Genomic DNA, 219083 nt, shown 5'->3' with positions numbered 1-219083 from the left:
TTTCATTTTTTTTTGGCTTTTATTTCTCTGACCTAATGGAAAAAACAAACAAACAAACACACAACTCCCACTTAGTTTAGCAATGTTTGAGGACTCCGTGGAGAATGGTTATAGAGAATATATAGCATGACTAGGAGTTTGATGGTCTCTAGAAGAGAAAATGCCAATTTTTCTTTCTCTGAGTAACTGAATTTATCTTTAATGATTTAAGATAAGTAAGTCACTGGTATTAACTTATTCAGCTGTTTTCCTAAAAAAAGATACCCACCTTTTTGGTGACAGCATTGGTTAGGAATAAGTGGTTTTTCTAGTGTCCACGAACAAGAGGGAATGGCTACTTCCAGGGGTTATACATTCCAATTCATTGGTGAAGAACTAATTCTTCAGTGCTGTAATGTACTGAAAATTTATATTTGGCGCCTTGGGATTACTTACAAAGCTTTGATAGAATGCTGTAGAAAATACTGATATTCCCTGCTTACAAATTACATAAATCTATATAGTACTAGCAACATGAGTATTTACCAGAAGATTTAAGAGGTAGAATCCAACTGGTTCATTTTTCTGAACAGCCACAGCCAAGTTTCATACACTGGTGGGAACAGAACAAATTGCCTCAATTGTACAAATTGAGACTCTTTTGTGTATGACAATGGGCAGCGATGGCGTAAAGGCTTATTAGAGATATGACCATCTTGTCCCTTCCCCCAAAAGGAATCACATTGGTATCTTTCTTCTCTTGGTGAAGAAGATAGGATCTGTCTATCCAGAAAGATCAAGAAAAGTAGTTAGGCAACCTCAGCTATTCGGGACCTTCTTTCTCAACTCTCATGACTCTAATCCATCATCACATTGTCTTTCCTCCTTCCTAAGTACCTTTCAAGCTACCCATGTCTTTCTGTTCCTGCATCCACTACACTTATTTACACGCCTGTTATCTGTGCCCAGACTTCTATAGTAGCTGCTGACTGTCCTCCTGTACTCACTTCTTCCTCCTCTAAGCTCATTGCTTTAGAGTCATCTTTAAAATACACATCTCTAATCTCCTTGAGCTCCTGCTTTAAACTGTTGGTATCTTATTGCCCTTAGACTTCAGCCCCAATGCTTCAGGCATTCTTCTGTGCCTACTTAGCTCCAGCTGCAGTGGTCTTCAATTCCCTGAAGAGGCCTTTGCTTTTTTCCTCAGGGGTTTTTGCAGGCACTTTCTGCTTGATGTATTCTTGTCCCTCTTACCCCTCTTCACTTAACTCACTCCTACTTATGTTTCCAATCTCACTTTAAATGTTTTTTTCTTCCAAGAAGCCTTCCCCTATATCCCAGACGAAATTAGACCTCCCTCCCTCAATTTTCTTTCCAAAATCACCACGTTCTTCTCATACCTAGTGTAGTTGTAATTGTTTGCTTAATCATTTGTTACTATTCTCACCCATAACACCGAAGCTTGGACTGATGTGTCTTTTATTTACCACTGTATGCCCCGTGCTTAGGAAAATCCTAGTAAATAGTGTGGACTCAGTAAGTATTTGCGGACTAATGCTTCCCACAGCTACCACTCTTTTCATTTAGACATTTCGGGTACTGTACGTTCTTCTAGGTTATGTAACTTCACTTCAGAACCTTCCAGTTGCTTCTCATCTCGTTCCATTTATTTATTTATTTTAAAGATTTTATTTATTTGAGAGAGAGAGCAGGGAGGAGGAGCAGAGGGGGAGGGAGAGGCAGGCTCTCCACTGAGCAGGGAGCCTAACTCAGGGCTCGATCCCAGGACCCTGGGATCATGACTTGAGCTAAAAGCAGACGTTTAACTGACTGAGCCACCCAGGCGCCCCATCGTCTCATTCCATTCATAAGCCAAGTCCTTATGATGGTCCAAGTCCTTACCTGATCTGCCTTTGCTCTCCCCTCGTCTCTGGATCATCTGACAGTCCACCTTAGCCACTCTGGTCTCCTAGCTGATCCTCAGAAATGCAGAGCTCTCATCTGCCTGAGGAACTTTGTACTTGATACTCCCTGTGCCTGGGATGCTCTTGCCTTAGATATCTACGTGGTTTAATTCCTCATCTTCAGATCCTTCCGGTCATGATTTGTCACCTCCGTAAGGCAGGCCCTCTCTGACCATCTTATTTAAAAATTGTAACCCATGGCATTCCTTTTCCCCTTCCATGCTTTATTTTTCCCATGGTCCTTACCTCTGACTAACATACTAGTCACCATTGTTTCCCCCAGCTTCCAGAACAGTGCCTAACACATGGTAAGCACTTAAAACATATTTATTAAATGAATGAATTCAACTTGTACTCACAGGTGCATATTTGGGACAATGAGACCTATAACCTGAATTTTTGGGACTTAAGGTTTTTAAATGATTTTAAAAGATGAGTTAATTTTATATCTTACCATGTTCTAAAAAATATTTGAAGTGGCTTCTAAAACTGCATACGGTACAATCAGATGAAGACATGACAAGAACAAAAGAAAGAGAATGTACAGTAACATTAAACTGAGTAAAATTAAGACATAGAGTATCTTCCATAGTGGTTAAAGGCAGATTGTAAATTTGAATCATTAAAGAATTAACTTGCTCAGAAATGGTCACTGGACCAGAATCATGAACTTTGTTCTATGACACAGACATTTGAGTCTTGCACAGAAATGCAGAAAACCTGTTCGATTTAACTATAGGAAGTCATGAAATGACTATTCTAGAAAGAATTTGCTATCTGTATAAGGAAATTCTCTATTGGTATAAAACATGAATAGTCTATCCGTAATAAAGCCTCTGCTACATCTTGAGAGATGACAGTCATGGCTACCAGCCACCACTTACATTGTGTACAGGACATTTCCAAGGTTGATTTAAACTTAGTAATGGAATATTTTTGAAAGTCCACTGTCAAAGATGCCAACCAGAACATTCATTACTCTAGTTTCTCTGACTCTAATCACGAGATAATATGAGATTCCAGTGGTTGTGGCCTCCTTTTGAGGTAGAGAATTGGCAACTTAGAAATAGAGTTTTCAGGGCACCTGGGTGGCTCAGTTGGTTAAGCGACTGCCTTTGGCTCAGGTCATGATCCTGGAGTCCCAGGATCAAGTCCCTCATCAGGCTCCCTGTTCAGCGGGGAGTCTGCTTCCCCCTCTTGACCCCCCCCTTATGTGCTCTCTCTCTCTCTCATTCTCTCTCTCAAATAAATAAATAAAATCTTTAAAAAAAAAAGAGTTTTCATCTTGCAGTATATACATAGATCAAATCATTACATCATACACTTTAACCAGTGCAAGGTTATATTCAATTATATCTCAATAAAGCTGGAAGAAAAAGAATTTTACAGAATCAGTAACTGAATTGGGGTGAAGGATTGGGAGTAAAGCAGGTGAATTAGACTTCAAGAAATCTCACCAGTACGGTAACCAAAATGAGAGCTATCGTGTGTGTGTGTGTGTGTGAGGTTAAATGGGACATTATACAGTACATGCCTCTGTGCTCATGAGATGTATGCTTTCCTAATTCTATTTTGTCTTCTTTGTCATTTAAAACTGAGTCAGAATTGTGGAGCTCTCTGCAAGTCAGAGAGAAAGCAGGGGAGGTGGGTGGGCGTGGACTGCAGGCCTTGCAGTTAACTATAGGACTTTAAGAGCTGGTATTTTGAAGCCAAAGATGAGACTGTTTAGCTAGATGGGATTCCACTGGCAAAGTATGCTCTTCTTTGACTTTTCCTTCTTTTTTACCTTTCTCCTTTCTATCTCTGATCCGGAGATAAACAGTACTTTTTGAAGTAAAATCTTCTGTCCTGCCCTATTTTTTAGGATTGAAAGAGGAGATCTAAACAACATTAGACTTTCAGAGAAATAATGAAAATGTGTAGTTTTTTAAAAAAATCATTTATGTTCTACATATTTCAAAGAAAGAATATGAGGAGACATAATAATACCACAGAACCATTACAATGGATAATTCTTGTAAAGGAAAAGTGATTTTTACTAAAAGCATTATGTAGAACACGTGGCTGACAAATGATCATATTGGGTTATAGTTAATCTATAAATCTACATTGTTCTAACAAAAACTTATTAACTGAATGTACTTTACATATTTATTTGCTGGAACTTTAGATTCATTTTTTAAAGAAATCAAGTATCTTTCCATTTTGACATTTGATGAGTAACAGAAAACCCGAGGACAGAACCATCAGTGTAAAAATAATGCAAAGGTCATCATATCTTCTAGCACGCAATGGTATAGAAGCAGAAAGATCTTGTTTTCAGTAAGTGTTGAAGTGGGCAGAAAGAAAATATCCTCCAACTTCTTTCCTGACACAAATTTTGCTTACAGTGAGGACAAAGAATATGTCCACACTTTTGACTCAGTATTTCTCAAATGATGTTAGTCAGAGTGCCTGACACAGCTAAAAGAGACTCTGTAACCCAAAAGGGTTCAGAATTGACGTAAGTTTGGAAAATGTTGTGTTTTTTTGAATATTTATTTATTTATTTGATAGAGAGAGAGACAGCAAGAGAGGGAACTCAAGCAGGGGGAGTGGGAGAGGGAGAAGCAGGCTTCCTGCCAAGCAGGGAGCCTGATGTGGGACTCAGTGTGGGGCTTGATCCCAGGACCATGGGATCATGACCCGAGCCGAAGGCAGACGCCTAATGACTGAGCCACCCAGGTGCCCCATAAAATTTATAATGCAAATTAGTATTTTCCAAACTTATGCGTGACCAGAACCCTTTTTTGCCCAGAAAATCTTAATAACCCTTGGAATTGTGTTTCAGGAAATGCTCTTCTAGATTTAAAAATAAATTTAAAACATATATACACATGTATAATATATTCTAGAACAGTATTTGATATACTTTAAGGTAAATAAGTCCTGATTATCAATAAAATTTTTATCCAATATTCCTTGGTGAAGATAGATGTTAAAATTATTCCAAAATTGGTACATATGTACTAAATTGAATGTGTTGTCATTAAATAATTTGTACAGTATTGACATAGATAATCACTTCACTTTTCTGGAAATAAACTATATATTTGGTCTCCAGTATATCACACCCTTTGGGCTTTCCTCCTCCTCTGACTATTCCTTTTAGTCTTCTCTGTTGGTTTCCCCTCATTTTCTTGACCTTGAAACACTGGAGTGCCTAGAGCTCAATCCTAAGACCTTATCTTTTTTTCTACCTAGACTCATTTCTCTTGATCTTACTACTCTCAAGGCTTTAACACCATCTTTACTTGAAAATCTTTATCTCCAGCTTAGGTCTCTCCTCTGACCACCAGACTTGTACATTCAACTGCCAACTTAACATTTCCATTTGTATGCCTAATATTCATCTCCAACTCAGCATGTTCAAAATTGAACTCCTAATCTTCCTTCCCATCAAACTTCTTTTTAGGTTTTCCATCTCAGTAACAGCAAAATATTTTGTTGAGGTTTTTTGCATCAGTATTCATCAGAGGTATTGGTATGTGGTTTTCTTGTGGTATCTTTGTCTCATTTTAGTATTAGGGGAATGCTGGCTTCATGAGTCTGCAATTTTTTGGAAGAGTTTCAAGATTGATGTTAATTCTTTAAATGTTTGGTGGAATTCTTCAGGGAAGCCATCTTGTCCTGGGTTTTTCTCTGTTGGGAAGTTTATGATTACTGATTTAATGTCTTTACTAATTACAGGGCTGTTTAGATTTTCTATTTCTTCAAGATTCAGTCTTGATAAGTTAAATGTTTCTAGAAATTTATCCATTTCTTTTTTTTCTTTTTTGGTGCAAATTGGTGGGTTTATTAAAGCACAGGGACAGATGATCCAATTTGTTGGTGTATAATTGTTAATCGTACTCTTGATTTTTTTTTATTTTTGTGGTGTCAGTTGTGGTGTCTCCTCTTTCATTTTGGATTTTTTTTATTTGAGTCTTCTCTTTTTTCTTTGTTTAGCTAAGACTTGTCAATTTTGTTGATCTTTTCAAAAAGTCAGCTCTTAGTTTCAGTGATTTTTAGAATTTTTCTCTTCTCTATTACTGCACTAATTTTTATTGTTTCACTTCCTTCTGCTAACTGGGTTTAGTTTGTTCTTATTCTAGTTCTTTGAGGTGTAAAGTTAAGTTATTGATTTGAGATCTTCCTTCCTTCTTTTCTTCTTCCTTCCTCTCTCCTTCCTCCCTCCCTCCTTCATCCTCCCTCCTTTCCTTCTTTCCTTCCTTCTTTGCTTCCTTCTTTCCTTCCTTCCTTCCTTTCTTCCTTCTTTCCTTCCTTTCTTCCTTCCTTCCTTCTGTAGGCTCGACACCCAGCATGGAGCCCAATGCAGGGCTTGAACTCAACAACCCTGAGATCAAGACCTGAGCTGAGATCAAGAGTCACCCAGGCACCCAAGATCTTTCTTCTTTTTTAATGAGGGCATTTACTGCTATAAACTTCATTATTAGTACTGCTTTTGCTGCATCCCATAAATTTTGGTATGTTGTGTTTCTGTTTTCATTTGTCCCAAAATATTTTCTAATTTCTCATGTGATTTTTTTTTCTTTGACCCCTGGTTATGAGTATGTTGTTTAATTTCCACATATTTGTAAATTTTCCCATTTGTTTTCTTCAGCTCTAGAATTTCTGTTTGGTTCTTTTCTATACTTTCTGTCTTTGTTGATATTCTTGTTTTGTTCATGAACCATTTTCCTAATTTCCTTTAGTTGTCTGTGCTCTCTTATAGCACATTGAGCATCTTTAAGATGATTATTTTGCATTTTTTGTCAGGTAATTCATGCACTTCCTTTCCTTTAGGGTCAGTTTCTGGAGATTTATTTTGTTCCCTTGACTGGGCCATGTTTCCCTGTTTCTTCATATGCCTTCCTTACTTATTTTGCTCAGATTTGTGCATTTGGAAAAACAACCACCTCTCTCAGTTCTGTGGACTGACTTCATACAGGGGAGGACCTTCAGTAGTTAGCCTTACTAAAGATTCTGAGGACTTCTCAAACCTAGTATGGACATGTACTTTCTCTGGGCTTGTGTATGTACCTTCCCAATCAGAGTTCTCCAGTTGCTTTTATAGGAGTTGGTCATCTCTTGCTCCCTCTGGTGTTCGTCACTGATATTGCAGGTTTTCTGGTGCTGCAGCTTGCCTCTGTGCTCTCCCCTGTACTCAGCCACCCGCAGGCATCCAAAGTATGCCTACTTTCCTTAGCATGCCAAGTCAAATGAGACAGAAATCAGTCTTTCAGGCAGTCCCCCAAATATCTGGAACATTGAACAAACATTCTACTCTAATCCTGATGGAGAAGCTTTGAGTTGGGTGCTTACTCCTGATCACGCTTCAATGTGTCAGCTTGGGGGAAGGACTCTTAACAGGTGAAATGAAATCTTACCCATTTAATGTGGCTGCTCTTGGCTTTGAGCTTGCCTGAGATAGTACAGCTTCTTAACTGATTTTTGAAGGCCACATACAGGCTTTTTAGACCATATATTGTTTGTAAGTTAGTGTCTGTCTGGGGGAACTAGATCTGGGGTTTCCTATTCAGCCATCTTGCTGACCCTCTATGGGGAAATGAGGCCTGGGGCTTCCATGTTTTCTCTTCTAATTAGGATTCTAGTCATGTTGGATTAGGGCCCACCCTATTCCAGTATGACCTCATCTTAACTTGATTACATCTGCAAAGAGCCTATTTCCAAATGAAGTCATATTCACAGATACCAGGAATTAGGACTTCAATTTATCTTTTGAGGGGAACACAGTTGCACCTACAGCAGCCTCTATCAGTGCTCATAAAAGATTTGAGGGCAAGATAAGAGATTAGAGAGAGCCACCCTGTAGGACACATAGTTTAAAAACCCTACCCGGGGTACTTGGGTGGTGCAGCCAGTTGAGTGTCTGACTCTTGGTTTTGGCTCAGGTCGTGATCTCAGGGTTGTGAGATTGAGCCCTGCTTGGGGCTCGGTGCTCAGCATGGAGTCTGCTTACTGACTCTCTCTCCCCTTTCCCCTTTCTAAAATAAATAAATAAATCTTTAAAACAAACAAATAAATAAAAACCCTGTCCACTTTACCAGTGATTATCTCATATGAAGCAAAAATCTTAAGCCACTGGGGGAGGGACAGGAAACTCTTCCTTTTTCAGGGTCCAGGCAAAGATTCATTGCTTCTGAGAAGCAAAAGCTCTCTGTGCTGGGGAGGTGTAGGAAACTCTTCACCAGTAGCTATTGCTACCTTGTGGTTAGTGTGGGACCTGGGGTGTTGGAGGGTTTTTTGCAGTACTCCCTTACAGATACAAGGCTAAGTTTCACTGCCATGCAGAGTTGGGGAGGGGGTGTAGAAAGCCCCATACCCAAGGCATAGGATATAGGGGCCTGCCTAAGATTGAGGCTGGACCAAGAGAACCAAGACACTTAACACTGAGTAACAAACAACAGCAGTCTGCCTCTTTGGGAGGGGCAAGGATGCAGGGGAAGAACCCCTTCTGTGGCATAGACATGCAGTGGCTTCTGAGAGCTGAGTGTGGAGCAAGAATACTGAGTAAAACCAAGTATCCTAGGTTCCACACGAAGCACAAAGTAGCAGTTGCTCACTGCTGGAGGAAGATGCCCAGAAGAGAACTATAGCAACAATAAAACCAGCTCGACTACTGACTAGATTATTTCTCTTTGGAATTTCAATTTACCTGCTTGCAGGACGGAAAAATAGGCATGCACATTTCCAAGAGTTACTGTTCTTTTACCCAGTTCGTATGATAATTCTATAGGCAATGTGTGGCATTCAAAAATTTTTAAACTATGTGAAAAAAACAACCACTCATGTTTAAGTTACAAAGCAATGAACAGACCCAGACCGAGAGATGACTCATGTTGGAATTCTCAGGCAGGAACTTTAATTATGATTAATATGTTAAAGAATCTAGTGGAAAAGGTGGGATATTTGCATGAACAGGTGAAGAATTTTAGCAGAGAAATGTAAACTATACAAAAGGGGAAGGAGAAAATTCAGACGTGCTTTTTTTTTTTAATGCAGTCGCCCTTCATACTTGCTGCAGTAATTCTATTAAAACGTTCATTACATCACTATTTTAAAAGAAAAAAAAAAGGAAATAGCCTAAACATCTATTAAGAGGAAAATGGATGAAAGAACTTGGTTGGACTATTCATTCATTGGCATAAATTCCCCAATGCATTGTAGAGCTTCTTCCCTCAACATGGGTCAATCTCAAAAAAGAATGCTGAGTAAAATAAGTTTCAGGGGTGCCTGGGTGGCTCAGTCGGTTAAGCGTCTGACTCTTGATTTCCACTAAGGTCATGATCTCAGGGTCATGAGATCAAGCCCCACTGCGGCTCCGCACTGAGTGTGAAGCCTGCTTAGGATTCTCTCTCCCTCTGCCCCGCCCCCCACCACACGTGCGGCCCATGCACACATGCAATCTCTGTAAAAAAAAAAAAAAAAAGTTCCAAAAGCATCTTATACATCATGATAAAGATGAAAAATAGTTCTTTTGGGGGGGATGATAAACACTCAGTTCAGAATAATGATTAAGGTATTATTGAAGAGAATGGGAGCTTAGAAGGGTACAGAAGCTGTTTGAAAATTTTATATTTTGGAAAATATCCAATAGAATCATGAAAAACACAAGACAGTGGTGGGAAAAGGGTGAATTATTGTCAAGTTACCTGTGGACTAGAATAGGAAAGCTCTTTAGACTCTTAGGAAGCTCCAGAGACTGGCTCCTTTCTCTACACAGACTGTGGATTCTAACCATGGAGGAATTACCTTACTGAGTTTGTTAATCACTGTATGACAGGGAGTGCTGCTATGGTAATGCCCCTATTTGGGGCATGGGTCCCTGGGTTATAGGGGGTAGTATATACTGGCATAAAATAATGTTTCTCAGACGGTGCAGTAGAGTGCAGTAATTCCTAAGAGATCAAGACACAGTCCCTAATCTACTACGGTTTACTTCCCCTCAGCATCCTCTGCATCTCTATCAATGAATTACTACCTGGCATTGCAATTATTAAATTTTTGCTTGTCCAACGAGATTGTTAGTTCTTCATGCACTCATTCTCAAGCACATAGTAGGTACTTAATAAGTGTGGAATGAATGCAAATGAGTGCCCCTTTCCAAGAGATACAATAAAATTAGTAAAAAAAATATGCCGTTATACCTCAATATATGAAATATGTGGCCAGATGGGATCTTTTTCATAACTGATGGCTACATTACGCATTAGAACAATGGTTCTCAAATTTCAACACCCATCAGAATCACCCCAGAGGAGTAATTTAACAAAATGCAGGTGTGTGTGTGTGTGTGTGTATTCGTGTTTAAACAAAAACACATACTGCTAGGCCTTACCCTAGAGTTTCTGATTCAGTAGGTCTGGGTGGGACCTGATAATTTGCATTTCTAACAAGTTCCCATGTAATGGTGATGCTGCTGGTCCAGAGACAATAAGTTGAGAGAATCACTATCTTATGAAAATCTTGGAAAAAAACATGGAGATACATAATGAAAATAACAAAATCACATATACCTTTTCTGCATGTATCATTCCTCTGGGAATACTTCCTAAAGAAATTTTTTTAAAAAAGAAAGGAAAAGAAAAGCAAATTATTTAATTAAAACATAAATTTTGTGACTGTGCCCTGTTGCAAACGGAATATTAACCACCTCTGCTTCCAGGTCTTAATCAGTGAAGTGGGGATGACAGCATATTTTTAAACTGGGAGTATCTCCCAGGGTTGTTGTGAGGATTAAATTGATTAGGTAAAGTGTTCAGAACAATGTCTGGCTTAATATATATATTAGCTATTACTGTGTTGTTGCTTAAGAAATTTCAAAACTAACCATAGAAGAGAAAAGAGAGGTCTGAGTAGAAGACATCAATGTGGAATCATTAAGATGAAGGAGGTCAAGAAGAGAAAGCCCCGAACAACAACAAAAGAGGCACTGAATATATTTTCCCTTATTTGTGAAAATGAAATTGTATCCTAGAAGCCAAAATACTTCTTGTTTTTGCATTTAAGAGTTTACTGTTTGAGGGGCGCCTGGGTGGCTCAGTCATTAAGTTACTGCCTTGGCTCAGGTCATGATCCCAGAGTCTTGGGATCAAGCCCCGCATCGGGCTCCCTGCTCGGCGGGAAGCCTGCTTCTCCCTCTCCCACTCCCCCTGCTTGTGTTCCCTATCTCTCGCTGTGTCTCTCTCTGTGAAATAAATAAATAAAAATTTAAAAAAAGTTTACTGTTTGATAAATAACATCACATAAAAATCTTTGCATTGAATGGCTTATATTTTTATTTTGCAAAATGAAAATAACTACATTAGGAGTTTTTTGGTTATAAATATATTTGAGCCAAAATATATTAAAAGTCATAAAAGGTGTTCTTGAAATCCCCTCCCTCCCCCAAGATGCCATTGCTTTTACAAATATTCTTTTTTAATTAAAACAATTTTTTTAAATTTCTTTTAAAAACCTGTATTATTGAGATGATTCCAGGCACTATTATAAAATGGTATAGAGATAGTCTAGGGACAGTGTTCAAATGCAATACCTCCTCTGCTGAACTTGCCATGATACAGTCTTTCTGTATTCACTCTACCCTTCATCTCAACTTCTGAGACACTGATCAATTCTGGAGAAGCTCAGGTTTTGAAATGTTTCATATTTTATCTGTCCTGAGCCAGCTTTTGAGAGCAGGATAGATGACTGGGCTAAAATCCCAGGCAACATAATTGTACTTCCATCTTCTAAAATTGAGGGAAAGAAGAGCCAAGGGTGAAACTAAGGTGTGTGGGGAAATTTTTTTGTTGGTACATCTTTTGTTTCTGTTCTAAATCATCCCCACTATTGCTTATGACTCTATTGATTTTTGGTGGTTTCGAGTTAGTTTTGTAATCGCCACACACTGGAAAAGACAGGTTTCCCCATAAGCCTTTCACAATACATCTGAGAGAACTCCCTCTCAGTGAAATTCCAAAATGGGGCCGCCTAGGTGGCTCAGTTGTTAAGTGCCTGCTTTTGGCTCAGGTCATGATCCCGGGGTCCTGGGATCGAGCCCCACATCGGGCTCCCTGCTCGGCGGGAAGCCTGCTTCTCCCTCTCCCACTCCCCCTGCTTGTATCTCTGTCAAATAATAAATAAATAAATAAACAAAATCTTTAAAAAAATGAAAATAAAAAATTCCAAAATAAAGCAAAAATAAAAATGCTTTATATTATCTAGATTTTAAGGTAGTTATGCTATTTGTATAACTAATGTGTATGAGTTTATAGGAATTAATTCTTGGCTCAGATTCTCACTTCAGCCTGATATATTCAGTGTTGGACATACTTAAAAATTGACCTGTCTTTGAAAGCCTGAAGCTGTATCAAGGGCACATTTCTTGAATTGGGTAAATATGTGAAGGTTTTCCGTGTATAATTGACCCTATAAATATATAATGCCAAATATGTTTAAATGGCTTTTTTTCTTAAATGGCCTAAGGGGAAAAAGAAGCCTTTCATTTTGTGTAAAGTTTATTGATTCATCTGTTATATAAAACACCCAGGTTTGAGGTGCAGAGACAGATACCACTTGGCATACCTTTCCAGTGTATCATGTGAAAGTAGTTTCTGTTTGAAACTTCCAGATAGATACTAGGGAACTGACGGGGAATTCCAGCAAGGCCATTCACCCATTCAAACTTAAAAAAAAAAAAAGGGAAAAAATTTGCCTTTGTGTAAACATTAACCTATCTGCTGCTAGGTGGTTTTTCCTTTCTTTCTTTAAAGGGAGAGCTCAAACTGGACTTCTTTTATATTTCAAATCAAAAGTAATAAAGTTAATTAATTTAGAGGTTAAGTTGATATCTTTGTGATCTATTATAGCTTTTCTGCACTGACAAAATATCCAATGCTTACAAAAATGGCTTTCCACTGTCTAGCCCTTAAAATACAAGGAGAGAGAGGACAGGCAGGAATTCTTAAAATGTTTTCATTGTACTTTCCTTGGTAGTCCTATCAATCGAAACAGACCCAGTTCTTGCTCTTGAAGCTTTATAAACTTGCCCTGAAATGACATTGACAAACAGACAGGCATTTGACTAAGCAAACATTGCTGGATATACATGATGAATTAAAGTATTGTCATTCTGTAAATGTCTTTTGTGTGTTCTAAATACACAATGAAACATTGAACTGTTTAGAAAATTGCAAGAGGAGTTATTCATCCATAGGCTGGCAGTTAATTCGGTCCCAATTCTTTAAATCCATATTTTAGTTAATGTTAAAATTTGCATATGTGGTACCTCATAAAATGACAGCATATTAAATTTAGTTTTAATGTTAATTATTGTGTAGCTTTCAAATCTTTTGTTGTTGCACTCACGCGTGAGTCTGTAGGGCCTTTGTGAAACGTTCGGTGTCTGACCTACAACATCCTGCATAATTTCCTGCTTTCTGTCCCAATTATTCCATGTCCCTCACACTGTTGCAGGGAAGGCAGGTGCATTCACTACTTTTGGACAAAGCAGAACTTCTCTAAAAGAGGCTTATTAAATATTGAGTAGATACAAAATGCCTAGGAAATATCTGTAAAGCTTGTGGAATAACTATATGGAAAACATTTGTTTCCCTGTGGTGTAGTTTTTAAAAAGCACTATTATCTTTACCTTTAATATCTCCTATATACTCCTGTCTTCTCCCAAACTTCTCTTGCTTGGGGCGCCTGGGTGGCTCAGATGGTTAAACTTCTCTTGCTTCCTCAGAGGTAACTAAAGTTCTGAATTTTTTGTTAATAATTTTCTTACTTTTGTCAGTTTTTTTTATCATATACTGTGAGTATTGGTTAGTTTTATGTGTTTTTGAACTTTATAAAAATGGAATCATATCATATGTATTTTTCTGGGCCTTACTGTTTTTTTTTCTAATCGGCCTCAGACTCTTAGATTTATCTATGTCAATGCATATAGCTATTGCTCATTAGTTTTCACTGCTGTATAATATTGCATTGTATAAGTATTCCAGAACTTACTAGCAGATGCATTGATCGGTAGACATTTGAGATGTTCCCGTTTTTCAGTACTACAAATATTGCTCCTATATATACGTATATTCCTGTATCTATATCTGCTACACATGCGCAAGAGCTTCTCTGTCAATGTTTCTCAACCTTTTCCCTGTCATGGCACACATAGAAAGTGATAGAAAATATATGTTCCATATACTGCATTAAAAGAATGAAGCTGTACCTCTGGCCTGGAAGCTTCTGCTTGGTTGGAGAGCTGAGGAGATCTGTATCTGGGCACACCTGTAACCTATTCATTGAGTAGCAGGGCACAATAGCATAGCAGTTGAGAAGCTCTGCTAGGGTGTGTGCCTGGGAGTTGAATCGCTGGTTGTAGAGACCTGTTTCAACTCTTCTAGGTAATACCAAATTGCATGGTGGTGTTAATAATTCCATTCACCTGACATTCAAAGTGCTTGTATAAATTCACATTCCATGAATATATATTTAAGATGGAAAGGGAATCCTTGAGAATTCAACCAATCTCATGACTAGAAAGGTCAAGTAGGAGAAGCAAATAATTTATTATACCTTAGGATATCAATTCAGATTTGCTTTCTCAAAATATGATAAAGTCAAAATTCCTTTACAGTGTGACAGCAGAGAGTTACAGGCCATGGATGATGTTGAGAAGTGATAACATGCCCCCGTAGTTGTTATTAATCGTGAAAGCCAACAGCCTGAGCTGAAATACTTGTGAGAGCTGTAATTCTGTCTTCCAGGTTTAGTGTTGCATTAGCTTTTTATTTCTTAGCCTTGAGACAATGTATACAAGATGCACTATGAGAGCTGTTACATAACTTGTAGTTTAAAAACCCAAACATTTATAAAAGAAGCTGGTTTGTTTTGACTGTTCTTAAAATTGATTTTCCTTTAAACAGTAAAAATGTCTAAGTATCAGAATTGATTAAGATAATAAACTATAATTTCTCCATTCAGGTACCATTAGACTGGACAATTGATTTTACAAAAATCACCAAGCCCACATAGTTTTTCCATGACATTTTCAAGAAGCTCCTGTATATTACTACACTGTTACCACTCTAATGGCTTTCTCACACAAAAGGTAGTAAAAAAATCTTTACTTGGTGGGAAGTATTGCCTTGTGGCCTATACACTGAAGCTGTTTAAGAGTCGATGGAAAATATCAGAGGAAAGCTTTCAAATTTATGCTTAGCCTGGTATATGATGACCTAATGCCAAAGTAACATTTTAATTTACTTGGCAGAGAATTATATATGAAAACTGTACTTCCCTTCTCCTGGTATACTGTGTACTACACGTAAGGCAGGATTTTAGTTGTTCTTATATAAATTAGAAGCACAGTCACCAAGTCTTGTATTAACGCCTATGTTTATAGTATGTGTGTGTGTACCACACACATATATACACATAAATTATATAGATGTATATATATGTATGCATGAATGGTGGTGGTGGTTGGTTCTTAGTATGGCATGTATTCATCATTCTCAAGGAGTATTGATTAAGCATTTGAGTATAATTAACACTGTGACTTCCATCCAAGCATGTAATTAAGCTGAGAGGAGGGGCAGAGGGAGAGGGAGAGGGAGAAGCAGGCTCCCCGCTGAGCAGGGAGCCTACCTCAGGGCTTGATCCCAGGACTCCGGGATCATGACCTGAGCTGAAAGCAGACACTTAACCAACTGAACCCCCCCCCGCCAGACACCCCAGTTTATTTCTTGTTCTAATACATTTTTATTTTTGAGATACTTTTAGGTTTGTAAAAAGCTGCAAAAATAGTACCTGCACCCGGTTTCTCTTGATGTTAACATCTTTCATAACTATGGCTCATTTGTCAAAATTAAGAAATTAACATCGGTGCATGACTATTAACTAAAATCCAGACTTTAAGTTTTCACCAGATTTTTTTACTACTGTACTGTTTCTATTCCAGGATGCAACATTGCTATTTAGCAAATCTATCAAATTTTTAAATAGTTAATACCAACTTTGGCAAGAATTCAAAAAGGACAAAAGGATATAGAAGTTTCCTTCCTACCTCTGAACCGTAACTATCCTGTCTCTTCCCTAAAGACAACCCACTGTTTCTGGCTTCTTGGATATTCTTCCTAAGAGATTCTCTGAGTATACACACACACACACACACACACACACACACACACACACACTCACACTCACTTTCAAACATACACAAATAGTCGCATTCTAAATATACTGCTATCTTTTTTTAACTTGGTATAGTTTCATCACTTTTTATCAGTAACCAAAGTTGCCTTTTTTAAAAATTTCAGGATCCTATTGGATATCTGTTCTGCAATTTGATTTGCCAGTTCCCTACCGATTGACATCTTTTACTTTTGCGAACAGTGCTATAGTGAATATCCATGAATATATGTCATTTTACATGTGTATGTTTTTCGTTATTGCTGGGTGAAAGGGTATATGCACTCATAATTTGATGGCCAGTTTGCATTTTAGAGAGTTCCCACCATTTTATCTTCCATTATTTACCCATAGCCTCACCATTGTGTCTTAATAGGCTTTGAAGTTTGCAATTTGATGGGTTAAAGTATAGCTTAAAATTATGTCATTGTACTTTGAATTTGCATTTGTCTCTTTTTTTTAAGATTTTATTTATTTATTTAACAGAGGAAGACACAGCGAGAGGGAACACAAGCAGGGGGAGTGGGAGAGAGCGAAGCAGGCTCTCCGCTGAGCAGGGAGCCCGATGCCGGCTCATGCCAGGACCCTGGGATCATGACCTGAGCCGAAGGCAGACGCTTAACCGACTGAGCCACCCAGGCGCCCTGAATTTGCATTTGTCTTATAATAAGGTGGAGTATCTTTACATATATTTAAGAGCCAGTTACGTTTTCTCCTGTGAACTTCCATATAGTTTGCCCATTTTTCAGTTAGGTTATTAAAGTACTCATTTTACTTTCTTGCTTTAAGATCTTTTAATTCTATTTTTGTGATATATTAAGTTGCAGGCCTAGTCCCCTTTTTAAGACTTTACAACATATGTTTCAACCCCAGTTCACACTACTCTCCATAACCACTACCGCTCCGACCAGTCTAGTTTTTATACCCTCCCAAGGGCACACTATGCTCATTCCTTCCACCACACCTTCTTTCGTCGTGTTCCTCCTTTTTCCCCTCCACTTACGTCTCGCCTTCTGAGACAGAAGTTGTCACTTCCCTCAGTTGGATAAACTTTCTTTTAACTTCAGGTAGACTTCTGGAAACAATAATTAACTGATAGTTTGTAAACTCTTAAAAACAGAAATGTTAATCATTAAGAGACAACACTGAACTACCAAAAAAAAAACCTTGCTCATATCAAACTAACCACATCTCCTTTTCCAGTAGAGTCCTAGTACGCTGTGGACACATCTTTATTAAGTCATTTTATTCTCTTGATATGTTTGAGAAATTTTTAAAAAGTAAGTTTATGAGAGTAAGTGGTTTTGTAGCTGATCAAACTTGTGTAACTAAAGAGTTTTGATACATGGATCAATGTCAAACTGAAAGTATCTAATAACAAAACTGTTCTCCATTTCAGAACTCTGTCTTCGATCTTGCTGCTCAATATTTATTTACTAATAATTTGATGAATACATGGGAATTAAATAAATGAAGTTAGGCTTCATAAGGATACTTTCTATGACAGTACAGAGGGATGATTCAACATTATCTTAATAGTTTGGAAGGATGGGCTAAAACCAATAAGGAGAAATTCTTCAAATGAAGTGAATATAAAGCTCTGCATTTCATCTCCAAAATTAGTTGAAAGAAAATGAGGGTAGAGTCAGGCAGCTGGCTTGATGAAGTTTGTGTGACAAAAAGTCCACCAACTTAAGAATATGTGTTACAATTGAAATCTTCAGTTGCCTTTATTAATTTTTAAAATTATAGCATCAGATTAAGGAATTTAATAGTCCCACAATTTTTTTTTCTTCATCAGAACTCATTTGGAGTGTAGTATTCAGTTCTAGGTATTATATTTTCAAAGGAAATTAATTTTGAAATTAAAGTACCTGTATTATTTTTCTATTGCTGTCATAACAAATTATCACAAACTTAGCAGACTAAAAGAACAAAACAATGTACTTTCATCACCTTACAGTTCTGAGGTCGGAAATCGACACAGATCTCAATAGGCGAAAACCAAGGTATCATCAAGGCTGTATCCCTTTCTGGAGGCTCTAGAAGAGAGTCTGTTTTCCTGCCTTTTCCAACTTCTAGCGGCCCCCTACCTCCCCCTTCAGAACCAGCAGAAGCAAGTCCAGTCCTCACATTGCTTCTCTCTGGCCACAGCTGGGAAAGGCTCATGTGAAAAGATTGGTCCCATCTGGATAATCTCCCCATCTCAAAGTCTTAACCTTAACCGCATTGACTAAGTCCCATTTGCCGTGTAAAGTAACATATTCACAGATTCTGGTGATGAGAAAATGGACATCTTTGTGGGGGACCATTATCCTGCCCACCACTGTTCTTATTGCAGAGGATCACCAGGATAGTGAAGGGGCTAATTGGATAGAGAAGCAGATTAAGAAGAATTGAAGATGATCCCCAAATATGTTGCCTAGGAGAGAATGAGATAATGTTTATAAAGTGATTAGTGCAGTAAGTGCATAATAAATGGTTTCTGCTTCAACGGCTAATGCTACAAATTACAGAAATATAGTAGCTCAGAAGGGAAAGAAGCTTAGGGATGTGGAAGGGGATGAAGCAGCATAACATTTTATCTTGCAAAGAACAGATTTTGGAATCCAAGTTCTCACTTTATTCTTAGGGAAGCAGGTGGTTTCAATGTCAGAAGAGAACTAAGTTTAACAAGAACTCGGTGTTATTCCCCTACCTGGTAAAAGAGGGAGAGTGGAGGTGACAGGGACTGTGGTAGAGAAGCGACTTTCTGGCCTCTTTTTGCCATGACTGCACAATGTATAGGTTCTGAGGAGTAGAGCAAACTTTTATGAAAGGGAGAAAGCACGGTTTTTGAAGCTCAGAGGACGACTATATTAGTTTTTCTTCCCCAGGTACATATGGTAAAGAAATGTCCTCTGAAACCAAAGCCATCAGAGATGATGAGTTTTTTTTTTTTAAGATTTTATGTATTTATTTGACAGAGAGAGACACAGCGAGAGAGGGAACACAAGCAGGGGGAGTGGGAGAGGGAGAAGCAGGCTTCCCGCCAAGCAGGGACCCCGATGTGGGGCTCGATCCTAGGACTCTGGGATCATGACCTGAGCCGAAGGCAAATGCTTAACAACTAAGCCAGGTGGTCAAGCAGTAGTTAAATTAACAGACCCTCCCACCTCACTCCCGCTGGGTGGTAGCTTCCAAGGCCGCAGTAAATGTGTATCAGTGAACCTGATCCAGAAACAGGAAGGGAACAAAGTTTAGTCTGTGAGGAAATAGGTGGCTGCTGGTAGTTTCATGCTGTCTGTCCAGATTTCAGCTTGCTGTGGGGTAAGTAATTTTTTAAAAATATATTTGAATATAAAAAGATTGTGGGAATAATTCCCATCTAAGATTAAACTAAGGTCCTGCCGGGTGCTAAATCTTGTGTAAGTAGACCTACTTAAAAGAAAGTTTCAGCATTTCACAAGTAGTTTTATTTTAAAAATGAAAAGGAAAACCATGAAATTTTCAGCAAATGTTCTGCTAAAACAGGTCCTGCTTGCATAAGATGGTTTTTAATGTCTTGTCTTTGGTTAAGTGAGGATGTTTACGGTCAGAAAATAAAAGTGAGCAAATATGTATCTGGTGCCCAGAGATTATTTCTAGGTAGTGCTTAGATTTCTCCCTCATGTTCTTTCCAGCGGCTTTTCGTTTAGTTTAGGTTCATGTTACAAGTTTATGGTAGCAAATATGTAATGCTTTCAGATAGTTAAACTGGAGGTTTTGTGGTTCAAAGAAATGAAAGGAATCAGAATAAAGTAGAACCCAATACAGTGTAATAAGCTGTTGAGAGCCTAGATTTAAGAGCAGCATCATGGGTTTTCAAAGAGGAGGAACTTTGTGAAATAGACGTAAATGGCAAGCAGCTTTAGGAATTTCGTGCGACTCTGAAGAAATCTGTTTTTAAGATTTTGACATGTGTACTAATTTTCCAGACTAAATTCCCAGTACAATGGCATGTAAAATAAATTTCCTATATGAAATTGGAATTGTTGTATCTCAGCTGTTGCAGTTCTATGTTGAGGTAAACAGTCCGGGAACTACACACATTGTTACCCAAACATCGACTTTATTGAGTGCAGCTATGAGAATGTTAAGGTTGCATTTAGTGTTGGAGAAATTGGTATTTTCTATTTATCTTTTGCCATATGTATTTAAAAAAAAATTCCTGGTGTAGGATAATTTTGTGACTTTGAATCTAGAAACAAAATTTGATGTCATTGATATATACAAGTTATAAATGCTGGCTGCTAGCCAGTAGCCTTTCAAATCGATCAAGGAGTGCTGAGGACACGGATTGTTTTCGTAGAAGTACACCGGGTTTCCCCTTGCCTCTACCTTCACCTCTGATCTCAGGGACAGTCAGTTTCTCTAGCCTGCCTCACATTCCTGCAGGACTGAGCGGGAGCCCAGATGATGGAATTGGGCCCCGACTGACATTTGGTGGGATAGAAGCCCAAGATATAGTGTCCTAAGTGGGTTCTAGGACCATAATGAAGTAAAACCTTCACTCACCCTTTAGCTTGCTGAATCTCAGTGACTCTCCGTTCCTGAGCTCATTAACTCCTCCCACTCAACAACCTCTCCTGGGCCAGGTTATTTATGGTTGTTGGTTTATGGGGCAAGAGTTGGGGGAGAAGGGTCTTAGGAAAGGAGCCAACATGGCAGGTGACACTGTTACCAGGGAAGCAGCTATTTCCTAACGCAATTAGAAATATTTCACTCTTTTAACCCCTGGAAGGCCGTACGGGTGTACTGGCTGACTCTTAAATCAAGACCCTTTTGGATATTTTTAAATTTGTTTTCCTATTTTTTAAAATGTATTTTTTATTTAAATTCAATTAATTAACATATAGTGTATTATTAGTTTCAGAGGTAAAATTCATTGTCATCAGTTGTATATAACACCCAGGGCTCATTACATCACATGCCCACCTTAATGCCCATCACCCAGTTACCCTATCCGCGGCCCCCTCCAGCAACCCTCAGTTTGTTTCCAATGGTTAAGAGTTTCTTATGGTGGAGCACCTGGGTGGCTTAGTCGTTAGATGTCTGCCTTTGGCTCAGGTCGTGATCCCAGGGTCCTGGGATCGAGCCCTGAGTCGGGCTCCCTGCTCAGCGGGAGGCCTGCTTCTCCCTCTCCCACTCCCCCTGCTTGTGTTCCCTCTCTCACTGTGTCTCTCTCTCTCTCTGTCAAATAAATAAATAAAATCTTAAAAAAAAAAAACGTTTCTTACGGTATGTTTTTCCATTTCTAATTGTCACATTATATAGTTAGGATTCTTTCTAAGCCTGAGGTCTGGGTGAAAGCCCTTTGGGCACTAGGAAGGGACACAATGCCACAGATGAAACCTCGGTTCATTGCTTCCAGATTGAAGGGACTTGGGACCTCAAACAAACCCTGAGCCACAGGTGGTGCTGTCCTCACCCCCAGGTGTCTGCTGAGTCATGCCCCCTTCCTGTCATGGGAGTGGGGTTGGGAAGGCTGCTTCTTCTCCTTCCTTTCCTTTTTTTTTTTAAGTCCAGTGTAGTTGACATAGTGTTATATTAGTTCCAGGTGTACAATATAGTTGATTCAGGAATTCCATACAGTACTCAGTGCTCATCATAAGTGTACTCTTAATTCCCTTCACCTATTTCACCCATCCGCCACCTACCTCCTCTCTGGTAACCATTTGTTTGTTCACTATAGTTAAGAGTCTGTTTTTAGTTTGTCTACTTTTTCTTTGTTCATTTGTTTTGTTTCTTAAATCCCACATATGAGTGAAATCGTATGGTATTTCTTTTTCTCTGACTGGCTTATTTTGCCTTATTGTACTCTCTAGATCCATCCATGTTATTGTAAATGGTAAGATTTCATTCTTTTTTATGGCTGAATAATTAGATAGATAGATAGATAAAAAACATAGGGATGTGTCTATCCCTTCAAATTAGTGTTTTTATATTCTTTGGGTAAATACCCAGGAGTGCAATTATTGGATCATATGATAGTTCTATTTTTAATTTTTTGAGGAACCTCTGTACTGTCTTACACGGTGTCTGTACCAGTTTGTATTCTCATCCACACTGCACAGGGGTTCCTTTTTCTCTACATCCTCACCAACACTTGTTTCTTGAGTTTTTGATTTTAGCCATTCTAACAGGTGATACCTCATTATGGTTTTGATTTGCATTTCCCTGATGATAAGTGATGTTCAGTGTGTTTTCATGTGTCTGTTGGCCATCTGTATGTTTTCTTTGGAGAAATATCTGTTCATGTCTTCTGCCTATTTTTTAATTCTTTGGTTTTTTGGTGTTGAGTTGTGTAAATTTTTCATATATTTTGGATACTAACCCTTTATTGGAAATGTCACTTGCAAATATCTTTTCCCATTCAGTAGGTTGTCTTTTAGTTTTGTTGATTGTTTTCTTTGTTGTACAGAAGATTTTTATTTTGATGTAGTCCCAATAGTTTATTTTTGCTTTTGTTACCCTTGCCTCAGGAGACATATCTAGAAAGATGTTGTTATGGCTGATGTCAGAGAAATTACTGCATGAGCTCTCTTCTGGGATTTTTATGGTTTCAAGTCTCATATTTAGGTCTTTGATCCATTTTGAGTTTATTTTTGTGTATAGTATAAGAGAATGGTCCAGTTTCATTCTTTTGTATGTAGCTGTCCCATTTTCCCAACACCATTTGTTGAAGACACTGGCTTTTTCCCGTTGGATAGTCTTTCCTGCTTTGTTGAAGATTAATTGACCATATAATCATGGGTTTATTTCTGGGTTCTTTACTCTGTTCTATTGAACTATAGGTCTATTTTTGTGCCAGTACCATACTGTTTTGATTACTACAGCTTTGTAATATAACTTGAAGTCTGGAATTGTGATATCTCCAATTTTGTTTCTTCTTGAAGATTGCTTTGGCTGTTGGGGGTCTTTTGTGGTTCCATACAAATTTTAGGATTGTTTGTTCTAGTTTTGTGAAAATTGCTATTGGTAGGGATTGCATTAAATCTGTAGATTGCTTTGGGTAGTATAGACATTTTAACAATAACTGTTCTTCCAATCCATGAGTATGAAATGTCTTGCCATTTCTTTCATCAATGTTTTACAGTTTTCAGAGTATAGGTCTTTCACCTCTTTGGTTAAGTTTATTCTTAGGTATTTTATTATTTTTGGTGCAATTGTAAATGGGACTGTTTTCTCAATTTCTCTTTCTGCAGCTTCATTATTAGTGTATAGAAATGCAGCAGATTTCTGTACATTGATTTTGTATTTATCCTGTGACCTTAGTGAATTCATTTCTCAGTTCTAGTAATTTGGTGGAGTCTTTCAGGTTTCCTACATATAGTGTCATGTCATCTGCAAATAGTGAAAGTTTTACTTCTTCCTTACCAATTTGGATGCCTTTTATTCCTTTTTCTTGTCTGATTGCTGTGGCTAGGACTTCCAGTACTATGTTGAATAAAAGTGGTAGGAGTGAACATCCATGTCTTGTTCCTGACCTTAGGGGAAAGCTCTCAGTTTTTCCCCATTAAGGATGATGTTAGCTATGGGTTTTTCATATAAGCCTTTAATATATTGAGGTATGTTCCCTCTAAACCTACTTTATTGAAGGTTTTTTTCATGAGTGGGTGTTGTAGTTTGTCAAACGCTTCTTCTGCATCTATTCAAATGATCATATGGTTTTTATCCTTTCTCTTGATGTGATGTATCATGTTGATGGATTCATGAATATTAAACCATCCTTGCATCTGGGGGAAAAAATCCCATTTGATCATGGTGAATGATTTTCTTTTTAATGTATTGTTGGATTCAGGTTGCTAATATTTTGTTGATGATTTTTGCATCTATGTTCATCACAGATATGAGCCTGTAGTTCTCTTTTTTGGTGATATCTTTATTATCTGGTTTTGTATCAGGGTAATGCTGGCCTCATAGAATGAATTTGGAAGCTTTCCTTCCTCTTGTATGTTTTGGAAGAGTTTGAGAAGAACAGGTATTAGCTCTTCTTTAAGTGTTTGGTAGAATTCAACTGTGTAGCCATCTGGTCCTGGACTGTTGTCTATTGGGTGTTTTTTGCTTACTGATTCAATTTCATTGATGATAATCAGTCTCTCCAAATTTTCTATTTCCAGAATTCTGCTTCAGTTTTGGTAGATTATACATTTCTAGAAATTCATCCATTTCTTCTAGGTTGTCCAATTTATTGTCATAAATTTTTTTATAATATTCTCTTACAATTGTTTGTATTTCTGTGATGTCTGTTGTTGTTTCCCCTCTTTCATTTCTGATTTTAAGTCTTCTCTCTCTCTCTCAGTCTGGCTAGAGGTTTATCAATTTTATTGATCTTTTCAAAGAAACAGCTCCTGGTTTTATTGATCTATTATTTTTTTAGTTTCTCATTTATTTCTGGTCTAATCTTTATTATTTCCTTCCTGCTGATTTTGGATTTTGTTTGTTCTTTTTCTAGGTCCTCTAGATATAAGGTTCAGTTGTTTGAGATTTTTCTTGCTTCTTGAGGTAGGCCTATATTACTATAAACTACCCTCTTTTGTTGCATCCCAAAGGTTTTGGACTGTTGTGTTTTCATTTTCATTTGTCTCCATGTAATTTTTTATTCTTTGATTTCTTTGTGACCCATTCATTGTTTAGTAGCATGTTATTTAATCTCCATGTACTTGTGGTCTTTCCAGATTTTTTTCTTGTGGTTGATTTCTAGTTTTATAGCATTATCATCAGAAAAATGCATGGTATGACTTCAATCTTTTTCAATTTATTGAGACTTGTTTTGTGGCCTAATGTGTGATCTATTCTAGAGAATGTTCCATGTGCACTTGAAAAAAATGTGTATTCTGATGTTTTGGGATGGAATATTCTGAATATATTTGTTAAATCCATCTGGTCCAGTGGGTCATTCAAAGCCTATTTTCTTGTTGATTTCTGTTTGGATGATCTGTCTATTGATGTAAGTGGGGTGTTAGAGTCCCCTACTGTTATTGTATTGCTATTGATTAGTTCCTTTATGTTTGTTATTAACTGTTTTATGTATTTGGGTGCTCCCATATTGGGTACATAAATACTTACAATTGTTATATCTTCTTGTTGGATTGTCTCCTTTATGATTACATAGTGTCTTTCTTTATCTCTTGTTGCAGTCTTTTTTTAGTCTATTTTGTTTGCTTTAAGTATTGCTACCCTGACTTTCTTTTCACATCCATTTGTATGATGATAAATGTATCTCCATCCCCTTACTTTCAATTTGCATGTGTCTGTAAATCTGAAATGAGTCTCTTGTAGGCAGCATATAGATGGGTCTTGTTTTTTAATCCATTCTGTCACCCTGTGTCTTTTGATAAGAGCATTTAGTCCATTTATATTGAAAGTAATTATTTATAGGTATGTATTTATTTTGATTTTGTCACTTTTTTATGGTTGTTTTTGTACTTCTCTGTTCCTTTTCTTGCTCTCTTCTCTCATGATAAGTTGGCTTTCTTCAGTGATATACTTGGATTTCCTGCTCTTTATTTTTTGCATATCTATTACTGATTTGTGGTTACCATTACATGTGTATATAACATCATCTTCATATAACAGTCCATATTAAGTTGATGGATACTTAAGTTTGAGCCCATTCTTCGCTCCTCTCCCTCCCACATTTTAGGTATCTAGTGTCATACTTTACATCCTTTTTTTTTTTCTGTGAGTCCCTTGACTGATTTTTACAAATATAGTTATTTTTACTGCTTTTGTGCTTCCTACTCTTCTTACTTTTACTTATGGTCTTTCCTTTCCACTCAGAGATTCCCCTTTAACATTTCTTCTAGGGCTGGTTTGGTGTCATGAGTTCTTTTAACTTTTGTTTGTCTGAGAAACTCTATTTCTCCTTCTATTCTGAATGATAGTCTTACTGGATAGAGTATTCCTGGCTGCAGATTTCTTCCTTTCAGCACACTGAATATATCATGCCACTCTCTTCTGGCCTGCAGTGTTTCTGCTAATAGCCTTACAAGTTTCCCCCTTTTTATGTAACTGTCTTCTTTTCTCTTGCTGCTTTTAAAATTCTCTCTTTATCACTACTTTTTGCCACTTTAATTACTATGTGTCTTGGTGTGGACCTCTTTGGGTTGATTTTGTTGGGGATCTCTGTGCCTTCTGGATCTGAATTTGTTTCCTTCCATAGATTTGGCAAGTTTTCAGCTATTATTTCTTCAAATAAATTTTCTGCCCCCTTTTCTTTCTCTTCTTCTTCCAGTATCCCTATAATACGAATGTTATTATGCTTGATGGAGTTGCTGACTTCCCTAAATCTACTCTCATTTTGCATTATTTTTTCTCTCATCTGTTCAGCTTTTCCATTACTCTTTCCTGCAGATCGCTGATTCATTCTTCTTCTTCCTCTAGTCTGCTGTTTATTCCATCTAGTATATTTTTAATTTCATTTATTGTATTCTTCATCTCTGATTGTTTTTTTTTTTTTAATCTCTTTGTTAATGGTCTCACTGATGCCTCCACTTTTTTCCCTCAAGTCTAGTGAGTGTCTTTATGACCATTACTTTAAATTCTTTACCGGGCATAATACTTACTCTGTTTCATTTAGTTCTCTTGCTGTGACTTTGTCCTGTTCTTTCATTTGGGACATATTCCTCTGTCTTCTCATTTTTGTCTAACTCTCTGTGTCTGTTTCTGTGTTTTAGGAAAGTCAGCTATGTCTCCTGCTCTTGAAAGTAGTGGCTTTTTTTTTTAAGATTTTATTTATTTATTCATGAGAGACACAGAGAGAGAGAGAGCGAGAGAGAGGCAGAGGGAGAAGCAGGCTCCCAAGGAGCAGGGAGCCCGATGTGGGACTCGATCCCAGGACTCTGGGATCATGACCTGAGCCGAAGGCAGACGCTTAACCATCTGAGCCACCCAGGTGCCCGAAAGTAGTGGCTTTATGAAGAAGAGGTCCTGTATGCCCTGCAGTAAAATATCCCCTGTTCACCAGAACCTGATGCTTCATGGGTGTCTCCTATGTGTGTGGCATGCTCCCTGCTATTGTGGCTGAGCCACTTTTTCCTTCAGTCCAGTCATCTTCAATGGTTCTCTGACAGTTGTGGGCAGGGTTTGATCCCTATGTTGTTAGTGGGCCAATCTGGGGCTGTCTTGGGCTTGAGGTTAGTTAGATCAGGCATTTGCCAGAGATGCAGTAGCACCAACTGCAGGGCACTTTCCCTGTGTTGTCCCCTGAGAAGCTTTCGTTTTGGAGGGGGCCTATAGTCAGACCAGCTATCTGCCCTAGCCCACTTGTGGGGCCACAGTCTGACTCATTTGTGTGGTTATCTTTCTCTCTCCCCAGGGCAGAAGTGTCTGGAATGATGCTGGCCCCTGTCAGGGCTGCTCGCACAGTGCCAAACTTGTGGCCCTGGTTTGAGTGGGCTCTAGCCAAAAGCCTATCGTAGCAGGCAGATCCACAACATGCTCCAGGGCAGGGCTGCAGTGCCCACAAGGTTTGGACACAGGGAAGAAGGGACATGCCTCTACTGCTGGGACAGGGCTGGCTGGGCTGATCCATAAAACACTCAGGTGTGGGGCATGCAATTTTAACACAGTGTGTGCAGGGCCTCTGTGAAAGGGGTACCCATTGCTCCTGCTGCCAGGACTGAGGCCCTGGAAAGTGCATGAGTCAGGAGACATGGTGTTTGCAAGGCTTTGCTTGGGTTTTCTTGGGGAGGGGACCTGCAGTCCTGGACAGAGGCAAGCTTGACTGAAGGGGGGGATGGGTCTTGCTGTAAGCAAGTTGGGGGGGGTGCGGGTGAGGGAAATGGCACCTGCCAGCTCTTTTGTTCCTGCAGGGCTCTCCCTGAAGTCCCTAATTCTCCAGGACAGTCTCTAAGATGAGTAAATAACTCTCCCTGTCATATGCCCTAGGCATTTTTCAAACTGCTGCTTCTATGTGGTATCTCCCGGGGCTGTTTGTTGTGTCGTCTCTCTAAGGGCAGGGACTCAGTTTCCTATCACTTTCCAGGCTTGCCCAGAATGAAGATTTTTAAAATTCCAGGCTTTAAGTCCTGCTGGTTGTGAGTACTCACAAAATTCGGCCCCTCTAGTTTTCAAAGCCAAATTTATGAGGATTCATCTTCCCCATGCAGGCTTCCCAGTGTCATAGTCTATTTTGCTCCGTTCTCTGAGTTCGCGGGTCCCTCCCTCCGACAGACAGTCCTGCTGATCCCTTTAGCTTCCCACGTCCTCTCCACCCTTCTTACCATCTTTGATGTGGCCTCTTCTTTACATTTAGCTGTGGAGTTTATTCGGCCAGTCTTTGGGTCATTTCCTGGGTTATTTATACTGATGTGAGTATTATCTAGTTGTATCTGTGGGACAAGGTGAGCTTAGGGTCCTCCTACTCCACCTTCTTCCCAGGCTTCTGGGCCCCTTTCAGATATTTTTAAAAACCTTTAATAGCTGCCTCTAACACCCAAATCCTTGCTCCTGCCCTGCAAAGCCCACATGATCTGCCTTCTGACCATCTGTTTAACATCATTGTCTACCATTGTTCTCCTCACACAGATTGCTCCAGCTATATAAGTGTTTCTATTGCTTCTGGAATACATCAAACTTTCTTGTGCCTCAGGGTCTTTGCTGCCTGGAAAGCTCTTCCCCTGTATTGTTTCTTCCTTCTCTTCATTCAGATCTCTACTCAAATGCCTCCTCTTCAGAGGCATTACTACCCCACTTCCACCACATCACTCTTCCTTTATCTTGAATGAGTTTTAACAGTATTGCACAATTTAATTCACTTTATGAAAAAATATATATTTAGGGGTGCCTGGGTGGTTCAGTCGGTTAAACTGCTACCTTCGGCTCAGGTAATGGTCCAAGGGGTCCTAGGATCGAGCCCCATGTTGGGCTCTCTGCTCAGCAGGCGCCTGCTTCTCCCTCTCCCTCTGCTCTCTCTCTCTCTCTGTCAAATAAATAAATAAAATCTTTAAATATATATATAAAACACATATATATACACACACAAACACATGATATATATAGTCCAATATATATACTATTTATATTCAGAATTATTTGTATATGTGTGTGTATATTTTTCATAAAAATCAACATATATATTCTTTCTCACTAGAATAAAGGTCTGTGAGGGGGCAAGAACTTTGTCTTGTTCAGTGCTATATTGCCAGTGTCCAAAATGGTACCTAGTTGACATATAGTGACACTTGGTAAATATTCATTTTATTAATATATTAATGTCAGTTGGTGCCATTAAAATTTATTTTTAAGAATGGGAGGTTTTTATTTTCTGAGTAGGTGATATAGTCACATGATTCCAAAACCAAAATATATAGAAAAGTGCATTTTTTTTTAAAAAAAGGGTTTATTTATTTATTTGAGAGAAAGAAGGAGAGAGAGAGAGAGAAAGAACAAGCACACAAACGGGAGGGCAGGGGCAGAGGGAGAGAGAGGCTTAAGCTGACTCCGCATTGAACACAGAGCCTGATGTGGGACTCGACCTCATGATCCTGAGATCATAATCTGAGCCAAAACCAAGAGTTGAGTGCTTAACCAACTGTGTCACCCGGGTGCCCCATAGAAAAGTGTGCATTGAAACATCTTCCTACCCCAGCCGGTCCCCAATCCATTCAGTTCCCATTCAAGACCCCAAACTACTGTTGTTATTTTTCCATGTGTCCTTCCAGAGTTTCTTGATGTGTATGCAAGGAAACATAAATGTATACACAGATTCTTACTTTTCTCTTTTTACTAATACTGTTATACATTACTGTTCTTAATTTTTTAATTTGTAATATATGTTGAATCTCTTTTCATATAAGTATGTGGAGAGTGTCCTCATTTTTAAAGAGCTGCATAGTATTCCATTGTATGGACATACTGTAATTTGTTTAACCAGTCACCTAGTGATGGGCATTTTGGTTGTTTTCAGTATCTTCCTGTTGTAAACAATGCTGGAGTTCACAACCTGTGCATATATCATTTTATACATGCATACAGTATATCTCTGATTAAATTCAGAGAGATAATGGTGCCATAAATATTGCTTAGTTACTTCTGTAGGGATTATACCAATTTGTACTACCCCAGCAATCAATAAAAGTACTGTTTCCCATATCTTTGCCAACTGAGTTATCAGACTTTTGGATTTTTGCCAGTCTGATAGGTTAAAAATGTTTTCAGCATAGTTTTTTTTTTTAGAATTCATAATAAACTTCGTGTTAAAGTTTTTAAAAATAATTTTTAAATTTTGAATTGTGATAAACATATAAAATTCACCATCTTAACCATTTTTAAGTGTTCAGTTCAACAGTATTAAGTATATTAACATTGTTGTGAAACAGATCTCCAGAACTTGTTCACCTTCCAATCTGAAACTCTATACCCACTAAATAACAACTCCCCATTTCCTCCTCCCTCTAGACCCTGGCAACCACCATTCTCCTTCCTGTTTTTGTGAGTTTGACTGCTTTAGATACCTCATGTAAGTGGAATCACACAGTGTTTGTTTTTTTGTGACTGGCTTCTTTCACTTAGTGTAAAGTCCTCAAGTTTCACCTTGGTTGTAGCAAATGACAGTATTTCCTTCACTTTTAAGGCTGAATAATATTCCATTAATTACCTCACTTTGTTTATCCATTCATCCATTGATGGACATTTGGATTGTTTCACCTCTTGGCTCTTGTGAATAATGCTGCTACGACTATGGGTGTGCAGATAACATTTTGACTCAGGGTCCTGAGTTCAAGCCCCACATTGGGCATGGAGCCTATTGTAAAATAAATAAATAAATAAATAAATAAAGTAAATCTTAAAAAAAACAAAACATGATCATGGATTATAAAACTCAAAATTGTTAAGATGCCAGTTCTCCCTAAGTAAATGTATAGATCTAGTGCAGTACCTATCAAAATTCCAGCAGGTGTTTTTGAAGAAATTGTCAAGCCGATTCTAAAATGTATCTGATAATGCAATGAACATTGCATAGCTAAAACAATCCTGAAAAGGAACAAGTTGGATGATTTATAGTACGTGATTTTAAGATTTAACTGTAAAGCTATTAACTATTATCAACAATGAACTATTGCCCTAAGAATAGATGAATTATCAGTGGAGCAGAATAGCACATCCAGAAATAGACCCACATACGTAAGGTCAATTGATTTTTAATCAAGGTGGCAAGTTAATTCAATGGGAAAGGGAATCCTTTTTTATTTTTATTTTACTTTTTTTTAAGATTTTATTTATTTGACAGAGAGAGACACAAGCGAGAGAGGGAACACAAGCAGGGGGAGTGGGAGAGGGAGAAGCAGGCTTCCCGCTGAGCAGGGAGCCCGATGCGGGGCTCGATCCCAGGACCCTGGGATCATGACCTGAGCCAAAGGCAGACGCTTAATGACTGAGCCACCCAGGTGCCCCAGGGAGTCTTTTTTTTGAAGATTTATTTGAGAGAGAGAAGGAAGATGGGGGGTGAGGACCACTGAGGGAGAGGGTGAGAGAGAGTCTCAACCCGACTCCCCGCTGAGCTGGGAGCCCCAACGCGGGGTTCGATCTCTCGACCCTGAGATCATGACCTGAGCTGAAATCAAGAGTTGGACATTCAACGGACTGAGCCACCCAGGCACCCCAGAAACAGTCTTTTTAAACATGTTGCTGGATCAAATGGATTTTCTTACGGGAAAGTACGAAAAGAATTGTCACATCTTTATCTCTCCATACAAAAATTAAATAGACATTGATCATAGATCTAAACATAACAATCAGAACCAGAATGGTAGAAGAAAAAAAACAATGGAAAATATCTTTGCAGTCTTGGGTATGCAAAGATTTCTTGAACAGGACATTAAAAGCGCTAAACATAACAGTAAATAAAATTAAATGAGTTTATGTATTTACTGCAAGACTTCTCAGAACCTTTAATATGTTAATGTTTCTAGTAAGAGGGTCATGCAGCATTTCCCTAAGTTTTTGTCACAGAATCCTTTTTTTCATTTGGAGCATTCAACTAAACTGCAGGAGTCAGTATGCCAAAGAATATACTTGGAGAAGTTGTTGCTTTGGTTCTCTCCTAAAAGCATACTATTTTTGAGAGCTGTAATAAATTAAAGATCAGTTTCTCCCTCTTTATTTTTTTAAAGATTTTTTTATTTATTTGACAGAGAGAGCAAGAGAGCACAAGCAGGAGGAGCAGTAGAAGGAAAGAGAGAAGCAGGCTCCGCGCCGAGCAGGGAGCCTGGTGCGGGGCTTGATCCCAGAACCCTGAGTTCATGACCTGAGCTGAAGGCAGACACTTAACCATCTGAGCCACCCAGGTGCCCCAGTTTCCCCCTCTTTAGTATGAATTAATGTAATTGCATCTATTTTAACAACCAGAATAAAGAAAACCCTCTGCCAAAAGAACTGTGACCACACTTTACTCCAAATTGATTGGTCAGCCAAACAACTGTTAGAATTACTACTACTGGTAGGATTCTATGTCAGTGTCACATTAGATTGGAATTTACCATAGTAAAAGGAATAAAGAGTGATTGAAGGTGCAAAGCATTTTGCATTTTCTCTGCACTGGTTCCATGTACTTGTTTGGTCTGCTCTGCCCTGCTTCCTTACCGTCTGTCAAACTCCAGCTTGTTAACCTTCATTCAGATACTCAACTCCTCCCAGTTGCTAATTGTTTCAAAGTCTTTTTTTCTGTGGCGTTTCTGGTCTCTGACTCATACTTCACTGTCCTAATCAGATTCCTTTACCTGCTGTTGCTTCCCATGAACTGATTTTCGTGGAATATGGGCTTTCACATAAGAAGTAGGAGAAGAATCAGAAGAGATGGTAGAACGAAAACAAAGCCAAACTTCACCTCAACCAAAATTTGGCCCAAGACTTTCCCTGTTAGGGAAAGAGATCTCAAGAAGTCAAAATAGTATGTAATGGCAGTAGAAATGTATAAAGAACAGAAAGTTTAAGGAAGTGTCCCTATAATATCTCTGGATTATGTTTTTAAAAATGAACTACTGTAATAGATAGTAGTTTGTCCTGAATGTGGAAAGCTAATAATAACCAGATATAGAAATGTCATCTGTGTCATCTGAATAGTGTTTACCAGAAAGACTAGACTAGAAGTTAAATAGCCTTAGTTTTAGATCTGCCACTAATTTGCTTTTTGGTAAGTAAATATATTCTTTTGAAGAGAAAATATGTTCTCCCCCTCATTGCAATATATATATATATATATATATATATATATATATATATATACACATAATTTTTGTGTGTCTCTATATGTACACACACACCTACATACATAACAGGCTCTGTCACAGATATTTTTTCATGTGCTGTCTCGTTTAATCATCTCTGTCCATGTGGAGACTTCCTCATCTGGAAAATGAGATGATAATATCGCAATCTGCCTTCTTCACAGGACAACAAATGGAATGATAACCAGATAATAAAATAGATTCCTTTGAGCATTATTCTGGAATTTAAGGAATAAATTTTGAATGTCATATTGTGTGACATATACCAGTGTTTCCATAGCAAAATGGTGTGATGGATCCTGGTAAAATCCATTTAAAAATGTATTTGCAATACAAACTTAGCAGAAACGATTTACACAGGATGTTTTATAGACATCAGAGACAATTACGGAACACCTGGAAAGTATGGAACGACCTTTTTTGTGCTTCTCAGTAAATGCAACATAAAGTAAACACAGCCCTCATAGTACTTTATGACACACTTCATCAAAGAAAAACAGGCAAGAGAGATACCTGGGCAAATCGGTGGAGGCAGAATAACAGTGTGGATGACAATAAAAAGAATTTTACATTAGATATTGAAAACCATTTTTTAGTCTGTATTAAGATAGGATAAACAGAAGGATGAGAAGTACCACAGAAGGCACCTGGGGCAGCGGGGGTCAATTGGACAGATGCTTATTTAACTCTACTGCTTATTGACCTGGACCCGGGAGCTGAAAAAAACGATCTCTTTTCTAGCAGCCTGAGCCTTTATTATAATCAGAATGGAAGGTTTCAGAGCTACTGAAGGCTGTCTTTCCATTGTCCTTATAGCTTTCACAATTTAATAAGATAATGGGGGTGGGAAGGACAATGGCTGCCAAATGTCTAGGAAACTACAAGCTTTTCTCACTAAAGTTTGCTTAGAACAGGGGGATCATACACTAGCAAACAAGTTCATCAAAGGGAGACCATAAAAAGTTACTAATTAAAAATTGAGGGGTACCGGGTTGGCTCAGTCGGTGGAGCATTTGACTCTTGATCTTAGGGTTGTGAGTTTGAGCCCCATGTTGGGTGTAGAGATTACTTAAAAATAAAATCTTAAATTGAAAAAGGCTGCCTACATAATCTATTATCCTGAAAATAATTAGATAATAAGGTTCATAGGAAGAGACATGAAAAACATGAAAATGGCTTATATGGCTGCTTTGAGAAAGCAAGATGCACATTAGTAGCAATAAATAGCAAATTGGAAATCACCGACCTATAGGTAGATGTTAATAGTGCTGGTTCACTGACTAAATAAAAAGACAGAAAACATGAAAATTTTACAACCCAGTACAGAAATTACCTTCACTCAATGGCATGACCTTTACGTCCATCAAAGGAATTTTTTAATTTTTGCATTTATTTCTAGCATTTCCTTTTGATTCTTTTTTAATACTTTGATGCTGTACTTTTCTACTAGATCCTTTAACAGAAGCAGTTATTGTGGTCACAGTTACAAGAGTCCATACATAAGTTAAAACTTGTAGAACTGTACACTATAAAAGTCAATTTTGCTGTGTGTTAATTTACAAAAAAAGGCTATGCCCTGTTCAAAGCAAAAATAATGTACAGTAGGATTAAGAGCATATAAAGAAGTAAAATATATAACAACAAGAGTACAAAGGGTGGGAATGAAGTATTATGATATGAGGTAGACTGTAATATGTTAACATTATATAATGTCGTCTCTAAAACTGGTTCTCAAAGTGTGGTCGGCAGACCAGCAGCATCACCATCACCTGGGAACTTGTTAGAGATGAAATTCTCTTGGCTCCACCATAGACCTAACTGAGTTACAAACTCTGGGGGTGTGGCACAACCTGTGATTCTGATACATGCTAAAATTTAAGAACCAGTGCTTTAGAGCAAGTGGTTGGGAAATTTTTTTTGTAAAGGACCAGATAATAAATATTTTAGGCTTTGTGGGCCATATGGTCTCTGTAGCAACTAACTCTGCCTTTGTAGCACAAAAGCAGGCACATAGACAGTATCTAAATCAATTAGCAGGGATGTATTCTAATAAAGTGTTACTTATACAAGCAGGCCTGCTAGATTTGGCCCAGGTACCGTAGTTTGTTGACTTCTTTAGAGTAGCCACTAACACATACAGGTACATGCACACATACACATACAGAGATACAACTACAATGCCAAAAAAGAAGTAAAATGAAATATTTAAAGTACAGATCATCCTAACTTTGCAATGTGGGACCATAAAAATGATCATGCAAGCTGAAATCATGCAAAGTGCTTTTAATATCAATGGGAAGAAATATGGTTGTTCTGTGACCCTGAAAAAAATTTTTTGTCAAAACTTTTGGCGGGGGAAGGGGAAGAGGATATTTTATTTATTGGGAAGGGCCATTAGGGAACTTTCTAGAGTCCTAGAAATGTTCTAAATCTTGATTTGGTTGGTAGTTACATGGATGTATAGAATTGTCAGCATTCATTAGATTGAACACTTGAAATCTGTGCATTTCATGTATGTAAATTATATCAACAAAAAACTTTTAAGTACAAGTTAAGGGTCTGGAATAAAATCTGCATTTTACATGAGGTAGCATCCTTATTGCAGACAGACTAAGATAAATTACAAGGAATAAGTGAATTCTTTAGGAAGAAAGATGGGGCAAACAGTGCAGGCACAGGAACCATTCGCAACACTTGGGAAGAGGTATGGGAATGCGTGATGTTTGGGAAACATCGCTCTATGTGATGGACAGCCATCAGAAGATTTTCATGAGAGAATTGAAATAATCAGACTGTGTTTAGGAAAGATCACTACTCAATGAACTGAAGGGGAAAGAGAGAAGAAGTAGGGAGATAAGGAGGCCATTACAGTCCAGGTGAGACATGAAAACTACCTCAGGCAAAGGCTGCGAGAATTATTAAGAATTAATAAACTTGAATGATATTTAAAATCAGTTGGGTTTAGTGATTGACTAGATTTATTAAAATATTAGCAAACATTTGTGAGCCAGGCATTGTGCTTTGGGCTGCCAGGCCTTGTCTTGTTTAACCCTTACAATAACAATATAGGAAGGTATTAGAATTACTACTATCATCGCTATCCTCATCTCCATCTGACAGATAATCTCACACAATTCGCCCAAGTGACATAGCTTGAAAGTGACCCAGCCATGGTCTATAATATACACTTTCTAAGTAATGAAAATTCTGAATATAATTTCTTTCCAAAATTGCTAACACAATAAAAGAGAAAATAACGGAAGGCTAATTTCATGACCACATTTAGAAAAGTCAAGCAAATTGTAAAATCAAAAGAAATACTTGATTTAAGTAAATCCTTGGAACACACAATCTATGCCATATTTTCAAGGGAACAATTAGATAAAATTTCACATAAATATATTCCTTTCTCTATATATTTCCCCCCAAAATCTTCAGCACCAAATATTAAGTTCATTAGTGTACACAAGAAAAACATATAAAAGTGAAATCCTATTGCAGTATCATTAAAAGGAATCAATATTTTTTGCATAAAATATAGAAAAATACTTGTCATAAATAATGCTCAGAAATATTATAAACCAGAGATTAAATTTAACATCCTATGAAAAGCCTCAAAAGCCCTCCTAAAAGAAAGCTACACTGCATTAAGTTCCTCAAAAAGAAAATAGATATCAGTGACACTGATACATTTTAACATTTAACAATATAATTAATATATAATTCAAAATAAAATTTTCAAGTAATTTTTAACAGTGGTCCTCAAATTAGTTAAATTAGTTAAAAATATGCATTATCAAGCAAATTATCACTCAGTATCTCTAATGAACATATACTCACTGATGAAAACTAGGTTATATCTAACAGTAGAAAGTGGATTAATATCAAAAAAGGAGAGACTGGTACAGCCATTATGGAAATAGTGTAGAGGTTCCTCAAAAAATTAAAAGTAGAACTACAATACTATCCAGCAAGCCCACTAGTGGTTATGTATCCAAAGGAAATGAAATCAAGATCTTGAAGAGCTATCTGTTCTCCCATGTTCATTGCAGCATTGTTCACAATAGCCAAGATATGGAAACAACCTACATGTCCATCAATAGATGAATGGATAAAGAAATACGGTGTAATATACAATGGAATATTACTCAGCCATAAGAAAGGGAAACCCTGACATTTGTGACAATCCAGAGGATATTATGTTAAGTAAACTAATTCGGAAAGATAAATACTTTTCTATCTTATTTATATGTGGGATCTGAAAACATGGGACTCAGAAACAGAGAGTAGACCAGTGTTTATCAGGGACTGGGAGGTAGGGAAGATGGAAGTTATTGGTTAAAGGGTTAATTGATTGTGGTAATCCTTTCACAATGAAAATATATATCAAACCATCACCTTGTACATCTTAAATATATATAATTTTTATTTGTCAATTATACCTCAGAAAAACTGGCAAAAAGTTTTAAAAAGAGAAGTTGACTATTAATTTCATAACAAGATATGATTTATTTAATATTATAAATGCTGTTTAAAATATTTGGTAGACTACAAAATACTTTTTTAGAATTTGTAAATAAGAACAGAGTTTCCTAATTTATTAAAATCACACATATACAAGTCTAAGTTTTTCAAAGCATGGGAAAATATGTTTTAATGTTAAGTTTAAAAAGCAAGATACAAAACTGCATAAAAACTACAGTCTTGGCTAATTGATAAACACACAATGAAAAGACTGAAAGGTAATGTACAAAAACATTAACAATAGTTATTCTGGCTTTTGGGGACCGTGACGCTGGAAAGGTTCTGGCCAGCCGAGGACGTCAGATCTCCCTGTCAACCTTTCCACGAAGCTCCTCAATAAAATGGTTTGATTCCCCCCCAAAAAAGAAACGAAACAAAAAAACAATGGTTATTCTGGGGAGCTACTTTTAATATTTTCTTTTAATTTTTAAGAACAGAAAAAGATCATTTTTAAAAGAGTCCACACCAACCTTTTGGGAAACTGGTAATAGCTGTTAAAGCTGAACATGTACCTCATGCAACCCAGAAACTAGTGACATTTACTGAACGCCTATGTGACAGGCCTTGTCCTGAGCACTTCATATGTATGTTGAATTGCAGTGGTGAGGGTGGGCATCCTTGTCTTGTTCCCAGTCTCTGGGGAAAAGCATTTCATGTTTCATCATAAGCATGGTATTGCTGTAAGTTTTTTGTAGATACATTTTATAGTTTGAAGAGGCTGTCTTCTGTTCCTAGTTTTATGAGAATTTTCATTATGAAAAGGTGTTGAATTTTGTCAAATTCATTTGCTATGTTTATTGGGATGATTTTATCACTATTCCCTTTTATTCTCTTAATGTTATATTGTTTGAGTTTTCTGACATTAAACCAAGCTTGCATTCTTGCAATAAATGCCATTTCAGTCATGTTGGACTATGTGTTTCAAAAATTCACTAGGTTCGTGGGGCGCCTGGGTGGCTCAATCGGTTAAGCATACAACTCCCTCTCAGCTCAGGTCTTGATCTCAGGGTCGTGGGTTCAAGGCCCATGTTGGGCTCCATGCTGGGCATGAGCCTACAAATCAATCAATCAATCAATCAATCAACGCACGCACTGCAGGTTCAATTTACTAGTGCTTGGCGGACATTTTTGCATCCATATGGGATGCAATGAGGAATATCAGTATCTATGAAGGATATTGGTTTGTACCTGTTTTTTTTTTTTAATTTTATTTATTTGACAGAGAGAGATACAGCGGGAGAGGGAACACAAGCAGGGGGAGTGGGAGAGGGAGAAGCAGGCTCCCCGCAGAGCAGAGAGCCCGATGCAGGGCTTGATCCCAGGACCCTGGGATCATGACCTGAGCTGAAGGCAGACGCTTAATGACTGAGCCACCCAATAACTTTGTTTTTAATAATCTTTGTCATGTTTTTGTACCAGGGTTATGCTGGCATTCTAGAATGAATTAGACGGTATTTCCTCCTCCTGTGTTTTCTGAGTTTGTATAGAATTCATATTTTTATTGGTAGTAGTGGGTGGTGGTAGTGGTGGTAGTGATGGTGGTAAATGTTTGATCTTACCCCTTGGTAAAGCCATGTGGGCCTAGAGCTTTTTTGGGGGGAGAACACTTTTACTATGAATTTGATTCATTATGAATTCTTTAATAGATATGGAGAGACTTAGATTTTTCTCATTCTTTTTAAGTCAGTTTAAGTAATTTGTGTTTTTTAAGATATATCCATATTATCTACATTGTTGCTTATATTGGAATAACATTCATAATATCTTTGTATTGTTCTTAGTGTCTTTAGTGTCTGATGTGATATCCCTTCTTTCGTTCCTAATGACAATTTTTTATTTTTGTTTTTCTTAATACACTATTTTTAGTTTTAGGTTTATGAGAATGAGCAAAAAGTACAAAAAGTTTCAATATTCTTCCTCATCCCCACACTCAGTTTTCCCTATTATTAATATCTTGTAGTAGTATGGTACATTTGTTACAATTGATGAGCCAATAACAATACATTTTTATTAATTGAAATCTGTAGTTTACATTAGGGTTCGTTCTTTGTGTTGGATCATGCAGAACAGTTCACTGCCATAAAAATCCCCTGTTCTCCCTCCCTTCATCCTTCCTCCCTCCCATAGACTGCTGGCAACTGCTGATCTTTTCACTGTCTGCATAGTTTTGCCTTTTCCAGAATGCCATATAGTTGGGATTATACGTATGTAACCTTTCAGATTGGCTTCTTTCACTTAACACAATTTGTTTTTTTCTTGTTTCACTATCAGTCTTGCTAAGGTATTGACAATATTTTTAAAAATTATCTATAGAAAGTTTATTCATTTTCTGTTTTTTATTTTCATTGGCTTCTGTTCTTTATTATTTCTTCTTCTTTTTTTGGCTTTAGTTTGTTCTATTTTCCCAGCCTTTTTTGCTGGAAACAAATCATTGCTTTTAAATTCTTCTCTAAGCTACACATTTAAAGCTATAAAATTCCCTTTAAGTACTGGTTTAGTTGTATCTCAAACATTTTGATATGCTTTCTTCATTCTCATTTAGTTTGAAATCTCATTTTCCTTGTGATTTGTTTTTTCTCACATGGACTATTAGATGTGTATTTTTTAGTATCCAAACATTACAGGCAATTTTTTAAATGATTTATTTATCTTAGAGAATGAGTGTGAGTGTGAGAGCAGTGTGAGGGGCAGAGAGAGATGGAGAGAGAGAGAGACTCTCAAGCAGATTCCCTGATGAGTGTGGAGCCTGATGAGGGGCTCAGTTTCACCACCCTGAGGTCATGACCTGAGCTGAAACCAAGAGTTGGTCGCTCAATCGACTGAGCCACCCAGGCACACCAATAGGGATCTTTTAGAAAAGATATCTTATTGATTATAAAAAAAAAAAATAGATAAAAAGACTCCAGTCTTGGGACGCCTGGGTGGCTCAGTCAGTTAAGCGGCTGCCTTCAGCCCGGGTCATGATCCCAGGGTCCTGGGATCGAGTCCCACATCGGGCTCCTTGCTCAGCAGGGAGCCTGCTTCTCCCTCTCTCTCCCTCTGCTTGTGCTCTCTCTGTCAAATAAAATAAAATCTAAAAAAAAAAAGACTCCAGTCTTTTGAAATTTACTGAGAATCATTTTAAGGCCTGAATAAGATCTCTGCTAATACTATCTTGAAATCTACTTTGTCTAACTGATAGTATATAGTTACAGGAGCTTTCTTATACTTAGTATTTGCTGGTATACCTCCCCCCCGCCACCTTTTACTTTCAAATTGTCTGTGGTTTTATATTTGAGGTGTCTTTTTTTATAAATAGCATATGGCTGAGTCAAGCTTTTTTTTTTTATCCAGTCTCACAGTCTCTACCTTCTAGTCCTTCTATATTTAATGTATTCATTGATATGGTTGCACTTAAGTATACTTTTTTCTTTGTTTTCTATTTACCCCATCTGGGTTTTGTGCCCCATTTCCTTCTTTGACTGATTGATTTAAGTTTATCAAATATTTTGTAGTATTCATCTAATTGATTCATCAATGACTGTTGAGCTATATCTTTTATTTTTATTTTTTTAAAAAGATTTTATTTATTTGACTGAGAGAGCACAAGTAGGCAGAGCGGCAGGCAGAGGGAAAGGGAGAAGCAGACTCCCCGCTGAGCAGGGAGCCTGACACGGGGCTCGATCCCAGGACCCCAGGATCACGACCTGAGCCAAAGGCAGACACTTAACCATCTGAGCCACCCAGGCACCCTGAGCTATATCTTTTAAATATTTTTAGTACTTTCTCCAGAGATTTTACTATGTATCCTTAAATTATTATAGTCTACTTATTAATATTATGCCATTTCTTATAAAATGTAAAAACTGCAGATATAAAATATATGACAGTGAGAACACAAAAGATGGGATGTAATAGAATTATACTGTGTTAGGGTTAACATGAGGGATACTTGTAGCATTGAAACTCTTTAGTTTCTTAACTGTGGTGGTGGATAAATGAACCTACACAGATGATAAAATTATATAGACTGTAATATACCCACCCACCCACACACACACACACACATCCAAATAAAACTGGGGAAATCTGAATAAGACCAGGAGATCATATCAATGTCACTATCCTGTATTATCCTATATTATACTCTAGTTTTGCAAAATGTTTCCATTGGGGAAAACTGGACAGAATTTACAAGGGATCTCTCCATATTGTTTTTTGTAACTATATGTGAATCTACAATTATCTCAATAAAAATAAAAAATGTTCTTGCTGCAAGGTAAGTGAATTTCATTGCTAAAGTAAGGGGCTTTCAAGTATCAAGAAAGAAAAAAGACAAAGCACATTTCTACTTTGATTTATGTATTACAAAAATAGAATATTCCACACTACTTCTTAGTTCCTATTGCCTGCTTGGTAGAGAGTGGTAGAAGGGATTCGGAACAGTATTTATCAACATGCCTGCACTTAAGTGTGGCAGATGCAGGCCAGCTGTGCACCAATAGGCCTTCACTGCCCAGGCCTACAGAGACTCTCATAAAGTAACTATTGCAATATCCAATCCAACCTGCTGTGTTTGTGCAAGACTGGGTTAAAATTATGCCAGCCCAAAGGGATTTTATCCTGTGCTTAAGAATTTATAAGAAGAAAAATCTGTAACCTTATTCAACCAACAAATGTTTTTTGAATGCTTCTGTTTATTTAAGTACTCCGCTAGATGCTGAGGACACAGGAATGAAAATGACACAGTAACTGACTTTAAGAAGCTTAGGGTTTAATCATGGAACACTACACCAAAACAAATGATGTAATATATGGTGATTAACATAACAATAAAAAATTAAAAAAAAAAGAAGCTTAGGGTTTAGTTCAGAATGCAAACTTATACTCCAGTCATTACAATAGAAACGTGTTAAATATGCACAGGATGCTGTGGAAACAGAGGAAGGACCTCCAACAGATCGAAAAAGGTCATCAAGGGTTTCTGAAGGAAGGGGTATTTGAACAAAGTCTTAAAGGAGAAGTAGTAGAAAGGAAGACTCAACAGGGCACTCTAGGGAGAGGCAATAGCAAGGTCAAGTACCTATAGGTGAGGAGAATAAGCAGTTCACTTTGGCTGGAGCCTAGAACTAGGGGTGGTAGGAAATGAGGACAGAGAAGGTGGTGGGATTGCTTCAGAAATAGCTTTATGTGCCAAGGTCAGGAGTTTGTACTTTATCCTGAGGATTATGAGGAACTTCCTTTACATATTTTAGGGCTTAAGTGTGTACCCTTTCCTCTTATAAGGACACCAGTCATTGGATTTTAAGACCCATACTCTATCAAGTATGACCTCATGTTAACTTAAATAATTACATCTACAAGGACTAATTCCAAATAAGGTCACATTCTAAGGTTCTAGGTGAATATGAATTTGGAGGGGCACACTCTTGTGCGCTGTGGTGGGTTGAAGTATAAGATGAGAGGACATGCAGATATACACATAAAGAAGAGGGCCATGGGAAGACAGAGGAAGAGATTGGAGCAAAGCAGCTACAAACCAAAGAATGCCAAGGATTGCCAGGAGCCACCAGACGTTAGGAAGGGGCAAAGAAGGATTCTTCCCTAGAGTCTTCAGGGGGAGCATGCCCTTGCTAACACCCTGATTTCACACACCCTGATTTCGCCTCAAGAACTGTGAGGGAATACACTTCTGTTGCTTTGTGTGTAATTTGTTACAGTAGCCTTAGGAAAGTACTGCAATATGTAACCCACATTCTAGGTATTATGGGTTCAGCTCCTTGTCTTAGTTTTAAGATATTTTTATTCCTTCAAGAGGCAGAGCCTGATTCCTCACCCCTTGAGTGTGGGCTGGATCTAATGACTTGCCTCTAATGAATAAAGGGAGAATGAGGGTGTCCAGGTTTGAAGACCAGACCAGGGCTTGGCAAACTACGGTCCATGGGCTGGCCGCCAATTTTTATAAATAAAGTTGTATCGGCACGTACCATGCCCATTTGTTTATGTACCGGACGTGCTTGTTTTTGCACGAAGACGACTGAGGTGAGTAGGGTTTGCCTGCCATATAGAGACTATAAGGCTTGCAAAGCTAAACTACTTCCTGTCTAGCCCTTTAAGATAAAGTTTGCCAATCCCTGAACTAGGTCATAAAAAAGCACTGCAGCTTTTTGCTTGCTCTTGATAACTTGCTCTGGGGAAAGCCAGCTGCCGTGCCACGAGGACACTCCGGCAGCCCTGGTGAAATGTCCACATGGAACAAGGAACAGGGCCTCCTGCAAGCAGCCACGTAAGTGAACTGCATCCATGGTCAACAGCTTGATCGAAACTTCCTGAGACCCTGAGCCAGAACCACCCACCTAAGCTGCTCCCAGATTCTTGACCTTTAGAAACGGTGTGAGATAATACATGTTTGTTGTTTTAAGCTGCTGAGTTTCGGGGCAGTTTGTTATGCTGCAACATGTAACCAATCCTCTCATCCGCCCCTTCTGCAGTTTTGAAAGCATCCTGTGAGCGGCTCCCGGGTCTTACCCATGCCACAGACTTTGGCTATTTTAGAAACATACCAGGGAATGAAACCTTTTTATAAAGAAACTCCCAAATGACATAGATAAGACTTTTAGGAAACAAAGGATAGTGGTGGGCAAGGGCTCTATTTCCCATATTTTTCGTGATCCTCTTATTAACTAACATAGCACCAGGTGTGATCATGGCTACTGAGATTGGCTGTTGCTGACAAAATATTAGGTTTGTAACCATGCTTATTTGAGTCATCAGGCAGGATGTTTGCTCTGTTATGTTACTCACTATTATTTTTATAAAAAGGAGTATTAGATAATGCCATTATAATCTTTATTAGGTGTGGCTCGAGGGTTTTAGTTGCCCTCTGTAAGTGTAAACCAAGTTGTCTCTAGCTGGGATGGTGCTGAGTTCTGTGGGTATGTTAGTTTTCTATTGCTGCATCACAATTTTATCACAGACTTAGTGGCTTAGAACAACACACATTTATTGCCTCCATTTCTGTGGGAGAGGACTCTGAACATGGCCTAGTCCGGTCTTTGGCTTAGGGTCTCACAAGCCTTCAATCAAGGTTTAGCCAGGCTGGATTCTCATCTGGAAGTTCTACCGGGGCACTCCTGTGGTTTTTGACTGCATTCAGTTCCTTGTGGTTGTAGGACTGAGAGCTTCAGTTTGGGGAGTTTTTTCCCCTTTGGTTGTTGTTATCTGTTGGCCACAGGGTGCCGTCAGTTCCTAGGAGCCACCATATTTCCTTGCCATGTGGGGTTTCCCAACATGACCACTTGCTTTCTCACAGCCAGCCAGTGGAAGATCTCAGCAAAACAGGCACTGTGGTTTTATCTAGCATCATCACAGAATTATGTGCAGGTAATCACATACATCCCAGCACCTTTTCTGTATTTTATTGATGGGAAGTAAGTCTCATTCACTCTCAAGGGCAGGAATCACACAAAGGTGTGAACATTAGGAAGCAGAGGGCATGGGAGCCACCTTATGGATATGTCTGCCACAGTGGACTTGGTGATAATGCAAATCCTACCTGCAAGGTGGAATTAATGTCTCATCAAAGATAATTGCTATACCTAAAAAAAAAAAAAAGAATGTAGTGCATTGTTTTTTGTTCTGGGGGTTTGTTGGTGGTGTTGTTGTTTTATCCTCTGTGCTGCAAATGGTTGACACCTAGGAGGGCGTTGAATTAGAAGAATGGAGGGAAAATGAACAGAGATGGGATAAACAAAAAGCAGAGGAGATAAAAGATATAGCTAATCCTAAAACACACCTCCAGGCTGGAAAATACTGTAGCTGGAAACAGCTTGGCATGCAGCTAGGTAGATTGACACTAAGCAAAGGCTTCCTGTAGATGGGGAGCCTAAGGTACCATTGCCAGTAGCACAAAGAACCCATTTCCACAGGGTCACAGATATAGCGTAACAAGTTCTATTATTTGTTCCTTTTCAATCATACTGGCATAGGTGGTATTCAAGTTTTAGTAAGACCTTAGAATAAGAAGGGTAACAGTAGATGTGATAGATCCCTAATCTACCTTGATGTGTGACTTGCATTCATTCATTCACTCCCAGAATTTCGATTGAATGCTTACCATATGCGAGGCCCTTTGCTAGCGCTGTTCAGTCTTACATGTTTATGATGTGTGGCAATGGAAAGAGGGCCACATCTACTGGGTACACCTGCCATGGGTGTGCGGGGAGGAGTGGAGGCACATGGTCTAGTTCTGCCAGCCCTGGCATCTAGTGTTCTTATAACAAGTTTGGTGGATAAGGACAGGAAAGTAAGTAGGTAAGTCATAGGAAATCTTCGAAAGGGAGAGACATGGACATGGCAAAGGAGAAGGCTAGCCACTAAGAGACTGAAGATATATTTATCTGTGCCCAAAGAATCTGATAGATAGTAGGGACTCAGTTATATCAGCTGTCTTACCTCTCTCTGTACACAGTCTCTCCTCATTTTTTTTTTCATTTTCTTAAACATATACTGTTCCACTGTGTGTCAGACATAGTAGTAGACACCATGGTAACCAATGGTAATCACACTGAATAGAGCCCTGACCCCTTTCCCTTTATGCCTCATCCAGCTTTGAACATCATTAGCCATTTCAACAAACCTTTCCTCCCCGTCTTACTTCCTTCACTCTTTGTCAACCTTTGGCCCTTTCTCCTCTGACTATGCCCAACCCAGAGTACTTCCCTAATCATGTTTTCTGCTGCCATGATTGATTTGCCTCCTTAGTTGGGTCCTCACTGCTGACTGGTGGCATTTAATTCATATCTATTCACATTTCCCACAGCTGCTATCCAAACCTCTTCTGTTCCCTCTGTTCTCTGTGATTCCAGCTCTGTCCCCCTCTTTCAGCAGGTTACTGTGCCCCCTGAGGGGGTTTCCCAACTTCCTTTCTACTCCTCTTATAATATTCCATTGCCATCCTCACTTTTCTATTTTCTTGTAAAATGAAATAAGTAAATACACACACACATCTTCTTGTTAAGGCTTTTAGTCCCAAACCCTCCTACCTCCTTAAAGCCTATGCCAGCCATGACCATCCCTCATTCTGGTGAAAAGATATGTTACCTACTACAGCATAGTATATTACAAAATTGTTTCTGGGCAGCGGTGTCTTGAAATTTTGATATCTCCTTTAAAATTACAGGGGAGGGCGCCTGCGTAGCTCAGTCATTAAGTGTCTGCCTTCGGCTCAGGTCATGGTCCCAGGGTCCTGGGATCGAGCCCTGCATCAGGCTCCCTGCTCAGCGGGAAGCCTGCTTCTCCCTCTCCCACTCCCCCTGCTTGTGTTCCCTCTCTCGCTGTGTCTCTCTCTGTCAGATAAATAAAATCTTAAAAAAATAAAATAAAATTACAGGGGAAAACTATAATAAGTTTTTAAAAGTTAGAATAAGTTAAATAAAATAACAATGAGCACTTATTGGCAATTTTTAAAACTTCATTTTTTCCAAAAGTAATACAATTTGTACTTCATAATTTGAGAAATTTAGATTAAAAGGGAAAAAAAATAAAATCATCCCTATCCTAACCATGGTTAATATTATATATAGTCTTCTAGGTGTGTATGTATATATGTATTGGATCACATAGTACCTATTATCGTGTTACCTTCCTTTTTTCACACTTTGTCACGAAATCTTTATAGCTAGACCCTTTTTGCAAATTTCTGGTTACTTGTTTAGAATAAATCCCTTAAAGTTGAATTTTGGATCAAAGGGTATTTACAATTTAAGCCTACTGATACCTCTTGCCAAATAATTATACTTCAAAGAGAATCTGGTATCTCATTTTGTTTTAATTTGCAGTTCTTTGATACTGAATTTACACATTGTCTTCACTGGTCATTGCATCTCTATTTTTGTGAATTGCCTGTTCATGAACCTTTTCCTCCTTCCCCCACTTCATTTGTATGTTTATCTACCTTGATAATTTTTGAACTCAGAGTTGTTCAAATTAGTAAAAGTGTATTTTCTACTTCAGTTTTCCAGTAGCTATGAATTGGGTTTTCTGAACACAAAAGATAGACTAGTTTTTGCATATAAGGTAGACCAGAGAAAACGTATGTCAAGCGTGGCTTGTTCTTAGCTTATTTACCCTCTTTATGCAACATTAACTTATTGATCATCATTCAAGTTCTTGGAATAATCAGTAGCTTCACTAAAAGTAAAACGTAATGACCTTGATCTCAGTCTACTTGTCTGACTTATAAATTATTCTTCAGTAATATACTGCATTTTGTCTTTAGAATTTTTCCAGCATATTTTTCAAGTTTGCAGTAGGTGGCAGCAGCAGAAAACATTATTTCGTTTGCTTCAAAACGTAATCAGGCATTTATGGGGGACAGTATAAAGGAACTTGCCCTAAATGTGAAGAGCTTTGTCATGAAAGCCACTCAGAAATGTACATTCAGCATGAGGTCTGTATTTCATAGCCTACCTAAAAAGTATGCTCCCAACAAATACTCTTCCTTACAAAATGCATTTTATTTTTCAAATGTTGCAGTATTTACTAATTAGGCTATGTTTTACTATTTTTTTCTGGAAACTTCTTCTCCCCTCACACACATCTTCTTATATTTATAGTGAGAGTAACTTCAAGACACCAGCCTCTTTTCCAGAGGAGTGACCTTTGGAACGGTGACCGTTTAATATAGAGCTTTGAGTAATTTGATACACTAAAAATACATGCTAAGAAAATGTGGCCTTTTTAGGCCACTCCTTCATTATGGGTGGTCTTCAGTGGGGCTCCACTTTGCTCATTTAAAAATTCAGGGCCAATACATGTTTCAAGAGTATTCGTAATAATTTTCTTTAGATCTTAATACTCCCCCCACAGTTGAATAAGCATCGTCTGTGATCCTTTCACAACAGGGGCAACCAACACCACAACAGGGGACTCGGGAACACGCACCTGCTTTTGCTTTCAGACTACAATGACAGGTGGATATCGTGTTCCATAGGCCAGGGCGGGTGGCTATACTCAGGCGCTGAGATTGTGGGCTTTGAGGGGAAACAGGAACACTTGTGTACTGTGGCTAATTGAAAGCGAATGATGATTTTGGGATGGCAGAGAGACCAGATTATTCTCAACTAGATGCTATAGGAAAAATATGGAACTATAAGCAGTGGCTTCCTTGTCTACCTTTTCTTAAGATTGCCTCAGAATGAAAAAGAACAGAGTAGGATTCAGGAACAAAGTGAAGGTGATCAGGAGTGGTTTTTCCAACTCCAAAGATTAAGGGGTGTTTTTTGAGGGGAGGAGGGGAGGAGGGGAGGAAGCATTCTTTCACCCTTAATTCCATCCCAGCTCAAACTCTATATGTGAACATGTAATAAGAAAGGAAAGTTTCCAGTTCCAGACTGTAAAGTTCTTCAGGGTAGGGACTATGTATTTATCACCAGATCTCAGCTCAACAGCACATTACTGAGTGCACAGTGAGTTTTTATGAATGACTAAATGAAGTTCATTAACTACCTCAGAGCAACCCCCTCCTTGCATTCTTTCCTTTCATATCTCCCTAAAACTGCCCCCTTTCTTCATGTGCTCTGGAGCACACTGTGCTTACAGTGACATATGCATTAACTCTTCCTCCTCAGCAAGAGTAGAGCTTCCCAGAGAGGTAAAGAATTCTTTCTGGCAAAGAATTCCTGTTGCTGTTGACCAGCCAACACAGAAGAGGTGCCTAGGCTGAAGGCTTTTGGGATGGTTTTTTTTAAAAGATTAAAACATTAAAACTTCCCGGGCTAAGGGAAAAAGGAATTTTGTAAGAATCGATAACATTATTTTCAGGCCCTGGTATGTTTAATTAGGTTTCAGTAAAACATTTACGAATTGATTCAAATATTCTTCAGTCATATTTTCTGAATTGCAAAGGACTTGTTATCAGGAGTAAACTTCTATAATACTTGTATGACCATTTCCACTTAGAGCTTGTTGAATCGCTAATTGTTTGGGTCTGTGTTCTTGTTTCTTTGTTTTTGTTTTAGTAGTACCATCTAGTTAGTCTAGAATTTTGTCTCGTGTTAGATTTCAGTACCTTTGAGACAAAACATGTGACTTTTAAAAATCCTTGCTGGCTTTCCTTTAGAACTGAGGACAGTATTCTATGTCCCAGGAGGAGTACTGAGTGAGTCTTAACTGTGTCAAGAAAAGAAAGAGGTAGCATTCGTAGTCACTGTTATCTTACAGACAGACAGACAGGATGATGTACTACAAAAACACTCAGGAGACCTGGGATCAATTCCTGGCTCTGGCACAAATTCCAAGACTATGGACAAATCTCTGAACCTCAATTTCTTCATATGTAAAAAAAAAAAAGAGAGACAGACAGACAGAATAGATTTGACCTTTAAGGTTTCTCCCAGTCCTTGATCCTCTGAGTCAATATTTCTTCTCCAGATGTCTGGAACAATCATTTCTTCTTTGTCTCATTTAGGAAATAGCCATATAACACCAGGTAACAAGATACATTAGTTGGGATACAGGCTAAACAGCAGTAACAGTCTCAACAAAATTTGGTGGCTCAGAAAAGGAAGACTGTTATATCAGCCTTCATTAACAATCCTCAAGGAGGCTGGTATTTCAGTACATAGACGACTCTGATTCACTAGAACATTCAAAGCCCAAAGTTAATGGTTTTGATGCTCTGCTATTGCCTGAGGTATTATCATCTGCAAGGTAGAAGCTGACTCAGCATGGGAAGGAAGAGAGTCCAGGACCAGTAACCTAGCTTCCTGGATAAGAAGACCTGGAAGTTGCACACCTCACTTCCGCTCACATCCCATTGACTAAAGCTCAGTCATGTGGTCACATCTACAGCCAGGAGAATAAAGGCTTCAGCAGCATAGCATACACCCACCTAAAACTTTAAGAGTGGGGGTGGGGTAAAAGTTCTATACCTAAAAGGAAAGAGATTGAATATTGGGGGACAGACTCCACTTTCTGTTATAATTTTAAGCCACAATAACAATTTGTATTTTGCTGCTGATTGTGCTTCTATCTTATTTAATGAAATGAGCTGAGATCGGGATCTGTGATTTATCCCTATATATACACACCCCACAGCACATGTCAAGGTGTCTTGAACATAGATGGCATTCAACAAAAATGTGTATATTTGATTTATATATTGATTTTTCAGGGCATGAAATAACCACTATATTCACACCACCCCCACCTATAACCTGCTCTATCTACTTATTGCTTGTTTCGTGAATGTTACGTGTAAAACTTTAGTTCTCAATCTAGTTGAGGAGACTTGATGGGGAGCAGGTTGCTCCTAGTAGCGGCTACTGTCTTTTGCTAGTAGTAGTAAAGATGGTTTACCTTACTTTTGGGTAGCATGATTACATGTAATGGAAAATCAAGAGCTTTCCAGTGTGGCTTCATCGTTTGGTTTTAAGTGTATTCCCTAGACATCACATGTAATTCTATTTATGAGTAAACTTTAAAACAGATACTTCCTGAAATAGTTTTGGGGTTCTGTCTTCTCTGTTCCCTTCATTAGTGTTAATAATAAACAACTGACTGTGGTGCTGAGTGTGAGTCTATATAGTGTGAGCCTATTTACGGATAGTCGTGTAAGGCTCCTTTTAGAAACAGGCCAGTTTTGACTCCGTGTTAACATGTTATCCACTCTGACTTCCAGTGCCATAGCTACTGCTCTGGTACACTTACAATCTTGTCTTGGAATAAAAGTACTAGCATGTGCCTTATCAGTTTTACATTTGATATGAACTGTCTTTTTTCTTTCAAGATTTTTATTTATTGATTTGTCAGAGAGAGAGAACACGCATAAGCAGGGGGAGCAGTAGCAGAGGCAGAGGGAGAAGCAGGCTTCCTCCTGAGCAGGGAGCCCGATGAGGGACTGGATCCCAGGACCCTGGAATCATGACCTGAACTGAAGGCAGACGCTTAACTGACTGAACCACCCAGACGTCCCGATATAAACTATCCTTGAACAACTGTCCTTATTCTCTCATATCTAGTTTCCCCAAATCCTTCCTCTTTAAGGTCCAGTTCTAGTTTGCCTCCTTTTTATAACCAGCTGTAACCACCCAGCCCCAAATAATCATTGTATCAGAAAGAGAGGACCTAGTTCAAGCCCTGGGCAAACTGCAGCATAAGGACAGGGTGTGTTTGTATAAAGACAAACCTTTATTCCCTTTACAAACATGCCAGCTTGCCAAAGACAAGTAAACGGCAAGTACTGGGTATGGTCTGGACCAGGAGGAGTGGCTCCCAGCCTTTATTCAGCCTCACCCAACATTCCCAGAACCCTCGCTGAGCCTCAACACCACGTATCTTTGCTCCTTCTTTGCTCCTCTCTGGACATTTTTCTCCAAAGGACAAGACACCTTTTTCTGCTAAGGGCTTTGATCTTACCTCTGTGTGTCAACAGAGGGCAGCAGAGAGCACCACTCTACAGCCTCCGTAAATATCAAAGTAGGACAGTCCCAACCCCCTAGTGCCTTTAGGGAGACAAATATGGGGACTTTTTTTTTTTTTTTTAGCTATGACAAAGACTGTTGCTGTTATAGGCATGGAGAGTGCTAAACATTTTGCATTATGTAGGAAAGTACCATGCAAGCAAGAATATTCTCACCCCCAAATGTCAATTAACTTTCTTCTAGTATTGTTCTCCAACCTCAAGTGAAATATCCCCGTCTACCCCACTGATTTAGCACTTTCACCATTTTGTGTAGTGGTTCAGCTTACCAAAGCTCCTTGAGACAAAGAATTGGCTTTTTCATCTTTGCATTATTACTGTTTTAGTTCACTTTTAATTTTTAGTCACTGAATGATTGTAGACAGGTCTTTAATGGGGGAGGGACAAGGGGTAATGGACAGAATTAAAGTAGAGTCAGTAGGTTACAGAGTTTAGATAGAGCTAGATTAGATTAGATGAGCCAATATTCCTGAACTTTAATGTTCTCACATATGAAACAGGACTACTATCTACCCTATTTTAAAGTACTTTGTAAATTGTAAAGCAAAGTACAGGACTGTTTATAAAGAATGTCTACGAACAGATTTGTTCCCAATCATTATTTCTGGAATTTAGATATCTTATACATTAAAAGAAGATACTTAGGAAGATATTTTAGCACAAAAGGCATGGCCAGCTCTGTGCCATGAGTTCACTCTTGGAGCCCTAGCTTCAGGTGGCTTTGGCTCCCTCTGAAGCACTTGGACTGAGATTGGTGGAGAGACCGTGTTCTCAAATGCAGAAGATGCAGGAGCAGACTAAAAACAAAATGGCAGATGTTCACTATTCCTATGTTTTGCTCTTCAGTTCTCTTGCTTGCAGTATGAAGCTAAAGTTCAACAGAAGAACAGAAGTTAGATGGTTTACCTGGCCTCTCAGAAGTAGTACAAATTCTCTGTGGATGAGTAAAGTAATATATAAATTTTCCTTTTACTCTTTTCAATATGGAAAGAGCCTTTATAAACTCAAGATATTATTTCTAGCCCCACTAAGTTTAGGTTTATGGTACCTTGCCAGAATTTGTATATTATGGAATGGTGTATTTCAGGGATGCTAAATATTTTATTAATTGAGAAATCCGTTTGCTTTTGATTTATTTCAGTGTATCTTCATTATTGATCAGAGAAGAATTCTTTTTTTTTTAAAGATTTTATTTATTTATTAGAGAGCGAGAGAGAGAGAAACAGCATGAGAGGGGAGAGGGTCAGAGGGAGAAGCAGGCTCCCTGCTGAGCCAGGAGCCCGATGTGGGACTCAATCCCAGGACTCCAGGATCATGACCTGAGCCGAAGGCAGTCGCTTAACCAACTGAGCCACCCAGGCACCCGATCAGAGAAGAATTCTTACATCCTTCGTTTGTAGTCCTCTTTTTGACAGGGATAATACATTAAAACTTCTTTAAGCTGTTGAAATTTAGTCTAAATAGCACATAAAATCTCTAAGCAATTGCTTTTCTCCAGCTGACTAGATGTTTTATTATACTTTGATAAAAAAATATTAAAGACTTCAATTCCATTTAACTCAAAATATTTTTCAAAGTTTGCCATAATTATGGGTTTTCTTTTATCATAAAGATGATTGTAGAATTTATGGACATGAGACTTTCATCTTTTTAAAAGTTGATATGTGTTCAGTGTACATTTTTTAGTCTGTTTCAAAAAGGATTTGAAGTCCTTACCATGAAGTATATATACAATAAGGTTAATAAAAGGGAAATCAAACCCAAAGCAGGGAAGAGAAAGCAAATATGCTAACCGCAAAAGCTAAAATAGATACAGATATATAAATTGACTGATAGACAGATTTGAGCATAAACTTGGCTTTGAGCTTCCCACCAGCAGGGATTAAAAAAATGGAAATTCAGTGGATTACATTGTTGTTATCAAAAATGTGGGTGCCTAATAATTTTTCAAGAACAGAAAACTTTTCCCTGGTATTAAGTTCTAAAATGAATTCTTCGTGTGAATTGCTTGCATATGAGACATCATGCACGATAATGGACAACACAGAAACGATATTGCTGTTCCTTATAATAATTCTTGATCAAAGAAAGGCCGTAACACGCGGGCTGTGACAATGATTCTGCTCAGGGGTACTAGGTTAATGATAATTAGGTAAAAGGTAGCTTTCTGAGGATCCATCTATCTCCCTTGATACAAGGATAAATCTTAGTGATACTTAACTGATTGAGCCACCCAGGCACCCACATTTTAGTGACACTTAAAAGAATTTTTTTTCCTTAGATGTTTCTTAAAAATCGCTTTCTCAGCTAGGCATTTAATGGGAGCTAGACAGCAGCAGCAGTAACAATTAAAATTGAAGTAATAGTTTGCTGCAGCCTTTGAATATTGAATATTTACATTGCTATCCATGCTATCAAACCATATGCTTTGAAAACAGGGAAAGTTAGAGTTAACATTCTGATATGAAAGTAAAGAATTTCAGCCAGTGTTCCCACATAGTAGGTTGTTTTCCATATCAGTTCAAATGATTGTATGTAAACTACAGGTTTTCTTGGGAAATTTTAGCATTATTTTTTGTTTGGTTTTTTGGTGAACAGAGTTTTTGGTCACCTAGCTTAACCTCCTGAGGGTTCACCCCTCCTCAGCTACAGAACCTCAGAGAGTATTTTTCCCCAATCTCCCCAAGGAAAATGATTTGGATGAGCTTTTCGTTGGAAAATGTGTCCCTAGTACATATTTTTTAAGAATTTCCTACAAAGAGGGGCGCCTGGGTGGTTCAGTCATTAAGCATCTGCCTTCGACTCAGGTCATGATCCCAGGGTCCTGGGATCGAGCCCCGCATCAGGCTCCCTGCTCGGCGGGGAGCCTGCTTCTCCCTCTCCCACTCCCCCTGCTTTTGTTCCCTCTCTCGCTGTCAAATAAATAAAATCTTAAAAAAAAAAAAAGTGCATGTTTAAAAAAAAAAGAATTTCCTACAAAGATCTGTTCAAGCTTATTATAAGCAAAATAAAGATGTTGTGTTTTTCTCTGTGGTTTTTAATCCCTGGATCTGCACAGTTGTTGAAATTTCCCTTGCTGAGAATAGAAAGGCCTATGGTTGTTACCACAATAAAACAAAAACAGCCACCAGTATCATTTGCTGAAGTCTCTTCTATATTACAGATTCTGTGCTAGTCTTCTCATGTATTAACTTTCACATAATAGGCATGGCCTATTATTATCCCCATTTTAATAATGAGAATATGGAAACTCCAGTTTACCTGAACTTACATAACTGATAAGTGGCAGAGTCAGGATTTGAACCCAGATCTCTTTACCAGCTTTTAACTACTACACACTGGTGCCTGTGGCAGAAATGTGAATCTTCATGTATTAGCCTTGAGGTCATTATCCTCTTTCTTTTTCGTGATATTTCTGACAAAATTTGTCACTGGGTCATTATACTTTGAACTTCTCTTAGATTCTGGTTTAATGAGTCATTTTCCTTTAACAAAACAATTTTTCTTAAAAAACAATCCTAGAATAACTCATATTTTTAGAGCAAAATAATTGTACCTTACCTTCTGTTCTTAGGTTGTCTTCTAATAATGAAATTTGAATATCTTCTTGAGAAATAAGACCAGAGTTATCTTCCAGTCATTACTGAGATTTGAAGAGGTTCATTGGACTCTTAAAAGTGCTTACTCACCTAGATACTGGCTTTGTAGTCCTCCACACTTAGCATGCCCACATGCTGAAATAAAGAATTACTTGTAATGATGGGACTTGGCTTGATATCTCTAGAGTTGCCGTGTCCCATATAGTAGCCACCAGCCAGCCACATGTGACTATGGATTTTAAAATTTAGATGTACTATATGGTGGCTAATTGAACATAATAAAAATAAAATAAAATAAAATTTAAATGAACTAAAATATAATTTAAAATTCAGATCCTCAATCACATTAGCCGCATGTTATTTTATTATTTTTTTAATTTTATTTTATTATGTTTTGTTAGTCACCATACATTACATCATTAGTTTTTGATGTAGTGTTCCATGATTCATTGTTTGCGAATAACACCCAGTGCTCCATTCCATACATGCCCTCTTTCATACCCATCCCCCCACCCCTCTCCCCTCCAAAACCCTCAGTTTGTTTCTCAGAGTCCACAGTCTCATGGTTCATCTCCCCCTCTGATTTCCGCCCCCTTCATTTTTCCCGTCCTACTATCTTTTTTTTTTTAAAACATATAATGTATTATTTGTTTCAGAGGTACAGGTCTGTGATTCATTAGTCTTACACAATTCACAGCGCTCACCATAGCACATACCCTCCCCAATGTCCATCACCCAGCCACCCCATCCCTCCCACCCCCCACCATTCCAGCAACCCTCAGTTTATTTCCTGAGATTAAGAATTCCTCATATCAGTGAGATCATATGATACTTGTCTTTCTCTGATTGACTTATTTTGCCTAGCATAATATCCTCTAGTTCCATCCATGTCATTGCAAATGGCAAGATTTCGTGTTTTTTGATGGCTGCATAATATTCCATTGTATCCACATCTTCTTCATCTGTTGATGGACATCTTGCACATTAGCCACATTTTAAATGCTAAACAGTCACATGTGGCTACTGTATTAGTGCAAATTATAGAACATTTCCATCACTGCAGGAAGTTCTTAGGCAGTGCCGCTCTAGAATGTACATTTCTCATGGTCCCCTCTCCCTATTTTCTTTCTGTTCCAAAAATAACAATGGCTTCCTCCAAGAATGACCTCTACCGTTTCTGTAATTTGGGGGAGATAACTTATCTTCCCAGTGATTTCCCATGATATTCAACAGGAGAAATTGTTGTTGGCCCTGTTAATATTTCTGTGGTACAGGAAAGCACACTAACCCAGATCAAGTTCATCTTACTAAAATGGCAAGTCCATAGAGCCAGCTCGTTTTTATTTGCCAGATTACATATTGAGCCAACCTCTTAGGTAGCTGTGTTTAAAACAGTTTACAGACTGTTTTTTTGAATTGCGCCAGAGATACCCTGATCCCTGGTAGACTTGTTGAGTAATGATGTTGCTGTCAAATCTTACAGCAAATCGTCGGCTTCCGTAACAGAGTTGGCCATCTTGTTGACATGTTCCACAAAAAGGTTGCCTCCTTCTACTAGTTAGTCTGTATTATTTTCCAAAATAATAATACAGACTAATAGATACTAATAATACAAAATACTACGGACTAAGTTTTGGGGGAAAAAACTGTTATTTTCTAATAAATCTGATTCTTTTAGTGTATCCTGGTTAGTTTTGATTGCTGTTAAAAGGGACAGAGATGGGTGCCTGGGTGGCTCAGTTGGTTAAGCGACTGCCTTCGGCTTAGGTCATGATCCTGGAGTCCTGGGATCGAGTCCCGCATCGGACTCCCCGCTCAGCAGGGAGTCTGCTTCTCCTTCTGACCCTCCCCCATCTCATGCTCTCTCTGTCTCATTCTTTCTCTCCCAAATAAATAAATAAAATCTTAAAAAAAAAGGGACAGAGATGTATGTTCTTAATTCCTTTCCATTTATGGGCTCTAAAATAATCTTGGTACATGGACATATAAGCCAATGTGGTGCACTAAGGCTTACTAGGAATGTACCAGTCCTGCATTTGTCTTGAGCACTCCTATCTTATAGGGGTAAACTTCAGTCTATCTTTTCCAAAGTGATATTCCACGGTAAGCTCCTTTAGAGAAATTTGTTGAATATGTTATTTGCCAATGATATTCTATTGTTTAAGTATATAGAACAGTGCCTTGAACATCTTTGCTGTGTGTAAAATAGTCCTGGAGAGTTTTGTTGCATTTTGTTTTTCCAAATGAGCTAAGCAGGGTGCAATAGTCCCTAGTGTCAGGCTTGAACCCTCCATAGCCACACAGACTGGCAGCCACTCTCCTCTCAGCTGTACAAATAGTTTGATTAAGAGATAGAGTAAGATCTCTATTCAGAATGTTCTTGGTCACTGGACACCTCATAATGGAGGCCTTATATTAACCACTGTTGTTCTAGCTTCAGGGATTTCCCAAGTTCAAGAAAGTTGTGATCAGTTTTAGTAAAGTATTGGTAATCATGAAGTGAAATGATGGGGTATAGGGGCACTGAATTATATTAATCTCCACTTCTGTATAACTTCTAACATTTTTAAAATAAAGAGTAAAGAAACGTCATGATTTCTTTATTTTGCTATCATGTTTTATGAGTTCCTTATGTATTTTGGAAATTAACCTTTTATCAGATACGTGTTTTACAAATGTTTTCTCCTGTAGGTTGTCTTTTCATTTTGTTGTTTAAAGCTTTTTAGTTTGATGTAGTCCCACTTGTCTATTTTTGCTTTTGTTGCCTGTGCTTTTGGTGTCATTTCTAGAAATTATTGCCAAAACCAATGTGAAGAATGGGCAAAGGACTTGAATAGACGTTTCTTCAAAGAAGACATACATATGAACAATAGGCATATGAAAGGGTGCCCAACATCATTAATTGTCAGAGAAATGCAAAGCAAAACCGCAGTGAGATATCATCTCACATCTCTTAGGATGGCTACTATTTAGAAAAGAATAACATATGTTGGCAAGGTTTGGAGAAATTAGAACCCTGGTACAGCGTTCGTGGGAATGTAAAATGGTGCAGCAACTATGGAAAACAGTATGGAGATTCCTCTTAAAATTAAAAATAGAACTACCATATGATTCAGCAACTGCACTTCTGGATATATGCCCAGAAGAACTGAAATCAGGATCGCCAAGAGATACCTGCACTTCCATGTTCATTGCAGCACTGAATAGCCAACATATAGAAACAACCCAAGTGCCCATTGGCAGATGAACAGATAAAGAAAATGTGGTGTATACATACAATGGAATATATTCAGCCTTAAAAAAAGGAAATTCTGTCATTTGTGACAACATGGATGAGCCTGAAGGACATTATGCCAAGTGAAACAAGCCAGTCACAAAAAGACAAATACTGTATGATTCTGCTTCTATGAGATATCTACAAGAGTCAAACTCGTAGAAGCAGAGAATACAATAGTGGTTGCCAGAGATTGGGGGGCGGGGAATAGGAGTTATGATCTGCTCCACAGTATTGTGCCTATAGTTAACAATGTGGTCTTATATTGTGCACTTCAAAATTTGCTAAGAGAGTAGATCTCACATGAAGTATTCCTACCATAAAAACAAACCAAAAAACCTGCAAAGGAACACAAGAAAACCCTCTGATATGTCTACTGTCTTGACTGTGGCGATGGTGTTGAGGGTGTTTGCATAACTCTAAGCTCATCCAATTGTACACATTACATATGTGCATTTCTTTGTATATCAATTATTTCTCAATAAAGCTGGTAAAATTATTTAAATTAGAAAAAAATTTTAAAGATTTTACTTATTTATTTGACAGAGAGACACACAGCCAGAGAGGGAACATGAGCAGGGGGAGTGGGAGAGGGAGAAGCAGGCTTCCCACTGAGCAGGGAGCCCGATGCGGGGCTCGATCCCAGGACTCTGGGATCATGACCTGAGCCAAAGGCAGATGCTTAACGACTGAGCCATCCAGGCGCCCCCAAATTAGAAAAAAAACTTTAAATGTCATGAGCTCTTGGGTAATTTAATATAGCTGTTTCTGCTGTGTATAGTAAGGCATCTTATTAAAACCAAAATTTGCTCTAAGAATCGTTAAGAGCTCTTTTGGAGCTGTGTCTTAATGAGGAAATATTTACCTACCTTATTTAAATGCAGCATTGCTCTTCCACACCCACTTTGACGCATCACAAAGGTGAGCAAGATGATATTGTTCCAAAAAGTAATTACATTTATGCAATATTGTCTTATATATTTATATTTCTTAATCACTAGGTTATTCCAATTAATATTTCCCTACTGTTTTGCTTTTACAAGCCTTGGTGAGCAGGGCATACATTTTTTACTGGTCGCTAGTTTTAGGAATTGTTTCCCTGACTTTGATTTGTTTTTATCACTTGGGAACAGGCACGTTGCTGGACAGCAAGAAAAGAGTTAAAATAGCTCTAATGAATAAAAGAATGTGATTATTCTATATGCATTTTTGGTAGCCCCGATTCCACTGAAATTCTATTTTGATTCCCTCATTCAATAGCAATAACGTTTTCATGACTATCACAGCTACACACACACACACACACACACGCGCGCGCACACACACACTCCCTTCCCCCGCACCCCCCTTCCCGCACCCCCTCTAGCTGCCAGTCTGTCTTAAGGCAGTGGCAGACGCCTGATTGGCGGGCTCTGTTTATTCTGTGACCAGATTCCTCCTAAAAGAAGGCAGGCCATGAGTGCCTGAAGCCTATTGGTCCGGCCTGCTCTGGACCCTCCCTTTCTTTTTCATGGCACACACCACAGCGAAGTCTGTGCGGAATCCTAAACCGGCCCAATTTACATCCATTCATGAATCTGTGACGTCAGCAAGCCTTTGGGCTTCTTTGCGGTGGGCTGGAGGATTGTGTGGGTGGAATCCCCCTCCCCCTTATTTTTCTAATTCTGCAAGGCTTTTTAAATTAACCTTCCATCTTTTTAAAGCAAGAAAATGGAACGGCATGTGTAGGAATTCTTCATTGTTGTGAGTATCACACTCTTTTTTTCCTGTTTCATCAGCATTTATTTCACAAGGACAGATGGAGAAGGTATTTGAGATTTGAGTTGATTAGAAAGCTGATATTATTGAGGGAGACACGGTGAGAAAGACAGAGCGAAAGAGTAACCTGAAACCCCGTTAGAGCTCGGAGCCTCCAAAACTGACAGCTGGTTTTCCCTTTGCTCGTCTGCTTGCTTGCTAGACGTGGACATTTTTCATTTACGGTTCTGCACGTTACCTCTGGATGCTGGCTTGGCTTTCCTTAAAGGGAGATTCATTTCTCGGAGAAGAGGATGTGGGTCGCGTGAGAGGCAAAGCCCCAAACTGGTACCAGAAAGGTGCTGGGGGGAAGCCGGGCCAGCTAGACGGAGCAGGTTCTAGCCTGCTGAGCTCTGGTCTTCCTTTCTGCTGCCCTTTCTGTTGTGTGTCACCCTTCACCTCCCCTTTGTTCCATAATTGTGTACCAGTCAAGGTCTTGAGCTTGTAATCTGGGGAAGATGAATACTTGTCCGACCATTTTTCCCCCCAAAAGCTCTTATTATGGGAGTCACAGAGGTGTATTTATACATCTTTGCAGCTCTTTCTGTCACTTTGTGCGTTTTATTTATATTTTCGAAAACTTGAAAGCCTGCACCAGAGGCAAAAGGGGAATGATCCTTAAATCCTGATCTGTAAAATATCCGCCAACGAAAATTAAGAAGTGGTTTCGTATGTAATATATTCCATAATTATATTGCATAGAAATGCATATGAGTGTTTTCTGAAGATGAACTCCCAGCTGAAAATAGTTTATCCCCCTGTACTTGGCAAACATGGAAAAGTTCTGATATGTTCCATGTATTAAGTTAAGGTTTGATACTTTGCTTGGTGTTTCAACAAAAAGTTAGTATTTGTGATCGTATTTATTTTCCAAGGTTCTGGATTATATTCTGGTGAAAGTTGGGATGATAAAGAAGAGGGATGGGACACTGTGACATAGTCTGCCCCAGGGCAGCTCCTCAACCTAGATAACCTAATAGCATTTTCCACCGCCCTCACTTGAGCAAATTATATTCTAGTCGGCAGCGTGTACCTGGTCCACGTCTCCAGTGAGAGGGAAAGCAAAATGTGTCTGTTAATTTCTTATCATCTAGCCTTGTCATGTTTACCTTGTATAATCAATACTTAGTTTTGAGATTTTCCTATTATAATCTTTTCTCATGAAATAGGGCTTCTAAATTAGGACTCAGATAATCTATTTTGAAGATTATTAGTGAATCTTCCAACTGTAAACTCATTCAAAATTACCTGAGGATTTGAAGTTTTCTTTTGTTTCTCATCTTGGCATTGCCTTTATTCATTTTGTTTTTCTGAGTGCAACTGTACTCACTAGAGCTATAGAAGGGAAAACTTCTGCCTCATTCTAAATCAGATCTTTGTCCTCTACTCAGACAACTATGGTTTCATATTTTGCTATTTTTTTATATGCTGGGTTGAACAAATGACACTATTTCCCTGTATTTGTAAGCATCTAGACTTGCTTCATCATTTGCTTTTGTGTACTTTCAGACTTTGTTGAAAGTAGCAATTGCAAAGTTATTTCAAATTATTGAAGTCTAGATCATTACTAGATCAAAAGACTGAACTCTTAGGGTTTTTTTTTTAATGTGTTTGTATAATCAAACTCAAGAAATGTTCATCAGATTCTGTCTTTTCTATACGTTTTGGCAAGAGGGCTTTATTTCCATGAAAGAAATACAGTCTGCACTTTGCATTTATTAAAGTAAAACTATCCCTTTAAAGCACAGTGTGGATATAGAATCTCCCTCTCTCTCTACTCCTAGTGGCTGTATTCTAGATTATATTTATTTTCCTGTATAGTGTACTTGTAGGGGGAAAAAAACAATAACTCTTAATTGTTTAATATCAAACAATAAAATCCTGTGTATCAGTGACTCTCAATAGATGGCTTTCTGTTTCAAAATTGAAGCTACTCCAGAAGTAGGAATTAATTTATTTAGTAAACAAAGTCAGTCAAACCAGAGCCCTATCCTGGGGAACTGTCAAAAGCATGGTTCCTAAGGACCAGAGGCCACATCCACTGGTAGAGGACAGAACAACAGTACTTTGGATGGCAGAACCGGTCAGTTTGGTTTGCACTGTCTACCTACCCTCTCTCTCTGGGCTACAGCTGAATTAATTGCTTGGGGAGCTCAAGTGAATCAAGATAGTCAAGATGACCGATGCTGCCAAGTGGCAGCCTGACTCTTGCAATTTTGATTAAAATAAAAAACATTCACCAAGAACACTCCTTTACTTAAAAAAGAAAGGGGGGGTCATTTAAGAGATATCACCCTCCTGCTCTGTGTCTCTTATTCCTTAAGAATATGGAAGGAGAGAAAGACTTAGAAGATGCCGTATTTCCTCCTAAGGAATCTAGAAGGTAAGATACCATACATAAAGGGCGCCTGGGTGGCTCAGTAGGTTAAGCGGCTGCCTTCGGCTCAGGTCATGATCCTGGGGAGTCCCAGGATCGAGTCCCGCATCGGGCTCCCTGCTCAGCAGGGAGTCTGCTTCTTCCTCTGACCCTCTTCCCTCTCATGCTCTCTGTCTCTCATTCTCTCTCTCTCAAATAAATAAATAAAATCTTTAAAAAAAAAGATACCGTACATATATAGTATTGTAGAGACTGGAATTACCTGGGGAACTTTCTGTCTCTCTGTTTGTTCAGTATGTTCTTAGAGTTGATCAACCATCACCACAATCAATTTTAAAATATTTTTAGCATTGTAAAACAAAAACAAAAACAAAAACAAAACTAATATACATTAGCAGTCACTCCTCATTTCCCCTCAGCCCCCCAGCCCTAGGCAACCACTAATCTTCTTTCTTTATACAGAGATTTGCCTATTCTGATCATTTCATATTAATAAAATCATATAACATACAGTCTTTCATGACTAGCTTCTTTCACTTAGAATAAGGTTTTTAGAGTTCTCCATGTTATAGCACATATCAGGGCTTCATTCCTTTTATAGCGGAATAATATTTCATTGTACAGATATACCATGTTTTACTGATCCATCCATCACTTGATGGACATGTGGGTTGTTTCTACTTTTTGGCTGTTATGAATAATGCTGCTATGAACATTTGCATACAAGTTTTTGTGTGAACATATGTTTTCATTTCTCTTGAGTATATACCTAGCAGTGGAATTGCTGGGTCCTATGATAACTATATGTTTCACATTTTCAGGAACTGCCAAACTGTTTTCCAAAGCAGCTGCACCATTTTACATTCCCACCAGCAGTATATGAGGCTTTCATTCTCTCCATATCCTTGGCAACACTTCTTACTATCTCTAATTTTGATAAGAGTGATCTTAGTGAATTTGAAGTGCTATCTCCTTGTGGTTTTGGTATACATTCCCCTAATGGTTAATGATGTTGAGCATCTTTTTATGCGCTTATTGGCCCTCTGTATTTCTTCTTTGGAGAAATGTCTATTCAGATCTTTTTCCCATTTAAAAAATTTATTTCTCTTTTTATTATTGAGCTTAAGAGTCTTTGATATGTTTTAGATACAAGTTCTTTATCAGATATATGGTTTGCAAATATTTTCTTTCATTCTGTGAGTTGTCTTTTTACTTTCTTGGTGATATTGTTTGCAGCACCACATGTTTAAATTTTGATGAAACTCAGTTTCTTCACTTTTGTTGTTGTTGCTTGTGCTCTTAGTGTCCTATCCAAGAAGACTTTGCCTAACCCAAGGTTATGAAGATTGATCCCTATTTTTTAAAGAGCTTTATAGTTTTAGCTCTTACATTCATGTCTATGATCCATTTTGAGTTAATTTTTGTGCATGGTATAAGGAAGTGTTCAACTGCATTCTTTTGAATGAGGATATCCAGTTCCAGCAATATTTGTTGAAAAGACTGTTCTCTCTCCCATTGAATTGTCTTGGCACCCTACCAGGGAACTTAAAAAAAATACTGATACCATGCTCCTGCCTCCAGAGAGTCATATTTAATCGGTCTGTGGTGGGGCCCAGACATCTGCATTTTTTTAAAAGCTCCCCAGATGAATTTTTTTAAAGATTTTATTTATTTATTTGACAGAGAGAGGCACGGTGAGAGAGGGAACACAAGCAGGGGGAGTGGGAGAGGGAGAAGCAGCAGGGAGCCCAATGTGGGACTTGATCCTAGGACCCTGGGATCATGACGGGAGCCGAAGGCAGAAGTTTAACGACTGAGCCACCCAGGCGCCTGTCCCCAGATGATTCTAATGTGCAGCCAGGGTAAAAACTATTTGCATGGATAGAGAGCTAGTTTTAGAAAAGAAGAGGGACACTACTTCTGAATCAAGAAAACAGAGTGAAGACATAGAATTCTATATGGAAAGGAGGGAAGAGAGGAAAATTAAGATTCGTAGCAGAGAGCATGGATTTTCTTGCTAAGTAGGAGTTAGTCATCTTCAAAGAGGTTAGTGAGATACATTAAAGGAAGAGAAGGAGCTGACACTTATCAAGCAACTTCTACATGCCTAGAAATTTGGGAGCTTTCACATACATTATTTCATTTAAAATATAATCCTCGTGGTATGAAGTAGGTACACTACCCCCATTGTACAGATGAAAAAACAGGCTCAGGAAGGTTGCTGACTCAGCCAAAGACACGAGGCAGTGCACATTATACCCAATTCTCAAATCCAGGTCTAATTCTTCACCCCATTCTCTTTCTTCTGTATGCCGTGGATTTTAAACATTGAGGCTTATCTTGACTTGTTATTGGTTCGGTCTAGCATGACTCTAAGGTCTTCTCTTGCAGTGCTCTGGACTGGACAATGGAGTAAGATAAGTTGGATGGTGGGGGTAAGATAGGGTGAAGTGTTGGTTCAGCAGGTGCGATGGAAGATAAGAGGGTGTGTGTAAATGAAGATTGTCATGTGACAGTTAATCATGGAGCCCATGCTAGCTACACTACACCTAGATATCGCCAGCAGGAAAAGTCCTAAGAGGACAGAGGAGCAGTATACTAGGGATGAGAGAATGATTGAAGGGGAGGAGTGAGGAGACTGTCATGGGGAAAAGGGTGTATCAAATAGAACTTGTAGGTGTCGAAGGGTTGACATTCTTTTAATCAACAAATATTGAGCATTCAGTATGTGTTCTAGGTACTGAGTACACAGCAGTGGGGGGGGGACAAAACTTCTTGCCCTCTTGGGGGCTTATTTTATTGGGGAAGACAAACAATGAAGTAAATTAGTTTAGGCAGTGGCAAATGTTAAAGAGAAGTGTAAAGGTGGGGGATGAATAAAGGGTGCTGGGGGTGGGGTAAAGTCAAAAAGGAACTTTTCCAGGGTGCCTGGCTGGTTCAGTCAGTAGAGCATGCGGCTGTTGATCTTAGGGTCATGAGTTCAAGCCCCGTGTTGGGTGTGGAGCCTACTTAAACAATAATTAAAATAAATTAAAATTGTAAAAAGGGACTTTTCATTGTATGCTGTATTTGCGGATATAGATTCAGAGAGATTCAGAGAGCTAAAGGAACTATCACACCCAGGGGTCGGTGGTTGACAAATCAGGCACAATGGGTATACAAAGAGAGCTGCTCTAAGACTAAAACTCAGAGTGAATATTTAGTATTCACTGTTTGTTCATCACTTTATAGCCTGTGTCTGGCACAGAGTAGACACTTTCTTTTTGGTCTACATTTGTTTATTGTAGAGAACCCCCCCCTTTTTTTTTTTTGATTAATGATTTTTCTGCTGGGTAGAGGCCAGAGCAGAGGTGGTATTTGGGAAACTTTTTCAAATTTTGCTTGCTGCCCTATTAGGATAAATCCTTCTAACTATGGGGGTGGATGTGTGTTTAGGGGGGGCTGGGGGAATGTCCTTTCATAATGTCACCACCGAGAATTGCTGCATGGTGAGTGATAGTCAATGAGGAGGATGTGTTCTGGTTCTCAGATGAATCAAGAAAAGAACAACCAGTGTAGGCTTAAATATCTTTTGCTTATTATGCTTTAGCAGAAGATTCACATGCACCACCTTGAACAGAGGATGAATCGAACCCTTGTAAAGTTTTTAGTAATGAGGTTCTTTTATGCAACCATATACCTACCTTCTTTCTTTATCTTAAAGGTTACTTATATTAAAATGGATAAAATCAATGTGCTTTCTGTTTGCCTGCTTTATAAGGCACAAAGATGAAATGGAAAAAGAATCGGACCAAGGCAGTAAGTACCTATGTAGCCGTATCAGATCATCCTTGGCAAGACAATTCTCTCAAATTTTTTAAAATTTGTCTTCAGCTTTCATTTCAAAATATGAGATGAAGACTTTTTTTAGTGATTACCATTACCAAATGTCCTTTCTAACTCTAACGTTGTAACATTCTTGGAATCTCATTATTACCAACATCAAACAGACAAGTAACAACTTCTAAGACAATCTGGTTAAAATCTACCTTTACTCCAGTTCTTTCATAGTACTTTTCTAGAAGTTTAGCCTCCATTGGGATACTGCTACAGCTGAGGAGGAGGGGAAAATGTCATGAGTGTTTCAGATGGAGATACCTGGGTGAGACACAGAAAGGTTAATTCACTTTGAGATCTGCCCACAGACTTCCTTATAAGCAGGAAATAGAATCCTGATGAGATCTGACCTTGCCACCTTTAGGCATGCCCATATAATGGTCACTTGTCTTGGTCGTTATTCTTTGTGGTCAAGAGAGAGTTTCCATTAGACTGGTGATTTGGTGGTCCGGGCTAATAGGGAATATGGCAACAGATAATCTAATAACCTTAGTTTGGTTGTGTGTTACAGCCTTTCCTTGATCTGACCTTTTTTAGTGCTCTTAAGAAGCAAAATTCAGGGTGCCCGGGTGGCTCAGTTGGTTAAGTGTCTGCCTTGGGCTCAGGTCATGATCCCAGGGTCCTAGGATGGAGTCTCACAAAGTGATCACACTGGCTCCTTCTGTCCATCTCTCACTACCTCCTATCATTCTTTAAATCAGGCTGAAGCATGATGAAGGGTGAAAGACTATATTAAATAAGAAAATGAGAACCACTAAATTCATAAGTAGTACAACCAGTCTTTGAAAAAAATAAGATTTTTGTGAAAAAAATAAGATTTTGGTATTTTGTATGAGATTTGCCAGCTTTTGAAAATTCTTCTTCCCAGAATTCTCCAAGTAACAAGTTGGTTGATGGATTGGTGTTTTGAGTTTGCAGATTTTGTCAAGGAAAAAGATAAATTGTAAAAATTACAAAACAGAAAACATCCTTTCCATTTTAGTGTTCATCTCATCAGTCTAGAATTTTTCTTGTATTCTTTTTCATTTGTATAATAGTCAAGCAGAGAGGTCTCATGTCTAGTCCTAACAACTATAATAATTTCAGATAGTGGGTTCCATTTAGTAACAATACTTGTGCGTGTAGCAGTGTGGTAAAACCATCTTGCAAAAAGCAATCATGTATTACAGAGAAGGTATAGTAAATGTGCAATTTTAGTTTAAAAATTAGGGGGAAACAATGTAAGATTTCCCACTGTCAGATGCTATTGTCTTCAATCTGCTAATTTGTACTGAATTCCTGGGCTGGGGTAATAGTTGAGCAGTACTAGGAGGACATTTTAGTGAAACTCTAAATTTCAAAAAGGCCAGAGAAGTAGAGGAAAGGCTTAGGAAATAGTCAAAGACAAAGGACTGGAGAAAGGTGACAGAAGAAAGAAAGGGGGGGTGGCGGGGACACAGAGCCCAGGGAGCCTGCAGTTGGGCTGATGGTTCACCATGGGCAGGTGGCAGTGGGGAGAGCAGTTTCCATCTTAAAGAGAATGGATTTGGGAGCCAGACTGTAAAAAAAAAAAGAGAGAGAGAGAGACTCATTTAGAGTCCTAAAGAAGGCTGTCACAGTTGCTATTACTAAAGAGGGCTCAATTTGCAAAATAAGCCCACCGAGGCTTCTTATTACCCTGGAGGCACTGTGCCTGCATTTGTGGTAGCTGTCCTGTCTGCCTCTAATGGGACGCATTAGGCTATCCGCAGGCGCGGATAACCATGGATAATTGAGACTAGTGAGATCAAGCCCACCAAAATACAAAGCCATGGTTGCTTTTTCCAGGGAAGATAATCTTTTGATTAAAGTGAGATTAAGCATTTTACTAATTACTCACCAATTATTTACTCTCACATAACAAAGTCAAATACATATGCACACTAAGAAGAAACAGATGCAACATACCTTTGGATATTTTCAGTCACTACTCTCTAGGCCTAAAAGTACAGACTCATTTAAAACCTTTGCTAAGCATAGAAACTCCTGGGAAATACCCACCTGATATTGCAGCAGCTAGGGCTCAAGAGCCAATGTGACAAGAAACTGTACTCCTTTGCCAGGTTCTCCCCCGCCCCAACCCCCCCCCACACACACACATCTTCTTCCTCCTGTTTCTGGCCATTTTTGAACAGAACCCCTTCCATCTGTTTGTCTAATCAAAAATAACTGAACATTTGCTTTATACAGCTTATGTTAATGATCAAAGCCAGGCTCTAATCTAACCTTTAAGTATTCTCAGAGACCTGGAGACCAGAGTAGATTTCTTTGAGAAAGAGAAACAATCACATAATCCGCTATGTTTTCTATTATGGCAGAAGCCCTGATTGAAGAAGAGATCGTTAACACTTTGAAACAGTACTCACTCCCCATCACCGGTTCTCCTTTGATCACAAGGTTATCTACATTGATAAGGGCTTCCTTTAACTGAATCTTACACCTCTGATACTGGCTTTTGTTAGAGTCAAACTGCTTTTGCCACAGATGGTCTTATAAATGGCCTCCGTCTTTTTCCTGCTAACAATTAAAAAGGCTGTGGCATGGTTTTAAAAACCAAAGAACAACTAGCCACCCAGATTCTAAAAGCCTTCGACCAAGTCTGGAAAGGGAAAAGGAATGACCAAGAGAACCTCATTATTAATGCAGAGCAAAAAGGTCCCTAGGGTAGGGGAAAGGGAGTCACTCCAAGGGAGTACCTATCCAGGAGACTGACTATACTTCATTAAATCTTCGCCAAGCTTAAGAGCAATGTGAAACGGTAATTGTGATTTACCTGAGATGCATATGGCTTGTACCCAGAGATGTCTTTATGCCAGAGAATAATTATGCATGGGGATTGACCTGAAGGCTCAGGATGAGGAAACTGTAGTCTCAGGGCTTCCATCTTCTAAGACATATCTCTTCTGGCTTATTCCTGGGTGGTTGCAGCTAAGGATTTGCCAAAGCAAACTAAGCTTGTGGGCCTGGTTTGGGGACTTATCCTTTCATTACTGTATATTGTCACAGGAAACTAAAAAAGTAAAAAAAAAAAAAAAAATTCTTTGACACTTTTTACCAAGCAGATTCTTCAGATTATCCTATTTTTGTATATAATTCATAAAATATGGTTTGTGGGCTCTCTCGGCCTTAGCGCCATCTTCTTGGAAATCTCTGCGCCATGAGAGCCAAGTGGAGGAAGAAGCGAATGCGCAGGCTGAAGCATAAAAGAAGAAAGATGAGGCAGAGGTCCAAGTAAACCGCTAGCTTGTGCACCCATGGAGCCACAGGAGCAGAAATAAGGAAAGCCAGAGGCCAGGGACGCTGGTACCAATTGTTGGACTGCATGCCTACTTTCTAGAGTTTGATTCAAGGGCTCTAGACCATCGCCATCTGATCGCAACGACCACCTTTGAAGAGACCTTCCTTGTTCATACCAAAACAGTCCCTTTTGGTCCTTTGCCCTGGACCTATGACTTTCGGGACTAATTCTGTTTTCATTTGTGGCTGGACGTAACACGTGTACAATAAATCATCTCTTCTGCTGTCTTAGCTGAAGAAAAAAAAATATGGTTTGTAAGAAACTACTCCAGGGCGCCTGGGTGGCTCGGATGGTTGAGCGTCTGCCTTCGGCTCAGGTGATGATCCTAGGGTCCTGGGATCGAGTCCCGCATCAGGCTCCCTGCTCCATGGGAGCCTGCTTCTCCCTCTGCTTCTCTCTCTCTCCCTCTGTCTCTCATGAATAAATAAATAAAATCTTTATAAAAAAACTACCCCATAAGATTTTTTTCAGATACTTTAATATTAGATTTTGTATAAAGTACCTAAATAACAAGAGAAAAAAAACGATTTTTTTTCTTTATTTCTCAGTTGACCCAACCATATTGGCCTCCCCCCACCAACCATGATTAGGTCTAACCATCCTGGCTAGCTAGCTCGCCTCCACAAAACCTGGTGTGGATTTCTTTTCTTTTCTTTTCTTTTTTAAGATTTTATTTATTTATGAGAGAGAGAGATGGCAGAGGGAGAGGGAGAAGCAGACTTGCGGCTGAGCAGAGAGCCTGATGCAGGGCTCGATCCCAGGACCCTGAGATCATGACCTGAGCCAAAGGCAGATGCTCAACTGACTGAGCCTCCCACATGCCCCTGGTGTGCATTTCTTTTGATGAGCTATGTATCAATTATTTTCCCACCCTTCCCGCCCATTCCTGCAAAAAAGACATATTACTGGTTTAAAAACTGCAAGTTTAAATCCTGCAAGAGACCTACTCATGAAGCAGCTTACACAGTGGTTCTCAAAGTGTGGTCCTAGAACCAGGACCATCAGTATCACCTGGGAACTTATTAGAAATGCAGATTCTCTGGCCACTCCCCAGATGTTCTGAATCAGATGCTGGGGATGGGGGGTGCCCAGGCGGCTGTGTCTGAACTGGCTGGGTGATGCCGTTGCGTACTCAAGTGTGAGAATCCTTGGTTTATAGTAGAACTTGTCAGACTTCTCGTGTGCATGGGAATCACCTTGGATTTTGTTAAAAACCAGATGCTGATTCACTTCGTTGTCAGCATTTCTAATGCTGGTGATGCTGATGTCACTAGTCCTTGGACTACATTTTGAAAGTAGTGAGGATCTGAAGAATCTCGACATGAGCCATTCCAAGAACTGCACTGAGTAAGCTTTGTCAAAAGTATAACTATCCCAGTAGTTCCTAAGGAAATACTCCTAAAAGAGGAGGAAGTTTTGGCCTAAAGATTTAATCATAGTATTATTTTAATAGGAAAAATAGCCTAACTGTTCAATAATAGGAAAATACAGTTGATACTATTTGCAGATTGTGTATTTGTTAATTCACCTCACTAAAATTTATTTTTAACCCCCAAATCAATACTTGGGGTGCCTTAACAGTCATTCACAGACAGACATGTGCAAAACAGAGAAAAATTTGAGTTGCCTGAAATACACACTCCCAGTTCAGATGGAGCAAGGTGACACTCTCTCCCTTCATGTTTCAACGTTCATACTGTCAACAAGTGCCTTCTCAAAGTCAATTTCATGGGGCACCCGGGTGGCTCAGTCGGCTAAGCACCAACTCTTGATTTTGGCTCAGGTCATGATCTCAGGGGCTTGGGATCAAGCCCTAGGCTCCCTGCTCAGCGGAGAGTCTGCTTCTCTCCTTCTCTCGCTGTCCCTCTATGCTCACTGTCTCTCTCTCAAATAAATAACCCTTTTTTTTTTAAAGTCGATTTGGTGCTGTGTTTTGCATCTTTGTGCTTTTTGTTGGTGATTTTGCTGTTTAAAATAGCCCCAAGCATAGTGCCGAAGTGTTGCCCAGTATTCCTAGGTGCAAGAAGGCTGTGATATGCCTTACAGGGAAAATATGCTTCGTTGAGGCATGAGTTACTGTGCCATTGGCCATGAATTCAGCATTAATGAATCAACAATGTATATCAAGTAAGGTGTCTTTAAATAGAAACACACATAAAACAGGGTTATGTATTGATCAGCTGACAAAAATGTTGTGACCAAAACCTACCCCCGTATTTCTCCTAGGAGCTGTGTGGTTCCAGGATCCACTAATCCACTGTTCGCAGTGACTTTATGGAACAAGACAAATAACCAGACTCAACTAGAGTTAATAGCCAATTAATAGAATATATGCTGCCATTTTAAAATGAGGGTGATGTAATCTGTGCAGATGAAAAATGTGTATGATGTTTTGGTAAGAGAAAAGAGACTGGAGTCAAAGTTTCAAGAGTAGCACAGAGTTACGTTTAAGATTTTTTCAAGTAAAAAATTGAAGGAAGTGTGCCAAAATGTTTTGAGTTAAGGTGATAGAATTTTTTTCTCTATTTCTCGAGCTTTTGTAATACCATTAATTTACTTTTATAATGTTGCACTCTAAAATGTGTGTCTTACTAGTTCTTTCAGAGTTATAAGATACTAAGAGGGACCACCTTCTCATCTCCTTTAGAGACAGAGGCAACATACTCTGGTTAAGGAATTGGCCTTCTTAAGAAAGACCTTACTAACAGTGTAAGAGAGTATGTTCTCTGTGTTAAATCACATCAAAATTGGTCCAAGTTACATGTGAATATCAAAGAGAAATCTAGAATTGCAAACCCCTAGCAAAGGAGAACCAAGTACTTGGGTAGGTACTACTGAAACCAAGCTTTGTCAATAATGTATCTTGCCTAAACGTAGTTTTTCTAACTTCTGTTTTCCACTCTTCCAACGTGATTAATGGCTTGGCTCCTGAAGTCAGAGAGGTGAGTCGTGGCAGTCCCATCTGTTAGCTGTCTATGCCTTCTAAGTTACGGAACACCTCTAAGTTTCCCCCCATGGTTACAATGAGGGTCGTTATAGAACCTAGTGAGTGTTCGACAAAAGGCTGAGCGTGTGTGCTGTGGTCATGTCACGTGATTCTGGCCTTCTCTTTCCTTCCTCATGCTTTTTTCTTCTCCCATTCCCTTTTTCCTGCCATAGAGAAAGTAAAAACCGTCTTTCATCCCTCCTAGGAATGGCCATTTTATGGAACTGTTCACGATTTAAAAAGCAGATGAGTTGAATATTTCACTCTGACTCCATAAAATAAAAGCCTAAAACTGAAGTACACACATTCTATTTGAGTGTAACCTATGCTTTTTGTGTGGGGGAGGGGTGAGGTGGGTCACAGAAGGATTTGTAGAGGAAAATTCCTGTTATTATCCTGGGACCCTGTGGAGAACCCAGCTTTCAGCATATGTTCCTGAATGACAACTATGTGCTGGATGCTGTATCATGTACTGGGATATAGTGGTGAACAGCCCAGCTCTGCCACCTGCCCTCACAGAACTTGCAGTCTAGTAGGGGAGCAAGTCAAAGAGTCATTATAGTAGAGAAATATGTGTTGTGGGGGGAGGGGGTCAAGGGGTCAATGAGTACAGGCTGCTAGAGGAGGACATGAGTGGGGCATCTCACCCAGACTTGAGTGATCCAGGAACAGTCGAGAGATGGGTGGGAAGAGGGTGGTACAGAATGCATTGCATGCAAAGGGGACTACAAGTGCCCAGAAGAGAGAGGGCAGTGAATTCCGAGAACTAAAATGTGAATTGCAGGGCTGTATCAAACATGAGGCTAGAGAAGCATATCATGCCAAGAGGGTTGGACTGGATTCTAGGAGCAGGAGATTTTACAAAGTTAAGTAGTATGTTCAGAATTACATGCTGGAAAAAGCACTCTGGCTATGGAGAGAATGGAATAGGATGGAGAGACTAGAGACAAGGCTACAATTAGGGGATTGTTAAAATAATCTAGGCAACAGTGAAGATGAGCTGTGCTAGGAAGGGTTATTGTGATGGAAAGAAGTGCATAAATTTAAAGAGATATTCAGAATGTTAAAGGATACTTTTTTAAAGGGGGTAAAATAATGATTTATATACATATAAAATGAATGTGTGTCAAATATTATACTTAACTCATTAATTAATGAGGGAACCAGTAAGATGCTATAAGGAAAATTCCAAGAGCACGTATATATGTAGACAATAAGGAATGAGGGCGTGCCAAAATGAATGTGTAACTAGGGGCAAAACCAATCAGTATCCACAGAGCATTAATAATCCACTGCATTCCACCGGACATGATTCATTTACGTTCCTATGGACAAGAATCAGTTGCATTACTAGATGTTTGCTACAATTTTTGGCTGTGAATATCTCCAAGTCAAGGGAAGTCTCCTGTAAACTGGGAGTGGTGCCTTAGGCAAGGATACCCAGTATTATTTTTGCCCATTTCAAAGTCTTTGACAATTTTGCCTGACAAGAAAATATCTACAGGACTTTGGTGATTAGTTGGATGTGGTGATGGTAAGTGAAGAGGAAAAGAGAAAAGTCAACTGTGCCGTTACATTCATTCAAGGAAGTTGAGGGAGCATGCAGCCAAGAAGTTGAAAATGGAACAGGAGGGGCAAATGGGAAAGTTTCAGAGGGAAGAGAGTGTGGGAGATTGGGTCAGGAAAGAGGATGCACAGAAAAGTACAGGGTTGAGACTCTCAACTGGAGTTGCTTACTTACACCTTGGGAAGTAACAAAGGAGAACAGGAATGTGATACAGGGTGGGGTTAGCTGGCTATAAGGTTTGAAGAATTATTCCCAGTGGTCCTCTGATCTGTAGCATCCATGTTAGAACTCTTCCTTTATCTTATGTCCCTCTGGGCACTTGCCCCTCCATACCTGCTTGCTTGGAGTAGAAGTCTAAAAGAATGGTGTTAAGAATGTAGAAAATGATTCTGACTTAACTAAATTGATTTAATGCAAATAAACTCTTGAGGACAGAGAAAGTCTTATTATCTTTTTGTCCCTGTGATGTCTACCATAACATCCAGTAATGATATTTCATAAGTAGATAGAATGAAAGACTAACATATTGGATTATAGCCTGAAGAACTTGAGGGCTTACTTGACATCATGTAGCTGCTTTTATAAGGATTCTAGGATTCAAACCCAATTCTTCTGACTCTAAAGCTCACGTCACTAGGATGAGTGAGTTAAGTTACAACCTTGCGGAATTTTCAGCCTACCAATTTTTAGGAGAGATGAAAAGGTGCTTCTTTATTTTTTAATTTCTTATGGTTCCAGGAACCAAATATAACTGCAAATTTTAGATATGCTTTTTTTAAAAAGATTTTATTTATTTATTTGACAGAGAGAGACACAATGAGAGAGGGAACACAGGCAGGGGGAGTGGGAGAGGGAGAAGCAGGCTTCCCGCTGAGCAGGGAGCCCGATGCGGGGCTTGATCCCAGGACCCTGGGATCATGACCTGAGCCGAAGGCAGACACTTAACAACTGAACCACCCAGGCTCCCCTAGATATGCTTTTTTAGGGAGAGGTAACCTTCTAAAAGGACCCAGCTAGAAATCAATTAGACCTAACAAGCCATCCACTAACTGTGTGACCTTGGACAAGTTATTTGACCTCTCAGAGCCTCAGTTTTCTGTCTATAAAATGGTGATAATATTGACCTCCATGAAGATATAAAGATTAAATGAGATAAAGTATATAAAAAGTAGAAGCATAATAGGTGCCTTAACAGATGTTAGCATGTTTTTCTTCTAAGGCTTAAAGCTTTTAGATGCTTACTTTATACCAAAATCTGCCTCTATTTTAACATGGAATATATTTAGGACTTAAATCCTTTGCTTAATTCTTGTCCAACCTAAACTTAGTTTTTTTAAATATAATTTCTGTAGAAAAGTATTTGTTTCTTGATATGTTTACCACCTATTTCAAATCCTTTGCTCTTCTTTCTTCCCAGTATACTAACGTTTACCATTACATGTTTCTAGAATCACATTGCTATATAACAACTTAGATTGGTTAGTTATAGCATTTTGGTTCCCTTTATTTCTCAGATTCAACAGGCATTTCGAATTTAACATCTATTTCTTATTTTTTTTAAGATTTTTAATTACATGAGAGAGAGAGAGAGAGAGAGAGAGAGAGGGAGGGAGAGGGTGGGGAGAGGGGCAGAGGGAGAAGCAGGCTCCCTGCTCAGTGGGTAGGGCTCAATCCCAGGACCTGAGCATAACCTGAGCCAAAGGCAGACACTTAACCAACTGAGCCACCCACGCGCCCCTTAACATCTATTTCTAATTCAGCTTTGAAAATACCATTACAATTCAGGGTTGTTGTTGGTTTCCTTTTTAAAAATCATTTCCTCAAATTCCATAAGAGTATACTATGCCTCTGCCATTTCCTGAAATATGTAAATATACTGAAATCATAAACAGATAGCTATATCCTGCCAGACCTCTTGTGACAAAAGCATGTCAGGGAGTTGAAAGTGATATAATGAGGATTTGATCCATTTCCCACTATTGGGAAAGGGGAATGCTACTAAACCCTGGTAAGCCTCAGTTTTCCTCCGAGACGGGTCAAAAATACCTGCTCTGTTCACCTCCCATGTCTCCTATGGGGCTCAAAGGAAATTCAAATATATGGCATTACCTTGGAAACTGAACTCCATATATAAATGTAAGATAACGCAGTGATTATTGCTATTTTCTGCCATTCTTTTGATGCACGTCCCTAAGAACATAGGGTAATGGAGCACGCTGCAGGGAGTGTCTGTATACCCCCAGACAAATGAAAGGCAATTGTGATCCTTTTCTGTCCTACCTTAGTTTTTCTGACTAGCAGTCAGAAGGCTTTATGTGATGAAATCCTATATGCTCACTTTGGAGTGACTGAAGGCATTTAAAACTTTTCATTGCTGGGTGTTGTGTTTGCAGAGTTATTTACACCACCTAGCAACCTGGCCCAAGACAAACAGTCCCTATTAGCTACACAGTGACCTGCTACCTGTCATTGCTCGGCTAATGTGACAGCAAATATGTACGTACCTAGAAGATGGTGTTCTCCTCCCCCCCTTTACTATTAATCTTACTCTGTAATTGTTTTATAATCTCCAAAAGTAATCTGTAACGTGAGAGAGTCTTACAGTTGGAACACGTAGGAGAGGTCATTTGGTTCAATCTTCTTTACTAAAGCAGGAATCTTATAATTTCTCTAATAGATGGAGCATTTCCAGTTATGGGGGGAGCGAATTGGTTTTGATAAATCCTTTTGCATTGTTGATTGTTTTGATGCTTTATATTCACAGAATAGTTTTTTGTTTTTGTTTTTGCTAAAAGGGATCTTAGAGACCATTCTAGTTCAATTCCTTCCATTTGCAGATGAGGATATTAAGGGCCAGAGAGGTTAGGTGACTTGCCCAAGGCTAAACAACTAATTTATGACACAGTTGGGACTCCTGATTCCTGGTGGCTTCTTTCCAAATCATTAAACTGCAAAATTACTGAAGTCATAAATGCTGAGTAGTATTAAATGCTATTATACAATATATAAATCCTTTAGTATGCAGCATATTTTAGCAGGGCCAATATTTATGTTGTAATATAGATAAATTTATTTTTATTTTGGTGGAGAAAATCTAAATCTTTCCTTATAATTATGTACAAACATCTCCTTAAAGCTTCATGAGAAACTCACCGTTTTGAACTGGACTTTTTTTCTTTGCTTTCCTTTTTTGGTGGTGGCGGGGGAGAAGTCATCAGTCTGATTCTTATATCTAAGAAGTCACATGGCCAAAAAAGACACAAAACCACATTTTTCTGCCTCACATGAGGTTTGGGGAGTGGACTGGAGCCAGGGGTTTTTCTCTGTTCCTGTCAGGCTTTGGTCCCAGGCCTGTCAGTGGCAATGAGGATAAGACAGGAGTAGAGCCTGCCCATATGCCAAGGGGACTTTGAAAGGTTGCCTGGCCTATCCCTGCCTTCTGGAAGGACTGCATTTAAAGGGAAGCTGCAGCCTTTTTTTTTTTTTTTTTTTTGTATTGTGAAATTACTTGCTGTAAGCTCTAGGATGACCCCTTGTCCTGTGTGCGGGATGGGTGGTGAAGAGGAAGAGGAAGACAGAACGCTGATTGGCTACAATGAGAGAAGCCGATAGACTCAGGGATCTGAGACGCGTGGACAGATTTGGGGGAAGGAACATTGGAATTGGTGTGCTGTAGTAAAGCGCTGACAAGCAGTGCTCTCTGTTTGAAGAAATAACCAAGACCTCAGAGGGAGGACCTGGCAGCAGCTTTGGGCCTGTCATCCAATGGGCTAACCTCAATTCCTTGTCTGTTATAGATTCAAAAATATTAAGGCTTGTCAGTTGCATCAACAAGAAAGACATTTGCTCCCCAAATTTCAAACTGTTGGTCTCTTATCCTTGTGAAGACAGATGAACAGACTCTTGTTCCCCAAAGCAGAAAGATGAATCTATTATTTATTATCCCACTGTACTTCGCACCTCCGTTATAAGCACTTATTATGGCCTGCCTTCATTTGTGTTCGCGACTATCTCCCCTACTGGACTTGAGTTCTCAAGAGCAAGGACCATTGGTTTTATTATGGAATATCTAAGGCATACCAAAAGATAAAGAGGATGCCGTCTTTACATCTTTATATCCCCATATAGCTTTTAAGTACACACCTAGTACTCAGCAGGCGCTCCGGAAATGTTTGTTGAATTGCAGTACTAACGTCTTTTCTTGTACTTGTGCAGTCATGCTTCCTATCCTTTGCAGATTTATGCAGAATCAGAATCATTTTCTCTTGGACCTAAACTCTCAGGGTCAAGGCAAATATACTCTGATATTCATAGAAATAGTAGCTGCTCTGAAAGGCCTTTGGAACAGTGGTACCCACATTAGACGGTCCTAATTGTTGATGGTCATTAGCACTCAGAAGTAGTGTTCTATTCAGATGTGCTCTATTCAAAGTTTAGATAAAGGAATGAAACAATAAAGGTGTAAATAACTAATGGGAATATGGACTTGACCTTAATGATAAAAATAGTTTGTTATCTGTGTTCACTGTTGTACCTGTTAGCCATCACTGATTTTTTTTTAATTAAAGATTTTATTTATTTATTTGACAGAGAGACACAGCGAGAGAGGGAACACGAGCAGGGGGAGTGGGAGAGGGAGAAGCAGGCTTCCCGCTGAGCAGGGAGCCCAAGGCGGGGCTCCATCCAAGGACCCCAGGATCACGACCTGAGCTGAAGGCAGACGCTTAATGACTGAGCCACCCAGGCGCCGCCATCACTGATTTTTTGAGGAGACCCAGAAAGTGGCTCATGGAAGACAGGAGTGTTTTGAAGAAAGGAATGCTCTTGGATTTAGGAAAGGGTAGGAGATTATTTGTGTATGTGGTGTGTGGTGTGGGCAATGGTGAAGAGCTTTTTGGTAGATTGGGGGGCATTGTGAAAGAAAGGAAAATAATAAAATAACCCTTGGCACCGGGCTAAGGGTGAAGTGAGTCCATAAAATGTATGACTTTCCTGATGTGAGTGTAATAATTACATGAAACTTTTCTATCATGTTTGTCTCCCCAACAGTATTTGCAGCCCTTTGTCCCAGTTTCAGTTTAGCTACTTCCTTATTCCATTTCCTGCCGCTTTGCCTGATAGAATACGTGAAAGTGGAAACCCTAATTTGTTACCTTCTCATGGAATTTTCCGCCTTGTCACCTCTTCTGGATCTTCTGTCTTGATTAGTGGTCCTCCTCACGAGAAAACTCTCTCTGACCATCACACCCAGCTGGTTACTATGTCCTGTCAATTCTGTCTTCAAAATAACTCTCAAATTCTTCCCAGTCTCTCCATAGTAGCTTTCCCCATACTTTAGCATCCATCCATCCATCTTTTCCCCTTAAACAGAATCATCTTTCAAATCTAATCACACCACTTCCCTTCACCTCTCCATGCTTCTTTGACCATAGGAGAAAAAAAAAACAAACAACAAAAACAATCCTCTAATCTACCTTTCCAGCCTTATCTTCTCATCTCTCAACACCACCCTCCAGTACCTGCTGACAATTTTCACCTCTCCCCAGATAACCACATGGTTTCTTCCACACATTCCTCTGACTGATATTTTTTGGGGGCTGATATTCTTTATACCCCTTCCCTATTCATCCTGGACAGCAATTTTTCTCCTTCAAACTTCAAAATTTGTACCCGTTTTTCTTAGAGAGCTTCTCATGCTACATAGTAATCATTTATTTATATATTTCTCCTCTAATAGGTTGTAAGCTCCTCCAGAGCAGGGGTCCACCATCTTGTTCATCTTCGCTTCCTCGTTATTGCTTGACAAAGCCAGGACCCTAGGGGATTAACAAAGAATTTGTTGAATCCATGAATGAGCTGAATAGAAGATATCTGATAAAAAACCACCTTCCTCACAGAAATGAGAATTTTTCCATGCCGTCTTGTGATTTCAGTGGTAAATCTGATGACTGCCTTTCTCAGATAGCTGTGGTGAGAGCTGATGTGAGAAGGTCCCTAAAAGTCCTTAAGTATCTTAGAAGATGTGATAGGTCTAAGCTTTGGGTATTTAAGCAACATAGAAAAAAAAAAACCAGTTGTTTTAGCACTTCTAACTTGTACTCTCTTTTTTTTAGAGAGAGAACACGCGTGCGAGAGAGAGCCAGGGGGAGGGCAGGGAGAGAGGGAGAGAGAGAATCTTAAGCAGGCTCGGCACCACAAGAGGCAAAGTGGGCCATTGCAGCTGATGGACTGAAGGCAAACGAGGCTCAGCCATAACAGTGTGGAGCCCCACACAGAGGCTCGATCCCAGGACCCTGAGATCATGACCTGAGCTGAAATCAAGCGTCGGTCGCTTAACCGACTGAGCCACCCAGGTGCCCCACTTGTATTCTCTTTCTAAGAATGATCTCAGGTGCCCTTTGAGGTTTAATGTAAGACCTCAAAAAGTATCCTAAGTTTTCCTTTCCACTTGTAATTTTCTGATTAATTTTATAAACTTGATTCTCTGCACTGTTTTCCTTCTATTAGGATCATTCCTATCTTCAGTCTTCTTTTTACTTGCTTATACCATTTTTGAAATTATCATATTTGGAGGAAATAGTCCAAAGCAACTAAACCCTGAGGCTGAGGTAAGAGGCAAAAGAGAATTATCCGCCACTAGGGCACCTTGTTTGGGGGTGTGCAGATTTCCACAAGCATATCCATGCAAAATCGTTAAGCTTCTTGCTAGGTTAACTTCTCAGTAGTATTCTTTTCCTTTTTTTTTTTAAGATTTTATTATTATTTTTTAAGTAATCTGTACACTAAACGTGGGGCTGGAACTCATGACCCCTAGATCAAGAGTCAGAGTTGCATATTCTACATGACTGAGGCAGCCAGGCGCTCCTCTCGGTTGTTTTCATTCTATGGTAAATAACGTCAGCTTTTTCTTTTCGAGACGTATTTGTAGGTTCACTAAAGGTAGATAAAGCAGCTCAGAACCTACTGTTTGTCTCTCTCACTTGAGAACTTTTTTTGCCCAGAGCTTCTCAAATCCTCGACTTCCCTTTATTTGCCAATATTTAAAGTAGGAGAACTCTCCCTATAATTTTCTGAATTCAGAAATTTGGTGTGGGGGTCGGGTGAAGGGGGGAAAAGTTGCTTTTGAAAACCTGCCAGCTACGTGTCCTTCTGCTGCAGCAGAGTCCCTTGTCTGGACCTGGAGCTGCCCTTTCCTTCAGTCCCTTCTATGGATGGCTGCACTGATAGATGGATTCTCCTAGGGGAGCTTCATGGATCAGTCCTCCGTCCATTACCATGTAGCAGGATTATAATTTATAGCCCCAGATGGTGACTCACACCCCCCTCCCCATTTACTCAGTAGAGCAGCAGAGCTATTAACTATTGAATTGCTTCATTCTTTTTAAGAAATAATTGATTGTATTTGCAAAGGGCTTTGTATAAAAATACTTATAAAAACACCAAAAAAAAATAAAGTTTCATCAGAGCATGAAGCATGTTATGAGTTATAATAAAAAATAACCACACAGTCAGGCTTATTTTTCTTGGCCTAATTCTATGTAGAACTGAGGTTTTTAAGGCACTGATTTGGGTCAGATTCCTGTTTTCATAGGAGGGCATCAGCTCTTTCTTCTTGGTTGATTGTTAAAACTTATGGTTCTACCCCTTATAAGAAAACCAAGAATATTTCCTTGCCAGGTCCTTGCCAGAGAATAGAAAACAGCTACTCAGATATTTTGAAAGCTTGAGCATGATTAATAATGGTTTATTATTAAATAGTAATATTAAATAATACTATAATAATACTAAATAATAGGAAGATTTCCTGAAGAAGGTGTAGTCCATGCCCTTCTGGATTAAATCAGACTTTCTAAGTGCTGTTTGCTTGGAATCCCTTACTGTAAGCATTGCTGTTCTGGAATACCCAAGAATCTCACCTTGTAGAGAGAGGGGCCCTGAAAACTGTCTTAGGAAAGATGCTACCGTATTTGTTGAGGCTGTTTTATCTTCCTTGTTTTGTGCGGGTCCATGGAAGAAAGGCCTCACAGGACTTAGTACAAGTAAAAACTGTTTCTCCTGGACAATTGGTGTGTTTTTATCTTACTTGAATAATTAATTGTATCTTTTTCTTTCATTTGATCCATAGAAAGCTATGGTCCAGATTTGTACCTTTTTTAATGGTTGTTAGCCTACAAATTATTTTTGTTCACTGGTTTTACTTTGGCTTTTTTTTTTTTTTTACATTTCAGTCTTATTTTCCCTTTATCGATTTACCTCTTGTATTATGTGCATTTTTGTCAACAGTCTCAAGTTCTTTTTGGGACAAAGTCCATGTATCTGTCTCTTAATATGTATTTGCCTATTTTAACCAACTTAAGATGCTTATTCTATTGGGTCTCAAGTAAAACCATAAATGTACCACTTTTTGAATTTCAGTATTTAGTTGTATATGGTTTTAAACTCTTGAGACCTTTAACAGCTCTACAACGTGAACCATGGACAGCATTTATTGGACAGGATATAGAAGCCAGATGACGCCTGGAAGTCTTACTGTGTAATTTAATCCTGGGTGCTGTGTTGTTTGGCTTCACTGGACTCTGCGTGTGCATATATAATTACGTGCGCATGTGTAAAAAGCCCAGCCCTGATAGGAAAGAGAGGGAGGAACATCATTAGCAGAGATTAGATTGGTCTCTCCAGCTGGGCAGTGTGCCTCTGAATTCCAAGGGCTTTCCCCAGTGTAAATTATTAGACTGTACTCAGCTGTTGTTCAGTTCCCCTCTGGCTGAGCTGCTTCTGCTAATGCTATTAAGCTGTGTTCTCAGGTACTAGATATATGTCTGCATGTTAAAAGGAAAACCCTTGTCATATTCACAGGAGAGTAGTATATAGCCTTCTCAAAGACAGAATAGAGAGGCAAAATGAAACAAAGACAAACGGTGGGCCAAACTTCAGCTACATATACAATTTGGAAATTGTTAGTAGACCAAAATAATTCCTCTCTAACTAAAATAAATAGGAGTAATGTAATACAAAGAGTTTAATTCCGATCAGTTGAGCATTGCACTTCTGGAATGCTCATCTGACTTCAGATGTTCTGACACTAACAATATAAAATACACTAACAATATAAAACTTGCACTCTTTTAATAGAGCATGAAGCAGGGGTGCCTGGGTGGCTCAGTCGTTAAGCGTCTGCCTTCGGCTCAGGTCATGATCCCAGGATCTGGGATCGAGCCCCACATCGGGCTCCCTGCTTGGCGGGAAGCCTGCTTCTCCCTCTCCCACTCCCCCTGCTTGTGTTCCCTCTCTTGCTGTGTCTCTCTCTGTCAAATTAATAAATAAAATCTTTCAAAAAAAAAAAGAGCATGAAGCATAAGGCTCGGTGCAATATACATACCAATTAGGTCAGTAGAATTCACTTCTACAGTAAATGATCTGTTTCAGTTTTTTCTATTGACAATTAATGCTATGTATATGATGGATCAATACAACTCAAAAAGACACGTCTTTTCTCCATGATTTTATTGCCTAGCGTAGCCAACTTACTGATGGAAATGAACCAATTTATCCATTGAAGGTCAAGAAGAATAAATGAAGTGCACAGATAATAGAGACACTCTTAAGTGATCATTTTATTTTTTTCCTTACCAACCCTTTTAACAAGTAACAAAATTGGCTGACTGAAGTCTTTTTTCTCCTCCTCCTCCTTCCTTTGGGGAACACGTTCATGTGCTGAGAAAGAGGGCTAAAACATAAAGAACCATGAGGTCATGTAGCAGTGGGGTCACCACTGGTCAATTTCCCGGCGCGGGACCTGGGTGCTCAGCTATCCATCACCATTCTCAGCAGCGATAGCAGCTCTGTGTACACTCTGCAGAAATAGTAGCCCCGATATTGCATCAATTTAAGATTAAGGCCTGGATGTGGTTGAGAACTTACCTCCTACTTATGACTTTTTGAAGAGGGGAATTTTTAAACATAAAAGATTAAAGAGAGAGGGCGTATTTTCAGTGCATAGAAGAATGGCATTATAAGAATAGATGAGAAAGCCCGCACTTCTCTAGGAAAGGCTCTCCTGTAGTCACCCTTGCCAGCAAAGCTGAGAGGAAAGCACACTGGCGGGGATGAGGTTAATCCTGGGGATACATCTGTGGCAGCAGTTCACCCTTGGATGGGATGGCTGCTTTACACAAGGCAGCCTGTGGAAACCAAGTGGACGATCATTAAAATTTAGAGTTGGCAATCAGACCGGCTTCATGGCTGCATAACCACAGGGCCTCACGGATGACTTAATACTCTGCTGTCTCTGCCTTGAAATTCTTATTAGTTCTTGAACAGAGGGTCTAGAATTTTCATTTTGTAGTTGTCCTGCACATTGCATAGCCAGTCTTGTTAATCTATAGAATTGTCATAAGCCCTTAGATGATGTTCTTACTAGCAGAGCATCTCAGGATGTTGAACCTTTCCTATGGCATGTTCCTTTTTGCTCAAAGGCCAGCATGTGTATTCCTTCCTGGCTCCTGTTAGATTTCTAGAAGTGGCTCTGAAAAATGTGTTTGTGTCAGTGAATGACTTAACAGGAAACTCTGCCTCAGTTTTATGCCCCCAAACAATTCTATTTTGTTAATAAGGTATACAGGCATTATTTAGTGTAATAGCATGATTTCAGAAACTACATATTTTGCTCATTCCAGTTACTGTGGGCTTGAACAAAAGTTTTTTGATCATTGCATGAGTAATGAGTAGTGATTTTTATGAAACCAAGTTCTTCTGATCAGAGAAGAGACTTGATAGCTCAGGATTCAAAACCTTCCATGATGCAACACCACCCTATAGTTACAGCCATGCTGATCGATGCCCTCCAATGCACCTTATGTTCCGACCCTCCCAGACTGCTTACTGTTCCTGGAAAATGCCTTTTATTTTCTCGCCCTCCATTCTTTTCTTTATGAAATTCTCTTTGATGGGAATATGTGTGTTCTCCAAAGAGCACCCCTGTCTCCCCATCCTCTGCCGTTTCTCCCCTGGCGTGACTCTTACTTCGAGGTCCCACTTCGTTGATGAAATTTCTCTTCCTCTATGGGATTTTCCACTGATATTCTCAGAATTAGTTATTACACTGCCTGCTGTGCCATCTACTGTGCTGGGCATTTTATAGCCCAGTAGACTCTAGCTGAATCTTCGCTCTTGAAGCCTTACTTAATGCTGCCCTATACCACAGTTACTTGTTTACTTGCCTTTCTGACATGCTAGGTTGAATGCTCCCTGAGGGTAGGACAGTCTAGTATATCTCTATTCCATCATCCGTGGCATCATAATTGTCGGGCACATGCTCAGTGCGCGTTTACCAAGTGTCTTTGTCCATTCAGGCTGCTGTAACGAAACACCACAGACTGGGGAGAAATTTATGGCTCAGAGCTCTGGAGGTTGGAAGTCAGATCAGAGTGCCGGCATGGTTGGATGAGGGCCCTCTTCAGGGTCACAGATTTCTTGTTGTATTCTCCCATGGCAGGAGGACGAGAGATCTCTCTAGAGCCTCTTTTACAGGGGCACTAATCCCATTCATGAGGACTCTACTCTCATGACCTAAGCATCTCCCGAAGGCCCCACCTACTAATATCATCACTTTTAGGGATTAGGATCTCAACACATGAACTTTGGGGAGACCCAGACATTCTGATTATTGCAGTGAGGGAATTGGAAGGACTGCCCTCGTTCCTTTACAGCATTACCTTCTGTGTTTAAAGTACTTGGCTATAATTCCCTAAAGTGAAACAACCAGCTGACATCCATTGATCTTATGGGAAATAACTTTGACGTTGAGAATCATTTGTGGAAGAGAGAAATAATAAAAGCGAGGCTGTCATTGGGAAGGAGGCCTCCTAGAATTGTGTAATGGAGGGGTCATGGGTAGAAGAGGACTGAGAGTCCAGTAGCAGAAAAGTTAAAAAAGACCGGAGGGTGCCAGAGTAGTCAGGAAAATTACCGAAAACAGTTTGAAGTCAGAAAAACAGGAAGCCTAGGGTACCATTGGACTCTCAATTTAGCCATCCCTAGCCAGCAATTTAGTTCTCAACTTCTCTTCCCTTAATTAAATTATCCTGCCATGTGAACAAGAAAGGGCTTGAAATAAAGCCAGTAGCATGGCAGGCCTATTTAGGAGTATGCTAAATACATTTTTATTCTACCTATTTGACTCTTAAACTAAATCCTACCTATTGCGGAATTGTCTTTTCTCTTGATTCTGCCTAGGCTGTAAGGAGAGAGAAAAAGAGAGTAAATCAGAATCAGAAGCTGAATCTACTGGGGTTAAAAAATAATCAGATTCTTCTTTGAGCTTCTCTGTGTCCACAGCCAAGCATGCCTTTAATTTTGTCCCTTGGGATTAGACATATGTAGGCTAAAGGAAAAAAGCCACTAATCCCCAAACCTGGATTGTCCAAGGCATTGTAAGTGGCTTAATTTCCAAATCACTGATACAACTAGTGGACCATCCTAGCCCTATTGTTATTTCAATGATTATGAGAAGAAAGTCATTTGGTTGACTAGGTGTAAGGGCTTTGTGATTCCTCATAGGTACTAGTGATTTATTTTCATATTTTAAATTTTGGTGCTCAATTCATTTTAGTCTAGTGAGATTGAAAGGATACTTCATTGCAAAACCCATTCTCACCAGTGAATCTACTTGTTTTATACTGGGCAAGTAGAAAGGGGCTCTACAGAAAAATCTTTCAAAGGAAAGTTGGAAATTATAGAATGGGGGGTAGGATCATCCCAGAAGAGATGTGGGGCCTATTCCACAAAATTTTAGCCAGTGAAATAAAGTTTAAAAATTAACATTGAAAGCATGCCTGAAGAGGAAAATCATAAAAGGACAGTAGAAACCCTAAAGCTTTTATGGGAGGAACACTTTGATTTGCCTCAGTAAGTGAGGGAAAGGATGCATGAGCTGATTATGTGTTTGTCTGTGAACACCCTGGATCTTTACCTTAACCTTTAACTCACAATGACTTTGAGGTGGGAAAATCCAGGGGTGGTTTTTAGATTCTAAGGACATGTAACCTGGACTGTGCTAAATTCTTATTTTATTCTCTAGACTCATATTTATTAACTTTCATTTAGAAACACCTAGAGGTACCTCTATGGCAAAGGATGTTAAAGAATTAGAAATATAAAATTAATTCTAATGTATACACCTACGGAAAGTTGTAAAGCGATGTGATTGCTAACAACTCACACAACTAAATGGACTGTGCTTATCAAAAGCATTGTAGTAAACGTGTCGGAAAGAGTAGCAGTGTATGGTTTCCAAGGAGTCTATGGCAAGGCTATTGATGTGTTCTGGCAGTCCTGCCATTGCCTAGGGCAGCTCAGGGACTTTGCTTTCAGAATGCTTTTTGAACATCTCAGTACTAGAGTTAGGGGGGAAAAAAAGCCCAGATCGGTTCCCTCTCACCTGCCCTTGCCCCTGTTAATAACCATTGTTCTGTTTTCTGTCCCTGTGGTTTTGTGTTTCCTATAAATGAATTTCATATAAATGGAATCATAGTATGTAGCCTTTGTGTTGGCTTTTTTTTCTTAGCATAGTGCTTTTGAGATTCATCCATGTTATTGCATGATCTATCTTTTCCTTTTCTTTCTTTCTTCCTTCCTTTGGCCATACTTTCATCTTAGTGTGAGTTGGTGTAGGGATGGGGAGAACTGCAGATAAAATGTGTTCAGTCTTCCAGGTTTAGCTAGAACTCTTGTTAACTATTTAGGAAAAATCCAAAGTTGTGAGTATAGAGTGAAATGTTCCTATTTTGCAGTTGAAATTACGTATTTTGGTGAGAAATGCCAAGATGACAGAAGGAAACCATTTGAAGATTTCAGAGTCTTGTTTATAGTAAGGACTCGATAAAATGCTTGTTAGGGGATTTTTTTTTTTTTTTTGAGTTATAATTGACATGCAATATTAGTTTCAGGTATACAATAACATGACTAGATATCTGTATATATCATGAAATAATCACCACAATAAGTCTAGTCAACATCCATCACCACACATAGTTACAAAAAATTTTTTTCTTGTTATGAGAACTTTTAAGATTGACTCTCTTAGCAACTTTCAAATATGCAATACTGTATTAGTAACTCGTCACTATGCTGTACATTACATTCTCATGACTTATTTATGTTATAACTGGAAGCTTGTGCCCTTTGACTCCCTCTACCCATTTTGCCCACCCTACCCCCTGTCTCTGGCAACCACCTATCTGTTCTCTGTATCTGTGAACATGGGTTTGTTTTTTTAGATTCCATGTATAAGTGAGATCATATGTTATGTCTTTCTCTGCTGACTTATTTCACTCAGCATAATGCCCTCAAGTCCCATCCACTGTTGTTGCAAATGGCAAGATTTCATTCTTTGTTGTGGCTGGATAATATGCCATTGTATATTTATACATACCACATTTTCTTTATCCATTCATCTATCGATAGACACTTAGGTTCCTTCTATGTCTTCACTATTGTAAATAAAAAATGCCTGTTAGTTTGATTGGCATCTACAACAACTCTAAAAGGGAGGCTTATTAATGCCAATATACAAATGAGGCATTTCTATAACTTGTTGAAGAAGTAAATGACAGAGCTAGGTAAGTGGCAAAGCTAGGATTCAAATAAGGTCTTTCCAACTCGAAACCATATTCTTTCCTATTACAACATGTCATAAGCATAATGTAATGGGACATGGGGAAAATAACTATTTACAATATTCATCATGGTCTGGTTCATTACGGTCCTGGGAGGAACTTTGCAGTAATGGCAAGTTATTCACTGATGAAATGTGCTCAGTGTATGATCATGACCCACTAGCATGTTGGACATCATCAGAAGGGGTCTAGCAATGAAATAAAAACCAGTATCCTCTCCTTAATCTACAACCACAGGATCAGTGACATTTGGAGCATGATTCTGAGTGGTAATCTTAAGGAAAGATGAAATGAAGTTGGAGATGGATCAAAAGCAATTGAAATGATTCAAGGGTTGTATGTGTCCTGCCTTCGGAATGTAGGCTGGAACTTTTAAGACCCATCAGTGTTGAAGAACACAGGTGATATTTATAAAATCATGGTGCATAAATTCTGGAATTCTAGACTTCAAGAGCATCACCTGAAGCTTAAAAGCATTTGGAACACATTTTTTAAAAGTCTTACTTTTAAAATTTTAAAGGCATTTTTACCTCAATTCATGAATTCATAAGAACTTTATTCATGTCAGGTTCCATGCTAGGTGTTGGGGAAAACAGTAATAAGATAATAAGATAGACCCTACCCTCAGCAAGCTTCTCTTCTAGTGAAAGAAACATACGTATTAAAGAGATCATTTATAATATTAAGTGTTAGTAATAAAATATAGGCATTAAGTTTAATACAAAAATAAGCTCAACACATGAATAAGATTCTTTAATGGATTATGAAGGGAAGCAAGTGATGATTATATTATATCCATTCCTTTTGGAAGTAGAGTCACAACAAGCAATTATGCCCCCTTCAAAACTATTATATGGCCAAAAGGGCCACTGGCATTTTGTAGGTTCTCCATTTTGTAGGTTCCACAGGTTGCCTCTTCTTGTCCTCACTTTATAAGGTGTTGTGACTATAGATCATGCTATATTTTAAGAACAGCTAAACACACATACACATAAGTTTGCCCACAGTTATTTAGAACCAGAAAAGGGCAGCGGGGGGCCGGGGGGGATGTTTCCACACAGGCCTAATAGACTTCATAAAGTCCATATACCAACCCTCATGGTTTACTCGTAAGAAGATTCTTCAAGCCTTTGTACAAAACTTAATTGCTATTATTTTGCACACATTTTAAACAAGTTTGGTTATCTGGTTCCCAGCCCAGGACAAATGATAAGGACATATTAACTATTCAGATTGATTTACTAAGAGCTATGAGAAGCAATGGCTAGTGAGTTGACTGGTGGCTTCATACCAGACACTGAGCCAGAAGAAAATCAAATTTTAAAAAAAGTACAATAATAAAGCAATCATTACCATTTCAAAAGGATTTTCCACCTTGCAAATAGATTTACTAGTATTACTTCAAATAGTAACTTATGTTGGGGATTTTTAAATTTTAGCTTTTATTTTAAAAATATAATTTATACAAACTTTTTAGAAACACATTTTGAAAATGTGCACTCATAATGAGCTGAGATTATAATTTTTGAAGGGAGGCAGCTGAATATGTCTTTAAATTCTATCCTATGTAATATAAATCTTTGTATTGAGGCACTACATCCTGTTTTCTATTATAGTTTGTTGTTCTGCATTTATTTTTCTTTCCATTAGAACTGTCTTGGACATTTATTATTTTTTTTAACACTTAGAATAAATATTTAATACTTATTGATGTTCTTCCTTGTCATCCTGATCTTGGACAGATGGGACTTACAAGGATCCTTTAGTAGTCTGCAAATTTCAGCTATATATTGGAAACAGAAATGGAAACTACCCCAATGAATAATTAAAGAATGGGTTTAGATTACTCTCTAGCATAAAGTCAAATTCACCTTCCAAAACAATGACATAGGGCAGGTGAAAAATGATTGAGATTTGCCAATTTCAAATTTCTATTGTTGGTAAAGCCCAAAATGTTCTATTTTCTAGGGTACATTTTCTAGGGTATCATCTGGATTGAATCATTTTCTTAAAAAATTAAAACTCAGGACTGATTCTGTGAACAAAAACAATGTTGAGTAAGGAGAACAAAACGTTAAGTTAAAAGTCTAAAGCAGTGGGACCTTTCACTGATATGATTTTAATTACTTCTCAATTAAAATTGGACATTGGATCCAGAGTCTAGAGTTCCTTGCTCCTCCTGGAGTTTTTATCATGGTTATCTCTAATACAGTCTTGTCTGAGAAGTGACAAGAGCTGTTGGTGATTTGGTAGAAACTTCTGGTCTTGTTGCCCGTTTCCTCCATTAGCCCTCCCTTACTTCTCTGCCTTTCACCTACACTAGTCTTGTGATTAGAGACTTCAAGGAAGGGTAATTATGAAAATAGCAATAATACAATTTCAACTTTGAAATTATCCACAAATGACTGTTGAAACTACTTAGGTATTTGAAAATTATTCCTTTGGCTTTTCTCATAATTTTAGACACCTGGTTATGGTCTCTTGGAAAATCCTTTTATTTTTTATTATTTTTAAAATTTTTTAAAGATCTATTTAATTATCTTATTTTATTTTTTATTTTTTTAAAGTTATATTTATTTATTCATGAGAGTCAGAGAGAGAGAGAGAGAGAGGCAGAGGCAGAGGGAGAAGCAGGCTCCCAGCCTAGCAGGGAGCCCGATGCGAGACTCGATCCCAGGACCCTGGGATCATGACCTGAGCCTAAGGCAGATGCTTAACCATCTGAGCCACCCAGGCACCCTATTTAATTATTTTAGAGAGAGAGCACGTGCATATCCATGGGTTCAGGGAAGGAGGACCGGGAAAGAGAGTCTTAGTTGGTTAAACGTCTGCCTTCAGCTCAGGTCATGATCCCAGGGTCCTGGGATGGAGGCCGGCGGCATCGGGCTCTCTGCTCAGAAGGGAGCCTGTTTCTCCCTCCCCTGATCCCCCTGCTTGTGCTCTCTCTGTCTGTCAATTAAATAAATAAAATCCTTAAGCAGACTCTGTGCAAAGTGAAGAGCCCAACATGGGGCTTGATCTCAAGACCCTGAGATCACAACCTGAGCCAAAACCAAGAGCTGGTCGCTTAACTGACTGCGCCACACAGGCATCCGTTGTAAAATCCTTTTTAAAAATCTCTAATTTGAGGCGCTTGGGTGGCTCACTCAGTTAAGCATCTGCCTTCGGCTCAGGTCATGATCCCAGGGTCCTGGGACCAAGTATCGCATTGGGCTCCTTGCTCAGCGGGGAGCCTGCTTCTCCCTCTGCCTGCCACTCTGCCCACTTGTATGCACACACGCTCTCTCTCTCTCAAATAAATAAGTAAATAATCTTAAAAACAAAAACAAAAAACCTCTAATTTGATCCTGGCAAAGTCATTGGAAGGAGCTGTATTTAAATAATTTCATTCACAGATATTACTAAAATTTGATAGCAAACCTGTTATTTTAAAAGAAGTAATGGAATTCTATGCATTTAGCAAATCCTCATGTACAAAGGGAAGCTATATCTTTATCAGTTCTCACAACAAACAAATCTGTCAAGGCGAGTAAAACATATAGAGCACAGCTGTACAATAGAACTTTCTGTGATGGAAGTGCAGTGTCCTATTTTTCACTGTCTGGTATGGTTGCCACTAGCCACATGTGGCTACTGAGCACTTGAAATGGACTAGGGCAAGTTAGGAACTGAATTTTTAATTTAATTTAATTTTAATTCATTTAAGTTAAATAGCCACATATGACTAGAAGCTACAGTTTTAGTGTGGGTTTAGAAGTAAAATGTAATGGAGTAAACCTACAGAAGGTGGGCATATTTTAGAATTCTCCACTTTAGGGCGCCTGGGTGGCTCAGTCGGTTAAGCGACTGCCTTCGGCTCAGGTCATGATCCTGGAGTCCCGGGATCGAGTCCCACATCGGGCTCCCTGCTCGGCAGGGAGTCTGTTCCTCCCTCTGACCCTCTTCCCTCTCGTGCTATCTCTCATTCTCTCTCTCTCAAATAAATAAATAAAAAATCTTTAAAAAATAAAAAAATAAAAAAATAAAAAAAAACAAAAAATAAACATTTAGAATTCTCCACTTTATTTGTTGCTAGGAATTTTTAGCTTTACCCTAAACGTAAAACCTCAGCTCAAGGTAAAATGGGAGTCAAGTCCATATTTTTCTGATTTAGACATTTCTTAATTAAACAGAAGCCCATTATAATATTGACAGTAGAGTGGTCCATGGACTTGGACTCAGGCTCAGGCTTTGGGACTGGAGTGGAGCTGGGCTTACCTCCTGTCTTTACCCCTTAGTAAGCTGTAGTGAGTTATTTGAACTTCCTGTGCCTCGATTTCTTTATCAGTTCTTATCAGGGATAATAATAATGCTTTTCTCAAAGGGTTGATGTGAGGATTAAAAAAGTTAATGTAAGTGACTGGTCAGAGAAGTGAATGGCAATAATCTCAACAAATGTTAGCTATTGTTATTAATATACTGTTTATCACATTGCTCTCTCTGTGTGAATGTGTGAGTTTGTGCATATGTAAAATTCTCTCATCCAAAAAGTAAATTACATCATATTATATCAGGTTCTGAACTAAGCCTTGAGGCTGGAAAGAAGGGAAAGAAGACGGACAAGGTACAGACATAAATGTTACTTGGCTTCAGCTCCTGGTGAATTTAGATTTTTTTTTTAATTTTTTTTGTAAAGATTTTATTTATTTATTTGAGAGAGAGAGGGAATGAGAGATAGAAAGCATGAGAGGGAAGAGGATCAGAGGGAGGAGCAGACTCCCTGCTGAGCAGGGAGCCCGATGTGGGACTCGATCCCAGGACTCCAGGATCATGACCTGAGCCGAAGGCAGTCGCTTAACCAACTGAGCCACCCAGGTGCCCCTCCTGGTGAATTTAGAAACTAATGAGTTATTTCTGTTGAAAAACAGGAGTCATGACCTAATCTTTGCTCCCTCCAATTCTAACAATCTATGATTCTGTCATTCCTAAGCAATCTGAGGATAGCAGAAGGACCCTTGGTGCCTTCTTGTCTGCCAAGTACATGGAGGACTTGCACAGGAACCTTGTGCAGGATCTGCTGCTTTGTGGGACATTCCAAATATATCACTGGAAATCTGTTACTGATGCTCTTCAGTAACTCTGTTATACGAAGCTGGCAATGTATTATTTGGTTTGAATGTTATATAGTATAAAACAAGTGCAGAATGTGTTAGAGTCCTATCTCTACTTCAGTTATATTTTACTATTCAACTAAATAGTCCATAATGACAGTTAATTTAATGGGAAAAGAACTTTCATTATATAGTTTTATTCAAAAAGATTTTCTCTTCTTTCTCACTTGCTTAGAGTCATGAATGGTAGCTCTGACAGCAGAGCTAACCAACTCTTATCAAGCAGTACACTATCCATCACCTCCCTATGGCTGGCATATATTTGAATAGCAACAACGTGCATCAGAATACTACTCTGTAGCTTAAAAAGCACTTTCAGGTCCATTATCTCATTTAATACTCACATGAATCCCATGAAGATGCCCATTTTTCAGAACCCATGTATAGCAAACTGCCTCCATGGTAAGTATTTTTTTGTTTGTTTGTTTAAAGGTTTTATTTACTTATTAGAGAGAGGGAGAGCACAAGCAGGTGGGGGGGGTAGAGGGAGAGGGAGAAGCAGACTCCCCAGTGAGCAGGGAGCCTGATGCGGGGCTCGATCCCAGGACCCTGGGATCATGACCTGAGTTGAAGGAAGGAAGCCACCCAGGTGCCCCCACAGTAAGTTTTTAATCACAATATAGATATCATTTAGCTTTCATTTGATGAAACCCTTTTTTGGTAACATATTATACAGTATTGAGATTCATGGATGACCTAAATGTAATAAACAGTAATTTTATATGTTTAGAGAGAAAAATATTCCCCAGCCTAGGTTGGACAGTTGTCCAACGGACACGCAACTGCTGTAGAGCCCATGACTGACACCAGAGTTCAAGTTTTCTCACCAAACCAAAAGATTCAGAAGCCAGAGGTAGACCTCTTAGTAGCTGAGGCTCAGCACTGTGGGTTGCATTTCCAGCTTTGACCTTTGTGTCTCTGCCTTTAGCAGCAGGATCTCCACTGGTATGGTGCTTAGGATCAGATCTACTTCTTGCCCTTCTCAAAGCACCCTGTTCTGTGTCTCTGGACATTGACTTGTATGGACTGCATCGGTGGACTTCCTTGCCCTCTGGTTTTCTATTAGGTTCAACTAATGGGAAGCACCTGCAGGCTCTTTGAAAGCAAGAGGAGAGTGAGGGTGGGGTTCAGCATTAACTCCCCTGGCTCCCTCCCTGTCAGGTCAGTGCACTTTGGTTGCACTGCTCATACCAAAGGCTACAGCTCTTGTTCGATGACCTTCTTCTGTAGCCACACTCTCCAGGTTCTGGCGATCATTCTTTCCCCTCCGCAGTTAAAGCCTGCTGGCTGTTCCTAGCTCTGGGGCATAATAGTATCCCTATTGCTCTTCATGCTCCCGCCTTTTGTAAGCAGTCTCATTGAATTCTCCTCATTTGCCCCATTTGCCAGGGCTTAGGCTAGTTGAGGGTCCTACTTCAGTGATCGTGCCTGCTTCTACTGCTTGTTCATCATACAAGCAGTATTCACACAGACTTCAGAAGATCTTAATTCAGAAAAATGATTATGTACAGCATAAAAAGTTTCCTTCAGTTTAATCCCTAGTTAGTACATTTGGAATATGAATTAATCTCTAATTAGATTCTGCTTATTTTGTTCTTTAAAAACATATCTAGTCTGGGGCACCTGGGTGGCTCAGTCAGCTAAACATCCAACTGTTAGTTTTGGCTCAGGTCATGATCTCATGGGTCATGAGATCAAGCCCCATACGGGGCTCCGTGCTCATCGGGAAGTCTGCTTGAAGATTCTCTCCCTCTGCCCCTCCCCCCACTCTCATGTGTGTGCACTCTGTCTCTCTCTCTAATAATAAATAATCTTAAAAGAGAAAGAAACATACCTAGTCTACAAAGGAAGATGCCGGTGACATAGTAAACAAGTGTAGTTACTGTGTATGTTAAGATCGTGATACTTATGAGAAATAAGTATTAATTATGTGTTTATTGTCAACATCAGAGTACTAACTTGTGCTACTCATGCTATCTTCTAGTGAGAGGATTATTGGGATTCTTCAAATTAGATCCTTTTCTTTTTTTCCAAACTAGACGAGGCATAGACACAAAAATGGTCAAAGGGGATTCAGGGCCTGGGCCAATGAATAGTGAGGTCAAATCCTGCAGGACAGGCCATTGCTTATTTCTGGGCTAAGTTGCTCTACTTAACCCCTTGGAAATAAACGTCTTTTCATAATAAAATGGAAATAGCCATCCTTTGGGACAACTTTAAGGTTTCCTTTTTCCGTGGTTATAGCCCTGAAAAAACCAAGGACAAATCTGTTTTAATATTCTCTGTACAGCCACGGAAACCATTAACAAAATGAAAAGGCAACCTACTGGATGGGAAAAGATGTTTGCAAATGATATATCTGATAAGGGGTTAATATCCAAAATATGTAAAGAACCTATATAACTTAACACCCCCCACCAAAAAAAGCCAAACAATCTGATTTTAAAAAGGGCAGAGGACCTGAATAGACATTTTTCCAAAGAGGACCTGCAGATAGCCAATAGACACATGAAAATATGCTCAACATCACTAATCAACAGGGAAATGCAAATCAAGACCACAATGAGATATCACCTCACACCTGTCAGAATGGCTAGACTCAAAAAGATAAGAAACAACAGCTATTGGCAAGGATGTGGAGAAAAAGGAACCCTCTTGCACTGTTGGTGGGAATGTAAATTGGTGCAGCCACTGTGGAAAACAGTATGGAGGTTCCTCAAAAAGTTAAAAACAGAAATACCATACAATCCAGTAATTCCACTACTGGGTATTTACCCAAAGAAAATGAAAACACTATTTCAAAAAGATATATGCACCCCTGTTTATTGTGTAATTATTTACAATAGCCAAGATATGGAAGCAGCCTAAGTGTCCATCGATTAAATGAATGGATAAAGAAGATATGGTGTGTGTGTGTGTATGTATATATGTATTTATATGTATGTACACACACACACACACACACACACACAGGAATATTGCTCAGACATTAAAAAAAGGATGAGATCTTGCCATTTGCAGCAATGTGGATGGACCTAGAGGGTATTATGCTAAGTGAAATAAGTCAGACAGAGAAAGACAAATACCATATGATTTCACTTACATATAGAATCTAAAAAACAGGGCGCCTGGGTGGCTCAGGTGGCTCGTTAAGTGTCTGCCTTCGGCTCAGGTCATGATCTCAGGGTCCTGGGATCGAGCCCCGCATCGGGCTCCCTGCTCCGTGGGAAGCCTGCTTCTCCCTCTCCCACTCCCCCTGCTTGTGTTCCCTCTCTTGCTGTGTCTCTCTCTGTCAAATAAATAAATAAATAATCTTTAAAAAAAATCTAAAAAACAAAACAAATAAAAAACAGAAACAGACTCATAAATACAGAGAACAAATTGATGGTTGCCAGAAATGGGGGGGAGTGGACAAGATGGGTGAAGGGGAGTGGGAGATACAGACTTTCAGTTATGGAATGAATAAATCATGGGGATGAAAGGCACAGCATGGGGAATAGAGTCACTGGGACTGTAATAGTGCTGCTCGGTGACAGATGGTGACTACACTTGTGAGCACAGCATAACATACAGACTTGTCCGATCACTATGTCATGCACCTGAAACTAATGTAACATTGTGTGTCAACTATACTTCCATTTTAAAAAGATAAATAATAATAAAGTATATGTTCTGACAGATGGCCCAATCACTTTGACCAAACTTCCCTCTTCTTCTGCCCCTCAGTCCTCCAAGTATTTCCCACTCGCTTACCCCAGCATTTACAAATCCTCTGGCTTTTTGTTTCAGGGGAGTGGAGTTCAGTCTCTCTACCCTATTGCAATCATTTTGACAAAAGTCCTCCTTGCCTTTTTAACTGTTAAAGTTAAGGTAAATTTTAAAATAAAGTATTATGTTCTCATTTGATCTTACTCCTTTAATTTTATAGATATTATTAATAAAGCATATACTCTCTTCCTTAAAATGTTTATTAATTTAAAACATAAGTAGCAAACTTTTATTGAGTGCTTTCTCTGTGCCGGGTGATACGTCAAGCACTCTGCCAGTGTCCTCTCATTCGTCCTCATTATAACCCCATGAGGTCGATCCCCCTATATTATCCCAGTTTTTGATCATGGAAACTGAGACACACAAAGATCAGAAAGGAGCTTTCCCACTGACAGAATCAGTATTAGGACCCAGAGAGTTTGATTTCACTCATTTTACTACAGTGTTGAAATGATCACTGAAGGACTATTTTTTATGATTTTTCTAAGTTTGTGGGACGTTGCTGTTGAGTTCTCTAGACCCAGAGGTACACCAAACTTTTTAGACTTTGCCCTGGAGATCAGGTCTTCCTAAGGAGAGTGAAGGCAAGTTGCCTGAAGGTAGGAAGGCTCCTGGAAGGTGGGGGATGCAGGATTGGGGTTAGGCAGTTCCCGGAAAGGCAGAGCGCCTTTGTGTGTGCATAACACAATGTGGAAACATGCAGATCTCTAGGGAAGAACATTCCATAATCTCCCTTGGGAGGACGGTTCTCCTGTGGTTCTCCTATGTTCTCACTACCCTTTTGTTTAAAGCCTAAGCAGTGTTTTCCTAGAGATATTTTCTTGAATCAATAAAATTAACTCCTAATTTAACATTGCAATGTTGGAAGCATGGGAATTAGTTTTTTCTCCCAAGTATCAGAATGATGTAACATTAATACTCTCCCAAATGTTATAGCTACCTACAGCCTTCCTTGTTATTTCCTAATTTAGATAAAACCTGGAATGTAAAGGGCGCCTGGGTGGCTCAGTTGGTTAAGTGACTGCCTTCGGCTCAGGTCATTATCCTGGAGTCCCGCATCGAGTCCCACATAGGGCTCCCTGCTCGGCAGGGAGTCTGCTTCTCCCTCTGACCCTCTTCCCTCTCGTGCTCTCTATCTCTCATTCTCTCTCTCTCAAATAATAAATAAAATCTTAAAAAAGAAACCTGGAATGTAAAAATAGCTGGTATAATTAAAGACAAAGGAATTTAAATATGAAAAAGAAGTTGCATACATTTGGGCTTTTCCTCTCCTGTTTTCACAATCTTACTTTTGCTCTTTTGACCCCATATCTCTCTGTTTATTGATTCCTTGTGTCTTCATTTATAATTTCAAATGAATGTTAAAAGCTCAGTGCATCTCAGTTTCTAAGTGTATTGATCTCCCTCCTCTTACCGTTTTTCTCATTTTCCTACTTTCCTTAAGAAAAATTTGTCTTCCGTTTGCCCTTCCTCTCATGTCCCTTGATTTCACATGTATATTGAGCATATTGACATACGTCTTTTTATTCTAGTTTTTTTAGTTAAAGATTTGGAGAGCTAACAGGCATTGAGGAATCAGTGTGTACTGGCTGTGTTATATATATGCATGATCTCCTGTAATTGTCTATTCTATGAATTGGGATCTGTTGTTATCACCAGTTATAGATAGAATGACATTGAGTTGGAGAGTGAAGGGCAACTTAATGAGGGGGATTTGAATCCAGGTCTATCTTCCTGCAGTCCTTTCCCTCCTATCCTCTCACAGTATCGCTCTCTATATAACGAAGGCCATGGGAGGTTCTAAATGGGTTGATTTGGGCTATCATTCACGCTTTAAAATTATTTCCCAATTGAAAAAATAATCTTAATTTTAAATAATAGTTTTAAAATGATTTCAATTGTCATTTCAATTGTTCTCCTGAACTACTCACATTTTTTACACTAGGCTTCCCAACAATGTCCTTAACATTTCATGTGATCTTTCCTATATGCAAAAGCAGTAAAGTTGGCTCATTAGTCTGTGTGTTTAAAGCAGCAGATATTTGGATTGAAAACTTCTGATTAAGTAATGCATGCTAATAATAGAAATTTGGGGAGGGGCATCTGGGTGGCTCAGTCGGTTAAGGGTCTGACTCTTGATTTCGGTTCAGGTCATGATCTCAGGGTCCTGAGATTGAGCCCTGAGTCGGGACTCCATGCTCAGTGGGGAATCTGCTTCTCTCTCTCTCTCTCCTCCTCTCCATCTGCCCCTCCCCAACCCTCAAGCTCATTTTCTCTCTCTCTCAAAACAAATAAGTCTTTAAAAAAAAAAAAAAGAAAATTGGGGAAATATAGAAAATTTAAAAGAACAACAGTGATAACTACTGTTGACATTTTAAACCTATTTTCTTATGTTCTTGGAATGCGTATATGATTATTTTTATATTTATTAATATTTCTATATGTAAAGGCATATATATCTGTGTCTTATTATTTAAGACATTTTAAGTGCACTTATTTAGTTATTGATTTGCTTCATATGGCAAGTCAGATTTAGGTCAAAATGTTGATTCTATTCTGGAATATTTGTACTTACAGTAGTTCATGTTATTTATTAAAGTTTTATGGAGTTATAGAGAAATCATTCCTGGTCAAGAAATAAAGCATTTGAGGTATGTAGCATTTAGCACTTAAGGTATATTGGGAGCCTTACAGTTTGCTATTTCTTGATAAGTTTATAGTCTACAACTTTGAAAATAAAGCATCTTTTATTCATTTTACAACCTACATAAAGGGGCGCCTGGGTGGCTCAGTCAGTTAAGCATCCAACTCTTGATCTCAGCTCAGGTATTGATCTCAGGGTCATGAGTTCAAGCCCCGTGTTGGGCCCCCACTGTGTGGCTGAGCCTCGTTTGCCTTCCGTCCAGTCAGCTGCAATGGCTCACTTTGCCCCTTGCAGGCCAGGTTTGGTCTCAGTGCTGTTAAGGGCCTGTCTGAGGCCGCTGTGGGCTTGTAGTTGGGCAGTGTCAGCAGTCAGACCGGGTACCTGCCCTCTCAACCCATTTGCCCAGGTCACATTAGGCTGCAGGACACTCTCCCTGTATTGTCCCTTGAGAAACTTTCATTGGTGGGCAGGCCCTGCAGACAAACCAGATACCTGCCTCCAATCCTTCTGCCCCAGGGCGGCAGTGACCCTGACCTGCAGGGCTCTCTCCGTATGCTGCCTTTTGAGAGGTTTTTGTGGGTGGGCAAGGCTGGTAGTTAGATCAGGGCACTGTCTCCACACTAGCAGTTATAAGGTTTGCCTGCCTCGGCTGCAGTGGACCTGGTGTGTGTGGTTTTTTTCCTCTCTCCCCAGGGCAGGAGTCACTTTGGAGTGGTGCTGGTCCCTGCTGGGGCTGCTTGCTGGATGAGATGTGGCTGGAGCTGCTTCGGAGGGATGTGTAGGCCACTCTTTTGATCTGATTGTAAATCACATACTTAGGATTTTTTAATTCCATTAGAAAAAGCTGTCTAATTTTTTTTTTTAAGTTCAAATCAAGACCTCTCAGTGACAGACCTCTGTCCTGGGAAGATCAATATATGTTATTACTATGAACAAGTAGCTTAATCCCAGTTTTAAAATGGGCTGATGCTCTAATAGCAGAAGTCTCTCTTATGCTCTAGATACTGTTATATGAATTTAGAGATGGCAGAGTTGTATTCATTGTAAAGCAAGAAAATGCCAAGTGAAAAGAAGACAGCTTGGGAAGATCTTAGCACCACACAAGAAATCTCAACACTAATTCTTAATTTATAATTTTATTCAATTTTAGTCACACTGAAAACTTTATCTATGGGGTAAAATTTTCCAAAATCTTTGGTTTACACATATTTATGATAGAAAACTTGAAAACGGATCTATTATAAAATTACCCTTTATTAGCAACTTGGGAAAATTTATATTATAGAATAAAGCACAAGAATTCAAGGGCTATTTGGCCACGTTGCCTCTCCCATCCCTTTTCCTCTGTGCTGAATCCATTTGGGCACAAAGCCAAGGTAATTTCCAGAAATTGGCAGTGCCCTGGCAAATGCACAGCTGCCATTGTCTCCAACCCTTGCTTACTAATTTTGCACAAACCACTTCCTCCTCTTGAGACTGAGAAATTCAAAGGGCAAGGGAGGTGTGCCTGGAGGGCACTACCTTGAGCTCCTGGTAGATTCAGGAGCCCCTAAGGATGGCAGCAGCATCACGTCCCCTGCCACCCTCCCCAGAGAGCTTCCTGCCGATAAAAGTGGCATTCCAAACACACCCTTGTACCGTCCTGCTCTTGCTTAGCTTTTTCCATTTGACTCTCGATGTTTAAAAACTTTGCCTCATTTTTTTCAGTTCCCTTCTAATAGATACTAGTTCTGACTTCTCATGAATCAAAAGATCCAAACCGTCAGTTGCCACGAGGGTACCGGAGCCAAATCTGGGCAGGGAGAGAGGAGCAGAGAGGGCAAAAGACAGAGCAAGGATGGTGGGGCTGCCTGTGTTCCTTGTTTCCACGTACCAGCTTCTTCACTGTGCAGTGACAGTGTGTGGGTGTACACATACACACAGGTAAAATTTAGATATTTTTATCCTCCCACACTCTTCTTAAATGTAGTCAGCTCTGATCATATTTTAAGAGAGTCATGGGGATGGTTTTTTTTTCCCTTTGTTCTTGTGCCTCTCCATCTCTCTGCCTTTGTTGGTGGGGATTGGACCTGATATTCTTGGTGGGCAGAGGGAAGCCTCTGGGACTACACACATCTTGAGACATGCTTCGAGGTGTCTCTTGCTCTGCCCCCTCCCAGAGCACAGCTGAGTCGCCAGTAGCTGGATGGCCTTTTACTGCTCTGTTGACTGGTGCAGTCACCCCACTAGGTGGGTGCTTGTGCTTCCTTGGGAGTAGCTCTAGGGCATCTAGAATAACACTGCGAATTGCTATTGTTTTTTCATCAGTGGTCATGATATCATAGCTATTTGTTTCTCTTTGTCCGCATAAACAAACAACCAGACCAGGGAAAGAGTGTAGCATGAGGAAGGAGGACTCATCCCAGCTCTGCTGCTGATTAGCTGTTGTATCGAGCAAGTCGGCAATATCCTATGAATTTGAATTTGGACACATGAATGTCATCTCAGAGGTAAAGCAAGTGGGTTGGACTATAGTCCTTGATAGACATTCCTTGATAAATACCAAACTGAGTGTGATGAGTGTGCTGAAATCCTCTTCCTTTAACTCATTCCCAGTGCCAGTGGGCACAACTCTACTTCATGTGCATCCTTAACCTCTTAGAAAGGGGTAGAGATTACAAAACAAACTCGTGTTTTTCTAACTTTTTGGTATGAGCCCATTCCAGTATGGTGTCATTAGGAAGAAACTCAGGATAAAGATGGACAAAATGGAAATTTACCTGGAATTAACATAAAGTCCTGTAGTTTGATTCAAAGAACAAATTGCACAAATAGGTGTTTGGCTGAAATTCACATACACTTTTAGGTATTTGCATTATCCTCAAGTTTGATGTGAGCCAAAAGCGTAATGTACGCCCTGTGCTGTACAGGGTAACCGCGAGTCCCAGGAGCAAAGGCAGATTGGAAATAACTGCTGAGGCAGTGGCCAGGTCAGACAGGATCAAGTCAGCAGTCCTAAAAGACCTTAGGCAGAGCAACGTAAGAGAGGCCAAAGGCAAGGGAGCTCAAGGTTGTGGCAGGAGATCAGCCAGGAAAGCAAACGAAGGGATCAGTAGTGTCAAAGCTGAGAGATCAGCTTAAAAGGAATGGGTTGGGGAGGATGGGGTGAGGGAAATGGGGGTCAATTCAGCAAATAGCTGTTGCTGTAACAGAGGGCTCCAGCTATTATTATTATCTGTTCTTTCCCCTCCCTCCAGCCTTTTATTCCCAGGCAGCTTCCTAGCCCCTAAATTTCTGCATGCTCTAGAATTTCAGTCCCCCCAACCTAACCTCATCCCACCCAACTTCATCTCTCTGATTTGTTTAAAGGGAAAAATCATCTGCATTATTTCATAAGGTTTCAGAGCCCATATATGAAGGTAAGGCATTACTGTTACTGCTCCCAACATTAGCTGGCTAATTTCATTATTTCTGAGTTACCAGCCTTCTCACACATGCCCTGGTGGTTTCTGCTTGCCTCTTCTAATGCTCTTAGCCTCCCTGACTTCCTTTCTTTTTATTTTATTTTATTTTTTTAATTTTATTTTGTTTTGTTAATCACCATATATTACATCATTAGTTTTTGATGTAGTGTTCCATGATTCATTATTTGCATATAACACCCAGTGCTCCATTCAATAAGTGTCCACTTTAATACCCATCACCAGGCTAACACATCCCCCCACCCCCCCTCCCCGCTAGAACCCTCAGTTTGTTTCTCAGAGTCCATAGTCTCTCATGGTTCATCTCCCCCTCCGATTTCCCCCCCTTCATTTTTCCCTTCTTGCTATCTTCTTTTTTTTTTTTTGGAACATATAATGTATTATTTGTTTCAGAGGTACAGGTCTGTGATTCATCAGTCTTACATAATTCACAGCACTCACCATAGCACGTACCCTCCCCAATATCTATCACCCAGCCACCCCCTCCCTCCCACCCCCCACCACTCCAGCAACCCTCAGTTTCTTTCCTGAGATTAAGAATTCCTCGTATCAGTGAGATCATATGATACATGTCTGTCTCTGATTGACTTATTTCGCTTAGCATAATACCCTCTAGTTCCAGCCACATCATTGCAAATGACAAGATTTCGGGTTTTTTGATGGCTGCATAATATTCCATTGTATATATACACCACATCTTCTTTATCCATTCATCTGTTGATGGACATCTTGGCTCTTTCCATAGTTTGGCTATTGTAGACATTGCTGCTATAAACATTGGAGTGCACGTACCCCTTCGCGTCACTATATTTGTATCTTTGGGGTAAATACCCAGTAGTGCAATTGCTGGGTCGTACAGTAGCTCTATTTTCAATTTTTTGAGGAACATCCATACTCTTTTCCAGAGAGGCTGCACCAGCTTGCATTCCCACCAACAATGCAAGAGTGTTCCCCTTTCTCCGCATCCCCGCCAACACCTGTCATTCCCTGACTTGTTAATTTTAGCCATTCTGACTGGTGTGAGGTGGTATCTCATTGAGGTTTTGATTTGATGCCAAGCGATGTTTGGGCACTTTTTCATGTGTCTGTTGGCCATTTGGATGTCTTCTTTGGAAAAATGTCTGTTCATGTCTTCTGCCCATTTCTTGATTGGATTATTTGTTCTTTGGGTGTTGAGTTTGATAAGTTCTTTATAGATTTTGGATACTAGCCCTTTATCTGATATCTTTGCAAATATCTTCTCCCATTCTGTAGGTTGTCTTTTGGTTTTGTTGACTGTTTCTTTTGCTGTGCAGAAGCTTTTTATTTTGATGAAGTCCCAAGAGTTCATTTTTGCCCTTGCTTCCCTTGCCTTTGGCAATGTTTCTAGGAAGAAGTTGCTGTGGCTGAGGTCGAAGAGGTTGCTGCCTGTGTTCTCCTCTAGGATTTTGATGGACTCCTATCTCACATTTAGGTCTTTCATCATTTTGAGTCTATTTTTGTGTGTGGTATAAGGAAATGGTCCAGTTTCATTTTTCTGCATGTGGCTGCTTGACTTCCTTTCTTCTGTGGGTCTCAAATCATCTTCCTTTCAGAGGTTCGTCTCAAATCCTACCTCTTTCATTCAGCCTGAGTGAACTACTCTAGTCCCCATTACTGTTTGCCCTCTGCACAGCTCTGTATAACAGAACACAGCACATTTGTCATGGGGGGAAGGGAGAGGAGGAGGCAATTCCTTCCATGTAATTATTAACTCCTTAAGTAGTTTATAAGCTTTGAAAGGAAGGAACTGTGTCTTACAGAGACTACATGTGTCGGTAAGAGAGAGAGTTTTGGAATTAGAAAAAATAATCTGGTATTCAATCTTGGCTCCATGACCTTTAGCAAAATACCTCTCTGTAGACCTCAGTTTTTGTGAAGACTAGGCATAATGATTCCATGCCCTGACTTCCTTGCCACAGGGATCAAGATCATAGCCCACAGGGGTGCCTGGGTGGCTCAGTCGGTTAAGTGACTGCCTTCGGCTCGGGTCATAATCCTGGAGTCCTGGGATCGAGTCCCACATCGGGCTCCTGGCTTGGCAAGGAGCCTGTTTCTCCCTCTGACCCTCTCCCCTCTCATGCTGTTTCTCACTCTCTCTCTCTCTCAAATAAATAAATAAAATCTTTAAAAAAAAAATCATAGCCCACAGCACTTTATTAACCTGTGAAGCACTCTAAGGAAGCAAGGGGTTATTATAAGAGGTGCTATGGTGTTATAAAAAAGGCAAGGGAATTTGGGGATCTGAATTTTGAGTTATATTTGTATTTCTGCTCTACCACTTACCCAGTTTATGACCTTAAAAAGTTTTTTATTTCTTTGTAAAATGAGAATGGCACTATTACAAGGATTATAGTGCTGGTGCTGACTTACACACCAATTTGTAAGAGCCAATTGAAACTTTGCAAGTAGGTTACTAAACTATTATTAGCTTGAAATCTGCCATGGTGGGAGTCTTTATACCAGAGAAATCAGTAAACACTACAAATCAGAGTGTCCTGGTGGGTTTTTTTTTTTCTTCCTTTTTTTGGTTTTGTTTTCTGCAGAGCTGTTTTACCAGTATATTGCTGATTATGCATGCTGGTCTATGTAAGTTGTAAGACACTTTGTCTCATTTATCATTAGAAGTAGTAATTGTAACAGTAATGCTTTGTATCCACAGAACTTAGCTTAGTGCAAAGCACAGCTCCTAGTATCTATTTAATAAGTATATTTTTAATTTAACTTGGGTTCACCCTTGTATTATTTTGATACTTCTGCCCTGAGCTAAAGGAGCACTCCCATCCCATCCTCCCAAATCCCTCTCTACAAAGTGTCTTTTTAAAATCAGGTAACATAAATAAAAGCCTGGTACAGTGCATTAACACACACAATAGGACTTGAACCCTCCATCTCTGTAACTGAGCTAAATACCTTTTTTCCAAACCTTTCTTTCTTCTGATATTTCCTATTTCAGTTAATGATGTTGCCCATCTATCCGTTATCCCAAGTAAGTTATCTGAAAGTCTTCTTCCCTTTTCCCTTTTCCTTACGCACACCCAGGTCTAATCAATCACTAGACCTTGCTTATTCTGCCTCCTCAGCCTTTCCCCTCCTCCTCGTTACCGCTGCTCCTGCCTTGGTTCAGGCCCTCATCATTCCCACCTGAACTCTTCCTCCTAAGTGACATCTTGACTTTCAGTGTTTCCCCTTCCATCCAACCTCTACTTCTATGGATGTAATTTTAAATTACAAATTTGAGGGGCGCCTAGGGGGCTCGGTCAGTTAAGTGTCTGCCTTCGGCTCAGGTCATGATCCCGGGGTCCTGATCTGGGGATCAGCCCTGCGTCGCATGGGGCTTCCTGCTCAGCAGGGAGTCTCTTCCTTCTGCCCCGTCCCCCGCGTGCATGCCTGCGTGCTCTCTCAAAATCTTTTAAAAATAAATTAATTAATTAAAAATTTGGCCAAATCACTCCCTCGATTAAAATTTCTTAATGGCTTTCTATTGTCTTGAGGATAAAAATCCAAAAACTTTAGTTTGTCATCTGGGTCCACCACATTCTGACCTTTGGCTGCCTTTTATAAGAGTTATCTCCTGCTGCTCCCCAATACTTCCTGCAATGTCTAGTCTCACTTTTACCTGGTTTACCCTCCAACCCAAACAACATTTCCTCTATGACTTCTCTGGACGTATTTGATGTTTGTTTTTCTGAGCTCCTGTAGCACCTTGGTCATGTCTGTGTACCATATATCTAACCATGCGGCTCTTATTATCAATTGGTCTTTCCCTCTAGATTGTAAGTTCCTATAGAGTAGAAGCCTATGTACCATTCATTAATTCCTAACACATTGCGTAGCATATAATAGGAGCTCAATACATATTTACATGAATGAATGAGACTTCAAAGGATAGGGTGTTTTCATTGGTTCATTCATACAAGCTACTCATAGGGTATGGCAATGAAAAAAAAAAACGCTTAAAATTTGGATCTCAGTAATTCAGATGAGAAATTAATAACATAGGGGTAGTTTCTTTTTATCCATAACCCCCAGTCTGGGATACTATACCCCCGTCACCTTCAGGATAAAATCCAAGCCTTTTAGCCTAGCATACAAATCTTCTTATAAAATGGTCCCTGACTGTCTTTTTTTTTTTTTTTTAGAAAATTTTTAAAAGATTTTATGTGTTCATTTGAGAAAGAGTGTGAGAGAGAAAGAGAACACAAGCAGGGGGAGAGGCAGACAGGGAGAGAGAAGCAGACTCCCCACGGAGCCCGACGTGGGGCTCTATCCCCCGACATAGAGATCATGACCTGAGCCAAAGGCAGAGGTTTAACCATCTGAGCTACCCAAGTGCCCCTGGTTCCTGACTTTCTCTCCTTTCTTATCTTTCTCTCTGTATATGCATATAACCCTGCATTCCAGCCACTTCAATTGGTCATATATTCCATAGTCTTTCATGCATCCTTGCCCTTGTTCATACTTTCTCCACATCTGTGGTATCCTCTCCCTCTTCTCTCGCTCACCCCTTTCCTGCCAACCCGATGAGGTTCTACACTTCTAACACTGATCGGTAGTTACCACCTTTGGGCAGCTAGCCCTGAAAGTATCCCTCCCTCTTCTGTGCTCGCAGAGCACTTGGTTGATTCATGATAAGCACTGTACTGTCAGTCATTGTTGGTCTGTTTCTTGCCCCCTCTATAAAGTGAGATTCTCTTTATACCCTGGTTCCTATTAAACATATTCTAAATGTTTAATTCAGAGTGAAGGAAGAAATAACTATTATGTAGGGATTTGTAAAGAAAGTAAATTTCTGACATACAATGAATAAATTTAAGATTAAATTTGCACGAACTGGCCAATCTAGACAATTCCGTGTCTTTATTTTCAGAGGTTGGGTGGCCCTGAGAAATTGGTGCTAATGGACAGATCAGAAGCAAAGAATAAGTTTAAAGCACCGGGGCTTAGTTTGTTGCCCCAGATTTGGTGCATTACAGTAAAAACAGATTTTATATCTTAGGAATTTGTGTTGTCACATACACAAGACATTTACCTACATGACTTAATGAATACCTTAGGAAGTAAAACAATGCCCCAGGAGAAAAAACACTAAAGAAAAAAGAAAAAATATGAGCAGGATATTGTTCCTAATAAAACAATGCTTATCAAGACATTTAATTTCTCTTTGGGAAGGGAAACTTTTTTTAATATTTTTTAATATTTATCAGTCTGTTTAGGCTGCTGTAACAAAAATACCATAGACTAGATGGCTCAGACAACAAATACGTATTTCTCACAGTTCTAGAGGCTGGGAAGTCCAAGATCAAGGCACTAGCATATTTGACATGTCTGTGAGGGCTCCGCCCTTATGACCTAATCACTTTCCAAAGGCCCCACTTCCAAATACTATCACATTGGGGATTGGGTTTCAGCATATGAATTTTGGAGCAAGGGGACACAACCCCATTCACTCTATAGCAACATATTAATGCAGAATGCTTGGAAGAAACCCCTCCCAAATCTAACCACCTAGACCTAACCGTAGTTAATAGTGAACAATAGTTAATTCTTGGGATATATTCTTCCAGTGTTTTTTCTTGTGTATGTGTCCGTGTGTCCTTTCCAGTAAAAGGTGGGGGCTGGGTGAAACAGGTGATGGGGATTAAGGAGGACACTTGTGATGAGCACCAGGTAATGTATGGAAGTGTCGAATCACTATATTGTCCCCTGATACTAATATTACACTGTATGTTCACTGGAATTTAAAAACTAAAAAATTGTAAGAGTTTGTGTTGTATATATTGTTCTCACCTATTTTTTATATTAACATGTCATGAACGTTTTCTCAGGTTCGTAAATACTCTTTTACAACATGATCTGTAATTGCTGCATAGTATTCCACCATTTGGATGTATACCGACGTTCAACCAACCCCCATTTTTCAGTGTTTTTGTTATTATAAACAGAAGTGCGGTAGTGTGGGTGACTAAAAGAAGGGTGATCTCATGTCCTCCTATCTTCCCCAGGTTTTGGAGCCCTCTCTTCCATCAGAATTCTGTCCCAATAATCCTCTGAGTGTCATCTCAGGACCCTGGGCACACTCATGGCACCATGGCCAACCCTCAGGAGCCCCTGAGCTGCTCCTCTTCCTCACACTTACCCTCGAGTGAAAGCAGAAACTCCAACGGACTCCAAGATGAACTCACACCTGTGGGGAGCCACCCATCACCCAAGCTCCTTAAGGACCAGCAGGAAAAGAGGGTGGTACAAACAGAGCTGACCGAGAGCATGAACTGCCCCATCACCACAACAGTGTTGACAAGCGTGAGTGAGGATTCCAGGGACCAGTTTGAGAACAGCGTTCTTCAGCTAAGGGAACAAGATGAATCAGAGATGGCCATGTCTCAGGGGAACAGTAACACCATGGATGGAGAGAGCACAAGTGGAACTGAAGACATCAAGATTCAGTTCAGCAGGTCGGGCAGCGGCAGTGGTGGGTTTCTGGAAGGACTGTTTGGATGCTTAAGGCCTGTCTGGAATATCATTGGCAAGGCATATTCCACTGATTACAAATTACAGCAGCAAGGTAAGGTAGAGTGTGGACCTGGGAAATAGTCCCTGTGTAGACACATCACCACCATTCACTGGATAACCTTTGACTAAAACCCTAGTGCCCGATGAATACCCTATACCAATCTCCTATAAACCTTCTGACTGGAACAGATTCACATTTGGTTGGTCTTTTCTGGCCAAAGCCCATCTTTTGGAGCTGTCCAGTCTAGGGGTGTCAAGTAGAGTACATAGAAGACAATCTACAGTGTTAATGAGGAAGAAAATGTTAGAGCTCCTGTTCCTTGTATCATCATTTTAAGTTTCTATTTTCATGCATGTTTTCATATATATTTGGTATTTTAATAAAGTTGTGCAGATACATAACTTATAAATAAATCACCTAGTGCATGTTTAGAAAATTTTTTTTTATTGAAAGTTCATGCAATCAAAAAGTCTGATGGCCACTGGATTAACTCAAAACCAGACAGACGCCAAGTGGTTCTCTGCCTAAAGCTTGGGCCCTGGTTTAGCTTGTAGTAAAAAGGAATCATTTTCTTACAGCCCAGGCACAGAAAGCTCACATTGTGAGGAAAGAACAAATACACAACCAATCTTGAGAAGCATTATTATGTCTAGATTCCACAGCTTTTTAAAAAGTAACTCCCATCGCGGTGTAACATGCATATTCATATATACCAATTCAAGCATTATGCTTCTGAAGGAAAGAGAACACATGGCCCTAGTGTTCTTTATAACTTCATTTATATTCTTTAAAAGAATTTTTTTCTTCCTGATAGCAAAAGTAATATATGAGGTTAGGTTGGAATATACAGGTAAGTTTCCCCCCAAAGTAAAAATATTTATCTATGATCCTCAGTCTTCACTATTAATGTTTTTGGTATATATTATGTTAGTCTTATTACGTGTGTGTCCTTTAAAAAAAAAAAAAACAGAGTCAAACTATTTCATTATGCCTTTTCGCTTCACATTTTGAACATTTCCCATATCATGAAATAGATTTCTTTAAGCAATCCTCTATTCCTTGGCAATTTGTTATTTTTAGTGATCATATGCTATACTGCAATGAACATCTGTTTATTACTTAATTTTCACACATACCCTTAGTTATGTCTGTGATCATTCTTATTATATCTTTGATTTCCTTAAGATAAGTTTTTAGAAGACAAATGGTTGAGTTAAAATGGTTCATGCCTTTTTAAGGCTTTTGATACATATATTTGTAGCCTTATGTAAATGATTCCATTGTTAACAGTTCTCTCATCAAGAAATTTTGGAAAGGACCAGAAATGTAGACCAGAAATGAGATTCTGTCTTATTTACTTTATATCTGAATGTTGGACTCTGTGACCCTCTCCTAAAAATATATTCACTTTGGGGCGCCTGGGTGGCTCAGTCGGTTGAGCGTCTGACTTTGGCTCAGCTCATTATCTGGGAGTCCTGGGATCAAGCCCCACATCGGGGAGCCTGCTTCTCCCTCTCCCTCTGCCCCCCCCCTGCTCGTGAGCTCTTTATCTCAAGCAAATAAATAAAAATCTTTTTAAAAATTAAATATATATATATATATATACATATATTCATATCTTTCAGTCGAGACTGTTGACAGCTTTTCCACAACAGCCTGTCAACCTCAGGCACTGTTGACCACTTTTCTCGTGCATTCTATTTTTCTGATTTCTGAAATATTTTCTCTTAAACCAATACCTCTCTTAAACCTCTCCCTCTATACCCTTTCCCAGTATGTGTATTGGATTTGCTGGTAAATCAAATGATCCCAGGTGTGCTTTCCCGGATTTGTCAATCATAGCATCCATTCCTGTACATGCAGAAATTCTTTGTGTCCCTGGGGTTGGTCTGTCTGTCTGTCTCACTGTCTTTCATACATCCTCCCGTCCCATCCGTCCTGCACATTCCACCCTTCTTTCCCCCTCTGTGGTCTTGAGGTTTCAAGAAATTAAAAAGTTGTTCCTTGTCACACAAAGGTTGGGGGTTTCAATGTTAAAACAGTATTATTATTTTAAAAATTGGGAATTAAGATAAGCACAAAGAGGAAAATAAAAAATAACCTGTTATCCCACAACCCAGGGATAACCACCCTTAGTTTATTATTTTTTAAAAAGTTCCCTCTCCTCTGCTGAGACACAAAACCTACTAATATCTGCTTATGTGATAAAATTGCATTTGGCTTTTAGAGTCTTAACTTGTCCAGTCTAATAATTATTTTGGTGGTAATTTGGAGATCTCAGGATACAAATGCAGCATCGAGGTTCAGGCTCATAAAGAGGGGCAGCAGACACATCCTATGTGTCTGTCAAAAGGACTTTTCAAATTTGGGGGGCGGGGGATGTGCCTGGGTGGCTCAGTCTGTTATGTATCTGAATCTCCATCTCAGCTCAGGTCTTGGTCTCAGGGTTGTGAGTTCAAACCCCATAATGGGCGTGGAGCCTACTTAAAAAAAATTTTTTTTAATTGTCCCGTAAACTTGTATTTAATCAATCTTCTGATTGATTATGTGACTGCCAGAAAGGCTTATTTCAAGAGTAAATAAGAAACGGGCGTGGTCAGCTTAAGCTTACAAGGCAGCTTATAGCTGCCTAGCCCTTCAGCAGATGACAGGATACCCTACTGTGGGCTGGTGTTGCTGGGGGCCGTGAAAGGGATTCACTGGCCAGAAAATAAGGTAGTTTTTTCCTTGTCAGCTCTGGGATCAGGGAGCTAATCTTTAATCCTGGATTACAGTCAGCCAAAGGATAGCACACAGAACAGATGTGTCTCTGCATTTGGTACTTATGAGGAAACTTCACTTGATTTTTCAAAAATTTTAATGACATCTTCATCTCCCATTTAGTATGTTGGTAGTGAAATCCAACTAAGGTAGTATGTGTAGTTGAAATTTTTTACTGCCAAATAGTTCCCAGTCCTAAAGCAAGTATTATATCATAGGCATGTCTGAATACAAACAAAGGAGAACTTATGCCTTAAAAGTGGGTGGGCATGGGGCTTTTTCTCAGTCTTAGAGATCATGGTAAATATTGGAATTAAGATAATAGTCATAGTGATGACTCAGAAGATAGAAGCTGGGGAAGAGTACCAATGGACAGGTATAAAAGCAGAAAGTCTGGGATTAACCCTGGAGTGAACACAGCCAGGTTCCATTGTTACATCATTATCTTGCTGTCAGTTATCAGGGCCCCCAGTTTTGCACATCCTCATTGCTAACATTCTTTTTTCTTTTTCTTTTTTTTAGATTTTTATTTATTTATTTATTTGAGAGAGAGAGAGAGAAACAGCATGAGAGGGGAGATGGTCAGAGGGAGAAGCGGGCTCCCCGCTGAGCAGGGAGTCCGATGTGGGGCTCCATCCCAGGACCCCAGGATCATGACCTGAGCCGAAGGCAGACGCTTAATGACTGAGCCACCCAGGCGCCCCATAAAATACAAAGTCTTTTGAAAAAACATTCTCTTAATATGTGTCAAAGAAACAGAAAACTCCTTCAAATTTATGAGGACTATGAGACCCCCGACAGATAAATGCACAAAGTATAAATGCGCCAATTCATGCAGAGCAGATGTGAGCATTAAACAAATGTGGAGAAAATATTCTACTTCACTGGCAATTAAAGTAGTGCAAACTTGGGGTGCCTGGATGGCACAGTCGGTTGAGTGTCCGACTCTTGGTTTCAGCTCAGGTGGTGATCTCTGTGTTGGGAGATTGAGCCGTGCGTTGGGCTCCCTGCTTGGTGAGGAGGCTGCTTGGGATTCTCTCCCTCTCCCTCTGCCCCCATGCTCGCTCGCTCTCTCTCAAATAAATAAATAAAGTAGTGCAAGCTTATAAAACATTACTTTACACCTAAATAACTTAGAACCCAAAAAACGGTCAACAATATTCATTGCTGGCAAAGTAAAAGGGACACACTCATGCATTACTACTGTCAGCAAAAACTAGCGAAGCCCTTTTGTATGGCAAGTTAGAATGTATAGCAAAAGCCAGGAAACTGTACTCTAACCTAAGAACTGAGTCTGAGGCAATAATATAAAGAAAGAAAAAAGTATCAAATTTAAGCCAGCAAACAAAAAGATGGAAAGACTTAAGTACAGAAAAGGTGAAAGGGTTCAGTAAACTACTATTAAGGCTTATAATGAAAACTGTGTATACGTGGGGAATACACAATACATGAGAAAAGTAGAAAAGATTATGTGTCACCTACAACTTCCACATAACTGCACACATATGAGCAAAGACTGGAAGAGAAGATAATGAATATGGAATGGGATTGCAGATAAAATACTTTATTTTCTAATATTTGCTGGTGTTTCTAGCATTTAACAATAAATAAAGATTGAGTAAATAGGGAGAAACACCCAAAGAGGTCTAATTTTGGTATTTTAGTAGTTATGAAAAATGAGGATAACTTGGGCTTTTATAAAGTTTTTCAGAAAAATAGTGCCCAGGATGTTCTTGCCCCAGAATCCAGTAATAGTCCTTTTATTTGGTCCCGGAATGGCCAAAGTAATACTGTGTCTAGTTCTTCACCAGACCTCTCCCAAGTAAAACCCTCTGACGGTAGGCCATCGATACCTGGGTCCTGTGTGTGCTACACAGATAAGCCTGCGGGGATGAAAGTGGGACTGCGTGAGACACTTTGCACTTGTCAGTCATTCGAAGCCAGAAAGATCCTCAAAGCAGTCAAGCCCGTAACTCACTCTTTCCTCCCGCATCTCCCCTGGTATCATTTGTTTATTCGGTGAGTTCGTGTTTGTGAGCTATTTGTATTTTAGGGAAATTTGTTTTTATGTAGCGTCTATCTAATTTCAATAGAGCAGATATCTTTAATCGGCTCAGAGCAGAAGAATGGGTTAAATATCTATGCTGTCAAACACCCTCACTATAATTTGTTCTGCTCTATGTCATCCTCTCTGGAAGGTCATGTTTTAACCACTGTAATGAGAAGCCACATTTTATTAAGAATCTACAGGATTTATTTTCTCTCAAGTTTGAGAAAATGAGAGAAGAGGGAAATGTAGTTCCCTCCTAGGTACTGATGACCTCTTTCTGCTGCTTCATCACCGTAGTAGATGTGAGTTGATTTGCTTTCAAGACCAGAATATCTTCAAAGCTGACTCAACACTATCTTGTTCAGTATTCTGCAAACAGTGACCTTTTAGTGATTGGTGATCTAATGAAAATCCCCCATAACCTTTAACATTGTCATTATCCTCCCCTCACTCTACGGGACTCCTCGTTCTTTGATGTTTATTTCTTACCAGTGTAGTGACAATGCACTGATAACAAGGGGGACAAGGAGAAGAATCAATGGATCATATTCTCCTTTTTAAGTTCCATGAGATTAAACATGTATTGATTGAATTTTTGAAGTGCTTCATTTAAAATAGCATTTTAGGGCACCTGGGTGGCTCAGTTGGTTAAGCGACTGCCTTCGGCTCAGGTCATGATCCTGGAGTCCCGGGATCGAGTCCCACGTCAGGCTCCCTGCTCAGCAGGGAGTCTGCTTCTCCCTCTGACCCTCCCCCCTCTCGTGCTCTCTCTCTCTCATTCTCTCTCTCAAATAAATAAATAAAATCTTTAAAAAAATAAAATAGCATTTTATTCATTATAAAAGTAATACAGACTCATGGTAAAAAAAAATACAGCAAAGGATAAAGAACATAATATGAATCATCAATAATGTCACCACTTAGAAGTGACTCCTATTACTTTTTTGGTGCAAAGAAAATCAAATTCTAAGAAAGAGAGAAACTTGAAAATACTGCATCTATATGAGTAAATCTATTATGGCTAATGACCCTCTCGAGTACTTCGCAAGAGGCAATGTGGTAATAGTGGAGAAAGCACTGTCTCTGGAATCAGCCAGTTGTTGAGTTCTGCCACTTACCAGCTGTGTGACCTTGGGTAAGTTACTTAATCTCCCTGTCTCAGTTTTCTCATCTATAAATAACCATAATAAGGCCAGACTCCCAAGATTGTTGAAAGGATCAACACATGAGATATATAAAGCTTTATGCTAGTGTCTGGCATGTAGTAAGTACTCAATAAAAGGTAAATATTAATATAAGTTTTGTGCATAATTAGGTCCTTGGGAGAGTATTCTTGAAAATTCATTCAGGAAAGATTAATTGAGCATCTACACTAGAAATTCAAAGAGGAATAAAACAACACTGACTTACAATGGGTAATGGAATAGGGATCGTGGTATAGAGACAAATAAGTGGATTGAAGAACATGCAAGCTTGAGGTGAGGAAGTGGGGCCGTGGGAATGTCAAGATATGTTTTGTTTGGAGGAGAATATATTGGAGATCTCTGATCTGCTTGATTTCATTGGTTAAAAATTGATACAAACTGGGGCACCTGGGTGGCTCAGTCAGCTAAGCGTCTGCCTTCAGCTCAGGTCATGATCCCAGAGTCTTGGGATCCAGCCCCACATCCACGTCGGATTCCCCACTCAGCAGGGAGTCTGCTTCTCCCTCTGACCCTCCCCCCTTCTCATGCTCTCTCTCTCTCTCTCTCTCTCTCTCTCACTCACTCACTCTCTCTCTCTCAAATAAATAAAATCTTTAAAGAAAATGATACAAACTAATACATGAGAATATCTGATCTATGGTTCCAAGACCCGTAGGAAGGTTATAACTTTTGGTGAGTTACAGGTGGGAGTCCAAAGGTAGAGATCATTTTGGGTGATGTTGAAGGTACCTTCGGAGTGGCCTTGTAGAACGGTCCCTCAGCAAATCCCGAGATATCTCTAAGTTTGTTTCTCGCTTGTGTGCCTAGATACTTGGGAGGTGCCATTTGAGGAGATCTCAGAGCTGCAGTGGCTGGGTAGTGGAGCCCAAGGAGCTGTCTTCTTGGGCAAGTTCCGAGCGGAGGAGGTGGCCATCAAGAAAGTGAGAGAACAGAATGAGACGGATATCAAGCATTTGAGGAAGTTGAAGCACCCTAACATCATCGCTTTCAAGTAGGTCAAGGCTTTTTTTTTTTTTTTAAGAAATAGATTTTCTTTCTCCCAATATCTACATATGAGTTCCTGCTTTGAAAGACATATGGAAAATACTCTATAGACTTAGTACTGGGCTAGGTATTTTGGGAGGGCACCAAAGAGCAATTAAATGAAGGTCGTGTCTTTAAGAATCGTATAATCTGGTAGTTCTTTTCGCCAGAGCACACCCTTCTTGGAAAGGATGTACATGGGACAGAGAGGGAGCGATGGATTCTTACCAAGCAATCATATCTGATGAATCAACCTCATTCATCAGTGGGATGATGGAGGTCACTCTGAGATAACCTGCCCATCTGAAAATTCAGTTAAGAAAACAAAGCTGATATCTAAAGTGATCATAGAACAATTAGTCCCTGTGTTAACAGAGAGGAATTTTTTTTTATTAGTTTCTATTAGCCTCCCTTCTTAAATATGAACTTGTAATAAGAGGCACCTTCAGAGTGTTTCTCCCTGCCTCAGGTTTTGCTAGATCCCTTTTCAAGTAATGCCAAACACTCAGCTTTCTAAGTCTAATGACACTGGAATACTGATGAGTTATATGCTATGTTCATTCCACAATGTAGTTGTTTTCAAGAGTGTATGAACGTATCGTTCTAGTTCAGACTGTTATTTTCGTAATACTGGCGGGGATCACTAGCAAAAGGGGAGGCACAAAGGTACATTTGTGGCAGTCCCCAAACCTGACAGTGCTGAGCTCTAACTATGTGTAATCTCTTCTGCCTGTACCTTCCCCTTGAGGTCCCTCTCTTGCCAGGTTTTAAATTCTGCCCTAGCCTGAAATGAATGATGAGTGGCTTTACAGGAGGGAAGGTGAAGAACAGGAAAGCTAGTCTTCAGGTGGAATGACAGTTTAGAAACTAGAGCTTCTTGATACATTTGACATATATGTATTTCAGTCCTGGAAAATAGTATGACTGATGAGGCTACCACTAAAAGAGGAATAATTTACAAATTCCCCTTCCCAAAACTAAGAGGAACTTCTCCCAGCCCCCAAGACGGATCCTCTCTCGATAAAACTCTCATTATAAAGGTAAACATGTCATGGGATCATTTTTGATTGGAATCACATCCCTAAAGTAAGGAATAGAAATCTTGGGGACAGGTTTTGTAGAATGGGTTTAAATGAGTATTGATGTTGAGTTTTGATTCCCTTTATGGAAAGGGAAAGAGATGTGGAAAGGAGAGAAGCATTCAGCTGGGATACTAAATGAAGTGCTTGGACATACCTCCTTGTGGAAGGGACATGCATACAGTGGGCATGGGAGAGAGCTTCAGTTGCCCTCGTGATTCCATCCTTTGTTGCGCTGTTAGGGCCAGGAGGATGTGAGACAAAAATGAAATGCTATAGAGACTAATTATACTCTTTCCAAAGACGATACATTTCAAAAGACAGCAGAAGGATTATTTTTAAGCAGACAGACTATCAGAGACTCACTTCTTTCCTTCATTTTACTTCACTGAGAAAATCATCCCTTCTAGCATCCTACATCCTAAATGGAAGGAAGGGCCTTTCATTTAACTTCTGTTTAACGAAACTCTCAAGCTTCAATCACAAGGACGCTGAGTTTGAGACACAGAATATTCTACAGATTAGCATGGCTTCTTGGCCTCCTGATGTGGGCTGGGCTGTATGTTCCAGGTACGAGGGCTTACCACCAGGATGTCCTGGCAGAAATGTGTCCCAAGAGTATGGGTGTGAGAAGCTTTATTTTTCCTTCCTTCCTTTTCCTTTTTCCTTTTTCCTTGCAACCTGTTCCATACCTCACTCTCCTGACCCTCCTACCTACATGTGCAGTTTTCCACATTTTGGATGAGTACTGCCATGCCAGTGCCCCACTTTTTAGGCTGAAGATGCTTGAATAGTCTTTACCTATACATGGAAACCAATAGCGCGACTGGGTCCCTGGTTCATTACACCACGCTCTTGAGGCTTTGTGCAGTGTTGTGTGCAGCCATCTGTGCCATGAGTTGCTTGGCCAATGAATCATTCAGGACCGTCTGGAAGATACGAAGGCATGGTTAGATTTGAGTGTGTCTCTCTGGATACTGATTGCTGTGCTTACAGCTTCCTTTGAAGTAAGAACCGTGTAGAGAAGGGGAAGTGAAAGAAAAGAATTCTGTATTTTTTTCGTCCAATTTTTTGAAAGCGATCTTTTAGGAAGACCTAATCTGACTGTTCCTAATGGAATTGGGTGCCAAGGGGAAGAAAAGGTGGCAATTAGAAGTGATTAGAGAGCTGCTATTTGTAGCTACTAAGAAGCCTCATCATAGTACACGGTTGATGGAATGATTGCTTCTCATCAGTCAAGAAAGATGAAAAGTACATAACATATCACTGTTACCCCTTTCTCTCTGTTTGCGACAAGTTAAAACAGGGTTGAATAGAATGCTGAGTAGCTTCAAACAAATATTTATTTTGATATTCTTAAGCACATTACATTATTCCTGCCTATTCTGTGTTTTCCTGTAATGAAAATTAAATTGTCTGATTATAGTTGTGGTCTGTCTCTGCTCCACCAAGTGCTCCTAAAAGTCAAGTAACAGAAACTTGAAAAAAATTTTTCATTAGAAATGAAGATGAGAATTCTGGGTAGCTTAGAAAATGATCGGAGAGTAGTAGAAATAGCTCTGTGGCATTTGACAGGCATATCATGGCAGGGAGAATGAAGACTAATTTTACTTCTTCATAACCTGCTGTCCTTGTAGGACTTTCCCATGGTCTCAAGCTATGGCCTCTTCATTCTCTCATCACTTACAGCCGCCCACGAGAGAAGACATGAGTTGGTAGCTGGCTGAGGACTTTAGCTGGGCATCTTGTAGATAGAATACTCTCAACTCCTCTAGAAAGTTTTGAAAGAAGGCATACATACTATTAAGAGATGGGATACCGAGAATTGTATATGTTAATTGTTCTCTTTTCTCATCTTCAGAACAAAAGTGTGAAGTAGAGTTAATTATCACTTTTCTAAGGTAAGGTTGATATAGGAATCCCCAATATGCTTGTGTACACAGAAGTTACAAAGCACGAAGGGAGGGCAGTATGGCATAGTCCGTGGAAAAAGCATAGGCTTTGAAGTTAGACTGGATTTGAATCTAAGCTCTGTCACAGGTGTATTGTCTAGGGAAGGTCACTGTCCCTCTCTGAACCTTACCCGTAGAAATGGAAGAGGGCGTATGTGTTGCACGATGGTTTGGGGGCAGATTAAATCAGACAATTACATAAACATGGAACATTCCTGACAAACAGAAGTTCTTCCATGCTAGTTCCCCTCTTCCTACCCCGTGCACCTGCACATGTTTGTGCAAAGGGTCAGCAGCAAAGAAAGTTAAGGAGAAGTGAAGAAATATTTGTCAAGGACTTGCTGTGAACTTCTAGGCCTTATGGTAGAAAGAAAAGAAATGGAAGACCTTTCCCTTCCAGGAGCCAGTGATCTGTATGGGGAGAGGAAATTTGCATATAAAAAACCGAATGGCTCCCGCGTAGCATAAGAATTTAGAGAAAGATCTTCTTGGACTGGAATCATCAGGAAAGGCTTTGTGGAAGATGTAGGAATTGATGGAAATATAGGCCACATAGAAATAGGTTACATTGTATGATATTTTTATTCTAAACAGAAATGTTTTTTCAAAGACTATATGATATAGAAAATTGACTCTTTTTTTGGTCCTCAGACTAGTTATCTTAAATTTGACTAATTTAAAATTCAACAATTAATAGTAAAAATAGCAATATTTTATTTGAATTCTCTCTGTACGCTATATATAAAACCTTCTATTTAATTTTAAAAGGAAGATACTTCAATTACTCTTAACAATCTAACACAACACAGTACCTCGCCTACACAAGTCTCAGGAAATGTGCTCTTTGTCCCAGAATGGAATGGCCCCAGAGAAAAGCATGGATCCAGCACAACATAGAGATAATCTGGAATGAACAAAAGGAGCTAAAATTGTCCATATGCATAATAGAGAAGCTTGTAGACTAGAGGGGGTTTAATGGTAATTGAAGAATTGGGAAAGATTATGCCTTTTAAAAATAATATGGACAAAGAACTGGTCTTAATCATTAAATTTATTAAATATTCTTAAAATATAAATATGTATACAGGTACATTTGTATGTATGTGTGAATTTATAAACATATTTGTGTTTTCTTGAAAGGGGCGTTTGTACTCAGGCCCCCTGTTACTGCATCATCATGGAATACTGTGCCCACGGACAACTCTATGAGGTGTTGCGAGCCGGCAGGAAGATCACACCTCGATTGCTAGTGGACTGGTCCACGGGAATTGCAAGTGGAATGAATTATTTGCACCTCCATAAAATTATTCATCGTGATCTCAAATCACCTAAGTGAGTTTGGGAGCTAATTTTTCAGCCATTTTGTTTTATTGCTTTGAAATAAGGGAATTTTTATCAAGCATGGTTGTTTTCAGACATCATACTTTCGGTTGAGTTTAAATCGGCACAGTGGGTAATTCTTTTTGCATGTTTTTTGGATTATTGTTGACCAACTTACTTACCTATGTGGCAGATAGCTCCAAGCATTTGACACTAGTTTTCCCTTTGTGTTGCTTTTTAACTGTGCAGCTGTGAAACAAGATTCATTATTAACGGAGGTATTCACTCTCCATCATCCCAGATACTTAATGCCAAACTTTCCCACCTGAAGGCTTGATTTGTTGTGTTAAAAACTGAGTTTCAGAAATGTATGCAATAGGATAAAAATGGATGAATAAGAGACTGAGGCAAAGAGAAAATAACATTAGAACTAAAGCTTGCTCACAAAATGTACGCCACAAGATTCTGTACCATTGGTAGAGGTGGACTGTAGATTTGACTCTGACCTTCCTAGAGTCTAAGCAAAGAAGGAAGTAAATAGTCACAAGGTTCACAGTGTCCATAAGATAATATAAACTGGCTATTTAAGAGAAGCAGAGTTGTTTCTAGTGATCTGTTTTCAAAATGATTCTTTGGCTCTCAATAACCACTTTAAGAGGAGTGTTTATTCGTTTCCCCAGACCACATCAAGGGAAGAAAGGAATTGATAAAATGGTGTATTTCATTATAGCTCCTGTTTTTAAACATTTTTTTTTTATTATTTCTCATCACATTTTGGTTTAGAGAAGCAGAGAGGAATTAACCTTTCTTCAAAAACATGTCTGCGTAGTGCTTTCATGGTTTATGGTATTTTTTTAAATATCCATTATCACATCTGCTTTGATGTTGGCAAAAATTGTGTGGGGATAGTTGCAACAAGCATCATTCTTCTTATTTTAGGTAAGAAACATGGGGGACACCTGGGTGGCTCAGTCGGTTTAGTGTCCGACTCTTGATTTTTGGCTCAGGTCGTGATCTTAGGGTTGTGAGAGGGGCGTGGAGCCTGCTTGTGATTCTCTCTCTTCCTCTGCCCCACTCCCTCCTTCTCCCCTTCTAAAAAAGAAAGAAAAGAAAAAGAAAAATGAGGGCTCAGAGCCCAAAGTCATGGAGCTAGGACTTGAGCCCAGAACTTTTAGACCTAAAGCCCCAGCCTGCATCCTACTCGTCATGTGAAGGTGAGGGATTCACAATGATTTCTGCCTCCTGTCCATGGAAGATACAAATCAGTCCTTGATTATAAACTTCAAAGCAGCTCTCGCTTATCACCCTTTCTCTGCAGTGCTTATCCTAGTCGTTAGCTCCCTGAACAGCCCCCTCCTTGCTTTACTTGCAAATAAACTTTATTATAGTCTTTATTCCATCTGCTCACATTCTTACACAACCTGTTGCTTTTGTCATCCACTACACACACACAAAGGACACAAAATACTTGCCAAAGACCTCTTTGAATGGTCTCCTTCTTAACCATTGTTCCCCTTGAGAATTAACTGTAGAGGAAGAAGTCAGGAAGTTTTAGAATGTATAAAATCACATGCTACTTTCTTTGACTCCTGTCATTTACAGATTAGGGTAATAAGTTACCCAATAAGACTTTCCCTCTGTTATCAGTACTTCCTTGAACTTCCAGCAGCCTTGGCCTCTTTGGGTTTCAAACTAACTTTGAGAAGACAAAGATCAGTCTGGCTTGCTTTAAAGAGAGATTTCATTACCCGCATTAAATCTTAGGCTGTGTGACCCCAGCTTTGTCTCAGGGAAGACTTTACACAAGTTCTAACCTCATGTGCCCTGTAGTCTCTCCCCATGTCCATTCCTTCTTGCCATAGCAGGAGGTCTCCTAGTGACCCGGGCGCCTGGGTGGCTCAGTCGTTAAGTGTCTGCCTTCGGCTCAGGTCATGGTCTCAGGGTCCTGGGATCGAGCCCTCCATCAGGCTCCCTGCTCAGCGGGAAGCCTGCTTCTCCCTCTCCCACACCCCCTGCTTGTGTTCCCTCTCTTGCTGTGTGTCTCTCTCTGTCAAATAAATAAAATCTTAAAAAATAAATAAATAAAATAAAATAAAATGTCTAACCCAACACTCGTCACAGCTTTAAAAAAAAAAAAAAAGTCTCATAGTGAGCAGCACAAAAGAGGCCGAAGAGGAAGCTTCTAGTGTTTTTCTTTCTAGGGGCTTATCACCTTTTCTGACTTTCAGGCTAAATGATACCATCAGCTCTGAAACTATGTCAGATATCCCGTGATATTTAAATCCATATGCATTTTCACCATGACTAAAACCATTAAATCCAAATTTCCAAAGTATGTAAATTTTACATATCAGGTGCAAAACTAGGGGTCGGTTGTGGATGAAGGTATTCTAAAGCAGTTGTAAGCAGAGCCGTTTGGTAACTAGAGAGCCGTGTGATACTGGCATGGAAAGGGACAAATGTGCAGTGAAGGGAGGAGAGAGACTGAGAAGTTTTCTGTTTTCTAGCCACCTCAATTCTGATACCATGAATATCAAGGCTTTTTCTTATTAAGAATAAGTCTCTAGACCATTAAGCCTCTGAAACCCTAACTCATTAACATTCTAAAGTTCTAAACAAGTTATTTCAAGTGAATTCAGTCTAGTTTGTAAGTATACTAATATTTTGAATTAGACTGGTACCAGATGTATTCATCTTTAATGCTAGAAAAGCAATTTCCCTCAGGTCACATTTCAGATAAATACCATAAAAAGGCAAACTTGACTTGTGTGGAATCTACTTAAGCCTAAATTTATTCCAGCTTTTCCTTATCAACATTGCTGGAATCCCAGCATACTTATTAGCCTTTTAATGTAAAAATCCCTATGTGTGATTTTAGTTGGCCATCATTTAAACAGTGTTTTAAAGTAAGTGTTTTTCTTAGTGGTTTGTCTGAGACTGGCAAGGTGGAAACCAATATTTATTGAGCATGGGTGTTTTACATCTCTTATCTTCTTTTAATTCAAGTGAAAATTCCATGAGGCCATTATTATACCCGTAATTCCTTAGCAAAAACTCTTGGAGGATTTCAGAAAGGTAACATAGTGCATTACCTCACACACCAAGAAAGTCTAGGACAACACTCTCTAATGAGCCACAGATGAATAAAATGAGTTTGCTTGATATAGATGAGAAAATATTTATACCCCGTGTTCAGAGTTTTCTGCACGCTTGAATTGTGGGTAAGATTACTGGGACCTGAGGTGTCTCCATCTTACGATGAGAAAGCTGGCTTAGAAGAATCAGGTAGCTTGGCAGAGGTCACAAAGTTAGCAAGCGATGGAGGCTGGATGAGACCAGGGGGAGCTGTGCTGTGTGGCCTCCCCTGTGTGAGTGATGCTCTGTCTAGCGTGTAGCTAATGCCCCCGTGATACTGGAACTAGCAGGCTGAAATCTACAAGGTAGGAGGCAGCACACGAAGTTGCCAATTACTGTCATGATTTGTATTAGTACTAATGATCTGGGTGTTCTCTTTATTTCTTTTTAAAGTGTTTTGGTGACTCACACAGATGCGGTAAAGATTTCAGATTTTGGCACATCTAAGGAACTCAGTGACAAAAGTACCAAGATGTCCTTCGCCGGCACGGTTGCATGGATGGCACCAGAGGTGATACGCAACGAACCTGTCTCTGAAAAAGTCGATATATGGTGAGCGGTGCCATCTGTCCCGACGAGAAAGCCTTTCCCACTTCACCCTATGAGTCCTTTCCTCCTCCAACACTTCTACTTTCCCAAAATATTCTTTAGTGTTACTCACTGCTGGCTGATTTCAGGCTCCTATTGTCTGAGGTACTACCCAGTGTCATGATGAATCTGGAGAGAAGGACTGGAAGGGGAATTAGGGTGAATGTCTATTTAGTAAATCATCAGTTTGGGAGACCTTCACAGAATACGCTGAACTTTCTGGAAAATGGAAAGTTTACTTCAAATAAGCATTTGGCATAAAAGTCTTTGGGAAATATATTACATAATTCTTACCTTCTTAAATAAAATACACTAAACAAAGTTTACCTAGTCTTGGTGCCTCAGACCATCACCGAGTGTATCAGTGATGTACTTTGCTGTGATACGGTTATGTGCTTTAGAGCTATTTGAAGTGTATAATAGGGCTGTTTGCCCTTTTCGTAAACATCCCGTATGAGCTATGCTTTTTTATTTTTTGGCCTTTTAAAAATCTTTATCAGCTTTTCCTCTGAGATTACGAATCTTTACTATTAATAGTATATTTCCCTGTAGTCACTTTTCTCCCATCCTTAAAACCGGCTACTAATAACTTTTAGGCTTAAAACCAAAATAATAGCATATGTTAAAATTACATGTAACACCAGAGTAAGTAAGATAAAGTAGAAATGTGGGATCATTTGTAATTGGGGTAATTATCACCAACATGTCCTCCTTTGGGATTATACCAATTATGTTCCCAACAGAAATGGGTAAGTGTTTTCTCAGTCTCACCAACAAAATGTGCTAACTTTCTGGATTTTTGCCAACCATCTAGGTAACACATGGTGTCTTGGGTGCAGCTTTAATGTGCGTTCCCCATCTTATAACTTACAAGTTAGGTTGTACGTTTTTTCATATATTTACAAACCATTGGTAATTTCTTATTTGTGAGCTATTCTGATCCTTTGCCAAGCTCTCTGATCTTGATTCTCATCAATTTATAAGAGTATTTTATATATTAAGGAGATTAGCCTTTTGTGTGCATGAATTATGGCTACTTTTCACATTTTGTTATTTTGTTTATGGTGGAGTTCTTTCTCCATGCTAGATTTTTTTTTAAAATGCAATTTAACTGATCAGTGTCTCCGTTTGTGGCTCCTGGATCTCATAATTAGAAAGCTTTCACCACTCTAAGATTAGTAAAAAGAAAAAAAATTTCCCATGTGTTCTTTCAGGGGTTTATGGTTTCATTGTTTCTTTTCACATTTGAATTTTTGATTCATTTGGAATGTATCTTGATGTAAGATGAGCTATAGATTTAATTTTACCCTCAGTTGTCCCAACAGCATTTACTGACTAGTCAGTGTTCTGCACTGGTTTGGGATATCCCTTCTATCATATACTCAAGTCCTATATATTTGGCCTATTTATGGATTTCTGTTCCCTTCCATTAGTCTGGCTGTCTATTCACACACCAGAGTTAATTACTGAAGCCTTATGATATGTCTTAATATCAAGCAGTGTTGGTTACCCCTCACTGAGTTTCTTTTCCAGACTTTTCCTGGCTGTTTCTGTTCTTCTTATGGCGGTATTAGAATTTTGAAACTGGGTATATATTTGATTAAACATGAGTAAAGAACTAAAATACCAACCAGTCTTTCTGCACTGTCTTTGGTACCTGTTCCTGGTACTGCTGTAGGTCTTTTGGAGTGGTGCTTTGGGAGCTGCTGACAGGAGAGATTCCTTACAAAGATGTAGACTCTTCGGCCATTATTTGGGGTGTTGGAAGCAATAGCCTACACCTTCCAGTTCCTTCCACTTGCCCTGATGGATTCAAAATCCTTATGAAACAGACGTGGTAAGAAATCTCTTTCTCCTAAGATTCTCTTTTACCTTCTTCCTCAAAACCACGTTTAAAATTTCTCTGAAACCGCAGGGAAGTCTCCGATATGGATTTGGAGCGAATCACCTGGTTAAAGCCTGGCAGACTTGGAGTTATTGATAAATAAAGAACTTGGTATATCCTGAAACAGTAGGCCTTATTAAATGATAGCTATTATGACTTTACTAGCCCTAAGGTACTGTTATTATCAAACAGGCCACTGATCCTGGAGATTTCCATTTTATCATTACAGGTATCTCCTGATTACATTTTCCTTTTGCTCCTCAGTATGTGCACATGGCCTGAGGTATAGCTATGCGTGGAGCCAAAAATGTTTTCGATAAAGTAGAATAAAATCTTTATCCTCCCGGACACAGCCTCTGCAATGCACAAGCTGTCTTTTTTAACCTATAGGCAGAGTAAACCTCGCAACCGGCCTTCTTTCCGGCAGACGCTCATGCATTTAGACATCGCCTCTGCAGACGTTCTTGCTACCCCACAAGAAACCTACTTCAAGTCTCAGGTAAGTCTGGAAGCTCTCCTCCAGTGTACTGAACACGCAGCCGGGGAACTCTTGATGAAAAAGAAGAACGCTTAGAACCATTCTGATTCTTGTGGCAATTCTAGAGCTCTAGCCGTTGTGAAGCAATAGCTGTGATACCTCACACATGGGAAATTTTGGAGTTTTTTAAACACTTAAGATATATCATTATCTCATTTGAAAGGAACATGTATCAGAATGTCATCCTCAGGGTGGTGAAATTGTTGAAGAGAAAAGAGAAATATATTTGAATTGGAATTACTGCTGACCAGGGCGCCTGGCTGGCTCAGTTGGAAGAGCATGAGACTCTTCATCTCGGGGTTGTGAGTTCAAGACCCATGTTGGGTATAGAGATTACTTAAATTAAAAAAAAAAAAAAGACTTAAAAAAAAGTTACTGCCAACCTTCATGAAAGGGTTGCTTCCCTTGTTCCCTTGAAGGAGAAAAATCTTAAGTACGGTGGAGGGAAGTTAAGGACCAGAGAGAGCCCAGGATAGAATTAGGCCCAGAGAGAACCTTTCCCCTAACTCTATGTGTCACGTATTAGCACCAGGTAAAATGTAATTTAATGTACCTGTTAGCCTTTACTGTCTTACAGATCATTCTAGACTTATGGCTTTAAAAATTCAGATAAACTCCTTGAGAACTATTAACACTATTGCCTATCTATTCAAATATGTGTAAGTGTGGGGCACGGAAAAGCAATCTGTCCAATCTCTATGTGTTCGTGTTCAGAGGAAGACTTAGGCCCTTTTGTGAAATGAAAGAGAATAGTAAGTACTTTCTAGGGAATCTTTCAAACTTTAGGATACGGTTGCAATTACAGCTTTGCTTCCTTTCCCATAAAAGTATTCATACCACAGTTTGGAAAAGCAGTTTTTGGTGAGAGTACTAAGTCACAAGCCATTGAGACAGTATAACTGTGTACTTGGAAAACTTCAAATTGGAAACATTGTTTACTTGAGTGCTCCCAGAATGTCACTCCTGAAGCCAGTGCCACATCTTCTGAATGCCCACCGTGTGCAAAGCACTGTATAGTGCAGCTAAGCGCCCACATCCAGTACCCTCATTTGTACAACTCACGTTTACCAATTCATGCAGCAGTAAGATTGAATTCAGAAAAGTTTCTTTTGGAGCAAGAATATGAAGTGGGGAGGAAGAGGAAGGGGAAGACAGTACACTGGGCATCTTTTAATATTAATTCTTCCACATGTTTCTCCCAACATAAAATTTTACCTCTCCTTAAATAGCCCCAAATCTGCTATGCATGCCAGTTCCTAGGATTATTTCAGGTACTTACAAGCTGGTTTGTCTCTGGGTCTGAAATTCAGACCCTCTCTGGCTACTGATAAAGTTTTTATGAACTAGCTACTGAAGTACTAAGAAAAGCAACAGACATGAGTCTACCCCTTGTCCTATGATCTTGGATAAATCACTAAAATCTCTAAACCTCAGCATACTCATCAAAAAAAACCATGAAGATGATCGTGTCTTCTCTTCCTTATGGGGTTTTAGCTAGGACCAAATGAGAAGATAAAAATGCAACTGTATTGGAAACTAAAGAACTGCTCGATTGTAAGATGTTATTCACTGCCCACGAAGCTACGGAAATGAAGCCTCCTTTGGGTTGTTACATTCTGGTGAACTCCTGAGATGGACAAAGTGGCAGCTGGGGGACTCCTCTCCAAGGTGCTTTGACTCGATGCCACTCAGATGGGGACGGAGCTGACTATTTAACACCTGGTTTTGCTAGTCTGCAGTCTCATACCTGAGGCTTTCTCACCCCCTGCCTGCTGACAGAGCCCAGTCCACATCAGTTATCTGTCCGTGGTTGGAATCCACGGGTCTCCACTTTCCACCAAAACTGTCCGTCAGGAGTACTGCCAGGAGCCCAGCTGACTCCTTCCTGAGAGTAGCTGCTTCCACTGTTTCTCAGCAGCTTCTATAGCACAGATGAACCCAGCAACCGATTCTACTACAATATTCCGTTCTGCCAAAGCTGCTTCTCATTCCTACACAGTAACCTATTTCTCCAAGCAGGCAACTAGTGCTCCTGGTATTTAATTGCATTTGCTATCAGTCTTTTTCTTTTTCTTTCTTTCTTTCTTTCTTTTTTTTTTTTTTTTTTTTTTTGTGAGCTCTATGCCCAATGTGGAGCTTGAACTCACAACCCTGAGACCGAGAGTCGCATGCTGTGCTGACTGAGCCAGCCAGGCACCCCAGCACTGGATATCAGTTGTTAGAAAACATTTTAGCGGGGTCCCACGTCCCTACTGCCAGGTGGGCCTTGTGCCCTGCTTCTAAGCTCTTCCCCCACACTCTGCTTTGCACCAGTCTGGTTCCCTTTTGAGTACCACTGCAACCACCCAGAAATTCAGGGGCTGGGAATTGCAGATGCATGGAGTTCATTATAGGGACAGACTGTACTCCTTAAGAGTAATCTCATCATGGGGCCCCTGGCTGGCTCAGTTGGAAGGGCATACAACCCTTGATCTCGGGGGTCATGAGTTTGAGCCCCATGTGGGGTAGAGAGATTACGTAAATAAATTTTTAAAACTGAAGAAAAAAAAAGAACAATTTCATCACGAGCAAGTAGGTCCTTAGGTAGAGGCTGGGAAGGGAGTAAAGAGGATTCCTGTGCCAGTCAAGGGTTGGACTTGATGACCTCTTGAGTCTTTTCTGACTCAGAATCTCTGATTTGCTGCTACTTAGCCCCCCAACATTCTGCTTCTCTATTCCTCCAGCTAGGCTGGAACAGGCTCCACTTCTTTTTTTCCTTTTTAAAAAATTGCAGTAAAATATGAATAAAACAAAATTTGCCATTTTAACCATTTTGAAGTGTGCAGTTCAGTGGCATTAATTAAATTGACAACATTGTGAAACTGTCACCACTATTTCCAAAAGTTTTCATCACCCCATTAAGCAGTCATTTCCCATTCCCTCCTCCCCTTGGCCCCTGGTAATCTCTGTTCTACTCTCTGTCTCTCTGAATTTACCTGTTCAATCTACTGATTGAATAACTGGAAGGCTGGAGAAGACGAAAACCTTTTAAATGGGATGGCCTTTCCCAGGCCTTATCTAGGACATAAAAAGGGTCCCACTAATGGTAAAAACCCAAGTTTCACTGGATTTTTCCCTTATCTGCTTCCCCGGGACTTGAATACCTTGTGAAGCACCCCCTACTCCCTCCCTTCACCCCTTCACATGCATTTGGAAGGAATTCCCAGTGAAGAGTAGGGATCTCAGTAACCTCATAGTAACATCTGCTCTGCTTTCCACTGACTGGCCTGACACAGCAGTCTCCTGCTAGTGTCTGTGAGGTATTACCTTGTGGGTTAGCTCTGTTTTCTGCTACAAGACCGTAGGCCCAGCTGGCATCCACTGGATGCCGCCATATCCTAAGGCACTGCCCTCACCCATCAGGAGCTGCCATTTCCTCCTGTAACTAAAGCTCTGGACTCCTCAAGATTCCAAAGCTGCACATTGTTCTATTTACACAATGAACTCTTCCTTTCTCTGTTGAGTTAAACTTGGTTAAAGGTAACAGAGCAGTGGTGGTTATGGCCCAGTGTTTTATAGATATTTTAATGAAACACTGGGAAATGCTCCCCCACTCCTATAATGGTGGTTTTGTTATAGGTCAGGTTCATGCAGGATTTCTCCTTTCTCTCGTGCCGCATTTTCTCTCAGAGGTACCTCAGTCTCTGTGCAAACTGGTTTCCGGCCTATCCACCTTCCATTTCTTCAGATATGTCCAGACATGTCTGAAGATTAAGTGCAAATTGGAGCTCCTATTATGTAAAGATTCTAAGCATGATGGAACTCCAAAATTAACATCTTCCAGTAACACCATAGCTTTGGGGAAAATACATTATGAATCAGGACCTGGGGTTTTCCCACACATCCTGCTCCCTCTTCATGGTGGTGGGGGGGACTTCTTTTTGAAAATCTACTTTTTTAATAGTTTTCAATATTCAATCTTAAAAAGGTTCTCTTTATTTCCATTCCCATAAGCTAGATATTAGGAGATTTATTTCCTCAAGATTTTCAAGAATTAAAAAAAAAAAATCTGTTCTGTGACAGCTGATTCCTGACCACCAGAGGGAGATATTCCTTTTCCTGGTTCTTTCTTTAGGTACTGTACTGGTGTCTACAGATACGTTTTTGCATAAAAGAGGACACTTTAAGGCCCAAACCTGGCCCTCTCCCTTACCTTTTTTTGGTCTAACAACTCTTGATTGTCAATCTTAGGCTTCTTAAAGCTCAGGTATTCTTCCTTCAGACTTTGATCTGATGATTGCAAGAACAGCATTACTGGAGGCTCAACCAAACTTGCATTCATTGCTTAATACTGTCAAAGACTGTTACCAAACAATGGGCAGCGCATTCTGGATCTGAGTTTCTGATGACCTTCACTCTCTGATGACCTTTACTTTCTGATGACCTTTACTTTCTGATGACATTGTTTGGCAGGTTTGGTCCCAAAAGTCAACTGACTGACAGAAATCTTTCTCCAATGGTCAGTCTCTCTCTCTCTCTCTCTCTCTCTCTATATATATATATATATATATATGAAGATCTAGCATATTATAAGCAGATAAGCAGGATGATCGCTTTCTAAATAATTACAATATGATTTCCTTTATAAAAGTAAATGAGAGGGGCGCCTGGGTGGCTCAGTCGGTTAGGCGTCTGCCTTCGGCTCAGGTCTTGATCCCAGGGTCCTGGGATCCAGCCCCACGTCAGGCTCCCTGCTCAGCAGGGAGTCTGCTTCTCCCTCTCCCTTCTACTCCCCCTGCTTATACTCTCTCTCTCTCTGTCAAAAATTAATAAAATCCTAAAAAAAAAAACTAAATGATAAACAGCAAATTTGGGGAGAAACCTTCTGTAATTTCACAATTACTTAAGCATGACTTCTTCCATGATCTAGAGAAATCATTTTTAAACATGAATCTCAAGGTAATAGAATAGCTCCAGAGGAAGAATATATAGAGGCATTTAGTTACACATCTAGCCTTTACTGGAAATTATCTTAATCTCATTAGCTTCCTGTGACTGTAATTTATATGTAATTTGAGGAAACATCTCCTTTAGCTGTTTTCTAGAAACTGTCTGTAGACTATATTCCAGCAGAGGTTTTTCTAACCCCTAAAATTTAGATAAAATTGGCTTGGAATTCCATGCCTTGTGGAAATCCCAGTGTCCTAACATAGTCTGTGAATTCCTGGGAGATTTATAATTTCATGGTCACTCTCACTCTGCCTTCCTAAAATTTTGGGGCCCCATCCCCACCATCTTGTGGTTGTTCCTTTATCTTTATCCTGTCATTGACCCAAATGTAAAGTTCAGCACCTCTTCTTGATGTCTAAAAAAACAGAACACTCATCCAAAGTCAAGGTGAATGTCAGAGACTTTACTAAAGTTTTTGGAAATTGGAAGAGGCTTACGTTTTGAATAACTGAAATCACATATTAGGTATTCATCCCCATTCTAAAAATTTTGTCAAACTACTACATTGTTTAGCCATACTTTTTCTCCTCTTTCTCTTTTCCTGTTCTTTCCCTCACTCCCCAATTCCTGTAGAGTTCCCTATGTTTTTATTCCCAAGTCCTGCTGTTCATGCCCTGTTCTTCTACTCCAAATATTCTTTCAAGATATTTTCTTTTTTTCTTTTTAAGATTTTATTTATTCATGAGACACAGAGAGAGAGGGGCGGGCAGAGGTAGAGGGAAAGGCAGACTCCCCGCAGAGCAGGGAGCCTGACGTGGGGCTTGATCCCAGGACCCCGGGATCACGACCTGAGCCGAAGGCAGACGCTTAACCAACTGAGCCACCAGGTGCCCCAAGATATTTTCATAAACAAAACCTAAGAGAACTTCTGGTGCCAATTGTAAACACGATCATATTCTTACTGGCACGTCCTTATACCAGATGGTTAGAAGAGCTCTCTTTTTGGCCAGGCCATCTCAGCCACCATCTTCACTTAAAACTGAGCTCTCTTGTTCCAGAGGTGATGGCCAGTATGCCGGCTGTGATATTTCTGGTGGCCAGTGTGGCAAGGAAACTGGAAAAGAGATGGCATCCCATGTTGGACTAAATACAGAAAATGAGGTCATGGTGTGGGGGGTGGGGGGCGGTGCAGATACAGGAGCATGAGCTATTTTGCTATCAGCTAATATTTATTGAACATTTATTCCGTAAGGCTCTTCAGTAAAAACACGCAGGGGAATACCATCCTGCCCCTGACCCTATGGTTATATCAGGGGCTGAAACTCCTTGAGTACTAACAAATTCTATTTTGTCCTCACCCAGGCTGAATGGAGAGAAGAGGTGAAAAAACACTTTGAGAAGATCAAAAGTGAGGGAACTTGTATACACCGATTAGATGAAGAACTGATTCGGAGGCGCAGAGAAGAGCTCAGGTGGGCTGCTCTTTCCTTCTCCACCTCGTCTCATCCCCAGACCTGCAGATACTGGCGGGAACTCACTTTGCGAATCACCATTTCACCTTCTACACACCTTTCACCTCTGCTCCTTCCTGTTCATTCTCTTTACAAGTTGCCCCCAAAGTGAACCCTCCTTTGTCCCACTGTCCCACCCGCTCCCTGTAACCTTGTTATCCTCCTTTAATATATCTCTGCAGCCAGCGCTCCTGGAGCCATGCTCTTTCTTCATTCGGTGCCCGTCCAAGGTGACGTGGAAGGCAGCACTTTATAAGATGTAGTTCCTGGTCTCAAGATGCTTATGACTGATTGAGGGGTACAAAATGTAGCCATAGATAACCACGATATTAGGCAGGATCTGTGCCGTAGATAAGAACAGGGTCAGGGGGTCAGCCTTAATTGCATATTTCCATGAACATGAGTATATTATACTGTATTCTTATTAAGGTATTGTCAGTGCTACACAGACAAAGGCTACACATTATACACAAATCACAATCTGATTTTTATCTGTGCCTCCTTCTGGCTATTCTGTATGGCTGGCTGTGGCCCCTAAGGATAAACCAAGGGAAAGCTTGGTTTCCCATCTCCCACTCCATCTTGTCCGAGTCGTTACATCAGACAAGGGATCCTTAAATTTAGACAGCCCTCAGACAAATGCTTTTGACATAAACCATCCTGGTTCTTACTTCATTAGACCTGTTCTTTGTTCTCCCCCAGGGTAATCAGCTTCGCTGATCCTCTCTTTTCTTTGATAGGCATGCTCTGGATATTCGTGAACACTATGAGAGAAAACTTGAGCGGGCTAATAATTTATACATGGAACTCAGTGCTATCATGCTGCAGCTAGAAATGCGGGAGAAGGAGCTCATTAAGTATGTATCCAGACTTCTGTCTGTCCTTCCTGCGTCGGGTCTATCAGTCAGCCCAAATACTGTTCCACCATGTTGCTACTACTCCAACCTAAAATGGCAGATACTTTATTCATTCACTCAGCATTCCTTAAGGGATGTGCTGTGCCCAGGTCCCTTCCTCGGTGAAGTTTCAGTTGGGTGGAGTTGCTGTAGAGTTTGTTATAGAGGAATGTGCACTTGATCAACACTTGCAACTTCACCCCTGCCAAAGGGCTCCAAGAAGGGATCCTCATCTCAAGAAAAGCTTGGCATGGATGACGGGGAGCCTTTTGCCCCCTGGGGAAATAAGGTGGCTGAGGAAAGTGGTTTAAGGGATTCTTGACAATGACAGGAGACCCCGGTCGGTGGTCCCGACCAAAACAATAACTGAAAATAAGTAGGACCTCTACCATTGCACTGTGTTTCTCATGGGGTATGTTGGGGGAGGGAAGGTCAGCCCCTGAGTGCACCAGAGAGTGGAAGAGCACAGTGAAGTCAGATTAGTTGAATTGAGTTGAAAAAAAATTTTTTTTTCCTTTTAACCTGAGTTGTAGTGTTGTTATTCAAATAGTGTATATCTGTTAAGGGTGACCAGAATCTGTGAGTGGAATTAGCCTATGAAAACATCCTGCCCATCTTTTCTGTCTGCAGTGACTGAGCTGTGGCTCTTCCTTTCATTCTGCAGGCGTGAGCAAGCAGTGGAAAAGAAGTATCCTGGAACATACAAACGACACCCCGTCCGTCCAATAATCCACCCCAATGCCATGGAGAAACTCATGAAGAGGAAAGGCACACCTCATAAATCAGGGATGCAGACCAAACGGTGAGACACCTGTGCCAACCTGACATTCAGAGAAATGGGAAAATATCCCCCCAAAAATACATTATCCCATGATGGTGTGTCCACTCTGTAGCTCATCACAGGCACCCTCGCCTCTAGATAAAAAAGTGAGAGGATGTGTCATGAACTCTAGGAATCTAGTTTTTACTCTCTGAGATGTAGATATTTATTGTCTTAGCATGGCATAGGGAAAAGAGAAATAAACTGAGGACCAGGCAGACGTGGATTCAAATTATTATCATAAGCTGTATGATGTGGGCCATGTCACTTGACCTCTTTCAGCCCCCTGGGTAAAATGGTATAATGATGACACATGAGATTTCTTTTTCTCCTTTTGACTCCTAGTGCACAGAATTGGGTTAATCATAATTCTTGTTTTATGCAACATTGATCCATGTGTGTCTCACTTTTACTTATTCATTTAGTTCTTTTTAATAATGTAGTAAGTGCCTATAAATCCACCACCAAAAAACAAAAGCAGGGGCTTTGATAATTACCTATACCTAACCATGTAGGGTCCCTCATTGTATTCCTGCATGGGATTTCTCTGAAGTTTAAATAAGAGAAATGTGAAATCACCTTACAAATCACAGGTGCTAAAAAATGAGTTTTTGAATAGTAAAAAAAAAGAAAGAAAGAAAGATTGCCCTTTCCTTTACAATGCATTTTCCTTATACTAGTTTAATATTAGAATGCTCTTCCAGTCAGTTTTTATTATCAGGCTCTACTAGATGCCCATTCCTCCCAAATAGTGGAGAGTAGACTCTATTCTAGCCAAGTTAATGTAAAGGAAAGAAATGTCCCTACAACCTGGGGTGTAGACCCAATGGTCTACCACAAAATGCAGTAAGAATAAAGGTAATGACAAAATGCAAACAAAGAATGTATTTTAAGGCTTCCAGAATGGCGGCCATACTACCATAGCATGACTAATATAAATCTAAACTACTAAAGAGTAATTACATGGATTAATTCCAGTTTTGCTTTTACTTTGCACCCCTGATCACCTTCTAGTCAAGTTCTGAGAAATTGCAGATGGCACCTGGCAAAACCCTCTGAGGATCCCAACACCTCTTTCTTTTAATGTCTTAATTGGAGACTGAGTTCACCTGCTGGCTCCTCCCTGCATTCTGCTACAGTTAAAACTAAGAGCTTTGGAGGAGAAAATAGTACTGTTTCATTTTTCAAAATGTGAGCTCATGTTTACTTTTAATGTTCGCTGTGAGGAATATGTTTGGAAGAGTTTGCCATCACCAGCAGATGCTTAGTGGACAAGCTGACTGAGCTCATGCAGGAAGACAACCTGGAATGGGTCTTTGAGCTGCAAAGAGTTCTGCTCTCAGTTGATTGGCCCCTGGAGGATGTCAGTTACAGATTATTTGGAGAGTCCAGTGATTAAGTCAGAAGTCCAGTGACCTGGGAGGAGATCAGAGAGGGAAAACCATCCACCATCCTTTGGCCTAAGTGTCAATGTGGGTTTAGCTGGGGACTAAAAAGAAGAGAATCAGACTCAATTATGGATCCACAAAGCCTGTTACAAGTGAGTGTAATCCAATACAATAGTCTAAATACTCATAATAAGGAGAGGCTTGGAATGGGGCAAGAACTATTCCTTAATGTCAGAAGACTTGGGTGCAAGTTAGGAGTTCTGCCGTTTACTTCCTTTGTGATGGACACAAGCCAATTAACCTCTCAGATCCCTCAGTGCCTTTATCTGTAAAATGAATATTGGAAAAATGAATAGTAGGAAATAAGTGTTTTATATACTGTAAAGTGCTTTGTCAACTGTGAAGTGCTGTGTCATTGTTATTCTGTGATTTTTGCACTGCCAGGTTCAATAAAAGCAGCCTTCACCTGATTTAGGACATTTTCACCTCAACCTTCTTCTAGATCCCACCATAGCTAGTCGCTGTGTAAGTAGACGCCCCTAACTGGGCCTCGGAGGGCTCTCTTGCCTCAATAAAAGCCCCAGAACCTCCTCAGTCCACAGACTTTCTGTGGCACAAGGTGGCCAGCTGACCACAGAACCATGAACCTGAGACAGGAAGATGCTCACAGCAGACAATACTCTGCCCACCTTGTCATATACCAGTATTACCTGGGACTTCTGTGCTAAGACAAGCCTTTAACTGTTCTCCCAAAAAAAGAAGAAAAACACATCTCCTACAACCTGATGCTGACTCATTTCCTATTCACATGTGGTCCTCAGTGCAGCATCACGTGAGAGTGTGTTAGAAATGTGGACTCTTGGGCCCCATCTTAGACCTGACTGACTCAACCATTTTAATAAGCCCCGAGTGATTTGTCGGCACCTTTAAGCTTGTCCTCTGAATCTCCAATAAGCCAGTCTGGGGATTAGGAGAGACTTCTTGTCTGGATTCTGCTGGTAATGCACTATGAGACCATGAGCCACCTTGGGCTTCGGTTTCCTCATCACGTAAGGTAGAGGTGGGACTGTATCTGTGGTTTTCAAGCAAGGTCTGGGACACCCTAGGGCTTGCAGAGAGATGTCAGGGATTATTGCAGAAGTCGAGAGGACAAGGAGGGGGAGCCCAGCAAGGAGGGGCTTCTGCTCTCCCCCCACCAACTGTCCCACTATATCTGGGGCGGGGGTGGGGGGGGGAGTATGAGATATAATTGACATATAACATTATATTAGTTTTGGCTGTACAACATAACCACTCAATATACATATATATTATGAAATAATTACCACAAGTCTAGTTAACGTCCGTTCATCACCACAAATAGTTATATATTTTTTCTTGTGCTAAGAACTTTTGCGATGTCTTAGAGACTTTCAGATATGCCATGTGGTGCAGCTGACTCTTGAACAACACAGGTTTGAGCTGCACAGTTCCACTTACATGTGAATTTTTTGCAATACAGTACCATAAATGTGTTTTCTCTTATGATTTTCTTAACATTTTCTTTTCTCTAGCTTACTTTAAGAATACAGTATATAATACATATAATATACAAAATATGTATGAATCAACTGTTATGTTATCAGTAAGGCAGCTGGTCAACAGTAAGCTATTTTTAAGTTTTTTTAGAGTCAAAAGTTATACCTGGCTTTTTGACCGTGCACATTATCCAAGGGGCAACTGTATATTACCTATAGTCTCCATGCTATACGTTACTTCCCTGGACTTAGATATTTTATAACTGGGAGTTTATGCCTTTTGACCCTCTTCCTTCATTTCACCCATTCCCCCACCCCCCACCTCTGGCAACCACCAGTCTGTTCTCTTACTGTATCTATTTTATATACTGAGTTTCTCATAATTCATTTGAGAAAAGGATTCTGTTGTTAAAAAAAAAAAGTTTGGGTCCTTGAGCTCTGTAATCTGAAGATTTGTGTCTGTTTGGTTCCAGAGAAGGAAGGCGGTAGTGGCGCTCTCTGGTGTCCTCGAGTCTCCGTCTGTACCATCCCTCGGTTCAGAAACCATTTATTGTTTACCTGTGCACCCTGAAATCAGTGTGGGCTCTGGCTCGCTCTTGCACATGATCTGCATGACCAGCCCAGGGAGCTCTCGACAACAGGACTAGGAGAGGAGCCAGGACCATGCCAGGCCACTCCTCACAAGCCCTTCTCTTGATGGCTCTGTCCAACCTCCCAGGCTCTGTACTGTTTCCCTCTCCTCAGTCCCCACCCCATTTCCCCACTTCCTTAAACATGGTTGAGTACTGAGTGTGAGCAAGGCTCCCTGCTAGTGTCCTTCCCATACACAGATGGATGGACAGAGTCCCAGACCTCAAGGAGACCATGTCTCGACCAAAGTCCCTGAATTTAGCCTCTTGCCTAATTAACCTGAGGTTTCCTTCTCTTGTGCCAGATCCCTGTGATTTGTGATCTTCTGTGGGATCCCTCTAGATCCATCATCAGACAGATTCCTGATCGTGGGCAAACCTTTGCCTCTGCCTTGGCATGTTGGCACTGGGCTGATAGCTGAGGTTAGGAAGAGATCGAGAAGCCTGTAGGGTAGAATTATAATGTAAAGGGGATTGGGTACCTCAGCTAGTGAGGCACAGAATAAAATCCAGAAGGAATGAAGGAACTCCTCTATAGGTGGACATCTAGGTTGTTTCTAATTTTCTGCTATTTTAAACTATAGTATATAACATCAATGTCTTGGAAATACACATCTTTGTGCACATCTGTCATCTCCATCAGATAAATCTCTGCATACGTGCCTCCTGTTTCAAGGGGTGTGTGTATTTTAAGGTTTGGGTTACATTTCCCCCAACTTGAATGTGTTTTCTTCTGTTTAAAACGAAATCTTTCCTTCCCTCCCAGGCCAGATCTGCTGAGATCTGAAGGTATCCCCAGCGTGGAGGTGGCTCCCGCTGCATCCCCTTTGTCCGGAAGTCCCAAAATGTCCACCTCAAGCAGCAAGAGCCGATATCGGAGCAAACCACGCCACCGCCGAGGGAATAGCAGAGGCAGCCATGGTGACTTTGCAGGGATCTTGAAAAACCAGCCAGCGCAGGAAAATTCACCGCATCCCGCTTACCTACACCACGCTCCGTCCCAGTACCCTTCTCCCCATCACCATCATCCTCCGCAGCGGCAGTACCAGCAAGCCCCTCCTGCCGTGTCTCAGAGTCACCATCCCAGACTCAATATGCACGGACAGGACATTGCGACCTGCGCCAACAACCTGAGGTATTTTGGCCCAGCAGCAGCCCTGCGGAGCCCACTCAGCAACCATGCTCAAAGACAGATGCCTGGCTCCAGCCCTGATCTCATCTCCACGGCCATGGCAGCAGATTGCTGGAGAAGCTCCGAGCCCGACGAGGGCCCAGCTGGCCCCTGGGGCTGTTGTCAGGCTGAGTCTTATGAGCCCTGCCTCCAGTGCAGGCCAGAACAGTGTGGGTCCCTAGACATACCCTCTGCTGAGCCAGTGGGGAGGAGCCCCGACCTTTTCAAGTCACCAGCACACAATCCCCTCTCGGAAGATGCCCAAGGTTCCGAGGAAATGGAAGAAAATGAATTCAAAGGCTGTAGGTCTGCGTCATCCCTTGGCATCCCTCATCACATCACCCCCCCAATGCTACCTCGAAACACAAGGCCCCTGCAAAAGGTAAGCTGTAATGACAGCCTCAGCACGGGATGTCAGAGCCCGTCATGTTGTGCACATTAGAAAACCTGCATCGTGCATCCATTTTGTAAAAGGAAGAGATGATGAAAGCATGAACAGAGGTTTCTTTGACTTTCAATACTCTCTTGCCCCACTGCTTAAGGGATAGATTAGAGACTGCGCTTTAGGAACTACTGAACCAGAGGACTGATTCAAATGTATCTAATTTAGAAATAGATAAATAACCATATACTAGGGATATGTAATCAAAACTAGAACTACCCTAGCCTAGTCCTGATGGATGTTGCAAGAAGGAAGGATCCCATTATAAAACAAGTTTGAAAAACATAGTATTCTCTGTCCCCTCTTGGAGATTCCTAGTGCACATCGACAAATCCTAAGCTTTAAAAAATCATACAGTTCCTTGTTTAATCCAGCATTTCCCTTACCTATTTGGCCATAATGGCTTTAAAAATAACATCTATTAATACCCCATGGAACTAGCATTCCTCACAATGTATCTTGGATGGGTGCCTGGCTGGCTTACTCGGCAGAGCATGTGACTCTCGAGCTTGAGGTCATGAGTTCAAGCTCCACGTTGGGTGTGGAGCTTACTTAAGAAAAAATAAAAGATTTTTAAAAACCAATATATTTTGGAAAACACTGCCTTTATGAATAACCATCATGACCCAGTGAGGTCTCCATCACTGAAACCTGTTCCTCTCCTCCTCACCCACTGGCTGCCTAGGGTTTATTAGCTTGGAGGCAATCTACCATAGTGAACCTGGGAGCCAGAGAGATCTGAGTTCAAAGCAAGGCTCTTCCACTTAGAACCTCTATGAACATTGGTGTCCTTGTCTATAAATGGGGCGCATAGTGGACCCTGCCTCATTGGTTGATGTGAAGATGAAGTGAGTTAATACATATAAAGCATTTAGAACAGGACCCGGCACGTAACAACCTTCCAAAAATGTTAGCTCATCTTGCTAATGAGTTAAAAATAAGATTATGTATGAAAAGTGTTTAGTACAGCGCAAACACCCACTCAGTTCTCAGCATTGCTTCATCTCGTCAGCATTCATCAGGAGTGCCGTTGAAGGAATGAAAGGGTCTAAAATGTAAATGAGTATGTTTCAGTCAACTAGACATTTAAAAGAAGTTGACGTACCTGTCAGGATGGCTAGAATCAAAAAGACAAGAAATAACAAGTCGGAGAGGATGTGGAGAAAAGGGAACTCGTGTGCGCTGTTGGTGGGAATGCAAACTGGTGCAGCCGCTGTGGAAAACAGTATGGAGGTTCCACAAAAAATTAAAAATAGAAATACCATGTGATCCAGTAATTTCACTTCTGGGTATTTACCCAAAGAAAACAAAATAACTAATTAGGAAAAATATATGCACCCCTGTGTTTATTACAGTATTGTTTACAATGGCCAAGATATGGAAACAACCATCAATGGATGAATGGATAAAGAAGATGTGGGGTGTGTGTGTGTGTGTAAACATACATTCATACATATATACAATGGGATATACTCAGCCATAAAAAAGAATGAAATCTTGCCATTCATGACAACATGGATGCACCTATAGGGTATTATGCTAAGCAAAATAAGTCAGAAAAAGACCAATACCATATCATTCATTTACAGGTGGAATCTAAGAAAACAAAGCAAATGAACAAACACACAGACCTAGAAATAGATTCATAAATATGAAAAACAAATTAGTAGTTGCCAAAGGGGAGGAAGGTGGGGGAATGGGTGAAATAGGTAAAGGGGATTAAGAGGGTCAAACCCCAATTACAAAATAACTCACAAGGGGTGAAGAGTAAAGCATAGGGAATATAGTCAATAACGTTGTAATAACTGTGTAAGGTAACAGATGATAACTATTTATTTTGGCAAGCAGAGCATAATATATACAATTGTTGAATCACTATGTTACACACATGAAACTAATATAATACTATAAATCAACTATACTTCAATTAAAAAAAAAGTTGAGGCTCAGAGCTACTGTCTCAGAACTGTATTTCTTCCCCAACATACAGTGCTGCTGCTGAGAAAGCATTCCCAGAGATTAAATTGTGTTTTGGGTGGTGAATTTGGGTTAATCTGGTCTCTGCTTCCCCACCCCTATATGGCCAGTAACGTGTATTTTTTGGTAACAACTTTATTGAGCTATAACTCATGTATCATAAAGTTCTCCCATTAAATGTACCACTCAGTGCTTTTATTCACAGTTATGCAGTCATCACCAATTTTAGAATATTTTCATCATCCCAGAAAGAAACCCTGTACCCTTTAGCAGTCATCCCAGTCTGCTCTCGAGTAACATGTATCTTTGAACTATTCTGATGCCATTTTGATGCACTCTGTGGGCTGGCAGGCCAGGGAGTGCACACCCTATACATTTGGACTCATTGGAACAGTACTCCCACAAGGCAATTCAACTTCTCTTGACCGAGATCCACTTCCATGGTGCCTCGGGTAAATGTTCATCTTGGCAGTCAATATAACCCCATGCCTGTCCTTTCTACTCAAAAAAGCATATCAGAATACAAATGGATGGGTGATGGTATATTAAAACTGACTTTAAAAGTAAATTATCCTCAACCTTTGGTATAATTACTTGGACCCAGTTACCCACCTCACAATGGATGGTACTAATCCAGTGCATCATGATTCTGTGGGTAAGGGCAGTTGATTTTAAGTGTGGCTGTTCTTATGTTCTCGAAGAGAGATGGACTCTTCCCTGTGAAGGAAGATCATCTTCTCAGACAAGACACTTACCCAGCCTTCCAGATCAATCACAGAGCCCTGGCAATCCCAAGGCCTCAGATGTCCCAACCAGAGCTCCATCATCCTTACCAACATGCTGACTCCATAATGCATTACACACCTGTTTTGTATTCATGGTGAAATGAGAAATACGGTACAAGATATGGTTTGACCCTCAAATAATGTATGCCTTAGCAGTGCAAATGAGCATTGTAACTATAATATTAGTGAAAAGGTGATTGGTACATAGAAAGGAAAAAGTAGTTGTTGGGTTTTGAAGAACTGAAAGATCACTTCTTGGTGGAGTCCCTATGTCAGGGCCTGGAACCATGAATGACAATGATTACAAGAGACTGCCCCCAAATCCAAGACCTTCTCTCTAGTTTCCCCTCCCCATCACTCACCTTGGGTAGTCTCATGGAGTCCTTACCGACTGGAGGGCAAAACTCACATTTACTCGGTTCTGTGTGTCTTCCAGCATCTAGGACAGACCCTGTCCTCATGGACACCGAGGAAAGGTTGCTGAATGAAAATGTATATGTTTTTTTTTTTTAAGATTTTATTTATTTGAGAGAGAGAGCACAAGCAAGGGGGAGCAGCAGGTAGAGGGAGAAGCAGGCTCCCGGCTGAGCAGGGAGCCCGATGCGGGGCTCGATCCCAGGACCCTGGGACCATGACCTGAGCCGAAGGCAGATGCTTAACCGACTGAGCCACCCAGCCTCCCCTGAAAATATATATGTTTAAAGATGACACTCAGCAAACTGCTATTCAGTGCCTTCTGATTATAATTAAATCTTTTACAAGGAGTGTGTGTGTGTGTATGTGAGAGAGAGAGAGAGAGACAGATTGAGATAAAACACTTTCTCCTTGTTCTCCTCAGAGTGGAGATGACTCCTCAGAAGAGGAAGAAGGGGAAGTAGATAGTGAAGTTGAATTTCCACGAAGACAGAGGTAAAACCAACAAACACATGTACTGCTTTCTGGGTAATGGGGAAAATCCTGAGTTTGGCATACCTCCCGTTCAGTCATAGGTCACCTTCGAACTACCACCTTATCGGGAGATTCAAATTCACATTCCTATTTTCCCATTGCCACATTTTGGCTGCTCACTATGCTTGGCGGATCCTAGTTCATCAGAACTCATTTCTTAGGAACTTCAAGATAAGGAGCATAAATTCGGCTTCAGGGTTACAATTGAGAATGGAGTGGGCATTTTATGAGAGATGGCCATGCTGTTTTGGGGATAATTTGATGAGTTTCTGGTGTACCTCCCTGTATTAGTCTCTCTGGCTGCTCTAACAAAATACCACGGGCTGGGTGGCTTAAATAATGGGAATTTATCTTTCACAGTTCTGGAGGCTGGGAAGTCCAGGATCGGGGTTCCTGGTGAGGACTCTCTTCCTAGCTTGCAGACAGCAGCCTTCTTGCTGTGTCCTTACAGGGTTGGTGGTGGGGGAAGAGGGGTAGTAGGGAAGAGAGGGGTGCAGAAGGGAAGGGAAGGGAAGAGATCTTCCTCTTATAAGGTCACAGTCCCAAGGGATTATGGCTGCACCCTTATGATCTCATTTGACTTTAATTACCTCCTAAGAGCCTATGTCCAGATTCAGTCACACTAGGTGTAGGGCTTCAGCATATGAATTGGGGTGGGGGAGGTGGTGGACACAATTCAGTCCATAGTACTCTCCATGCCTTTGGATATTATGCCTCAAATTAAGTATAATTAATTAGGCTGAGTCGTCCTTCAGCCCAGCCTTAAAAGTAGCTTCCTGCCTAGCCAGAAAGAATAATTTTGCTGGTAGGATTAAATTTAAGAAGGACCACATCCCCCTACTTCTAGAAGAAGAGCTGCCTTCATGTAGGAGTAGGGAAGCTAGTTTTCCTCCAAGAAAGCCTTTTCTGTGAGTACACGGTCTGTTCTTGAAGAGTAGAGCTCTAAGAACCGTCCAGGAAGGCTTGTGTACCTGCCCAGAAACCGGAATTCTCTGCAAAGCAAGAGACTCCTTTGGTAAATTGTATTCTGGGTCCCCACACTGCACAAAAATGAAATCCGTTCTCATCCCCTGAGCTACTCTTGCCACATTGCTATTGCTACCTTATTATCTCCTTGGTTTCTCCTACGCAGTGAGATTGGATCCCAGTAAAATGTCTTTTCATTCTCTGAACTCACTCTACTGACATCACAGTTACATTACTTCCAGCTTTGTTCCCATGACACACCATGAACTCAGCCCACTTAATGGCTTCCTGCCCTTCTTAGCTGCAAATTACATTCATGTTTTTACTGCATGGTTTTGCTTTTCATATTATATCATTTTTCTCCCTGTCCCTTTCTGTTACCAGCCTTGAGATGTTGTATGAATCCTACTTTAATTTCCCTTCCCCACACGAGCTCTTTTCAGGTGTCCTTGATTTTCCCCTCCTCCCAACCTCAGCCTATCACCTGGCCTGGTCAGTGGCAAGCCTCAGATCATATGCCATCAAAATCACTTTGTACTAAGAGATACAGAAAGATCAGACAATGACAGCGGAAAAAGGCCGTCTTCTTATTATTTTTGTTTTGTTTTGAAACCAATGTGAGCTAACAGCATTCTTATTTACTAGTCTACTTATAATAAACAACGGGAAAGAAATGAACTTTTGCAAATTATCCCGCCCCCTGCCTGCCCCCCCCCAGATTTGGCCTCATCTGAGCTAAACTCACGTGTTAACTGGAATGAGCCATTAACTGACACATTAAGTGCCCCCAGCTGCAGAGTGTGTGTTCCTTCCAAGCTCATCCCTGCTGGGGGTCAGCTGACAGGGCGAAGGCACTTCGCCTTTCAGGGCTGCCATGCCCAATAGGCAACGCAGCTGGGGTTGAGGGAGAGGTAGAGAATGACATGGAGCGGGCTCTGAGTAGACCCAGCCCAAGCTGCAGCTCTGCATTCTCAGGTGATGTGGCCTGGAACAAGCCACTTTCCTTCTCTGGCTCCAGTTTTATGTTTGGGAAAGGAGTTAGGCCAAGAATCTCCCAAGACTCTCTTACGTGTAAGAATCTGGGAGGCCTGTGCCTAAGAAGCAGGACAGCTCCACACCGTGCGTGCATGCGTGTCCATGCTGTGACCCGACCAACTGAGGTTTTCAAAGACCAGTGGTAGCCATCGGCTTTGGAATATAGTGTTTAGCCACATAAACATACGAACCAAATGAAAAGGGCGAGTCACGTTTCCTTCTCTTTTGCTTTAAAATTAAATAGTGTCCATCCATCTGTATTCGAATCTCCCTCAGGGGTCGGGAGAAACCTAGATGACCTCTCGGCGAGGCTATGACTGACAGGCAAGGGAAGAACAGCAGGTGTGCCTGTGATGAAGATCCTCTGGTTCTTTGTGGTTCTAGGCCCCATCGCTGTATCAGCAGCTGCCAGTCGTATTCCACCTTTAGCTCTGAGAATTTCTCTGTGTCTGATGGAGAGGAGGGAAATACCAGCGACCACTCCAACAGTCCTGATGAGTTAGCAGACAAACTTGAAGACCGCCTGGCGGAGAAGCTAGATGACCTGCTGTCCCAGACGCCAGAGATCCCCATTGAGATATCCTCGCATTCAGACGGGCTCTCTGACAAGGAGTGTGCTGTGCGCCGCGTGAAGACGCAGATGTCTCTGGGCAAGCTGTGCGCAGAGGAACGTGGCTATGAGGTGGGGCTTCTCCCTCCTCCTTTCCTCACTGCAGCTCTTTGGGGTCAGAGTGTGCCTGGGTCCCTACAGCCTTTACAATTATCATTTAGTATATGAGATAAAACAGGTGCCTCCAAGAAGTGGAGTACAGAGATACACAGAGCTCCCCAATAGGGACAGGTCTCCCAAGTGAGGCTCCAACATCGAATGGCTCAGGCCTCCTTCATTCTAAGATTAGGTCAAATATCACCTGCTCCTGACCCCGTCTCGCTCCTCCATGTCCTCACCGTCCCCTGGATGATGCTCTCATAGCACATGGGACGCTCGAGGTCCTGCACAGCACAGGACTGCCCCTGTCTTGGGAGGCAGGATAGCAGGGTGGCCGAGAGTGCACACCCGGCCTCCGACGGCCTGGATGCCAAGCCCCGCCGGGGTTCTCTCCTGGCTGCCACGCTGGGCCAGTTGCTAACCTCTCTGTGGGTCAGTGCCCTCGTCTGCAAGGGGGTGATGACGGCATCTGTCTCCTAGAGTGCTTGTGAGGATTAAGTGAATTTCTAGACGTAAAGCCCTTACAGCAGTGCCCAGATCATAGCCAACACTCTGCAAGCGGGGCTCAGGTGGTCCTGCTGTAACTGCCATCATCATCACTGTCATCACCTCTCCAGGTCTTCTTTCTCCAGAAACCCGGCAAGGGCGGGACCTGGGCTCATTTATCTTAGCCAGCAACCCAGCACGGTGCCTGTCATGTGGGAGGTGTCCGATACGTGTTTACTAAGTGATTGCCCAAACGGATTAACGTTTTATTTTGTCTCGACTTTGCAGAATCCTATGCAGTTTGAAGAATCAGACTGTGACTCTTCCGATGGAGAGTGTTCTGATGCCACAGTTAGGACCAATAAACACTACAGCTCTGCTACTTGGTAATGGAGGAAGACCCATCCTGAAGATCTCATGACTATACTGGCATTTCAGATCGTTCCCCCCTCCCCCCAGACTCTTTCCCCTCTCTCCTTGCTTTTTTGTCTGGGAAGAGAGCTGCCCCATCTTTCTTACCCCTAGAAATGAGCTGCAATAACAGGAACATGAGACTTCGCAAATCTCTGGAAAAAAATATCCAAATGAAATTAAGTCTCACTGAACATTTCAATCAAGAATGGCAGGGATCTATTTTATTGAATATTCTAGCTACTGTAACATTGATATTTATTTTTGTTTGACATTTTAACACTTTGTACTGTAAAGAGTGAACTATATATGACAGAGAGAGAGAGAGAGACAATAATTTCTTGCAAAAAAAAAAAAGAGAGAGTGAGAGAGAGATAAAGGAAGAAAGAAAAGAAAGAAGTGGAATTTAGGAGCAACATCCTTGGGAATTTGTGGGGCCAGGAGGTATTATTGCTACTTGAACAGGGGACCAGTTTTTTGGCCATAAGTGGCTGAAGAAGAGCCAGAGCAAGACATATGGATTATTTTAGAAAACACAGAACAACAAAGGAAAAGCAATTCCAGGTAACTTGTGAACAGACCACATTAAGTTCAACCAGCTTGTCCACACGGGTGATGGAAATGGCCTAGAAAAGACTAATGACCAGATACTTGCACCCAAGGTCTTTGAGGGCATGTGCTTCCTCTAGGAGGAAAAAGACAACTACACCTGTGGAAGCTGATTTCATTTTAAAAATCTGAAGCAGCATTTGGTAGTGAGACTTACAGACAGAGTCAAACCTTGTCTTTGACAAATACTTCCCTTTTTAATGCCGTCATCGTCATGACCTTGACAAATGTGTGACCTTGACCAGTGTGTTGATTTTTCAGACTCAAGTGCCATTTTCTTGTAGCCTATTTCCTTTGCACCTGTTGACCACTTCCTTTAGGCAAAAAGGCCAGGGGTGGGGTGCTGATAAGAGAAAAAGGGGATTTACAACAGTATTAGAAAAGCAAATGTGGAATTTGTGAAAGTACATTCTAACAGTGTCTCAGTTCCACTTTGTGCAGAAGATGGGACCGCCCCTCTGTGGAACCAGGTTGCTTGTCTACTAGAGTCATATTGATTCAAACAGAACAGACTTTGAAGGCAGCTAGCATGTGTGTGAGTCTGTCCAGTGTCCAACCCCAAGCCACCCCCCTCGTTTTCATTCATTAACTCATTCTCTCCGGGAAGCTTTAGTGCCTGGCTACCACTAGCAGCATAAAGGCAAAATAAGCAACTGGCGAAAGGCAACCCCTTTCCCACCACAACAGCATTTTCATTAAATGCAACTTGTAAGGTGTATTTTACTGCACTCCGGATCAATGCAGTTTGGAACAATTGGATTTGGAAATTTCTGGAAAGAACAACTGATGCCGAGCAGCAGTTAGATCGAACATTGTCCAAGGCATGAGGTCCTGCTTGGCTCCGGGGTCCTGGGCTTTGAAAAGCACCCCAAGGTACTTCATGGTGCCTTGGCTTCAAGGAAATTTTTATCTAGAATTTTATATAAAAACAGGTGTTGGCCTAGTTTCCGTCTCTTTCTCCAAGAAAGGTTACTGTCAAACAACCTCTCTAGGCTCAAGACCTGAAGACCCTGGCTCAACTCTTTGACACTGCATCATGGTGGACATTGGGAAAGACTTACACATACAGGTATTGAACTATTTCCAACACAGATAAAACTGTCGCAGCCCCTTCCCTCGGTGTCACTGATTGCATCAGCCAAAAAGGAAAGGCGGAGGGAATTTAGAGCAGTTCCTTTTGCTTGTTTGATCCCTCCATTTGTTTACACTTTATGTTGAGACATTGATCTAAAATTTAGTGTCTATAATTTATAGCTCTTGGGTGGATGAAGGAGAATGTTTAACTTATACAGACAGCAGTGTTGTTTGCATTAAATTATTCCATTTTGTATAAAGTCTGTAGCTGGACTACATGAAAGATCTTAAGTTATGGCATTATTATCATTGTTATTTTATTTTATAATAATTATTCTCATTTTCTGTCGATCAGAAGGTGTGGTTTACAGTGTAGCACAATGATTGTGTGTATTGCTAACCATGAGTAATGATGGCTTTTTATGATCTTTATGAAGGAATGAAAATGGAACTGCCACTTGGGAGCTCCCTGGTATTCATCTTAGTTGTATTCCCTCATTTTCTGTGTGCAACAACAATCATCTGAGGATGCGGGTTCTGCCCTGGAGCCCGGTAGATACACTGTGGTTTTGACTTAATCCTAAAAGCTCCTGGGTGAGCAGATGACTGAGTGGATGGACAAATACTTCAAAAGCTGTAAACTTTCTCAAGTTTCTTAAGAAATAAAATCATGGGACTACATTAGAAGCAAAAAGAGAATTGTTTTAGTGCCCTGGGAGGAACCAACCTAGGGGGTTACCGCCCGGGGCCCGTAGGTCAGGCAGCGCCGGGAGCGGGCAGCAGCTTGTCATCTCCTTCCTGTTGGGTCCCATAGCACCAAACCTTTTTTTTCTCCTGGCTGGGAATAGCAAAGAAACATTAAAACAGAATGACATAAAATGCCTAGCTGTGATGTCATCCGGTAAAAGATGAGAGAAATTCTAGAAGGAGGCCTAGTCACGTAGAGGGTCATAGGGCTGGAAAGGTACCTTGAAAGGCCAGAGTTTCCATCCTTGGACTTTAGACCCACACTGTCTTGTGACTCTCGCTGCTTCGTTGCTTCTGGGAACAGAGAGGCTACAAGTCTACATCCCCTTTCTCTCCAGCATAAAACATACTTCAGCTCATCCCGGTCTTACCCACCTCTAGTGGCAAAAGAGAAACAGGAGGGGGTCAGCTTCTGTCTTAACACCTTTCAGTGATGGTCTTCCTAGAAAATCTGATACCTGATACCTCATAATTTTGATGTTTTTTTGAATTACCGTCTTGACTGCCTGTCCTGATTATGCCATACATACCCATCTGGGTTACTGTTATGAGCATGCTAGGCTAGCACAGTGCTGAATCTTTAGTCATTCACCGTATTGTCAAGAGTTGAATAAAGTTCCACATTGAACATTTTTATTTTTAGTAGAAGTGACTAGAGGCTTCAGAAGAGAACAGTGTCCATAATCTAAGTTAAAAGCCTTCTCTATCCCAGCCTGGCCCTTCACTGCCTGCCTTGAGCTAACCAGGGCAGTTGTGAAGCGGTGTGTGTTTCTTTGAGAACAACTCCACAGTCATCTGAAGAGTGCTGCATCCAGAGCTCAGGGAGTCGAAGAGTGGATTCTTCAGTCCTCAAGACCGTGCAACATGCTGTAAGGAGCCTCACTTGACTATGATTTCAAGCTTCAGTGTTGATTGAAAGTTTAACCCCCTTGGGACGAGCGTTCACATTCATTTAGCATCTGTTTTTGACTGACTGCAAGATAATGGGTTTTGTCTTGCAGATGAACATTTGGTTCTGATTTTCATCTATTTCTAGATCATGTCCTCTGATAACAATTCCTATTAAAATGGCTTAGCAGAGGGACTGAGAAGCCGACATCCACTTTGAAATGATAATAGACCTTACCGCCAGTGAAGTTTCAACCTGTTTGCAAGATTGTGGGAGCTCCTACTCAAAAAGGGTAGAGATGCTAGCTGGCTCTGCTGGAAGATGATTTGGTACAGCCTACTTGAATTTCAGATATTTAAAAACTTTAGTATCAACAAATCATCCTTCTAGAATTAAAGGATTTTTAAAGTAGGACTTAGTAAGTACTAGACATACATTTCAGGGCCTCATTTTTGCTAAATTTCCCTCTTACCCCAAGTAATAGATGTGATGGTATTGGATTTTCCTGGTACCAACCCAATTTTAAATGCCCTCCCCTACTGTGAAGAATTGACATCCTTTCCATGTGAATGCAGCCTTATTGATCAAATAATTTACTTTTTTATCCCCACGCCCTTTTGTCTCAAGTTTTCCCCCTTTTCGTAAAATGTTCCCACTTGAACTTTCTGGAACTGAACTCTCCAGAATAGAACATATTTGGAATCCAAGGAATTCCTGCCCTGCCCTGCCCTGCAGTATAGGGTGCTGTTTTGTTTTTCCACTAAGTCAGAAACCAAAATACTACTGCATACTGCCATCTACCACCTCCACCCTGAACACCCAAGACTGGTGTTATTTATTGATCACCATATTCTTTCCACAGCCTCAGAACCTCTCACAACAGGGCACTGGGGACAACTCCCACTTGATTGGAATTGGTGTGTAGGGGGAGATCTGTTTTGGCATCCCCATCCTAAGCTCATAATTAATTTTCTCAAGGTGGTTTGGTATCTTGAGTTAGCTCTGAAGGGAGAGTGACAGGATCACACCAGTGTCCTCCTTATGGAGCCCACCATGTGGCTGTTGGGAGGTCAGCACCATTGGCAGGAAAAAAGGCCACTTGCTTCCGCCCACTGCCCTTTTGGATGACAATTCCAACTGAATAATTTCCAATCACTGATGAATGGAATTCCAAAATGTCTCTTCATTTACATCATTTCATTGTGTTCAGTAAGCATGTTCCTCCCTCCCCTTCTATGATCAAAGTTAATATGTTAAGTCCCAGTTACTTGCTTCTTTCTTAGACTCCGTGAGGCTAATGTACCAAAACAATGTGATATTCTTTTTAAGACTTTGACTTGTACTGTCAGTATGAATTTAGTGCCTTTCCAGGCAGCAAGATTTTTCTTCTTTGCTGATTTCATAGAATAAATGCCCTAGTATACTCCTACCACCAATGTTACCGACCTCATAGACTAGCACATAAGAATTACATTAGTCGGCTTGTTTGCATGCTACAGCCAATATTGCAGCGCCTATTCAAACTGGAATGAACCAGGTTGCCAAGTGGAAGACCCTTCTGGAACCCGGAACACTTCTCAGGGACAAATGGCAGAAGGGGAGCTCTCAAAGCAGTGCTTTGAGAAACAGGGTTACCTCCAAGGAGTTGGGGTTAAGGCGTCTGTTAACTGTCACATGATGAGGGCATCGTGGCAGGATTTCACAGAGACAGGCCCCTACGTGGATTCAAGGCCGCTGTAAGGAAACCTTTGGCCGAATGGCAGGCTTACTCCCTGGAGCCACTTCACCGCACTCAGGGGAGCGCTGGCCCCTGGCCCCAGGTTGCTGCCCGGTGTCCTGGCGTAAAGGGTCCTCCGATGGTGCCACGCAGAGGGCCCCACAGTCAGAATGTGCCAGCTCTTAGGAAGATGACCCTTAGGGACCGTATCACCTGGGCGGCTCTCCGCCACTCGGATTCTTTATTGCAATAATTGGAGTTCCTATCAGTTTGGAGCAAATTCTTTCCTGTGGTTAAGTCTCAAAATGAGCTTCCTCATCTGTCTCCCTGGGGTCTCCAGTCCCGTCAGTCCCCCGCTCCCTGTGGTTTCGGACGCCAGCTCCATTTGTACCGAGCAATTGTACGGTGAGGGCAATGGGAGTGACGATTGAAGCAAACCAATGCATGGAATTAAACAAAAACTGTGCTTCACTCCTTTCTGGTCCTGTCTTTTCCTAAGGTGCTGTGTGGGTCCTGACAGCTGCCTTCACCCGTCCCGGTACTTGTCAGAGCTTTCGGGAAGGGAAGACTCGACAGGCAGGGTGTCCTGCAGCCAGGAGAGCCGGGGGTGGAGAAGCTGGTTTCTGTGGCTCTGTTGTTGCAGACACACCCACGGAAGGAAGGGAAACCATCGTTTTCTTTCCTCATAGTCTCTTCTTGTTTTGTCACAGCCTGGACAGGTGCCCTCCTGCCTTCCCACGGCTTCCCCGCTGCCCATCTCATAGTTCCTCCTCTGTTCCTAGTGACCCCACTATTGAGTGAGTGCCGAGAAGGAAAAGGGGAAAACAAAAATCGGGCATCCAAAGAATCATAGTGGTGAGAAGCCTCCCAAGAGTGGAAAGCTCAAATACCATCTTGGATCGTCTGCTTTTCAGCCAATCCTGATTCCCACCGGCAAGGGGAATGGAAAGTTAGCAACATGTCCAACACACACCACACAGAACGTTAATATCCATTTATTTGGGAAATTGCTTTACCTGTAAACTCACAACTGGTAAGGCACATTGTAGCAAAATCATGGGGGGAGAGACAAATACAAGGATCCTGTGAAGGGCAAAGGGCACAAACTTGCAATAGTGTAGAAGACACTGGTTTCCCCCTTCCCTCCTCCTCCTCCAGGACACAAAAAGCTACAGATTTCACACACTCCTTCTCCTTACCCCCCACTCGTTACCGAGCTTCTTTGAAAGCAACACATCTTTAAAAACGAAGCCCTTGTTGTGTTTTTTTGGATCATACCATGTCCCTAAAGCACAGCTTGGGAACTGATGCCTCCTACTGAACAGGAGCATTCTCAGGAATGCATGTAGAACAGTGGGCCAAGTGAAAGCCTTGGCAAGACTTTGGCCAAACCAGATCAAAACCCAGCAGGTGATGCCCAAAGGCAACAGTTCTGGTAAGAAACGATGAGTTACTCCTGTAGGGCCCAGGATCCCAGAGCTGGTCAGTTTAGGTGCCAAGGTCCTTGTGTCCCTGGCAGCATTAACCCAGGCCTGTGCCCATTCAACACCGCAGCTGCAAGAAGCCATGACAGCTTCAGAACGTTAAAACGTCACACGACAAAGTAATCCAAAACCAAGTTTCCCTCTTTGGATTAAAAGATAAAAGTATTCCTCAGTTATTCTCGACAAATGACAACATGAAAAAAAATACAGAGGGCACACTGGCTGATAGCTCAGTGTACTGAATCCATTCTCCTAGCAGGAGGATGGAGAAAGGATTCATACACAGAAAGGAGAGATTAGAAAATGTACTGACAGTCATTTGGTTCAAGTGAGCCAAGGACGCTGCCCCATTCAGACAGGTAGGAATTTCTCCAGAACACACCTGCAACATAGAGTTTGCTGCATTCATATTTAATCTATTTGCAATCAGCTTATTTGTCAGGACATGCAACTGAGAGGTTGGACATATATGGTAACGTCAGTGCATTTGGACACAAAGAGCATCACGGAGATCACTGTGCATTTGAGCTGTACGTGCAAGTGCTGCGCTGTTCGTCAGCTTGTTTCCCTTGGTTTATGGAAGAGGTAGCTCATCAGCAAAAAAATAGTACACAATACTCTTCGAGAGGCTAACAAGATGAAGGGTAATGTCAGTGAGGTGGGTTCACGTCATCATTTATACCAAGAACACCCACTAGGGACATACCAGGAGAACACCTATCACAACAGCCTACCACTTAGCGAAAGAGGCAACTCTGGACAAGGACAATCAGCGTCTTCTCCTAAGGCAGCTCAGGGCTTGGCAAGAGGCAAATACAACAGACCACCCTGAGTTCCTTGTTATTCAATAGAATATAAATAGGATTTTCTAGAAAGCCATCCGTTTCACAGAGTGTCCTGCTAAGCCAGGACTGGTTTGAGGACCTGGTACAATCCCCCTTCTAGAGCACAGAAAGTCCTTCATGAAAACGCTGCACACAGATGAAGAGTGTCCAAATCACCTGTTGAGGGTAATTAAAAACAATGAGGGGCTGCAGAGGACCACACCAGTACACAAATAAGCAACAGAGTCCAGGGACGTGGCAAACAACCCAGATCACGTGTCTTTTCTACTATTTAGGTGATTAGCGTTGCTTATTTCATTCAAATGCAGGTCCTTCTGACTAAATTTTTTCATGAGGGTTCCAGGAACTAAGGCCACCAGGGCAATGGCCAAAAGCTTAAAGACTGTTTCCCAGGAGAAGAGAGCATCCAGGGAGGTAAGAGTTGACAGGATGGAACCTGTCTGCACACAGATAAAATTGTACGGGACCAAACCTGGAAGAAAGGGAAAGAGCCTGTTACCAGGAGCAGCAAGATGAGAAACAATAACCCCTCAGAAACGTCCCCAGGAATTCACAACCATGACTCCAGATTTTTTTTGCCCAACTCCTGACCCCTAAGCACATTACCTCTTTCCCCTCTCCACCTCTTCCCCTCCTTTCCTCACTTCCCATAAACTGCCCTGTTTAACAAAAAGACTTGAGATGACTTACAAAAAATGCATGTGCTACAATAAGATAAAAATATTTTTAATAGGAAACACAAAAATAAATGAAGATATCCTTCAAGAAATCAGGAGATACGGTTAGTACGAAAAAGTGTAAGGTTCACACATTTGCTAGAAGTGCCCTCAAACTGGGTTCTGAGGACCCAACAGCCTAAGTAATGAGAGGCACCAACATTATGAGATTTATAATATGCATAAGATAAAAACAAGTTTCTTAGAAATAGCACTACTTCCACGTTCTATACTGTCTCTGAGAGATCATCAAATCCACTGGATCCCCGAGAAGTCTGACTGGTGGCCAGACAGGCTGGCTGTTTAACAATCCCCTGGGGAAGCTGTTAAAAACACATCCTCCCCCAAGATTCTGGTTACCTGGGCCTGGAGTAAAACGCATCGTAACAGCTTCTCCTGACCGCCCCTCCTGAGACTAATTGGTTTGGGACCCCCTGATCACCCAGTCCTCCCCTACAGTAGACAATGCCTCAAGATCACAGAGCACTCAAGGTCACACAGCTTGTCAGAGAGGAGACTGGAAGCCCGGTCTCCAGAGTCTTTCCCGGCCTCCTGCCACCTAGGTAATCACAGGCTGCTAACTGAGGAACCAAGACACTTTGTCCGAAAGCCAATATGACTGGAATGAGCTGTGGTCGATTTTGCTTCGACTTAAGATCTCAATTTCTCTCTCAAGCGTTCCCTATTAATAGCAGCTACTCAACCACAGATTTGTTACGTCCGACCTGTAAGTCCTGAGTAGTCAGTCTTTCTCTCCATGCTCTCAAGTAGGTTTAAGAGAAGCACTCCTTGCCTTAGGCTTAAAGAGGGTGGTTTACCTCCAGTGTGAATACAACAGTCACTGACTTTATGGGCTGCTAGCACATCACCACGCTGATAAAGGTGATCCAAGGCCCAGACTTGGAGAAACAATGCTCTGGTCCCAGCCCCTCACCTGGCCAAGTTGCTCTGCTCCTTTCTTCAGCCTCCACCCTTTTTTCACCCACACACCCTCACTCCAGCTCTGCTTTCCTGCTAGCATTTCCTGAGACATTGCTAAGGGCCAAGTGACTCATTTTCCACAGATGATGCTACCAACCCCAGCGCCTAGCACAGTGCTGGCCACACAACAGGCGCTAAATACCGCTGTGGAATGAACAATCCTTACTTTTCCCAAAAGTATTTTTATGGGTTTTCTGTTCAGCCCTGAGCAGATCTGAAATCAGGAATAATTACTGGAGGTCGCAACTCTTGACGCTGTTCTTCACAAACCTGGGCTCTCAGAGGCAGACACAGGCCCATGTGGGTAGGCCTCCGACATGGCAATGCTGAAGACTCAGACTTACCCCACCAGCTTCTTACCAATCAGAACAGAGAAGAAGAAATGCACAATCGGGATGTTCAGAATCGGAGCTGAGAGGTTCAAGAACCAGTTTGGTGTCATGGGGAAAAGTCTCAAAAACAGCAAGAAAAAAAACAGGCTGTTTCTATTCTCCTCCACCTGTAGCCAAAAAAGACAAGGCCATTAAGAAGCAGAGAATCTCTAGGTAATGAAAATCTGATAGCACCAAGCACTGTTCTAGATACTTCACATATTCTGTTCCTGAATCTCCCAACAACCCTCCAGGGTAGAGACTGTTTTCCTCATTTTTTTTAATTAAGATTTTATTTATTTATTTGACAGAGAGAAAGGGCACAAGCAGGGGGAGTAGCAGAGGAAGAGGGAGAAGCAGGCTCGATCCCAGGACCCTGGGACAGGGGCAGACACTTAACCGACTGACCCACCCAGGCGCCCGTTTTCCTCATTTTTAAAATGGAAGTACCGGAGTGCCTGGGTGGCTCAGTCATTAAGCATCTGCCTTAGGCTCAGGTCACAATCCCGGGGTCCTGGGATCAAGCCCCGCATCAGGCTCCCTGCTCCACGGGAAGCCTGCTTCTCCCTCTCCCTCTGCTGTGTTCCCTCTCTTGCTGTGCCTCTGTCAAATAAATAAATAAAATCTTTTTAAAAAATAAAATAAAATAAAATGGAAGTACCTGAGGCTCAGAGAAGTCAGGAACTTGCCCAAAGTCACAGAGCACATAATGATGAAGCCGGAATTTGATCCCAGGTCTGTGCGTCATGAACAGACCAAAAGGAGCCCCTAAGAGCTCCAAAGCAGGGTGGAGGACCATGGTGGGAAATTCCTGCCTGCACACCCCTCAGAGCCCTGAGGTGACCGTCAGGGGGCCCAGCACTCAGCTGCAGCCCCTCCCCTTACCTTCCTCTGCAGCAGGGACACTTTCTCAGGAAAGTAGGAGACCACCAGCTGTTTGCCAAAGACACTGGAGAGCAGGTAGCAGCACGTGGCGCCCACTGATGTCAACACACAGCACAGCAGAAGCCCCAGCCATGGTCCGAACAAAGCACCAGCTAAAATATTCTGCAAAAATAAAACAAACCCCTCAGCCATTAGAACATCTGCTGGCTACCAGTCACCTTATACTGGGGCCAAAGAGTCACAGGTTCCCTCCTCTTCCAGTGATTTTCCCAACCCAAACCCAACTCCCATTCTAAAGGGGTGAATGAACAGTGATGACAGGGCTGGGAACTGTACCCCTGGCCTTGGTCTCTTCACCTTCCAAACAGTGATGAGGTGAACACTTCAGAAGGCAGGAGAACATTCTCTGGGACAACACGGGTATACAGCCCCCCGGCCTGCTGCATGGGCTGTGGGAGGTTCTGCGATCACCAGTGCTCCAAGAAGGGAGAAATGCAACTCACACATTATTGTTACCATTTTAAATGAACAGAAACCGTGAATTTTCCTTCAGTAAGACCACCCAAGCTATATAAAACATCCTCTTTCTTTGCTTCCTGCTGGAATTACATCTGAGGTAGAGAACACTGGGGGTTCCACGTTGACCAGAGCTCTAGCTGACACTCAAAAAAGTCTTAGATTAAGAAAAATAAAAAGTGAACAAATACATCCTAAATACAGTTTGGCCGGTAGACGTCACCCTGCCAAACATGGGATCCAAGAGAGAAAGTAAAAGGGGAACTTCCAAGTGAGAAGGTGGGGGTCTGATGAGCACCTACTATAGCTGAAGTGCTTGACTACATGTCTTATTTCATCCTTACAACGACCCTGTGTCATATGCCATCCTTACACCATTCTCGCGGGGAGAGATTAAGTATTGTGCCCAAGCTCCTTCACTAGGCAGAGACAGGATTCACTCCCAGGTAGCATCTGACTCTCTGCCCTGAGTAGGGATCAGCTCAAGAGGGGAGGCAGGGGGCGCCTGACTGGCTCAGCCGGTAGAGCCTCTGACTCTTGATCTCAGGGTGGTAAGTTTAAGCCCCATGTTGGGCATGGAGCCTACTTAAAAAAAAAGGAGGGAAGGCAGCTACAGAGGCACCCCCAAGAAGTCAGTCCCAGACCTCAAGCACCACACACCTCCCTGTCTCTCTTGACATGGACATGCTTGCTTTTCTTCCAGTTTCCAGCCCGAGCCTGGAGTAGAGAAAAGATGCCAAGGCAGGAGAAAAAAGCAGGGCGGAAGGAAGCTTTCAAGGTCTCCTGCTCAGTCACTCAGTCATTCAACAAGTGCTGAGGGCCACTGTGCGCCAGGCACTGTCACCGAGCCAAGTGCTCTCCACGCACCATTCCATTTAACCCTCCACGCGACAACGCATAGGAGTAGCCCCATTTTCCAGATGAGAAAACAGGGTTGGAGAAGTTAAAGGGGTTGCCCGTGGTAACCCAGCTGAGATTCAACCCCAAGCCCTAAAATACACACACACACACACACACACGAAACAGCTGAAAATGCCGCGGGGAGGACAGCAAGGTTCTTCCTTAGAGCCTCAGGCAGCAACTGAACAGAAGCAGCCCGCAGCCAGAGCGCATGCCCAGGCCCAGCGCCGCGGCTCCGAGGGCGGTGGGAGGGGCCGCCTGGGAAATCCAGGACGACTTGTCGTCCTCCTCACACCCTCCCCACGCAGGGAGGTCTCCCCGGCCTCTCCAGCCTCACATCACCATCAACATCTTGCATTTGTTCGTCAAACATCTGTGAAGGCAATTCCCTGAGCCGGGCAAAGAAACACAAAGCCAAGAATCAGGAATGGGCCCGGTTCTCAAAGAACTCAAAGACTAGTGGAGAACACGGATTTTCAAAAAGTAAGAGAAAACGGTGCCAAGATGGAGAACGTTACAGAAGCTCCGAGAGTAACAGCCGACCCAGCCCGGACTGTGTGTGTGTCTCCGGGACAGCGCGCAGCCATCAAGGCCTTGGAAACAAGAGGAGAGGCCGACTCTGGGGCCAGGCAGACACAGGTTCAGCCCCCCAGCCCCGCCCCTCCTCTCCCTGTCACCTCGGACAGTGCCTTCCCACCGCAGTGTTTCCTTATCTGTAAACTGGGATCATGACGCCCACACGCTAAGGCTGCTAGGAGAGTTAAATAAGGTCAGGAAAGCAACTAGGACAGTGTTTGACCCAGGGGAGGCTGTCGACAAATGCCCGCAACAGTACTCTTCCTCTGGACTGTGTGATTTGCAGCCTAAGGGCCCCCCTGCAAAGAGAGAAGGTGGTTTCCTGGCGGGCACAGAAGGAGGGCAGGGCACTGACCAGGAAGCTGGAGCCAGGGATGGCAAAGCCCTGCTTGTAGAGGTAGGCGCCGCAGAACAGCAGGAACACGTAGGCCGGGTGCTCCTTCCGGTACTCTCGAAGGACCTCGGAGAGCTCCCGCAGCTCCGCCAGGTCTGAGGGGAACCACAGTGACCTGGGGATTTGGAAAAGCGCATGGAAACTTGAGTCCAGATCGGCCTAGTACCTAGGAAAGTCACTTGTGTCTTCATTCCAAAGTAGGTTTATAAATGTGCCCATCAACTGGTTGGCTAGGAACATACACATACTGGGAGCCCAGGGTGACAGGGGACCTGATACCACACAGCAGAGGGAGACAGAAGAGCTTGCTTCTTGGGAAGCAAAACCTGGGTTAACATCTCAACTCTGCTGCTATCCAGCAGTGTGATCTCGGGCTAGTCCCTGGGCCTCAGTTTCCTTACAGGAAAAAATGAGTGGTAAGTGCCCCTTTAGTTCTCAGGTTTTATGATGTATTCTTAAGAGGCAAACGCATTCATTTTCAGGCAGGAACTAAATGTCCTAAATTGCCTTCCCTTCATGGAACGCCCCCTCCCCCACAAGCTTCAGCCCAAGGACAATTGAAACTTCACAATGCTCCCCAGTTACTAGGTAAAAAGACTGTTTTATCATTCCCTAACAGGCCAATTAAAGATTCCCTGGGAAAGTATATCTGTCCCATACCATAAACATAAGCTTCTTGATAACATATTAGGCTTGAAACCAACCCGTTCAAAGAGGCTTCCCCCCAACTCTTTATCTGGCCCTTAGTTCGTTCTGAACCCTGTACAAGGGTTACAGTGTAAAGGCCACCTTGCCTCTGAGATAAGAGTAACCCTTGAGGGCACCTGGGTGGCTCAGATGGTTAAGTGTCTGCCTTCGGCTCAGGTCATGATCCCAGAGTCCTGGGATCGAGCCCCACATCGGGCTCCCTGTTTCTCGGGAGCCTGCTTCTCCCTCTGCCTCTCTCTCTCTCTGTCTCTCATGAATAAATAAATAAAATCTTTAAAAAAAAAAGAGTAACCCTTGAATCCATCAATGATCAATTATGAGCAAACCCGCCTACTTGTCATCAGAATGTTTCTCTTAGTATGCCTGACATCCACAGCACAGCCTTCTCAACTAGGGCAAAAGAATACTGTAACTGAACACAGTTACCCTCATATTAAAATACCAGTAACCTCCTTGCCAACGCACACTTCCATAAACTTTATAAACTGTATGCTACACTCCCGGGGAATCAGCCCCGCGGTGCCGCCTCCCGCCCCAAGTCGGTCATGAGAAGGCGAAAAGGAGAGACAGCCAGGAAGACCAGCGGACCTGATCATTAATTCGTGAATAATTTAAAGTTGTCCATGCATGCTTGCAAGCCCCAAGGGCAGAGCCGACGGAAGTGAGATGGGGTGGGGAGGACGAAGGAGGGAGGCTGCGGGTCCACACTGGGGCGAGGGTCGGGTTAGGGCTGGGCCCGGGAAGGCGACGGGCGCACGGCTCCTGCGGCGACGCCACCGCGCCGACAGAGGCGCGCGAAGGGGCGCCGCGGAGATAAGACGCCGCGTTTCCCTCTGCAAATCACCGCCCTGCGTGCAAAGCCACGGATCGCCCGCCCAAACTGCACACCGCGCAGCCGGCAGCCGGCAGCTCCAGCCAGGGCCCCGACTCCCATCCACCCCGCCGACCCGACACCGGACAGATGCGGCCGGGCCACCAGACCCCGATCCCCAGTCCCAGAACCGAACCCCCTGCCCCCGACGCCTCCGCTCCCGGAACCGAATCTCCCACTCCCAGACCCCCTCCTCGGACCTGGCTCCCTTCCTCTGACCCGAACCGCGGCCCCCGCCACGCACCTGCCTCCGGTCTCCTTGCCGGAGCCCAGGGTCCGCCCCCGGGGCAGTCGCGTCGACAGCAAGTACAGGGTGAAGGTGCAGCCGACGAAGACCAGCAAGAGGCCGAGCAGGGGGCGCATTTCGGCGCCCGCTCTCGGACCCGCCGAGCCGCGGGAAACCTGCAGGCAGCTCCCCGCCCGGGGCTGCGCGCGGCCTGCGCCTGCGGAGCGCATTCACGGACGGACCGGGGCGGGGTCGGCACCAAGCCCCGCCCCTGGACCCCGGCCCCGCCCCCGGGCCGGGCTCCGCGCGCGGAGCTGGCCTGTAGAGATTCCAACCGAGATTCTAGCCAAAACCTGTCTTGCGGCAGCTCTAGAAGTGCGTCTGCCCTCCTTCCGTCTGCGCATCTTTTTCCATGTTTACCTCTGTCTCTTTCTTTGCTTATTTGCAGGCTCTTTGCCAGGCGCTGGGAGATCCAGGGGTGATTCACAAGCCCTGCCTACAGCGAGCTTGCAGTCTAGCGCTCGACACTCTCTTGTCCACCCCCAGCTGTGTGATACAAAGCAAATACAGCCAGTGCTCCAATCAAGTGCGGTGGGACGGTCATAGTGACCACAGAAATAATGAAAATTACTTTTTATTGAGCGCCTACTATATGCCCATTATCTCTACCCCTCACAACAATCCGGCAAGGTTGGTATTTTTGTCTTTATTTAACAGATGAAAAAATCTGAGTCTCAGATTAAGTGACATACCCAGACAGAGAGCCCTGATTACTGTTGCGGAGGACCACCTGAGCTAGGGCGTCTCAAGCCCTTTGTTGGTCTCTGATGGCCCTGGCGGTAGTCAGCTATTTTGTTAACAGTTTTGGTAAAACTACTCATCATAACTTCTAGGCCCGCTGTGCCTGCTCCAAGCCATGAACCCATGATTCTAAAGTATCAGTTAAACTGACCTCTGGAATATCCGGCCGGAAGGTGGCAGCCTGGGCTGTGGCCAGAGCTTTTCTTTTTTTTTTTTTTTTTTTTTGAGAGAGAGAGCGAAGGGGGGGGGGGCAGAGGGAGAAGCAGACTCCCGCTGAGCAGGGAGCCGGATTGGGACTCAATCCCAGGACCCTGAGACCATGACCTGAGCCGAAGGCAGACCCTTAACAGACTGAGCTACCCAGGGGCCCCATGGCAGTAACTTTCTATTACTGATAAATCTCTTGACTTTCTTGAGTGAGGTTTGGGGTAGTGGCTATAATCATTTTAAGAATAATTAAGAGCGATTGTGAGGTATCCCAGAAAACATGCATCAGTAAGGCCTCCAACTATTAAGACATTCATAAGCCCAAGGCTGGTGATCATATCCACAAATGAAAATGTATCCCCCCTGGTGGGTAGAGGACTCCAAATGTTAAAAGAGAGAGAGAGTCAGGATTAGAATCCAAGTCAACCTGGGTACAAAACTAATGGTCCCACACTGCGTGGATTCATGGAGGAGACAGGGTTTGAGTTTACCTTAAAGATGAGCAGGATTTCCACAACAGAGAAAGGAAGGAGAGGGTGAGCTAGGGGCCCAAGTAAGGCACCAAGGTCCAGTTTCCCCATGAAGCCTAAACTATATGAGAAATGAAAAGTTGGAGACAAACTGGAAAGCATTAGAAGGCAGGCTCGGGAGCTGGATTTTTCAATATTGTGCATGGTGAGACAGCAACAGAGGTGTTTAAACAAGAGAATGATTTAGTTCCCGTTTTAGGATGTTTGCTCTGGCAGATGATTAGAATACGTTCTGAGTTGGTAGTTGCAACTGTCCTAGTAAGAAAGGATGCAGGCTGAGCCAGGACCACAGCAGTGAGAATGAAGGGAGGAAGATGGACACACGAGGGGGAGCTGAGCTGGTAGGAAATATGACTGATTACATGGAGAAGAGGCAGAGAGGACTCCATAATGCCACAAGCCTAGACAACAGAGAGAAAGCGTCTTCATCAAATCATTCAAAGCAACTCTTGGGCCAAATAAGAAGCACCTGTCAGAATTTGAAGTGTACCAGGTCCTAGCAATTCCGTGTCCAGGAATTTAACTTATAGATATGCTCACAAAGATGTATGTTCCAGGGTATTCTCTCCGCTTTGTTTTGGTGTTACGAGATTGGGAACAACCTAAATGCCCATCAGTTGGGGACTAGTGAGATTATTTGTGGTATATTCAAAAAGGAACACTAAGTAGCTTCCTAAAAGAGGGAGTCAACTCTATATCATGATAGAGCACAGTTGCCATAGAGATAGGGATAAACAGCCAACAAACAAGTCGCATTGTTGAGTATACCATGATACATCTATAGAAAGAAAAAAGGGGGGCGCCTGGGTGGCTCAGTTGGTTAAGCGACTGCCTTCGGCTCAGGTCATGATCCTGGAGTCCCGGGATCGAGTCCCACATCGGGCTCGCTGCTCAGCGGGGAATCTACTTCTCCCTCTGACCCTCTTCCCTCTCATGCTATCTCTCATTCTCTCTCTCTCAAATAAATAAATAAAATCTTAAAAAAAAAGAAAGAAAAAAGGGATATGCTTTCCCTTTTCAAAATACTGAAGTATTTATGAATGAAATGATTCAGTCTGGGATTTGCATCAGAATAACGGGATGGGAGTTTAGTGGTAGGGATAGAAATCAAAAAGATTGGCCATTGAATTGGTAATTGTTGAAGCTGGCTGATGGGCACATGGAGAAGGATTTTATACACTTATTCTATTTCCATATATGTTTGAAATTTTCCACTTAAAAAATGTGGGGAAATTGTCTCAGCCCTCCATTCATGCTCTTCCTTCAAACCCTCCATTCCAGCTGAGCATGCACCATGTTAGTTCATGTCTTTATGATGCTCTTTCCTCTCTCTTGGGCAATCTCTGCCTGAAAAATTGCTACTCTTTCATAACCACACAGGGCAATTGTCACCTCCTCTGAGAAGCCTTCTCCAGCTCCCACATTCAGAAAGGTTGTTCCTTCTCTGTGCTTGGGATTCCCTGTGAAGTGTCTGTATTCCTATTATTACAAATACTGTGTCATTATCCATCACCCCAGTGGACAGTAAACATTTCTTGAAATGAGACAATGTCTCATCTATCTTTTGTCTGTCCCAGCCCTTAGACCTGTGCTTGGCTTATAATTGGCACTTAACAAATGTTTGTTAAATTAATGGGTCAGGTCCAGCGAGGAAATGATTAGTTGTTTGGATGGGTACATGTTGATTTGAGAAGTCAGAGGAATATAGGAGGAGAGAAAGTAAATGAACAACTAACATTATTGAGCCTGTGCCAGGAGTGTGCTGGGGCCGAGAACACTAGTGAACAAGAAGGCAAGGCTTCTACTCTCAAGGACTTGACTCTCCCTTTGGTTGAGGGACAGCATGGAGAGAGTTATCATTTTAGAGTAGAATAGGTGCTCTGGGGGAAATAGATATGGCAAAGCTTATTCAACTCCAGAGAAGCAAGTATCATGAACCCACTTATGAGTGCGTGGGTGAGCGGGTGTTCAGATGAAGGCTCTTTGTGAGTGCTGCTGAAGGCTACAGCTGTGAGTGCTGAATAAGATGCAACCCCGTCTGCCCCTCCTGAGCCCTTGCTCTTTCCTCTGCCCTGCAGTGCCTCTCAACAAGCAGGTGAAAATCCAGAGCTCCAACTGCATTCGGATCTGGAGATCATCTTTCTAGAGTAGAGAGTCGAAACAAGGGGATGGGAGAAGGTCTCCTAGACAGACCATGAGACTTTGGAAAGGAACAGCAGCTGAGAGTCACTGACTACTTAGTACACTCCAGACCCCACAGAAAGCATTTTACATGCATGCATGACAACAGTTATTCCACATAACATCCCTTATGAAGCAGGGACTTTTTTTCATTTTAATTTTTTTAATTTTTATTTAATTTTTATTTTTTTAAAAGCTTTTATTTATTTGACAGAGAGCACAAGCAGGGGCAGTGGCAGGCAGAGGGAGAAGCAGGCTCGCCGCTGAGCAGGGGGACCCTGATGTGGGACTCGATCCCAGGACCCTGAGATCATGACCCAAGCCGAAGGCACTCACCTAACCAACTGAGCCACCCAGGTGCCCTGAGGCAGGGACTCTTAACAGCCCCACTTTACAGTCCAGGAAAGGGAAGCTTAGGAAGAGTTAAGTAAGTTGACAGAGGTCACACACCAGAGCCTAATCTCTTACCTGCACTACCTTCTTGAGAGAGAGAGGACTGAGATCAGAAGTCTGGTAAGGAAATCATGGACTCAGAGAACAAGATGACTCACTCAGGGATGTCGATGAGGGGGAGGAGTGTCCCAAGAGCCCAAGAAGCAGTGTTAGAAAAGGAAGCAGTGGGCAGTGTCAGAGTCAGTGGGAAAACCCAGCAGGCACACCTGAGGGTTGTGGGATTCCGCGAACCTGGGGGGCTAAGAGACCTTTGACAGAGCTCTTTTGGGGGATGCAAACCTGATTTCCCACAGGCTCACTACCCAAGCCACTGCTTGCTGCCTGACCCACCCCACTCCCCAGGATTCCTATTCTGATTCCTCCTGCTCGGCCTGTCTGCATGGGAAAGAAGCCTTAAACTGGGCTCCTCACTCCCATCCCACCTCCACGCTGATCTGTCTCCCTGACCCAGCACCTGCAGAGCTAACTCTTAACCAGCTGGTGTACCACCTGGCATATACACTAGCCTCTGTTGAGCCCATTCATTTACAGCACATGCCCAGGCAGCCTGACAAAGGACAGCAGTAACCCCCGACCAGGGACACATGCTGGCCTGAGAAACAGGTAGGTGCCAGTTGCTCAGGGAAGTGGGAGGGAGAAAAGGCAAGAGGTTCCAGTAAGACTGGATTAGCCAGGCGCTCACTGAGGCTCTTTGTCAATAGCACTCAAGCTCCTTTATTGGCTGGATTGGATCTGCACAGAGCAGTTGAAAGGAGTAGCTCAAGGACCACAGGATTTAGCTTCCCTACCCCGTTCCAGCCATAACTGATTGGAACGGGATGGACACCTTCCCCAAGAGGAGGATCTAAGTGCTGCTTCCTCTCCCTGGATTTTGGAATTGGGCCACGTAGTGATTGAATAGCTGGGGACACGATGGTACCAATGATCTCAGGGGTCCACAGCTGCCCTGTGAGGGAGCCAAGCTGAGTCAAGAGACTCAAGGTAGAGCACAGGGTCAACAAAGGCCCATGAACTCTTGCTAAAGGCTCGGGGCTGCCCCATCCCTGCCCTTCCTGAAGGCTGATGGTTGAGCTCTTGGGTTTCCACAAATCCTCTCTCTAGTAAAATTTGCATTAGTATGAGTAGATTTCTGTTACTGGCGTTCCAAGTCTTCTTGGCTAAGCTAGGGTTTTGCAGGACTGGGAGCATGGGGCACGGGTCCAAGGATGAGAGTTTCCAAATTTAGGGTTTGGGAAGTAACACAGTTAAGTGTATTGATGTCTAAATCCAAGTGGAGGTGTCCTAAAGATGAGTCCATTCCATTCTGTTCAGCAGACATTTATCGAATACTTGCTTTGTGCCTCACACTGTGCTAGGTGCTAGGGCAACAAATAAGCCACAGCTGCTCCTGCAGTGCTCACAGTCTCAGCGGGGGGACAGACACAGAAATATAGTACAATACAGCATAAGAAGAGCAGTGATGGCGCACATACAAAGTCAGTGGCAGAAGGGAGTTGTGGAAAGCAAGGGGGGACTTTGAACCACAGTTTGGAGTCACCCAGGAATGCTGGAGGGGCCCGGAGGGTTTTAGCCAAGGCTCTAAAATGGGGAAGTGGAGGAGAGCAAAATCTCCTTGCCTTCAGGACTGGTGGTTTTGGTGAAGAATGGTGTCAGGACCATCTGGAAGGTTCTAAAGAGGAGTGAAAAAAGAGCCAACCTCTCTCTTTTCCGGAAATGCGTAGTGGGTCTCCAGGGAGAATGGAAATAATAAAGAAGTGCTGGGAAAGAAGGCTAAGGCAGAGAAGGGTGTGTGCCTCTGTGGAAATGGGCAATGGCTGGGAGTAGGGAGAGCTCTTACAACTGAACATGGTTCCATAGGGTTCAGAAGATCATGATGAGCGTTCATTTAATATGTCCTGAGCACGGACTATGTTGTAGGCGCCACATTAGGCTCATTGCCCCTGCCTTGCAGAGCAGTCTAGTGAAGACAGACATTAACCAAATAATCACACCAATAAATATAAGGGGGAATAAAGCTCAGTAGGAGACAATTGATGAAGATAGGAGGGAAGTGGGTAGACTGCAATTTAATTGCATCTTGGCTTTGGGATTCAGACGGAGACTCTGACAAAGAGGAGGGAGGAGAGGCAAGGATAGCAAGAGTGGGAAGTTCAGGGGCCTTGGGAGAACCTGCGAAGGGAGTGGCCACACCTGCCTTCACTTCTCTGGATCACTGTCACATGAGACTTACTGAAATTCATCTCCATCCAGTGAACAAACTTCCTTCAAACTTCCCTCCTTTAATCATTCATTGATTCATCCGTTTGTGCATCCATCCACCCATTCCCCAGTGAGCCAGGTACCGTGCTAAGAGACACTAGAGAAGCCCAGACAGACCCCTGGCGTGAGGAGTTCATAAACGATAGCAATGCTATTCTGACATTTTCTTGCTGTTGTTTTGGCCCCTGCCTACCAGGTGAGGGAAAAGGGGCAGAGAAATGGCTGTGCTAATCAAAATATGGGACCAGGGGTGCCTGGGTGGCTCAGTCCGTTATGCGTCTGCCTTCGCTCAGGTCATAATCCCGGGGTCCTGGGATCGAGCCCTGCACCGGGCTCCCTGCTCAGCGGGGAGTCTGCTTCTCCCTCTGCCTCTGCTCCTTCCCCCAGCTTGCTCTCTCTCTCTCTCTCTCTTGCTCCCTCGCTGTCTCTCTCTCCCAAATAAATAAAATCTTAAAAAAAAAAAAACAGGATCAGTAAAACTCTAAAAAGAAATCAGGGCCTATCAGCACACTCATCTCTCTGCGCATAACTGCTGGAGAAATGTGGAAGAGGGAGGAAGGGCGAGAAGATAGCCAAGTGGGCAGGAGCATCTCTGAGCCGCCTGCCTTCCCCAGCTCAGGCTCCACGCGATACATATAGAAACCTGTACAAGATGTGCCACACAGGAATGTATGTATAGAGTTCTGTAGTTTATCAAATAAAGACTCCATTTCTTTTAAAAGGGCTGTTCTCACGGAAAACAGAAGAACAATCACTTGGATGAGGAGGAGGGTATGGGCCTGTGACACTCTGGAATCTCAGGAACCTTCCTGCAGTGGCCACAGCTGCGGGATGGGTGGTACCCCCCGCTTTGGGTCTGTGCCTGCACCGGGCATCAGGTCCCCAGGGATGGTCCTCCCCTGGTTCTGGCCTCTCTGGCCTTGGCCCTCCAGGGCCTCTTGACCGAGCGGCTGTTGTCACTCCAGATGCACAGAGCATACCCACTGCTGGGGCAGCCCAAGGATTTTTCAAACTGGAGCACGCCGGTGTATGCTTTGAATTCACATGTTAGCAACGCAAGTTATTTAGCATCATTCCAGAAGGTTAGCGTTCATGACCTCCAACAGGTGGATCGTAGATAGCATATGTTCACTTTGCATCTATGTATTCTCTATAAATTTCCTTCAAATAAGCATGGATTGCATCAGTAACAAGGAGAAATGAACATTTCTGAAGGACTGCTTAAAATGAGCGTTGCCTGGAAAGTGACCCTTCTTCACCTCAAGTGAAAACCAAGCTTTTTCTCTCTTACCTCTCGCCTCATCCACTGTCACTATGAGCAGGCCTTTCCTACCACTTCGTCTGCCTTTCTTCCCTCGGGCGCTTACTGTCTAGTCCCAGCAGCTGCCCCCACCCCCATTGCTGTCCCTGTGTCCTCACTGCCTCCGCGCACGAACCCACTTTAGAGAAGGCAGGGTGTGGCTTTCCTGTCTTCCCAGAGCAAACAGCTCAAGAGACAGGCTGCTGTTGAGGAGGAGAAGCTCTCTTATTGTATATTAGGTCAGCCATATCAAAATAAATAAAAGCGTATTCACATTTATCAAACCACTCACGGATGTGGCACCGGGATTTCCAAGAACCCTTCACAGACTGGCCCCCAAACCCACACGACAGCCCTGTGAGGTAGGTCAGGCTCCATCCCTTTCTGTGTGCAAGGACCTGGAGGAGTGTGGCACAGGGAGTGCGGGGTCGAGTCCGAAGTGGGGTCTCCAGCCAGTCCTTCCCTTTCAGGCGCTTGACCGGCCACAGCGCTGAGCAGAGCTGCCCGAGTGACTGGCAGCACAGCCGAAAGGCCGGGACACAGAGGCCCCAGGAGGCAGCCAGACAAGGCGCTGGGCTGTTGGGAGCCTGGCTATTTCTGACTTGCCCTACTTAGGGGCTCCCTTCCCAGGACCGTTCCATAATCCAAGGTCGTTTGACATTTTGCAATGTGACATCCATGGGACGCTGCTGGAAAAGACACCCATACTTTTTTGTGCCTTGAGGAAAAGGTGAGGTGACACTTTAAAAAAAGCCTACAGTTGTCGTTTTCTTGATGTTACTGGTGCCCGTGTGTCCCAACAACAGTTACATCAGCAGCTTGGGGCACGGGATGGGTTGGAAGACCGTCTCAATGTTTTCCATCAGCACAAGATCATACCGACACAACTGGGGCCTGCAAACACGAGACGGAATAGCCTTGTCAATCAAGTAGTAAACAGAGCCCGTTCTAGGAAAAGAAACCATGTTCTGTCCTTAGGATCTAACATCGTGGAGCAATTACTTCTAACGTGATAGGAAAATGCTTATGGTAAATAAGCAGAGTAAGATCAGCAACAATAAGAAAGCAGGATATACGACGTCATTTGCCACCTAACTTCGTCTAGCTTTGTTTTTGGGTTTTTTTTTTTTAAGATTTCATTTATTTATTTTCATCTAGGTTTAAAGCAATAATAGAAAGGAGATTAGAAAGAAATAACCCAGACTATTAACAATTGTTGCCTCCGAATAATGACATGATGGGTGATATCATTCTGCTTCTTAACACCTTTGACGTTTCCAGGTTTTATAAAATCAACATGTATTCCTTTGATGATCAGAGGAAAAACAGTATTAAAAAGTTCCATGGTTTTAAGATGTCATGACTGTCCTCTTAGAAGAAACGTGTATTATTAAATGTTTTAGGGTACCCTAAACCTTCAGGAGAAAGGCGTTCATAAGCATAAATCACTGACTGCTCACAGCATTGTCCACCTCTGTCTTGCCGACAGATTGGATGCTAGGAATATGTGTTGGAGTGGCATGAGTCACAAAGCACCCATGCCACCACAGCTTTGCTCTTTCTCCCTCAGTTTGACTCTGTCCCCCCGTGCACATGCACACACGCACACACAAACGCAGTTGCTTATTTTTTCTGACCCGATTGAGAATAGGTTGCTTACCCCTTAATACTTCAATGTGTATTTCCTAGGAACAAGGACATTCTCTGTGCAGTTATCAAATTCAACATTGAGATAGTCCTTTCATACTGTATCAATGGAATAAAATATTTGTTATTCTGTACCTTTTTTTATATGAGGCTCTGTGTTTGCCAAATTATATGAGGCTCTTTTCCACAACAAAAATACTTGCAAGCAGTGTGGGTGGAGTGATTAGGGAAGAATTATATAACTATAAGCATGTAACGTTATTTCTTTGAATTTTTGGGCCATTTATCTTTAAGTGCCTACCAGTAAAATTTTCTTGAATTTTGGGACTACTGGCTTTTTTCAAGTCTATTTTTGGAAAACCCCTCCCCTCCTTCATTATAATGGATGAAGTCCTATTAAAACATCAGACCAAGCAGATTGCACAGGAACTGAGAAGGTCTTTGGAAAACAAGGGCTTGCCAAATCCTGCCAATGGCTCACCTCTCTGGATGGGCAAGTGACCTTAACTTCATGCGGAGAATCCTGAGCTTGTACTTGGGGCCTATAACAGATCCGGTAGAGAACACCAAGGAAATGGTCGCCACTTTATCCAAGTCTTGATTAAATCTTGCAAGCAGACTCACTTGGTGGTATTTCTGAAATACTGCAGGTTCACTGGAAGGAAGAGATAATAATTTTTAAATGAATATAGACTGCTCATGAAAGGAAACAGTTTTGAAGCCTACAAATCACTCATAAGCAGGTAACCACTTGACCCCAAAGTTCTGTTGGGTTCCAAAGGACTGCGTAAGTGAAGCTTCTGGCCCCAGGAATGATGACATACTGTGGCACGAGAGAGGTATGCCCGCCTACCATACACCAGTTAGCATCCTCATCTCTTGACATGTCTCCATTCCCCTGAAAGATTCTTCAAGATGAGTGTTATTCATTTTACAGACAAGGAAACAGATGCTTGTAGAGCTTAAACTCACCCAGGTCACAGGGCTTGTCTGCACCAATGCAGGGACTCATACTCACTTATGAGTTCAAAGTTAGTCTTTCCATGAAACTGCATTGCTAGAAGTGTATGTATATTGTTAGTCCAGCTAGCTAACTAATTGAAAAGCTGTGCTTCAGCATATATTTTTTTCAGTCCTGCCTCTCAAATAAGATAGCTAAATCCCAGGTTCCAATACTTTTTCCTGAGTGTGCAATGTTTCCTACAGTTGGAATCTCACATTGAGCCTAAGGTAAATCCACTGGGGAGGTTTAGCTGGGTCAGTGTCGCTCTGGGGAGCTGGGGGAGGAGACCCCGGAGACCCACCCTGGGCTCAGAAATGGGAGGCTTGCTCTAGAAATCAATCCTTAATTTGGAGGTGGGAATGGGGGCTGAGGGGGTGTGTGTGTCACCCCAGCCTCACTAGAATCATGTGTAAGTCCTGTGAAGAACAAACATGCCACATGTAAAACTAATCTGAAAGGTCCCCAGATTTTAGTTTCTAAACACCATCCTCACTAAAACCTCCTTCTTCCAGGAGAAATGGCTGATTCCAGGGCTAGGTCAGGGAAAGTACAAAGTGAGCCTGCAACAACTGTGTGCCTAAAGATGAGAAGCGCTCAAAGAATGGTGGGAGATGTTCCAAAGGATCTAGAATCACTTCACACTCATCAGGATGGCTACTATTAAAAAAACAAAAACAATAAACAAAAAACTGAAAATAAGTGTTGACGAGGATATGGAGAAATCATGCACTGTTGCTAGGAATGGAAGGTGGTACGACCACAATGGCAAAGGGTCTGGGGTCTCTTCGGAGAAGGAAAAATAGAATTACCTCATGATCCAGCAATTCTACTTCTGGGAAAGCAAGGTCTCAAAAAGATATTTGCACACCCGTGTTCACAGCAGCATCATTCACAAGAGACAAGAGGTGGAAGCAACCCAAATGTCCATCAATGGCTGGAGGGCTAAACACCAAGTGATATCTACGTACAATGGAATATTATTCAGCCATAAAAAGGAAGGAAATTCTGCCATATGCTACAACATGGATGGACCTTGAGGACATTATGCTAAATAAAATAAGCCAGTCACAAAAAGATAAATATTGTTGGACTCCATTTATATAAGATATCTAGAGTGACCAAAATCATAGAAACAGAAAGTCGAATGGTAGTTACCAGAGGCTGGAGGAAGAAGGAAAAGGGAGCTATTGATCAATGGGCATAGAATTTCAGTTTGCAAGATGAAAAGGTTCTGGAGATTTATTTCACAATAATGTGAATATTCTTAACACTACTGAGCTGTACACTTAAAAATGATTAAGATAATAAATTTTACATTTTCTGTCTTCATCATGATCAAAAATGCATTTTTAAAAAAGGGCACAGACCCAGTTTGAAGAGATTTCACTGGCCAGATTTGAGACAATTTAAATATCAAAATAAATAAATAATGGTAGTAACTGAGTATAAGTCCCCATTAACAAAATAAAAAATCCATGAGTCCATCTTGATATAACCAACTAAAGGAATAAATAAATGGGGAGAAGAGAAAGCTTTTCCTAAAGGACGAATTAGAAAAACCACCATTTGGCAACCATCGTAGTAACAATTCAACCACAAAACATCAAAACTAGTGGGTAGAAGTTTGAGGAGTAATGGAACATTTACATGGTCTTGAAGTACCTCTGTGCAACAATTAGTAAGGAATAGGAATTAGTATTCCTTACTAATACAAAGAAAAAACAGTAACTTGTTAGTGAAGAAACTTGGCAGAAACCACCTTAATGAACTGATCCACGTTCATGGAAAGCTGTGGACCGCCTGATAGGCCATGCTGAGCCAAACACAACATCAATTCTTTGCTAGAGATGCATGATCTGAATGTAATCACAAGGAAGCATCAGACAAACCCAAACTGAAGACATTCTGAAAATAACTGACCTGTATGTGTCAAAGTCAAGAAAGTCAAGGAAAGATGGAAGGTTCCAAGTGAGGACTAAAAAGAGGATAACCAACTGCAGCCAGTGACCCCGAACTGGATCCCTTTCCGAGAACAGCTGTGCAACCCCGAGTGAGCAGGGACTTCAAGAGGGGGTGAGGCCACCAGCAGATGGCAAAACCCAGCGGGGGCAGACGGAAGGCAGAGAGAGAAAAGCCTTCCTGCAGCTGAGAAGCCTGTCTATGAGTACAGGTGGAACCCGCTCTTCTACCTGGAGGGATGTCTGGAAAGACTGGGTGCTGCAAGGGATTGGGCTCATACCCGAATAAAGGGAATGACAGCCAGTGAGCTACAGATTATGACCGATGATAGGAGCCAAATGTTTGTTTCTGGTAGCACGGTGCACTAAACAGCCTGAAAACAACTCCTGGTGATGGCTACAATTCAAACAAAAACAAAACTAAAAACCCTCTAAATTGCACCGAAGAGGAAAGTGAAGAATACTGGGAAGCCTCAAAAACATGTGGAGGCAGAAACACTGAAATCACATCAGCTTTTGTTGGCCTCTTGTGAAAGCTAGTAATGGGTTTTCTTTTTCATGGCCTTGCAGGGCAGTAGGACAGGGAGCAAAGCCACTCAAGGAGGGGAGTTGAGGGCACCTGGGTGGCTCAGTCGTTAAGCGTCTGCTTTCGGCTCAGGTCATGATCTCAGGGTCCTGGGATCGAGCCCCGCATCGGGCTCCCTGCTCAGCGGGGAGCCTGCTCCCCTGTCTCCCACTCCCCCTGCTTGTGTTCCCTCTCTCGCTGTCTCTCTGTCAAATAAATAAATAAAATCTTAAAAAAAAAAAAAGGAGGGGAGTTGAATGGGAGACTCTGGGGAGGGGTGAACTAAAAATGAATTCTAAGTAAACAACCCTCCTACCCCCTCAGGGGCAGAAACAATCTCTATCAAAATCCCGGCTGCCTTACTTTTTTTCCCCAGAAACTGACAAACTAATTTAAAATCCATATGGAAATTCAAGAGACCCAGAATAGTCAAACAACTTTGAAAAGGACCAAACTTGGGGCACCTGGGTGGCTCAGTCAATTAAGTGTCTGACTCTTGCTTTCACCTCAGGTCACGATGTCAGGGTCCTCAGATCAAGCCCCACGGTGGACTCCATGCCTGGCGTGGAGCCTCCTTAGGACTTTCTCTCTCCCTCTGCCCACCACACACTCTGCCCAGCATGCACTCTCTCTCTCTCTCTCTCTCTAAATAAAAAAGAAATGAAAAAGACCAAATTTGGGGGATTCATACTTCCTGATTTCAAAATTTGTTAGAAAGCTTCAGTAATGCTATAGTGAGCTACATGACACTGTGGTACTTGCATTAGGATAAATATATGGATCGATAGAAGAAAATTCAGAGTCCAGAAATAAACCTATCCATTGACTGTCAATTGATTTAGGCAAGGGTATCAAGACAGTCGCAGAGAAAGAATAGGTTTTTCAATAAAGGGTGCTGTGACAACTGGATATCCACTGGCAAAGGAATGAAGCTGGACCCCCTACCTCCTTCTATATGTGAAAATGAACTCAAAATGAATCAAAGACCTAAATGTGCGGCCTAAAACTATAAGGACTTGTGCCACAGTATATACAGAACTCTTGCAACTCAACAATAAAAAGGTAACCCAATTTTAAAGTAAGGCACACAAAAACCTGTACCCAGATGTTTATAGCAGCATTATTCAGAATTATCAAGACTTGGAAGTAGCCAAGATGTCTTTCAGTAGAAGAACGGATAAATAAACTGTAGTACATCCAGACAACGTAATATTATTCAGTGCTAAAAGGAAATCAGTAGTAAGCTATGAAAATACATGAGGAAAACTGAAAGCCCATTACTAAGTGAAAGAAGCCACTCTAGGAAGGTTACATACTGTATGATTCCAACTACATGACATTCTGGAAAAGGCAAAACTGTGGAGACAGTACAAAGACCAGTGGTTCCCAAAGGTTAAAGGGAAGAGATGGATACAATAGGCAGAACACAGAAGATTTTTAGGATTATAGGATCTACTCCCTGATCTTATGATGGTAGATAAATGTCCTTATACTTTGGCAAAACCCACAGAATGTACAACACCAACAGTGAACCCTAATGTAAACTATGGACTTTGGGTGATGATAATGTGTCAGTCTAAACAGGTGTGCCACTCTATTATCCAGACTTTGATAGTCAGGGAGACTGTGTGTATGGGGCCAAGAGTGTATATGGGAAATCTCTGCACTTCTGTTCAATTTTGGGAATCTAAAACTGCTCTAAAAAACGAAGTCTATTGAAAAGGGAAAAAATGAGTAAAGGACCCAAATAGACATTTCTCAAAAAAAGATATAAAATTGTCCAGTAAGCACATGAAAGACACTCAAAGTTATTAATCATTTGGGAATTACAAGTCAAAACCATAACCACATATAACATAATGCCCACCAGAATGGCTAAATACAGAAGACAGACATGCCTGTGATATATACAGAAAATGTGAAACATACACACAAAGGAATATTATTCAGCCTTTATAAAACAAGAGAAATCCTGTCTCATGCTGCAACCTGGATGAACCTTGATATTATGCTAGGTGAAATAAGCCAACCACTAAAAGATGAATATTGTGTGATTCCACTTATATGAGTGGCATCTAAAGTAGTCAAATTCGTAGAAACAGTAGGATGGTGCTTGCTAGGGGCTAGGGGGTGGGGGGAAATGGGAGTTGTTATTTAACGGGTATAGAGTTTCAGTTTTGCAAGATGAGAAAGTTCTGGAGGTCTGTTTCACAACGATGTGAACTATACTTAACACGACTAAACTCAGAAATGATTAAGATGAAAAGATTAATTTTATGTTCTGTATTTTTTAATCACAATGCAGAAGAAAAAAAATTTAAACAGGTATTAACAGTGTTGGCAAGGATGTAGAGAAATTAGAAGTTTTACACATGGCTGGTGGGAATGTAAAATGGTGCAGCTGCTTTGGAAAACAATTTGGCAGTTCCTGAAAATGTGAATTACATGGTTATCATATGACCCAGCAATTCCACTGCTAGGTATATACCCAAGAGAAATGAAAACATATGTCTACACAGAAACTTGTACACATATGTTCATAGCAGCATTATTCATAATAGCCAAAAAAGTGGAAATAACCCAAATGTCCATCAGCTGACAAAAGGATAAATAAAATGTGGTATGTGTGAAGAGTGGCACAGTGGGAGTAAGTTGGGCCCATAACCTAGAGGTCAGTGGATCGAAATACAATGGGTCTATCCATACCACGGAGTATTATTTGGCCATAAAAAAATGAAGTACTGATACATGCTATCAAATCTTGAAAACATTATGCTAAGCAAAAAAAAAAAACAAAAACCCAGACACAAAAAGGCAGGCCACATACTGTATGTTTTCATTTATGTGACATGCCCAGAGTATGGAAATCTATAGATAGAAAGCAGATGAGTGGTTGACAGGAGCTGGAGAGGAAGGAGGAATGAGGAATTACTAATAGGTATGGGGTTGCTTTTTGAGTTTTTAAGGTTTGTTTTTTTTTTAAAGATTATTTAACAAAGAGCACAAGCGGGGGAGTGGGGGGGGGGTAAGGAAGCAGGCTCCCTGCTGAGCAAGGAGCCCGATGCAGGGCTCAGTCCCAAGACCCTGGGATCATAACCTGAGCCGCTTAACCGACTGAGCCACGCAGGTGCCCCTGGGGTTGCCATTTGAGATGATAAAAATGTTCTGGAATTAGATGGTAGTAATGTTTGTCCATTTTGTGAATATACTAAAAACCACTGAAACATAAACTTTAAAAGGGTGCATTTTATGGTATGTGAATTATATTTTAATTTTTAAAAAGTTTAAAAATAAGGGCGCCTGGGTGGCTCAGTTGGTTAAGCGACTGCCTTCGGCTCAGGTCATGATCCTGGAGTCCCGCGATCGAGTCCCACGTCGGGCTCCCTGCTCAGCGGGGAGTCTGCTTCTCCCTCTGACCTTCTTCCCTCTCGTGCTGTCTATCTCTCATTCTCTCTCTCTCTCTCTCAAATAAATAAAATCTTAAAAAAAGTTTAAAAATAAAAAAAGCAATACGTCCAAGACATGGATACAGGGAGAGCCACCAGGCAGATAATATCTTTGAATGTAACTCCATTTGTACCCACAGTCTGGTAAGACTGAAGAAACCCAGGGCACATTCTCTGATATTATTTTCCCTTTCTTAAACTATAAAAACACTAAATACTAAAAACTAAAGGTTTACCTTGCAAAAAAAGAGAAAAGTAGACATAATCTTACCATGGAATAGAACCACCATTTTCTTTTTTCCCATATATTCTCTGATTGGTGATGACTCTTTCACAAACATGACTAAACTAAGAATGACTAAACGTGAATAAAACAGAGATGTTAAGGGCTCTATCTTAATCAAGAAAAAAACCTTCACATTTAGAAAGCCCTAACTGGGGGGGGGCCTGGGTGGCTCAGTTGTCAAGCATCTGCCTTCGGTTCAGGTCATGATCTCAGGGCCCTCGGATCGAGCCCCGCATCAGGCTCCCTGCTCAGCAGGAAGCCTGCCTCTCCCTCTCCCGCTCCCGCTGTGTTCCCTCCTTTGCTGTGTCTCTCTCTGTCAAATAAATAAATAAAATCTTAAAAAAAAATTTAGAAAGTCCTACTCGGGAGAAATTTACTACAGAAAATTAAAATTTCTAAGACATGTAAAGCCAATATGTAACCAGTTATTGGCATGAATAACCAAATTTTGTTAAGTGACCATTTCTCATTATAGGACCGCACAATTTCCCCTGCTCTTTCTTGGAATCTCCAGAGGAGGTATCTGCCTAACTTCCTTACTGAAGATCACAGCCTATAAACTGCCTGTCGCTGGTTATTCAAGATGCGCCCTCTAGCGGTGCCCTCCCTGAAAATGCAGCCCTTCTGGGTTTGGGGACATCTGATCCTCCATTTCCTTATATATAAAATACAGATGGTAATACCACCTCACGGGTTTTAGTGTGACCTGCATTAGCCAGCGTGTGTAATGTGCCTAGTTCAATAAACAAAGGCTGTTATTATTATGATCCAAGGATGCCTTAAAAAAGAAAGTCACCTCCAGACCACCAACACATACCTTTTCTATTCATCTACACAGTGAAACCATAGGCAATTGCCAGTTTCAGATGACATTCCAGTTGGTTCTCTATGAGTGAAGCCAACAGACAACCCAAGTGCCCAGTAGATAATAGGACCCCCCAAAAATGTTTCCTGAGTAAATGAATAAAATGAGCCTTAAATTTTTTGCTTAAAGGTTTTGAGTTATTTTCCCCATTTTCCTGATTATAAATTAATGGATGAAAACAATTAACCATTTTAAAACTATATAGATATACAACAGCATATAGAAGTAAAAGAGAAAGTAAAGAGAAGCTGAAAAAAGAAAAGTAAAGAGAAGCTTAAAAAAGCACTCATATTCCTACCCCCAAGGGACAATCTAACATATTAGACATATTTCTTTTTCATTTTTTTGGCATTGTTGAACTAATTTTATACTTTATATAATTTGATATCTTGCATTTTCCACTTCGCACATTATAAGCACTTCATTTAATATAGTTTCATAAATGAATGTATAAATACTATTATATGAGAATATTTAATTAACCATTTCCCCATCATTGGATTTTTAGGGTGTTTCCATGTTTCCAATTTTCAAAATCACATTTTCTGAGTTTCAGAAGCATACATATATATGTTTATATATATGTATGAGCTCACAAAAAAATTGAATTGTGTGTGGGTGTAGGTGCTTTTAGGTTGTGGGATTGTTGGGATGGGGCAAGTATTTGCAAGTTTATGTTACATATTTTATGCTATATATTTCTTTTTTTTAATTTATTTGTCAGAGAGAGAGAGCACAAGCAGGGTGAGCAGCAGGCAGAGGGAGAAGCAGGCTCCACACTGAGCAGGGAGTCCGATGCAGGACTCGATCCCAGGACTCTAGGATCACAACCTGAGCCGAAGGCAGATGCTCAGTCGATTGAGCCACCCAGGCGCCCCTTTATGCTATGTATTTATTTACTGTTTAAATCCTTTACAGCAAGCAAGGATGACTTTTGTAATTAAATGTATTTTAAAAATGAAGCAGAAGAGGGAGGAAGGGAGGGAAGAGTGAGAGAGGGAGGAAAGAAGGAAGGGAGGGAAGAAGGGGGGAAGGAAGAAGGGGGTAAGGAAGGGAGGGAGGAAAAAGGAAAAGAAAATAAATCTCTGTACCACTTTCATTTGTAAAGAGCCTAGAAGATCAAGAGCCACAAGAAGCAATTGCTCCCTACCCTAGGACCCAGCAATTGCACTACTGGCTTTTTACCTCAAAGATACAAATGTAGTGACCCAAAGGGGCACCTTCACCCCAGTGTTTATAGCAGCAATGTCCACAAGAGCCAAACTATGGAGAGAGCCTAGATGTCCACCAACAGATGAATGGATAAAGAAGATGTGGTATATACATACAATGGAATATTATGCAGCCATCAAAAAATGAAATCTTGCCATTTGCAATGATGCTAAGCGAAATAAGTCAATCAGAGAAAGACAATTATCATATGATCACACTCATATGTGGAATTTGAGAAGGCAGAGGATCATAGGGGAAGGGAGGGAAAAATGAAACAAGACGAAACCAGAGAGGGAGACAAACCGTTAAGAGTCTCTTAATCTCAGGAAATAAACTGAGGGTTGCTGGAGTGGAGGGGGTTGGGAGGAATGGGGGGGCTGGGTGACGGACACTGGGGAAGGTAGGTGCTATGGTGAGCGCTGTGAATTGTGTAAGACTGATGAATCACAGTACTGTACCCCTGAAACAAATAATACATTATATGTTAATAAAAAAATATGTATCTATCTATATATAAAAGAAGCAATTACTCCCTTAAATCTTTTGTAGAACAAAGACAAGTACAAACCTATAAATAAGAAAGTGGGTATATTTGGGATTTAATTTCTCTGCGCAAAAAGGGAGAGAGCAAACTGCAAACCATCCCAGCCCAACTTACTGATTGATTCTGGATTCTGTGATGTTCCCAGCTCTGTCGCTCAATTTGATTGTAATGGACCCTCTTCTTATGTTCTTGTTCCAAGTTATAATATCCACAAAGTAATGATATACTGCAAAACAAGGAGAGAGCACAGTAAGAGAGGGACACTCTCAACTGCTCCCCTGAAAGGCCAATTCCTAGAAATGCAACCTCCCTCATGACTTGAGTCTCTTGTTCTCTTCCTCCCTAGTTTCTCTGCAAAGATCCAGGGCAGAATTTTCTAATATTCCTTTCCGTGGTCCTTCCTTACATGGTCTACTGCTGAGTATGATTGGTTCACTGCAATCCCTGCCCTTTTAGACAAAACCAACCAGGCGGCCATGTAGAGACTCTCTAGAGCTGACAAGGTCTTCCGTAATCTGGGCCATGCCCACCAGCCCCCCTCATGTCTTCCCCAGTCATGCCATATCTAACCTGCACTGCCAGGTGTCTCTTGCTCCTGGGCCTTCTCCCCACTTGGACACTCTGACTTTGCCCCCTTTGCCAGCTCATCCTTCAGGTTTTGGCTTAATATCACTTCCTCCAGGAGGCCTTCACTGACCCTCAGACTAAGTCAGGTTTCCCTCTTAGAATTCTTATCATGCTCGGGTATTCTCCCCCTCATTAGTCAGCACACATACCTATATTTATAAAATGCAAGAGACAAAAGTGATAATCCAAAAAGTGGTAAATATATGGGTGTATCTACACAAATATTGCCTGAGTAATGTCTTATGCAGTTAAAAAAAAATAAAGCTAAAATATACTACAGTAGCTGGGAAGGGACGCCTCTTCGTAATCCTGGCAGTAGTACCATATAGGCTTGGTGTATTCCTACTGAACAAGTGAGAGTGCATGATGTGTTCAGAGAATTATTCTTCCTCCCCACTCTCTGCTTCCCAAGGTCAATGATGCTTTGGGAAGATGGAGATTCCACCATGATAGCCAGATCGGCTATCTCTTGATCAGACTTGCGAAGAAGGGGACAGAGGCTCAGGGAGATGCTGGTCTCATGAAGGAATAAGGTTAGCCCTAGAGTTGCCATTCCATGGCCCATTATTACTCGGGCACTTGCCTCACTTGGACCAGGCAGACAGCAAACCCTGGGCTGCCCCACATAGCTCCAAAGGAGGAGGGAAACCCACTGATCTGCAACCTCTTTTACTAGGGTTGCTCCTCAGAAAAGTGAAAAGGGGAACAAGATTGCAAGACATGCCCAGGAAAATTCCTACTTGATTCCCAGGGCATCTAATCATCTGCTGCCCCATTTAGCCCCCATCTGGAATACCCAAGCCCTCAATGTCTTTAGAAGGTCATCACAGTTGCTTTGGAGCTGGAACTGACCCATAGATGTGGCTGACACCTGATTTTACCTAGCCACAATCTCAGGTCTTTGCGGGGGGTTAAGCAAATTTTCTGGAAGATCTTAGTAATTAGAATGGCTCACAGGGGACACCTGGCTGGCTCAGTCAGTAGACCATGCAACTCTTGATCTTGGGGTCATGAGTTCAAGCCCCACATGAGGTATAGGGTTTACTTTAAATATATATATATATGTATATTTTTATAAATATACATATATTTATAAAAAAAAAAAGAATAGCCATCCAGTGAAGCTAACAATCATGATTTGTTGAGATTTAATCCCTATAACCCAGAAGATAGGCATTGTTATCCCTATTTCACCTAGCAGGACACTGAGACTCAGAGAGGTTAAATGTCTTGACCAAGGTCACATAGCTACTATGTGTTGGAGTCAGGACTCGACCCAAGTCCTTCCAGCTCCAAAGTCCACACTCCACCATGGCCTTCATTTGCCAAGAGGTAGCCAGGAAGCTGAGGCTCAGCCATTTAAAAAAAAAAAAAAAGGAGGGAGTTGGGCCAAAGCAAACAACCACATCCACCACTCACTGCAGTACGGTTCCTCCTTGGCTGTGTCAAAGAACGCTTTAGTCATAGGAGGGTCTTTCTGCTTTAAATACTCTTTCCAATTATCAGCATAATAGCCTGTAAAGCAAGTTGGAAAAATGTAACATTAACATGTATTATGTAAGTGTCAAAGTAGCTGGGGAGGTAGTGAGTGAAGTGAGTTTGACCGCCCACACCACCAAGACAACCTCCCTCTTACACCCACCCCCTACGGGGAGGACCTCCAGAGCCACCAGCGCATGCCTCCCCTGCATCCACCACACCTTGCTTGCTACCCTATCCCTCAGAGCTGAGACTTGCAAAATGACCCCACAGTGGCTCTCCCCCATTTTTACTGACATTGTATCACCCTGGTTCTTAGTAGCACACTAGTTCTCCCACACACTGTGTAGACTAAGAAGAGCGCTGACATTTTTCAGTAATACATTAATTTTACAGATTAAAAAAGATTCAGGTTTATACCTAAAATAGCATCACTCTTGCCAAGCATTGTGCTTTCTTGAAGAACTACAGTTAGGCCCCAAAATTGCACAGAACCTGAGCTTGCTATGACTATGTAAACAAGCAGGGGACTCCTCTCCTTTAGGTTTGTGCCTGCAGGAATGAGGCTGAGTGCTATCAGTGAGGTTTCTCTCTCTCCTCTGTCCCCACCCCTAGAGAATGGCCTTCACATGCTGACTTGACTGATCCGGAATGGGAACATGAGTAATTTTTAAAAGCTCCCTAGAGCTTTCCAATTAACTTAGGCACAATCAAGGTTGAAAACCCCTTGTCTCTAGCATGCCCTGATATTAACATGGGTTTTTCCTTTGAACAATTAGAAAATTCTCATGATCTTCCAGTTTCAAAGCCTCACCGTCTGGAATATTTCTACCAATCGTTAGCAAATGTGCAAGCAGCCTCCACAGTATATCTGTGACCCCCACTCCACCCTGCACATGCACATAAGAGTCAGGGTTCAGTGTGAGGGCATTTACAGACACAGTTTGTTGGAAGGAGTCATTCTGCAAGGCTCATTTGACAGGAGAGTCTGGGCCCTCTGTGACTCTCCCCCAGCAGAGAGGTTGCGTGCATGAAGAGGATGTTTCTTTCCCCAGGGGAGCTGGCTATGTAAGGTAACTATGCCCTGGGTGGGCTTGGAAACTCGTTTGGAACCTTCTTTATTATGCTGGCATGTCCAGGGAGGTTGCACTGCCCTCTAGATGAAATCGCATACAAATGGCTTTTCTAAGGTCCAAGAGGACTTCGCAGAACAAATTGGCTGGAAAAAACTAAGTAAAAATTTTTTTAAACCACGTAATTTTCAGGCCCATTTTTAGATAGTAAAATGGTGCTAGGATTCTACCAAAAATGAACTCTTTGTGAATCAAAGGGGAAAACTGCTTGGACTTACCCAGGAGGGGACAGGACTCCTTTTGTGGTATGCCACAGTTGACACACTTGCCGTTTCTATAATCCCGGTAGGAGTCACAGGGATACGCGGTGATAGAACAGTTCTCTCTCAGAGAAGAAAGGTACAGGTACACGGACCTCTGGTGGTCACACTTAAAATATCGCAATCCTGATTGTCAAAGGAAGGATCAAAGAGTAGAGCAGCTGCAGCGTTTAACAATAGCGCATCACACGGTATGCACGCGCACGATTCATCATCTGTCTCCTATAGGCCAGGCGCTGTGCTAACAGCTTCAATGTATTTTATTCCACTGAATCCTTATAAAAACCCATAGATCAGGATTCACGCTGGCACGTGGCAGGATGAAAGAAGATAGGCATGATTATCCCCATTTTACCCAGCAGGACACTGAGACTCAGAGAGCTTAAATGACTTGACCAAGGTCACACAGGTATTATGTGGTAGAATCAGGATTCAACCCATGTCCTTCCTTTGTCATTGAAAAGGAAGAGAAAAATCCAATGATAGTTTCTCCAGAGATTTTCAGCGGAAGGCAAGCACATTTAAACTAGTAGACAGAGAAAGAAGGTATTGAGGATTACTCCCAAGGAGGGGAGGCAGAGGAGACAGCTTTTTAAAAGAATGGGGGGCGGGGCGCACCTGGGTGGCTCAGTTGGTTAAGCGACTGCCTTCGGCTCAGGTCATGATCCTGGAGTCCCAGGATCGAGTCCCGCATCGGGCTCCCTGCTCAGCGGGGAGTCTGCTTCTCCCTCTGACCCTCCTCCCTCTCGTGCTCTCTCTCTCTCAGATAATAAATAAATTTAAAAAAATCTTAAAAAAGAATGGGGGATGCTTCCACCCTGGGGGCACAAGGTTAACAGGACAGTCAAGATTGACCTTGTAAACTAAAATGAGGAGAGACAGAATGGCTCCCTCAGGTGAGATCTCAATCTAGGTAAAAAGGCACATTTAGGTCACCTTTAAGAGGTGAGGGTTTATAGGTAGGGAGATTTTCAGAATAGAAGCATGAGGGGTGATCACAGGGAGTCGGCAAGAGATAAACATAAGGATTCTCTAGTTTTTTTTTGTTTTTTTAAAGATTTTATTTATTTGGCAGAGAGAGACACAGCGAGAGGGGGAACACGAGCAGGGGGAGTGGGAGAAGGAGAAGCAGGCTTCCCGCCGAGCAGGGAGCCCGACGTGGGGCTCGATCCCAGGACCCTGGGACCCGGGACCATGACCCAAGCCGAAGGCAGACGCTTAACGACTGAGCCACCCAGGCGCCCCAAGGATTCTCTAGTATTTTTGAGAGCCATGGAAAAGTTAGCAAGTTTGCCTGGACCTTGTACTCAATTAACAAGACTCCATGACAGCTCCAGAATGTTCTCACGCCAAGGTGGGGGCTGACCTGGCAGAGACCTAAGGGGTTCTCTAATGGGCGTACACAGGGTATTCATGAGAGAAGCCCAGAGGTAGGGGTTCCATTTCTGCTACAGGGTGAAGCGTGAATGAAGTAAGAGGGAGTGAACAATGGCAAGTGGCACTGGAAGCCATGAATGGGCAAGAGGAGGTGAGGAAAACCTCCAGTTAATTCCTAGTGGGTGCCAGGCAGTGCAATGGTGAGAGGGGAAAGCTGCGAAGTGCGGAGATGGCATCAGGAGGGTTGGACATGATGAAGCACGACAGCACACAGCACTGAAAGGTTATTGGAAGGTGGATGGGGCCGATGATGAAGTAAGTCATTCAGAAAAGGGAGCAGGGTCCCAAAGATGGGTAAACAAAGGAGGTGAGGATCTGGGTAGGAAACAGTGAACCCCAGGAAAAGAAGAGTTATGATTATGAGTTCATGGCTTGGAGAGGCATTGAGTGCTGGAATCAGACCCATGTTTCCTCTTCCCTCTGAGTCCACTTATGCCCATAGAGGAGATCAGTGAAGGACAGAAATAAACTGGGGCAAGAGAAGAGAAGCATGGGTTGGCATGGGGCCACGCTGGACTGGACTAAATCTGACAGGTCAGTATTGAATTATTGTTCCTGGAACTTCCACTTGCAGAAACAATGACATTGATAGCAATACAGAGAATGTCCTTTATAAGCAAGGCACATTATCTTTGGCTCCTGAGAGGTAGTGATGCTACACCACACAGGACAGAATTTGAGCCTGCACCATTTATGGTACAATATGGTAGACCCTACTTAAGCCATTTCATCTGGATCATTTCCAAACACCGTGTCATTTCCACGGGGCTGTATACAACTACCATTTTGTAACAAGATCATCTTTTTCTAGAATCACAACCTTGATTATTTAACTTTCTCTAGCAATGGTGAAATACATATTCAGAGCACTTAAGGATGGGTTTTTTTATTCTGTCCCCCACATTACTTTTATGTTCCCCTCTAACCACCCATTTTTTTGTTTTGTGAGTTTTTTCTCATTATAAAATAAAAAATGCTCATTTAGAAAATACAATAGGAGATGATGATGCAAAAATCACCTAGAAGTCCAATATCCACAGTTTACCACTAATAATTATTTGCAGCATTTATGTTTAGTCTTTTCTTCTATACTTACACATGTACAAATATACATTTAAAAAAACAAATCGGTATCATACTGTATAGTTTTGTGTCTTTCGCACTTAATATCCTATTGTAAGCATTTTCATTAATCTGAAAATATGACTTTTTAACAATTATATTCCTTTATGTGGGCATACCATAGTTATTTAACCATTTTCCATGTCGGATATTTAGACTATTTCTAAAAATTTAGCTATTATAAATAACGCTGTGTCAGATATCTTTGCACTTTGATTTTTGTCTACCTTTTCCATTATCTCTCTAGGAGAAATTCCTAGATATGGAACTTCTAGATCAAGGACACACCTTTTCAAGAGAGAGAAATAATTCATAATAGCTTTTAATCATATGGTTATGGTTATTTTTTTAAATTTATTTTTTAAAGATTACTTATTTATTCATTTATTTGAGAGAGAGAGAGAGAGAGAGCGCATGAGAAGGGGGAGGGTCAGAGGGAGAAGCAGACTCCCCGCTAAGCGGGGAGCCCGATGTGGGACTCGATCCCGGGACTCCAGGATCATGACCTGAGCCAAAGGCAGTCGCTTAACCAACTGAGCCACCCAGGCGCCCTAAAATTTATTTTTTTAAACTAAGTATAACTAACATACAGTGTTATATTGGTTTCAGATGTACAATATAGTGATTCAGCAATTCTGTACATTACTCAGTGCTCATCATGGTAAGTGCACTCTTAATCCCCTTCATCTATTTCACCCATCCTCCCACCCACCTCCCCTCTGGTAGCCATCAGTTTGTTCTCTATAGTTAAAGAGTCCGTTCTTCGTCTCTTTTTTCTTTGTTCATTTGTTTTGTTTCTTAAATTCCACATTTGAGTGAAATCGTGTGGTATTTGTCTTTCTCTGACTAGTTTCACTTAGCATAATACCCTCTAGTTCCATCGATGTTGTGGCAAATGATTTGATTCATTCCTTTTTATGGCTGAGCAATGTTACATTGTATAAGTATACCACATCTTCTTTATCCATTCATCTATCGATGGACACTTGGGTTGCTTCCATATCTAGGCTATTGTAAATAATGCTGCAATGGGTCTTTTTTTTAAGGAGTATATCTGAATAATAATTTTTAAGATATAATTTATATTTATACTATATCTTCTCAAATGATTTGTTTTCTTTTTTTTTTAAAGATTTTATTTATTTATTTGTTAGAGAGAGAGAGCGTGGGCGAGAGTACAAGCACGGGGAGCTACAGGCAGAGGGAGAAGCAGGCTCCCTGCTGAGCAAGGAGCCCGATGCGGGACTTAATCCCAGGACCCTCGGATCATGACCTGAGCCAAAGGCAGCCACTTAACTGAGTGAGCCACCCAGGCATCCCAATGATTTGTTTTCTATTAAAAACTATTATCCAGAGAATAAGATCAGATTTTTAAAATATGCCTTTTAAAACCACTACTGTGGGTGCCTGGGTGGCTCAGTCGGTTAAGCGACTGCCTTCGGCTCAGGTCATGATCCCGGAGTCCTGGGATCGCGTCCCGCATCGGGCTCCCTGCTCAGCGAGGAGCCTGCTTCTCCCTCTGACCCTCCCCGCTCTCATGTACTCTCTCTCTCTCTTTCTTGCTCTCTCAAATAAATAAATAAATCTTTATAAAAAATAAAAATAAAAATAAAACCACTACTGTACAGTATATAAAGTATCTGCACTTACCTCCCAATATTGTTTTGGGACAACCGGGTTGATCCAATCCTCCATTTGGGTAGAAGTCTATGTTTCCTAATGGCTCCTTGTAGCCCAGTGCTAAAGGAGAATACATTAGGCTTTTATTTTTGAACTTTTCACACTGCATAGTTCACTTGCTCGAAGGATATAGGCAGGGATTGTGGTGGTGTTGTTATACTTATTTAAATATTTTGCCCAAAGTTACCCAGCTAATTATTTAGAAAGAATTGTAGATTGCTTTAATAATTGCTTATTCTCTTTAACCTTGTAACCACAAAACAATCAGTAAAATGCTTGATTTAAATGATACACGTTTACATATATAGTGCATCACTGCAATAATAATAGCTATTACATATTGAGAACCTACATGTGTCTGTGGGCATGGTACTAGGTGTTAAATATACCCGTCCTCTAATTTTCACCATGTCTAAAAAAGTAGCCATTGGTAAATTCAGATGAAGTAAGTTACAGATGATGACACTGAGGTTCAGAGGATCTACTGAACAAAATGACACCACTAGAAAGGACAGAACCTCGGATCTGCGCCTCCCTCTGCCTGACTGCAAAGCTTATTCTCTTTCCTCAAAATTCACTCTTGCTCCAAGAATAAAAAATTCCATCTCTCCATTCCATCAAGCATTAAAATGGCATTGAGGTACTGCACTTAAGGAAGGTAATACTCTGCAAACTACATAGTATGAATGCAGCCATTTCACAGAGACATTTCCTCTAAGGCCAACAATTGCTGAATACCACACCAGAGAGCCTGTGATAGGTGGTCAAGGGTTTTTCTTTTTCTTTCTTTTTTTTCCAAAGATGGCAATTTCTTTCTTTTTTTCTTTTTAAGATTTTATTTATTTATTTAGGGACAGGGCATGAGGGGCAGGGGAGGAGTAGAGCAGAGGGAGAAGGACAAGCAGAGTCTGCACTGAGCATGGAGCCAGATGGGGGGCTCGATCCCCTGACCCTGACATCATGACCTGAGCTGAAATCAAGAGTCGGATGCTTAACAGGCTGAGCCACCCAGGCGCCCCTGATTAAGGGTTTTTCAGGTGGTTGTATCAAAAAGAGGGTGTATTACTAAAGACTACTCTGCTCTGTTCCCTCAACCCTCCCCAGGTTCCTACTCTGGCTCTTCTCCCAGACATCTGGATATAAAGACCCATCTTTAACATCACCCCAACCCCCATATCATGTACCCAACCCCTGATATGAAATCAGCACCATAAAAGACAGAAATGGCCAAGAAGAACCACAGAGAGCTGGAGAGCTATAGATGGCTCAGAATTCTCTCCATAGAGACACCACACTTGAACATATCTTTCAGCTTACGAAAATAAAACAGAAATCATGCATCCAAAGCCCACTGCATATATGGAAACATTTCTCCACATGGTGTGCAAATCAGCCTGCACTTGGATTGGTCAAGATGATCACCTTAAAAATAAGAAACGTTGATGGGAAAAGCACCTCCGCTCCAGCAAGACATCTTGGATGCCTACATTAAACTAGCGTCCCTTCAGTTATTTCGGTGGATTTGGAATCCTGCCCTGCAGGAAAAGAGGGAATCTGGAGGAACCTGATCCACCCCTGCATGATGATCCCCTCAGGGGGAGACTCTTTAGGAGCGTGGGAGGGGGTACTCACTGACCCACAAGGATAATTTACCATCAATGTCGGAATGGATGACGTCAACGAACTGTGCATCACCAGGATCTAATCTGTCCTCAGGAGGTCTCCCATTGAATAAAGGGCCCGCAGGGTCGAGACCTGGAAAGAAAACCGAGTTGGCTTGGCAGCCCCACGCCATGAGTCACCGGCAGCCCAGCTTTTGATCCCTTCCCATGAGGATGGCAAACTGGCTGCGGGGCACTCTCGGGTGGGCAAGCACTCACATTCCCATCTTGCTTTTTCAGGCACCTTTCCACAGCCCTGTAGCCTTTTCCCACAGAAGAGATGGCTAGCCTGGCAGTGTCCCCTGGGAATGGCATCCAGACCCCATTAGGAACTGTATCTTGTGCAAGGCTCAACAGCAGGGAGTGCACATTGGGGGACCAGGGCATGGGGATAAACCGGTTCCTCAGGAAAAAAGCGCCTGAGGGTACATATAAAAAGCAGATGCTATGCTTATGCTTATTCCATCTTAAATGATCCAGAAACCTCCCTCAACCTTTCCTTCTTGTTATTAATAAAACTCCTTTACAGTGTCAATTTTTATTCATATATACTTGCTCATATGATCCACATCGCAAGCCTGTTGGGAGGCTGAGTAGCTATTATTCCCATCTTACAGATGCAGGAAGCGAGGTTCAGGGAGATCAAGTGTCTTAACAAGAGCCGCAGCCTCACAATGCAATGACCTCTCTCTGTTGAACTCTTGGTTTCATTGCCAGACCCAGTGGAAAAGTGTGAAACTCACTGATCAGGCCAGGTATCATAGAGGTGTGGTGTCAGTTCCTGCAGAACTAACCCACCCCATAAATGCCTGAGCTGATTGCTTGCCCTTAGTCAATGCGAGCTGGGCGTTCCTAACCATCAGCTGAAAAAACAAGAGTGCAGCTCCGGTGATGTAACCACAAACTAAAAACTTTAAAAACAACAGTCAACGACAAACCACCAGAGGTTCCCAAAAACGCTGCTTACTAGCAACCTACCCGGAGTGAAGAAGGTTCCAAGGGATGTCTCAGAGTCCTGAGTCTAAGAAAGTCATTTTAAATGTCATCTTCCATCCCCTGGTGTTAGATATAAAATCCAAGAGATGGCATTCTTGCCTGACTTCCCTGGTTCTGGCTTCCATCTTTCTATTTCTCCTCTCCCAACTCCCTTGCTTCCTTGAGGCTTGTCTTGATCTGCCTCCCTTCCTTATCTTTCTCTTCCTCACCCCTCTAGCTTTTCTTCTTCAGTTTGCTCTCCACTGAAACTGATGTGGGTGGAGATGGACCAACACCCAGACACCCAGGTCCACAGGACATTCTCAACACAGCAAGAGAAACTCACGACCTTAGAAAGAGTTTGCTAAGGAAGCCCCCCTCCCCCCATAAAATAGCAGCACTGTTGGTCTAAGAAAAGGAATAGTGAGAGCCCCAGTTTATAGCAGCCTCCAGATCCACAACAGAGAAATCAGCAGAGAAATCAGTTTGAATGAATGAACATTCAAACCAGAGCAATTTTGAGAGTGATGAGGGTGCTACTGAGAATTAGGGCAGAAGGCACAAATGGAGATGGAGATAGGAAGTTTGGAAATATCACCTTGGTGACAATTCATAGCAAATAACTGGCTTACAATGTCAGCCAAAAATCACAGTTACAGTGCTCTAAAAAGCTATATATTTTGTGTGGACAGAGACCACTGGAGTCAGAGAGATGTGACTTGAGGCCCCAAACCTAACACCAACCAGCTATATGACCTTAGGTGGGTCACTTTACTTCTCTGAACCTCAGGTTTTTTTTAAATCTGCAAAATGGAAGTAGAATTAACAGCTATTTCAGAAGACTTATAAAAGGACTACTGGATCTGAATCCAGAACATTTTGAGATGATTACAGAATAGAAACACAATGGGAAAATGGAGCTCTTTCTTATTGTTCAAAGATCACCAGAAGTATCTAGATGGTGCTCACTGACTTTTATTACAACATTAACAAATCTGAGAATTTGAAGAAAGCCCTACACCTCTCCCCAGACAGACAGACATCCAACATAAACCTCTCTGCAGACAGACAGACATCCAACATAGACCCCTCCGCAGACAGACATCTGATATTTTGCGTGCGGTTTCAGGGGCCTCCTTTTCCCATCCCCAACTTCACCATGGACTCTCCAAGGCAATGCTGTCCAATAAAAGTATAATGTGAGCTACACATATAATTTTAAAATTTCTAGAAGCCAATTTAAAAAGTAAATAGAGGGCGCCTGGGTGGCTCAGTTGGTTAAGCGACTGCCTTCGGCTCAGGTCATGATCCTGGAGTCCCGGGATTGAGTCCCGTGTCGGGCTCCCTGCTCAGCGGGGAGTCTGCTTCTCTCTCTGACCCTCTTCCCTCTCGTGCTCTCTATCTCTCCTTCTCTCTCTCTCAAATAAATACATAAAACCTTTAAAAAAAAGTAAATAGAAGTAAGAAGAATTAATTTAATAATACGCTGTATTCAACCCCGTTTATTTAACCTGGCATATCCAGAATATTACCATTTCAACATGTAATCAATATAAAAAATTTGAGGTTTCTTAATATCACTTTTTTAACCTAGTCTTTGAAATCCAGTGTGTGTCTTGTACTGACAGAACATCTCAATTTGTATTAGCCACATTTCAAGTGCTCAGTGGCTACATATAGCTAGTGGCTACTGGATTGGACAGCACAGCTCCAAGGTCATTTCTCAAAGTATGGGGTTCAGACCACCTGCATCTTCTGCTTAAGGTAGATTCCTGGACCCCAACTCCAGACTGCTGGTTCAGGAGGTTGGTATTGTAACCAGCACCCCTAAGGGGATTTTGACACACCCTTAAGTTTGAGAAGCAAATACAATGTATTATCAAGTGATGTAGGTACTTGGAATATTTTAAAATCCACTTAAGGTCCACCATCTTGTGTTAAAGAAGTTGATGAGAAATAGGGGACGCCTAGCTGGCTCAGTCAGTAGAGCACACGACTCTTAATCTCAGGGTCATGAGTTCAAGAGCCACGTTGGGCAGGGAGCTTATTCAAAATTAAAAAAAAAACAAAAAAACATTAAGAAGTTAATGAGAAATAAAACCAGGAGAGGTGCCTGGAGAGAAAAAGCCAAAGGAAGGGCAGATGAAAGGAGAGATATGGAGGAAATGAGGCAGCCATTATGGTCTAGCTAATTAACAAGTAGAACCATCCAATGTGGGGGAGTCAGGTGTGAATTGTGTCTCTAGGCAACAGGCCCAATTCCTACTCCACAATCCAGTGAGGCCAGTCAGAAAAGGTGGTGGAAGGTGAGCAGAGAAGGGAAACGTTTTCACCCCGAAGCTGCTCTGGAGGACAGTAGAGACTGACTGTGAGGATCAGAGAGGATAAGGCATCTGGAGAATGTGGGAAAGTCAGGGGAGCCAGAAAATTGAGGTGTGAACCATTAGCGGCACCCAGGCCCAGAGCGGAAGGCAGGCTGGCTTGGGGACTTCCCATCCATGGTCAGAAACCAGGTTACACCGCACTCACGTTCATAGTAGTGGTGGGAACAGATTTGCTGGGAGCAAAATGGGGGGTGAGACAGAATGAGGCAGTGGTGGGCTGGAGTCTGCTAGGGCCAGCACTAGACTATAGACTTTGCTCATCTCTTCCCAAACTTTGTGATTGGTGATGTCAGGCTGGCAGCTTGAAATCAGCAGTGGTGAGCATATTCAAACCATGGAGATCAGGAAACACCACAAATCAGGACTATGGGGGTGGGGCGAGGTGGGGAGAGCTGTGCGGGTTCTTAACGCACCACTGGGGAAAATCCCACCCGCCAGAAGAGCTCCCAACGGATAAGGGACACAAGCAGATTCAAGCTATCTATCCTTTGATCCCATAAAGGAAATGAAACTTTTTTTTTAAGATTTTATTTATGGGGGCGCCTGGGTGGCTCAGTTGGTTAAGCGTCTGCCTTCGGCTCAGGTCAGGATCCCAGGGTTCCAGAACCAAGCCTGCATTGGGCTCCTTGCTCATTGGGGAGTCTGCTTCTCCCTCTGCCCCCCCACCCATGCTCTCTCTTTCTCTCTCACTCTCTCTCTCTCAAATACATTTACAGTTCTTAGGAGAAACAAAGTAAATATCATACATACATTATTTATGTATTTGAGAGAGAGAGAGAGAATGATTGCGGGGAAGGGCAGAGGGACAAGCAGACTGCCCGCAGAGCAGGGGGCCCGAGGCGGGGCTTGATCCCAGGACCCCGGATCATGACCTGAGCCGAAGGCAGATGCTTAACCGACTAAGCCACCCAGGCGCCCCAGGAAATGAAACTTTTTACAAAGGACATGTTGCTTTCTAAAACATAAAAATAATAATGTTAAAAACTTAAAAAGAACTCTGCCTCCCTAGAAAGCAGGTAAATAAAGTGAGGGTGGCCTTGGCCACTTTCACTGAGATGAGAAAAGAAAAAAGACCCAGGAAAAACAAAACAATGTGACCTCAAGTAGCGGGCTAGAGGAGACACCAGTGATGTGTGTGTGAGAGAGAGAATGGGAATGACTTGCTCAGGGTACCAGTCAAGTAGCACATTCAGAGACTGTGATGCTAAAAGTTTACAATTGGCTTGAATCTCTCCTTCCTCTGTTCACTTCTACCCTCCAGATTCCCTAGATTGAAAACAGCTCTCTCTCTTTGAGGATGGATCCTGGGAAGGGTATGAATGGGGGAGGGGGGCAAGCCTTGAGTCTCTGAAACAGAAAGCCTCCCTCAGCCAGTCCTCTGTGGCTGTGGAAAAGTTGCCTGAGCAGTAGGCAAGAGAACCCAGCAAGGGGGCCTTTGGGGTTTCATCTGCTGTATTTCTGAGTTTTCATTCAGCTTGGTCCTGAAAGCTGATATTCAGAGGGTAAAACCTCACTATCAAAATTCCTATCTCATCTTTCTATCATGAGACTCCAACTGTGTCTGGGGATGGAAACATATTAGGTATGTGGCTCAGGCTATCTTAGATTAAGTGAAAGAAAGATGGCTATCTGTTTGGAGGGCACAGATAAAATTCCCAAAGGCCACAGCTGTATTTTCTAACCAGAAGAGAAATAGTTACCACCAATCTTTTCTATTGCATATACAATTTACAAAGTGCTTTTTTATTAAATATATTTTATATTGTATATTTTAAATTTTATTTTTATTTATTTTTATCTTATTTATATATTTATATATTTCATATTTTATATCATTTACCAAGTGTATTTTATTAAGTAATAACCTGAGGTCAGTATTATCATGGTCTCTCCTTTGCACAAGAGGACACACACTCAGAGGGGTTAAGTAATTGGAAGAGCTGGCCTTGAACCCAAGGACGTGGATTGCCTGCATCATGTTCCCTCAGTGAACATCCCACCCGGGCTGACTAACCCGTGCCCACTCACAGGAAGGCTTACCTGTAATTCTCCCCAGCTGTCCATTGTACATCTTTCCAACAAACCCGGCTATGTGGGCTCCTAGACTTACTCCAATCATATAAATGTCGTCAAGAGAAGCTCCTTGTACCTGGAATTTCAAGAGGTCCATCATTATAAATTGTGAGGAGCCAAGGAGTTGACAACACTTAGAGAAATTTCCTCAACTTGACTTTGGAAACAGTTCTTAGGAGAAACATTTCTAAGCAACTTACATCTATGAGCTCACTTAAATGTCACAACAACCCCACAAAGTAAATACCATTCTTTTGATTATACAGAAGAGGAAACTGAGGCCCAGAGTCAAAGTAACCTGCCCAGTATCAGGCAGGTGGGGAGGGGCAGAGCAGGAGTCAAACCAGTCTGTTCAACTCAAAGCCTGGGCCTTAACCTTTATGCCATGGTGTTTCCATCCATGCTTCTGCTAGAAATCAAGCTGGGACATCTCTAATTCCCTCCCAATTGAGGAAAAGGGCAATGAAACATTTTGGTGAACTCCTTTATCTTCATGCTGGCTCAGTTCATAAAGTCATCACAGACAGAGAAGGAAGGAGTAGGGGTGAGGACAACACTGACTGCAGTCAGCTGGGACAGCCTGTGGTGAGTCATGTTAATATTATTCACTTTCCCAGGGCCGTGGCTTAAGTGGGGAGCTTTTGTGAAAATTCTGTTGCCCCTGGCCTACAGTGGCCACCAGGCCTGATTCTCTCTGAGGTAGTTTTGATATAAAGTCACTTTTTTTGGTTGTTTTTTGTTATTTTTGTAAAGGGGAAAATTCATGAGATAGATCACTAGATAAAATTTAACGTTTATGTAATCTTTGTGAGTCTTCTAAAAACATAAATCATACACAAAGATCTCCAATCAGCCCACGTGTATCAGTTTTGGTTGTGGATAATCGGGTCGGTAAACTTTAGGCATTTCTAGGAAAGGGAATAGCTTGAGAAGATGAGGAAACTCTACACAGTGAAGCCAGAAACCCCCCAGACAGAACCTCTCTTACCCATAAGACACCTTTATGTGAATTAGAAAAAGATGTCCCTTCCTGAGGACACTTAACTGGGAAAATATCATAATAAATATATAGATCTACAGTGTGTACCATGACACTGGTGCTCCCTTAGATGGGTGCCCTGTGCAGTGCACAACTTGCACGACCATACCTATGGGCCTTCCCTCCAGCTGTGCTCTCTACCTTCCCTGAGACTTAGTTGGGTTTTCAAAATAGTCCCTCTTGGTTTTATCTTTTTATCTATCTTGGTTTTAAATCTCCAGAGAATGGGCCAGTTTTAATTTGGCTCTGAATCATATAAGAGAATTCTCTCTTACCAACATCTGGTCGATAAATCCCTTCAAGACTATTGCTACTTTTTTGGTCTTACTAGAGGCATGGTTGTATATTACAGTTGTAGCTCCTCGATTCCAATCAACAACAACCACATTCATGTCTTCTACATAGAGCAAACCCTGTACTAAGTCCTCCATCCAAACTGGAGCAGAGCCTGTAGGCCTGAATCCATGGACAATGAAGGTGGTTTTCTTGGTCACATTCAAGTTTCCCAAAACTGTGGAGTTGATGACTTGTGCACAGGTCCAGTTTCTTCTTGTGTAGAGCATCAGCTTCACATTTAGTCCTGTACCAACCACTGCACTGTGAAAGCTCAGTCTGGTGAATGAAGGACATGTTTCATCTGTGTCTGAAAATAAAAATTAGATGGCATCATGACGGTTCTTTCCTTAGTTGGGCGTCAAGCAAGAGTGCTGCCCTACATTCACTGGCCTTCTTTCTGTGCTTCACAGCACCCAGCAGGAGACTGGATCTAGTTGAATGAAGTTGCAAAGTCATACCTGATTCAGCATAACTAAGCAGTGACTTTTTTTTCACCAGGAAAACCATTTTTCCAAATCTTACTCTCCTCCAAGGTCTAACCCAAGTCACCTCGATGAAACCTACTCCAACTCTCCCAGCTTTAAATACTGTCTTTCATCCCAGAACTCCCAAAACCCCTGTATGTACCTTATTGACAGCAAAATGAAAGCACTTGCAGGGGTGTATTATGGGTATTTATGGACGTGTGTGTCTATTTTGTTGGACCACCTCCTTGGAATGGGTGTCTTCTAATCTGTATCCCTCACAGTGCCCAGCACATAGTAGAGGTCTCAGTAACTGCATCTGCATGGTCCAAACACATCTTTCCTTTTCTAGAGCACCTGCCCGGGACAACAGTGGAAAAGGTGATGTGCCCTGTCCTGCCACCTTTCAGTAGCATCTGAAACAGTGGACCACGGTGCCTTCTTGAACACTCTCCCTATTCTTCAAGCACCATCTTCAAGCATTCCTCCTGCTGTGTAATCTCTAAGAATGGCCTTAGGAGAAAGTTGGGGGTTGGGGTGGAAGCAAGAGATTGGGGTGGAAGCAAAAGATGAGGCTGGAGCATCTTGTTATGGCAGAAAGTAAGAGACTATTTAAAAATTTGGGATGCCTGGGTGGCTCAGTCGGTTAAACATCTGCCTTCAGCTCAGGTCATGATCCCAGGACCCCTGCTCAGCAAGGAGCCCGCTTCTCCCTCTGTCTGCCACTCCCTGTTTGTGTGCTCTCTCTCTCTCTCTCTCTCTGTCTCTCCCCAACAAATAAATAAAAATGTGTCATAAGGACATAGAAAGTGAGATTGAAAGGGCTTCCACTGGCCAGATCTGGGATATTTGAGCACTAAATAATTAAGGACAGTAATGATTTATGGACCTTTGGAGAAAATTAGAGATCCATGATTCCGTAACAAATAGACAAGCAAAGAAACAAATCAGTGGAAGCGAGAGGAGGACGCTTGCAGCATAGTGCTGAATGTCAACGGGTGAATGTGGAGTGAATGCTGGGGGTGAAACTCATCATTTTGTAGTCATCATAATAAAGATTGGTTAGGCAAGATTAATCAGTGGATGCTAAAACTGAGGAGGTGGTTATTTTGAGAAGGAGCACATGTGTATGGTCTTAAGCTTTGTCCCCCAGATTGCTAATTAGTAAGTAGGGGGAAAGTAGTAACTATACAATGGAGAAATTGAACAACACCTTGACTAGGTTATCAAACTGAACATTACCAATGAGGGGCAGACAGACACATGTGCCTCTAGCTGTAGTATTCCAGTGGGGAATGTATAACCTGTACCTAACCACAGGGGAAAAAAATCACACAAACACAAAATGAGGAATATTCTGTTTTTTAAAAGAATACCTGTAGGGTTTGGGTGTGATGTAACTGTGGCTAGCACCGGCAGGGAAGGGGGCTTGTGGCACCAAAAAAAATGCCTTTTTTTTTTAAGATTTTATTTATTTATTTGAGAGAGAGGGAGAGAGTGCAAGCAGAAGGAGGAGCAGAGGGGGAAAGAATCTCAAGCAGACTTCATGCTGAGCATGGAGCCCAACGTGGGGCTCAATGCCATGACCTAAGATCATGACCTGAGCCAAAACCAAGAGTCAGATGCTCAACTGACTGAGCCAGCCAGGTGCCCCCCCAAAAAATTCTCAAAGAAAAATATTTTTTAAAGATTAAAAATAAAAAGGGACCCATATTCTTTAAAAAGATCAATGTCATAAAGGACAAAGAAAGGCGGTGGAAATGTTCTAGATTAAAGGAGGTTGAAGAGATGGGATAAACAAACGCAGTATCTGGTCTTAGACTGGATCCTGTAATGGAAGAAAAAAATTTCATACAAGAAATCATTGGAGGGGCGCCTGGGTGGCTCAGTCGTTAAGCGTCTGCCTTTGGCTCAGGTCATGATCCCAGGGTCCTGGGATGGAGCCCTGCATCAGGCTCCCTGCTCCACGGAAAGCCTGCTTCTCCCTCTCCCACTCCCCCTGCTTGTGTTCCCTCTCTCGCTGTGTCTCTCTCTGTCAAATAAATAAATAAAATCTTAAAAAAAAAAGAAATTATTGGAATAATTTACAAAATTGGGATATGAACACTAAATTAGATAAAAGTATGATATCAGCATTATATTAATTGAGGTTGATAACTATACAGTAGTTATGTAGGAGAAAATCCTAATTCTTTTTTTTTTAAGATTTATTTATTTGAGAGAGACAGAATGAGAGAGAGAGCACATGAGAGGGGGGATGGTCAGAGGGAGAAGCAGACTCCCTTCAGGGAGTCCGATGCGGGACTCGATCCCAGGACTCCAGGATCATGACCTGAGCTGAAGGCAGTTGCTTAACCAACCGAGCAACCCAAGTGCCCAGAAATCCTAATTCTTAGGAAATACAACTTAAGTATTTATAACTAAATGGCCAACTTATTCTCAAATGGTTCAGAAAAAAAAATTGGGGCAGAGAGATAGACAGCAAATGATAAAGCATATATAGCCAGATGTTAACAGAAGGTGAATCCGTGTAAAGGGTTACTGGTATTCTGAGTATTTTTTTTTTTTAATTCTTGTAGCTTTTCTGCAAGTTTGAAATTATTTCCAAATAAAAAACTTAAATAAAAGGAAAAACAAAGGGGACAGGGCCATATCAATGAGATGCAAAGTGAGGTTGTGAGCTCTGATATCAGAAAATGAAAATAGGTAAGAATGCTGAAGTCTTGGGCTCCTGGGTGGCTCAATAGTTAAGCGTCTGCCTTCGGCTCAGGTCACGATCCCAGGGTCCTGGGATTGAGTCCCACATCGGGCTCCCTGCTCTGCGGGAAGCCTGCTTCTCCCTCTCCTGCTCCCCCTGCTTGTGTTCCTGCTCTCACTATGTCTCTCTCTGTCAAATAAATAAATAAAATCTTTAAAAAAAAAAAAAGAATGCTGAAGTCTTCTGTTTGAAAGGGAACAGGGAGTTGGAAATAAACTAAAGATCAAGATGCAAGGTGAAAGAGGGGTTAGGAAGGGAGGGCTTTGGGGTCCTTGGGTACTGAAACAGGATGTTACTTCTGCAACATTAGGTAAGGTCTTGATCAAGAACCACAGTCAAGGGGTCCTGGGTGCCTCAGTCGGTTGAGCATCTGCCTTCAGCTCGGGTCGTGATCCCGGGGGCATGGGACTGAGCCCTGAGTTGGGCTCTCTGCTTGGCAGGGAGTCTGATTCTCCCTCTCCCTCTCCCTCTGCTCCCATTCCCACCCCACCCCTCAAGTTCTCGCTAGTCTGCTCGCTCTCTCAAATAAATTAATAAATCTTAAAAAAAAAAAAAAGAACCACAATCAAAAGTTAAAAGTAAACCTCTGATCAACACTGGCATGCAGATCCAAAATATAATGTTTGGGAAGACTTTTTTTTTTTAATTATAAAAATTATTTGAAACTATGTTATGACCAACTCTCCTACATCCTATTTGGCTGAGAGAGAAGCCAAGTTGGAGGTAAGTGAAGCAACAATCAGTCCCTAGGTGCAAGCTGGAGATCGTCCTTTAGGACATTCAGGAGAGGGGGCAAGGTCCTACGGACGGCCATTCTTTGTGGGAGGGAATAGAAGGGGAAGACTATTGACTTGCAACTGGTCAACAGGAGACTAGAGGGCCTTGGGAAACACCTGTTCTACCTTCCTTTGACAGAAATTTAAGAACCATCTGCCCTTTGCCTTTATTCTCAGTGAATCTACCCAGGAATAACTCTTCCCTCATTCTGAGCCTCAGAACAGACTTCATCCTGGCATCTCTACCCTTTCTCAATAACCTGGGTCTATTCAGAGGTTCCCTGGGTGACCCACTCGGTTAAGTGTCTGACTCTGGGTTTTGCTCAGGTTGTGACCTCAGGGTCGTGAGATCAAGCCCTGGGTCAGGCTCTGTGCTCAGCACAGAGTCTGCTTGGGACTCTCTCTCCCTCTCCCTCTGCCCCCACCCTCTGTACTTGCTCTCTTTCTCAAATAAATAGATAAATCTTTTCTTAAAGAAGAACCTGGGTCCATTCATGTATGCTTTTATTTGAAACTTCTTGCAAAGGCTCTGGTACTCAGCAATGAATGAAGTTCCAAATAGAATGAACAGAAGAAGCTCAAATAGAAGGTTAAAAATTGAGGTTTTGAAATTCCTCACCCTAGAGATAACTGGTTAAAAATTGAGCCCCGTACTCACATATTCCTCCGTTTGCTCTAGCATGTACAGTGAAACGCGCTCACAACTGCCTGTCCTCCCCTCTCCCCCAGCTTTATTGAGATATAATTGACAAATTACACTGTGTAGGTTTAAGGTATAAAGCATGATGATTTGATATATGTGATATTGTAAAATGATTTCCACAATAAGGTTAACACACCCATCATCTCACATAGTTACATGTTTTTGTGTGTGTGGCGAGAACATTTAAGATCTACTCTCTTAGCAAATTTCAAGGATACGGTACAGTATAACTAACTATAGTCACTATGTTGTGCATTAAATGGCAGACCTTACTCATCTATGTAACCATTTTCCCCATCTCTTGGCCTTTTCCATTTTTCTTTTCCTGTAGATTGCATGCTCCTGGAGAACGTGGACTCTGAAACTTGTCTGGTATTTGTAGAGCAAGACCCAGAGCAAATAATTGACTGTTTAATTAGTCATTTTACTGAAGAGGAGGTGTCACGAGGTAGGGCTGAGCCTCTTGGTCTTAGCCACCAGTAAAACTGGGCTTTGTTCCTAGTTGTGCAACTGACTCACCAGGCAACCTGGGGAAATTATGTCATCCTTCACTTACCTACCTGCCCGAGAGAGGAATGCTGTGGAGATTAATTAGGAATGAGGCCATATTGGGGAAGGTAGAGATCCCCTTCCAAAAGAGGGGACTATTTAATTGCTAGGGGTGTTCATTTTGAGCCATATTAGGCCAGTGTGTCAAAAGTCACACATCTGGGTTGTTGGAAGGCTCAGACTAGAGTCATGAAGCTTGGGCCAGAGCTATTTTCAGCACATGTGCCACTTTCCATGTCTACGGAATGGCTCAACCAACCTCTTTGACTTGCTGAGTCTTTACTAGACCCCTTACAATGTACAGTTACTGAAAGGCAGAAAGGGCAGAACAAGCGGATTTTTATTTACTTTTTTAAAGTAGGCTACACGCTCAGCGTAGAGCCCAAGGTGGGGCTTGAACTCCCGAGCCTGAGATCAGGACCCGAGTGGAGATCAAGAGTTGAACACTTAACTGACTGAGCCACCCAGGCGCCCCCAGAACAAGTGGATTTTTATTTTTCATTTGCTAGAACCACTCTGACTTCATATATTTTTAATGTCCTATTTTTATAATGGCATTGGGCTCTGGAGAAGCCCATTGTTAAGTACTGAATGAAAAGTGAATTTCCTTGCTCCTCTCTCTCAGTACAAAATACTCTAACAGCTTTATATGTATTCTCTCTCATCCTCAGAGGAAATGTGCAATTCATCCATAAGTCTACCCTCCCTTAGGTTCTGGATCAGGTGGCATTTTAGATTGTGAGTCAGGCATTAATGAAATAAAACACATAAATAAATATGAAGGGGCGCCTGGGTGGCTCAGTTGGTTAAGCGACTGCCTTTGGCTCAGGTCATGATCCTGGAGTCCTGGGATCGAGTCCCACGTCCGGCTCCCTGCTCAGCAGGGAGTCTGCTTCTCCCTCTGACCCTCTTCCCTCTTGTGCTCTCTCTCTCTCATTCTCTCTCTCTCAAATAGATAAATAAAATCTTTTTTAAGTATGAAACTGCAACCTTGATAATATGCCATGTAAAGGAGATAGTGTATAAAATAAGAATTTAAATAGGGAGTTTCCCCTGGGAATCAAGAATCTTCTCTTACATCAACTTGAAAGCATGTATCTAAATGCTAAGAATGGAAGATCCCTTTAGCAAAGTATAACATTACACTAAGGGACAAATTCAAGTTCCCAAACTATTAAGTTTTGATTTCATCGATGTTTACTTTTATTACCTAGACTAAAGTTTCAGGTATTATATCCTTTTTCATTTTAATGTGTTTTCTTTGCTTGAATCCCATCAAACGATTATAACTAGGCTTTCATTTACCTAGCATGATTTTATCCTTTTTAACCTCTGAATCCCTCTGTTTTAAGGGGTCTTTCATAGAGCGTCTAGCTGGGTTTTATTTTATGGCCCAGTCTGAGCCCTTTTAAAGAAAACAGGTGAGTTCACGTTTATTGGCATAACAGATATAATTGGTGCGGAGGCCACAGAAGTGCCTCCCTCAGATCTGCCTTCAAGAGAACCTGCCACGGGGAGTATGGTGAAGTCACCTGCGTCTCCAGCCACTCCGCAGGGTTCACACGAAGCCGTGGCTCCCCCTGCACCGCCCCCCCCCACACACACCCCAGGCTGCTCCCAGCCGGTGACCTAGCACTGCGGGGTACTCGAGCCAGACCTGGCCGGCTCGTCCTTCCTCACGGGGGCCTCCCAGAACAGGCAACTTTGGCTCAGGGATACCCCATCAGCGCGGCTGAAATAGTCTCACAACCGTACCGCAGCTCTCCCTACGCAACCCTTCCTTGCCCCGCCTCCTTTCGCCGGGATGTCCGCTGTGTATCACGGTGGGCAGGCTCTCTCGGCCCGCCACCACCTCCTTTCTCCTTCCCGCGCAGTTCCTTCGGTAGATCTCTTGCGTGTCCCATCCCATGCTGGTGTCTGCTTCTGGGAGGACCCGAGCTGACCCACTTGGACTTAATACTGTATTTATCCACTAAGGTGAACCCCTGGCAAGGATTCTTGGGCATCTGTGGGGTGCATTTCTGACTACCGTGGAGCACCTTTCTAACTTCTGCCATGCTTCCTGCTGCTTTCCTTTGCCAGAACAGTTCTTTGCCCTCTCGGCTCTAGTCCTTGCTTTAGTAACTTGAGACAGTATCAAATGATCCTCCCTTACAAATAATGAGGACATCAGCACACCCAGTACTTCTCCTCACTGACCCAATGTCTATCTCCTGATTTTCGTTAGTTATAAAATTATTTTTAATTCATCTAGTGATTCCTTTTTTAGTTTAAAAAATAAATAATATTTAAGCCTCTGTATTGATGCATCAACAGAAACAGAGAGTTTCTGTTGTATTTATTGTACCTGCTCTAGCCCCTCATTTTCTACCAAGAAAGACAAGAAAGTTAACACACATGGTCTTTCATACCCTCCCTGGCCCCTCCTTCAGAACATACACACACACTCACACAAACGTACACTTTTTGTTCCTATTGTCAAGATATAGTCAATCCCCATTACTTATGGATTTCATATTTATGAATTCACCTACTCACTAAAATTTGTAAACCCCCCAAATCAATACTTGGGGTGCTTTTGCTGTCATCCATGGACATGTGCAGAATGGCAAAAAAGGTTGTCCCACATGCCCACTCTCAAATGAGGCCAAACATGGTGACACTCTGCCTTCTTGTTTCAGCTTCCATAACGAATGTCCTTTTCCCAGTCTATTTACTGCCAAGTTTTTTGCTTCTTGTACTTTTTCTTGGTGATTTCACCCTTTAATGTGGTCCCCAAGCACAATCCTGAAGTGCTGTGATGTACCTTACAGAGAAAATATGTATCTCAGATAAGCTTCATTCAGGAATGAGTTATAGTGCTGTTGGCCATGACTTCAGTGTTATGAGTAAACAATATATATTAAATAAAATGTCTTTATTTTTTAATTTTTTTAAAGATTGATTGATTGATTGATTGATTGATTGATTTTAGAGAGCAAGAGTGCAGGCGGGCAGGGGAATCTCAAGCAGACTCCCTGCTGAGTGTGGAGCCTGATGTGGGGCTCAATCTCTCCACCCTGAGATCATGACCTGAGCCAAAATCAAAAGTCAGACGCTCAACAGACTGAGCCACCCAGGCACCCTAAGTAAAGTGTCTTTAAAAAGAAACATACGTAAAATAAGATTATGTATTGATTGGTCAACAAAAATGTTGTAACCAAAGGCTTGCAGGAACCTAACCCTGTATTGCCCCTAGGAGCAATGGTTCAGTCTTTGCTAATTCAGTGTTTGCCGGTCCTTTATGGCACATTAACTACCATGAGTAACGAGAATGGGCTGTATATAAAAATTAACATTAACTACCATGAATAACAAGAATGGGCTGTATATAAAAATTATCTTCCGGAACCGTGGTTCTCGTATTTCCCCAGTTATGTAGTTTTAGCGCGATAATGTACACAATCATTGCTCCCAGTGAATCCTTTTCCTAGGCTTCTTCATTCACCCCTGGGCGAGAGCTCTTGCTGTCTTTTCAAGAAGGGCGAATGGATAATACAGCTCCTAAGTTCATTCATATCCATAAAGAATTCCTAGGCCTAAATGATGACCTGGCTTCAAACAATATTCTTTCCTCCAGGATTTATAGGTATTATTCTACTTTCTTCTTCTATTGAATCCCATTCTAGAGAACTTTGACCCTTCTATGCTACTTGCTTTTTTCCTACCACACACCTGAAGCATTCTTTTCTTGTTCTGAAATAACTTTCCCTACCGGTGTCCATGCTCCAAAATAACTGATCTGTTTATTGTTGTATACCCAGTGCCAACAACAGAGCCTGGCTTAGAGCTGACATCAATAAACGTTTCGTGAATAAGCAAGTATCACATTATTCAGCCATTCAGATCCACCCGGATACTACAAGTAGTATATGATATAATGATATAATGTTTATGAAATAAATGGAGTATGAAATGACACACGCATTATGACTAAATTGTGTAAAAATATGTCTGCAGGTAATAAGGCCTGCAAAATAATGTGCAAACAAAAATGGGTTCTGCATTCCATTTCTGATGTTCTCTGCTTAAAACTACCTGAGGCTATTCATTCTTTTCCCCTCAGAATTAGTAACATTTTAAAAGAAAATATTAAATTTATCTCCTTTTGGACCATGTTACAAGTTAGTTTAAGCTCCTTGAGGGCAAGTGCTGTCTTGTTTTTTGTCTAGTATTATGGCCCAGCACATAGAGCAGGAACGTGTCTTGTTGGACCCCAAATTCTCAGGCAGTTTGGAGGGCAGGCAGGCAATTTGGAGGCAAGGACTAGATATCTGTGAATAGCAAATCTGTTAAATTGCTTCACCCTCATAAACATAGTTCTCTATATTTATATTTAATTTCTAGTTTATATTCCTAAAATAATTTACTTGTATGTCTTCAGAAAGCAAACCTCTTTTTGCTTATTGTGTTGTTTTGTTACGAAGTCAAATTTACTTGGAAGTAGTATTAACAGAGTCTTTAACCAAGTATCCACAGAACATGTTAAACTGGTTTCTAAAGCTTAACCTCTTCTATTATTAGAGTTTATTTGAAGCAGAAAAACATGGTCTTTCCTCTTCAGTCTACTTTGAAATTCAATTACTCTGAAATGCCAGTTAGTGTTAACGAAAGATTGGAAAATTACAACTGAATGGGTGATGTCTCCCATCCAATGAGGAATTCAGACTCCAAAGGAGAACAGGTTGAGATGAGAGCAGAGTAGAGTAAGATGTCAAAGAAACCTGGATAGAACATCTTCAGAGATAACATAGTTGTCCCCGAGGTATTTTGTTATGGTCTAATGCATGGTCACCCATTGGCCAAGTATGGCCATGACCATTTATGTATCATCTACGGCTGCTTTCCTGTTATAAGGCCGAGTTGAGCGGTTGTAAAAGTGACCAATGGCCCACAAAGCTGAAAATATTTACTATCTGGCTCTTTACAGAAAAAGTTTGCCAACCTTGGTCCAATGTCCTAAACAAAATACAACATGATTTTGGAGCACGGATTTCAGAGTCATTGCTTCCTAGCTATGTGACCCTTGGTAATTAATTACCTAACCTCTCTGAGCCTCAGTTTCACATGTGTAAAATGATCATAATAATGCCAATCTGTCAGACAGTGCTCTGCAGAGCCATATAGAGCCCGAGGCAAGAGAAAAAAAACAACAAACAACAACTGCATATTTACTTACCAAAGTATCCTCCCAGACTTTGAACCAAGTGGGTAAAAGTTTATAAAAGCTCGATAGTCACTCAAAAACCATGACCACAGATACGGCCCTTTGTTATTCAGTCTGTTCAGATACCACTGTCAACTCTCATAAACCAAATCACCTAGCAAGGAAATGAAGATGGCATGGGCCCAGGGACAGCTGGCTGACTGGAAATGACTTCTCCTATATATACATATAACAACACAGAGTTGTAAAACAAACAATAGTCTGTCTTCACATAAAATTTAGTTTTCTTTTTTTAATTTTTTTTTGATGTAGTGTTCCATGATTCATTGTTTGCATATAACAAAAAGATTTATTTATTTATTTTAGAGAGAGTGTGCGCACATAAGTTGGGGGAAGGGCAGAGGGAAAGAAAGAATCCCAAGCAGAATCCCTGCTGAATGTGGAGCCTGATGCAGGCCTCAAACTCAAAACCCTGAGATGACCTGAGCCAAAACCAAGAATCAGACGCTTACCCTACTGAGCCACCCAGGTGCCCCTGATATTTTTTTCTAATTGACTTATTTGCATTGATTTTCATTTTCAAAGATATCACTTATGCCTATCAAAATATCAAATATCAAAATATCATCTTATGCCCAAAAATATCACTTATGCATATCATTTATTATGTACTGTGAGAATGCATTATTAATGATATACATATTATTTACAATAAAATATTACTTAAACATTAAAATATCATTTACATACTGCATTAAAATATCATGAAAAATATTTTCTTTTTTCAAAGATTTTATTTATTTGACAGAGAGAGAGGCAGAGAGAGAGGGAACACAGCAGGGGGAGTGGAAGAGGCAGAAGCAGGCTTCCCACTGAGCAGGGAGCCCGATGTTAGGACTTGATCCCAGGACCCTGGGATCATGACCTGAGCCGGAAGCAGACGGCTGAGCCACCCAGGCGCCCCATGAAAACTATTTTTATTGCATTAAAATCATAAATGTAATTTATCTTGATTATTGAGTTATGGTCTCCCTTACCCCCTTAAATTTTGCACCTGGTGAGTGCTTCACTGACCTCACCCTAATCCCAGCCCTGCTATCAGGATTGTGGTGAGAATTAGAGATAATGTGTATGAAGTATCTAAAGTACTAGGTGGTGCATAGTAAATGCTAAAATTAATAATTGTCGATGATGTGGATGATGAGTTGGGTTAATATTTGTAGAGGCCAAGGGCAGTCCACTCTAACATGGACTACTTGACATGAAGATTACTTTGAATTAAAAAGCAATCAAAACCCAGTGGATTCATGAAAAGCCTTTACCTCCCCCTCAACAGCCTAAAAAGAATTTAGAGGACCAGCTCCAGGAGGAAAGCTATCACCATAGATAACTACACTGTTATGAATTAGGTGTGGTAGACAGGGAGGAACCTAGTAAGGCCTCTTTGATCAAAGAGGCCTTACTCTCTATGTCCCATTGTTTCTGGGTGGCCCAGCAAACACATTTACCAAACACTTATTCTTTTTCATTTTCCTGTGAATTCATTCCTTCCCTTTGAAGTCCCAGACCTCTACCTACTTCTCCTTAATTTAGAATGACATATATACCTCATTTTTCCTGACCGTCCCTTGGAATTTCCATGGACTCCCCGTAGGTACTAAATTAAATTTGATTTTCTGATGTTTATCTGTCTCATGCTCATTTGATTCTTGGTGTGGCTTGAAGGGGACAGGAAATTCGTGCTCCCTGACAAAGTACTGATCTCACAGGGTTGTTATGAAGGTCAAGTAAAATAAGTAAATTGCTTAGCATGGGATCTGATATAAAGCAAGTGCTCAATAAATACTAGCTACTTTCCTTCCATCATTTTGGAAGGATTTTGGAAAAGGGAAGCATATTAGCCAGTATACAGGTGACAGTGCTTCTCCCTGGCCAGAGAACTGGGTTTGGTTCTGGCGCTGTCATTAACCAGTAAAACAAATAACCTTTTTGGGCCATCTTTGTCCTTATGTTGACCGATTGGTTCCTCATTCCTTAGAGACTTAGCTAATCTCTTGCATTCCTTTTGGACACAAAATTCTAAGATCTGCCCAAGCTAGCTGATTTGAAAGGATGTGAGGCACCTAATTTAGGAAAATAAATTTCCAGTGCAGTCTTACTAAACAAAGACAACCCAAATCTAAAAAAATGAATATAGCAAGAAATTAAAATTTCTTTTAATTTTAATTAAAAGATCTGAAAAGAACCATACATTACTCTTGGAATTAAAATGTTGACCAGAGGCACCTGGCTGGTTCCATCGGTAGAGCGTGAAAATTTTGGTCCCAGAGTTGTGAGTTCGAGCCCCACGTTGGGTGCAGAGATTACTTAAAAATAAAATCTTTAAAATAAATAAATAAACAAATAAAATAAAATGTTGACCAACTAGGTGTTTTGTCACCTTTATGTTACGCAGGATTTTTTGTCTAATTAAATACCCTTTGGTTAATAAACATGCTTCCATATGCTACAATAAGGATGACTCTTGAAAGCATTATGATAAATGAAGAAGTTAGTCACAAAAGACCACAAATCATATTACTCCATTCATATGAAATGTCCAGAGTAGGGGAATCTATAGAAACAGAAAGTAGATCAGTGGTTGCTAAGGGCTGGGGGAAGGAGGGAGTTGGGGAAATAGGGTACAGTAGCTAAATGGTGCCAGGTTCCTTTCTGAGGTCATGAAAATGTTCTAAAATTGACTGGTAATTGTTGCATATACCTGTGAATATACTAAAAACCATTGAGTAACAGTTTAAATGGGAGAATTACCACTGAATAAAGCCCCCACTTCAGTTAGTCTGTTGTGGGGAGGGTTTGTACCTGTTCCTGCAAAAATAAACTACTCTTATTCTCAGGCTTAGGAACTACTTACAACTGTTACCTTGTTTTATCTTTGCCAGAGAAAACTGTGTTAGATAGGCAAAATGCCCTCTTGATTGGAAGGACACCTCCAGTCTTTTAGCCACTGGCTATACTTATTTAGGATACAACAGAGAAAACAGATAGACCCCCGTTTCCCTAGACTGACCTATTTCAGCTGAGTCCCAGCTGGAGAGAAAAGTGTGATTCTCTCAGACTGATCACTGACCACCCCACTCCCCTTCTGATGAGACTTCCAAGGGATACTTTTGCTTTAACGTCACAAGACCTGCTGCCCTGAAGCGAAATGAAGCCGCCCAAGCTGTCTTGGTGCCACACACAGTTCCAGCTTTTTAGCTTCTGTGTGCTTTGGGAACTGATTTCATTTCCCACATTTCTGACTGGGGGAAAGCTTCTACAAAAAGAGGCTCCTCATTCATATCCAAAGAGGTGTCAGTGAAAAGAGAAGATCGAATTATGGACAGAAATAACCCACTGATAAAGCAATTATAAGTGAGGGCAGCGGGAGAGAAAGTTCTGAGATTCTCTGAGAATCAATAAGTACAGGTAGGTTCATATTCAGTCTCTCAGTGTGGCTGAGTCAACTGATTAAAAATGAAAGTATCAGTTTCTCTTAGACTTAGGGTTGGTGAAGTGTAGTCCACTAACCAAGCCCAAGTGACCAGGGTTTAATTTAATATCGACGCATGGTATTCAGTCAGGAAGTAAAACAAGGATGGCCCTGACTCACACTTCTTTTATTTCAAGTTTTGGGTTTCAAGGTGTGTCAAGCTATCATTTCTCCCACCCCCAAATATGACACAGGTGTTAATAACTTCTTTAGAACAGAGGTTCCACCGACAGGTATACTGATTTGATGTTTCCTGAAAGTATTTACTGATACCAAGATTAAGGGATGCACTGTCAAGGATTCCACATTCTGGGCTACAGGTACTAGTCAGTGTCTGAGACACAGCTCACCACATGTCAGTTGGTGAAGTCAGGATGTTTCCTGTAACCCACACTAGAGCACATTTTTATGCTTGCGTGAAAACACTGTTCTGAAGTAATTTCCAATAGTCCCAGAATAAAAATCCGTTTAGGCCAGAAACTGCCACGGAGAAAACAAACAAACAAACAAAAAAATATGAGTTGGACTCCTATTTTTTTTTTTAAAGATTTTATTTATTTGACAGAGACACGGTGAGAGAAGGAACACAAGCAGGGGGAGTGGGAGAGGGAGAGGGAGAAGCAGGCTTCCCGCGGAGCAGGGAGCCCGATGTGGAACTTGATCCGGGACCTTGGGACCATGACCTGAGCCAAAAGCAGATGCTTAATGACTAAGCCACCCAGGCACCTGGACTCCTATTTTGAAAAAGAGGTAGAAGGGGGAAGTGACATTTTCCTACTATGAAATTTTATTAAATTTTTTAAATCTGGAAAGTAACTCAGTTCATGTATTTTTTTATGCAGAGGAACCACACTGAATTTGGCATTAGAAATCTGTTCTGAACCAGATGGTGAAGGGTAGGGGCCAAGGGCAGGCTGCCCCCAAATAAGGATACTTTGGCATGAAGATTATTTTGAATTAAAAGCAATCAATGGGGCACCTGGGTGCTTCAGTGGGGTAAGCATCTGACTCTTGATTTCAGCTCAGGTCATGACCTCAGGGTTGTGAGATGGAGCCCCACATCAGGCTCCACACTGGGCATGGAGCCTGCTTAAGATTCTCTCTCTCTACATCTCCCTGTGCGTCTCCCCAACCCCCTCACTCTCTCTCTTAAAACAAAACCAAAAATAAATAAATAAATAAATAAATAAATAAATAAATAAAAGGCAATCAAAACCCAGGAGATTCAAGAAAAGCTCTTTACCTCCCCCTCAACAGCCTAAAAAGGATTTAGATAGAGGACCAGCTCCAGGAGGACTACACTGTTATGAATTAAGTGTGGTAGACAGAGAGGAACCTAGTAACGCCTCTTTGATCAAAGTTTTCTACATCCCATTGTTTCTGAGTGGCCCAGCAAACACATTTACCAAACACTTATTCTTTTTCATTTTCCTGTGAATTCATTCCTTCCCTTTGAAGTCCCAGACCTCTACCTACTTCTCCTTAATTTAGAATGACATATATACCTCATTTTGCCTGACCGTCCCTTGGAATTTCCGTGGACTCCCCATAGGTACTAAATTAAATTTGATTTTCTGCTGTTAATCTGTCTCACATCATTTTGATTATTGATCTGTCCTGAAGCACCTTGAAGGGGACAGGACATTCTTGCTCACAGACAGAAACATTCCCAGTTGGCTAGGGCCAAACCTGGTGGAGTATCTCGTTTCTTTTTTTTTTTTTTTTTTTTAAAGATTTTATTTATTTATTTGGCAGAGAGAGATAGCAAGAGAGGGAACACAGCAGGAGGAGTGGGAGAGGGAGAAGCAGGCTTCCCGCGGAGCAGGGAGCCCGATGTGGGGCTCGATCCCAGGACCCCGGGATCACGACCTGAGCCGAAGGCAGACGCTTAACGACTGAGCCACCCAGGCGCCCTCGTTTCTTTTTTAAAACCCCAACAAATACAGGCAAGAAGCATATGCCATCCTGGTTGGACATTTCTGCTTTTAACTGCCAGCATAATTTCTAGAATACAACCGAGAAAACAAGTGAGATACTGTATTTCCTCATTCTCATCTCTTGATCATGTGCATCAACGTGCACATTCATACCCTCCCACCTCTCACCTTTGTCTCCCTGTCAGAGAAGGGTAAGTCTGTCTGTCTGTCTCTCTCTCTCTCTCACACACACACACACACACCACGGAGTTATAAATTATTATCTTGGGAGGACTTCAAATATTCGAGGAAGTAATTCTCTGTTTTGGGCACTAAGCTATTTTCTCTAGGCAAATATCTATTTCCATAAGCCAAAGTATTGATAGAAGAGTAACTTTAAAATATATTTATGACCACAGCCTTAATTTAGAACAATAGTTGTCAGCATTTGTCCTTTGGATCACCTCCACCTGCAAAAACCAGAGGTTTTCTTAGAAATGTCGATTCCAGGGGCGCCTGGGTGGCTCAGTTGGTTAAGCGACTGCCTTCGGCTCAGGTCATGATCCTGGAGTCCAGAGATCGAGTCCCGCCTCGGGCTCCCTGCTCAGCGGGGAGTCTGCTTCTCCCTCTGACCCTCTCCCCTCTCATGCTCTCTCTCTATCTCATTCTCTCTCTCAAATAAATAAATAAAATCTTAAAAAAAAAAAAAAAAAGAAATGTCGATTCCAGGATCTCACCCCAGACCCACTGAGTCTGGATCTTTGGGGATGGTCTGCATTTTAAACAAGTCCCCGGGTGATTCTGGTGCACACTAGAGCTTGCTAGCCATTGCTTTGTTCACTGGTAAAATTATGGCAAACATTCCCATCATGATTTCACAAAGGTTAGAACAGAACAAAGATCTCCAGTAGCGAATGACCGGTATCCTCTGCATTTCCGAATCACATCTTAATACTTGTTGGTTTTTGGACAACAAACCAAAGAAGGGAAAAGCAGAAAGTCATTGTATTTATGATTAATAATTTCTACTATCAGATGCATTTTATTCAATACCCTCTCCCATGGAAGTTGCAAGATACTGAGAAGTCTAAATATAGCTTACAGCTATAATTAGTTTTTTCCTTCTAGCTACAGAAGTTTACTGTGGTGTGTCTCTGCTTAGATTCTGTAATTCAGCAGTGAGTCTTCTAGAATCGCTTAAAATAAGACTTTACTGATGAGGTAATGTTAAGTAAAAAGGCAGGACACCAAAAAATTAAGTCCCGACTTTGTATACAGAGATATACAATGCAAGACTGGAAGAAAATTACCCACAAATCAGCATCAGGTTTTTGTGTCAGGGTTAGCCCCACTCTCCTAAAACTATCTCTAAATTTATGTTCATTTTTTAAATTTAAAAATTATAATTAACACACACTTTAAAATGTTGACTTCTCAGTGAAAAATACTATCATTAGTATAATTGTAACTTACTGTTAAATCAACTTCAAAAGCACAAATTAAGAAAAATTTATTTATATAAGCCTGAAATCCTAAAACAACTATTTTAACTTTTCCATTTCCTTTCTAAACCTTATTTACAGGCATGGATACATGATTTTAACACAGTTGTAATCTTAGTTTATCTACAAATTTGAATTCTGTTTTGTCTACTTGACATTATTTTATAAACATGTTTGCACAATTCTGCGTAACTTCGGAGTTATTCTAAAGGGTTTTTTCAAAAAGTTTGTTATGTTGGACTTTATCCATTCCTGTACATAGAAACATTTCTGCTGAACCTAGTTTCAGTTATTGTAAGTGACATAGTTAGAATCATCTTCTTATGAGCTTTTTTCCCTTTTAAAAGTTATTTCCTTAGAATAAATTCTCAGCAATGGTTTTACTAGTTCAAAGGGCATGAACATTTTTATGGATACTATACGTAACATATTTCCCTTAAGAAAATTGTACCAATTTTTATTACCATAAACTATGGTAAAATTTCACAAGACTAAACTATCATAAAAAAAAGAACTGGATTCCTAAGAAGGCTGAGTTTCTTCTAAAAAAAAGCATTTCTTTTTATTTTTGTTACCCTATGTACATTACTGATTTATTTATTTTTATTTATTTATTTATTCATTTATTCATTTATTCATTCACTCACTTAGTAATCTCTACATTCAATGTGGGGCTCAAGCTCATGACCCTGAGATCAAGAGTTGAATGCTCTTACAACTGAGCCAGCCAGGTGACCCTGTACCTTACTGTTTTAATTTATATTTATTATGATTAATAATTTTAAGTTATCAATATGCCAGGCACCATTCCAAGAGGTTTACATAAAGTCATGTTTTCCTAAAAGATAACTGAAATAAACTGTCAGTGTATGAAAGCTTATAAAAACCTATCCTCTATATATTAGATATTATAATAAAATAAAACTTAAAATTTCCAGAAAATAAATGATCTTATTTCATAGAGGTGGAAAGGCACAGAAAACTTAATTATGAAAGAAAATAACTTTTAGATTTCTCAGCACATTTATTTTTTGTACATCAGAAGAACAAGTTAATCGAAAGGAACAATAATCTCTTTTATTACTGAGAAAAAAAATTTTTCAGGATTAGAAAGTTCATTTAACCCATATCTTATTTCCTTAAAAATGATAAAATAAAACTTAAAAAAGTCCATTGAAGGAACTGGGCTAATAAAATGCAAAGTGACAATACTACTAATAATGTTTTTTTAAAAAATTAAGAAAACCATTCAATAAATGACCTACCTGATTTGACCAAGCACATCAAACTGATGAAGAAGTATAACCTCAGCATATGGAAACTGGAGAGAGTGTATCACATTCACAAGAAGACTGGTTTCCTGGGCAGAGCCTTAGAGTTTCACTGAGGGCTTTGCTCAGAGAGCGCTCAGATAACTAATTCAGAGGTGTGGTGACAACAGGAAGTTCCCGAGGGACTGCAGGCGGGTCCCAACCCTTTCAGGGTATTTGACTCCTCCTCTTTTCAATGGAAGGTTGGGACTGTCTGCCTGACACAATTTTATGCATATCTTTTTAAAAATTTTATGCATATCTTAATATCATAATGTGTATTTGCAGAATGATGAGTTCAAAATAGTTTCATTCTTTGTGGGCGGTTTATTAGTCGTTTGGCGTGGTATGTTGAAACCAAGTGTGATTTGAAATATTTGCCTCCTTGTTCTTGTGAATGAAACAAATGCAATGAGTATTCTGTTGGCCTGGGAACACAAAACTATTTTTTATGTTAATTCACACGCTCATGCCTCATATGGCAGTCTTTAGACTTTGCTAAGAACATTTCATTAAGTCTAATCATATACCTGTATTTGTCCAAATATACTTCAGATTAAAGGAAATTTCTATGGCATTATACATATTTTTATTTCTTCCTATCCAGAGTACTTATCTCTCCCTCTCCCTCTCCTCCTCCTTTTTAAAAGAAAAGTAAGTGCAAAAGCTTTAAATAGAGAGCTATGTCAGAATCCATCCACCTCAGTATTGGAAGTAACTGAACTTGTGCTCCCACAGCTACAAGGTACTTAATTCCCTCTGGTGGAAAGTGCTAATAGTATTTACTCAGGCTGGTGAGAGTCTGATGAGCTGAAACATAA

At 41.2% G+C, this 219083-nt stretch overlaps 3 protein-coding genes across 5 annotated transcripts; 1 reads left to right on the top strand and 2 right to left on the bottom strand.

Annotated features, from left to right (window-relative positions):
- The first annotated feature begins 110995 nt into the window (after positions 1-110995).
- Positions 110996-149606, top strand: MAP3K13 (mitogen-activated protein kinase kinase kinase 13). Its single transcript, XM_028101015.1, has 13 exons — positions 110996-111470; positions 118242-118425; positions 122629-122820; positions 126337-126495; positions 128210-128368; positions 128807-128915; positions 135246-135355; positions 136135-136251; positions 136955-137092; positions 141411-142197; positions 145858-145928; positions 148353-148650; positions 149452-149606. The coding sequence occupies exons 1-13, from the start codon at positions 110996-110998 to the stop codon at positions 149551-149553; spliced, it is 2901 nt and encodes a 966-aa protein (XP_027956816.1). The 3' UTR covers positions 149554-149606.
- Positions 149607-155589: 5983 nt separating this feature from the next.
- Positions 155590-164289, bottom strand: TMEM41A (transmembrane protein 41A). Of its 2 annotated transcripts, none has more exons than XM_028101137.2 (5): positions 164102-164289; positions 162240-162393; positions 159893-160054; positions 158997-159135; positions 155590-157411 (listed from the first exon to the last, which is right to left on the bottom strand). In XM_028101137.2, exons 1-5 carry the CDS (start codon positions 164218-164220, stop codon positions 157191-157193), a joined length of 795 nt encoding a protein of 264 aa, XP_027956938.1. In that variant the 5' UTR covers positions 164221-164289; the 3' UTR covers positions 155590-157190. The 2 variants fall into 2 exon arrangements, with proteins under 2 accessions (XP_027956938.1, XP_087881274.1); XM_088025148.1 differs by having other exon boundaries at positions 157217-157411; positions 158981-159135.
- A 7731-nt stretch (positions 164290-172020) lies between these two features.
- LIPH (lipase H) lies at positions 172021-218342 on the bottom strand. 2 transcript variants are annotated; one of them, XM_028101136.2, is made up of 10 exons: positions 218218-218342; positions 199486-199853; positions 198139-198247; positions 192732-192833; positions 191049-191138; positions 186798-186965; positions 185387-185482; positions 183455-183566; positions 173943-174116; positions 172021-172708 (listed from the first exon to the last, which is right to left on the bottom strand). In XM_028101136.2, exons 1-10 carry the CDS (start codon positions 218264-218266, stop codon positions 172621-172623), a joined length of 1356 nt encoding a protein of 451 aa, XP_027956937.1. In that variant the 5' UTR covers positions 218267-218342; the 3' UTR covers positions 172021-172620. The 2 variants fall into 2 exon arrangements, with proteins under 2 accessions (XP_027956937.1, XP_087874112.1); XM_088017986.1 differs by lacking the exon at positions 192732-192833.
- Positions 218343-219083: the final 741 nt, after the last annotated feature.

The sequence above is a fragment of the Eumetopias jubatus genome, unplaced genomic scaffold, assembly GCF_037043125.1.
Source record: "Eumetopias jubatus isolate StellerSeaLion01/CBP00866 unplaced genomic scaffold, mEumJub1_p1.0 scaffold_1, whole genome shotgun sequence".
Classification (NCBI taxonomy): domain Eukaryota; kingdom Metazoa; phylum Chordata; class Mammalia; order Carnivora; family Otariidae; genus Eumetopias; species Eumetopias jubatus.
This window is presented reverse-complemented; position numbering and strand designations above follow the sequence as displayed.

Bases quoted from the DNA above. Each gene is read 5' to 3' on its own strand.
- MAP3K13 (XM_028101015.1), top strand. From the start codon at position 110,996: ATGGCCAACCCTCAGGAGCCCCTGAGCTGCTCCTCTTCCTCACACTTA. The intron at 111,471-118,241 runs GTAAGGTAGAGT...TTGTGTGCCTAG, and splicing joins TTACAAATTACAGCAGCAAG to ATACTTGGGAGGTGCCATTT. The intron at 136,252-136,954 runs GTATGTATCCAG...TTCATTCTGCAG, and splicing joins CGGGAGAAGGAGCTCATTAA to GCGTGAGCAAGCAGTGGAAA.
- TMEM41A (XM_028101137.2), bottom strand. From the start codon at position 164,220: ATGCGCCCCCTGCTCGGCCTCTTGCTGGTCTTCGTCGGCTGCACCTTC. The intron at 160,055-162,239 runs GTCAGTGCCCTG...TTATTTTTGCAG, and splicing joins TCCCTGGCTCCAGCTTCCTG to AATATTTTAGCTGGTGCTTT. The intron at 159,136-159,892 runs GTAAGGGGAGGG...TTTTGGCTACAG, and splicing joins TGTCCCTGCTGCAGAGGAAG to GTGGAGGAGAATAGAAACAG.
- LIPH (XM_028101136.2), bottom strand. From the start codon at position 218,266: ATGCTGAGGTTATACTTCTTCATCAGTTTGATGTGCTTGGTCAAATCA. The intron at 198,248-199,485 runs GTAAGAGAGAAT...TTGAAATTCCAG, and splicing joins GATTTATCGACCAGATGTTG to GTACAAGGAGCTTCTCTTGA. The intron at 172,709-173,942 runs GTGAGCCATTGG...TCGTGTTTGCAG, and splicing joins TCACTTGCCCATCCAGAGAG to GCCCCAGTTGTGTCGGTATG.